The 275,696-nt window shown below is 40.2% G+C and overlaps 3 protein-coding genes across 5 annotated transcripts; 1 reads left to right on the forward strand and 2 right to left on the reverse strand.

The window, feature by feature from the left end:
- Window positions 1-32,371: 32,371 nt before the first annotated feature.
- Window positions 32,372-154,816, reverse strand: FBXW7 (F-box and WD repeat domain containing 7; the record flags this gene model as incomplete). Of its 3 annotated transcripts, XM_079534285.1 has the most annotated exons (12): window positions 32,372-32,640; window positions 33,615-33,825; window positions 37,651-37,876; window positions 38,930-39,111; window positions 42,085-42,198; window positions 43,829-43,965; window positions 45,822-45,945; window positions 50,393-50,527; window positions 57,024-57,165; window positions 60,115-60,197; window positions 126,697-127,254; window positions 154,670-154,816. In XM_079534285.1, 12 exons carry the CDS (start codon window positions 154,811-154,813, stop codon window positions 32,372-32,374), a joined length of 2,325 nt encoding a protein of 774 aa, XP_079390411.1. The 3 variants fall into 3 exon arrangements, with proteins under 3 accessions (XP_079390411.1, XP_079390409.1, XP_079390410.1); XM_079534283.1 differs by lacking the exons at window positions 126,697-127,254; window positions 154,670-154,816 and adding an exon at window positions 105,747-105,893; XM_079534284.1 differs by lacking the exons at window positions 126,697-127,254; window positions 154,670-154,816 and adding an exon at window positions 62,424-62,561.
- A 56,937-nt stretch (window positions 154,817-211,753) lies between these two features.
- Window positions 211,754-220,154, reverse strand: TMEM154 (transmembrane protein 154; the record flags this gene model as incomplete). Its single annotated transcript, XM_079534658.1, has 5 exons — window positions 211,754-211,875; window positions 213,219-213,304; window positions 214,059-214,086; window positions 215,171-215,497; window positions 220,085-220,154. The coding sequence occupies 5 exons, from the start codon at window positions 220,152-220,154 to the stop codon at window positions 211,754-211,756; spliced, it is 633 nt and encodes a 210-aa protein (XP_079390784.1).
- A 12,006-nt stretch (window positions 220,155-232,160) lies between these two features.
- Window positions 232,161-269,056, forward strand: ARFIP1 (ARF interacting protein 1; the record flags this gene model as incomplete). Its single annotated transcript, XM_079534472.1, has 10 exons — window positions 232,161-232,200; window positions 235,757-235,836; window positions 238,520-238,621; window positions 246,986-247,100; window positions 249,767-249,862; window positions 251,333-251,442; window positions 256,154-256,375; window positions 259,759-259,916; window positions 263,051-263,225; window positions 268,901-269,056. The coding sequence occupies 10 exons, from the start codon at window positions 232,161-232,163 to the stop codon at window positions 269,054-269,056; spliced, it is 1,254 nt and encodes a 417-aa protein (XP_079390598.1).
- Window positions 269,057-275,696: the final 6,640 nt, after the last annotated feature.

Raw genomic sequence — 275,696 nt, forward strand, 5'->3', positions numbered from 1 at the left:
GCCGAACAAGAATGTATTTTTGTACCCGTATGCTAGTATTGGCAGCTGCTAAAATGATCATAAATGTGCTGAAAGAACAGTGTCCACACCAGCATTACATTAGTAAAGGGCTGGAAATACTAGTTGGTCAAACATTGTTCTGTAATTTTAGTAATGTGTGATATTAATACAGTCCAGTAAGATTTTTGGATTGCGTGTATATATATGTCTTAGCTCAATGATATGAAAAGAAGAGTACTTTCTTTTGCCCAAAAAGGATGTATGGGTATCTGAGCATTTGTTTGTGTAACAGCTTGCTGAGTACAGCTGTACTGATGAGAACCAAAAAGATAAATTTTCATGCTAGGGGAAAATAATTTGACAGCTGTTCTGTATGAAGCCAGTTTGGGACCAGACCTGTAATTGCCAGCCTAGATTTTTGTTGTCAGTTGACAATCTTTGTGTACGGTGAGCATTTTGGATGAGTTCTTACAGGTGATTTCAGTCAATGTTGGCAAGAACAAGTGCACAGTAGCTACTGCAAGATATTTTTTAATTAAAAATATATAGACTTATTTATAGCCAGCATCATACCTTCTGTAGAAAACTACATTGTCAGGGATCCAGAGGGTAGTCTGGTAGATTGGGTAGAGAAAGTAATGTTGCTAATGTAAAAATGTTATGTAGTTGCAGACTTACAGAGCTGCTACGTACAGATCTTGATGTTTTGCTGTGTTGCATGTTGTTTATTCCCTGTAAAGGCTGTAGTCTAAGTGCTACCAAATCAGAGGGGAAGCATTTTGTACTTGAGTTTGTTCAGGTGTGAAGCAGTGCTGGAGGGATGAAGCTCTGGAGAATGTAGCCATCAAATTCAATCATTTTCTGTGAGAAAAACAGACGCTGCAGTCTGGAGGCAGGCAGTGGTGTGAGCTGCTGTGGTGCAGGTTCATCACAGTGTGCTACTGATACTACTCGAAATCCTGACTTACAGCCATGCCATTTCTCAGTGCTCCTTAACTGTGCAGTGTTGTTCAAATGGTGTGGTGGGCAAGCATCTTGAGGTGTCGATGAGCGTACTTGTGTACTCGGCTCTCGCACCTTACAGGGCTTGGAACCTAGCTCCTCAGAGAGGAATTAGTCTGGCAAGTAATTGCACCACAGAGTAGCAAACATTTCATAGCCATGAAAATCCTTGTATACTGTAGCTTTTTGGCTTTGTTCCAGCTTTTACTGTCAGTTTCCTCAAGTTAGCTGTATTTTAATGCACTATTTTTGCAGGAACCTAGTGATACAAAATTTCAGTTTAAAGGAATAGGTGGTGTTGGATTTCACACTACTTTGCCGTATCTATTGAAAATACGCCTGACAGCCTTTTTTAGCTGTAAAGTGTTAGTAGGGAGCAATTAAACTGAATAAAATGCTTTTTCTGTTTGTACTAAATAAATAATAGATTTCAGTCCTTTCTGGCACAAAGCGCTTTACAAAGTTAGATGCTGGTACTGTGCTGCTATGTAGGCAGCCATTATACACCCACAACAGTAGCCCACACAAGCAGCCTCAGGGATTGCAGCTGTCTTTATTAAGAAGAGGAGACTCGCTCTGTGCACTCTGTTTTTGTCTACAGAATCTTGCAGAGATATGCTAGAAAGGTTTGAATGTGTTGTGAGAAGGGTGGCACTTGTGATACTGATCAGAGCTTATCTGTGAGGCTGCTTATTTGGAGAAATTGAGCTTGAGGCATAGTGCAGAGTGAGTTTATGGTACAGATAGCTGAATCTTGTTGCTGTCTTTCTCACAGAGATCACTGAATCTTACAACAAATTTGAACCAAGTCATTGGATCCATACGGAAAGATTAGAAGAATGTATTTGGAATATGAGCTAAGCAATCATCATAGCAGATTGACAGCATTAGCTCACCTTTCTGTTTAGCTGTTGTTTTTGGAAACTTTGTGAAATACAGGATTACATGTCAGAGGATGTGGACCATCCTCTCTCAAAAAACTAAAGCCTTGTGTAATTTCCTCAGATTTGACATCTCAAATCAAGGCGTTTACATACCAAAATACCTCTTATTTTTCGGTGCTGGAAAGAGAGAGAGGGAAGAGAGAGAACGGCTAAGGTCACCACTAACGTACATAGAGTCATTAGGGTTGGCAAGATCACTACGATATCTAGTACAACCATTACATGGCTATTACTTCAGACTCTTTGGGTCTTTGCATTGATCAGACATTTCTCAGGCGCAATTCAGGACTGGTAAGGTTTCTTGCTTTCTCTGGTCTAATCTCCCTTTTTTTTTTTTTTTTTTTTTCTCCTTCCTCTCACAAAATTACAAAATTGCTGCCGGCCCTGAAGCTTCTTTGCAGATCATAATTTTCAGTTCTTGTGATTCTAGTGAGCAAACTGAGGAAAGGGTAATAAAGTAATGCTTAATTATGAATGGTAGAAGGTTTTGTTTGTGGTGCTCTATTTTTCTGTTTCGTAGAAACACGTTCCTGATAGTGAAGTATAACTCAGAAGATGGGTTTTTGGGGGGGTGCTTCTTGTACCAGGTAAAACTAGATGGTAGCAAAATTGTGTAATGCTGGAACTGTTCCATACTTAGCTGAGACTAATGTTATTAAAAGAAATAGTGGATAAATTAGGAAATGAGCATCCTGTTACCAGGTTGACCACATTCCTTATTTGTAAGTATCAGTGTGTGTATGAGGAGGATAATATGTAGTGATGACAGACAAGAGCTGCGAGCTCTCCCTAGCACTATGAGAGGGAAGGCTGTAGAAATGGATGCCTTTAGCACCAGTGACCTAAAGCCTTCATTCTGTTATCGCTGTGTTTTACGTGTCTTTGAGGAAGAGGGAGGATTATGTGAAGGACCAAAAGGCAAAATTCTATTTCTTAATTAACTGTATTTGAGATTCCTGAGGACGCATGCAACATATTTTCTGTGTGTTTTCTTGGATTTCACTGATGGTCAGGGACACTGAATCAAAGATATTACCTCACTTCAACTGCCCTCAATTTCTCTGTGTTTACAGTAGATGATTTAATACCTTTCCAGGTTTTGGTTCTAATCCTGTAAATTAAATGCTTTTTTCAGGGATTCAGTGCAAACCTTCTAGTGAAATCTTTGTAAAATCTAAAAAAATAATAATAATAAAGTTTGTGTTTGTTTATTTGCTTCCTCTTCTGTTTTTGTTGGTGGTTTTGTTTGGTAGCACTTTTTTGTTTTGCTTTGTTTTCCCCATTAGCTGGATGTGCTCCATGAAGCCAGAGGTCATACTGTTATGATGAAAAAGTGGAGTGGCCAGAGTCTTTTCTTTTTCCTAGGCTGATGGCATTAGAAGTCTAAAGAGCAGTGATTCATCTGTTTGTGAAACAGATCTTTTGAAGTGAAAGTTTGAACCAAAAAAGTGAAAGCTTGCAGCAAATATCCTATAAAGTACTTGTTTTGAGAGTATGCATAATATCATATTGGCACAGATTTGTATAAAACTTGGTATGATTCTACCTATGGTCTCTCGTTGCCTATGCAACAAAGGCTGAGAATAATGTGGTGAGAAAAGCATGCTCGTGCTTGAAGTCAGTGCCTGTCTTTTCTTTTCAGCAGATATTCTTGCAGCCTGTTAGGAATTGCACATATGGACTCCAAAGGAAGGCCTCTGCCAGTCCTTTAACTACGATGATACAAACAATGATGAGTTTTACAAAGTGAGAATTAAAAGTTAGGCTTTCAAGGAAGTGCCATCTTTTTTTCCAAGTGCTGGGTATCCAGCATTTCCTGTTTCGATCTGCAGAGTGCCAGTGGGGTGCTCAGCATTTTCAAAAATCAGGGCACTTACCTGAGGACCTACGTGCAGATATATCTGCCCAGTTTTGAAAGTCTTGCCTAGTGGCTGCAGCCTGGCTGGTCAAGAAATTTTAGGTGAACAGCAGAGGGCTGCGAGAAGAAACAGTTGATATAAAACATTTGCTTTCTAGCTGCCAATAATTTTATGAAAGTGGCTGCTTTTCTACTCTAGTGTGTTTCCTTCCCATTCCCTTGTTTCCTAAGACAGTCTTCCTTTAACTGTGGGGAAATCAAGCCTACAGTATTGTTTTATCATGTGTTCCCATGTCATTTTCTGTTGTCTTTGCTTAAGTCAAAACAGAATTGAAGTACACTTCTTTCCACCAAAGCTTTCTGTTTTGGTGAGGAGGAAAAGAAAACCAATAACTTATCTCATATGTTTAGAAGCATAGTTTCATTGTTACAAAAATGCATTACAAAGCAAAGGGAAGCAGTGGCTTTTTCAAAGATTGTACAAGAGGGAACTCAGTGTCTTTTATTGTTTCTGAAATGCAAATTGCAGTGGAAAAGGGACACTTCTCTGTATACAAAAGCACTGTCTTTTTCTCTCTTGCCTGGCTCTGAAGATAGAAATACTCTATTTGTCTATTTGTTTAGAATAAGCAAATGATTGGCTTTAAGTGTTCAAGTGTGTTTTTCTTATATCACAAGTACATTTTTCCCTCTTTCCATTCAGCTAAGTCATATTTTGTTCTTTATGCAACCTGGAATAGGCTCTGTGTTCTTAATCTTGTTATCTGCTTTCTCAGCATTTATGCAAAGGTTAAGATACAGTAGTTGGGCCCAGTGATGGCAGACTCTTTGTAAAACTGCTGCTTTCATTTTCTTCTCAATTCTCATGTTGTTTTGTGCACTTAAGCTTTAGGATAATCACATGTTATGTTAGATACAGGTCTTCTGTTCTTCCACAGATGCAAATAGCATGTTTGTGGAACTGAATATAATGATGATGTATGTAGGCATGATTGAACAGAAGCACTGACCTGTAAAATATGGCATAATGCTACTAATTGGAAAATATGATCTAGTATGTCTTATTAAACGCAGAATTATCCATATTCTCTTAGCTGAGTTTGTTACAGCAGCATACATGTGCAGCATAATGTCACTGAAGCGTCAAGGTTTTTATTTTGATACCTAGAAGTGTTATTTGGGCTTTGATTTGTTTCTCTGTGTTCTGTCATACCATGTTAAAAAGCTTTGGGTAGAGAACGTTCCCAGTAAAACAAATCAAGTCTGCAGACTCCTCTTTTATTAATTATTCTCCATATTCTCAGTTAGATGGATACTTTTCAGGTTGGTCTTAGTCTTATGGAAAATTGTCTTGATAGATGTGTAGCTCAGAGCAACATCTGTAATTTATGGATATAGCAAATGTGGGCAGTCTCTCCCTGTCTTTACAGATGTGCTTTAGGGCAAGTGAGATGCTCAGATAATGGAAAGGGGGAGTGTTAATAAATCTCAGTCAGGAAGACAATACTTACATCTTTTCTTCAAAACAAATTCAAAGCCAAATTCTAAATTACCTTGTGAAGCACCATTGATGCTTTTTTTTCAGTCTATTGCTATTGTTATATTGAGTGCTAGATAATATGCATGATGTGTAATTTAAAAACACAAGTAAGTAGACAGTGAGATGTATTTTCCAAAGCAGAACCAATAAATCACTCAAACCCCCAAAAAATGTAGCGTAGTGCTTTTGATTAGTTATTGGAATCATTTAAGTTGCTTTTGGTGTTTGTTTCAGAATTAGAGAAACTATTGCTGTGTATTGGAAAAATGACTGCTGTAGTATTAATGATATTGTAGTCTGTGAGAACTGTGAAGAGAATGAACAGCATAGAATTCGCTGCTGTAGAACAGACCAGTGATCCGTACAGATTTGTATCCTATGTCTGACAGTAGCCAATCTGTGATGATTCAGAAGAAGAAATATACACAGCCAATTGTGTTATAGTGTACCTCAGAGGGAAATTTCTTTCTGGCCCCAGATGGTGCTCAGTTTATGTCTTAAAGCATGAGGATTGATAGCCATTGTAAATTTTACCTTAGCTAGTGTAACCAAATTGGATTGCTCCTTGTTGTCCGTAACCTGCCCTTCACATAGCCTTCCTAGAATTACCATCCTCTCCATTATTGCTGGATTCATAGCTTTCATGTTTGCTCTTTTATGCAGATGCAGTATTATAGTTCAGGAACTTGTGCTGCTGTTTTACATGATGTCACACACCTTTGTGTTTTTTGTTAGTAATAGCCTGGCTCACTTTGGACTAAACTGAACATAACACTTTCCTGTGGGACAGTGCAGCCACTTCACTCACCCTGATGCAGAAATTTCTCTGCCAGCTTGATAGCAGCTGTCCTAGTCTGAGCACAGGAACCTTGGTGCAGGGAGAGCAGAAGAGTACACCTAGAACTAGCACTTCAAGGCTTTTGCATCATTGCAGTAGTCTGTAAGAATTGAAGTTGAGCTGGTAGTATTACCATATTCTGTAATCTTGACCTCAGCAGCCTCTGAAAGGAAAGTTAGTGTCAATTCTGGTGAATTGGTTCTTTCTACATTCTGTAAAACTGGTGTTTTATATCCTTAAATGAAGACATAGAGGTGCAAGGTGCTGCTGGAGAAATGAATTCTGTTTTCTTCCAGTGCATATGTGAGTTTTGGTCCAAAACCTATGAAAGTTTTCTAGATTGAGCTATCATAGAGGCAGAGACTGAGGTATTTGTATTAAGCCTCAGTACATTTCACTTGTTACACGCCCACCTGTTAAAGCCCCATAGCATGATAGGTGCTTTCTGACATGTGACACTTTAACAGAATAGTTGTTTATTGCAGACAAAAGCTGACCTGATTTTAGGCTGGCGTTCATACTGCAAAACAGTGCAGGCTTTTGAAATTGCTTTCACTGATCCTGTTACCCTTCCAGGTCTTCCTGGGTACAGGCTAGTTTGATGGATACAGCTAGCATTAATGTCTAGCTGTTTCGTGCATTGCTGTTTAGCCATCTCCATGTCTGGGGTAAGGAGAATCCACAACAGTACTTATACAATTACTGTCCTTCTTGTCTTAGCCTCTGCGGGTAAAGATCAGTCTATGACTTTACAGATAATGTTCAAAAAGCAGCAAGCAGTTATCACAGGGAGCAGATTTTGCTCAGCAGCTTACAGACTTGTCATTAGGAGCTGCCTTTCAGCCTTGCAAATGTGCGCTCCACTGTCATTTTGCTGCTTCTTGGGAGATAATTAAACAACTCATGTCTCCTTGCCAAATGACCAGTCAAGGCCAGGGAATCTGGGATTCCTGAATGACAGCAAAACATCAGAGCAGTCTTGGGAGAAAAAAGTTCCCTTTCTCAGTGAGGGAGGGAAGGCCCAGCTTTGTTTTAGACTTATTCAGTATTTCTGTTGATGACTCCTCCAGAGGGATCATCTAGACATAAAGTCAGCAGGAAGAAGTAATGCTTTTGCTGGTTGTTAAGTGGCAACACATCTCATGGCCCATCTGTGAATCTCAGCTGATCAAATCCAGCAGAAATTTTCCTTGTCAGACTGTAGGAGCTGGCACATTGCCTCTTGCTTCATAGCAGAGCCCAGTTCTACCAGCACTGCAGCAGTTGAATGGTCACTTGAAATTGTGACATTTTGTGTTACTGGAAAGCCTTTCTTTGTACTTTGAAGGTAGGGGCTAGTGGTGATTCACTTCTGTTGCTTTAACTTTGAAAAAACTCCTGGTTGGTCCTCACAGGCTTACAAGGATATGTCCCCTCTGTCTTTCTTTCAAAAACGGGGTTTAGCTGGAGAGTATTCTTTCAGGTGGAGCTCCTTTTGAAGCCACCTTTCAGTTTATTCCTCTCATTGACTTATCCTTCGGCCCATACTAGTTCAGCACAAGGGCAGCTGGCTGTGGAGCTGGAAATCCAGATGCAGCAGTCTCTGCATATCAACAACTGTAGAGGACCAGTGATCATTTACAGCCATGCCCTTGACAATGGGAAATTAGTGTTTTCTTGCTGAAGACAAATGAAGTTTTGTATACGAGCAGATATGACTGCAAAATCAGTCTAGCTTACTCTCAAATCCCAGAATTCCTTACATCACAAAACATTTTGTATTAATGTATAGGTATGGTAATAAGGTAATTACGCAGACAGAAAACCGTACACATTGGGAAAAAAAAATAATTCCATGTGATTTAAATATTAGATGCACCAATTTAAAGATGAGAATTAAGAGAAAACCAGCTCTGTGAGTATTCATATATTAGACTAACATCCCACAAACACCTTTAAGCCTTCAGTGTGCGAATTGTTCACTAATAACATACAACACTTCTGTAAAGCTCTTGCTCTTATGCTGTGCTCTGTGATACACTTTACCTTTATTGTAACTGCTTTGCATTTCTTGTCATTTTAATTACCTTTTCTTACATTCTATTATATAGCTCAAAATTCAGAAATCCTCAGGCCATCATTTCAAGAAGGAAACATGCTTTCATATTCAGTACTGTGGATAAGCATGGGGTGGGTAATAGGAATTCAGGACCTTCTGTAATGTCTCACAGGTCTGCTTGGTGTCCCATGTGTCGTTGGGCTTTTCTAACAGTGATGCATGAGTGCTCAGGAGAAAAAGGAGAGCAGGGGTTGAACTGCGTGCTGGGGGCACATCCTGCATTGACAATTATATGCCTGCCTCTCAGCTGTGCTGCTTTTCTCTGGCTTTGAAGGACGGAGGAGTTGTTGTTGTCCCCTGGAGCATGCTAGACTCTGCTGAAGTCCCTTTAAAACTCCAAATCTGCCCTTGCTAAGTCCTTTCCTACTTCAGGCTGGTAACAAAGAAAGACAAACAAAATCAACCTTCCTGGTCCAGTGCAATCTTTTAGTCCCTGCTGACATTTGATGAGGGTTGCCTTGACCCAGCAGACGTTCCTGGTCACAGAGGCAAATTCTCGCCTTGGGGTTAGGAAGTCAAGAGGTTAGGAAGTTGCCCTGGGGATTCAGATCAGCCACAGCGGTTGGGTGCTGTCAGTCAGCTGCTGGGTGCCATTTTTCAGCTGTCTACAGCAGTGGCCTCCCGGCCCACCTGTTCTGCAGCAATTCCAGGGCAATAGCAGCGCCCACTATGTTTCAGAGAGCTGTTTGAGCAATACCTGGATCTTTTTAACTTCAAAATGGCGGAGTGTGGCATACGTGCCCCAGTGCAAGCAGTGCTCAGAAAGCAGGAGGCTGCCCAGTGCAGTGGTGCTGAATAATTTAACAAACATTTACAGAATGTTGTTTTTAAAGCAATGTGGAGAACTTTCCCGCTAGGTAATATAAGAGAACTGCTGCTTTGCATCATCCCCCAGCCAGAGCTGTGAGAAAGAAAGGAATATTCTTTCTCTCAATGAGGCGTATTAACCTCCCTTTGCAGAGATGAAACTCATGTGGTAGCAATGTCTGGATGCTGCAGATTCCCCAGGAGAGGCTGCATTGTGCAGGCATCAAGTTTCAGCAGTGTTGGATTTTCTTTGTTGGCTTTGTAACAGCCATGTTAAATTGATTTACATGAGCCATGGAAATTGTTCAGTGGGAAGAAGGCTAATTGTCCCTTCGGTCCATTCTCCTGCCCTCGCGTGCAGAAGGGAATCTCAGACCTCCGGGTAATCCCTGAAACACACTCACAGGGAGGTGTGATTTGTGTTTGATGCGCAAAGTGGTGACTCGCTGTAATCTTTCTTATATGTGTGCTCAAGAGGCCAAACCTCATTTTTGTTTGGCTTGTCCCCAAGTGCTATTGAATGGACTTATTGTGTGAAATAACCATGAGTGTCAATCTCCGGTATTTCACCTCAGAAATTAATAATTCTTTTTTGAGACAGTCTCCCTCAACTGTCAAAGCCGTAATACTGCTGAGCGATGAGGCCTGGAGGGGATTTGGGGAATGAGCTTCTCTGCATAGGTGCGATCGTGATGTCAGCCCAGGCAAACCGAGCTAAATACACATTGGAATTTGCTGTCAATTTAAAATGTCCTTTCAGGAAAACAAAGTTGTTTTCCAAGCAATTTTTTTTTTTTTTTTTCACAATTTTTAATCCTGCGTGGCAAATCTACATCCATCTGAGTAATTTCTGCCTGCCAGAAACTTCCCTTCAGGACAAACAAGGCAAACACCCCTCTCCAGCACAATCACTTTTGTACTATTAGAATCAACCCAGATTTGATGCCAGCTGATAGACTCTATGAGGTGCTGTATAGCTCTTAAGTACTTCTTGTTAAGCAGGAGGTAAGCGTGTTTGTGCTATATTTAGTATAGAAGCATGGACAGCTATCTTCCTTAACATTATTCAGGAAAATATTGAACATTAATGACCAGATGTGTGTTGTTAAGACACTGTTCATTTATTAATTTGTTTTCTGTCACATTTAAACCAGGCATCCTAATTAGCTAGTTTGGTGTGTGCTGTGCCTAGCCAACTGTACTTCTAGGAGATCTATTATATCTGGTCCCATTAGTGCCTTAGTTTTACAGGAATACGCATACTTTGGACAAAATCTCTTCAGAACTATATGAAGAAGTCATTTGTTTCATCATCCTGGAACGCTTCTAAAGAACATCTGCATGTCTTTTGATTCCCTGCTCTGTCTTCATTTATCAGTGTCATTCCCTAGGACACTATGTCGCGGTTCTGGGGAGAATGTCTGCTAATGCAGTAAAAGCATTAACACCCACTAATCTTTTCTAAGTTGATTTACTGCTTTGGATTCCTGAAATGTGATAAAATAAGTAAAATTGCAGGCTTTGCTGGCTTCTCTGGTAGTGGATAGTGTTATAATTTCCTTTATTTATAAACAAATGCAGGCCTTCACGTTCGCATGCATGCAATTGACAGTGTCAGCCTGAGCAGCTTTACTGTTGCAGACTGTATTATGAGGGCTGCTCTGAAAGTAATGTTTCTGATTTTATTCGGTTGTCCCACAACATCACAGGTAAATGTTGGCAGTAGAGTCTGAACCTTCCCACCATTATTCTGTTACTTCTTGTTGCCATGTGTCAGATGGCAGCAGAGGAGCAGTCTGAAAAATGATGTCTGACGTGGAAGTGCATATGAAGCAATGTGTGTCACTGAATTCCTCCAGGCAGAAAGAATGGCACCCACTGACATTTATCAACACTTGCTGAACACTGATGGAGACACCAAACAGCGGATGTGAGCACAGTGAGAAATGGGTGGTACATTTCAGCAGTGGTGACGGCAATGCTGGGTCACCTCCAGTGGTGCAGATTTCCATGCGCGTGGTCATCAGAAGGGCATGTGTGCTCTTGTTCATTGCTGGTGAAAATGCACAGCTAGTGGTGATGACTATCAGTGTTTCGTAGCTAAGAATTTGCTCTACCAAATAGTGTTATTGTGTGCTGTTGTTGTTTCCATGGAAATAAAGAGAAGGCATTTCTCTTGAAGTGAACTACATATACTGAACACCACCCTTTAAATTGTTACTCCACCTTCTAATGGGTAGAACACCTTAATAAGCACTTTCTTCTTTTGCTCCTTGTCGCTGCAACACTAGCAGGTGTCAGTGCATAAAATGCATTTTAATTTTAGGCCTCCTTTGTATTGTGGAATTGCAAGGGGTGCTGTGTCTTGTTCACAGCACAGTAGGCTGGGTTTATTTGCGTCAGGTGCTCTCATTAGCGGTTCCACAACCAAATTGTCCTTATACCTGAGAGACTGCTGCTAATTTACAGCCTGAGGGCCGGCGTATGCCTCTTTCCTTCTTGCATCAGCTTTTTTCCTGTCTATTGTACGCCCTGCTCTAATTGCAGATAATTGTCCAGTTGCCACTGAAGCTAAACATCTCTGCTTCTCTGGCATTCCCTTGTAAGTTAGGCATGTCTGGACTGATATGACGACACTTGTCTGCTTAGTACCTGTTCATGTATCTCTCCACTATTCATGGAGGTGTTATTATGGGCAGCTCTTGAAAGAAAGTCCTTGTACAGTGGCATTAATACTTTTTGTCTGCTTCAGATGCCTTGATTGATGCTTCTTAATATCACATTTGTCTCTTTCATAGCTGAATCGCACAGACCGTACATTTTCCACCTTAGTAATTTCTTATTGATGAGCTCTGAGCTTTATTGCAGAACTTTCTTCAGTTAACTCCCAAGCACAGAACCACTATTTTATTTTTTGTGGTCCATGTAGAACTTATTTTACATTTCAATTGTTCTTGCCACCAAAAACATCCATTTCTTTTGTAGTGGTTATTGAAATCTTCCTCAGTGTTGTCAATGATGCTGCATGTCACTGACTGTCATTGGCCCACTTGTTTTTGGCAGGGTTATTAATGAAAATGCTAAACTAGATTTAATCTTGAAAACTTTCAGTAGTTCAGTTCCCTGCCATGTGACATTCTTCCCCGCAGTACTTCTCATTGCCGTATTTCCTTTACCAAGCTGCCTACCCACAGTATATTGCTTTCTGAGTTAATAAATGGTTTCTACTGGAAATGCTTTACCTGAAGTCCAGCTACGTGAGAATTACTGAGCATCTTTTGTCTTTGTCTAAAACACTGATTATCTAACCATGTCAGCCCAGAGAACTCTTTGACTGGTATCCTATTCTGCCTTTATAACCATGTCACTCATTAACTTTTTTTTCCAAATTTACTCAGAATTCCCTAATATTCCTGAGGTTGGACCAATAGGTCTGCACTCATTCATGTGGTTCTTCTATTCTTAATACAAACTATTTGTACTGTTCCATAGTCAAATTGTATTGCTTCAAACTGTAGAGCATATTGTAAAAAATACTTTCCACCAGATAATAAGTCTGTTATTTCTATAAGTTGTCACTATTATAGAGCTGTGAGAATGAAAGGTATAGTTCAGATTGGCTTTATTTTCTGGAGTGAAGCTCGAACCATGGAGAGATGAGAGCTTAGGTGTGTGTCACGCAGGTGAGAGATTCTAGGCTGCTTTTTTTAATTCAGCTTTTAAAATGTATGCATTGGTTTACTTTTCAATGACTGTTTATGAAAACATATTATCTTGGGATAAGAATGGAAACAAAATGAGTAATACACTGGTTTCCATTAGAAAAAAAAAAATCAACTATTCTGGTTATATTCAAGAAGGGGAAATGACTTCAGAGACTCACTTCTCACCAGCTGAGTTGGTAATAGAAATTGAGAAGCACTGAAATAAATTTCTTAAAAGGCTGTTTTCGTTTTGATAGAGCTGTTGTTTCGTTGCTTTCTAGCAGTTTTTGAGCAGTCATCAAGCACCTTGAAGGTGACGTGACGCAGCAGTGTGTGCTGTAATCTTTTATTAAGAGTGGGGGGTATGATGACGAACTGTGCCAGCTATGTATTCATTTGTAAATTGTGGTCAGCAGAATGTAGCCCTAGGAACCTAATTTAATAACATTGGAATATGCATTTTTAAAATGTATTTATTTAACTAATGAACTTCGCAGAAAAGCAGAATGTCATCTTCTGAACTGAAATTTGGACATGAAGTACCCAAGTGATGGGGGAAGCTCTGTTTCACATTCGTTTATATCACAGTACTTGTAACCTGGTGTCCCCTAGTATCAGGTTGGAAACTGCTGTTACTGCACTGATCCAAAAAGGACAGTGTGTTTTGTTGAGTCATTAGTTGACTGTCCATGGAGGTGTTTGGTAATGAGCTGAATCTACTTACAACATCAAGAAAGTTGTTGACGGATTGTCCCACTGTTGGCTGAACTTCTGCTGACAAAAGGGCGTTCTTCAGTTTCACTCCATCTTCCACTTCAGTTTTCAGTTTGCTGCATGTGAATTTTGTGGCTGATAAAAGGTACAGGGTCTATTAAAAAGACAGTCTGACTCATTGCAGATGAACTGTACACATGAATAAGGTAAGCAAAATTCAGCCCATTTTGGTTCTTGTACACTGCATAAACATTCTCAAGCTAGAGAATTTCCAGCTCTAAAAAGCATGGACTGCAATGCATGGTAACTGTGGAATGATACAAATTTCTAAAAGAAGCATATAGTTTTGAATAGAAACACAATGGGGGGAAAAAATGATTTATAATAACTTTTCAGCTTCCACTTTGCATTGATGGCAGATAACAAATAGTAACAGAATGTTCCTTGGCTTTGTTGCTACCACACGGTGGAGAGCCCGATGCACATATTTAATATATTTTTAAATTAAAGAGGCAGTTTGATAAATGGTCAGCCTTGTATTGCAGTCACACATGATATGGACAGTGATAGTATCATTTCTCTATCAATAGTGCAGGGTTTACATTCGCATCAGATGCTAATGTAAATGTCCTTACTTTTTCTGTTTGCTTAGATATAAAATGATTTGGTTAATGGATTCTTTATTGCACTATGCCTGGTGGCTGTGCAACTAATTTAATCTGGTACCATATCTACCACTTGCTAAGGTAAGAAGATTGTATAGTGTAGAAAGGTGTAATTTAATAAATTTTTTTGAGACCTTGAAAAGCTGTTTTGCCTCTTAGGGGTTTCCAGCTCAGTTTAAATATTCACATGGCTTTGCAGTTAAAGTGGACAGGAACATATAGCTTCTCATCTATAGGAGTATTACATTTGAGGAGTAAAAAAGTAAAAAACAAAACTATGTAAAACAAAAAAAATTTTTTTGAAAGATATCCAGTTCTTCTAAGGCAGCATCCAAATATTCATGCTTTAATTCCCCCTCAGAGAAGTCCAGCTAGTGTGTTTCTTGGCTTAGACCCATACTTCATTTGTGGATACGCATAAGTTATCTAATTACAAGCAAAATAGAGATTAATTGCCTATAGACCACGGGAAGTACAGGGAAGGGTTATCACTAAGTATCCCACAAATTTCCTGAACCCCTGTACTCTAACAAGAACCTAACAGCCTAGATAGGCTTCATCTTGTGATGTTAGACTTCCTTTGCTCCTCTTAGTGCTGAAGAGCTATTGAAGGGGTTGCAGTTCCTTTAGGTACTATACTGTATTGTTACAAAAAGAAGCCTGAACTATGTTGCATGTAGGCATGAATTTATCCTTCCAGGTTGTTCCTTCTTTTTTTTAAATACTTTCTCGTAATAGTTACCAGTGCAGAGAAGGATTTCCTACACAAATTATATGCTCAATTTCGTTCAAAAACAATTTGTGAGTCTTCTGTCTGAGATAATTTCTGCTTATTATATTTATTATCATCTTTTCATGAAACTTGTCCAAACTGCCTCTCTGTCTGCATAGCCTTCTAATGACAATATGGTGAGCTGACACTCTTCCCAAATCCCAGGTTCTTTGGCTGTACACCAGCTAACTGGCATATGAAACTTCCATGTTTCTGACTTGTGACACCTGTCGGAGCAGCTATGCTTGCAGCTTATCTATGCTTCAGTTCCCACACGCTCCTTTGCTGTAGTGAAGTCTAGCGGCATTGACTTACATGAAAGGAAATCCTGAAATTCCTATTCTGTAGGAAAAATGGGTAATGTAAATTTTATTCCTTTAGGGAATAAATGTTCCCTAGCTATGGTCCAGGGGTTGGTATGGTCCAGGGCACTTTTTATGAAGTAGAAGCATGAGAATTCCTGCCCAGTTATGCTCGGAAGTCCTTTAGATGACTTTTGGAAGTCTCATGCTGAGTCTTTGGCTGCAGTCAGAAAGGATCACAGGCGGAGAGCAGCTATTGCCAAGTCTTCTGTGGTAAAAAGGAGAATAATATATTGATGAGTTAAATTTGAACTTTTGCTTCATTTTCCCATTTGTGATCATTATTATTGCCTCCATCGCTAAAATATTTCTCAGAGTTTGGCCTACAGCTACAACTATTCTGTTCCATCTGTTGCAGGGATGCAAATTTAAACAGGCAGAAAAATACCAACTTAATTTCTGTATTGCTACATCAGGCAAAAAAAATATATATATATATTAGTTTGGAAAAATGCTTTTCTCTATCTACTCATCTCAGGTTATTTTGTGGTTCCTTCCTATAATATCTACATTCAGTGCTTAGGAAGAAGCAGAGTGGCAGAAGTTGTAGCGCAGAGTAGGCTGTTGAGCCTGCTGATCCTTTGTGTGTGTCAAATAAACTTTCACTGATTTTACTAATACAGTGCTATAACCGATAGGAACTGCCTGAATCCCTTTCTGTTCCTTTAGAATAAAGGTAGCATTGGTAGGACCTTGCAACAGTGGAGCAGTATGGTGAAAATGGTAGGTAGATAAGGCAGTAGCTGTTGTTTACTAAGTGAAACAGCAAAAAAACAGTGAATGCCTTGTATTCTGTTTCCAGCTTAGCAACTGCAGTACTTTGGCTGTTGTGGCAGTGCAAATGTTAGCATCAGTTTCTGGGATATTTTGTATCATGCCCCTTCAGTGTACAGAGTAAAAGCTGAAGGGACCACTTTCACCTCATTTCACTACTTTGTGCCCTTCCTTTCTTTGCTGCCCTTACTAACCATTTCTCTAACTCCCCACTCCCTTTTTAAACAAACTGTTGCACCTGTATTGTTTTTTCCATCCCTTTTTGCTAAGGATGTTGCATTATCCTCCTGCAGCACCCTAAGTCTACTTTACAATGTTATTCTTCTTGTTCAAAAGGAAAAATTGTACATGAATATACTGTAGTTCTGGTTTTCCTTTTTATGTATATATTTGTTTGTTTGTTTTTCCCTCCTTTTTTCTTCCTCTTTCTTCCTTTTCCCAGTCTGCGTTCCCAGCCCTCCCCAGGCACTGCTGACCCTTCCTATCTCTCTCATCCTAACTCTCATAGTATTGTTGGCTCCATGCCTTACTAAGCCAGGATAGTGTCATGAATAGTGCATACTCTTCAAATGTGCAAGTCTGCAGTGCAAAGTTATAATGTATCTGCTTCTGTACATAGAAATGATGGGGATATTATCACCAGAGCTAAGAAAATTGTGTTTTCAAAGAAAACACTTTGAAAATAGTCATTTGTAAAAGATGGATAGGCCCAGAGAATCATATGCAGCATTCTAAAATATAGGATCTATCATAAAAGTAATGTAATAGAGAGATTATTTTTTTAGTCTCCATTTCCAGGACAGTTCAACTTTACCTGAAATATCGCTTCTAAGTGTTCATCTAACCTTTTCTAAGAGATTTCCTTGATAGAAATTAAGCAAGATCTCTAAGCAGCATATTTAATTCACAGTTAGTTTTCTTTTAGCCCCGAGCACAGAGGACATTTTTACTTCTTCCTCTTCGCAGCAATGCTTCTTCATTATGTTATTTACGTGTTAGCTTCTTTCTCAGTTTCTCCCTTTCCCAGATGGAGCACCTCTCATTCTTTGTATTAGCTCAAAGGTCCTGCTGGCTGGACTCTCTCTTTCCTGTCTCCTGTAAACTCTAAATGGTGTGCACTCTGTAGATTTTATGAAATACGGAGTCCTGAACTGAACAAACTACTTAGAGGAGGCTTTGATAGCACTTAGCACTGTAATGTTTTGGTTTTTATTTTTCTTCTTTTAGCTGTGTGACAGTGCTGATTGATGTTTGATTCCTGAGCTGTTTTAGTCCCCCGGGTCCTTTTCTGTCTCCCAGCCAGTGATTTTGCATCCAGTATTTGTGAAGTTGATTGTTCTGACCTTCAGCCAGCTGACAAGATCTGAAGTATTACGCTTAGCATTTGTCCTTACCAAGGCATATCCTATTTATTTCAGACTACTTCTATGTTTTCTTAGAATTCTCTGGAATTCTAATCCTGTTCTCCAGCACTTTTTGACCTTTCCAACTTGATGTGATCTGCAAGCTCAGCAAGAGCATTGCATCATCCAAGGCATTGATGAAATGGTTGCATTCTATGAGTCTCAGTAAGACAAGAAGCTAGGGATAGCTATCTTTGAAATACAGTTTTTCAGCTGGTGGTGGCTTTATGTTGCTCATATTCCCCTTGATTCTCTACAAAAATATTGCCTGAGGTAGGTTAGGGCATCATCAGTAGGTTTTCTAATAATGTTTGGATTGATGTCGTTTGTGATGACTGTTACAAATCACCTTGCTATCCAGTCCATGCCTGTAGATTAAATCATTGTTATTCCCAACCTCGCCAATTACAGATAGGCGCCCTGAAATCTGATTCTCTCTGTTCTTTCTTCTCTGTATAACTGCCTCTCTGTCTTTAGGTAATGCTGTCTTCTTCTATAAATTCTTGAAGACACTTCTCTCTCTCAAGGTTGTTCCCATTGCTTATAGCTGGCTGACCCTTTTGACTTATGCTTGCTTGTAATTATTGGATTGTAGGTGTCAGATAGCATAGAATGATTTTTTAACCTTTCAGTTAATGTGTTATTTTTAATTATTATTATTGCCCTCCTGCTACCTAACAAAGCTGTTCTTTGATAGTTTTTAAGATGAAGGATGTTGTCCTTGTCGGCTGTTTGTGATGTACTTTTTCTATTTTATTCCAGAGATATGAAACCAGGTTCTGACCTAGCCCCAGTGCCTCAGTATCTTTGGCTGTCAGGAGACGTGATCTCCACTCTGAATAAGCCAAGAGCATTTAAACTGTCTTAAAGTAAATCATCCTAACTGTGCCCCAGGCCACATTTAGGAGGTGAAGCCATCTTTGCTTTTTGCCCTTTAAGGCAAGCTCAGCAGATATCTAGCTCATCTGGGAAATGAGCTCACCAAGTTTACATTAAATATTCTTTGACTTCACTTTCCTTTCCTTCGAATGCTGTACTTCTTTAACATGCCTTTAGAAGGTGATGTGTTTTCCTTCCCTTTACCACATACTAAGAGGTAAAAATCTTGCCCCTCAGTTAGGTCAAGAGTATCACTCTAGAATTTGCAGTATGGTTATGTTGAGTGAGGCAAAAGTAATGCCCTTCATTTTTCTAGACTCAGTTTTTCTCTCTAACCACTCTCCTTCTGAAGCTATATAGAGAGTAGGGAGATCAGGGCATATAATCTTGAATTTTGCACAGACAAAACCAATGTTATATGAATTTTTATGTTTCTTCTACATTAAACAAGGCTAAGTTCTCTGGAATCTATTTCATTATGTGTTAAATAAATCTGGATAAAGAATGGATTTGTGTCTCAGTGAACAATGCCAGGAAATCATAGTTGAGCTGATGATGCTGAGGTTGGCATTACCATTTCATGCTTCTGCTTTTCTAGCTGCAAAATGAGGGTAACGATAGTAGTATTTCTTTAAAGCACTTGGAGGTGTTTGGCTGAGAACTTCTGGCTATATTCTGTAAGGGTCACTTGCTTACTTCACAGAAACCTCTCAGACTTCCATTAGGAGGAAAAAAAAAGAAGACAGTCAGCTTTTTGTACAGCCTCTTGGAGACTTCAGTGTCACTAGACCTATGACTTCTCTTCCAAGAAGGAGTCGTGAGAGGTGATCTGGGTGATCTGGTCCTTTTTCAGCCCTCGGTATCTCCAGAGAAACTAGAGAAGGTTGTGATTTTTGCCTCCCAGCAGAAAAGCCAGCAGCCTTGAAGCTATTGGGGAATGAGTGTAACATGGATGTCATGGGCTTAGAAAGTGCACTTTCTGTGGGGCTGTCCTAATAAAGCATGTATCTTGGAGTCCCAAAAGAGAGCTAAGTGCTATTTAGAATGTGGTTAAATTAATTAAGGGATTAAAGGAGGTTGGTACTTAGAACAGCGGAGAGCTGTTACTAACGGCATAGGACAGAGGTTCAGAAAGGAACAGGTCTGACTACGCCGTTACATAAGAAACAAAGAAAAAACAAATTTGCTTGGAGTGCAACAGTTCTGCATTTGTAGGGAAAGAAATAAAGAATCTGAGAAAGCTTGTTAGGTTTTTTCAGTTTCTTGATTACCAGAGGGAAGATTTGCTAATTATCAGCAGGGTTTTGCTGCTGTTTTTTTGAACAACTGAGAATTGTAAATGAGGTTTCAGAAAAGTAGCTGTTACGTAATCTATAGCAGTGAAACATCCCGAGGTTTTTGTGCAACTCCCTTGGCATGGAGTCAAGTAGGGATAAAGAACTTATGTTTCTTAAAATGACTTTCTCAGCACGCTGAACAATTCTTGAGTCTCGTGGGTACAGTCTAGCCCAGACTGACATTCAAGTAGCATCACAGGCTGCTATCCCAGTGGAAATGGGAATAAGCAGACAACTTCCATTAGAGGCCACTGTTGAGATTACTGCCTTGTGTGTCAGAAGTACTGTTTGCATTCCAGAGAGTAATTGCACGTTGCTAGAACATGTCCCACTTTGCTGCATGGGGGAAATAGTCAATATTGCCTTGTTGGGGAAAGGAAGCAGAAATGCATACTACAAGTGGGAAAAGCTTTAGACCAGCGTTGCTGTCTCTTAATATATAATCAGTGAGAGATTTCCTTGCTGACGTCTAATCTTTAATGGCTTGTGTGCTTCTATTCTCCATGATTTACAGCTTTGCATGTTTTTCATCTTTTCAAAGTTATTTGGGTAGTTTTTCTGATGCACCTTTAAAATAACTTTAAAAATAAGGTTTTTAAAACTTCAGCTTCTTGCTTTGAGAAACCATCTCATTGCCTATCAGATTTTACTATGAAACATCTTTATCCCCTTGGTCTGTTATTTCTTAAATTTTTTCCTGCTGTTTAGATTTTTCTCTTTATTTGAACCCGCAAAAATTCCTGTCTTCACACCCTTCAAATATTTGTAGATCTTATGTAAAGCTTTTCTATCTTCTCTGTGTTTTAGGTCTCTCAGGGTCTTTGGGTGCCTGCCCTGTGAATCCTTGTTTGTTTTTCCCACGTTAAGGTGACGGGCACCGAATGAACAGTCCTACTGTGGTTCTCTCCTTGCACATCTCAGTTCATCTTTCACTTATGCCTTCCCCTATTTAGCCTAATCTCTCATTTGGCATTGTATTGCCAAAGCCATTGGCAAATTTGTTTTTCACCAACACTGTTCACAGGCAATTTCTGAAAGCTTTTTGCTTTGCTCTAGTGCCAAAATGTAGGTTAGCTAATATGAACCCTTAAAATAGATTAGCGTAGATAAACAATTGAAATATTTATTAGGTAGTGGAAAGCTTTTAGGCTAATGGCTCTGCATTTGGAGGCACTTGTGAGGATGGGAAGACTGGAAGAGTACCTGGGTAATTTCTGCACCCATAGACAAGCTGCCATAGCCCTGGGCTGTTGGCATTTGGTATCTTCCTGCTGCTCTGCCTTGTGCTGGAGGACCGACCTCCATGAAGCAGCTGTAGGGCTGATATGAAGCTGCGGTTGCGTTTCGCTCCCTGCCTTTGCCAAGCGTTCTGAGGCGAGAGCAAGCGATCCGTTGCTCTGCATCCCTCAGCGCTGCCACTTGGGAGGTCGGGGGCACGCGCCTCGCACAGCCCTTCCTAATCGTGCTGCTAACCTCAGCGGCAGTTCACGGTCCCTTTGCTCTTTCTGTATAAGGGTGAATGACCCGCAGGCTCACTTATTTAGCCTCACCTCCATCTCTCGCAGTGTTGCCAAAGCTCCAGTGGAGTGTTGCGAAAAGCCGCTTTGCCATTCATGTTTCCTTTTTGACAGAGTTGTTACTGTGTTCCCAAGTCGCATCTCATAGTGCACACACGTGGCTGTGCCATTCACAGACTGCATGTTGCTAGCCCAGCAACTAGATTTTTCTCTTCAGATACTGTGGTATCTTTTGGGCTGCTTTGTTATCGTGTTTTCAGCCCGGGAAGTGGTGAAATTCTCCCACTTGCTGGTGCTGCAGATTGGTGATAGAACACTGTCCTCGGCAGAAGGCAACACTGAAGTTCATAGAAGCGATTCAGCTTTTATGCAGTAATAACTAAAAGAAAAAAAATGTATAATATTTACTGGCATATTATCCTAATTTTAAGATGCGTCTTCACTGAAAGATAAAATGAAGAGAAATGCAAAAGGAAAATTAAGTAATTGATGTACACTTTGCTTCTAGCTTTCACTTCATTTGATTGTAAATTGTTTTCAGTAAAACTGAGAAATTAGTAGCTTGAATAAAGCCCTATAAATTTCTTCAGTATCACATTTAATTGAGGAGGAATTGGGTCTCTAACCTTCACGGAGTCTAACTGTAGCTGGATGCATTCCTAGGGGCTAATTATCCATTCCTCTATATCATTTGCTTGAACTCTCAATTTCTCACTGCTCAGTGCACATTGGGTGGATGCCGGAAAATGTCTGAGAACATGTGAGATGGAAATGTGGGCAGGAAGACGCTCTCGCTACCAAACACTGATCTCAAAAGATGCTGCTTCCCCCCCGGAGCGGGCCTCCAAACTGGAGTGGCTCTCAAAGACATCCACGGCTCTCCGAGGGCACTGCAAAAATGTAATCCTCATCTGAGGGAGAGAGAGACAAGGGTTGCACTGAGTAGGCCTTTGCATTTCGTAGGAAGGGCAGGCAGAAATAGCTATTTTTCCTGAAAGGGAAAAATACCACGTGAGCTTCACGGTCTGTTGTCTCTGTGCCTCTTATCTGGGTGCAGGAGAAGAATCTTAAAATGTAAGCAGCGTGCATTTGGGCTAGGTGCGAAGTATTGGCACTGTCATTTTGTTGCTTTTATGCCTGAGATGTGATTCCTTCCTTTTTATCACAGAGCTAAAAGAATGGTATGTCTTGTGAAGCAGTCTCTTTTGTCTCACCTAAATTGCTTTTACCTAAATCACAAATTGGACAGAAAGAACAATTTTTAAGGACACTATTCTGAATTTTTAGAGAAGAGCTATGGAGAAAGATATCTTTTTACCTTCAGTATACAGCCGTGGGGGGTGGCAGGAGATGATTGCAACCAGTCTGTGTGCCCACTGGTATGGGAGGGGGGCCCTTCCGTCCTGCTGATGGAGCTTCAGCTGTGAGCATAGAGGGCTGCATCAGGTGTTAATTAAGAGAGCAGAAGTTGTTTGGAGGGTCAAAGGAGAGGGGAACTCTTGTCTTCCTGTCAGAGCAGCTTCATTTGTCATGTGCTGTCAGATTAGTCAGGTATCACAAGGGGAGGAATGTGTGGGGCCTCTAAGAGCACGAAGTAATAGACCCATGGGTTTTTCTTGTCTGATGCACTCCTTCTGTCTGTGGGAAAGCTCCTGTTGCCTTCACTGCTGCTTTAGCTGCTGCTGTGTGCAATTTGGTGGCTGTGTAGGGTAAAGCTGTGTATAATCAATGAATATTAAGATGTTATAATTATGAAATAAACAAGAGAGTTTGGCAAAGTAGGTTATAACAACAAAAAAAGAACAGATAGGATGCTTACCCATATCCTGGACTCACTTATGAAACTCCAGCAGAATGTATCTCCAGAAGACATCCTTCTCCACTGGTGGTCAGCTCCTAGATGGGTCTAGAGAGGTGCAGCCAGGCTCCACCCATTCTGGCAGCACAGTTGAATTGCCTTCACCTGTGCTCCCAGGGCTGACTGGTTGCTTGCCTCAGGTGATCAATCAGAGGTTCAGGCCGTGATTCAGCAGTTCCCATACAAGCTGTCAGTGGGGTCAGCTCCTTCTCGCAGGAGTTCAGGACACAGCGCTGCTCACATGCTGTGCTTTTTTGGCTTTGAACCTCTGCCTAATTCTGACTTATTTTCCCTGATGCGGTGATTCTGCAGCCCTGAAAGGATAAGCAGCAATATCAATGTATTGCTGGCTTTGTTCTAGCTATGGAGAAACGTGGCAGTGGCTGTTCTGCCTGTTTGTGAAACAGTGGAAATAAAAGCAAAATGCTTGAATAAAATTAGCAAAAATGAAAGCAAAGCATATGGTAAATCCTTCTTACCTTTCTTCATACAGTCTGTGAGTACAGTGTGCACTGCGCTCATGCTGGATAGGGGTGGGCATGCATTTGAAAGAAGGGGAGGTCACTTGCAGTTGGTAACGGTGTTATTAGGCTGAAATGAAACAGGGAGATGAAAGCTGTGTGGATTTGGATTTGAGCTTTGGTTTGTTGCTGTTATGGTGTGAGTGTTTGATAGATTTCACTGCCTTCTGTCCTGCAAAGACCAGCATGTCTTACATGAGTCTTTGTTGCTTTGGACAGTTTGTGTCCTTCTTACCAGTTGTTGATCTCTTTGGATTAAGTTATGCTGGCTTGACACTATGCAGAAACCAAACCTCAGAGAGGTGCTGCACATCCCTGGCTTTTTTCAGCAGGATATACAGTGTAACACAGCTAAATTTCACCAGCAGGTTACCCAGTGTGTGGCCACATCCTACGCTGGCTGTGGAGCTTTTGTTGCCTATGCTGTCATTGTGTATTAAGAATTAGTGAGAAATGTGTGCTAGATTGCTTTAGATGTGCTTTGTGTATGATTGCTAACGTGCCCTGACAGGCCGCGCTGCCCCAGCTGTGCTGCCGTGGTACCACCGGAAGGAAAATCCACCACTGCTGTCGAGTTCAGAACATGGCTTCGTTTGCAGCTTCCAATCCTTATTTCTACATGGCTTTATGAGACAAAGGGGCACTTGTTGGGATGATAGCTTCTGTACTTACCTTGGAGACTTTTTACCAAATGTATCTTCCAAATTCTGCAGGTATACAGAAATCACACGTTTCCTAGTGAGGAATGCTTTCAAAAATGCCTTTACACATTAGATTTCCGAAGGAGCAAGATGTTTTTGTTTTAATGAGAGCTAATACATTTTGCTTAACGAGGATTGAATTGGGCAATCCTTGTTGCTCAGTTGTTTGTGAAATTAATGGTAAACTGGGCCATGCTCAGAGGGCCTTGATCCCTGTGTTACTGGACCACGTGGGTTGTCTCTGGGCTGTGGAGAGAGGAACATTAGGTCTTTAATGCTAAAGCAGATAAATGATTTTTTTTTTTTTATTTAAAGCTCTGGGATGGGAAGCTCTGCATTTGCTTCCCATCAGTCTTATCTATCTCCTGTGCATCTTACATCTGTAGAGTGGTGTGAAAAAGACTCCAATGTGCCAGCTCAGATGTTGGGTGGAAGCAGGAGGGAGAAGCTGGCTGTGACAGCTTTAATGAAGGAGAAGGGCTGGGAGCAGGGAAAGATGAGGAAGGGATAAAAATTTGAAAAATGGGACACGAATGGTAAAGCATGAAAGGAAAAGCACAGGGAGAGGACAAAGGAGGAAGCAAAACACAGGGAAACTGAAGTGCAAGTGCCAAAGAAAAGAGAAAATGAGGGAACAAAGCAGAGGAAAACAGTTTGTCGCAAGATTTTATTGTTTATTTTTAAGTATGTAAAGCAAGAGGCGTTTCAAGATGTGAACATATTTATTTAGAAACAAATGCATACTTGAAACCTTTATAAAATACCTTTTAAAAAGAACTTGTAATGCTGACTTTCTGAACTGCAGTTGGAGATCTGTGGGCTTAGTTGGGCTGTATCCCATCTAGGCACACAAACAGATGGCTGCGTTAATGGCTGTCTCATGTCTTACTGCTCCTTTGCCCCAGGTTCTTCCTGTTCTCCCTTTTGGTCAAAAGTGAAGTGCGGGGAGATCTGCTAGCTGCTGGTGACCGGTGAACCCGGGCAGATCAGTTATCTGCTCTTGAAATGTAATAGCAAATTGTGTGGGCTGGAAGAATGGGCACCAGGAACATTGTGCTGCTGTGTTGGTCTGGATGAAATGGGATATCACAAGCGTGGCAGTAGTCAGCAGGATAGTGCAGAGGGCATCCAGGGCATGCCCAAGGCATGTGCTAAATGTGCATTGCTAACACCAGCAGAAAAACATCAAGAAACTTTTCCACTGGGGACAGCAGTATAACATTTCTACAAATCTTCATTGTTTGGGAAAACGTGTCCAGTGTGTAATAGAAACACTGACTCCCTAAGCTGAGAATTGACAGGAGGTATGCCAAAGCAGACAGGTAGCATTAAACAGTCTGAGGGGAAAACTTTGGAGTCCTTCTAGTGTGCAGCTTTTGAGTTTTTCATTTTTCAGAACTATAACATGAGCATTCAAATTCAGCACTTAAATGTAACAGGAAACCTAAAAGCAAATGGGGGTTTGAAAACAGAGGGAAATGTTCTACTCAGATCTTCTGTATATCACGGTAAAGGGAACATACTTTACGTTGCATATGTGTCTGCAAAGCTGTGGTATTATTAGAAATTCATTTTAAACCAAGAAGCTCAAAATAAAACTACCTTTTAGGAACACTTCTACTGCTTAGCTTACCACACTGAAATTTACAGCCAACTGATCTGAATGCCTCAATTCCTTAGGAATCTTTGAGCCTCTTGAAGGCGTAAGCATCTTCCCACACTGTCAGATTTGAATATTTAATCTGGAGGCTGAACAGAGTCAAAACGCAGCTCCTTTGGCAATGGAAACTGCCTTTGAAGTTTTTGGATCTTCTGCATTCCTTGTTTCCTGTTTTAAATTAAAAGAACAAAGCGTTCTCGGATAACGCACCGCAAGCACCGTGTGAAACCTGCACCCCAGCTGGCTGGCGCAGCGAGGCAGGCGTTCCCCTGCCCATCAAACAGCCCGCCCCGGGCATGAGAAGTCTGTGCAAGTCAGAGCTAACTTGGTTGGTTGTGTTCTCGACTACAGGCCAGCCAGAATGAGTGCTTCATAAAGAACGCTCACGCCTGTGCTTTGATGAGGATGTTGAAATAGCCAGTTGTTGTAGAACTTGCATTGATGACTTTTTTTGACAGAAGAAGCCCCTAATTCATTGCCCCTGTCTTTCTCTGTTTTTCATAGGTCACTTCTGATCCAGCTTACACAGACCGTCCATGTTTGTTCCCTGTCTACAGACCACGAGCTCTCAGGTTCAAGGCAGCAAGACTCACAATCCTGCTTATGGAATGTGCCTGTTTTGCAGTCATGGAGGCACCCGGCCAGATGAGGTTTGTGGCTTTGTGTTTGAAAAATTAAGGAATCGAAATCAACTTGAAGCTTGTCTGATTGCACCAGGCCTTGAAGATTACTTTCAGTCTAGTCTCAAGGTGGAAATCTTTTCAGCAGTGCTGATGACAAATGTTTCTCTCTAGGCTAACAATGCATTCTCATCTTCGTGGACTCCCTTGAAGCATTTAGTGTTAGGCTGAGATCATGCTGTCCCTGCACAAAGCATTGCAGAAAGTTCAGAGCTGACTTCTGCAGCACAGAGAGATGCAGAGGACAAATTACTCATTTTCTTTTACCAAAATCACTGCTGCTGTGTAGGGTTGTGGCAAACCAGCTTGTGAACAGAGATCAGGTGGATGATGCTGGATCTGAGCAAGGCAGGGGTGAGGACAAAGGAGAGCTGGAGGATGCCTTTGGCTAAGGCCAAGTCTGCTTACCCTCTGTTGTCCTGTACAGTGTGTCATTTAAAAACACCACTGGATTCTTCTGTGCTGCCTGGCTCTTGTGTGGAAAGCTCTGTGATTAATGAGTTCTGCCACCTCTGGTTAGTGGGAGATTGTGTCCTAGCCAGATGATGCTTAGTCATGATTTTGGAGGACTCTCCTGCCCTGCCTGGGCTAGAGCAGTGCAGTATGTATGTGGGCATAAAGCCATTGGATTGTGGGCGGCTGCAGTCGCAGAGTGCTGCGGCGTTTCACTCAGCAGTGTGCACTGTGGTAGTACAATGCACCATTCCTTTTATCTGAAGTACTCCTGGAGCTACTAGGCCATTTGGCAAGCTGATCAGGGAGCCTGAAATGGCTGCTGGATTTCTGGGGACAGCTGGTTTGGTCAGACTGTTGCAGAAGGGACCCGAAACAGCTTTTCTGTTAGAACAGTTATTCACAAATCTGCAGTGATGATTAAAGAAACACATCACTGGAAAATGTTTCAATATATGCAGATTTCAGAAGAAAAGTTGAACAACCTAATATACATCGTATATTTATGGTGTATAGTCAAGCTTCATCAAATACTTACCACAGTCACACAACAGGTGTGCCTTTGCACAGCATCAAGGTGAGGGAGAAAGGCTTTTGGTAAAATACCAGGAGATGGAAAGATAATATTCCCACTCGCATTAAGGATTCAGCGGTCAGCATAGTTGGATATTGCCCTTCAAGTAATTCCCAGTTGTTTGGTCAGAGTGACTCAAGTCATTTTTCTCATGGCTTTTAACAGTCTGGATCTTTAGCCTCTCTCTTTGCAGAATGTAATGATTTCCTTTTGTGAGTGATTCAGGTGCTGACTTCCCGGTAGAACATTTTGGCCAGACAGTGAGAGATGATATTTTAAACTGGATTCCATGAGCAGATCAGAACAAACTCCCCAGAAAGCATGCTGAAAGACAGATGAAGGCATTTGCCCTTTTATCTTTGGCAAAACCTCCATAGTGCTGGCTGCTGGATTCTGTTTTTCTGTTCCTGATGTTTGGATGAGATCTGGCTGCTTATCAGGAGCCATGAGTGCTGCAGGAGAGGGTTGTTGGAGGCCCGTTTGGTTGAGGTCTGGGTTATGCCCTTACCAGCCATTAGAAGTGTGAGCAGAAGCCCAGCTGTAGCACCACTCTGTTGGTCCCGAAGACCGAATGTCCACAGGCGTGTATTTTAGAGGTGTTTAATCAGGAGCTGCTGCTCATACCCCGAAGGAATCACAAAGGCTCACAGAGCTCTGCTACAGGCTGGTGTAGATGCAGGTGTGAAACATCAGGTTTTAGCTCCTGACCAAGTAAATGCATATGTGAGACCATGGGAACAGCATCTTAGACGAGGTGGCAGTGCTAGTTCTGACTTAATCACTGCTAGCTAAAATCAAGGCCCAAAAAAGAATAATAGTTATTAAAAAAACTCATCTTTTAGTGTTGTTGTCTTGGCTTCAGACACAGTAGAAAATGAGGAAGCTCTTTCTGGAGCTAAAGCGGAAAGAAATAAAGGAATCAGTATCAAAACAAGGGCTAAGGCTCCAGAAGCTCACACAATTATCTCTCCAGGATAGCTGCAGATACCATTATGCTATAATCCACAATGAATAAGCCACTAGATTCAAGAAGTGCATGCATACTGAGAGCCTGAAGCAGTTCCAGTCTTACACCAGTGCTCACAAATACTTTTATTGGAAACAAATTACCCACCCAAAAAATCGAATCACACCAAATGAAGACAATATGCCATAAATAAGGAAACCATAAAGAAAAACTGCTCAAATGCTTCCTTACAAATGACATATTTGCTACAGGCCCATTTGGAAATGCTGTCACTTGAATAATTTAACAAATTTCTGCTTATTGAGTGACATTGTTCGTGTGCCTTGTAAGCAACATGAATGCCTATGAACCTAAGCCAACTGTGTGGCAAAACAGAAGACTTCACAGTGCTATCGCAATTTGCTTCACAGTTTTTTTATCGAAGGGGAAAAGCCTTTTAAACTGCACTGTGCTGATTTCTGTATTTAACATGTGACATTGACTTTGAAGGCAATACAGGGGTTTTTAATCTGCATGTGGGATGACAGAAGCTCTAAATGTGGTTTGTTCAACAGGTTCAAGCTGGTCTGCATTGATTTGAACTTAAGGTAGTGTTGGAAATGCTCTATTACCTGGAAGAACTCTGGATTCTGGTTAAGTTCATTTTGATCCTGCTCATATTGGCTGCTTAAAGTGTACTTACACACAGCTTGAGCCTGTCTGGATGCTGTTCTTCCTCTTCACTCATTTTTCTGCCCTGATTTGTATTCCTGCCCTCCAGCGTAACGTTATTCAGAAACTTCTCGTCCTCCTGTGCAGGTAAGCAACTGCCTTGCTCTTTGAAAACATGTTGTTGCAATTTTTACAAATCGTAGAAGACAATTACACAATCTTAAAAGCTACTGCTCGGTTCCCTGCAGTAACATTTCGTATTTCCCCCTACTTACTGCCACGAGTGGTTCAGCCCAGGCTGATGCCCCATTCCCAGGTGGGGAGCCCTGCCTGCTTGCTCAGCAGAGCAAAGTGCCCAGCTCAGGACCTGCACAGGGCCAAGCACTTCTCTCAGCCCAAAAGGTGCACGCCTGAGCCCCTCCCTGAAGTTCTGGCTATCCATACACTGCCCTCCTGGCTGAGAGGATAAAAACTTGGATGATCATAGTTTGGTTGTGTCAGGGCTTGCTGCAATTGTTTTTTTCTTGAACACCAACTCCCTGAACAGATATTTACAATCTGTGGCTGCTCAGTGATGCTGTATGGCTTTTTAATCTCTAGAGGCCAGATGGAAGTGCACTCCTTCATCATTATTTGTTTTGCATAATGTGGGAATTGCAGCTACATTTGAGTAAGCAGATAGACATTTCATGATTTGATGTATATTTTTCTCTTCCATGCATATACTTCCTTTTTTTTTTTTTTTTTTTTTTTTTTAACGGCAGTTTTCTGTAGGGAAAGAAAAATTGTATGTCCCAAACAGGAAGGATTTTGGTCCAGGAGTTTTAAAGAGAAAGGGACGCTCAGCTGTTAGGTTTCTAAGAGCTGATGACTTAGCAGAGCTTCTGAAAGGACTGCCACCGGGCTGATCTTGAATGCTGTGGGGTTTGTGTCACTGTCCTTGTTTCAAGCTCTACTGCAATCCTCGCTTTGACTTTAGTTGCATTTGTGGATGTGTTTTCCGCTGTTAAGACTGCAATCAATTGATTGAAATCCATAAACAATAACCAGGTTTCAATTTAAGCTGCAGTAACGGGATGCTATTGAGATAGCTCTTATGTACGTGAGAAGCTTTTTATACCTCCCTCCCCCCGAAGTCCAGTCCTGGCCAGCCCCTGGCAATGGGAAGGCCCTGGCTTTACCGCCAGCTTCTTGGAGGCCAATCCCACACTGCACCAGCAGCAGGGATGCTCACACTGATGTCTGTGGCCAGCTGTGGTGCTTGGCTGAGCTTTAGGGGTCACAGGCGATGTGGCATTAAAGTAACTGCGAGAAAGAGAAAAAGCAAGACAGACTAACATGAAAAAACACATTTTATTGCACTTAAGTTATAAGAAAATAAAATTTCTAAGTGAATCAAACCATAGACACAGTCCCTTTAAACGTTGTTTTCCTCCATCTTGTCAGGTTGTTACATAACTAAAATTAACCAACTGGAATCTGATTGTTTTAAATCAGACTATAAATAAAACAAAACAAAACAAAACAAAAGGAGGAGAAAAGATCGCCTAGGATACAGTGTTAAACCACTTTCACAGTTCAGCTTGAGTTGTGGCTCTTGGAGAATGAGGCAAACTGTTTGACTCTTTCATTTCTCATTTTGTTTGCATGTGACATCTTTACAAAAACCTAAGTTTTTGCTCTGTCAGTTCCTCCCAGCAATAACTGTAACAGTTGTTTTTTTTTTCTCAAATACTGTAAAACACTAAGACTGACCAGCAACTTTACTTTCATTTTTGTATTTTATAATCTTTTTTAAAAATTTTGTCAGCTTTTTAAAATTTTTTTAATGTTCATTCCATTCACCACAGCCCTCACAAAGAAAAAATTTCCCCACAGAACAGGCTGCAATAGCTTTGTTCTAAGGAATGTGTTTTAATTTTTGCCCAGAAAAAAAGAAAATAAGCTTTGCACACACACTCAATTCTTTATTTGCAGGCAAACTTCACTCTTTAATTGTCTGAAACTCTTCCACTCTCAGCCTCTTAGAGGCACAGTTGGCTCAAGTTTCAGTGGCAAAAAGTCTTTTTCTGTAACCAAACTAGAGCAAATTTGGAATTCAGTCTGGGACTAAAACGTCACAGCAGAAAAAAAAAATAACAAAAAATAATTTGCTTTTTCTTTCTTTCATTTAGCAGCATAAATAAGTTTGGCCACTGGGAATACAGTACAGGGGTGGGAAAACAATCCCGTAATTGAAGACCTACTTCTAGCACCAGCGTTGCGAATTAAATCCATCAGAGGACTCTCAGAACCCAGGACAACTTGCCACCTCAGAGCAACTTATGCATTGAAGAGTGTAGATGGAAGCAACGGTAAGTAGATTAAACAGAGGCTAATACTGTGATTGACGTTGGCAATGGTTGGCAAAAAAAGGAAGAAAAGAAAAAAAAAGAAAAAGCTCTGATAAAACTGCACAAAACAATTCACAGTACTATTTTAGCTTTTCCACACCAGGAATGGACTCTCTTTGTTTTGCAGTTGGTTTCATTGCAGATGCTCTCTGGTTTTTGAAGTCAGCCGGCGACCGCTCATGGAGGCTGGGAGGGACCCTGCTCAGAGCGGGGCCGGGAGAGCGCCTTGCTGAGGGCCAGGGGTACCAGCAGGCGTGCTTGTGCAGCTTCCTTAAGGATCTCTGTACTAAAATAACCTGGTAACAAGAACTGTAACTTTTTTTAACCTCCAAATTGCTCGTAGAAGCAGCTGGAGGAAAGTAAAGAAATAATTGCACCTGGTTTCATTTCAGAAGTTGTGTTCTTGCAAAGCTGCCCCGGTCGAAGGTGTTGCCATTTTATGTGACGAGACAGCAAATGCCTCTCTTGTCAGTTAGAGTTTGTTATCGTTGTCTTCTCCTTCGTAGTCTGTAGGTCTTTAGGATCTGTTGCCCCAAGCCAACATCCTGCACCACCAAGGACAAGGGATTTTTTTTCCTTTTTCTTTTTTTTTTCTTTTTTTTCTTTTCTTTTTTTTTTTTTTCCTTTTTTTTTTTTTTTCCAAGGGGAGTGAAAGGAGAACATCGTCTACATGTTTGGATAAATTCATCTTTCTGCCCTTCACTTCATATCCACGTCAAAGTCCAACACCAGCAGCTTTGTCTCCTCAGTCCCGTTCCGGCTCCCAACGGCGCACACCAGCTTTGTGTTGGAAGCTCTGATCCGCCACACGACGCCTCCGCTTCCCCCGCTCTCCAATGTAACTAGATTTCGGATAAATTCACCCGTTTTCAAGTCCCAAAGTTTTACAGTCCCATCATCTGAGCTGGTAATTACAAAGTTCTTGTTGAATTGTAAACAGGTCACAGCGCTCTGATGTTTGTTGGGACCTAGAAGAGCAAACCAGAACATTTTTGTTTCTAATGGGAAAGCAGTGACAGACAGCGCTGCACGTAATGTAAATACCCATCCACTTGAGTGCAGCTGTTTCTCTTAGATGTGTTATCCCTGTTTTTGTGCTCTAAAAGGTACAGAACCTTGCCTTCTGTTTTCAAAAAGCGAAATTTCCCCAATACTTCTTTGTTACAGTGATCTTGTTTTGTTCCATATGCACAGCGGGCAAAGTGCAAGCTTGGAAATTCACGAACATGAACTTAGCTGTGCAGAATGAGGTGACCACGATGCATGTTTTTCTCCAAGTCCCTTTGAAGTGTTATTATGGGATTACTCTACTGGTAAGTACTTGGGACATATAGAGACGTATAAACTGTTAAAACAGCAGCCTGCTTTTCCAGCGAAGTTTAATTTTCTGCTGCAGCCAGCATTGCTGGATATGATATATGACTTTTTCTGGAGAGGGAACAAAATAATATGCTGGTGTGTGTGATGCGTCAGTGGCAACTGTAAAAATGGAAACCAAAATCTTTTTTCTTACTGAAAAAGTGAAAACGTCTTCCACTCCTTTCTTTTGATTTATTGCAATAGACAGTTTGCTTTGCCTCCCAATCCAATTAATCAGTAGGCTCTGAAACATCCAAGTGACCCCTAAATAATACGTCGACTGACTGTTTTGAGATGTCATTTCCTACATATTTCTGTGGCTTATTAAGCTAATACACTCACTGCAAATTTCTCTCAGTTCAGGCCATCTGCCTTTCATAATAGGCAAGTGATTTGAATAGATTAGATGAAATTCCTCTAATTCAGAGGAAGATCATACAGCTGTCATCAGAAAAATGATATTTAAGTTGTAAATGGTCCGTGTTTGTTTCTTTGTGTGAAATGGTTAGAAGGTTTTATGTAGGGTCTGCAGCACAGATTACTGCAGGCAGCTTGATTTTATATTATGTTAGTTTAAGCTCACCTTGCAATGTCTGTAAACATTGTCCTGTTTTAATGTCCCAGATTTTGACTGTAGAATCAGCATTTCCAGACACGAGTATATTGTCCTTAAGTTCCATTCCACTCGTCAAAGACTGGTGGCCTGTGAGTGTGTGAATGCAGTTTCCTGTCTCCACATCCCAAACTCGGATGGAGGTGTCAAGAGATCCGCTCACCACATGGATACCATCAAACTGCAAGAAAGGTAAATCTATTATAAACAATTATAATGGAATCTTACAATGCTCTCTATGGAGGTAGGGGCTGTTAAGCATTTAGTTCACCAGATGCAACACTAGATATATGTGATATATTTGGAAATTGCATTGCAGTCTACATAAATGTGGCTGTGCTTGATACTGGAGCTGGTGATTTGTGGCAGTGTCATTTCCTGTCATGAACACAGCCCATGGGGTACTCAGCTGGAGGAGAAAGACATCGAACCATTAGTCTTACAAATAAAATACAACTCTTAAAAAGAATAGAATCCTGACTGCTGCAGCATACAGCAGTAAGAGGCTGTTGTTGTCCTAATAAATAAGTTAACAGCCAAACGTGCTTTTCCACAAGCCAGCGGGACTTTAAGCTGGAGAAAGGAAATAACAGCTACATAAAAACAATACAGGAAAACAGAAGAAAAGGAATTGAAAAATGCTGGGTCTAACCTTTTGTAATCATAGTCGTGTGCAGTAAGGAACTTCCTACTCACTGCTGGGAAAAGTACATATGCTAACACAGATGTTCAAATTCTGAATTTTCTGGGCATGTACTGATATATAAAGTAAAAATATGTAGAAGATGAGCACATAGAGAAATGAGTTAAGAAATTAGATACAGAGAGATGGAACACGTAGAGAATATAGACCTGAAAAGTAACCTGAGTGAGAGTGACGATGACGTGAGTCAGGGTTCTCACAAAAGGAAGGAAAAAGAGCAGTAGAATAAAAACAGTGGGCTTCAAGGAGGAATAGTTTAATAAATTGAGTCTTCCTTCCCATGAGGTTTTTATGTATCTCTGAGGGAAAGAAAAGTTCAGGAGAGTTGGCACCTTCTTAAAGACACAAACTGTCCTTGTGTGAAGGAAAGATAGGAAGTGCAGTAAATTACCAAGACCCACTTGGTTGAAGTACAAGCAATTGTACAAAAGCAGAAATGAGATCAATAGATGCACACAAAGGAGTACACCGGGACAAAATCAGAAGGGCAGAGCACAAAACAAGATAAAACTAGCAAAAGCTGTTAAAGATGGTAAAACGCTATTCTGTTTAATAAAAAAAAAAGGCAAAAAAAATTTAAAAAGCTCATTTAAGCTGATTGAGAAGAAAAAGAAACACCAGATGAAGCTATTTAAAGATATTTAACTTTTTTTTTGCTTCAGTCCTCAGCCATGAGCGTAGGCTAACACCAGTGACAACTGACTACGAGCTTCCACGAGAATGGAGAAAAAACACATACAGCAAAGTTGTTTTAAGACCATCATAGAGACAGCTGATGCTATTTTGAGAAGTCATGGAAGACAGACAAGACTTCAGGTGGCAGGTACAATTTCTCTTTTTGTTCAAGGGTGGGAGATTGGAGAATTATGGATCAGTCAGCGTAACTTCAATTTACAGAAGGAACTAACAAATAATACTTGGTGCAAGGATACTATCAGTTCACAGAGTAGTTAGACATATCAGTAAGAGCTCTGGGGGTCTGGCTAGTGTTTTCATTAGGATTTGTGTGACATTTAAAATGATAGAACCCGACCCAAAGGGATGCATGTAAAAGTCAGGAGAGAATTATGAGGATCTGAGCTTGGCCAAGAATACATGAGGGTAAAACTGCAGCCTGGGATAGCCAGAGCAAACTAACACTGTTTGTCCATGCGGGCTTACTGGTATCTTGTAACAGAGAAGAGAGAACCCAGCTATCTGACTGCTTCTCTTTGTAAAACCCCTTGCATCTCAGAGCAGCTTAGATCTCTACCTGTAGTCATAGTCGAGTGGTGCTTTGGTTCAGAAGATTTAGGGAACGATTGGCGCGTGCAGACTGCTGACTGCAATACATTGCATGTCCAGTGAAAATTTACTAAAAAACACACACACTGGTATCCAAAATATGCTAAACAATACACATAAAATAACTCTTCCAGTACAGCAAGCATTGCTGAGACTGATTAGAATTCTGCACCCTGTTTTCTGCACTGTACTTTCAAGAAAGCACGTGAACTAATTCGAGTTTGGATAAAGGGATCAGGAATATTGAGCAGCCAGCATACTTGTTGGGTGAAACACTATAGAATGGACTTAAACAAAGACTGATGCAAAAAAAATAGACACTTTTCTCCCTCTCCTCTCATTTAACTGTATTCTGCATGCATAGAGTATTCAGAAAGAGAGCTTTAAGGCTGAGCGTCAAGACAAACTACTTCAATATTGCTGCAGTTAAACAGACAGTGATTCATATCAGAGGTTGTACTGTGTTTTGTGAGGCGACCTGATTAGTACTCTTAAATTGTTGCATAAAGACCTAACAATTGTTTGGGGGGGTCACAAATGGGGAAATACTAAAATATCAGAGAATCCACTATGGGGCAGGGGTGGGGAAGACAGGCATGCTGTTCAGCCTCATTATTCTATTTATGGGCTGTTTCAGCAGGAGCTCACCTTTCAATTTCAACAAATTGGAATGTCCTAAAACTCTAAGTACCTGTAGCCTTCTGCCCCCTCCAACTTCCACTTACAAGCTATAAATACTACCAGTGCATGCAACATAACCCAATTATTTGACCCTTAATTACTCCATTAATAGAGTAAGACATATAACTTCACCAACTGGAACAAGAGCCACCAGTGAAGATAAGGTAGAACAACAGCACCATTCCCAAACTGCACCAGAAGAGACAAAACCATAATACGAAGTAGCTAGTACAGTATTTTTAACCTGTTTGCTGCTTGTCTCAAATACTCAGCAGTGCATGAATATAAGAGAAGGGATGGTGATTTGAAAAATATCTAGTAAAATTGATCAAAAAAGACAAATATCTAGTAAAATTGATCTATTATGGTGGAAAACAGTTTTTGATGAAAGCATTTAAGAAAAATGTCTGCAGCACAGAGCTTCATTTTCTGTGCCACAAACCAAACTGGTTACATGCCGAATGCAGTTTCCCAGTTGTGAACTGTGTTTGTTGTTAATTTCTTTTTTCAGTTCTGCTAGATTGCAATGAGAACAGGCACAAGCATGAAATTAATTTCTTTCTCCTTTCAGTGCCTGGAATTGATGCTTTCACTCCACGAATGAACAAGATGATCTTTTGGAATAGTAAAGGTAAGAAGAGTCTACATGAGGTCTGTGTATGACTTTGCCAGCATAATTCTGGTGAAGTCAGGCGAGAGGTAACTGGCCATGCCATACACTGGTACCAAGAATCTGCATCTACAATAACGTGTCTCTGCTGACAAAGCCTCAGAACTGTAGATACAGCCTTTGCTCAGAACTAGTAAAATAGACACTTAAGTCAGGGCATTACATTTTAGGTTCATCCTTACTATGAATTACAGTTTGGAACTAGAGGATGTGACTACAAAATCAGGATAAACAGATTTGCTTAATTCAGAACATTAATCCAATGGGGTTTCTGGCACATTTTCAAATACTGTATTATCTAATGTATTTAAATAGTAACATTAGAACTTCTTTTGGGGAAGCCAAAAGCATACTTCCAAAATGCATACAACATTTAAAAAACACCTAACAAACAACCCTGAGCCCTGCAAAAGTACATAATTTGTCAGGACAGAGATTTGGGCTTTATTGCACTATGGGCTTTAACAGTACTCTTCTAAAAAAAACAACAACAAAATACAACCTCTAAATTAAGCCAACATAAAACAAAGATAAAAAAATGGAGAAGGGGAATATCACAGATGCCCAAGTATTCTTTGGCCTATATAACTCTGCAGCAGGTTTTCACAAATTAATAAAAGAGGTGAAATGCACTGTGTTCATATAAGCAGCAGATGAAAATCGCTTACCTGTAATGAATAGACTCTGTTGGTATGCCCTTGCAGCGTGTGCAGACAGGTCTCGGTCTCTGGATCCCACACTTTGACCATAAAGTCATATGCACCACTTACAACCCTTCTGCCATCATACTGAACGCATCGAACTGCAGCTACGTGGCCCATCAGAACATGTAAACACTGGCCCGTCTCTATGTCCCAAACTCTCAGTGTAGCATCTCGAGAACCACTGACCACTCTGGAGGAACAAGAAAACCCCTCCTATATTTAGTGTTGGAAATAAAAGCATTAAAACAATATAAATCAGTTCTAAGTTTTCATCTGGGATGACTAGACAGCATTTGTCCACTAGGCACCGAAGATCTGGTTTGGTATGACATTTTATTAGGGATGCAAATGACTCAAGTGCGTTTCTTCCTCGCCCTTCTCGTCTCCCCAGGATCTATTTGATATAATTAGCAATCTCTATTTAAAAAGCACTTGAGTCCCGAACAGCAAAATGATGCCATGAGAAACTATGTGGACTACTGTATCCACCCATAAAGCTTATGAATATGCCGAGTTCAAATTAGCACTTTGAGCATCCTGCTTAAATGACTGAATTAACTAATTATAACAATTAAAGAAGATCTTTAGAAGTTATACTTTTAGCAAAGGAACGATTATTCTGCTTGTTTTTTTTCTCAGTTTGTACTTTTTAAAGCCTTTTTAGGCAAGCACAGAAGTGAGAAGGAATTAATATTAGTGGCACAGATAAAGAAAAACCTCCGCATTCTTCAAAAAAGAAGAAATGTAACCAACGGGCACTTGGACAACAGCACCATACCACAGCCACGTAAAGTAGCTCTGCCAATGTTCCTTGAATCAAGAATTTCTACTGCAGAAATTATGATACAGTAAGTTAAAATTTTCATAAAGTACCACACCAACAATGCGTAAGTCACTCTGCAAAATGAGAAAGTCTGTAACATTTACAAAAAGCCAAGAATAAATTATTCAGTGTGGTAGACTGGATCAGGCTGTAACGAAGAATGATTTTTGGGATAAGGTAAAAGACGGCTTTATAAAGTTCCTGACTCTCTTAGTTTTCTGTTCTTTAATTAATACTTGTATGCTTTTGCTTCTATTAATAATCTCCTCCCTTAGTCAACTGATGTACTTTAGTTTGGATGCTCCGCCTGTTCCGTATTTCACTCAGTGTCTGATCAGACACCCGAATTTAACAAGTGTTTGTGTGAACAGAGTGCAGATCAGAAGCCAGATGTGGCTGTAGCTTTGGACAGAGGCTTACCTCTTCTCGTGGAGATGCATGCAGCGCACCGTGGAGGTGTGTCCGTACAAAGTATGTATGCATTCGCCAGTCTCAGCGTTCCAGACTTTCAAAGTCCGGTCTGTAGATCCACTGATGATGATGTTGTCCCTCATCTGTGATGACCAGACTCCACCTGTATGTCCAACTAATGTTCTCAAGCACTGAAAAGAAATGTGCAGCTCAGTTACCGTTTTGACAGACTTTAACACAAGTTTTAGAAATAGTAATCAAGGAGGTAACAGTAGCGTGTCATAGCAAGAGCCAGAAGGCTCCTGGGGATTGCTCTGCTCTTGTACTGAAAATTTACACCTGCTAGACAATGCCCATTAAGTTCCTCTCTCCACTGCAGGTACTTGGACTGTAAGGAACTTTTCCTATAATCTTGCTTTTGATAGACTGTCTTTGCCAAGTTCTAGAAGATGCATTTTGTAGCCTTGAGTCTTCATCTTGGCAGTTTTTCTGAGTCACTGCAGGTTTCCAAATGTTTCTGAAGCATAAACGTTAGGACTGGAGAGAGCATTCACTTAGTAGTTTCACCACCAATCTATAAACTATTCTCTTACTTAATGTTTCTGCTTATTTATCCAAGAAACAGCACATTCTGTAAGCTACAGCTACAGCATCAACACTGCGAAATCATGTTTCCAACCTTCTACAGACATCACTGTTGCCCAGGAGAGAATCCCACGTTATGCACACTTGGCTGGCCTTCTTTGGTACTAGCTGTGTGACGTGATTTGTCACCATGTAGAAAGAGTGATTGCTCACGCTTTCTTCTATAAAATCTCACCCACTCTGGAACATTGTTTTGTCTCCATCTCTGTCTGTATTCCTTACAAGTCACAACTGTATATGCATTTTCATCAAGCAGCAGTAAGTGCTAATTAGTACAGACAAGAACAGATCCTTGCAAGACCCCTCTAGAAAGATACTCCATACAGCTTCTGCATTTACATTAATAACATGATCTCACTAATTACCCACTTTCTAACCCATTTAAATATGTGCCATGTTGATTTTTGCACTGCTCTGTTTTCTTTAGTTGTGTCATGGGATACTGTCTTGCAGTGCAGACAGCCATCTATTTCAGCACTATTATTTTTATCAGGCCAACCTCTACCTGCATCAGCAAAGAGGTCAAGACAGTCTGCTGATCTCTTTTTCTGTAATCTAATGCTAACTGGAATTAACATCCGTGGCCCTTCTCCATTAATGACTCCTTTTTACGTAGTCTAATATTTTTTTTTTATCTGAGATAAGGTATCCTAAAAACCCAGTCTTCCAGTTTACTCAGTTTAAATATTGATACATTTTAGCTTCCTTCTCTTGGGAAAAAAACACACCTATTTTACCCCACAGGTAACTTTAGAAACCAATCACAGAATACAGGCGATGCAGCTGTCTGAACCAGCTGTAATAAAATACTCCCCAGCTTTGGTGGTTGTTTTTAATGCCCTTTCAAATTTCTGCTGAAATATTCTATCATTGCTGCATGCTGGATTTCCATCGTATGAATTTTCTTCAAACATAAGTACTTATTCTGCATCAGCAATCAACAGTACACTAATTTCTACTGTAATATCCTTTCTAACAAACATCCTTACATTTCTGCTGTACTTACATTTCCAGTTCTTCTACCAGTTTTCTGCAATTTCTGCTTCCTGATTCATGCCTAGCAGTTCCATCTTTTTAATTTCATAACTGCTTTTCACTTTTACAGCTCTCCAACTTTTTCAAGTAAGTTTCCACTGATTTGTTCATATTTCAAGAAATCATCCTTGTAAAGCAGTAAGAACACAGAATCCTTATTCTGGGCTTTACATCTGTCAAGGGGATTGTTTAGCCATGTTCATTTGCGCAGATCAACCCCTAGGGTTCTTTTCATTTTATTAATTCTTCACTACCAGTAAGCATAAGGGCCAATACAGCCCTCTTTCACATACAGTATTTACCTCTAAGGTTTAGGGTAAATAGTCGCATTAGAATCTGAAATTATTTTCACACAAATTATTGAACATCAATTGGTAAGTTGTGCTATCACAATCAATTTCATACATTTAAAAGAACATTTTGCTTCTGAGAGGCCTGTATACAGAAAGGAAGTATTTTTCATCTCAGTTTAGCCTGCCTCTGCAGGTATAATATGAAAAATTTACCATGGGTTCCTTCATTAGACAGTTTGTTGCAGGAAAGCTAGAAGAGGTAGGGAGAGGCTGCCTATTGCTTTGGATTTTATTCTTTCCCACTGTAGTATTTATAACCTTGTCAAGGCATTATTAGGCATGCAGAGGCAAATCCTTTACACGTTCAACTTGAACATTATCGAGTTAATCTCAAAAACTGTCCTGTGTTCAAATAATTATGTCGTTAAAATAATACCAAGTCTATACGATACTAGTCTAGATGGAAAAAATACTACTGCTCTGTGGCCTTTCCTATAGCTATATGGAACTGTTTGCTGAGTAGCTGTGATGTTCTGACATGAGTGAAATGCTCAGCACTGTCTTTTTGATTGCACATATTGTTTTGCTTCTCTAGGCCAAAATTAAATTATTGAAGCTTATTAAATTCCTGCCTGAGCTGGATCTAATTTAATAGGAAATATTTAAACCTAAAGCAAGTTACACTTTTTTTTTTTTTCCTGTGGCTCAGCAGTGTAGCAGCTTAGAATGAAAAACAAACTGCATTGGAAAACAGAGCTAGTAAAATCAACACACCATTTCACTAACTTAAAAGCAACAGAAAGAACGATAGAAGACAAGTCAGATCTAGAGGAGTATAACGAGGCTAAATTAAGCTTTAAGGAAGATAAAGCAACATATCTGTCCAAATTCTTTAGAATCCATGTCACAAATGACTCCACGAGAATAGAAGAATTGCCAAGAGAACAAGGGTATATGCCAACAGTAGCATGAGCAGCATTGTAATTTCACATCAAGGTGACTTTTTTGAACCAGTCTCTGTGCAGGAGAAGATGACCCAAATGTCTACCATTCGCCTTCCCGACTCTTTCATCAGGCAGCCCCAGACACCACTGTGGGTGTGGCCGGGCACAACAGTGATATTTTCAACCCGTATCCCAGCGCTAACTGGCAGCCCTTGTCCTAAGAAATCCACGCACGCCATCCGCTTACCTTGCCGGTAACTGCTGACCACACTTTCAGTGTATTGTCATCAGAGCCGCTCACTATCCGGTTCCCGCAGAACTGCAGGCATGTGATCACGTGATCGTCATGGCCTTTGAGCACCTGGCAGCAAAGAACACAAAAACGTGAGCTCACAGCCAAACTCAGGAGATCAGAAATGAGCAGGAGAAGCACAGTGCCATTCTGATTCACAAATTAAAAAATGCTAGAGTTGCTTCAAAAATAATTCGGCCTCTTAATCCTGTGTGTCAAGTCTCATTTACTGCCAGCTGGGACCAAAGAAGGTATTTTCCTTATTCCGTGGAATAATGCTGCACTGCTTGTCAAGTGTACTGTGGGATTTTAAACCTCCTACAAGTACCAGGATAAACGAGTAATGAAAGTTGGAAAAATTAGTTGCTGGACATTGCTCAATTCTTCTGCAGTTATTCCCTCTCTTTATTTTTTAATTCTTTTCTTTTCCCCCTTGGACTTCCTCCTTTAAGATATGTTTTGAGCTTTACCAATCTTGAACAAAAATGATAGCATCATATTATTTCCTGCATAATTGTATTTCTATGGTCAAGATCAAACATGCCTATTTTTTTCCTTTCTAACCAAACACTGTCATTATTAAATGTGAAGCTGCACTGAAGTAAAAAACTATAAACCATAAACTAAACTAAGTACAAAAAAAAAGCAATCATTTAAAGGCTGGAAATGTGGACTGGAATAGTACCCTGCAGAAGCAGAATCTTCAATCTGTGACTTGAGAAAAACTGCAATTCAGTATATTTTACTAATATGTGGCACAGTTATCAGAATACAGAGAATGAGAAGGAACAAGGAATGGCCTTATTTAGGATATTTGAGCATTTCGCAAGATGTTCACTGAAATGAAATGGGCATTTGGCTAATGCCCGAGGCTGTAATTTTAATAATAATTCCAAGATAACTTGATGTGGCATATCGAGGCAAGAAACAGAGCCATGCTGCAGACATACATGAGTCATGGCCAAATAAACAGCAGGACCTATCCATAGGTTTGTCACGAGAATCTTTTTGTTCTTACTGTTTTGTTGTACAGAAATCAAGACAAGGAAATTGGCTAAAAGGATATGAATATGTTTTTTTTTTCATGGTTCTGACTGCTAGCTCAATACTAGGTTTGATTAGACAGCTGTTAATTTATTTTAAAATGGGCTGTAGCTATTGCTTCGTATCTTTCTATTGGAAAAGCCATAATGAGAATATGAAATCAATATCATTAAATATTTCAATGTTCAAAAAAAATCTTAACATGGAATAAAATTACCGTCTCCTGTTGCTCAATTTATAAGAATAGCTATAAATAAAGCATGAAATGATCACAGAATAGTTGTGGGATATTTTTGTGTTGGTAAGTGGCCCACAAGTGCGTGTGTTTGATTTTAAATATAAGTATTTCCAATCAAGTCTGTGGGATTATCTCCCTCGCTAAGACTGGCACATGCACAGCCATTCACCAGATCCTACAGAATTTTTTAAAACAGCAGCAAAAGAGTTTTGCTGCATAAACCCTTACATTTTGATTTGCTAACATAGCGCTCAGAAATTAATGTAAAAACATGGTAAGCTAACATACAAATGACTGCCTTTCTGTAACGATGCGCTGCTTTTTGTGCATGGCTAGTTCAACTTGTCTGAAGGAAAAAAATAACCCGAGTGGATCCTGCTTAGTTCATGGCACCGTGCACACAGCCCAGCAACTCACCTTAGGCGATTTAAGTTCTCCTCGCCGCCAGTTGGTATCAATTCTGTGTTGTCGAATGTACGCGCTCTTCCACGGACTGTGTATAAAGCCTGGTTTAATTACTTTCCTCCTTTTGATATGTAATGGCTCGTCAATCCCTAAAATGGATTTAAAGAAAAAAAAGAAAAGAAAAAAAAAAGGGGGCGGTGGCAGGAGGGAGTGATGAGTCCACCCCCAATAAAACATTTTCTCTGTCCTCAACCTTACAGTGATCTCTGAAATTAAATGCAGCATCAACGTAACAACCTCCTGACAGAGAATTCTGCTCATCTTCTCCATGCCAGTATTTGCTTTTTGTGTCAGTGACCCCACCCTGCTCCTCAGCTCTCTGTACTACCATCTTTCTTGCCTTCCAAGCATAATCATTACTGTAATCATGTGGTTGAAAATGCTCATTTTCATCACTCCCTGCCAGCAATCTACTTGCTTGGTCTCAGATCCCTTATTCTGAGGAAATGTAGCAGAATATTGCCTTTTCACCTGACTATCATCTACAACCATTCATACTCCCATTCTGAAGCCCTTCAAAAAATCCTCCTCTCTGGTTGTGCATCTTCATTACCTTTAAGTACCCCGTGACTCTTGACCTCTTCATTTGTTATTTTCAAAAAGCTGTCCTCGCCTGGCTTCGGTTTAGGTAGACTTGCACCCTGTCTGAATTGACATTTAAGAGGTAGTGCTTCATTTCATATTTCTTATTGCATTTTGTGTCTTTTTCTTTTTCTTTTTTTTTTTTTTTGGCCAATTCTCTTTCCCACCTATCCATCTTTTCTACATAATTCTCTTTCTCCACTGCATCTCTCTACTAGCCTGACCTATGACTGTTGCCAGTACATGGATTTCACTGTTCTGCTTTTAGCCCCCTTTCCTGTGTTTCCATCTGAAAATTTTGAATTAAGCGAGCTTTCATGTTACCGTGCATCTCACCAGGTCTGAATAGTCTACAATCCCCTTTAAACAGTGCTCTTATGCCTGGCCAGATTATTTTTTACTTCTCAGCTCACAAACGTAGACTCAACACCCCTCACTGTTTTCCTTTTTCCTCATTCTATCCTCTCAATGCATTTTTCACTGAAATTTCTGAGAATCTTTAGATAAGATTTATGAGGTTAGACAGCTGAATTCCATTGCAGAAGAACAACTCATTATTTAAGGGCCTTTAAAAATAGCCAACTACATTCACACTGTCATCATTTTTAAAGCCTCTGCGCAGACCTCTCCCCACATTCTTGTCTCGGTGCTGAGGCAGACTGGACAGTACCAGCGTTTGCCTGTGTCCAGTAAGGGCACTGCTCTCAGAGCTGCATGCACGTGCTTGGTCTCCCAGACTGCTTAGCCATGTATTTCTGCTTAACAAGTTTACATTTTTCTTATTTTCATGCAGGTGCTTATTTCCCTGGGAGTCTTTTATTGCCCATTCGTAGTACTGCTGAACCACTCTATCTTCCTGACTGGGCAGGAGGCAGCGAATCAACAGGACTTAAGGAATGCATCCCCTTCTCTGAGCAATCCATTTCCACCTTCTCCTACACTATGAAATTTCTGTTAGCTTTCCCACAACTAACATGAAATCACAGTCTTCTACACAACCACTGCAGCTTTTCCTCCTGCAAGGCAATGCTCATCTCAGCTCTTATTTGCTTTGGTTATATTCTGAATAAAAACTATCCTTAACCAGGAAAAATCAGCGTATTTTAAAACCCATCTATGTGTTATACCTTATGCACATGATGTTCAAGCTTAAGTAGTCTAGTTTCATTTCCAGTACTCCACAGATTACTTCTGCTTCCTACTTTTAACCAAGATATGCACCACGTAGCTCAAAGCATCTCTAGCAGTAAATTTAAAGTCACTCAAATTCCCTTCATAAAACTTTAAGCTCATTATATAAACGAGCTGCACTTTTTGACAGCAACACTTTGACCATTACATTCATCTTTTTGCTCAGCCTTACCTTCCTCTTTGCATTTCTCTCTCCAGAGAAGATTATCTTCAGCCAGAATCCTCCAATAACGGCACGTCTGAGCTGCCTGCAGAAGGTCCCTGGGTTCCAGGAATGACAGCACGTACAGCGCCAGCTGTAAGAAAAGGAAGGGAGGTTTCTAAATTGCTTTTGAAAGGAAAAGTGAAGTAACTCCAAGCATTATCACACATCAGAGGCTGAAATACAGAAAATTGAAACAATGAATTATTAAATGATCTCAGAAACTTAGCAGAGCTACAGCTTGTTCCAGTGGGCACTTGAGAAGTACAGCAATCGTCTTAAATAACTAAATCCACACAGATCACATCAAAAATGTATATTATTTGCAAGAGACTAGATGTCAGCTGAAATCACTGGCTATTATGCTTTTTTAAATGCCATCCGTATTACTTTGAACCACTGCCAGATATACTGAAATAATTGTGCCTGTGATATTTTATCTAATAAAAGTTGTTCTGAGAGTTTAACCAGAAAATACCACCACACTCACTATGTGAACAAATTAAGGATGCCGAGATGGAAAAACATCACACCGTAAGCTCAAATAGAGAAAATGTAAATGCTACTTGGCCTCAAGTTCAAAAGTACTCTGCAGCTGCAGAAAATCCAGTAATCACACTGCTCAAGTTCTAATTAGGATGCGAGCATACACCTAAGTGCTGCTACAGGGAGTTTGATGCACTTGGATGCAAAAGGACTAAAATATGTAACTGATATTACACACTGCATTTGTTACCAGGAAAAAAAAAACCACTAACAAACAATGGAAATCCCAGTATGTTGCATAAGGTGAACTGAAGCTGAACCTCACTTTTCTGTGTGACAATGTTAAATGTTACTGGTAGAGCTCAGATCTGAGCTGAGTTGAGCGAAGCCACATAATGACCACAATAAGTCCCCCAAAATTCCAGAAATACCTTCAGATGGCCTGGAGCTTTAAACAGAGGCATCTAAAACACAAACCAAAATACGGTGATGGATATCCTCAAGGGTATCCTGGATGAATGACTACAGCTTTTCTACTGAACAGCATCAATGCATTTCTCCAGTCATGGAAAATGAAAATAGAAGAGGCAGGGAAGTGGCTTCCATGACTAAAGTCTCCACAGAAAGAACAACATTGATAAAAAGTAACGCACAGAACTACTTACATTTAGAAATACTGGCGTATTTGTCAATACTAGGATGCAAAAGTTGTCAGGAAAATCAGATCATCCACATTTACTGCTGCTTGACATCTCTTTTTGTGCTTAGCATTTTTGTATTTAATTTTTAACTAGAGTTATGTTGCATATAAATAGAATCTGCCTTTCAAAGAAGCAGACTGAAATTCACTAAGGAAGTTGTAACTGTAGGCTGTTGACCTCAGCAGATTTTTAACCTTATTATGTGAGAAACATTTACTTGTATTAATCTAGCCCAGCCAGTAACTGAGCAGGAAATAAACATTCAGCATGTCAGGCCTCTTGGCGTTCTGATTGCGATTACACACCTTGTGGCCAAGTCATCACCTGCAGCTCACATTGAGCATGTATGACTCCACATTTGCTGGATACGCGCCTTAACTTGCACACTGGATCCCACAAGCATCCCAGGCTATAAAGCTGAGGAACGACTGTTCTGTCCCTGCTCGTTTGTGGAGTCAGAATTTAATGTTTGCTGTAAGGCTCCCTGACACAAAAACAACAACTGTACTTGTGTCCTTTTCGACTTTGTCTTAATTCCTGATATGGAACATTATTTACAACACGTTTCCTAAGACACATCAGATAGACGGCCTTTCACACAGCTAGGCTCAAAACATGAAACAGATCCTTTCCTTTTTTGTTAGATGCTCCTTAACTGACAGAAGATTTTGTTTAAATATCACTTGTCCTATCTACATGAGTATGGACATTTGCTAAGATAGTGTTAATTAAAATCTGTGAGCCAACTGATTTTAAAACAGCTTACATATGGGTGACATTTATTTTAGACTATATTTGGCTAAATAGTCATCAAGGGTCAACACAGCTCACAGTTGACTTTAGGATTAGCAGCGTAAAAAAGATGGAGGCCCTTTGTCTCAGTTTGTGGAGTTAGCTGTGAGACAGCTTCAGGTAGCAGAGAGCTGACCTTGACTCAGCCGTACTGAGGCCTGCTCCCTTCTGCAGCACTAACAATACCCAACCACACGCCGAATCTCGCTTTCTCTCCTAATGTACCATGGCACCAATACTGCTTCTTTGGCTGATTTTAGCAGCATTCCTTATCTGCTGATTTCTAGACTTGACTTTCACAAAACAAATAATTATTTCAATAATTATTTCTAATTGCTCTGTAAGAAACAAATATTCATTTCAGATTAATTGTTTGACTGCAGGTTTCCTCAGGAGGAAGGCAAACATTTGGTTATTCAGATATTAAGTTACTGTCTTTCTATTGCTGAAAACATTTTTGAAGGAGAGGCCTCCTGTCCAAATCGGCTTCATATTCTGATTAGGTAATAAAATCACTGCAGTACATACAATCCTGGAGCTACCTATAGATGTTAACGCAGAGTGACAGCTCCAGAGAGCACGCTTTCACAGGATGCTGGCACTGGTAGGGAAGCCTGCTTACAGAATTACTGACCCTACCAAATTATTCTTCTCCCCAGACTTACTCATCACCTCCCGCTGAAGCCAGTAGCAGGGGACAGAGTCATTGAACAGATCTGACTTAAACAATCTTCAAAAATGGAGAGGAGATGGAGTTGGCTTCATGGAGAATTTTTGGTTAATTTTGGTGACAGCAACTGGGGGTTAGAAGGCAAAAATTGTTTAAGCCAGCTTCCAGGGCCAAGTCAGCCTTTCTGGTAAGCACTTTACAATTTTACAGTTTCAAGAAACAAGAATGACCACTAAAAATAAATTAAACACAAGTATCTTACAGTGGAGTCAAGTAACAAATAAGAGATAAGGAACATAGATATTTAGCTGTTTATTTTACAGCTAAATAGCATATCCTTTCTGTGAAGAAATTGCTAAAACTGAAATAACAGCAATATCATTAATTACAGTGTAACTACATCAACTACTTCAGTCAGTCTGGGCACTAAGTCTTGCAAAGAAAGACAATTAATCTGTGACCTACTGTGATCAATTAGTGCATTTCCAGATGCAACAGGTGCAGAAGTAACAAAATGCCCTCTTGTCTCGAAATCTAACCTCTTGATTCCTTCCTCAGCCTCTGCTCTAAGGCCGCTTTGGGCAGACTCTTTACAAACACTGCACCACCAGAGAGGTCCTGTTAAACTTTTCTCTTTCCCCAGTGTCCTCTACATACGTGAACAAGGCTACCACAGAGTGCTTTCCACATGCTTATGTCACGTGTTCTAAGTTAACATTCATCACGTAAGGTGCTTCCAACGCTTACAAATGCTAACCATAAAACCCGAGAGAAGGCTGTGACATTTCCTAGTCCATGAAGATGTGATGGAAAGAAGGGTCACGCACATCTAAGTTTTTCAAAAATAGAACATGATCAGAAAGAACGTCAAGAACAGGAGATACAGAACTATCTTCACAGTAAATAAGAGCACACTAACCACAGTAACCAAACACCAGCTCCAGAATATCTATGAAGAACTTGTTTTCATGAACAACTTGTTTTCAAATCTGTCAGTAAACAAAGACATACGAACATCAACCCTCATGCAAATTTTCATGTGGCAAACTCAGCACACAGCAGATATGGCAAAAGAAGATGCACTTCCTCCTCTCTCCAGACAGAAAAACAACTTCCCATTCACTAAAATCAATTAATATCAGAAGTATAATTTCCAAAAGTACTAAAATGCATTTAACAGCTGTATTACACTGGCTTGGTACTCTTTCATCTCAAACCCCACGTTCTAGTTGTGAGAATACCAAGAATTACTCTTCTACAGACAACATTTACTTAGTTACACAAGCTGAAAATCACACATGCTCAAATCTAAGTCTTAGCTTCTCTTTAACCTGATACAACTTGATCTGATTTGCAGAAAAGGATTTACTGCAACATATCCAGTTAATTAGGGCTTGGCTTTATCCTTAGCAAGAAGGGCTTTCTGAGCTTACTTTTGGTGGGGTTTATTGATGCAGACTTCAGGACTTAGTTTGTTTAGAATAAATTAAAAAAAATAATATTCACCAAAAAAGCACACTACTTAAAGCATTAAACGGTAACGCTTGTACTTCCAGAATACCGTGCAGAAAGGTCATGCAGCTGGAGGGAATTTTTCTGTGTGCACTCTGAAAGAACTAGTTCTCAGTATAAAAATAAAGTCAGCCCAATTAAGATACAGAGATACCTGAAAGCTCCTGGGATTTTAAGGAGTCATCCATATTTCCAGGTATCAGAATTGCAACCAAAACACAAAGGTGTGTTACTGTAAACTAATGGTTACTATGTTACAGCAGTAGGTCAACTCAGGGACCTCTTTAACATCAGTTTATGCCATTATGGTGGAAAAAAATGAATGCCACAATGAGCAAGGAAGTATTTAAAAGGTGGCGACTTGAACCCGTATTTCTCACCTCTTTTGGGAGCAAGGAAATGAAGTCTCTTTGAAACTGGGGTTCTATCACTTGCATCATGTGTTTCACTTGTGTTGGTTCACAACTGTCAATGAGTTCATCTAAAGCAAGTAATTTCTCTGGTCCACTCCAGCTCTGCAAGAAAAAACAAAACCAAAAGCTCAGTCTGTATTAGTAAGCATCTTTGCTTTGCCGAAAATGCAAGTTAGGTTTCCTTGTCAACCTATGTACAAGCATATTAAAAGGCAGCAAGAGAAAAGCTCATGTAAATTACACAAAAATGAGAATTTAATCAACACAAAATATTCAAAATTACTACACTGATTCTTAAGCTAAGAAAGAATTTGTTATACACACACATACAGATTAGCAATTAAACACATAATAATATTTAATAATAATAATTAAAACAATTAAGCTTCTTTTGAAGTTGATGAAATTTATGCACATATTACTGACAACAAAGGGGGTGAAACAAAATTTGCTTTTTTTCTCCATTGTACATTCAAGTGAGGTAACTTTTAACCTTGATGTATCATCTGATAGACCAAAGACTTGAAGCTGAATGAGAAGAAAGGAAAGGAACTTTCTCCAGAAATATACTGCCTGCTTGTTACTATGGTATGTCCCTGTGTGACAATGCTGTATTTCAGAATCCTGGCTATAAAGCAACACATATTTGTAGATATCAATTTACACTTGAATAAACAGGGAATTTTGGCTGGTAATTTTCTTACTTCACATTTTGACTAATGGGCACCATAAAATCTGAAGATTTTAATAAGGCGCTCATCTGAGAGCATAGCAGATTAATAGCATCGTTTGTAGAAAAAAAAAGAGTAACTGAATATACTGCATGTCTGAAAAGCATGCCTCAAACTCATCTATGCTCATCATAGAGTTTAGATTTGTTATGTGAAAATAATTTAAGGAAAAAAAATCATTTCTACAGGGAAAAAAAAAAAACAACAGCCACTGCTAACTGATTTAGCAACAGAATTAGAGCATGAACAAAGCCTCAGAGAGGAGAAAAAATGAGACATCAGTTTTTGAGAGCAAATTCACGTTCTTCAACGTCTTCTAGAGTGACATTTACAAGTAAATTGATGCATGGAAATTATATTGCAGTTATGGTAAGAGGCTAGCTGAAATTTTATAACAATATAGGGCAAGACACCTCAGAATTAAGATTTCTGCTCAAACCTGCCATGTATCTAAGGGCTCTTATTGCTCACACAAATTCCTGTTCTCTTCAACTAACAACTCTGGTCTCTGCAATACAACACTTGTGCAAAGTTTCTTTCAATAGCAACATCTGCTCCACAGAAGAGTTCTCCATGCATCGTGCACTGAAGAGCTGTTTATCTCACCAACTTTCCAACTGTTTGTTGCAGCAACCCCAAGTTTAGCAGCCTTTAGGTTCAAACAGTTGAAATCCTTCATCTTAGCTGCCGACTGTGTTTGAATTTAGGAGAATTAGAAGAAAAAAGGAAAAACAATACCCGTGCTACTTTCTCATACCGTAAGTTTCCAAGGTCAGCCTACTCTTAATTTATAAGCAGCTATAATAAATTAAGACAAATGAACCTGAATACCGTTGCACGTCACTGTGGCAAGCATGGATGACAGTTGTGAAGACATTAATAATTTCTCTGTGCACTATCTTAATCTGTAATTCTCCTAAGTTTCTATTATTAAAATGCAATGCAGAGCTGAACAGAAAAGAGAACAGAGAAAATACAAGAAGGGGAAAGAGACGCTAATGAATACAAGCAGCATCCACTTTCATCTGTCCAGTCATCGTTACAGGGTGGCTGCAGGCAGCTACCTAAGGCTGTTCTTGAGCTGTCAGCTGCTCAAGTTGTTTTCTCTGGGACACTGTCCCCTTAGTCTGTCACATAACCAAAGAGACCCCCAGCTACTGTCAGTAAGGGGTCTCTAAGGGACGTTTGGCATGGAAGGATTTGATGGAGTAAGCGTGCCAGATGAATGCAGACGCTTCTGATAATGAAGGCAGGACTAAGAAATTGGCCTTTCTGGATCCCAAAGCTTGATCTGTTTGCACAGAACAGCACATTGAGCAGAGAACAGGGAAAAAAAAAAAGTTTGTAGCTTTGATGAGGAAAGATGGAATAAAACAAGCAAACAAGCAAACAAACAAACAAAAAAAACCCAACACAAATAAATGGGCACCAAACATTCTGCAAAATTTCAAACATTTTAGATGACTGAAAAGATCCAAGATACCTGTGTAGCATCCAGACACCTTGGACTTCTACCAGGTGATCCCCTTTCAGATTGAAGATCTTTCTAAAGAATATACATTATCTTTAAAATGCATTTGTTTAATTCCTTCATGTACCTCTGGGGCAGGGACAGCTGATCCCAGGGAGCTGAGAACTTGAGGTTCCCAAATAAGGAGTCCCATCTTTTCCTCAGGTCCCCAGGGGGCCCTGTTCCTTCAGCCCCTGCCTTCTGACTGCTCATGCCATCCTTCATTCAGCACACAGCTACTGCAGACACAGCACGGCCTACCTAAAAAATGGCCCTTCAGCTCCCCTGCGCTCTTGTGTGTAATCCTTTTTCCTGTCTTTATCAGGCATGCAAAACAACTTGATATCAACATAAAGATCTCTGCTGCTCCTACAACTTCCACCTCCTCCCGCCCATCTGACTCGCGACTCATCCTTTCACCATCTCCTCCTGTTTCTGTGCCTCTGCTGTGAGCTATGCTCTTCTGTCACATAGCCCCAACCTATTAAACTCCAGTTTGCACAATTATGGTTTGCAGCAATTAGCTCTTTCTTCTACTACAGGTAACATAAGGACGCCTATTTTAAACATGTTACGCTGCAGTACACTCTCAGAGTGCTATTCTTTGTGACTGTGCTCTGCTAACGGAGGTGTGCTGTTTCATGCAGACTTGCAGAAAGGGTTGTTTGGCATCCTGCTGCCACTCATCTCAGGCTAGTTACTGAGCTCCTGCCAGCTCAAAGGTGATCCCAGCCTTGGTACACAGAGCACGTGAGCAAAATCCCCTGCAGGAAAGGCCATACCAGCAAGCGGCCTGTCACAACAGGGGTTCTGGGAGCAAGGGGTGACTGAAGCTGAGCCAGGCTGAAGGTTCCCCCAGACGCGCCTGCTCCTGGAGGAGAAGTGACAGCTGTGTCCCTGCTGCAGGCTGGCAGTGGCTTCACCCAGAGCTTGTTCCAAAGGGAGCATAGCTTACATGTGCCAGAACTGCTCTGCCATCTGAGCCAAAGGAGTATGAGCAGGGACGACCAGGGCACTGGCTGCAATCCCCACTGCTGCTCCCAACCAAACTGGTATGGGTGAAACAGCCCAAAGCAGCACAGTGCTACAGCGTGGGTCCTTCCCATTCTGCACATCAACACTGAGACCTTGAACTTGTAACCGTAAAGGAGAAGATGCCGTAATGCTGGCGATGATATCATCTCCACTGCCTGCATCATGTAAGAGGTGGGCTACTCGGCCCCATGCATCTATGTATTCACAAGTGGCTCTGGAAGAGTACAAAGTGAAGAATGTAAGGAAACGTGAATTGCAGTGGCTCAGCCAACTCTTCACATAAAGGAAAGAAACAGTATTCCCGCCAGCCAACAATGGCTAGAGGATTTGGGCACTGTTTAAACCACGGAGAAATCAATGTTTCCAATCTGAGGCAGAATAATAGCCTTCACTAGTTACTTAAAACCACTGCCTGTACTTACTGCCTTTGGAACAACTGTGACATTGCTACGAATGTCCCAAGATATCTCCAGAAAATTCAAATTTTTGATCAAGTTACCTAACACTGTAAGTATGCAAAGCAGGAATAATGAAGAGAGAAAAACTGAATTTAAGATGTAAAGCAGTACTGTTGCTGACTGAATTTAGCAAGCAGTTGATCTTTTTCCCTACCGCAAGCAACTTGGTGACTTAAAGATATTTCCTGTTCCAAATACAATAAAAACAAGCTCACTGTAAGAGAAGAAACCTTATAATATGTTTGGTCACTGAGTTTTTAAAAATCCTGTAGCAGACATTAAAAAGTCCTGACGCGAAGAGTCAGTACAAAACAGAAAAATAAATGGGTCTTTAAGAAATTAAATGGCTCAAACCTATCACAATGCTCTTCTGCTTCTGTTTCCAGACTAATATTTCACTGAAATCAATATACATCTGCATTTTTAAAGGGAAAGTGCAATAGACTTCCAACTGTTTCTCCTTTCTGCATTATTTTTTGTCATTTTCAAAATGAAACACCTAGGTCAGCTACAAAATGTAAGAGCAGAAGTAAAAATAAAATAAATTTTAAAACCTACAAACTTAGAGGACATCTTGTTTTCTTAGTATTTGAATTCTTTTGCTTTTAAATTTGACCCCTCTACACTCCTTCCCCAAAGAAGTAAATAAAACAGAGGATCTGAATGGCAACGTACAGGCCAGGGACCTCCAAGAAACTGAGAATCTCTGCTTACTGCTGGTTTCCAGGCCAAAGTTTGGTTCTTCCTTGAAACAGGACATACGTCCGGCTAATGTGCCCTTGGAAACTTCAGTTTAAAATTAATTGGGAATATATTTTCACATAAAATATGATAGGACTATTAAACAGGCATTGGAGGCATAAAGTACCTAAAGAAGCAAGGCCTCCCATTTCTGTTTCTGAACCGTAAAAGCCTGGCATTACAAGAACAATGCTACACGTGACATTTGATTCTTCTCTCTGGGCAGAGCTACCTCCCCTGACTTGGAGATTGTGCTTTCATCATTTCAACAGATAAGACTCACCTACTTCATACAATTCAAGAGAAAATTTAAAAAATGAGAAAATGGGCGTGCTTAGCATGCACGTGACTTTAAAGCATTTGGGTTGAAAGTAAAGGACTCCCTTTGTGAAAGCAGCACAAACTATCATTAAGAGCAACTGCTATCACTGAGTGCTACTAGATGATCCCTAGTTAGTAAAGAGAGGCCTCTTTCTCTCAAGAGTCCAGATCAGAACTTGGGAATTACTACAGACAGTAAGTATTTTCAAAAACCAAAAATATCTAATTATTTACTTAATGGAGAGCATCGTTCCTCCGTTACGAAACCAAAAATAACAAGAAACCAATTACATGCAGACTTTCCATAGGCTTACAGACTTTTCATGATGCTGGCTAACCAGCAAGTAGCAGTGCTCCTACTGCCACGCATCATCCTGCTCTCAAACATTTCAGCTTTTCAGTGCTTTTTTAACAAGTTGCTACTGATAACTGTTGATCTTATCTGAGAAAATGCACACTATGTCCTACACGTAAAATAGCTTTCCTTAGCTTAGAAGTTTTATCAGCGTATTAAAACACAACACAGAATTACATTAAGTATCATATCTACAAACTACCATTCAAATACGATCTTTAAGGGTTAAAAAGACACCTTTCTATGGACAGTCAGAACAAAAGAAAAAAAGACACATCATTATAATTACATATGAGCATGAACGAACATCTTAATTCCAAACTTCTACTGTTTTATGCAGATCATAAACGTGTAAAAATAAAGAGGGAAAGGAGTTCTCCATTATTATTTTAATGTTCAGCCGTGACAGTGATTGAGATCAATGGTACTATGTGGCAGCATGAATCAAGCCCAAAGCACACTCCTGCCTGCAAAATTGTATGCTCGCTACTGTATCTACAACACTGTTGTTCTATCTTTGGAAACGTCTGTTATCATAATTGAAACTATGCCTGCATTAGTTACCTATTCCTTCTGAAAACATTTTTAGAAGTAACAGTTTATTAATCAAGATTGGAAGACATAATATTTCCGTTTTTCAAATCAATGACTGGGAGTCATCCCTCCCTAAAAACTCATCGCACAGCTGCACAGCAGAGCTCTCTGATGCTCTCCTTGCCCTAGGAGCATTGCGCTGCCCCAAGGTGTGCCTGTGTTAATGCACACTGAATTGGCTCAGCTGCTCCCAGTATGGTGTCACCCAGGTGTCAGCTTCCATTGTGCAAGTGTCCCTTATACCACTGGGTTTTGGTTTCTCTGCTTTTTGGTCACATTAAGTTTTAGACATCGTTCAAGGCTGTTGGAAAGATACAGAAAGCCTCTTTTCACCCTGTTCTCAATGTACGCATGTGTACCAGCTGACACTGTGTTCAGTGCTCAAACATATAAAAAAAATACACACTGAGTTTCCATTTAACCTATTTTTCCTAAACATTTCTTTCTATTCTTAGAAGATAGCAGACTTGGGATAATTTTAGTGCTATACCTACGCTGAGGCAAACCATGCGCTCCCGCTTGCCAGTCTCCCAGAGAAAATATCTCCAGTTAGCTTGAGGCCACGGAGGCAGCTGTAACATGCTGGACTGAATTTGCAGAAAGTGTGAAAGCATCAAACAGTATGGGCTATTTTATTAAGAAACCAAAGAAGGCAGTATTTTTTGTGAGTTTCTACAGTAACTAGCTAAAATGGGCAGCTGCATTTCCTTGAAGTTGATGTCCGTTTGTTTTTTCAATAGTACACAAAATCAATGCAGGAAACATTGTGGGATATACAGGGAGGAATGCCTTCACCGAAGCAGCCTTTTGCTTCAGTCATGGAGGTAAGCTGCTTTCTTTAAGTGCGAGTTACCTGGAACATTTTCAGCCATTCCTGAAGGCCCGTGGGTGGCTGTACAGATGTAATGCGGCGGCGCTGCTGCCCCTGGCCGTTGGCTGCCCTCAGGTCCCCAAAAGTGGTCGGTGTGGCAGAGCATGGCACCAGCCCTGTGGTACTGCAATACAAAGTGAAAGTTGTGTGTAAAACATTGAGAAAAAAATTACAGTCTACAGCAGAAAAACAAACCCAGTACAGAAGTTGCAGCTATTACTTAAATTTTACTTAAAAAGCCTTAGACTTCCTGCAGTGACAACAACATGAAAACATCCTGCTGGTTGCCTGAGGCATCAGTTTCTCTGATGCCTTCTCATCCCTTGCTCCCAAAATTTCATTTCCACTGCTGCACTACTAAACTGCCAGGGCCAAAAAATGGCTGCTCCACCAACTGCCCACTATGTTGTCGTAAGAATTCAGGGTCATATACTTCTTTTTTTCCTCTGGGCTGTTCTCACTGGGCTGACAGGAGTGTAGGGAGCCAGTTAAGAGTCTCATCTGCATGTAACATGCTACTGCTGCTTCATCAACAAACAGAAAACTATCGTTAGCTCTTAATATGTTCTGTTGACAGAGAGCTACAAGTATCAAACAATTCCACTGCCCTAGTGACTGGAGTTGGCCTCTGAAGTACTCATTAGTGTTTTAAAGTTTGTGTGTTGATGGAGGACACAGGAACTAAAGGGGGGGCTGAAGTGAAGGGGAGCCAAAGGTGCTCCCTGAATTACAGTTTGTTTTTTGCAGTCTGACATTAAAAAACAGCTCATTCATATGGGATGGGGTTTTATAAAAAAGAAAAAAGAGCTGGGATTAAGCTGCTATTGTAGAAGTCTACTGTAATACAGCTGACTGAGTTATCTTTTTTTTTTTTTTCCTAACATAATGTAAAGTACTTTGTTCACAGAATGCCAACATTGTATTCCCTAGCAGGAAATCTGGAACTGTAGGATGGTGATTTCACAAACATTACAATTCTGAATGCAGTTGTGGGACTCCAAAAAAAATCCTGTTATTTATGATAAGCCCAACTCTTCAGCAGGTATGAGCTTCAGGGGTTTACTGACATTTCAGTGGCTACAATAATAGCTCCCAAAGATGCAGAGCAGGTTCATTTTCATATTTATCTCATCATAATCTACACATTTTTCACTCTTCAGTCTTGTTCTGAAGGAGAATCATAGCGTGGTCTACCATTTACCCAATTAGGTAAAGAAAAAGAAAAGAATTATTTCAATAGGCTTTTTTTTTTTTTTTCTGCTAATCTTACTGAGTAATAACATAAAGATAATGTGATATAAAAAATACTGTTTCAGAGAACAGGGATCCTCTTAATGGCACTCGTTTACTGGCTTTACCTGGTATATGCAAACAAAGTTCATCAGACCTGCCAAGTTAAAGAGCATCTGATCCCAGGGAAAATGAAAAAGCAGACACAAGAGCCACATTATTTGCCTAAACATTGTTACAGAAAATACAATTGAACATTTTAAGACAGGATAAGATGTTATTTAAGGATTCTTTTATGCCAATAATGACACAAAATCCAATCGATGACAATAGAAAATATCTTTCTAAAACAAAATCTCTATTTACAGCCTACTTGTTCTCATCACCTGTACAAGAGACAATGCCAAGGCCTATCATTTCAGCTCCAGAATAAGGCTCTTAGCTTTGGATTATGGTGTATCAGAACAATTACATAGCCTTGAGCCTGCCACTGAAAAACAGGTACACTTTAATTTCTCTGTGATAAACTGGTTCTCATTCAAAACCAGGTATTCAAAGCAAGACCTGAAAGTGTCTTTCCTTTGACCTGAGATTAAACCGCAAGATTTTTGGTCCTATTTTATTTTTTCTGTTTGCTTTCAACCACCTGAAAAGGCCAGCCGGGTTTCTGTAGAAGCTGGGTGAGTGCAGCATTTCCTTTGAACGTGACAGATACACGTGACAAAAAGTGTGCTTTCCTTGTTCCTGAACTGTTTGCTTTTACCATGAGTGCAGAGAACGATGTGCCACATGAAGAACGGGTGGGTGAACAAAAGCACTTTGCTGTGGGAAGAACGGAAAAGCCTGCAGAAGCCACAGCTTGTGAGAGGTACAGACTGCAATACGTGCTCTTCTGGGCAACAAGGCACCATCTCCCTTTCTCTGCTGCAGTATTTACGTATCAGAAAAGCAACTAGGGAACCTGTTTCCCCACACTGTCCTAACTTTTCCACTCAACACCTGGCAAATCTCTTAGAGGAAGAGATATAAAATACAGTTTACTTTTGAAAGATCTATCAGTTGTTGAATGCTACAATAGCATATTGTGCAAAAATAACATCTCCAGACGCATTTAGGAGGAGAGATGCTTCTTACAGGGGAAAAAAATGCTTAACATGTAAATTGTGTAAATTCAAAACTAACGGGAAGCAGTGCAGCACGAGAGCACAATTGTTATGGCAACTACGTAGTAAGAGCTGCAGTTGTACCACACGCATCCAGGGCCTCCTCTGCCAGCCCGCCTCTCCTGTTTAGATCTGACTGGGGTGAAGGGCACACTGTGTGCCATGTGGCACTGGGCAGGAGCACAGCAGCACTCCAGAGCCCTCTGTAATTTCACATCATGGATAGCAAGCACACACGTGTTCCCACTAAGATCAGATGGTCTGCTCTGCCTACATAAATTTCCATTCTCTCATTCCCGTTGCCATAGCAAAGCGATACATTTGATCACAGTTTGTAATAGTCTTTAGGTTTATCATTATGTCCCTTTTTAACAGGCTGATTGATTTTATTCCCACGAATGCTTTGGCCCCTGAAAAGTCTCTAAGTAAACGGGCATGCTATATTTAGAATTAGACACAAACCTCAACCGAACAAATGTGCAAGTCTGGCTACTTCATTAGAACTCATCTTCAGTGTGGGTGATTTAAATTAGCTATGCAATACACAAACACTGATACCACCCTTCCTCTGCTCCGCAGTGCTTTAGCATTAAGAGGAGCAATGACCCAGGCTTAGCGATTGCAAAGATGGATGCACCCAAGAATCGTGGAACCAGCGGTCTGTTACTGAAATTAATTACCTTGTGTATTCTGAGACTTTGCAGGGTTTCTTCCCCAGAGAGAAAGAACGGACCTCGGAGCCATGGTCCAACTTTCTCTTCATCTGCAAGGTGAAGAAAAAGAGTAACAAGAGGGGTTTAGTGACAGGACAGGTCGTACTTATGCATACTTCTGTAAAATTAATCAGCTTCTACTTGTACTTTGATAGTAGATTTCAACAAAGTTGACACTCAGAACATCAGTCAAAACAATGTTTTAAGTCTCTGGCTTTAGCTAACGATACTTGATACGTTTTTCTATAAGGTGCATGTACACGTAAATGCTGTCTGAGGTCCAAAACCCATTAGAATCACTTTCCTTTAATTCCCACATTTCAAATGCTTAAAACTGTGTGTAACTTCATGTCGCTTTATTTACTGAGCTGGTCCCTCTCTGTTCTCCAAGGAGGGGAGGAGAAATCCTAAACCAACCCCTTTCCTTCTCTGTGCTCAGATTCGCTACTAAAAGTCACATGCAAATGGTTAAACTCTAGCTAAGCTGTAAGCATTATAAAGCAAATATTCACTGTCAGGCCTAACTAAATTCAAATATGTGTTTTATTTCATCCACACCTTTGTTTTAAAGTTGCAATATGATAACATTCATGGAACTGCAGTAAAACCAACCCAGAGAGTAACAGACATTTTCACCAAAAGGGAAAGGATGAAAAGCAGTAAATCTTGCTCCTGAATGTCACCCTCAATTAAATCTGATCAAAACCAAATAATGAGCAGGGCAGCTGCTAACAGGGGAAGCCGGTCTGCAAAAATTACCGGAGAGATGGAAACCAACGAAAGCCATATTTATCCAGTCAGACAAACAAGGATTACTTTCTACGTATTTGGGTAATCTTTAACCGCAGGCTCCTGGACCCAGTGAGATGCTGCTGTGCTGAACAGTTTCTGTGGGTTTTGTTGCTTTAATTTCTGAAGAAGCAATGCACTGGAGCACTTTAGCCAGCAGAAGGATACTAACTACTGTTCAGATCTGTGAGCTGCAAAACGCGTTAACTACCTGTGCAACAACTAAGACTTCAATTTCAACGTTTACATTTTTTTCTTTTTTTTCTTCCCCTCTAAATGTTACATTCAAAATACAGGGTTTAAAAGTTAGCATCTTATGTACGACGCTGATCCGATCTTTACAAATAATGTGTTACTTCATGGTTATTTAACCATTTCTTACATCAGCCCTCCAAGTAAAAACAAATCAAAATCCAATCAGGATGGTCCTCCTTTTTTTTTTTTTTTTCTTTTTTTTTTTTTTTTTTTTTTCACTTTCCCTAAACAAACAGCCATTGCAGACGGCGTGGCTGGCGGTTGGTTACGGAGGCAGGAAGCTGGGGAGAGCCGCCCGCAACCGCACACCGCATCCCCGCCGTGCCCACGCGGGACGGCGCAGCGTGTCACGATGGCAGCGCTGACCAGGACGCCTCAGGCGCTGCCAAACCGCCAGCCTCCCCGCGCCGTTCCTACCCCCAGCGCCTGGGAGGAGCAGCCCCCGGGCTTCCCCTGGAGACGGGCTGCGAGCATCGCCGCAAAACCACCGGTACCGTCTTCCATGGCTGTGCCAGGCCAACCGGCGCGTACGCGAGAGGCTTTAGCACGGACGGACTTTTGAGAAAGGGCTTTTCGTGGGGAAGGAAACTACCTTTCTGACAGGCTCCAAACGCACCGCTCTCGGGCTCGCAGCAGAGGGAGACGCGGTTTCTGGGAGCTCACCTCACCAGCACCGAGTACGGAGCCCGCAGCACGGCGAGCGGCTACCCAGACTCACTCCTTCGCGGTAGCAACGGAAACAACGTGCGATTCTTACGTATGGTTCCACGGCCGTTTGCCTAACGATTTCAACAACCTCTTTCTCGCCTTATTTTCCGGAATTTTAAGGAACTTTCCCCTCGGGTCCGCCGCACGGGCAGACTTCAGCATCTCAGGAGGCGCTACACAAATACGCGTGAAAACCGTCATTTAGCACATGGAGATGATAAAACTTTCTCTGCAGCCGGGAGCTCCGGCGGCAAGACGCGGCCAGGGAAGGCATTGCTGCAACCGCCAGAGAGGAACTGCGGAAGGGCTGCGTGTCCCCGCGAGCGCGCAGGCGGCCGCCAGGAAAGCGCAGGTCCCTCCGACGCCGTTCGCTGCGATAACTGGGACTGCGGTGCGGGAGGAGGGCGGACCGGCGCAGCTCGGCGGGCAGGCGGCATGCAAGCAGCATGCAGGCAGCGAGCCGCCCCGCCGCGTCCCTGCGCACTGCAGCCCTCGGGCGGGGACGCGCGGCGCGGGGTACTCACTTTGTAGAAGATCATCTTGAGGGTGCCGTAGAAGCCCATGGTGTCGGCGCGCTTTCCCTTGCGCGCTCGGCGGCCGGGCAGGCGCTGGCAGTACAGCCCCTTCTCCGGCAGGTAGCTCACCGCCTCCCGCCCCGACATGCTCGGCCGCGGCGGCGGCGGCGGCGGGCACTAGGGCGGCTCGGCTCGGCAGCGCTCGGCCCGATGCTGCGCGGCGCGGAGCCGGCTCCCTCCCGTCTCCCCTCCCTCTCTCCCTTCACCCGGCGCCCGCCCCGTCCCTCCTCCCGCCGTCCCTCCTCCCTCCGCCCGCCCCCGCAGCCGCCTTGCCGCGGCACTGCGGGCCGGGAGCCCCGCGCCCGCCGCCCCTCCCCGCGCCGTCGGGGCCTTCCCCCGAGCCCGGCCCCGCGGGGCTCCCGGCGGCGGCGAGCGAGCTCGTTCCCACTAATGATAATGAGCCCGCCGCCCCTGGCTCGGCCGTCGCTCTGACACAGCTGCCTGCCGCGGACACCAATTAGTCCTTCAAAAGTGCGGTTAATTTTAGAATTATTCGAAACGCGCTACAGTTTGTCGGGGGGGGGGGGGGGGGGGGTGAGGAGAGGGGGGTTAAAAAAAATGCAAAAATACCCTCTACTGCCTAAACAATAGAGCCGACCGGCTTGGAGGAGGCCGGAGGTGCACCAGCCGCATCCAACAATTGTGTACAATTGTGTAACGCGGGTTGATTCGCGAGGGGCCGCGCGGTGCCAAGGCCGCGGAAGGCAGCGCCGCTGCGGCTTCCCAGGGACGTCGCACCGCCCCCGCAGCGTCCCGCGCAGCCCCAGGAAGGGAGGGGTGGAAACAGACGCCCCGCTGCGGGAGCCCTCGGGGAGCACACCTGTTACCGAGCGCTCGCTCGGCCACGCACCTGCGCCCCCCTCCGCTACTACTCAAGTGTAGGGAAGTTCTCGGGCCGCGGGTGGGCTCTCGGCTACCTGCAATCGGCAAAGCGGGCAGGCAGCTGGGGACGGGTGAGTTTCTGAAATGATACATTCCTTCTCCTGCAGTTTTCTTGGCCTGGTTGCTGCTCTGCAAAGTTTTCTGCCCGAGTGCTAAAAACAAAGCGGTGCAGAGCATCCCTAGAGCAGGAGCTGAAGGCACAGTGCTGCCCTGCACTGTCTGAGCTGTAGCTGGGGCTGCTCGGCTGCCTCGTGTGCCAAACACGGAGCCTGAGTGTGGTGGCCTGAGGAGTAACTATCTTCTCCATCACACCGAATATTGTGAAAAAAAATAGAGAAAACCACATATCTAATGGAGAGGAATTGCCTTCTGCAAAATGCTCCAACCTACCAGTACTTAAAAAAAATAATCTCATCTGCACTAAGACTTCATTACAGCTCAGCGTGCTCGCTGGGTGTTGGCACACAGCACACCCGGCGCTGCTTCTGCAGTCCTACCCATCTCCTGGCCGACGCAGAGTCTTCAGCCCATTCCATCTCCCAGTGAAAATGGCTCTGCCCATCAAATCTCGGCATTTACGCCGTCATCCATTAAACTGCAGTGCTGTATATTTTATGAGAACAAAATGGTCCTGAGTTGACTTCATACTTCAGATATGGAGAGCTGTACACATCCCTAGAGACTATTACCGTCTTCCTTTGCTCGCACATCACACGCAAAAGGGAAGGAAAAAGCCATAGGCTGCACATACACATTAAATAATCACAGGAAGCAAATTAATACTCAAATCATCAGAGAACGAAAGCAGGGAGCATTACTGCTCTAGGGATGTGGAAGTACTTCAGCCACAGGCACAGCCAACACGCTGCACCAGGCTCCTGCCTGCCTCTCTGTGTCCCCAGCCCTGCAGTGAGGGCAGCACACCCTGCGAGCAGCCTCTCCCCACCCCGCAACAAGTGTGACCTGACCCGTGAGACGATTCCTCCTTGAAGAGAATGCTTCAGGATAAGCAATGAGTTGAATGATAATTAGAAATTACTGTTTTTCTCTCTTACGGAGTACTGCTGTTGCTGATTCCTCTTCCTTTGAGAAGGATTGGCAGGTGTTCTCTCATGCTAAGAATCCCACTGACTTAAATCGCTCATCTCACCTCAGCCAGGACCACGCAGTAACCCAGCAACCACCTGCCCATGGTGGAAAGCCTGGTGCATCAGACAGCTACGTGCAAAGAAGGGTTGGAGTTCTGATGTTAGAGGTAACCCTGACAGATTTTGACATGCTAATGGTAACTGTCTTTCATTGAGCAGCCCACCTTTCTCAGAACAAAAATCAAACAGTGCATCTCACAGAATATCTTTCCCTACGGCATTACCACTCTTGACTGTCCACCATCAACACATCACCACTGCCTGAAGGTGAGGCTGGCAGCGCCTGGCACAGTGACACCACTTGGGTGCCTGTTCCTCCCCAGAGTGCCCACCGACCTCGGCAGAATTCAATGTTGGGAACACGCCATGACATCAGTCCTATGGAACAGCACAAGAGATGACTGAAGGCCTTGCTTAAGTGGAGGAGAACTGACCTAACTGTGAGGACTGCACAGCACTGCAGGGCACAGCAGCTCCACTCTGCACCACCTTAGAAAATGGAATAGCGGACAGCTGAGCCGCTGACCCTCAGATGCTTCTGGGAACCCAACAGCAAGTAGCAGAGATGATGCATCCATTTATATCTTTACTGACATTTGCAATAATCTTTACTGCGGTAACTTAATACACTGTAAGCATACTTAATGGCATCGAGTAAATGCTCATCGCAAATTAACATACAGTGAGGCTAACTGGACTTTATAAAACAATTTCAGAAAATATATCAAAAGTTGCCGTGTTTCTCTACTTCACATGTTCAATTTCAAAGGCTGCTTTTATTTTGCTGCAGCTAAAGATAATTTGTCAAGTTCCTAAAATCCCAATATAATTTGCGACGCTGAGACAAATGCCCACACCAAAACAACATAGTTTCCACTGGACACAAGTCCAGCCTTATTTCCCATCATACTGCCAGCTCTTAATTAATAAATATTCACATCATCCAATTCTTTTCCTGTTGGCAACATTTCTAGCACCTTTACCAGTCTGTCATGTGGCATGCTGTAATTAAGATCGTCTATTACTCCTAATGAAAGACCAGAATGAATTACAGAAATCACCCGCAGAGCTATATAATCCCCAGAAGAACAGAGATTACAATGCAACAGGCCAAAGAAACAACCTTTTCGCATTTTGGGTTGGAAAAACATTTTGGAGCAAAGAGTTCTGGCCGTAGCAATGGACAGTTGGCATTTTGGGAAGACGCTGGTGCTTCAACCAGCAAACACAAAACACGTTTGCGTGCATAATTGGCATTTCACATACACATATGTGCCTTCTGCACACAGAATGCGCACAGGAGGAACTGCAGAGCAATATGGTTTGGTATCTCCATTAATATTGGTAAATGCATCATTCAAGACAGTGCCAGAAGGGATTCTGTGTACTCGGCCCATTTAGCAGACATTTAGCAGACTGCCTCCTTCAGAGACTTTTCAGAGGGATTTTTGTGTGGTGTCTAATAAGATTGCCTTTTTTTTTTTTTTTTTCACCCTGGAAAACCAAATGCCCTAATCAAGAGGGGCCAGTCCTTGGCTGCATATGATTTAACCCAGAGACAGCAACGAGGATCCAGGAAGGACAGTCAGGCTTAGTTATTTTCCCTTTTTCAGATTTGAAGCAGCCTAGGTTTTAAGCACTTCCCTTTTGCTCCGTAATCGAATTAGGGCAGCTGCAGCACTCGGCACTTTGTCTTCTATATTTGACCTCTCCATCCGACCACATACTTCATTTAATTTGCCAAATGCTCCCATTCAGGCAAGAATCCGGCCCCACAGAGAGGTACTTCTGCCATCTGCTTGAGACATTTAACTGCAGCTTGGGCTCTTACACACGTAGGTGTGCTGCTCTATGCTCCCCACTCAGTCAATGCGAAAGGCAGATGCTACAAGTCTGACTCGTGTGAAATCCTGGCAGAGGGGAAAAATCCCATCCTATAGTAAATGTTAAACATGTACAAAGTAATTCCTCTACAAAAGGGCACTGCTATTATTGTTGTTTAATTGACATTTAATTTTTTTAATGCATTATGAGAGGGGCTAATGGGAACTTGGAAAGCCCATGTTTTTGTGGTTTCTCCCAGTTCAGTGAAGGCGAGGCAGACCTTGCACATGTCACTGATCTAAGATGTATCAGTAGGCATCCGAAGCGCTGAGCAGGAGCGATTTTAAGGTCAAACTCCACATCTGTAAATTGAGCAAGATGCATGTTTTAGGTTGCTGATGACTTCAAGAAAATATTCGGATACCTGGCAAAGTGAAAGGATGCAGCATAGGCTTATAATTTACCACGCTGCTGTCACCAAACATTTGCATAGAATGTGTAATTACAGTAACGATGTGACAGCACAGACTTAGAGAAATGAATTTAAGCGTGCAAGTTTGTGATCAACAGTCATCATCCTGGGTAAGAAGCAGGAAGGAAACGGACCTCAACTCCCTGAAACGCAGTTCAGATGGAGAAATTTATAATCCATTTACTCATAATTTCAGAAGGAGGCTCAGCGAGGATCAAACTCACATGTATGCCTCAACAGAGATATAGGCAAATTCAAACTCATGATCTCATGCCATGCAAACCCAATCACTGGTATACTGATCAGTAATTCACAGTTGCAGAATTGAGGGACTTGAAGCTTGAGAAGAAGCAACGCAAGCAGCACAACATGAGACAGGACACGAGAGAAACAGCGCAAAGCCTTCAAAGGTTACTTAAATGCAGCAGCAAGGACATATCACAAAGTATAAGTAGGTGTTACTAAATTGTTTTACTAATTGCATAACATTTCTTGGCAAAGTATTTCTAGAAACTCCTGTCAAACTCAAGTTTTCCATGTAATTATTATTTATTTCTATATGAAGTACGGTACTGTAGTTCCTAAAATTGTACGCAGCCTTTACATTTTTAGCCTTGTTCCCCCCAGGGAAGGAAAAAGGCTTAGATAACAACTGAATATTAGATCAATATTTATTAATAAATCCTGATTTTATGAGAGTAGTACGAACTTTATAAATACCACTTTCAAAGTTGTTATATCTTTGGCAGACATTTCCCATAAGCCATTCCCTTTTAACATTTGCCTTTAAAAATAATTTAAGTTTCAAATACTCTGTGATAGGATTCAAAAGGCATACTAGCTAATGGCCACAGAAATAGCTTTGAGAAGGATTTATACATGAAGTATATGGAATAGACTTCATCATTAGATATTTAGAATAAACTTCAAATTACATTTCAAGATCAATGAGACTGCAAAGACAGGCTTAATGTAATAAAGCATCCCCACGTCTCCAGCAGAGCAGAACTCCCCTCTCAAGGTCATTTGTCCTGTCCTCTGCGTTGGTTGGGCACAGAACTTGAAACATCTGCTTGGATTATTGGAAAGGACTACAGCCACAGCTGTCACACATCCATTTGCTGAGGGGACATTTGCACACACAGTTTCCTGGTGACAACACCAGCTCAAGATGTTCCAGCATCACCTGTACATGGAACATCCACATTCCCATGTGGCACTCATGCTTGTGTTCCTGCAGGCACAAACACCTTTGGGAATGCTCTGCAAACTGGGCAAGTAAGCTCATGCAGACTGAGGGAAACCAGTTTTAACCTTATTCCTCCTTTTTTTTCTTTTTTTCTTTTTTTCTTTTAAATCACGTCTCGACAAACGACTAAGCTAGCAGGAGCAAGCAAGCAATGCACAGGCACAGAGAACAAACTTTGTGAGCCAAATACACCACTGAGAAAAGGCATGCAGAACTGCAACTCGCGTGTCCCATGCTGAGGCCATAAGCCTATTATTTACACCTACAGGCACTGTCTCCTCTGCTATAGCCTGACTTGCACTTAAGCCAGCACAGGCACTTAGAAGGAGCCATCCTCGTGCCTACAGCTACCCTTGGCCATCCACCTTCATGCTGGCACCCCCTGCATTAGGCAGTGTGTGGCTGTGCAGTGAAGCAGGGTGGCAGCTAGCCTGGGACAACCCAGGAGAGCTACAGCACATATTTGTCCAACTACAATCCTGGGTGACGAGGTGAGGGACTGCTGTTTAGGCTTTGTCCCCCCACACACGGGGGCTGTGTTGTTACCAGGGAGCAACTCCGTTACATTAAAAAAAACATACTTAAGCCTCTGTCAAATAAAAAGCATCAGGGTTTTCCCACAAAACAAGCACAACAAGGTGAACTGCAGGCTGGGGGTAGAAAGTCAACCTTCCTTAAACATGTCATGTTAAAACTCCAGGGAGCTAGTCTCATTAAAACTGTGTATTATTTCACTGGAAAGCAAAACAAGACATTTTCTTCCCAAAGCCTTTTTGTCAGCCTAGTTGAAGAATAAGATAGAATGAAAAAAATATCAGCGGAGCTAGGCTTCACAATGCTTTTAATTCCCTGTGACAGCAACCGCATGCAAGTTACCTACGCAGAAGTCTCGTATGCTTTGTTTTAAAACTGGGAAAACTCTCACATAAAGATTTTTCATAACACATACTGCAAGGAGCAGAATTAAGGTCGCTAATGCGCCTGCACTTTCACATGCCCACCTGCTTTCTGCACAATGGGAACATTATGAGTTTTTTTCTTGTGTTTTGCCTCTACAGAGCATTAGCACATTATTCATTTTTCAAAGGAAGAAGGAGGTATCGCACATAATGCAACCTGCAAAACATTCACTAATGGCAGCAGATCTCAAGAACGGCATCTTCATTCATTGTACTCCTATTAAAGTTAACTGTAATCTATTTATTATATCATTAAACTTAATATATTGCGAGATGAATTCTATTTATAGACGCAGTAATAGGCGCGTTAATCACTCAAGTTCACATTGAGCAGGCTGTGGTGCGATGCAGCGGCAGTCATGTCAGTGAGCAGAGGCAGGTGGCCCCAGCCCAGCCGCGCAGCCTGATGCTGCCCTGCGGCACCGTGCGGCCCTCACCAGCCCCGCTGGGTCCCACCTGCAGTTGGGATCAGGAGCAGCATTGCACGCGGCAGCTGCCCAGGCTCTGGGCATGAGGACTGGGGCACTGCAAAGGCAGCAGCCTGTACCTCACCGAGCGGGCATTCATCTAGTCATTTTCTACAATATCACCCCCGGGCTCCATTTTTAATAATTTTTATATGACCGTTATAATCATTTCACAGATTCTGCCGATGCTGAATGCCCCAGATGTAGTCCATAAAGTAAGAAAAACATGTGCCTGAGACATTAAATCCCATCTCCTATGCACGAAGCACAAACCTTCCCGCTGACAAATGTGCCACAATCACAATGCTAAAATTAAAAAATAAAAAACCTACAGGGATGAGTTCCTATTTTCAACATTTCAACAGCAGAATGGGGTTGGTTTTGTTTGTTTGTATTGATAAGAATGATTCCAATTTAAGGAATGTGCATTCCTGCCTTTGATCAGCAGCAGCTCAAGCACTTTCACTCAAATACGAGCAAGTGGGGAAATCACCTTCGCACAAAGAAGAGCTCTGCCTCTGAAGAGGACTTCGGGGGGATTTCCAAAAAAGTCTGTGCTTTGCACTGAATGCAAACAGAGCACTGGTATCTACTGTCCATTGTCTGATATGTTTCCTATCTTTGTTTTCATGGGAGATAGCTTAATTTTGATTGCCAAGGGAAGCATTTGCTTATCTGGCATCATATGAAGAAATCTATTTACAAAACAGTTCTTGACCTTCATCTGAGTTCTGTGAGAATGATAGGGGCTTAATGGGGAGCCCCCTTCTACTGGCAGAAGAATTCCTTTCCTAGAATTACAGATCTTACCAGAGGGTTTTAGGAACAATTTGAAGAATAAACTACTAAAAACGTCAAAATTATTTTCCTAACTGCATTACCTACAGACAGTAAAAAGATTACAAAACCAAGCATTCATGAGAGCTGGAGACACAGATGTGAGATACTTTCGGTTCTAAGAAGCTGCTTGCTAAGACAGCCCTGGGCACAGTGCACTCTAAATAAGACATAGAATCTGCGGAATAAAGGTGCCTGATTCATTTAAGATACATTGTTACACACTTGTGCACATGCCTCAAGTGCACAAAAGCAAACTTGCAAATACTTTTGGCAAGGCATCCTGCAGGATTTTGTAACACAGAAGTTCTCCCCCACAGCACCTGACACCAGTGACTCTCTTTGCAGTGCTGTGGGACAGCCCCCCTGTGTAGCACTGCAGTGGGATGCTGCCTTCCTTGTCAGTTCTGAGTGCAAGGCTTTATGCTCGTGATGATCCTATACAGTGCCCAAGCACCATCAAGGGCATGTCAGGGCTCCAGGACATGTAAGATACTCGATTCCTCACAGCCTGAAGCGTCCCTGATACATGTAAATGGTTGCTTTTCTACACACACAGCTGTAACACGCAGTAGGCCGTACTGGGAAGCATCACCTGTGTTTAGAAAGGTGACACGCACATCACACCTGCTTGAGTCAACACCTCTCCTGGGCACGGCCAGGCAGAGGGAAGGTACCAACACCTTCCTGCAGCCTCCTGACACTTGGCCATGGCAACCTGGGGCCTTCCTGGGTTGGTTTCTTGCCAAGTGCATTCTTCAGGTTGGGGGAATCGATGGTAAACCCCTGCAGAACAGAAAGGCATGCCAAGCATGCCAGGGTCACAGCAGGCTCTTTGAAGTCTCCCTAACCCACTGTCATTAACCTTACACGGTGCCATTTTGCATCAAAAGGGAGCTGAGCAGGCTAGGAAACCTGCCCAAGCTAAACAAACTCTTCCTTGAACAGGTGCTTGAAGTCTAGAAACCAGATAGCACACTTGTCTGCCTCCACAAGAAACACAGCGCTGCATAATTAAGGGTAAGCAGTCTCTCATCCAGAAGAGAGGGCTGAGAATTGTTAAACAAAGTTTTTTGCACTGAATCTAGCTTTAGTCAACATTAGAGATAAATACATCTATAGTCAGGCTCAGAACTGGTATTGGTAACAGAATCTCACGTAAATGCAAAAGGTATGAAATCAGGTGCCATGTTTTGTGGTATTTTAATGATATTTCCAAGAACTAACACATAGGTAGTCTAAAAACTACAGCATGTAAGAAAAAATGTTCACAGCTTCCCATCGTGGTCCAAGCTTCTTTTGGAAAATAATTTTCTTCAGTAAAAGCTTATGCTGCATTTATCAAGCTATAATAATTAGGCTTCAATTTTAAAAAGCTACTCAAATAACTTGTTTCTATTAGGAACAGAAGCTGCATACTGCAACCTCTCCCTGTCTACAGACTTGACATATTATCGTTTCTCAGAAACTTCTGACAACTTGTCAGGTCAGTGCGATGCAACTGAAGAGCTCCCTACACCAAACCCATTCACTGGAGGATAAACAGCATGTGGGTTATCTAAACTGCAAGTTTCAAAACCCAGGAATTTCTATATTTATAGACAGGATGGAGTAAATTAGAGATTCCAGCAATACTTGGCTTTCATTTGCAACCGCAAAATTAGACAGCAACCAGGGTTTTAAACAAGAAAGAAATGAAACTAATGAAATAGTACAAAGCAAAATGTCTAGGAATATAGGAACAGCCCAAGTCACCAATGTGATAGTCTGTGAGAGGAAAGCTTATTCCTGGCACTTAAAGAATGGTAGTGCATGAGAATGATTAAAGATACTGCAGCAAAGCCTGTGCACAAGCAAATCCTACTTCCTATTCCTTCTCTTTTACTGATAGCAGTTGCTAAAGCATGTGACTAGCTCTAAGATTGCTCAAGTTACGCCAGAGATGTTCCGACCAAACTCTAGGGGTTTTTTGTTCACCTTCCTTTTATTTCTGCATTTCATTCCTAATATTCAACCCATATCAAACTGGCTTATGTATGCCAGCCTTCCTCACAGAAACAGAAAAAGAAACCCTGCTACATATGTCACACACCTGCTGATGTTCCAGGGAAAGACAGGATGAAAGTGGAAAACATCTAGGAATATTTGATTTAAAAGAAAAACCTGGGAAGAACTCATTCCCTGCTTGTATAAATATGTTTACCCATTTAAATCTGATAAAAACAGTCTTAATGGAATACTGCAACCTCGTTTATGCTTTTGCATAAAGTGATCTAAACTGGCGAGAGCAAAGTTTAAATACACTTCTTCCCCACTAACTGTCCACAGCTTTTTTTTTTTGCCTTTTTTTTTTTTTTTTTTTTTTTTTTCAGCCTGCAGGGATCAGTATGACTCATGCCTATGCTGTTCTTCAAACACTCTATTTTAAAATGCAGATTTTTTCCACTAGTCTATTGTGCCATACAAGTAACTGCAAACTGCAGGAAACTAAAATTAGAAGACAGACCACTATTGCCAGGGGGATTAGAAACTCTTAGGCTGTGTTGATTCAAAAAGCCGAACTGGTTGACCACTATATGAGGGAATCTTTTATGTTGGCTTCTGCTACATTTCTGGCAAACTTCATTTGAAGTCTCTTTTGGCTATAAATTATTTGAAGTTCATGTATTCGGGAACAGAGAATTGTTTCCGGATTTCTCTGTAACACTGCTCTGAGTAGCCTTATTTTCTGGAATGCCACCCAAAAAAAATCCAAAAACCAAAACTGTACAGTGACACTCTTTTCATGCGCTTCACAAAAAGCCTACTAACTTTTACTGATTCTGACTAACAAAAACTTTGGCAGAAAACTAATTTAAAGAAATAGTCTTGAGTTTAGACCAAGCAAATCAACCTGCCAAACTGCAGAAGATACTAACCATGCCTGTAACGTAGAGCAACATTTTAGGTATGGGAGGCTGCTGGGTTAAAAGCTAGAACAATAAGATAACCTTCAACTGAAGGCAGAGATGTCAGTCTCCTTATCAGTACGCTCCTTCAAAGAGCCGTCTGAAATTTTCTTCCTTTCAGACAGACAGCCCTAAGATTTGTGGCAAGATGTGTGGGCTATAGTCAGAAGTCACCATATAGCTGCTCTCAAAGCAGTATCTTCCTAACAGAACATGTGGGTAGGCTTTGTGCAAAAACACAGAGGGGGAAAAAAAAATGCTTAGTACTTTATTTGCTATCTCACAGAGGACAGTCAAAAGTCTCCTACCAGGTGAGAATATCAAGAAGGAAGAACATTTACACTGACTGGAATTCGTGCACTTCCCTGCTAATAACTATTTACATTGCTACATCATGTGTGTCTAGCAGAAGAACATTTTTTTTTCTCTTTCACGAGGTGGACAGCTGGTGGATGTGTTGCACTCTGAAAAAAGCTGGAGAAATGCGTGTAGTGAGCTGCGATCACTGTTCAGTATTACACACTAAATGGCAAAAAGAAAAAAGAGGAAGAGTCAGCACAGAGTCTACACTGATCTAAAACACAGGTCAACAGTTCTAAGACACTGAAAATCCAATTCATTTCCCATTTCCAACTTCCAGGGGACATCTATTACAACCTGAAAGGTATCCGATTTCGAGAGCTGTGATCCTAAAGCTGTACTCCAAGCAGAGGCAGGGTACACCAAGGTTAAAGAGATGGCTGTAGCAAAAGAAATCTCATCTCAGAAGGAAAAATAAAAAAAAGTGAGAAAAAACCATGACAGTACCCACCCCCACTCCCCATCCCTATATGCTTTTTTTTTTTTATCTTTTAATTGCAGCAGAAAGCGGAATTCCAACTTACAAGTTTAGCAGATGCGCAATAAAGGTATAAGAAAACGAGGACAGCAGCCTAAGGAGTATTCATACAAGCTGTGAGAACTACCAGCAGATTGAATTTAAGCCTCTCTCTTTGAAACCCACTTTATCTACATCTGGCAGTTAGTATTTGTTTAGTTTTATCTCCATCTATATATACAAATAAGCAAAGCATCTTCAGCTTCTCAGGAGAACTTGTCCTCAAGCATACACAACACTTACTAGCAGAAATAGGAGCCAGTGGTTACAACAAAGTAAATCTTTTCTCTCCGCTAGAGGTATACTGCCTGCCTGCTCCTCTAGAGCTGCATCTATCGTCTGACCTTGCAGACTGACCTACAAACAAGGCCCAGCAACCAGCCAGCTGACAGAGTCAAGAAATGTTTTGAGGGAAGTTTGAAATTATATGGACCAAGGCTCGGATTTGGCTTATGCTCTGTACCAGGAGTCTGAAAAGCAGTGTCTACATCACAGCAGATGTGGTCCTGCTCAGTGAAAACCCCAGCCTGAAAGAATTTATCAACTGATTCTTTCCAGACAACACAAGAATTTCAGGAATGCAAATTAGCTTTCTATCTCTGACAGGTCTTTCTAAACCATCTACCAGTTCTTCCAGCTTTTCATCTCCCCAAAACAAAATCACCACCCTCAGAAATATTCTGGAAGAGCATATGGGAAAGAATAAATTTCCTTGTACTCAGATGTTATGCACTAAGTACACCCCCTCCCCAAACCAGCATTACAGCCTTCAAAATGTTTTTAACTGAAAGGAAAGAGAGGAGCAGCTTGCAGTAGTTTCCATATAATGTAATCATACAACCTTCTGTCTGTATGGGTGCCAGCACTGAATTGCATTATTGCTATCGAGGCCTTTGGAATTGAGGTGAGAATATTATCTCAATCTGCATTAAACTAATAACAGAATTGAGTATATTTGCTTCTTTATGTTAAACTAATTTTAGGAACCTCATATTACATTTGTTAGCACTTTTGGGGAGCGATCTTGAAGCTGGAAAAGAAGAGAAACAGACAGCTCAATGTGTATAATAAGGGCTTGTCAAATAGCATCGATATTCCCCAGTAATAAGGTCGCCTGTTCAAAGAACGACTTTGAGATGCAGGAGAGATTCCAGCTTACTGGGACCAAATGGAGTCAGAGGCCCACAGGCTGAGGGTTTAACCAGGCTACAGCAGCCAAAGACTAAAACTTGGCTGGGAAGCAGACAGTTTCATGATACCATTTCCACCTTTGCGTTGTAAAAAAACACCCTGGGGCAATGGCTGGGAACTGCAAATTTTCTTATCAGCACCTCTCTGCAGACCAGAAAGGGCGACTTTGGGCTCTGTCACCCTGTAGAAAATTGCAGACAAATCTTTGAGAAGAGGAGGTTACTGTGATTTTCATATCTCATTTCAAAGCTAAGGGAAAGTGATAATAAACAGCTAAACATGTTTTACATTAGGAACAATCCTAGACCAGAGGTCTGCCTATTCTAGAAGCGTTCCCATATCATCCACCATATCCTAATGAAAAATACACATTTCTCTACTAATCATCTTCACTGTAACACAGAGACTTTAATAAACCAAGTAGTCAAAAACAACTCTTGACACAAAAAGACACGGACATATCCGCTTTTGGAGATCGCTTTACTGGAAGAAGAGAACACGATTTCCTCCTTAACCTAGTTCAATCAGCAAGCTAGGTTGGTTTATACAACTATATATATAGTAGCTGATCTTTGGCAATAGATACTTTCTTTTTTTTTGTTCAAACTTGCTAGGAAGTGATGATACGAGCAGCTTAACTGGCAGATCTGAAACAGCAGCAGCAGTCTGTTGGCAGGATGCACAACAAATACCTGGAAGTAGCCTGAAGGGTGGCAGTTTATTCAGCTAACATAGCTGGGTTGGAAGAGGACGTGTTCACAGAACCAACTGGTCAGATTCAGAGGAGCCAAAAAAGACACTTGACTCCCTGTTTGTAGAATAAGCAATCAGAGTTAACCAGGAACTTGTGGTGCTGCTGGATTTTAATCCAGATCATATAATCCCACATATGTGCTGCCTTAAATAGCACAGAACCTTTTCTCTCCCGAAACTGCTATCTTAACTTTAGAGGGTGGCGTTCTTTGAGAAAGCCTTGACTTAATTCGATATCAAAAGATTTGTAAGAAAGCACAGTTGGGTTGCTACTTACTGTTGCAGTTACAGTATCTTCTCCTATACTGGCTGTTCCCAATTCACTGCCACATATGAAAATCTATCATGTCAGGGTAGACCAAAGAATCTGCTCCACAAGTGCTTTGTACAGATAGATACACAGGTAGCACTGCTAGCACACATCTCATTTATTCAGTTCAAAAAACAACTTAGTTTAGTAAACAAGTCTTTCATCTACTTATTCTTCTATTTTTTTTTTTAAAGAGTTCCAAATTCTGTTTCTGGTACCACTGCATGCGACTTTAACCACCAGTTCATAGGACAGATATGCAAGAGAACTATATTCTGTTGAGAATTACATATTACTAAATACACTCAAGGTCAGTGCTTAGCTAACAGCAACCAGCCCTGGTGAAGCCTTGGACTGGCGGTCCCCTGCTTGCAATTTAGGAGGCAGGCTAGAGAAACAGCACAAGGATTAATACATACCAACAGCTGAAGTACAAGCTTTTCCAGAGACCCTGATACGTGCGCTGGCTACCCATGTGTTCTGAAACTCAAACCACAATGATTTCCCTACTATTGCTTAGGCCAGCAAATGAAACCTGTATTTCCATTCTGCAGGCATAAAATGATACACCAGAGAAACAAAGTCTACTAACTTCTTACAGATTTGTTTGAGAGGTGGTTTTGGTTTCACCCGATGAAAGTTTTTCCATCAAGATCTGAGTCATTCTCAGATATTACTCATGACAAGCATTTGCACCAACTTTAAATATGAGGACCAACTGATTTTTGTTATGAGAGATATGTAATCAAAACTCACAAAACAGCTACAAGTCTCAAGTCAAAGGCAGGCATTGCACTGCGGCACCAGCTCACAAGATCATTTCACTTCAGTCTTCTCTCCCAGCTATACTGTCAACAGCCAAATCTCCGTAGGACAGGGCGACCCGCATGCCAAGACATCTGTGTTACTTATGCATCCCCAAGCAGCAGTTCCCACCCTGCCCCAGATGTTAGCAGGTTCACCTCAGCTGTTACCCATTGTTACCCTTTCCCCCACAGCCCTCTGTACCCACCAGCAGAGCAGCTCCCATGCAAACACCCCTACCACTACTGCTCAAATCAAATAAGGCAGATTGGCAGAGCCTTGCTGGTTAAAAACATCAATTTCATTTTAACAATTTTGCCAGCAGATTTGAGAAAGCATTTCCCTAAAAGAAAAGGGGTTGTGATGAGCTTACTCAGGCAATAACCTACAGACTTAGGGAGGTGTTTATGAATAACTACAGTGGTGCAGACTAAGCCCCTGGATTTTGCAGAGATGCAGCTGAGGAGCATATCAGTGTTTTCTTTCTATCAGTCATGCTGTGAGAGCAGAGCACCCACAAACAGCTGGAAGAAATATTATCTTACGCTGCTACAGCTTCTTGTTAAGAAGAGATCTGAGCTCTTTGCCAACCAAGCGCCTTTCCCACAGCTTAGCTGTAACCTAATGACGGGTTTGGGTAGATACAGCAGGTAAGAAGTAGGACTCTGAGACAAGAGCCCTTGTGGCTACATCAGCCAAACTGTTGTGCAAATGATCCTTTCTATGAAAAGTACCTTTGCAGAATTGATCATGCTTGCAGCCTTATGTAATCATAAAACTGCTTTGCTATTATGAAGGCACACTCATCGTCCACCAGTTTGCACGTAAGTAAGTTGTGACAGATGACCTCTGAATACGTAATGAGAAATAACATAGTAGGCTACAGTTTAGACCATGCTTTGGCATAAAGATACCAAAAAGACACCAAAAGCTTAAAAAAGCCTAATCAGCTTCGGGACATCTACAAGCTGACTTAAAGGATGCCTTTAAAGGCTCTATCTGCAAGCTTTTTCAGAAATCCACTCGTACAAAAGTCTGCAATCCTGGGAAAGAGGATTGAAATGTACAAAAAGGTACAAAGCAAAAGACACTACAAAGAATATGTATTTTTAAATTCTTGTTTGAGTACCTGATTTTTGTTTTTTTTAACTTAGAATCTGGCTTAGTGGCCAATTACAGGCAATTCTTTTCTCACCTGTTTAACAAGGTCTCAACAATAAACCAGTTGTATATTAAGTTGCTGCAGACCTGATATAAAAAATTATTAATTACTTGAACATATTAGGTTAATTTGATTAATCCTTTTATCAGTAAAAACATGGGCTTCTACAAACATTGTTTGGTTTTGTTTTTTTTCCTTTTGTTTGTTTTTAAAGATGACAGAGCTCTTTTATTTCATAAAAGATTTCCTTCCATTTTAGCTAGGATCAGTTTCTCGAGCCAGGAGGTGTGCAAAAGGCAACTTATGCAAGTATTTTTATATCAAGCCTTACACTATAATAATTGCACAGGTAGCTTTAAAAAAGAAAGTTAATTTACTGATAATTGGAGTTCAAAATTTGATGGTAGGGTTTAAGCAATACATAAGAACTTTGCCATAAAGATACATAACAACATCAACCTCAACTAAAAATTAGAGACAGCTAACATTTTTTGTGTTTGGAAAAGAAATCAGAACAAAATGATATGAAATTATTTAGCTTTACTTTTGAGTACCGGGAGAAAACTATTCCTATACTTGTTGCCAACCTACGTAATATGAATTCAAGCATTATTACTTATCTTTCTTTTGTTTCAAAAACAAGCTGGAGCTTTTCTCACAGAGCACCCAAAGCTATAAAGACAAATGAGAATCGGGAATGCAATGAAGCAAGTAACACGAGAATAAGTCTGAAGTTCAGTTGTGCTTTCTCAACATCTCTTCGTTATCTGCGCCTAGCAATTTTCTGCTATTTTCTTCAGATTGCATTGAACAGAACACTGAAAAGTGATTATATGTCCAAACCTTAATAAAAAGTCAAAATCCACTACTCCATTGTATTTGCAATTACATTTTCCTCCTACTTACAGGATAGGAAAGACTACAGTTTTGTATTCATGGTGCTCCAACCACTACGTTTTAAGCTGTGGCTAGTTGTAAATAAGTTATTTGCTAAATAGAAACACATTACATAACTTTATATTTAATTTTTTTTTTTTAAAGGACATTTTTGTTAATAAAATATTGCTTTACCTCAAAAACATTTCTAGAAGCTTCATGTTTTTAAATAGTTAGTGGTTTTCACTGCAAAACAGAGATGGTGGCCAACAGCTTATGTCATTCATCTCTACAACAAAGAAAAAAAAGAAAGGCAGCAGACCAGATTCTCTGCTGCAGTTTCAACTCAGCTCAAGTTCAAACGAGAAGAGAAAAGGTCTTTAGGGAAAGAGGCTGCTAAAAAAAATAAAAAGAAAAAAAAAATCACTGTTTTGGCCTCAAAGCTTCTTCCATTTGCCAGGCCAAGATGCATGCCTCCAGACTCTAATGCCAATGGAGAAAGCAGCCATACCTGACCGGGGTGGTCCTGCAACACAGGGAAGGAACCCTCTACCTCCACTTCGGGATTACTGCCTTTGGGGCCAGAAACAAGACAAAAATGACAGCAAGCCAGGACTGCCCATCACTGGCACCAAAGCAATGTTCACCCTGCTTTCTTAAACTGCCACCATGCAACTGTTTCCACAGTCAGATAAATTACGTCCTAAGCTACACACTGAAACTCCCACCCAGATTTTCCATTGTATAGGTAGCACCTTCTGACAAAACAGAACCGAACTGTTTTTACCAATTTCTCTCTATATTTTTGGATGGATCTTATTTTTTTCTATGTGAACTATTACCTTAAAACTGGTTACCCAGCTCCTTAGATAAAATGAAGCATGCTTCTCCACTTCTTTTTAATCATATTACTGCCTACAGACAGTTATTATGGGACTCTTCCCTCTTCACTGTTGAGAGCAGAATCACTCTGATTTTGAACAACCAAAAGCATTGTGAAGATAGTACACAGTCTATGCTGTTCCCCTTGCCAGGGGAACATATCAAACAGAAAACTTCTGTCAAGAAGCACAGCTAAACGTTCATGGCCAATACATGGTATTTAGTCAGCTTTTGTGCACTGACGGCTGTGTAGCTGAATAGCAAATCTTACTGCAACCTTCTTGCCAGGAGATTTAGCCCTCCTAAGAGCTGGGCTTTGATGCGTCAGAGAGGAAAGGATAATTCTTGTATTTTCTTGGGAAACAATGCAATTGTGATTGCGAGACATACTTGTCTGAATTAGATGTATAATACCATGTCTCTTAAGAGACGTTCAGAACTTCTAAAGCTTGCCTGGCTGTGATAGGAGCTATTAAGAAGTTCTGCTTTAATGGATAAGCAATACGAGAACTCCCACAGAGAATCAACTGGTGCTGTGCTGAAGGACCGAAAGTGCAGTCCTACCATTGCACTTGCCCTCAAAAACTAAAACATGGTTCTCATTGAGATGCCTGTCTCATCTTCGTTGAGAAATACATGTGTGACAATCTGGAGTTCCTACATCTCTTCTGAAAGAATTCACTGCAATCAAATGGATTTGTGAACAAGGTCCAGTGTAGACAAAAGAGCTCTTGCCATGCAAATGTTAGCCACCATTTTGAACCTGGCTGCAGTGAAAAAACCCTTCAAGGAATGTGTCATCTTGGTGAGGCAGAAGCAACAAGCTCACCAAGCAGAGAACCACTGCTCCACCAGCCAATATGGCATTCATTTTTGCATTAGTACTGCTCCAAAAAATGACACATCTGTCCCCAGACTACTGCCTGCTCTGTGAGACATTTTGTTTTCTCTTAAATCCTGACAAGATGGGAGATCAAACAAATATTGTTGTTGCCCCCCACCCTTGAGGTAATCAGTAGCCTGCTGACCGGATTACCAGGGAGCACGGGTACCCACGGGCCAAGTGTCACAACAAAATCCAGTATCTGCCTGGTAAGCTATACCATCTGATATACATTTACCATCTGATCAACAGTACATGCTGAAACAAGAAATCTCTATAACCAATAAAGTGATTCTTTTCCTCCTTTGGAAATAACTGAAACCGCACTGGCTATTACTTATAAATTCCTCAACAGATAATGTTTTCTGCTAACCAAGATACATCTAGTACCTGTAGGTTCAAGATATCAGTGAACAGCCAATGCTGCCTGTACTCATACTCTTACTCTTCTTGGTACGTGCTGCTTAAACTAGTGTTGACCAGAATAAACGCTTTCCATGACTTGCAGCTGACATCTGTCATAATAATTTTCCTGTCTGTTTCTCAAATGGGAGATATGTTTGTGTTTCTCATATTATCTTCAGATGGAAAAAAGTATTTATTTCATTCAACTTCCGATTTTGAATTAAAGCCAGCTTCAATTCTCTCTCTATGCTATTCTCAGATGAGATCTTCCTCCTGGTGGTATTTTCCTTCAGCACAGGTGTTCAGGTGACTTTTCCAACATTCAGTATCCACCCTACCCTGTGCTTACTGCAAATTATGATACACTGAAAAAAAAAAAAGTACTTGTTCGATTCATCTTTCTTTCTATGTACCTGTAAAACTAATGTGAATTACAATTGCATTTCCTTTCTTCCTAAATAAAATAAAATTCTGCAGTAAGTGTAGAGGATAGGCTGTAGGAACAGAAATTACTTTAACAGTCTTTAGTCAAAATAAGAAAACACTAGACCAATTGGGATTATGATTAAAAATAAAAAAAAAGCTTGTTACACAGCCTGGTAGTGATAGGATAAGGGAGAATGGCTTTAAACTAAAAGAGGGGAGACTTAGGTTAGATGTTAGGAAGAAATGGTTTACTCAGAGTGGTGAGGCAGTGCTAAGTCCTATCCCTGGAAGCATTCAGGGTGAGGCTTTATGGGGCCCTAGGCAGCTTTGATCTAGTGCGTGGCAACCTTGTCCACAACATGGAGGTTGGAAACAAATGATCTTTATGGCCTATTCTAACCAAAATCATGCTATCATTCAATGATTCTATGACTGAAAAAAATAATAAAATGACAAAATGCGGCACCAATTTAAAATTAGACAAATGCATATATGTCAGCAAAGTGGACTATCACAAGGCTAGCAAGTACAGTTACTAAACACCTTCCCTTCAAAACTTCTATGTTGCTACAGGTTTAACTTGCCTAGTCATATTTCCACCTGCTCTACCTCTGAGTATAATTCTGCTTTAACAATACACATTAAGGACCAAGATTGTGGCAATTTCATGATTATTTTAATTTGCCTCTCATTTTTGGAGAAGGTTCCCTAATTGAATACTAAACATAAAAATGATTCATCACTGATGAAACACTGAGCTTCTGATATCCAAGTACAGCTGATAATATAGACATATGGAATGGAGAACGGATGCTTCTTTTTTGCTGCATAACCAGTAGGCCTATTTGTCCAAATCCCAACATACTGAAGGTCCATCAGCCGAGTTCTGTGTAGCAGAAATATCCACAACAGAACTGTTAAAAGCCTGTATTCTACTACAGAAACAGAAACAAGTGAAAAACTTCAGCAGGACATTTTCTGGTGGCAGCTAACTGACAGCTTCAGTTTTGACCATGGGTTATAAGCACAAGGAGGCATCCAGTGAAGGAGATGAAGGAGGACTCTCACCATAACAGACACAAAGCCATACCGTCTCAAAATGCACCGCGAGTTTCCTGTTATTTCCATTCTCTCTCTGAAAACTTCGATGTGTTCTCATTCAGTTGCTCCAAATTTTGATTACTCATTACACTCTGATTTCTCCACTGTTTTCAAATTCCATAGATAACTACACCATTGTTCTTTTCCCGAAGGCTTTAACAAACTTCTCTGAAGTCAGTATAAAATACCTTTCATGGGGCTAGATTCTGGATTGAATGTCATTCTACTCAATCTACAGCATTGTCTTGTCTTTCTTTTAGCCTTGAAAGCGACATCATCTGTGAAGATCCCACCCACGAGCTTCATCACAGAATCCACATGTAAAGAGTTTAATGGAAAAAAGATCTTTTAATCTGTTCAAAACAGTGCGTCTCCTATGAATTCCAACCATCAAGTATTAACCAGGCACTAAGCACACGTGATATGCCCATAAATATTACAATAATGCAAAAGAATTTTCTAAATTTTTCAGATTATTTAAGGCAGGAATGCACATAAGACATTCCAAGAGGTGACCTTTAGACACATTTTAAGGCAGAATTTTTCTCTCCCACGTATCAATCATCTATGATCAAAACTTCTAAGACGATGTCTTAATGAGATTTTTACTTGTATCACAAACATCATTGTTCTCATACTTAGCGTGAAACGCTTATCTAGACATTCCGAATTATTTTACAGCAAGAGCTTAAGTTACGCACTGGCTAAATACTTCAGCTGGACTACTTTCACACACGAAGAGAATTAACAATGAAATTACATCATGCTTATAGACACCCAAACTTAGGAGAAGTTCCACATTACCACCTATCCACAGGCTGCAGTAAAGTACATAGTGATTTCTGCTGTGCAAGAACAAACCTTCAAAGTTATTTCAAACTTGCCCTTCTTGGCTTAAGCCTAAAATGTTCAGAACAAGTTTGTTCAGAAACAAACTTCACAATTTTTTTGCTCATCTCTGCTCATCAACCCACTTCAGAGGAAGTCTTAATATTTTAATAGAAAGTATATCAAGGTGCCAGCGAAGTGCTCAGTATGGCCAACAAGCACATCTGGACACTGCACAGCTTTTGTACCACATACTCCTCCACATTTAGCTGCACCAATGGAAAACACTATTGCCCCTAGTAGAAAACCAAAGGAACAATCCTGGGAGGGTTTTATAATTCACATTAGGCAGAATTAGCTGGGTTAGCTCAAATCACCCATTTAAATTGGCTAAGCTCTTCTGGCTGAGTGCCCCCAAGTCAGTATGGGAATGCTCATGAACTGCTCTGCCAAGGCCATAGCTGCCACTGAAGGGGCAAAGGAGCTACTATGGCAAGATCAAGGTTTCCAGCAGCAAGGGCTCCTGCCAAGCAAGTAGCCGTCTATGACCTTCAGCTTGTGAGCTGTAATCAAAGTAGTGACAACTTCACAAATAAGAGGGCACTTACAGTGACAGAAATGCTTACATCTGCTCTACATACAGCACGCATAGGTGTTTGCTCTGAATGATTTGGCCAGCTAACGACGTTCTACCCTCAGGTATCCTACCACCTTTCTGCAGGAGGTCACTGACCTTACAGTCGCTGCTGTTCCTTACTGCTCTTTCATCTCCTGCTTGCAAAAAATTACAACGTAGCTTAAATCACTTAATAGCCTTTAAATCTTAACTAACTTTGCCTAAAGCAAACTGGAACATTCACGGGATCCCAGCTGCCAGCAAAGCTGAAGGGAGGGAAGAACTTCTGGAAGAGTTTCAGTACTGGGAAAAGAGGCGTAAAAGAAGAAGGTGGAAGGCTTAGGTGTGCAAATAAAGCCTCCAGCCAGAAAAGCAGATTTCAGAAGATGGCATCCGCTCATCCATTCATAAACTCTTTTTTTTGCTTTTATATAACAGCATTTTTAGACAGAGGAACAAAACCAAAACACCAGTTTTTAAACTAGCAGGACTCACATCTACAAATACAGCCTGCCTCAGTACTACTGATACAGCAGGGTTCAGGATAGATGCAATATTATTCACTACTCCAAGTAACACTGTTGGGGCAGTGGGGAAAGAGCAAGAGGTTGAGCTGACAGGCTTTTAGGCATGTTTTTGAGACTTTCCGGTTGCCTTTAGGTATACATCTGAGACTTTCTGGTGCCCACAGGGCAGCAAGGAGAGATGAACAGTTGGTTCATCTCCAATGGGAAAGAAATCGGTAAAACAAGACTGAAGACAACATTCTAACATGCCATGAAATCAACACCTCTTTTGAGTCAATGCTTTGGAAAACTTTTTCTAGCTCTTCCTGGAAGGTTAGGACTGAGATGGTCAGAGAAAGCATGGGTACTCCTTGAGAAGTGCTAACCACTGATGCTTCTGTCCTTCCCCAGCTGTCAGAGAGCTCCATCTGTATGAGGTGATTACTTGGTCACTGTGCATCCCAAAGGGTCTAGAGCACTGCATGAAATGCAGCAAATTCCAGGACGATGGCAGGAATCTGCTGATCCTGTTAGGAGGGTCATGCTCTCCACCCATGAAGGGATGTCCTCGCACATACCAATTACTGTGTACTTCAGGCAGCAAATTATTCACATATATGTTTTAACTCAGAACACCTAAGTTTGCACTTAGCCTCGAAATCCCTTGCTCCCACTCAGGCTGGAAGAACAGCCCACACTCCCAAAAGCTTCTCTGCTCTTTCCAGATGCAGTTATAGAGCCAGTTGAAGACACACCAACTGCAGACACAAACTCATTCGTCTCTTGAGATTACGTAGCTGTACACCCCAAACTTTATTGTTTGTACAGAGATGTCACGAGTTGGCTTTTGGCATGGATTTATATAATTGTACAAATCGTGAAACCCAGTCATAACATCAAAGGAAAAATTATTCTTCCTTTCATAAAATCTGGGATTTTAATCTTTGGTCACTCATCAGTTTTGGAAGCAGCCTCGACCAGGAACACTATACACAATCTCATGGATTAAGAAAACAGTAAAGAAAAAGATCAGGAGATGCTAAAGGGAACAAACAAAGTGGGGGCAGCAGGACAGGATCTAACATTTTTGCAAACAATCCGTTTGTCACTTTGATGTACCGGGGTTAATTAATATTCTATAAAGGTCTTCCAAAAGCTGAATACCTCTCGAGTTCTGAATTCATGGGGCTGACCTTAGACTTTCTCAGAATGATTTTTAATGCAGTCTGTTATCAGCAAAACCCGTTTAAACACATGTCCCATCTGCCAGCACCCCATTTGCAAAAGAGCTTCTTATACTTGCAGACAGTAAAGCTTCTGCCTGCCTCCCTCTCTCCTCTAAATACCAGCTGTATGGTAATGAGCACAAACAGCTGAAAAATACCGCACAGTAACAAAGCTGGTACGAATGGGCAGAACAACGCTTCCACTCAATGAAGCAGTTGTAGCATGAATTTAGCAGATTAGCTATTGAACAGAGGTGGGGGGAGGTTTGGAAAAAAATGCAAAGGGTCTGCACAGATAGCAAGAAAATGAAAAGAGACCAGAGGGACACAGGCTACCAAAGGAAAGCCTAATTTCTAAAGTACTTTTGTTGAACCACACGAACCAATTCTTCCAATTTTCTAAGGCTTATTCCTTGCGTTCTAATGATATGCCAAACGCTGTTCTGATAATTTGCACGTTCAGATGGCTTTTAAGGGAGACAACTTGTTAATGAAAGTTTTCCATTCATTAACAAATCTCTTCATGGGTTGGGGGCAGGGGCAAACACACTCTCTTACTTCAGTTTCTGGTACTTCCACAGCATGTGTGACCAACAAGCACCATATTATCTATTAACTTTTTGCATAATAGCCCTCTCAGCCTGACCATTTTTGAAAAGCAATTTTTTAAAACACTGACAACATCCACGCCATACTCCACGCACTGACAAGCTTTTAAAGCCACGAGAATAAAAGACGTTTGCTTTAAGAAAATTTGTGCAGAACTGCACTAATCTGAGCAGCTGACATGCACACGAGGCTCGCAGTCGAGTATTTGTTTACCCAAGGAGCTAATTAGATATACGCTGTTTGCATCAAGGCTAAAAATTGCACATGCACTTTTGCACTTGAAATTGCATACATCTACTTGGCAGAGCTGAAAGGAGTACGCAGTTTTGATACATAAAGCTAACAAGAAAATATGCTATCTTTTCCTTGTTTGTGATTTCCCAGTGGTGTCTGGAGTGTTATGACTGCTTTTGAAGAATTGGAGCCTATGCTTTCTAAGAAATGTATGAAAAAAGATGGTACATTGGCACTGTTGAAACAAGAGCTCTGTCTGAAGTGTAATACCCAGGGCTCATTATCTTTTCCTTTTTTAAAAAAAATCTTAACTCAAAAGCATTACTGTTTTAATCCCTCATCTTCCTAAAATTTCTCTTTTGTGGAAGTAAGGCTCGTAAGATATTTTTACAAGAGTTCATCTAATTAGCAAAATTAAAACACTGCATTGTTTCCAAAGTGATAAAGAATGAAATTCACCACCTAAGGGAGAAAAAAATGTTTCCTCTAAGGTCATCATAATAGAACTCCCTGAAAAGCACATTCAATCTTTTAACCTTTACACATCACACTTAGGGAGTTAAACAGAACACACATACAACATTGCTGTTACTGGCTGCTTCTAACTGGTGATCTTAGAATAAACAGAAAAAGAGAAAGCAATTTTCTTGGGGCATGAAAAAGCTTGTCATGCGACTGTACAATGACATTCTCAAATGACATTTTTATTGCTCACGTCTATCGTAACCTTGTAATAAATCGAGGAAAAAAGTCACTATTGAAGTTCACTGGAAGCCTCTAACTAATATCCAGTATTAATGTAGGTCAAATCTGTTGAATTTAAGTTAAAGAATGCGTACTTGGATTTTTCCTGGAGAATTCATGCACACATTCCAACGTGTTTCAAGCATCTTAAGGACTTATTAAATGATCAAAAGGGAACAGGTAGCATTTCATTATTTTGAACACGTAGACATGACATGAAGTAATAATCAGTTCATCTTAAAACCACTTATCAACAGAAGAAAATGATTTTCAGCCTGTATGTTTATTATCAGTCATTACGATGATTCCCGTAATTTCCTGTACTTAAAACTTGTCACAGATATCGCTCTTAGTTCTTATTTTGAGTAAGATCTCCAAACGGTTTAAGATGCATCAGTATGAAGAAATTCCAGACACACAGGTTTCTTTAGCTCACCTGGAGTAACTACCATGGCACTGAGTAATTAAGTGCCGGTATTTGCTGTGCTATAAACCCTAGGGTAGCTTTGCTTGCTGTCTTCCAAACAGCCTGAGCCCCCCAAAATAATCATGCAACTTTTTCAGGCTCTAGTCCTCATCTACAGCCTGGGATGCAAAGGCAGATGCAATGAACATCGAAAGCTCGACTGATTCTGAAGAACATACACATGAAAAATGCAAGATTCCATGAAATTCACTTTAAATCTTCCAAGACTCAATGATTTACTACTTCAAAACAACGTTGGATGTTTACAGGAACATATGTGAAGTTGCCAGCAAAAATCTTAATGAATTTCTGAAGCGTGACGCAGCACGCAAGAGAATCATAGAACCACAGAAACGGCTACGCTTCACTCATTGCACAACCTCAAAACCTTAACTGCTGTATGACTGGGACAGAACACTAACTGTGCTAAGCAGAACACAGCAGTAAGAAAGAGCCTGAAGTGAATGTTAGCCCTGTTAACAAAACCATGACATCAGAAATCATTATTATTTCAGGCCATACAACTCAGAATGATGACCTTTCTTTGTGCAATGGAGATTTCAAGGGAGATTCAGTGCCTGCTTCGGATACCAACTTGTTCTGCTGAAGAAAATCTACCAAACATCTTCAGTAGTTCTGCAGAGCCTCAAATAATGCAGAAACAACAGTTCCTATTCACAAACAAATGTCTTCAAACTTACTTTAATATCCAAAGGAGGAAAAAAAAAAAAAACACCACAGTAACAACAAAGTTCTGTCAATACCCCTTTGGTTTAAAGCCTAACTGCAGCTTGCCAGCACTTGCAAATACTCTTCACATGCTTCTAGCACACGGAAACCCCTAGACACTGACAGCTGTAAAAAAAAAAAAGTACCAATTATCTATATTAATAAATATGAATAATATTCAGAAGAAAACAGTGACTCATTATAAACAAGAATGATCTCAACTGTATTGACTTTTCTGGGATATTTCTTTATCTTGAAAGAATTGAACTGTTTCCCTTAAAAGGAATACAAGTGCAAGCAAGAGATAAAATAATATTTCAAATTTTCATCTTCCAAAACAGGTTGAAGAGACGCGAACACTGTCAGATTTATTGACAGCACCATACTGCCCCTACATGTCCACCACGAAAACAACACCACAAGCTATCAGAAGCAAAAGAACTTACTGAAAACAAACATGGTAATCACATTACAATATGCTTTTCTTTCTTCCATATTTAACATCTACTTCAAATAAACAACACAGATAAAGGTATCAAAAGTTAGAATACAGCAAGACATTCACCACGGTGGTAAAAGGACTTTTTTAAAAACCTATCTCGATTACACAGTGGATTACAATTCAGTAACAACTCAGTTAAATCTAACATTCATCTGAAAAAAAAAAAAAAAATACTTAGCCATGATGAAGTTCTGAGTTAAGAACAGAACGATAAAACTTCCTTTAGCATCAGTGCCATCAGGAAGGCAACAGAATTTGTTAACGAGTGCCTTCTCATAAAAAGTTATTCCACATTTACAAAGGCATGTTATTACACTTTTTATATGAGCAGGTAGTGATAGGACAAAGGAAAATGCTTTTAAACTGGAAGAAGCTAGATTTAGACTAACTATCAGGAAGAAATTCCTTACTGTGAGGGTGGTGAGACACTGGCTCCGGATGCCCAGCGAAGTTGTGGATGCCCCCTGCCAGGAAGCATCCAAGGCCAGGCTGGATGAGGCTGTGAGCAATCTGATCTGTGTGAGGTGTCCCTGCCTACAGCAGGAGGTTGGAACTAGATGGTTTTAGGTCCCTTTCAGCCCAAACTATTCTATGATTCTGTGATTTCTTATTTATTCCCTTAGTTTTGTGTTGCTTTTTTGTTTTGTTTTTTTTAAACACAGTTTTCTGCTACCAAGCATCCTTTTTCTTCTCATTTAAAATTAAATTTTTTGTTTGCAATTTAATATTTAACATACTATTCAGGTTGGTGCATGGCTTTTGCTTTAGGTATTATTGAACTTCAGTCAGAAACTCTAGATTGGATTTAAAAATAAATAAATAAACCAAAGGTGTCCCACATTTCCACACACAATGTATATACATTAATATGAAGGCTTTAGTCAAATTGTGAAAATTATTTTCCAAATGTTATTTTAATAGCTTCTCTTTATGTATTTGCTTTTCTGTTAACAACCTTCACGTAAAGACTACAGTTTGAGAAGAGCATAAAACAAAACAAAAAACAGTATATATCATTTCTAGATATCTTCGTAGGATGGTACTAAAACATTTCCTGTGATAACTGGGAAATTCCACAAAGTTAACAGGCACGTTCATTTGGTTTGCAAGTAGATACCTAATAACCATAAGCATACAGTATTTCACAAACAGATGGCATGTTCACACAACTTGAAAGCCTTAATTATTAGAAAGGTGAACTTCGTTCATAATTTGATATTCCACTGCATCAACCCTCAACCACTCCCTTCCGTTTTCTTCCCCCTTTGATTACTAATTATATTAGATTCTGATAACCATCTTGCTGATTTACAGATATTTTGAAAGAGCTTAAACCAAACACAAAAGCAAGAAATGTGTTGTAATTTATTTGCTGGTGTGAGTAAATCTGTAGTTTTCTACCACTTCAATGCAGCAGAGCTATTCAGTTGCAATCTGAATACTAATTCTGAAAAAAATCACAAAGCACTCCAGTTCAATCTTCATACTGTTCTTAAACAACTTATAAGACAAAATCTTGTGATTTTTTTCTGAATAATAGTAAGGCAAAGCAGAAAGGATTCCTTTATTCCTTTTCTGAATATTAAGGCATGTAAGCAAGACAAAGCATAATAAGCTGTTCTGCATTTCACTAGCTGCTTTCCTGCACTTCAGAACTGTTAGTCTCCAAAAAAAAAAAAAAAAAAAAAAAAACACCTGGAGACAGGCATGATACAAGTAAATTTATTGCATTAATAAACATACATTACTTCAACTTCCTAAAAAATTAATATTGCCTGGTTGCCTGCAGGACTGTATGTTATAGTTAGGATTTCTTTCCAGAGATGATATAATATTTTCCTATTTTAGAATGAAGAAAATTCTCCATTCATGTTAATAGCATATAATAGCATACATACATTATAGCAACAGTGTTTATACAATTTGTTCAGATAGGTTAAGTAACGTATTGTCACCTCCTGAAATCCAGGGATAATTTTCCTGCAAGAAATCCATGAAATGTAGAAATCTTAGTTAATGATTTCTACATTAGAAAACTGGTCTGCAAAGAAAGATTAGTGCAGTAACTTAGGGATTTCTCCCATGTTATGAAGCCCCCTATGACCAGGACAAGGGCCTGCTGTGCCATTACTCTGCACAAAAACAAATATAAAAAAACATCAGCAGAAAACCTAGGATGGCAAAATCAGACATCTTTTAAAATTCATGCTTAAAATATGCCACGTTCTCCAAACATTCAAGGTATTCAAGGTTAGCACAGCCTTAAGTAGAAAACGTACCTTGGTAAATCTCTTCCGCATATGGAATACCTTAGATCTGTTCTGTCCACTATACTCATATGGTAGCTGTGTAAATAAATGGCACACCAGAGTTCTTCCTTCTGTGTGCACTCCATTAAATCCATATGATTTTAGATACGCTATGACTTGCGAGAACACGACAAATGCCTCCATGGGTCAGGCCAACAATCCACCTAGCTTAGCAAAGTCTGGTGATAATTTAATTTTCATCACAGACTAACACTATGCCTATTACACTATTCAAGTCACTTGCTCATAAGCACAACTTTTTCAACTAGGAAGAAGAAAGGTAAGTTTGGATTATCAGCAAGTAAAAGAAAGAGTGCAGAACACTTCCCCAAGTGACATATTTTGGAAATTCATGCACTAAGAGACTTCAAACTACTAGTACAATTTCCATTCTTCACAGTAATGGTAAAAAGGACACATAAGGGCAATCTCTTATTTGTGCGGAACTGTTTTACTGAGTTCTTATTTTTTACTGAGTTATTATTACCATAGCATTGTATGTTTACACATACTTCAGAATCCAGTTTACAACAACTTTAACACAGCTTCTTCATCAAGGTCAGGATAGGGCATCCCCTCACTAATGAGCTGTTGCAAGAAACAGTTTCAAATCAAAGTCATTAATAATGGCATGGAAGGAATAGCAGAAAAGCCATTTTCCATACCACAAAGGAAACACTCAAGGGTTTTCTTCTGACAATAAGGAAACTAAATTCAAGCTTTCTCTTCTGACTACATGCAAGTAGAAGCAAGAAGATTTAAAAGACAATTGACTTCCAATAAATTATGAAAAATGGTTATTTCAGTAACAAGATCTGGACCATCATTTATTTTCTCTTTTGCCTAGACATAGCACTTCACTCCAAAGTATTAACTGCCAAAATATAAGGGAACTTTCTCTTAAAGACTGTAATCTGAACTTACATAGAATCACACAACACTCTGAATTGGAAGAGACCCACAAGGATCACTGAGCCCAGACCCTGGAAACTTGAACTAAGAGTATGACCATCTCTTCTTCAAGAGTTTCTATTCTAGATAAAATGATGCTACTCAGATCTTCAACATCAGGTAAACTGAAAGCCTTTGAATTAAGATCAGCAAGTTTTATTTGCATCATACTGGTGGCACCTAGAGGTAAGATCTCTGTAACTGCAGCCAACCTAGATTTGACTTTGCAAGATATAAAATGCGACTGAAACAGGAATGAGTGCATATTCAGAACTTACACCATTAGGCTATCCAACACTTAGTGATAGGTCTTTTTTTATGAAATAAATGATTTCTCAAACAAGTCATGATATATTCCTTAAACAAGAATGTATTCTTGAGAAAAGACTTCACTGTATAATTCACAACATCACTTTGCTACAAGTTGCCAAATTCTTGTCAATTGTGACTGCCAACCAGGGAATACTATAAAAATACTTCAATACTTCTAAGTCCACAACAAATATTTCTATTTTGCTGACGTGCATACATAATCATATTTTCAGCAATATATAGCTGCTTGGTACTATAGCTCATCTTTTTTTTTTTTTCTTTCTATCTTTTGTCAGTCTCACTTTCTGTATCTCAATTCATTTGTAGTCAGTGATGCAATGTTGTACATATAGCACAAGCCTGGGACTGGTCTGACAGTGCTTACCTTTCCAAGGTCCATGAAAAATCTGCTGAAACTCAACCTTCCAACTCTAAGTTTGAAGCATCCACCAGAGAAGCAAACACTGCTGTTTTCATTCAAGCAACCACTGTAAAGCTACAAATTGCAGCTAACCACTACACAAAGTGCAGCTCAACTTCCATCCGTAGTTGCACTCAATCTCTCAAAACCTATCAAATGCTCCTCCTGTCCATTTTTAATTTTGCTCTTAGGTGAGAAAGGTGCTCAGATATTTTTGTACTTTTACGAAAATAAAAATGACTGTAAATTAGAGCTCAAACATTCATAAATTAAGAAAAACATTCTGCACTTCAAATGTAGCCCTGATTTTTCAACTGCTAGATCTATTATTTCTTTTACTCTGAAAAGTTCTGATTTACTTAAAGCTAGAGTATCAAGTAATTTAATGGGAAAGTAAAATGAAAAGGGAGAAAAATTAAGGTTTGTTTTGTTATGAGAATATTAGAAAAATTACTAATTTTTCTATTTATGAAAACAAGTCATGAAAGTGGACCTAACAGTGCAGATCATGCCTTTGAGTTTGATCAGTTTTTGATACGTCTGTAATCAAGAGAAATAACACAGGGCAGAGTCTTATGAAGTAGCACTGCTGCTGCTTATTTGCAAAGAGCTACGAGGACATCTTCAGCTCACACTGAAAGAGCAGCTCTGGGAAAGCAAACAAACCAACAAGCCATATACCTGTAGCTGTGTATGTAAGCTGAGGATTATCATACTACTAGATAACAAGGTGCTGTGATACCCCAAATCCAAACGGAAGACAGGAAGAAATTACCTACTAGCGTTAATGATGCACGCTATCAAATGAAAACGAACTACTGTATTTTTAAAACAGACCATGAGATTCACTAGCACTGTTAAAACAGTTAAGAAGTTCAGACATGTTTTTAGCATATATAAGTAGGAACTGACATTCTTTTAGAAATACAAAGATGGTTGCATACACTGGGCTTCTAATAGGGCAACAGCTTTGTGATCCATGTCATTACATGCTTTGGAATGTCACATCCAATATCTGACACACTTGCTCTTCAAAGACAACCTACATTTTTATGCCCTCTCTACAGAATGCATACTGGGTGGGTTTTTCTTTTCTTTTCTTTTCTCTCCTTGAGAGAAAAAGTAAGAAGCTTAATGTGATAATGCTGAGATAATTTGAAGAGTGGAATGAAATAACACACATACCCCTGAGATACACACAGTGTAGAGGGGCTACATTTAGCAAGAAATTCAGTTTGATAATTTTCTTTCATTTTGCTGGCTACTTTGCGAAACTAATTTTCTGTCCATTAATATCAGCATTTGTTTTAGGAAATGAACTTGGTAACATCTATAAAGCAACACAGTCTCTTTCAAGTCTCAGTATTTGCGTTTAATTCCCTCTCACTTCCTCTTCCTTTTCTTCCCCCCAAAGTTGCCTCCTAGTAAAACGAAAAAAAAAAAAGGCAGCACTTCAGGTTTTCAACAGTTGAGTCTGAATATTTCACCAAACACTCATTCTCCTTAAGTCCACACAGTAATTCTCACCTTTGAAAACTCTGAAAAACTCTGAAAAGAAGTTATAACTAGTAAAGAGAAATTAAAGCTTCATATTTGTGCCATATTATAGAAATAAAGAAAATCAGATCAAGAACAAAGTTGGTGTGTTATACGCTGCCTCGCAGCAAGGCATTTCTTGCATGAAAATGCACAAACAAGTGTCCTGGCTTCACAATTTGGAGCTGAAATTCAAATTAGACAAACAGAAGAGTTTCAACTACTGCCTAGTATACTACCTTATTTCTTAACTGTTGTCCCACATTTCACCTTACTCAAGTTTGACCTTCATCAACATAACTGCCTTTCTGAAAAGGACATCTACATCTAAATATATAAATACACAAAAATACTGCGCACTTTGTGTACACAGACAATTGTTGAACTGTGTAAAAAGAGACCCATAAATCTTGGTGCTTACATCATGAAGATTGCAGTTACCTCTTCACTGAGAAGACAGTTCAAATTAATGAGTTTCTTTAACTCAATAATACTGTTCATGCTTAAGCAGTGCAAATGTGAATTATAAATCTTAAAATCATGAAGAAAATATGAAGCCTTAAGGCCAATTAAACAGCATGCCCTAATTTTTGTATCAACATATATACACAAAAGACAGGCAACACTAAGAGCAAATAAACACAGATGTCTCTTGAAAGATTTGTTTTATTAGTCTTCCGGTACCTATTATGACTGGGTAACTGTTTGAATAACCTCAGGGGACATAAATTGTCTGCCGAAGTCAAAGAGTATGCTGAAAATTCTAAGCAATTACAAACACATTCTACACGTCCACTGCCAGAAGCCACCAATGCTACCTATATAAATGAGGACCCCAAAGTCATAAAGGTTCACCAAATTAATGGACAGGTGCAAGTTCTGGTTTTTAATACTCCTGCACTTCAGTGCCCAGTTTGTATCTTTACCACACATAGCCCTCTGTATCAGGGAGAGCAAGAGAAATCAGTGTGTGTGCTAGAGGGGGATGAGGGCAGTAAGCACATTTGCACTCCTGTCTCACTCTACTGTTACGTTTTCACAAATTCAATATTTCCCTAAAGATGCCTTACATATCTTCCAGCATTTAACATCTTCAAGCAGAAAGGAGAGTCACTACCTAGAATGACAGAAGTTAGGGTCTGCTAACCATGGGCTATATGCTGACAAATACACACTATTTCTGGACATCTAAGACATTCTCTTGTGTGCCCAAATTAAAATGGGCCAGCACTTCAGAACAGGAAACTATTTCCTCTTGACCCTCTCAGAAGTTTGGATGCTTTCCCAGAAATCTCAAGACTGGCGCAGGGCTTAGTGCTGTGTCTGCAGGACAGCTGCATTCATTTTATATTGGGCACTAAAATGAGAAGACATCTGGATGCAGTCCTCCATGGGAATGCGCAGAACAAACCAAGGAAGACATGCTGAGCAGATGTAACTAGATGAGGAGGTGCCAGGTCCAGAAAGCGACCTACATCAATCGGATGCTCCAAATTTCACTCAATATGGCAATACAATATTTAGATCATTTGGAAAGCTGACTTTGGTTATGCCAACAGATGTAATGGGAATCCAGAGTCAAACTGGCATTGGGATGTTCAAACCATCTCCTTCTGAGAGGTAATGGCTCTCAGAACTCACTGAAGTTTCCCTCCCACAAAGACCAGCTCTACATGCAATAAGAAAACAGGAGAAGAGAAGCTAGAAAAAATGTGCAGTACTTTTTCTGACATTTAGATGGAACAACACCAATACAATTACAACGTACTTTCTCTAACGCATAGGGGAGGAGGAGGTACTTTCTTAAAAACATCAACATAAAACTAACCTACTTCCCCAATTTTAATCCACATAGTACATGAGCTAGGCATCAACCAATAAGAATTCACTCTGTAGTGTGAAAAGTAGTACTGTTACAGACTTAGATCCTTAATAAATCTGGAAATTAATTTCTGCCTTCACATTAATTGCAATTAACGTCAATGTCTTTTTAATAGAACAGTGACTACAAAAAATAATGGTATTTCAGACATGATGAGAAAACTAACAATTTCTACTAAAAGCAGTTTTATACCATTAGGTAAATCTCAGCCAGCAGTAACACTGATACAACAGACTCTACCATAGGCTAAAGAGACGAGGTACCCACTTTCTTTAAATTATATTCTTTTTTCATTGTGTGTGATTGAATAATCTTGCTTACTAACGTGAGAGAAAACTACAAATAAGCAGCAAACTTTGATGTCTAATACATGAAACAACAGAACGTTGTTTTCTTTAAAATACATTCCTTAAATGCAAACAAACCAAAAAGAGGCACAAGCATCCTTTCTGGATGCTATTCAAGCAAAAAGAATTGTTACCAACTGTGAGAGATTAAGATCTGCATGGAGGTAGCAAACCAAGTGTAAGCAGGGGAAATTGATTTACATGTAGAATTATAATACTTAAATTACTATATTTAGATCTAAATGTTCGTGTTTTAAAATTAATTAACCACTGCTACAGCCACTGTATTTTTAAATTTTTTCAACCTGATGATTTATCTGGGTTTAATTAAGAAATACTAGACTAGCCAGCTACAGATAATACCTTGTTTCATTAAAGGAGGTGCATGGGCAGGAAGGGTTTTACCAGAACTGCATGCAGTGTAAGTGGAGAGAGGCAGAGGAGAGGAACGTTGTGGGTGTAAAGAGGATAGAAAAGAGATGCTTTAGAAAAGCTATGTAGAATGAATAGGTACTAGACAGAAGTAGACTAGATTGATAGCTTGGCGTCTGGAGATTTGGAGGTGGTAAGGCAGAAAAGGCAAGAGACTCTAAGGCCATGAAAAAATTCACGGTAGGAATTAGGTCTGAAATTTCACTGACAACCAACCACAGGAGAAATGCAAGACGGAATGTAGTTGTGCTAGAAATATGTTAAAATCGCAAACATTCTTGCCAGCTGCTGTGGTTATCATGAGAAGTAATCTTGTGTTAGGGGCTATTAATAGCAACATGCTTTGGAAGAGACTGCCATTTGTACTTACAGAGCACCGTATCACGCAGATTCATTTAGACCAACAAAATCTACTGTTTAAGTATAGCTGCAAGCCCACCTAAGTAAAAGGAATGGGACTAAAAACATACCAAAAATACCTTCAGGGCACCTGCTCTGCTGCTTTTATCAATCTTCAGAAAGCAAAATTCTGCTGGGAGAGCATTTTTAAAAGAGTAGTATAATAGCATCACCTACAGACTGTAGTGTTTACTCCTAAGAGTAGCACTCTGCCAACAGTTACCTTCATGACTCACTAACTGCACTACAAGCTGAAATATATGATGACTACAGTAACTGGAGTCAAATGCAATTTTAGAAATTCCACAGATAGATAAAAGCATTGAAATTTCTGGTCTCACATTTGCATGCATTTAATTACGAGTTTCCTACAATATATAGAAGTTTCTTCCTGTTTTGCAGCTTAGAATTCAAATAGAATTCTATCTTGCATATGAAAAGGAATGCATTTTACACAAGCTCAATACAGGATCTAAAATAAAGAGGAGAGAAAGTAGCATGGATTACAGATTACAACACAAAATATTTGTTGTCTTCGCCATAGCCACAACAAACCCTGTAAAACCAAGTATTTCTTTGCACCACAAATAAGTTTAACACATTAGCATTTACTAAGAATTATGGATTCCTTTTACATCAAGTACAAAATCAGTATCAGTAGGGTTAAGGAAGCATTCCTAAACTCAGATAATTTCTAAGGGAAAGTAATATACAGAAGAATATATTTAGACTTTCAATATAATTTATGAATTTAAACATGTTCTTCTCTCATCCCTTTCTCAATTAGTTTAGAGACCATATATTTTTTGTAATTTTGGATCTATTAGTTTTTTAGCTATGAAAAACAGTGCTATTGTACTAGCAACGTTATTAAAAACAGATTTTCTGCATCATCTGTTAAATTTTTGTATTACATCCGTAGCCGGCACTCTCTTCCACAAACCTGTATATTTGCAACATACTAAAAGTGCGGTACATAGTTCACAATAATCATCTGAAGTTTTAAGAGAATTTATTATCCTGTCTCATGGAATGTATATTGGACTACCAAAATCACATTCATCTGAGATGTGATGTGTAAGTAAAACTCTTTTTGAAGTGTTCAGACTTTTTTGAAGTCTGAGCAATGATTACATGTATGTGCTACCACCATCTCAATCCTCTTACCAAGAAGCCCTGCAAACAAATTAGTTACGCAGAAAATATTTTAAGGAAGAATAAACGAAAAGTACAATCTTCTTTGAATAAAAATACAGAAAAGGAAAAGTTACATCAGCTGTAGTGCTTTTCCTTGTCCTTTTTGAAGTAACTGAGTAACTTTATACAATACATGAAAAGAATTTGGAAAGATGCTCTGTTGCTCTTCTCCAGCATTAATCTTCCCTGAAACTATGCACTCAATTTTCATATGAAGTAAAGACAAGTAAACATAGCAGTAGCTGAGAAGACTGTAACAAGAGAAAGAATTCGAGGGGAAAAAGGAATCTGTTTTCATCAGAGGATGGATAACAACAAGAAGCTGTGGGGGAAAAGCAGCATTACGTCTAAAATTGAGAGAAGGATAAGAAGGATAGAGATTAAAAACCTAACACCGAGCCTGAAAGAAAAACACAAGCTAAGCAATGAAGCTAGGAACGGGGCAGATGATGAGCAGAACTACTTAAACCAGCAAAACCATCGCTCCCTGACAGCAAGAGCTCATCACAAAGAGAAAAAAAATCAATTGGTGTGATGAGGGAGATGTTAATGCTACAGCCCTGGCTGTGACTTGTCTGAGTGTCATTCTAGTTCAGTTCGACTTTCAATCAACATCGGGGAAATACCAGAAGAAAGAATATCAGTTAAAACAGGTTCTTCGTGTTTCCCTATTATGAGCCAGTCATGATACCATAGAGCATTTTTCCCCCCTACAAACATTCCTCTCCCATACACAAAATAGATAGGTCCAGGAAATTAAAATGGCTTCATCTGCTGCAGAAGGACAAGAAATGCCTACTTTGTAATGTAAGAGAACACAATACAGGAAAAAAAAATCCTAGTTCATTAGGTCTCAAAGCAATAAATGAAATACTTCATTACACATTTTGTTCAGGAATGATCAATAAGGAGAGGCACTGGGGTCAAATCTACAGCAGCACTGCTGTCTCCCATTCATTTTTTTCTTCTGTTGACTTCTGTGGTCTCCACAGCTTGAGAGGGTAAAAAAGACCGGCTTCGTGGAGGTGAAGAGCTTTCACAAAGTCAACACATCATGTTTAAATGTCAGCTCTAATAGCAGTAAAACTTTCTAAAGACATATAAACATTTCAGCACAAAGGAACAGAACTGCCCAGTCAACCTCCAAATCCTTAGCTTCTCAATTCAAGTGACTGCCTTCAGCATCTTCCCAACAAACTTTCAGCACAAGCACCTGCATATCAGTCTGTAGTAAGTAGACACTGCTCACTGCATGAGAAAGTTTTAAATACATCAAAAACGCAAAGAAAAACATTTTACTTAATGTTAAACATTTGAGACTCTTATTGCTGCTTTTTATTTTGGATAGAAATAGGAAGGACAACTTTAAAAATAAAAGCATTTCTTAGAGACAGTACATTGAAAGGATCACCGAATATTTTGAAAACCCAGCCTCTGGGAACTCCTACAATACATTATAGTGGACATACAAACAAAAAAAAAATTCTCTGAGCTTGTTCAGGTATTTTTTTTAGGTGGTACAGCAGGCTGCACTTGATCTGAACAATTTAGCTAGAAGTGTTCTTTTCTCCATGAGACACAAGGAACAGCTGTTTGAACAGCAAGCTAAACGCTCCCTCCTACAACTGGCTGTCTTAAGTCAAGACCTTCTGTTATACCCCACACAGAAGCAGACAAAGTATGTTTCTGCATGCATGCAGCTCTACAGAGCCAATAACACTACCAGTAGACTGCATCTGTGGTTTGAAGGTTTAAAAATAAATATATAAATACGGTGAGTAGGTGGATTTTGGTACGGCTTAGCAAATCTCCTGTAAGCAAAGGCTACAAGAACAAGGGGCACTTCACCTAAGTAATGCTGAATCATCCTGAGTTAATTAGAGCTACCATTAATTCACCAGATAATTCGGGATATGACTAGCGTTTTCCCACCTCTGTGATTTCCCTTTTATTCCCTCCAAAGTATGGAATCAAGTCAACTGATATGCAATCCCAGTGAAATAGAGAATTGCAGAAATAAGGGAAAAAAAAGTAAGGGGGAAGAAAGTGAGACTTCAGACTGCCACCATTCCATACTGAGCAAATAAGCAACACATGGCTAGTGTCCCACTGAGGAAGTACTTTTTACTACTCTTTTGAAAGGAGATGAATGTTACAGAATCACAGAATAGCTCAGGTTGGAAAAGACCTTGAAGATCATGAAGTGCTGACTGGAGATGCTTCACATATTTAAAAATAACAACAGGAAGTAGTTTATTATTAAAGATTATTTACATATTAAAATAAGTTTCCCTCCAGTCAGCGTTATGTGAGACTTCGGTTTGCTCATTTTATCAAATGATGAAATTACAGAGGGAGAATACTTTTCTCACTTGAGATTCAAGGGAAAAAACAGTTTCTTTTTCAGATTATTCAAGACCTGATCTCAATGCAGTGAAGTACCTTCCCTAGTTAAGGTGGAAGGATACACCACTTCAAAGATGGCTCTATGTTTTTTTGTCCATTAGGCAATTCCTTATTAATGTGAAAAAACATGCTTCACTCCAGCAAGAAATATGCTTGGTTGCAGAAACAAAAAAAAAAAAAAAAAAAAAAATTACAATTAAATTTTCCTGAAAAGCTCCAAGGGCAGCTGTGCTGGCACAAGCAGTTACACTGATTTGACTGACAACAAAAATAGGGTGGTTTTGGTTGTTTTACTAGAGAAAGGAAGGGATAAAGTATCAAGTTCACATGAGTGAAGGTGTTTAAGCATAAGGCACATTAATGTTCGAAACAACTACTAGCATATTAGTCAAACAGAGGAAGGAAAAGAAACTGGAGACTCATTCCAAGTGCTCTACTGCAGTCACAAGTAGACTATGCCATGTGTCATATGTAAAACCAAAAAATGTTTTACATAGAAGATGATCTACAAGTTGGAATATAAATCAACATGAAAATGCTTTATCCTACATTCACCTCATATGCAAGTATGTCCTACAGAAGGAACCATTTCTCTGATGAACTGAGTTGCTGAACTGCATGAATTTAGTCAGATATATTTTCAAGAGAAAACATGAAGACAAACTTCTCTCGTGAGAGTACAAAAGAATCTGGGCTGCTTCCGAGAGTAGGGGCATTTAAAATGGATGCATTTATTACCTAAACTTCTCCAGGTTAGCATAAGGCAGGGTGCAGAGTGAAACCCTTCTGCAACAATTAAGCACTACTTTAAGCTGCTTGAAACAGAGAAATGCTGCAAGCGCACACAGTATTCTCACAAACTTTTCAGCTTATTACCATTTCCTAAAAATATTTATTCTATATAGTGAAATTGTTATATAGCAACTTATAAAAGCAATAAGCACTGGAATTTTCAGGAAAAAAAAACCACATGGAAACTAAAGAGGAGAGAGATCTGTTTTTGAAGTACAGACTCAAATATTAATAAGAACTATTTGAAAAAAAAAAAAAAACATACTTCCATTGTTAATGGTTTCAGAGAAGTCTGGGGGGAAAATACAGTTAATTCACATTAAAATTAATTACAATTAAAATTTATAATTTATAATAAATTTATAAATAATTTATAAATGCAATTAAACATTCAATTAAATGAAAGCATTTATCATGACAGACAAAATACAGCACTTGGTTTCTGAACATACGTGACATGCACGACTGTCACATAAGTATGTTCAGCGATCAGCTGCACTTAAAGCTAAATGATATATGATAGCTGAAGGGTATACTGGTTGAAAGACTTCATTGCCCCTTCACAGCACACAGCAAAATCTGCTTCAGTGCCTGCAAAAGACATAAAAGCAGCTAAAGAGGACCAGAGCTGTGTTTATGCTTGACAATCCAGCATCGCTGCTTTCAGCAGCAATTTAGGAGGAATGCACACATTCACCACACAAGCACTGAAGTTCTGTACCAAGTTATTTTCAAGCGCTACAAAAGAATGCTAAGTAATACTATTTTTAACTGGATTCAGTTAAGTGGTAGTGCAGATAAATGTTTTAACTACATGAGCAAACCAACAAATCGCATACAGGCAAACTGTTAAGTCCTGTGACCATTTTTAGTGCACATCTTGATAGAAGCAGAGGATGCAGAAGCTACGAACTGTCAGCTTCCATAACGGAAGAAGTTTTACTTCTGAGGATCACAGTACACATTTTAAAGATGTTTTGCTCAGTTTAACGTACAGCAAAGGAGGGGAAGAAATGAGTTCAAATCAGGAGAAGGTTATTACTTTTAATTCCTGCCAATGACCGAGTGGCCCGATCACACACTTGCCTGACCAAAGACAGTAGCGGTATTACATACTGCCTGCTCAGTAACTTGGAAGCGAACTGTAGCTCATGCTCCTAAGTTGGTAGATTAGGGCTGAACATTCAATGTTAAACAATTTAATGAGTCTCTTCTTGAATAAACAGAATGTTAAAAAAAAAATTGTACACCAGCAAAGACCATGTCAGAACTATCGTAACTCCTATTTTAATGGAAAATACCTTTTAGTTCTTGTTATGTTTAATACAACAATAAATGAACAGAAGTACTGATCTTCTCATCCGCTGATACTCAAAATTTGCACTATGCTTTGATATGTAGAAATGAAAAAGCAGACCTTTTACACAACCAATTCACACTAGCATGGAAGGAACCCAATATGGTAATGGCTGTGAGTTATATGCAGGCTTTGAGTAGGTTGCAAGGCATGAGAACAAAGGCGGAGCCTTGCAGCTTTTCCACAGCCACCGCCCAACCAAGAACCAGTCATTTCAGAAGACTAGCAAAACTTAAATAGCAGGTAAAAAAAAGTACTACAGCATTTATTCATTTCCAGCTTATTCCTAATAAGAAAAATAGATGCTCAACAGTTGCTGAAATCTCTCAAAATCCTAAAGCCTCCAAGTCATTCAACTGAGCGCTCAAACATGATTTAGGACAGGACAGAGAGACTGCCGACATTTTGGAACAATGGAGTTTCTTCAGAGAACTGCTTTTTAAATGGTATTTTCACTACGAAAAATACACACAAAACATTAGCATTATTGTGCTGACATCGTAACATTTTAACATTGTCACTGCTTCCTTAAATCAGAGTCACACAGTGCATCCACTGAACTTAAAAACCTTTTATCCCATATTCCATACTGATCTTTGACAAGGACAATGGAGCAAAAAGTAACCAGACACATTCCAAATGATTTCTTTCAAGCAAACAATATTCAAAGCATGTCAAAAATTCAACCAATCTGTTAAGAAAGGGTTAACTTCATCACTTCCAACCTCCCTATTCACTATTCAGTGTAGTACTGCATTTCCCAAAAAGACTTCTTTCCCAAAATGCACAATATAGCCTTACAATAGTGGTGTGTGGACATGTTCTAATATTTGCACTGCTGCAGATTGATATCATGCTGGAGCCTTCACTATATACCATATACCTTTTACATACAAGAAATAGACATTCAAAGTAACATTGTAAGAAGAACTCAAGTTTTCAAAGGCAGTCTGGTCAAATTCAGGTTTCATCTATCATTTCACTACATGAGTTCACTAAAAGGAGGATTCTGATATTAAGGGAAGTCAGAACATTTGCAAAAGCTAAGTCAGATTTTAGAACTTGGCCATTAATACCATTAGTAAATGCTATTAATACTTATTCAGTAGCAATAGAAAATTTGGTAGCATAGTATAAATTCTTTATGAGAAGTAAATTTATTTGTAACCCTATTCAAATTAGTTTCTAAGAGTCATGAAGACCAAAAATTAATGACTTGAAACAAGTATTAACTTTGTATGTAAACTTTGCAACATAATCATAGAATCATAGAAATAGTCACATCAAAATAATGATCTAAGTTGATTTGAAAACACTTACTGAAAATATTCTATTAGACACTAAAAGTTACAGAATGCGTTATTGGGGGGAGAAAACAGTCTTAAGAGCTGCTTTATTCATATAGCTTCTGAACTTGCAGCACAAGACCCGTGATAGTTTGTCAGGCTGGGATTGTCTATATATAAACTATATCGCAACCTCCACATAGTAACATGCTATTTTTATTTTCTGTAACAGCAAAAATGTTATCTCTGCTACTGAGTTACAAGAGTATTAAAACCATAGTTTAAGAATTATTACTAAAAATGTTTAAATATTAAATAAGTTTAAGGTCTCTGAATTCTCTATTTTAGTATCCAACTGTACCAGGACAATTCAGAACGACATAAGATGGATTTTAGTTCTAATCTACCTGCAGCACCTAAAAAAGCACATAAAAGCAAAGTACACATTTTTAAATGCACCTATTTTATATGTATTTTTTCCACCTAGGTGATATACATCCATATGATAATCTCTGTACGTCCCTCTAAATTTCTAAGACAATCTATCTGCATTTTAACTGAAGTGAAGCAGAAGAATTACTGAAATAAGTGACAAAAGGGATCTTCTATGATAGACTAAGACAAGGAAATGTGCAGATCAGTACTTTCATGGAATGAACACACCATGACAAAGCTCTGAACCACAAGCAAAGTGATCAAAAGTCAAGTTTTAAAGAATTCTGCACTTACCCGTCTACGGCAGAAAGGCAAGCCCTGGGCAATGATGCTGATGCTAAATATCTTCATCACAGTTTGGTGTGGTAGGGGTTCTTTGGCACTTTTAAGATCAACAGGAACCAAGCCATGATTTATGGCAGCTTTCCCAGGTTTGGACATTTTACTGCTCTTACTTTGTCAAGTCTATTAGTAACACAAAAACATAGCTTAAAATAAAAAAAAAAACCTGTACTTCTAAAGTTGCATGATTTCTTTTAACAGTATATGCTTCAAAGGGGCAATTCTGCGCCGCACAGCCTGCTGCCTTTGTCTCTCAACCTTGTCCTGCCAAGTGTCCTGACCCGTCTGCCACTCAGTGAAGTGCAAGCTATCCTAGTATAGACAGGAATTATACTGAAGGGGCAGGCAGACTGCTCCTGCCAGTCACACAGCTGGGGGACCTCCCCTGCCATACCAGGGGAACAGTCCTCTGAAAAGGGATCTGCAAATTAGAAATGAAGGAGAAAACCCTAACTGCCAGGAGTTTTAATTGCCACAGACATTTACACGTGCACTTTTAAAGAAGAATTACTTTGAACTGATTTACTTTGTGACTTGGCACTGTCCTTTCAAGAGTAAGAATCCAAGGAGACTCCAACCTTGTAGCAGCATCACTGCAAGATCACCTCCATCACTCTCCCAGTGGACTTCATCTGGAGGCTTTCAACAAGAATTCTGACGGACAGTGACTAACAAAGTCACCCAGACTTTCCTGTTTCTCACTTGCTGTCTCCACAATCACAATGTTTTGCTAAGTCTCAATGATTAAAAAGGAAAACAGAAAATACAGGAAAAAATGGGACTTACCCAAAGTAAACATACTGGCTTGAAAATTGCTCTTTTTAATCTTAAGGAAGACCATTTTCTTCCTACTCCTCACCACTGATGCACAGATAACCCCTGCCTGCATTGCACTCCTCCCTGCTGCTGTGGGGCAGCAGCATCCCAGGGCCTCGGTTTTAGGGACAAGGTGGCATTGAGGTGTTCTTCCCTTCGGTGGCTGGTCGGGATGCAGGGTGGCTGAGGCCCATCATCACAGTGCTATGAAGGAGAAGGGAAGGGTTCTTTTCTCTGTGGGGAGAAAAAATCCGTGGCCCCCTTCCTCTAAGAAAGCAGACCCCTCTTAGAACAAGCCCAGCTTAGTGCGATTTACTGCACTAAGTTCTTACTCCACCAAAGCAAGCTAGAACAGTCATGCCTTATTACTTGTACTATCTGCAATTAGTTGTTTTGGGGAGGTTTTTTTTTTTTTTTAAAATCAAACTAGCTTTTCTACAATGCTGCTGTGTTCCCACCACCTCTTCAACCTCTATACTTCAACAAGGTTCTTAAAAATGTATTCAAATTTTGAAAACCTTTTTAAGCAAAACAAAGTAGATAGAGACAAAAGCCTGTGAAAATGTCTTACGAAATTACTGATAAAAGATGTAAAAAGCCATCAAAGCCCTCGTATGAACTGAGTCAGTACAGCCCAAAACACAGTGAATAAATGACCATTAAGAAATCTTACATGTCCCTTTATGCACAACCTGGCAAAGATAATTAACGGTATAATTATGGAGGGGCAAAAGGGGGGAGTGTAGTAATGCTTTACTGCTTGAAGCACAACACTGTAACTTAACAAAAGACAGCATTAAAATATGCCTGTTATTAGCATCCCCACTTAGCCCTTTGTTTCCCCCTCAAAAAGCCAACCTGTCATCATGTTTCACTTGCATATAAAGGGCCTTCTCTAACTACACATTTGCTTGTTGAAAGCTTTTTTTTAAAAAAACAACAAAAAAAAAAACACCTACAAAAGTCCAAAAATGTTTCTTTCATTATATATACACACATTACAGAAAGCATTTACTTGAGAAAATGTCTCTCAGACAAATAACTTTTCTTTCTTCACAGACACTGCATATGGAAATGCTGTGATAGAATGGTAGACAGCACAGTATTTTCATGCACGTGTTTTTCTTCTCTACTGTTCCTTTCATATGCCATTTTATAGCAAGATTTAGATGTATATTCTCTTCTGAAGGACCCCTATGGTCTCTTATTTTCCACCCTATAAGTGACAAAAAGCTGTTTATCATTAGGCTATGCTTAACAGCAATATAATCAGATCATACTTTATAGCATCATTCTGAAGGACTTTATTTTATACAACAAATATTATGCTTTCACTTGGCTAGAAGACTTTAGAAAGATGTCTTAGGATCTCTGCTGAACTCAGACAAGCAAGCCTCAGATACTGCATGCAGAAATACGCATGCGTGTATATGTTATCAGAAACTGCTGAAAAGCTTAAGAGAATGCCTTATTGAACTGCTGCTGAAAGTAAGATCCAGTGGTGTTGCAGACTGTTCTATTTTACTACCAGCCATTCTTGCTTGATATCGGAGCTTCCTAGTTTACAGACTCACTCCCCTCCTTTCCCATCAGCTCCAATCTGACATGGAGAACAGGACTTGGTCTGCCTGCAGCTTTGCACATAGCTGGGAGCAGACAAGAATAAAACAAGGCGTTCTCCCAGCACCACTTGCAGCATGTCTTCCGTCACAGATAATTCTCATACATCTTCAGATACAACTCTGATTATCAGCCTTTTTTCTTGCCTATGGTTTGAGATAAGTGTCAGCAGTATGTCAGTTTTCCCTCAGTTATGTCCAAATGTTTCTAAGTGGCTATTCTAGAGTAAATCCACAGAGACATTTCTTGCTTATTAAAAAAAGAATCCCATTCCAGTTCAGCATTGCCCACTTAAGTGGATAATGCCGAAGTGGAATAAGGCTTTGTCACAACACGTTACTACACTACATTTCACACTTTACCATATCAATATGGAAAAGCTTCAGTTTTTGTCTCCAGTTGTTTCTCTCTCATTTTTGTCATTGTCTCCCCTGCCAAACGCTTACACTATCAGACCAGATTTTCCTGGTCCATTCTTGTCTCCACATACCATTGCTTCTTTTAAGTCTTACAAGCATAACACATTACTGACTGTAGGTACTGTCTTGCAGTCATGTTCAAAGGCCCCAAGCTACGCTGGATGGCTACAAACATTTCATCAGTGAAAGTCCTCAGCCTGAAAATACAACAGTCTAATTTAAGCAGCAAGAGAGTGTAATAGGAAGACAAAACCGGAGAGTGTTGCCTATCTTAGATGTGTCAGGAATACACTGCATACACTAGATAGCTTTGCTTTTTGTGGTTATTACACATATACTTCAAGCTTCAGCTTTAACCAAGTCATTTAAAAGAACAATTCTATTGCTTTTATCTTTAGAAGTGTGCATTTTTTGTACAATATGGAGTAAGAACATGGAAATTTGATAAATTTTTAACTACGGAAATTCAAGCTTCACTGCTCTGCAACGTTTCGCTAACATTTTGTTTCTAAGTAAATTAAGGTCTATTTCCAATGATGTTCTTTTTAAGTGCCTGCCTGTCATTTTCATTAGAAAATACTGCTATAAATTAGATCATTTTATTTAGATGCAGTAATGTGCCTGATAATTTGGGTTGGAAATATTAGTTTAAGATTGTCACAAACTATTAATTGTAAGCTTACGAATGCATAACACTATTTTTGTTTTTGTGAGGCCAGTGAAGAGACATCACTGTAAAATGAAGCACTCATAAGTTCTGTTATCTTCCAAAGCAATTAAAGATAAGCCTTTGGAAGAGCTCTTTAGGAACCTTTAACCAGAAATCTAATGTTATAAAATTTACTTGCTTATTCATTAAGGTTAAAGGCACAGCTCTAAGAATTTATCACAACAAAGAAAGTCAGCTTACTTACAACCTTTATAGAATCTTCTTTTAGAGCTCACAATATTTTAATATTAATATAAATGTTACTAGAAGATGAAACAAACACTTTGGACGTTTTAATATGGTGATGTAACAATACAGGCCTAAATGAACTATTTCTAAGTACACAAAGGCTGAAATGCAGAGAGCAGAATGCCACACACTTTTTCAGCAGTTCTTAATGTTGGTGAGCAGCTGCCCTCAAATGGATAAAGCAGAGCACTGCAATGTTTCAAAAGTTAGTAACAGGTATTGAGACAGAACATCATGATTTACCCTTTGAAACTATTTGATAATGTACTTCTTAAATAATATTTTCAGAAAGCTTTGCACAGTTGTAGCATAGAGAATGCACCAGGACTGACATTATGCACAAGTCTTACTGTCTCCCCAATGCTCACCCATGCACAGAACCATTTCGTGACCAAAGCAAAACAGTCTATGCTACACTGGTAACTATTCTTAAACAGTGACTGTGGTCTCAAGCTTATTTATGTGAAGGACTTCAATAGCAGTACATGAATAGCTCCCAAATGATATATTACATATGAGTCTGCTTTGTACAGGCGAATGAATAAGCTGCATAGAAACAAGGCACTAACTACCAAACTAACTGCAACTATATTAGTAGCACTACATCTAAAACCAAATGTTGCTCAAGAGTCTACTGTATCCCAATTTACTCAGTACAAAAATCTGGGTGTGTAGGAAAACAATGACCCAGATGCCTGAAGGCAGAACACAGGGAATTGGTGGAGGGATCACTTAGACCTATTTATAGTACAGAAAGACAACAAAATTCATGATGGCTCTCTATAGTTTGTGGAAAAAATTAAAAAGCATAGACCTGTTGTAACATGCAACGGAACTGTATAAGCTGAGATTCATGACAAATTGTCACAGCAGTTTAAACAGTGTTTGAACTGCTTTAAAACTTCTCCAAGGCATACTAATATGAAAGTATTAGTGCACCTACACGGAAGAGAGGCTTTCTGGACAGCATAACTGTAATAAAGTTGTCTCAAGCTTATGGCTCACTATGAGTTTTGTCACAAAAATGCCTCCAGTGGTATAAAATATGAAGCAAGTGTCATCTGAACTTGTCCATTTGTTAAGAGCAAAACGCAGTTCCACAAAGATTCACCCATACATAACCAGCTGAGGGTTACCCTGCAGACTTTTCCTCAGCAGATGTATTCATGAATGTCTCTTCCTTTTTTAGCTACATTCTAGTTTTCCTGAAGACTTGTATCATCTTAATTTTTCCTCTTTATTAGATTTGGTGAAAATCAGTCAAGAAAGTCATAAGATCAGGTAAGTAAGACACAGACAACAGCTATCTCTACAGTCACAAATATCTCTCCTGCAAAAAGTTTTGCTTTCTTGTCAAAGCCCAATAACGCAAAGAATCCAGATTTGCTTAAACTTGGACTTACTCAGATAACACTTCTTGATTTTAATTCTGGCTTCAGAATCACACTTAGATTCACCCATCAATCATTACTGTGATGAATGAGGTTAGTATCTAATAAAAAACCTAGTTAAAAATCTTACCACAAAAGAGGGAGATGCACCTTTCAAACCTGATGGTAGTTTCTGGTACAAGTTACATGACACTGAAAAAAATTTCAATAACTACAGATGAGGATGAAGGTAAAGCCACTGGCTTCAATCCCCACAAGACAGCAGTACTTAAACTACTAGTATGCACCAAGAGAGAAGCAGAACACCAGGTATGTCAGCAAAGGCAAATTCATCAGACAAACAGTCTACTAGACATTTGTTATGACTCAAATTTCAGATCTGTTTACAGATCCTGGTAACTAAGTGTGAGCATTTATACAGACATAAATTTGTATTTAAATTTGACCTACTGTATTTGACTGCTCATGCATGTAATCTACCAACAGTACACACGCCTGCTGGGAAACCCACAGAGTAGATCAGAACATCTAACCATTAGGTAAGGTTTATTAATTTTGGATCATAATTGTGAGTCTGAAGGATTGCCAGATTAAAAAAAAAAAAAAAAAAAATCACCATATCTCCAGACCTGTTTGATCCCACAGCTGAAATGAGACAAGCAGGTTATCTGGAGCAATATGAGCAGCTTCCCTGCTTGAGGCTGGAGCAGGAGCGATCACCAAGTTCCTTAGTTTCTCACCAATCCCTTGCAGTATTTTATTTTATATATTATCTTATGCCCAGTTCAAATGCAGATTCATCATTCTCTACCAGCAAGTACACGCCCTCTGCCCTCCAAAACAGAGACTCAAATCTGCTGTGAGCAGTAAATTAACAATTTGCCACATATCGGCTGAAAAAAAGATTGTCCATGCGTGAGTGCAAGCCCTTACTGAAGTGATATAAATGTACTAGCAGTGAGCAAAAACTTGGAATTCAAGTGAATAAGGTACTACTTCATTTCTGCATTTGCTGCAGAGAAAATCATGACTGTGGTTTATCTGATGCACAAACACAATGCATCAAGCTCAAGAAACTCAAGAATACCTCTGAGCCTTGCAGGCAGCAACAGCAAAAACAGGCAAAAACAGAACACAAGCAAATTGACATTTTCAAACTTTTAAAGTTGAAGAAATAAAACACAGGAAGAATAAAATTGTTCTACATTCCAGCAGAATATCACACAAATCTCCAGCCCTATATAATTGCTCTACTGCAGCCCTTAACTTTCTGGTTTGGTGTTTTTCTACATTTCATGGGTGTTTTTGTATGTGTGTTTTGTTGCGGGTTTTTTTTTTTTTTTCAACTCTTATTCTCAGCTGATTCTAGCCCAACACTGTCCAATAATTTCCTTTTTGTTAAACATCACAATACCTATCTCCCTCCTTTGCTTTTTACACCCAATCAAAGCGTAAGACAAAGCCATTATCCCCTCTACTTTGTCAGGCTGAACCAAGACTTTGAGCACTGGCATTTAGCATACAAAGCTGAAATATCCCTAAGTAAGGAGAAATCTGTGTAAGACGGAATACGGGAATTAGTTCAACTAATATAAAAAAAAAATGTTTTGGAAACTACTACAGGAAAAAAAAAAAAGCAATGAATTTAAGTTTCCAAATATATTTTAAATTTGAAATGATTCATGATATCAACATCCCCATTTCAGCTGTAGGTTTAACATAGTAAAAAGATCAGTGAAGGAAATAATTATACTATCTGTAAATTAGTTTTCTGCACAGTGAACAAGTCAGTAATGTTTATCTAACAATTCTTGTCTCTAATACGGGGTTCTCTCTCCTCCCTTCCTTGCTCTGGCCATTTGATTCCAAATTCTTTCTTAATCTTATCTTTCTTAAACTTCTCTGAAGTGACTCCAAGAAGTAGGATGCCTCAAACCCCTCAGTTTATATTCAAGCTAATTAAATATTCCCTTACCTTGGAAAATTTAAGCAGCTCACAAAGCAGCCACACACATCGTAATACAAACACAAAACAAACAGAAGTATTTGAAACGGAGAATAGTCAAAATCTCCATCTTCAGCCAACACTGAGCTATTAGGTCACCTCTCCCTGTTCTTAGATCCCTTAGCACAGATTAACAGTCCTGAGGAGACATCAACAAATAAAACCTTTATAGGCATATCAATGAACACAGAATTGAATATCAAAAGGAAGGGAAAGAAGCATGCAGCTACAGGGCTGGCTTCAGTCACTAGTTATTAGTGCAGAAGAGTATTTGACCAGAATACAAGGAGACCATTTGCACAAGTTACCTTTCCGTAAGGTCATTAAGTATTTATGAACAAGGTATAACTACAGCCTTTCTAGTAAATTGCAGATCAGCATGTCAATACTATTGATACTACTCTATCTTAAAGACATACTTAACCACATACATTTCTAACTAATTCCTACCACATTTAGACATTCTGTAAACGTACATTATACCTGCAATCAGAAGCCTGTGTCATTTGGCTTCACTCCACAACCCTCCTAACATAATTTAGTGTACTACAGAGTCTTGTCATTGTCACCCTCTTTTATTTTGAACCCTCTTTAAAGCAACATGTCTTCCTCTCTTCACTAAACATTTCAGAAAATATTTCAGGTATGCAGCAGAGATCTAGCTTCACCATCTTGAATTTTACAAACATTCCAGAGATGTCTGCCCTATCCTCATTGGCTATAATATGATTTGTTAGTTAAGTACATTTAAGTCTAGTCAGAGTTGTACCAGCTGTTAAGAAGAACTGCTGCAGCTGCTATCCAGGAATTGATTTGCTGACCATTTATTTATGCTTTTGTTGCACCTTTAAATAGAGCTGAGACAAGAATTAAAACTCCAGCAACAGGTAGAGAAGTCATGCAGTATTTAACAGTGGATTAAAATGCAAGTCAAATTCCCAACTGAGGACAAGTTGGGGGAAGGGGAAGCAGGTATTTTTATTAGTAAGGAGACTGCTTTCACAAAAGGAAAGCTAGGAAACTGAAAAATTAACTTCACACATCATAATTCAACGCTTTTTAAAATTTCATAATGACACCACCTTTCCACACGAAGTGTGAGACTAAGAAATTACCTACTCATGTATACTGCACACATACATATACACAAATCTAGTACGTAAACATTCAAAATTATGAGTATCGATTTCTTAACAGCAGGTAGAAAGCACTGGTAAAAATTCATTTGGAACTTAAAACATTCTCCCTTTCCATATATCAAACAGGAGAAAGAACATAACCCTAAACATGAGAAGGCTGTTAAAAATATTTCTGCCACTTACTACAATACGAATATTTTTTTTTGTTTCTGTAGTAAACACTTCAGATACTGTTTACTTAGCAGTATAAAATATCCCTCCTGTGCAGAGACTGGCCGCTCTCTATACGGCTATCATAGAGATTCAGCCATTGCAGCTAAGCAAAATAAAAATATGCCAAAATAGAAGAGACAACAGTGCAAAGTGCTATACTGCGCATATGTGAAACACTACAGATATCAGGGTCTATATTCTGATACAAGATCATGTTTTTCTCACTAGAATTGCAAAATACAGAGAAGTCTAACAAATGCAACAACCAATTGTCATACTGGCATCCATTTGAGAGCTACATATTAAGCTATATAATCCTTTTCAGCTGGTTAACAGCATACTGCAAAGGGGTGGGAGGCTATTTATAAAGCACAAAATATGTGAAGTAAAGAATGTCTAGATTATAGAAAAGAACAGGTACTCAGTGGAAGATGCTGACTTAGCTTAGGATGCCACCTTGACCTTTTACTTGTTTAGGGTGTTGATATACTTTTTTTTTTTAATTACTTTTTCTTTTTTTTAACCTGTGTCTATACTTTTAATTAGCAGGCACTGGCTTTTCCTGCCTTCTTCAAACATTCATTATTTTAAACGCTTACAAGAATTTAATAAAAACTAATTTTTTTAAATGAACACTGAAAGTAAAACCAAAATTTAATTGACTCTTTTGCTTGATGCTTGTAACCAAGCTGTCAGACAAGAAAAGTAATGCAGTGCAGCAACACCAAAACATTCGTACTGGCACAGCATAGGATGAGTTTCAACAGTCTCTTGGTATTTTTTTTGTTCCCTCCGACACACATATGCTAAACTTGCCATAGAACATGCAGTATGAGGTGTTTACACCAAAGACAAGAATTGTGCAAACAGGCAACAGTCTCAGGTTCACAACTGAAATACCCTTGCATTGGATCAAGCCCAAAGTAAAGACAAACAGCAATACTTCACCTGGCAAGAACAAGGGATTCGTAATGAAGTATGCTGTCTGATTTCTCTTATTTAGCTGTCATCTCCAGTTTGCTGCCATTTTTAGTTACTCATTTAATTATGTGATCTATTTCCTGTGTTTTAGAAAACCTGACCAAGGGATCATAAGTTCTACATCACCCTGGTAAAAACTGTATGCATTTTTTTTGTTGCCTATTACTTTTTTCTTTTAATACTCAATATATTTGGGACAATAATAAATCACAGCAGTTGCCATCCATCAGGGACACTCCATAATTTAAGCAAGAAGAATTGAGGAGTCCTGCCCACTACCAAACACAGATAAGCAGCAGTTGTAAAACACAATAAGAATGTGCTTTGCACTTACAGGAAACATTACACCAACTTTTAAGTAAAGTCATAATGACTTTTGTTGATGAACAAGATGGAATTTATCCCTGCTGGCAATCTGTGGTGGCTGTAGGTATATTTTCCACTTCAGCAGAGGCACCAGGGATTTAACCAATTTATTAAAATTTAATAAGCATCACCAGAGTCATATTTCATGACACAGCTGAAAAACATAGACACTGTCTCTCAAGACTGAATTGTACTGAATATTACTAAAATTCACTATTTGCTCCTTTCATACTATTCAAAACATTGTAAGATAGTGAAGTTAGTTGAAAACATTAGACTTTGGTTAGAACAAGTAGAGAAGGAGAAATATTCTCTACAGAGAAATAGTTGGTTTGGATCAGTTTGCCTTCGAACACAAATCTCAACACTTCCTTGCTGTGTTCTTTTCCAAACCTCTGCCCCTTTACAATCTTTTTGTTACTAACATGAAAAAAAGAACAAAAACCTTAGCCACAAAACAGGGAATAAAGTACTGAAGAGATGACTGAAAGCAGTGCTTTCCACTAGCATTTTTTGTTATTCATCTATGCACAGGATATAAAAAGTCAATACCAATTAACCATATGTAATATTACACCATAAGTTGCACTAAATAGAGTTAATGCACAGTTTCAAATGGGTTTAAAAAATAAAACATAAAACACCCCTTGCAGTCATTTGGTGACGATCTGAACTTGCTTGTCCAGGAGAGAAGGGCAAAACCCTGGCAAAATTCACAGAAAACCAAAATTTACAGTTTTCATTAGCCATACAAAAAGGACAAAAAGGGAGAAAATGCTTTCAGCAGAGTTGATAATTTATGGAAACACTTGTTTTAAGTTTTATTGCTGTTTCTTAGAGTATTTTCACCAAAAAAGGAAACGGCAAAATGTCCACACAAGTTAAACAAAGTATTATAGCAGATTAATAAATCAGCACAAAGGTCAAGCTATTCCATTAATTACAATTCAAACACAGCTTCATGCACAGGTCAGAGCCAAAATACTACCAAAGAGAAGCAGTTAATGCATCAAAAAAAAATCACTCTTTAACAACTGAAATGAAGCTCTTGAAGTTCAAACATTCTTCTGAGACAGCTTGGAAATTAAGGATTTTGTTGGTGGTTGCTTTTTTTGTTTGTAAACATTTTGCCTGTTCTGAAATAATTGAAGTACCACGGAAATTGACAGCATAGAGTTTTTCTTCTTGGACTCAAGAATTTATAAACAACTGCAAATTACTTTATTGCGTACAGTCTGCTGAATACCAACATGTTCAGCAGATAATACAGGCTCCTACAGAAATAAACGATGTACGGCTACTCTACAGATTACAGGGACAAATGCATCAAGAAAAAAATGTTAGCCCTGCAGCAGCTGTTAAAACGTAATACTGGTCCTCCAATTGCTTTCTGTCCCTCCGCCCCTCTTCACTTATTTCAGATCTCATAATTTCTCTAAGCGTAAGTCATTAGCAAGTACAAGGAAGGCACTCACTCTAACATTTTCAAACAAACTTTAATGCCAATTTGGCTACAGATTTGAAGACGCATCCATTAAAATTGAAGGAAAAACACTTAAAAACAATTAACAAAACTAGAAAATAGCTCACCAGAAGAAGTTGTACTTTCCTCTCGCTTGGATTCACCATTGGAATCAAGTTTCATAACCAATAACATCAGCTTTTATGGACAACACTCAAAACATCAGCATCCACTGATAAAAAGTTCAGAAAATACCTCTGTATCACCTGGGACTAGAGGTATTTGGGCTAAGGATCACATCAGGCAACAGCACCTGCCACACAGTCAAGAACAACGTAAGGAACAAATGGGATATTTAAGTGGGGCAAACCTCCCTCTCAAATAATATTGGTATTACAATGTATTTGTTACTCCCCACAGAGTAAGCACACTACATATTCTCAAGTATGCTTTCACAACTTCGACTTCATAATGTCACTGCCATACAATTCACGAGCTAAAATACTACTGAAATTCTTAAAATATACCAGGTATACATTAGAAAGCTCATTTTTATTCGGAGCACTATGATCCAGAGCAAAATTTACATGCTTCGTTGGTGTTGATTTCTAGTTCTACCAAAAAAAAAAAAAAAACCTGCATGAAGAAAGACACTGCTTCAAGTTAGTTCTTCCAGAGAAATGTGTATGATTTTTCCTACACAAAGCCATCTAGTAACCTAATAGGACACTTTGAGTCACACTAGCAAGTTCCTTTGCAGTACTTACCGTGTTCTGCCCAGATTCTGAAACTAGAAGACCATACTAGTTAATATAACCTCGCAGCTATTCGCTACTTCTGATCAAGTGAGAAGAGATTGCTTCCCCACAAGGGACGCGGCTGACATTTCCTCTGTTGCAGAGAAGGGCTGGAGGTGTGTCTAACGTACACCTCCAAAAGAAGCACACACGTTCAGAAGGAGCTACCTAATGTGCTTGGCAAGGACCATAAGGAAATGAGGAAGTTGCATGTTCTGAGACGCAGGCCGTGCTCTCACTGAACAAAAGCTGCAACACTGCAATTAAGTCAGATATCGGTACAGCCAAATTGGGCACAAGTATCTTTGTTTTCTAATGTGACTAGCTGAGGTAAATCCCTCATTTGGAACTGGAAGACTGACCTCAATTACTGGTGAAGTGTCAGAAAATTGCTTGTGCCTTACTCACATAGGTCTTCAGACTATTAAATAATCTCTTTAACAGGAAAACACAGAATAAAATCAGCACTCTTTCTACACAAAACAGACATCTTCCTGTAATGAAGGCTTAGACAAAAACAAAAAAAAAAAACAAGCAACAACAAAACCACCTGCTTATTAAATATTGTCTGGTAGTCAGAACTATGACCCAGTTTGCCCAAGTCGATGTTTTCCCTTAAACTTTTCTTACTCTCCAGGCTCAGAGATTCTTGACTTTTTTGTCCACACAAAATTGCTAACTCCATAAATTATAGTACTGTCCATTAATTCTGCTGTAATGGTTCTGAAAGTCATAATGAAAAACAATAAGGCCTTCTACATTAAGGGAGATTGCTCTCCTTTGAATGCAAGGGACTTTTTAAGCAGGTTGTCAACGGATTACAGGAGTTCAAGAATTAATGCTCCATGCACTGCATGATGTTATGATTTGGAATACTGTCAAGCAAATATCATAAAACCCTAACACAGGTTTAATTACTAAGTATTTCAAGAATTTTGCATGAGAAAATTGAACCAGGTAACTAAGTGCTTAGATAAGCCACAAACTATCAGAAATAACCACGTGTTACAGCCAGAACCCGTACATCTATTAGCAAGTTTCATGATCCTCCTGTAGATTAAGAAAATTAGCAAAGCAGCAATTATTTAATGCCAGCTCTACCTGCAAGTGATGGCATAGGGGCAAATCTGCTTACAAAAGGCAACAATATAGCTAACCTTCAACAAAAGTCTGGCAGAAAATGAACCTTAAAATCAACTGAAAGCAAAGCAAGTGAAAAGTATTTTTCAAAAGCAGCGCTGATATTTAAGTCAAAAAGCATGCTGCAGGTCAGTACAAAAGAGGAAGAATTCTGATACCAACAGAAAGACTGACAATCTGCATGCTCTAAATATTTAAAGAAACCACACCTCAATGACAGTGCAGAACATTTCCAATTGATTCTGCACTCCTGGAGACATTAGCGACTGAACAGTGTAGTACATAAAAAAGAAAGAAGTCCAAGGTTATAACTGCTGATTGATATCAATCTCAGAGAGCAACTATTTGTGATGTTATTACAGTCCAGCTGAAAAATATGGCTCTGTATTGCAAGAGTCAAAAATGTTATTATCAAAAAATCCAAAACTTGATTCAAAATATTAAACTATCACAGTAATGTAAAAGTATGGCTCTGAGTTGCAGATTTAAAGACCATTACATTTACCTTAAGTCATTCACTCATCTTAACTCGCTATATTTTAATGGCATAGTTCAGAAAAAACAAGTGGAGTGTATGGCAAGTTCCTAAGCTTTTAAAGGTAGCAATATGGAAACAGCTATAATTAGGAAAGAGAATCTCACACAAGGGCGAGGATAAACTCTATTCTTCTTTTTCCTGATACTCAGAATGACTCCGAACACAAACCCATTTTAACAGAATTCTAAAAGAATTATTATTCTGTCTAAAACTGTAAAGCGTTGGGATAATTGTTAGACATTTCAGAAGATGAAAGGCACGAAGGACAGATAGCTTATGCGTGATCTCTATAAAAATGAAAAAACTGATTTCTTTACAGCATAAAATTTTTCTGTTTTGTGCACTAAGAGCAGAGAAATATATACCACACTCTTAATACGTAAGCCATTTGGAAATGTTTAATTACTTGTTTTTGATTAGTATCCCTATATCATTTCATAGGCTGGACACAGATTTCTTCACAGAAACATTGAGTCCTTCTGTTCCAGTTGCGTTCAATCCTCAGATTGAAAAACACTTCCAGTTTTTAGGGGCAGGAGGAGGGAGAACCTTAGCAAGGAACCACAGTACGGCTCTCCATCAGACTGCAACGCAGCAATAGCAGCACCCTCTGCTGCTGAAAAATAGAAAAATATTAACCCAGTACAAGACAACCACCCCAGCCACAGGCAGCATCAAAGCATCCTCTAAATTGAGTGTAGTGACTTTAGGCTAAATAAATGCCCACTTTCTAAAAAGAAGAACAGCCCTAATTAGCCTTTTCTTTCCCCTGCATCTCTAAAAGGCTTTTCGTTTACTACTGAATTTCTGACACTAAGTTTAGACTTTCACATAGAATCTCATTTCAATTTACACAGACATGAACTGCCCAGTGCCATCTTCCCTGTGGTAGCCACCGAGTTTCCTTCAGCTTTAAAAATTGATATTATCCTTCCACACAAAACCAGAATACGTATTTTATATCCTTGGGCTCTGTAAGCTTGGAACCAGCACCTCAGAGTAAAAAAATCTCCCAGCCTGCAAAACATAGGAGCCCCAGCATAATTATTTGAGCATTAGCTTTCTGTTTCCAAACTTTGGAAAATTTGGGTATTTAGGCTCCAAGAAACAGCTCTTCCTGTGACACATGCTCTCCTAGCTCCACTGAAGTCAAGTCAGCTCATTTCATCTCCTCACCGCTCTCCTGGGTCAACAAATAAACACAAAAAAGCAGTCTTGGAATAACAGTGATACACACACACCACCCCGTGACTTTATGGCCAAACAGGCACTATGTATACGAAACCTGAAATCAGATGAAACTAATCTAAACACCGTTTTTACATGAAGACTGAGCTGCTTCTCAGTCTTTACCACTGCCATACATTATATATGAAAGCAATCATCTTTTTAGTTTAAGTAGCAATTGCTCAAATATAGCAACTGTTTAAGGGGTACTTTTTTTTTTTTTTTTGGGTCATTTTAGAGCCAACCAAACACCTCTTAAGAATTTTTCCACCTGCATTTCAACTAATTGCTTCAGAAAATCAGTGCGTGTTTGTGCCTGGCAGAATGTCTGACCCTTTCAGAGATGCCAGACTATTGATGTGTAATACATCCTGCACAAGCTATATTTACCCAAGTAAAATAAATATTTCTGCACTATGTGCTTGTTTACTTTGTGACACAGAAAAAAAAAGGAAAAAAATTTTAAGAGGGTTTGTCAGGCCTAAAAGGACTCCTATTGAGCAGCACCTGTTATCCAGAACCATTGAGTACAGCCACGCATTGACAATCCTCCTGTTCTCTACCTCTTTGCTGAGATTTTTTAATTTGGATCCTTACAGAACACATGAAATTACTTTCAGTACTTTCTTCCTTCAAAACTCCATTTGTGGAAAAACACAAAATAGCTCCTGGAATCATATTAGGAATGGGGTGGTGTGGTATGAAATTAAAACACTAAATTCCATGATGGAATTTCCTGCCTAAAGCAAGATGCAGACTGCAAGCTTAAAAACGACTGCTCCAGCTGGAACAGGTATCTCCCAACAACTGTTTCCTAATGTATAAAATATGACTTTGGACAGAGGTAATAAACTGCATCTTTTAGGTTCTATGCAATCTTTGTGTATTTTTTCTCTTTTACCAGAGAGCAACTTCAAGCATACAAGCAGAAGGACAGGAAATACATCTTATTACTACAGCTTGACCTTGAGCACTTAATTGCCTTTGGAGATGGCATACTTTTATAACTTTATAACTACTTTGTTTAATTATAAAAACCTGTGACAATATTTGCTGGAATGCACCTAATCTTTCTCAGGATTTATTTATTTACTGTCAAGGGGCTTTTTCTAACTGAGGTAGCTTCAATGCGAGATATGACAGAATTTCATAGGAAGAAAAACTCATATCAATATACATATACATGGTGACTTCTTTTTTCAGCCTTCTACAATACACGTCAAGTAAAACCAAATCCAAATAAATCTGGAAATTATTTCGACTGTTTAGGAACATTTTTTTTCTACAATAATGAAGATGCCAATACTCCTCCACGTAAGGAAAAATCAAAGCAAGCAACTAAAACCAACTGATCTTGACAGAAACTGAAAACAGTGATTAAAAACAAGATTTGAGTATACTGAAGATGACTTAACATTAAAAAAGCTGACAAACAAGGAGTTGTAGAAATAATTAAGCAATAAAAAGAGAATGGAATAAGGTAAAGATGGCATACATATACACGTGTGCATGTGTGTAAAATTGATTAAATTATTTTCAAGAGCTATAGCAACTAAAATATTTTACCAATTTAACGTAATTCTAGTGGCAGATTGAAAGAAATCATAAAAGGAAATTAAGTACAACCTGGATAACCATATGCTAAAATACAGGCATCTGTCCAAGAGAAATGAATGCAGTGGCAGACACAGCATTAACAAAGCTGATAATAAAGTTGATTTCAGTTTTTGCCATAAAAACATGCCAGTTGCCACCTATGGCATATGCATCAGTTCAAGTAATGGTAATACAGCTGATACATTTGTTACAAGTACCATTTTAACAGCCTCAATGCAGTCATAGAAGCAGATCTAAAGTAAGCAAAAATGTTAATTTACGTAAGTTACTTCTGGCTGATGGTGACTACCAAATTCTTGTCCTTGCAATGCGATAAATACCACATCTATTGAAGGATAAAAGCAATTAAGGATAGTTGCTATGAAATATCTGATTTACTGTAAATGCAAGTGTTTGCTCACATTTCAGTTTAGCGTAGCACGATCATTCCTAAGGAACTCGAGCAATACCAAGTAATCACAGGACAATGGCAACAGATGATGTGACTAGCAGGCAATCAGCAAAGAATGAGCATCACCAGCACAATGTATGTGTTACCTATGTTGCCCTCCAGAGCTTATTATTTTTATGTAACTGACAGGACAAACAACATGACATAGATTGAGAGGATTTAAAATTAACAGTTAAAGATCTGATAAGGTACATTGGATACAAGAAAACTATTTACTTTAACACAACCAAGTGTTGATTCATTTTTCTAAGTAAAGAAAACACAGGCCAGAAACAGGAAGCTCTCTGAAAAAGGCTTGCATCATATTGGGCAAATCAGCCAACCATGAAATCCTAACAGTGCTGTAGTCAAAGATGTTAACGCAATAGTTTATTACATGAACAGGTAAAACAGAGTATGAACACATTTTAATTAGCCTTGTTGCAAGAACTGAAGTTCTAACATCTACAGTTCAGTTGCATGTTCAAAAATTAGAACTTGAAGAGCAGTGTCATACTGAGGACAAAATTAGAAAAGCATGTCTATTGGACTCTGTGCCCCAATTACTCACATTTAAGAAAGCTTTTAGGAGTGAACTTTATCACTTTATGTACTGAAAACAAAAACTTGGTAAACAGCTCTTCAGTTCAGCAGGAAAACAGTCAGAAAGAATGAAGGAAAAAGGCAGAGTTTTAGAATAAAGGTGCAGGTAGATCTACCTTGCTAGGCCGTTTTACTTTACAAACAGCAAGTATTTTCTGAAAGTCTGCTTTAGCTTGCAAAGAAGGCAGTACAGAGAGGCTTAATATTTTATGCAGGAATTGTAACACAATCACAGTGACCTTTCTGGATTCCCAAAGTATTACTAATGAAAACTCCTGAACCCTGTGCCCTCTCATTTTAAGTCACAACATTTTTAGAACATCATGGTAACAATTACCTCAGCTACTTACACAGAACAGTAATATTGAGCAAATACTTACTTACATACTTATATATAATCATTATTGTATAATTATTATGTAATGTAAAAAACATATTTAACACTTCCAGTTGAGTTTGTCAGCTTAAACACAGTGAGCTTGCTGGTGTCAAGTGGAAATTTAAGACAAGGGGTGGCAAATGCAGCTGGGATATGGGGAAAATAATCACATTAGAAACAGACTTTATTTGGTAGTTTATGAGAAAAGAAAACAAAGAAGCAAAACAGATATTGAGAAGTTACCATGAGTGCACAAAGAGTTCTGACAGCAGCAGATACTGTTTTATCCAGTCTCAGTATTAATTCCCTGGTATCTGCTAGTCCTGAAAAAACCTGATTTGTCATCAGTGTTGCTTCATACAACTAGACAAAGCTAGAAGCTGCACTGGATCAGCAGTGCGTGCATCTGAGGAGCTGGGTTTAAATCTGAGAAAAGCTGTAAACTAAGTCTATCAGGTTTGAGTTTCCTGGGATGAGTCAATCTTCAACAGGTAGAACCAGAAATACTGCTAGTTAGTCTACAAATAACCCCTTTCTCTTCTCAAAAGCACCAAATCCATTAATCAGAAATGAACCAGAGTAGAAATAAACATGCTCTGGCACAGCTGTATTTCTAAAACAATTCCTAAAACAGAAGGTGTTTCTCTGGTTAAATTATGGTTTACTGAAGTATTTGTAAAAATTAATGCTAAAACCATGACCTAAGAGCAGTGCCAGCTCAAGCTGCCTTCTGTACTGTCCTTTCAGGTATGCAATTAAAACTATCAAAAATGAAGTCACACCAGGAATCAAGAACAATTTCCAAAGACTGTTTTCACTACCCAGCTCCCCAGGCAACTCTTGCAGTAGCACAGCCTGGGGACACAGCACAGAATAAAATGGCAAGCACTGCATGGAAACAAGATGCAAAGCAACTATCAGACAACACAGAAATTATGCATCTATACAAAATGTTTCAAGCTCCCTTAGGCAAAATCTCCTTAAACTTCATATCAAATATGCCCTTAAAAAAAACACAAAATTTAAAAACTGCAATCAGCACTGGAAATTATTTTAAAAAAGCTACAGAAATTTGCTCTGAGTTTGCGTATTTTGAGTGTGCTTATTTTCAAAATATGCCAGAGTTTCTGATTTAGATGGCTGAAATACACATAATTTTGAGTGTAAACATCTCTTAATATTCAGTCTGAATTGGATGGATGCCAGCTGTTGCGCAATAACAAGTAACACCAAATTATGGAGTACCATACCATATACCACAATAGTACCACAATAAGACAAAATGTAGAAAGCTAATTGATATGAAGTTGAACAGTATGATACTATTAAATTCCAAATTATGAAGCATGCACTTCAGTAGCCTGAACATTCAGATTATAAAGTTATATCGTTTTCTAAAAACACATGAAAACAAAAATCTAAAAACCAAATACACTGATCAGCAATACAAAAAAAACACATTAACGTAGCTTCCAGATGCAAACACTCAAACTATTTACTTCTTCTAATGTATCTTCAAGACCAATTCTCTATGAATACATTTATCATAAAGCATGAAATTATTTGGGTTGGAAGGGATCCTTAAGACCACCTAGTTCCAACTCCCTGCTGTAGGCAGGGACACCTCCCACAGACCAGGTTGCTCACAGCCCCATCCAGCCTGGCCTTGAATGCTTCCAGGCAGGGGGCATCCACAACTTTGCTGGGCAACCTGTCCCAGTGCCTCACCACCTTCATGATAAAGAATTTATTCTAAAGCCTTTTCCAGTTTAATGCCATTTCCCCTCATCCTGTCACTGTATGCCCACACGAGAAGTCCCTCCCCAGCTTTCCTGTAGCCCTCCTTCAATTACTGGAAGGCCACAATAAGGTCTTCTTGGAACCTTCTCCAGTATGAAGAGCCCCAGCTCTCTCAGCCAGTATCCAATTATACTCATAGTCAAACAAAACAAACCAAAAGAAGTGGCATGCACACTTTTCCAGAGCCACTTGCTTGCTCCTCCCTTCTACTATTCAGTATCACTGCTTTTACCATTCTTTCACATTTCTGCTGCTCAAACTTAATAGAACTTAAAATTAGTAGAAAACATTGCCACCAATAATAAAACATTGGAACTAACACATTAGGTTAGACTTGTAACAATAAAAAAGTGAATAATTATTTTCAAATGTTGTTGCAAATTGGAAGTTTTCAACAGTCATTGAACATAAGCTCCTTACAAGTAGGATAGAATACAGCATTACATGATGACTTTATACCTGAATGACCGGTTCTTTTTTTTTTTTTTTTTTCCCCTTTAAGATCCATATTTTGTCAATGCAATCAATGTGATCTGGCTAGAAAGACCTTTTCATTTCTGTAACATTCCACCCTAACTTTTCATGACAAACTCTTAGAACCAGATCTCGTAGAACACCATAGACACACAATTGCTTACCTTCCTTCTTGCCTGCTCTGAGAAAGAATACATCACAAATAACCCCTGGAAGGTCTTATTAAACACATGAGTCTATATATGAAAGCACCCATTACAAATGAAGTGTTCTTTTAAAAAAAAAGTCTTCAAAGCTCCAATGCCTGAAAAGGAGCGCTTTGTCATATCAAATGCATGCAAATATTTTGATTATTAACAGTTAAAATGCTATAGTTTATCAAGGATTTATACAGTCCACAAACTGAGTTCCTTAGGAAATGAAAAATCTTTATTTTAAATTTTTAGTTTAACTTCAGATTAGAACTTTAGAATTATTTTCCAAAATCCAGAGTTAACCAAGATAAAAAATAAAAAAAAGTTTCTTACCTTTGTCTTTACATAGAATGGCGATGACTGATGAATAGGCAAGTCTACGAGGCTACTGGAATTAGTAACACTGTTACTGTTAGCATGTTCATCTTCTCTACTGCTGTCATCAGACTGATCAAAATCATCGCTCTCCTGGTCCATTTCCTCCTCCTCTTCCACCTCTTCCTCTTGATCACCAGCATGTTCATCATCATCTTCCTCTTGGTTACAAGTGGATTCTTCATCCACTGTAATAAGTCTATTGTTATTTTCTTCTAACTGTTCTTGCTGGGATTCACGTCTGTCACCAAACCCAGGTTCTTCTCCTCTTATCTCTCCGTTCCTCCCAATGTGCTGCTCCTCCTGTTGTTGTCTTTGCTGCTGCTCCTCCTCTTCTACAACCCGATTCATCTGCTCCTCATCTACTTGGCTTGAGGAAGCATTAGCTCGAAGAGATCCACCAGTTCGCCGCCTCTTGCTGCCCACAGAGAGCAGTTCCTGATTCATTTCCAAAAGCCAGCTTGCTACTTCTTGGACCTTGGCTAGGCTATCTGAAGATGCAAATGCTTTCACATTCTAAAGAGATAAAAAAAAAAAAGAAAAAAAAAAAAGAAAAAAAAAAGAAAACGTGGAAAAATTTAAGCTGTGCTTTTGATTATATCCAGAGGCATAGAACAACAACTTCTAATTTCAAGCAATGATTTTCATTAGTCTACACATTAAGTTTTTTCCATTTATGTATCAACTTTATATCAAGCCAGTCCTTCCCACTACCATACAATCTGATCATGAGCTCTGTAAGCATTACTTTTTTCAAGTTCAGATGTTTTTCAAAACTACTTGCTCTTCTAAAAAAATCCACCAGGATCATTAACACGCAATGTTTAATTTATCAAATTACATTATATTATTTGCTTAAAACTAGACAATGATCAGTTTCAAGCATCATTATATATTCCCTTTCATTTGATTGCAGACTTGGCTGTTGACTTAATGGCTTGGTTTTCATCTTAGATCTTAAGACCAGGTCAGGTATTAAGTTGTATTAAGACAGTTTCCTGTTTTTTAATACAACTTCATTTTAATTAAATGGGGGGGAGGCGGGAAGAGCACCCACTGTAGAATGGTCTTATCAGTGGCAAGGCTTAAATCAGCCACAAACACACAGCAATCATGAGCCCTTGCAGACCAGAAACAGCATATGCCTTAATAGACTAAAATCACTATGAGCAATGAGTCCATATTCTAACAAGCCATGAGAGTGGTTAGGTAAGAGCACAGAGATTACTCAATTTGTGTAACATTAAGGAAACTGAATAAATCTAATGTCAAACATCAAGAGACAATTTCCAATTTATCTATGCATAAAGCCATGCAGGACACAAGAACAGAGGGATATAGCACCATCTAGCTCTGTATTAAATTCGGCATTCTGTTTTCCAGTTCTACCCTTCCTCCTTCCCAAGCACCACTTCATGAATCCAGCTGCCCAAGATCCAAGGGCTCTGCCAAGTATGTGATACTAGACATGAGCTCAACTAGCAGTCAGGTTCAGGTTCACAGGCTGCAAGTGAAAATATGCGCCAGGAGAAAGTAATCAGCTTTTATTTGTAGAACCTCTGTTCTCAAGTGTATGTAATGGCACATCACAACTCGACACACTGAGTTGTAAGCAATTCAGAAAGTACAACAACACTGTACAGAAAAGGAGCACGAGTGCCCAGCCTCCTTGTAGCAAAAGCAGTGAAAGACTTAAGTTTCACTAGGTATTTCAGTGAAGATACTCTCCAACCCTATCTTCTACTCCTCTCCCAGCCTCCCAAGAAAAACTCATTGAAGGTCTTCTACCAGTCATAGGGGTTTGTTTTTATTTTGAGGTTCTAGGTTTTTCACTTGTTTAAAAAAAACCCAAGCATTTAAACGTTTAAAAACATCACACTTACTGCTAAGTGGGGAGGAAAGTAACAGAAACAACAGTTCTATTGTGTTGTAATGTGCAAGTCACAGAAGTTTATGTTGTTAAAATCTTGTTTGGAGAAGAACCTACAGATAAAAATCTTGCACGCTTGCCTCCTCTTCTGCAGGGAAGCAATCCTTCAATCTCATAAGTGTGGCTCTCAAGTTTCTACAGTCTAGCCGAGTGACAATTGCCCCCAGTAAATCCCTATGATCTGAGAAGATGAAGTATGTGATCCAAGAACTTGCCTCCTAGCAATTAGTTCCCATCCATGAAGTAGAAGCTAATAGTAAAATATAATTAAGCTGCACTCGTCAAGGCATAGACACAAATGAAGCAGAGAAACTGTGCTGAATTCTGCTTTTACCGGTGGAATAAAGCTGTTCAAGCACTGGGATATACATGACCCAAAACCGAAGGTGACAACGCTAACCTTGAGTGCAAGAGGCATCAAAGGAGAATGTGCTTAATTTTCTGTACGTACTAAGTAGCACTTCAGAAAAAAGTCATTAAGAAAGTATGCTTGGAAAAATGTTTTATTTTTTTTCCCCTGAAGCCTTAGCATATTGGAGCTATGTTTAATCGCTCCATTTCCTAATCAGTCAAATTTATTTGTGTATACAATCTGAGTTTAGTACAACTTACTTATGAGGCTTATTAGGTAGTAAAGGCATTTAAGTATGGATGTGACAGCAGCATATTTTCTCACAAAAATAGAAAGATTTACATCTCTTGAGCAATAAATCATTTAAAAATCTATTTTAAAAGGATCATATAAAAACATAAATCTTCTTAAATCAAGCCATTTTAAATTCTGCCAATTCTCTAAATTCTCTAAATAGAAATCAAGCCTAAGTGTTTTAAACACGTCCCTTAATAACAATATAATTTTAAATATATGCACCAATTATATGTTCAGGATATACTTTATAAAGGTGCAAACTGTTTTCATAATTTAAACCTTACTTTCATTTTTTATAAATAAGCAACATGAAAGGTCAGCGTAAAAGTAATGAATAAATACATTCAATTCTGCTAAATGCTTACATGACAAAAATAACCATTGTTACTGTTAGTAATAAGCCGTAATGATACTGCAGCCAATCAAATGAGCACATGCTAGTTCTTTTATGTATTATTTCTCAACTTTTTGCAATGACTGTCAATTCACAAGGTTAGCTTCAGCCATACATTACTTCAGTTCAACTCCGAATCTAAACGAACTCAACTTGTTTTTTTAATAGAAGCCTGTAGAATACTTTATCAAAAATTAATTTCAAGCAGCACTAGATCAGAAAGCATTAATACGCAAAGAGGTGATACATTTGCTGAAGCACAGACAGATGCGCATTATCTGAGAGATTTAAAAAACTGAAGCTGCCTTCTGTCACAGAGGTGCTTTCAGAATTAACTACAGCCAGGTAATATGCAAGATGCAATCATTTCCAGATAGAAGGTGCACAAGAAACAGTACAGGATCATAATTTCACAGAACTACATATACAAAACAGCTACCAGAGGACTAAGATGTCATGTTTTCACCTGCTGCAGGGCCTCCTGCAACTTCATCTCTGAATCAGCCACTCTCCAGCAGATGGGTGAAGCTGTTGCTTTTGTACCCACCTCAGAGAACAGCAAGGTGTTCACACAAACCAAGGTACAGCAGAGCAGTGGCAATGCCTGCGTGAGCATCAACACACACAACTCATTAAACTCTACCAGCAAGCCTCACATGCAGCTTGCAGGGAAATTTTGTAACACTTTCACTGCGTGGAGAAGCAAAATAATACGGAAAAGCATAAGACAAAAAAAATCCCTAAGTGGAAGCCCCAGTATGGAGCCAGCCAGAAAGTCAAAGTTGAAGACTGCTTCTCTACCTACATTTCATCTTAAATGTTGCTAATGCTGAAGTCTTCATCTTTACACACTACACGTGCACAGGAAATAGATTTTAAAAAAAATAATTAAATAAAAAGACAGCCTGGAAAAACAGTTGCTCAAAGCACCTGTAAGAAACAGGGGGACATTCCTGAGGCCAACCACACTTCCAGCCCCGGGCTGAGGCGAAGGACAGCATTCCTACTTCTGCTTTCCCGCCAGAGCACCTCAGCCCCTCTTGCAAGGGGCAGGAGTTGGATAACACTTCTACACTTGTAATAATGGAGCTACAGAAATACAGGAAACCACAGAAAGTATTCTAGTCTTCTATCATTTCATTTGTATCACTTGAAACTAACTAAAATAAAAAGGAAAAGGTCTAGAGGCAGATGATAATTGGGAGGTAATATGGGATAACCAGCGTGGCTTCACCAAGGCTAAGTCCTGCCTGACCACCCTTATCACTTTTTATGATGGTATAACTTCATCAGTGAACAAGGGAAGAGCCATTAACATCACCTATCTCAACTTCAGTAAGGCCTTTGACACCCTTCCCTGCAATACCCTTCTCTCCAAATAGGTTACAAGATCATACCTAGAGAGTAGGGGCCAATGGCTCAGCATCCAGATACTGATCAGTGATGTTCCTGAGGTGTCAGTACTGAGCTCTTTAATACCATCATCAGTGACATCAATGGTGGGATTGAGTGCACCCTCAGCCACTTTGCACATGATGCCAATCAGTGCACCTACAGCTGATAAGTTTGAGGGACAGGATGCCATCTAGAGACCTAACCAGGCTCCAGCAGTGTGCCCAGGTGAATTAGAGGTGCTCCTCAAATGACTTCTGTCAAACATACCATACATATCATACATACATACATACATATCCAACAGCATACAAAAAAAATAGATTAAACATTCAGTAAATTAAAAAAAAAAAAATCAGTGCTATTAATGTTTCCTGTTCAAATTTAATGAAGTCCAGCTGCCTGCACTCTTCTTGTTTGGCCAGTTTTCATTACCTCTCCTCCCAGCCTTTTATCTGCCTTCTCAGGCTTTTTATCAAGTCTATGCATCCTAACCTCCCCTCCTAAATGAAGGAACACTGGAAAGTGATTTTAAGCTACATTTTCTTTAACTCTGAGCTGGAAAGACTGTGAAAGATCCATCGTGTAATATTAACTCCCTTAGCAGATGCAAATGAAGGGCATAAAACAGGATAAAACATGAAACAGTACTCAAAATCCACCAGACAATAACATCACAATTAGTAGCTTAGGAAATACGAGTAATTTCTATATGAGTTTATATTTGCTAGTGCTTCAGTAGAGTATAAGGAAACATGACAGGTAGGATATCTGACTTCCCGTGGGCAAAAGTTGACAACAGCTTGAGCTACAAGCAGCCAACACTTAGAATATTCTGAGGTTAAGATAAAACATACATGACTTGGTCTTATTACTTTATACAGACGCCAGTATTGTATACAAAGAAAATCAAGAATCCAGCGCTCACTGCACTCTTCTGGTCATCAGCTATATCCATACAAAGGTTCCAACCTGCAGATGCCCAAACACTCCTTAAAATTCAACTGAATCAACAAGAATGTTTCCTGCTGCTTTATCCTGTTTGTGCAGGAAGAATAAATTCTTTCATTTTATGGATCTACCATTTTTTCTGCTCTATATTTAACTCTTCAATATCCTCTTGCATAGAACCTTCCATATGATCTTCATTTCTATACTTTCAACATTAACACAGAACATTAACTTTTAACATCTACCCTCTATTCAGAAACAAAGAACACAGTATAACGTGTTGAAACGAGTGGATAAAACCCTCTTCAGCTGTCATGGTAAAATCTGGCCTCTTAAGTCAGATTGCCTGAACCCTTACAGGCAGTGACAGTGCGTGCTTGTTCTTGTAAAGGCAGGCAGATACAGATTCACCTGCACCAAACCACCTGCGAGGTTCATGCATACACACTCTATAAAATGTAATAATAGAGACTTGCTGACAAAATTAATCAACACAAATCAGGAGAACAGGAAACCCCTAATCTTTTACATAAAACACTTCCACGCAACAGGAATTCTTGTATTTGAAAAAAAATAACATTGCACATCTCCTTGCTTCAAAAAGGAGAAACAAAATCAATTACTGATGTTTTATACAAGATGAGCTTTTACCTTAAAACTTGACACTCAAAAAATGAGAATCATTGCAAAACACCATGAAATAAGCATTGAGTCATGATAGGAGGAAAACGGACAAGGGATCTACTGAGGATGCTGTTGAAAGACTCCATCACTTAGTAATAATTGTATAATATTAAAATTGTAAGTCCTTGTCCTCAAAAGGCACATATATCCCACACAACAATTAGCAACACAAACACAGGGTTACTGAAGAAGCAGAGTTCACATCTGTTTACCACGAATCCAGCTCAAACACATTAGTTCCCTAAAAGCCAGGGCCAACAGTAAGATTCCAAAAGTTACTCCTCATTTTTGATTTTGTATTGTTGTGATTTTATTGGGAAGAGTGAATGGATATAATTCGCTCTATGTACATTCACAATATAACCACCGTTTTAAATCCATGAAATATACTGTGAGAGGTAACAGGAGACAAGGCTCAACAGCATATCTGAATACAGAATAATGTCCGAATAACAGAATATCTTCAGCTACATTAGTACAGCAGCATACAGTGCTGAGAAAAGTGCTGAGACTGGAAAAAACAGGCAGGCAGATAATTATACTGGCTTCAAATTCGAAGATGCTGTTGCTTAGTTAGTGAAGCCTAGAAATTTAGCAACAGGACCATAACAACTCTTATTTATGCTAAATACTAAGAAAACATAGACGTTCTCTCTCCAGAAACTCACCATTAAACATCACACGACAAGGGTGACACCTTTTACAAGTGCGGCAGGACAGTAAGGAGTTCTTAAAACCTGTTAGTCTGGGAAACATGGGGCTTGGCTTAACCCCTCCTGCCCCTCTGCAAAAGTAAGTTAAAGGAGTTCATGGGTCTGAGGTTGTTGTGATAGCTTTCCAAGCTGACCCCACACCTCTGCAGTGCTCAGCATTGTGTTCACCTCTTCCACATGCTTTTCTACTCTCAAACTGTAAGACCTACAAGTACCGAAAGCCCTCAAGGTCAGTTAGACAGCTTCACTAACAGTAAATGTAATGTGAATGCATACAGAGATCTTCCCAGCTGCTCGACAGAACAAATATTTAAGATTTTTTTTAGGCAGCTCAAGGTCTTTTATTTATACGTAAAAAGGCAGAGAAAGGAAGGTCACACTCCTGCTCTTGCTTTCTGGAAGGAACTCCAGTAAAGCCATGCTGAGTGCATATTATAACACACTAATTAAGCTCTAGCTTCCAACAGAGGCAACCAAACCCAGAACAACTGCTCAATAGCACACTATATTGGATATCGTGCAGAAACAAGTAGTTTTGTTTCAAAGCACCTCAATGAAGTAGCTGAAACCTGATGATTTTATCTAACAGGCAAGAAGCAACAACATCCAACCACTGAATGCTGAAATCAGAAAAATCCAAATGGAATTAAATAAGAGAACAGCAACTCACTGTAACAGCTTAGTAGGAAGACAGTTAATCTATCACCAGTAGGTCTTAAATTAGAAAAATACTCCAGGTCTAATACGCACATTTAAAAGCTGCGGAACACTATGCACAAACACAGTTAGCAGAATGCCATTAGCCTGCCTCTGCCTGGAAACACACACAGGCAGCCTCCCCTCTATTCCAGCAGACAGAGGTGAAATGCAGATGCACTGTAGAGTTAGATCAAGACTACCAAGCTTAATGTACAGGGCAGCAGCTGGCACAGCCAAAACCTTAAGGTAAAATCTTAAGGTAAACAGCCAGAATCTCAAGGTAAATCCTTCTTCAGCATCTGCAACGGTTTGGAAACAGAAAAAACCTACAAAATTCAGCACTGCATTAGGCTGAACTGCTTTCAGAATCCATTCACACAGACTGGTACCTAGCATGCTGCTCCTGTGCAAAGCAGCATCGTAAGAGCAATACACAAATAACTTCCAAGCAGAGCTGCTCATTATTAATGCAAAGTATTTGAAGGTAAAAGCAAAACATCATTTGGCAGCACGAGTGCTGCCATTAAGATGCTAGGTCTAAAAACCTCAAAGTGATTTATGGAGTACCCAGCTGACTTCTCTGTCTCTGTTTCTTTCCTGTCCACTAATCATAAAAGTCATTTTGGGTCCATTTCCCCAAATTATGGGTTTTACTGATAGCTAACTGCAATTTTAGCAGATGGCTGGTGTCAGCTTCTGGCAAAATGGTAGCGTGATTTCTTGGTCAGAATCTCTAATTGAAATGCTGCAGAAGTGCAGCACAAACAGGCATATAACCAGAAATAAAAGGTTAATTTGGAACACAGAAGAGGTGGACAAAATAGGTAAAATTCAGTTGAAGTGGGGGGGAAAGACCTTGAAAACAGAAAGCAGCTGTTAATTTTAAAATGAATTTAATTTGTTTAAATAGAAGGAAGGAGAAGAAATTAACATTAAGTACTAACTCTAGGTTAGTACTTAATAAGTATACTAAACTCTTCTGTACCTCTGAACTGTTTGAGATGAACAGCTCTAGTGTATAATGACACCAAAAGCAGGTGAAAACCCACACTTTCATTGAAAAGCATTCCAATGGTTAAACAAGAAAGGAAAACATTGTAGGACAGAAGCTGAGGAAAGCATGAATCAAGGCTAGTGACTAGAATTTAAAAATATTTAAATCTAAACTATTAGAAGTGTTTAAAATTCAGTATTTCCCATTTCAAGCAACTTTAACATTTCTATTTGCATTTTTTGTTTTCATTTGCCTATTCATTAAATAAGTTTAAAGGATTATTATCTATAATGTTCAGCTGTTATGTAGCCCTAATTGCTAGGGGAAAAAAAATTAAGTAATTCTGTTAGCACTGCTAATGCAGCTGGGAGTAAAAGGCTGCAATATATTACAGTTAAATTGGTTTTGGTTGTTTTTTGTTTTGTTTTTATTTAAGTTTGACTCAGTAGAGTTATCAACTGAATTGCTCATATAAGAAAAGGTAGCTGGGAATCAGGTCATGAAAGAAATTACACTTCATGCAATCAACACAAGATACTAATAGCTGTGTGTTTTACCATTTTGAGAGAAAAAACCAGATCAGAACCATTCCCATGAGAGGTTGCAGTCAAAGAACAAGCAATATATATTTTATGAAGAATATCTATCTGTCCATTGTCCCAATTCTTACCTTACAAAATGTTCAGCTGTGTGTATTCAACCTGATTTTGTGCAGTATCAACTTGGCAATATTGGCTCAGTCCTAAATACTCAGTTTTCAAAGATGAACTCAAGAAACATACTTCATACTGTTAGTCAATGAACTCATTAAATGCCTTTTTATCAACATCTGATACAAAGTCTTTGACTTTTTTTTTCCTTTTAATAAAAGAAATACAAATAAAGAAGAACAGCAGCATATACCATGCTTGCTGAAATCTGTTGTTAGTTTGCTTTCTCTGTATCTTTCACATATGACTTAAGGAAAAAAAGGTCACCTGCTGAGCACACACTGGCTACTTTGCACTATGTTCTCTGCATCACCGGGAGGCTTTCCGGCAGCAGATCGAAGCTCTGACCTTGCAGAACACCACAGTGCTTGCCTGGTTTGAAGGAGGAAGATAACCCAACTCATCAAAAAAAAAAAAAAAAAAAAAAAAAAAAAAACCACCTCTGGCCTCTGCCCAGACAGATACTTAACAGGCTCCGGTGGAAAAATGGAAATGGTTGCAATTACTGTTATTAGTTTAATGCCCTTAAGAAAGCTCTCTGTGAATCTTACTCCAGTCACTGATTAAGAAGCATGGTTCAGCAGCAGAATATTTGGATGAAATAACAGGCAGCAGAGACAGATCCTTTTCTGAGACTAATACCACACAAGACACCACTGCCCCTCTGCCACAGAATACTTCTGGTCAAGCCCCATCAGCAGCCAACTACCTGAGAGTCCCCAGACCCTCTCCAGACAAAGTCAGGAGTCAACAAGGTCACCAGTGAGAGCAAACAGACACCATGCTGCCAGCCCACCAAAAGCAACTAAAGTGACCTGTTTTGAGGACAGCAGCCTGCAACACGAGCACCTACTAAGAAAATTAAATTCTCAATAAAAAAAGCCAAATTTCATTGCTAATATTGTGGATCTAAGCTTGGCTATTAAGGCTGACAGAAGCCACAGATTTAAGGCCTCAGCCAATACACAGGCCCAGCAACTTGCTATCTTTTGAACTTCACATGGGAGCAGTAGAGAAATGTTACTTTTGTGTTACTTTGCAGAGATCAGGAAAATGTTAGGGATGCATTTTTTTTTTAATTGAAAGCTAGTGATATGTTCTTTTTCTTCTCCACATCAATATGGATACATTGGCACAACTAACTCACCTAGAATATGAGAAAAGACATGCCAGTAAAAGCTGCTTGATACTAACTTAGCAGTATCCACACTGCAGAAGGACAAGGCAATGAAAGCAGGAATAGAGAAGAGACTTCCGCTGCCCTGAGGTACATCAGTGCACTTCTTCATACAATTCTTTTATGCAGATACTGTCAGAGATCATATCAACATAGTGTGGCACAGCTTGAACTGACAACAGCAGCAACATTCTTCTTGGTGTACTGAAAAGCTTCCTAACTTCACCATCATCATACACACAAAGTAGGTAAGGGGTAAATCCTACAAAGTCAGTGCGGAGGCCAAGCACCCAAATCAAATTAAGCCAAAGAGAAACAATTTATCCTTTCATTGCATTTCTTCTCTCTTCCTTATCCTTTCCCAAGCACTGACAACTGAAATCTTCAGTTTTCTAGTTTGACTCATTAGCTGCTAGTATTACCCATCAACATTTACAACAACCAGTTAAGTAAATGTCAACATTTCAGAGCATTTTTCCCCTCTCCTCCTCTTTTATATTAATCCTTTGTTTTTGACAACACCTACGAATTGATCACTTGTTAGCAGATATCTGAAGAGTTAAAAAGGCACTTTAAAATCTCTTCCTTATACAGACTGCTTTAAGTCTAGGATGGACAGCATTCAGAAACAGCATCCTCAACTCCTGCCTCTCTGTAAAAATGTGTTTGTGTCACCTGCCTGACAAAGCAGTAGAGGAAAGAGTTACCAATTCAAAACAAATGCCTTTAATCAGCCACCATAAGCATGTGTCTGATACAGACTGCCATTCACCAAAACACCACTATGTCAGGGCTACAACGATGTACCACCGCATCTCATGCTGATGAGGAAAGGCCGGGATAGTTTATTCATGACAGTGAACCTGTCAAAATGGGAGCTGTAAACTAGCAGAGGCACTAATGTCATTGCCTTGACCCACCTTTACTACAGGGCAATCCATCCTCCTGACTTTCCAAGGGCAGTCAGTGCAGATGCACACAGTTGAAGAGAATCGCTATCCTTCTAGATAGCAGAGTCCAAAGCACAAGCTGTATCGATCACAGAGCATGCTACTCCCCATGCAGACCTGATGTCCAACCCCACTGCTACATCAGGTGTACAGAGTTGCAAAGGTCAGCTGCTATGCTACACAGCTGCCACTCAGTTCTTAGACACCAGCACATTTCTGAAGCAAACAGATGAAGTTACTTTGGCCACCATGAAGGGTGCCTTGCTGTTCACAGGGAGATTTGTCAGACAGCTGATAGCAGGTGGAAATCCAAAGCAGTTGATATTGTACAGTCTGCGAGAGAAGACTGTCTCATACGTGCCACATACAGCCTCAAAGTGATAGGAAAGGGAGCCTGAAGAATCTAATGCAGAAGAGAATGGAACAGAAGAGAAACAGAACAGAACAGATCTCAAGGATACAAGGAACATTTGTAGATATGGTAAGTAGGGCACATTTCTATGTTGGTCATTAATTTCCTAACAGAGAAAAGATGTTCAGTAAAAAAAAAAAAAAAAAGTCAAATACACAACTCAAACAAAACGTTAAGGCCAATTTCACATTATTTCAGAATACTGTCTTATCCCCAGCACATAGGTGTTGAGTTGTTTTATTTCACTACGGCTGTTTCTAATGACATAATTCTAATTTGGAAGACTTGCTGAATAATACATTGGTTAGCAGTAGCTGCAGCACCAACAAGAACAGAGTGTCTGTACTTGCCCTTCAGGGAAAACCTGGCTGATTAGATTTTGTCTTATGATAGGCACAGCTTGAAGACTGTAAATTGCTCCTTATAGTAATCACTCGCACTGCAACAACCCAAGGCTTTTACTACTGGTAAGGCTCTCTCACAGAGCAGCTCAACTTCTCAAGAAGTCTAGTCCTAAAGTGACAAAAACAGAAGATAGTATAAACCAAGCTTATAACATGATGCCCAATTCATCCACCACAGCTTTCACACCTGTTTCTGTCTTAGTTTTTCTTATAAACCACACTTGGGCTTCCACATTCTCAGATGCAAGGCTGATTAATAGATGGTACCAAACTATCCAAAATTCAAAAATCACTTTGTGGTCACCAGAAAATCGGAGCTAGCTATCTGCTCAACAGCAGCTTCATTACACAAAATAACTACAGTTGAATTAAGATATTTGCATTTCCATTTCAAACATTTTAACACTTGAGAAATATCTGGCTAACAAATTTTTTTCATCCAGTAAGGATCCAAGAGAGAAATAGGGCTTTGAGAAACGCTTGCATTTCCTAGTGGCATCACTTGTACATTTCAAAGACTAGCAAGAACATACTTCCTACTCAGCGTGGTACTAATACACGGGTGTTCATTCTTATGAAATTCATAGCCATTCTCAAAGGTATGTAGTTAACATGGGGCAGCGACACCAACAGGGGCTACAGACCTGCACTTGTTACTTAGATTGAGACAAGAATACGCACCCAAGCTAAGCCATTTTCAAGGGCAGACACGGACCTGAAACCCCATGCTCCTTAAGTGCTTCAGCTATCTTGATTCAATGAGAAATAACAACCACGACACCAAAGGCACCAACTGTTGCAAGAGTAGGTAATAACTCTTTGAGCTATCAGAAAGTATTTTGTAAGCTTTCTAGAATGAAGCGCACAAGATTTATTTTGCTCACATTTCCTGACACATGAATTAAGCTCCTTAAATAAACTTCCAGAAAAAACAAAGGTGTAGGTAGATGCATAAACTCTTCCTGAGCTATAGCCCAGCTTCTCCTCAACCTGCTTATGGCTGTATCCAACCAGATCCCCTGACATACCTGTGCACGTAAAGCATCATTAATCCACTCGAGTCAGAATGAGCCAGCTTAGCTTAAAAGTTTAAGTTCTTAGCAAAGCAGATTTGTTTTGCCTGAAATAGATTAGAAAGCAACTGCACGAGCAGTACCACAATGCAATTAGAGACATGCATCCCAGAGTCCCAATGGAAATGGCTGATGCAGTCACCATGCCACTCCCAATGATACTTGAAAAGGCATGGATATCAGGTGAAGACCCTGGTGACTGGAAAAAAGACAATGCCACGTTCATTTTTAAGAAGGCTAGAAAGGGGGACCAAGGGAACTACAGCCTCACTGAACAACCGTATGGTGCAGCTGACACACTTGAGGAATGGGATGCCGGCCTGAGACCTAAAGAGACTGCAGCAGGGAGCCCAGGGAAACCTCATGAGGTTCCACTAATCCAAGTGTGAGGATTTGCACCTGGGTCTGGCAATTCCTACTATCCATGCCAGCCAAGTCTGCTCACTGCAATCCAAGAGCACCCACTTAAGAAATAAAAGCACACTTCAAATTTATATTTTGCTCTTTTTCACAGCTTCGCCACACTCATAAGAGCCACTGGAAGCGAAACAAGGATTTCAACTTAAGTCTTACCAAGAAGTTGGCACCTACAACTTCTGAAGTTCTAGAGGTAAATTCAAACTTAGAGGAATCAGGTGAACCACAGAGGTGACATATAGAGACCAACTGCTACCTTCCACTCCTCCTTTTTAAGGAGCAAACAAGTTGCAAGTTTGATGAAGATGACCAGTTTTGTCCAGGGAAGAAACTATTGTTATTTTGTTCATAAATGAAGAATGAAGCACTGGTCAAACTGAATTATCAGAATAATCATCTCATGACCCTAATTTGTAGGCCTCTTCCTTTGGCAGTCATTGTCATAAACGATCATTCTGAGATAGCTCTTGAGAACAAAATTTCAAGGACGAAAAAAAAAGGCCATGCAAACACCCAGATGGCAAACACACCACAGAATTTACTACTTGGCCAAAGTACTTACCTCCCAAAATAGTTTTACTTCCTAAGGTACTTGCAATAACCTCATAAATCTAGCAAATACAAAACAAGTCTACAAACACAAGTGAAGACATCACCAATCCCCTCTAGATAGACTTCGAAGAGACATTCATGCAAGGCCACATACGTTCCACAGCTGCTAACTATGACAAAGGGTCTTTTAAAAGATGAAGAACACAATGGTTTTCCCACAATTACACTACAAATACTCACGTCTGCTTCTGTTCTGCTACCACTTTATTTACTTCTCCAGAAAGGTCTGAGAAAATAATTTTGCCTAGTACTCCTTATCTATGGACAGAAGGCAGGAAAGTAAGACTGTTTATAGTACTATCCAAAACTAAGGAGCTGAAAAAATAACCTTTTGACATTTCTTAAAAAAATATCCTTTTGAAATTAACTTCCAGGTTAACCAAATTGTGCTACGCTATTCAGGGAACAACCAAACGTGTGATGTTTAAAGCACTTAAAGCATCCCCTGGATGAACAGATTATCATCAACCAATCAATAACACTTCCACAAGTTTTATTTGTTTTAAACAAAGCAGTAATGTGAAGGAGAGAGCAGAAGGTAAGATGTTCCATGTACATGCAGTAAGTTTGACCTGTCTGAAAACCTAGTGATTTCTAGCTACAAAATGCAGAATCGTTGTTGAGGAGTACAGTGTGCTCTTACCAAATCCTCATCAAAAACAGAGATAGCCACAGAGTGTTCACAGATGTTGTAATATGTTGTAGTAAGTAGAAGAAATAGGATGCAGGTCAATCTACATCAACTGAATCTCTTCTATTCTGGCAGCAACAGCGCCATTCTCTACTTCCAAGACAGCTTAACACAAAACCCAATGAAATCAACACTTGTGGGTCACAAATTCACTTATATTTTATAAAGGAGTTATTATATGTTTACAAGATGTGATGAGAAGTCCAAAATATATTTTTATTTTGAGAAGTATTTGCAGTTGTTTTTGACCTATCATTCACTTGCTTATGTAATGACCACATGCATGCCAACTGTATGCTTCAGCAGTAATAATGAAAGACAGCAGGGGTAGTGAAAGATTGTAATTAAATGGCATGTCCAAGCTCTGCCCTTTTGAGAGAAAATCAGAGGGAAAGTCAAGTCTGACGTATCTTTCAGAGTATTACCATACCCTGTGAGAGGATCTAGGAAGTTAATCTATCCCTGCTTGTTTATACATTACGTTTACCCTTTCCACTGAACAATACCAACAATTAAGCAGCCTCCGTACATTTCTGAAAACAGTTCAAGTCTAGGAGCTGTGTGAGAAGCACAACAGAGCTCATTTCTCAGTGTGTGTATCACCCATTAATAGGTTATAGTATGTAATGTAAAACCCAAATACAGATGCTTCCATTTGCCCAAGTACAGATTTGACAAATGCTAATCAGGACTTATCACTGTCCATAAACAAGTAACTCTCCAAAGAGAACAAAGCAAGACTCTCTTGCACAGTGGAGTCCACTATTTATGCTTTGTAACAGATAGATCAGCTTATCAGAATTCACAAACCATAGGTTAAGAGAAGGAATATGGAAAAAAAAAAAAAATCAACACACAGTTGCTTGCAACACGTAGATTTGCTGCTTGCTGGTTCCTTAAACATAGCACAAGGAAATCAAAGTGCTGACACAGGAAAGTGGGACTTGCTAATGATATGACAGAAATGGCATATTTTGAACAGAAATCCGAAGTTTAACTCAAAAGCTGTATGTTACAACTAAGAATATTCCAGGCAGGTGTGACAGCTTAAAACTAGAAGTGAACTAAGTATACAGAGATAGCAAGGGGAAAAAAAATATGAAGAGTGGAATAAATTATACAAAATAAGGCCTCAGACGAATTATAGATAATTCATTACTAGATACAGAGTAAACTGAATCAGATGTGTTCAATGCCTGTAGCCAAGAAAGTGCATTATTGATCTACTCTATTACGCAGGGCTTGGAAAAAGTTGACGACTCAGGAGTAAGTGTTCCAGCATATCAATTTTTATATTTAGCAACAGCTGAAACAAGCAGAAACGGACACTTCATAACATTAGTACTTGATTGTTTATTTTATCCTTCAAGACAAATTGGCTTTATGCATCTAGAAGAGGAACACTGTCACGAAGTCAAAAAACTCAACTCCTTAATTTAATAATATTTAAAGCTTCTCTTACAATTGAGATGAAGGGATTCCAAGCAGCATTGTCCTTGCAACACAGTGATATTGCTATGAACAAGACTTTCCTAATCGAAAATGTAACAGTCAAGATATTAAACCAACCAAAAGAACACCAAACAGACTAATACATGAAACAGCTGCAGCTCAGCATGGAGTATCAAAACAACTTGAGAGGCAGACTATTTATTCGCCACAGCCAACTTTTCAAGATCACAGATTTGCACAAAGGCTGCAAAACGTGGTCCAAGTATCATATCATGAATGTGGTAAAAAGATACTCAAAGGATATCGTGTGGCACCCCAAGCAAAAACTGAGTTACTTAAGCGGCATAACAGATTTGCAACGGGATCCAAGGAAAAAGCCACTGACTGAGTAAACATGCAAAAACACATTCGGGTCTTTTACTCGAAGACTACAAACAAGAGGTTCTCTCATATCTAGCAGTAACAATATTTTGACTTGGAGACATCAATAATTTTTACAGAATCAAAAAAAAAAAAAAGGAGAAACAAAATGACCTGCATTTCTCAGCAGCAAAGATAGCTTAAGCAGCTCTCTGACAACTTGTTGCTTTTTTAAAAAAAAAAAAAAAAAAAAAAAAACCTGAAGGTATAGCTGCATTCAGACAGCGTGAGTAAATGCATGAAAACTTACTTGTGAATAGAAGCAGCTAAATAAAATTTAAAAATACCAGAACATCCTTACTGTTTCCCCCTCAAAAAGCAATGCCAACCGCAAGTGAAGCTTGGTACCATCTGCCCCCTACACGTCATCAGGACATCACCACAGCAATCCTTCTAGAAGCAGCAGCACAAGATTTAAGTATTCAACTACTCAAATTTTCCTGTTCAGGGAATTAGCCACACATTTGCAAAGCTGCACACGTTGATACAAACCTGAGGCAGTAACAGAAATTTTCTTTCCCAAAATCAAGTGACGTTTTTCATGCCACTTTTTTGCTTCAGCTTGTGATGCTTTCAAATAAATGCTTTACTTTCTTATTTAGCCCTTCTCCTACTAAATAAAGCATGCTTATTAACACACAGCATAAAATACTCATCTACTCCCAAAGGAGCAGATACGCTTCCAGGTGAAGACAAAGAACTAGAAACATTAAGCTTAATCAAGACAGCCATTATGCTACAGATTTCTCAACACATAAATTTACCCTGAAGTTGCTTGTTCAAGATAAGAGCACAGTTGGCACCAACAAGAGAATCTTACTAATTGTTCCAGTTCAACTCAAGTACCTTACAAAAGACAGGCAAGACCGGCTCACCTGTTTAACTCAAAATTTAACTTATGTTAGGAAATCCCACAGCAAGCCATCTTACTGTTACCTGTTAAGATACTACAGACAGGAGAGCTGTTCCAACAACTTCCACAGGGAAGAGCACCGCTAAGGAGCTAAGGTCTAGGCTGCAATAACTGCAATCCTAATTCTATCTTGTCTTCTGTTGTTGCTCCTTAATCTTAATGATAGCATCTCTTAATGACACATTTTTACTGCCAAGAGTAAAAAGTTTCTCAGCTACTCAGTAATTTCCATATTGATTTTTCATATTTCACTTCATTTTCTTCTGGAGACCATGCAGGATATTTGAGAAGTGTACTTCTTACATTAGCAGACATAAAAGGACTCGCATTAAAGGCTTGTTTCATAAGTAACAAGAACAGGAGGCCACTGGCTTTTAGCACTTCTGTAATCCACTGCAATTACACGGACAAGAAGTCACTCTGTGTATTAGCACTGAGTGAAACAGCCTCTACTGACATACGGATAGAAAATCCTGTAACCACTTGCTACTGCCAGCACATTCAAGTACACCAGATGACAGTTGAAGTACTCAGGACAAATTAAGACCTAGTTGTTAAAATCTCCATATATGTTTGTCCTGAACTCACCTGCATCTGTAAAACAAATGTTGCACTCATATTTCAACATATGTAAATGCCTGAAAAGGTCCTAAATTTTTTGAAGAGATTAAGAAGGAAAACAACTCTCTTCATGCTATTGTTCACCTTTTTTTATGGTTTGCTTTTATGGTTAATTTTTCCTGTATTTTTCATGCCTAAAAAAAAAATTCGCTGATCCTTCTACACTGAAGAAGAGAAGAAAACTGCCGCTCATAGCAAAGCTGATACGTAACAGCTATTACAGCCGAGCCGTGGCTAGTCAGGATCTTTGCATCTGTCTTGATGAAAACAGTCCCTGTCCTACAGTGAAGATTTCCCAGACTCCGAAAGAGTAAGTCTCCTCCCTTTATTCAAGTATGGTGCAACAATTATGGTACAAGACTGCGTTTGACATTTTTTAGATACACCTAGCTAGTTGGAGGAGGTGGGTTTCCCATTCAAGGGGCTCAAGCAGGATCTGAAACGCTCCAAAACCCAAGTCATATTTGTTACTTGTGGCAGCCACTTAGGGTAACAGCTCACAACCAACAGGTGTGACTTACAACCTGATTTACAGAGGTATAGGGCCACGAGGAATTTGGAAGCAGAGAACTACTGGGAAAAGATTTTCATGTAAACAATTACCATCACAAAATAGTGAAAGGATTGTTAAACCTTGCATAAAGCAACATTTAAGTCAAAACAGAAACATAAAAATCTATTCATGTTCTTCATAAATAAAAACATGTCTTCTGTAGGTTTGTGCAGAATGGAAGCAATAGTCACCAGTGTGGTCAGGAAAGTTGTGGTCTACGAAAGATTACTCAAAGTTGCAACTTTTCCATCTTTTGAATGGCAATTACTTTCAAATGCAGTATTATTTATCCCCCACCAATTCTTGTGAGAAAGCTCTATAAGTATGAAGCTCAGCCAAAATATTTTAACTACTCATTCTTCTAAACTCAGAAATGCCAGTAGTATGCAGCTAAGCAAGATGCTTAATGTACTTAAAAAACAGTCTGTGTACAGGGATCACAAGATACATTTTTACAGGAGAAACTATCAATGAACACATAAAAAGCTTAAAAAGCCTTGGTTACAAAAATGGATTGTGTGAATACAATATTGGAAAGTCTCCAAATGCATCTGTAAGCATGTATATACTGACAGCTGTTGCAGCTTTCCCATTCTCCAAGATGAAAGCTAACAGCAGATCAGCTAGCATGCACATATATTAAAAAAATAATAATTAAAAAAAAAAAGTCAAGCCTCAAATGGAACTGATAGCAACTACTGATGTTACTAACTGTTACTAACTTGAATTATTGGGTTGCTAATTCATATTTTCTTTTAAATTCAGCTGGCACACCACAACAATTCTGATGTATTGCACTAAATTGGCAACATGATTTTCACAACTTAAGATACCGAATCATCACTGTATTAATGGTACATTTCTACGTAAAAAGAAAACCGTTAGTGACCTATCATTCATCAGTAAATTCCACACAATTATAGGCTGCCACAGCATTAAGAGGAAAAGAAAAAAAACCAGAGCACTGCTTCCCTAGCTCCTGCACTACCTCTCAGTCCACATTGGCTATTTCTTGTTTTCCTTGGTTTAAGTCATCTAAAACTGCTCAAGAAATAGTTTGTTGTCATTCCAGATATTATGAAAACTAACTGTGGCTGTGGGTAGAAAAATACTTCTGTGTATAATATGAATATACCATAATTTAATTATATTACTCCTTGTCCTGAGTATTGACCATGGGCATAAGCAGCTGGAGGAATGAGAGATGAAATCTGCATTCTTTGAGGAAAGGGTGGGAAAAAGGGACAAACTGAATATTACTGACAACAGTGCACCTGGGAAAGAAAAAACAAAGAAAGTGACCAGGGCAAGCAAATGGAGGAAAATAGCTTGGAGGGAAAAAAAATAAAAAGTAAAAATAACAGAAAAGGCTCTGATGACAGCTGCATTAGCTGACACACAACCCCCCATGGCTGGCAACAACACTACCCAGGTACTGGTGAAGACATGTCAGAAAGGAAACTGAAGGAATAAGACCCATATTTCCAAAAAAGACTAAAGAGACCATGAAAAAAAAAAAAACCCCAAATGCTTAAAAGATAGGGACAAGTTCGTGTTCTTTTTTTTTGCCCAACTCCAGATGTGGGAATCTGAGTCATCATTTCTTTCTGCATATACATTATAACAGTCCCACTTTCTCTTTTGTGTCCTTAGGGCCTGTATATATATATGCCCGCAAAACACAGATATAACTGCTGAGATTTTTTTTTGCTCTCATTATTCAGTGGAAGCACAATAAAATATGCCTTAGAAACATCATATTTCCTGGGTTGCTCAATGCTATGGTACATACGGTATGTTTTGCTGTTGACTGCTTTATCTTAGTAGCAAACAATATGAAAGCGATTTTGTCTGCTATTTGAAGACAGGATTGCACTTGAACTTAGCTAAAGTTAGCTGCACTGAACTTAACTTTGATATGAAACCTAGACCACAGCCATTTTAGAGCTCAAAGCACTGCTACACCACAGCTTCACCTCTTCCATCTTTTTCGGTTTTGTTCTGTTCTGGTTTTGTTTTGTGGGGCTTCTGGGCTGTTTTCTGTGCTGTGGGAGATGTTCCCGCCCCAACTGCTACGCTCTGAGAACAGAGCTGAGGAGTTGATGTAACTCTATGCCTTTCCCAGATAGGAAAGATACTGACGCAGGCCTGGAGTGCTTCGCTCCTTCATGCAAAGGCTGGGCATTCTCACCAACAACACTCAGGAAAAACAAATTCTTGTTCCTTCATTCTCCGATTGTTAAGGAGTATGACTGAGTTCTGGATCCTCAGCCAGCATAGACATCTCATGCATAGCTGCTTCCAACAGCTTTAGCTGCAACATCAGGAACTTCTTTGGGTGGTTTTTTTTTTTTGTTTGTTTTTACCATGGTTTTATGTTTCTAATATCAGCAGAAAATAACCCCTACTTCTCAGCACACAAAACTTATCTATTCATACACAGCCACCTCCATATAGAAGACAAAACACCTGAGATAGTCAATCTCTCACTCTCATCAGGTCCTTTTGAGAGGAATAGAACTTTGGGAAGAAAGGAAAGGAAAAGAAGAAAAAAAGTTTCAGGAGCTGCTGCCAACTCCGTACAGATGCCAGAGAACGGTTCAATGAGATCCGGCCACTTTTAGATGCTGAACAACAGTAACCTCAAGCAAGCAAACAGCTTAAAAACTCTGAAAACAGTAGGTACAGACTGAGATACAAACTGTAACAGAAGGTTCTAACCTTTCATTAGCTCAGACTCACCTGAATGTCCTAAGACATTGAACTGTTACTGACTCTGCAAAGGCTATGGATATGCCTCCAAGCAATTTTTATTGCCAGTATTAAGTTGCTGATCAAAACAAGGGATTTAAAATATAAATGCTGACACAACCCTAACTACAGTGTTCTGCACAGCATAGAGGCAGAGCTGTAATTAAAAAAGACAGCCTACATCAAGTAAAAAGCTTCAGTGCAAATCTTTTTAATAGATCAATACGGTATCACCAGTGACATCTCAGAAGGGAAGATAAAGGTAAAAAGAGTAGTCTTATGGAATTAAGAAAAATCATAGGTACTAATGAAAAAATAAATCTTTTGAAGTCTCTGGACAATAAGTTGTTAAGCTTACAATTTAATTCTGTGATTATCTGCGAAGTATAATGTACCAGCATGCAACATGTTTGCTCCTCTACTTTTCTTCCATTACTGTGTAAGTGCAAAGACAGTTTAGGACATAGGTTTTAAAAAAAAAAAAAAAAAAAAAAAAAGCTTCTAAACAAAAAAAAAAAAAAAAAAAAAACCATTAACATTGTTAGAGAAAGTTCTACTGGGAATTTCCAGAATAGAAGCTTTAAGAAGAAAATGTACCACAAAAAAAAAAATCTTTGCCATCACTTTATTAAACTGTGTTTGAGCAAGTACAAGTACAGCATTCAGCTTACAAGGTGTAAGATACTTTTAAGCAACTGAAAGCCTCGCAAGAATGATCAGAAAGGTTCATACCAAATCAACCTTATTCTTCACGTATCCCTTCTAACAACTTCTACTAAGGCTAAAAGTCAACAAGAGCCACAATAAGACAAAATTCATTTGCAGAACTGTCAGGAACATGAAGCTACCAGTAGGTAAAATGTTGTTTGGAGGGTCTTTCAAACCAGCCTAGCCCAGAATGCATGGTCGGTTTTGCTCCAGTGATATTTCTGCTTGTCTGAACACCTCCATTGCCATGGAGGCACTTCACTCCCTATGGCTTGCTGCTGTCTTGCATAATTTAACAAACAAGAAGTAACACCTGTAAGGGACTATGGAGTGGGAAAGTTATCAAAAAATGCATACAAAAATTTCATTAAAATTGTCAACACTTAATCTGAACCTCTAGAACCCCACAGTCCTTAACACTGTTTACAGGACAGTCTGTGCAGTAGCACTTGTAATGCCCTTGGTCAAACAGTAATGGTACTCAAGTCACAACTTAGGATACCAGTCTGTTGGAATCAAGAAAATCTACCAACCTGGTAAACCATACCAATTCGGTACCTTGGGGAGCTGTCATCTCCCCCCCATCCTAAATTTAACTTTGAGCAAGAGGATACTGCTCTCTCTTACACTGCTGTCCTTCTGATAATGCCAATATTGATAGCAGTAATACGATTCTACTGCTAAGTGCTGCTGTTTACTGCACAGCCAACATTTTTTCCATTTTACCAACAGTGAAAAACAGTACCAAAGAAGTTATGCATTGCTGGTTTGGGTTTTGTTTGTTTCAGTATGTTAAAAAAGAGAGAAATCACATGACCTTGAGAAAGACCACAGAAAATTGAAACACCAATACAGAAAGGAATCATTAAAAGAGTTAACGGATAACAGGACAGATGATGCTGGGTGACAGCTTTGCAGTGCTGAGGAGTTTGCATCAAAAGGATGAGGGAGATGCTCTGAGAGTCACTGCAGCTCAAGCTTGGGTTGCAGATAGAAAGGAAACCTTTGCTATTCTGCAGTTGGCCAGACCAGACGACAGGATAGCTCCTCTGTCCTCAAGTCTGTTCATTCTTCCACTGTCCTCCCCACAAAGTTTCTCAGCATGCCCCATCTCACACATACTGTATCTTTCCTCCTTTCAGTTCCTCATCCTCACCTCTATCCCCTCACTCAAACAGTGTAAAAGAGTTTTTGCTTCTTGATTATTCAGAAAAAACTGGCTGCTGCTATTTAGATATTGAACTTACTCCAAGGATATTCACCATCCATGACTCTCCAGCTTCCGAGTCACAAAACCAGGTGCTCACTGGTGGGAAGGCAGAACTATGCAGAGATGCACCAGGTTAAGCAAGAAAGCACAAACCAGTTAATTCATGAAAACTGTAGGCCACCTAAGAATTCAGCCACTCTTCTCTCTCATTATTTTACAACTACAGTAAGCTCTTAATGCAAGAAGAAGGCATCCAACAGCACAGCTGAAAGGGCTACAAGAAATGCATAGTGCCTGGAATACTCTGCTGGAATACTCAATGCCCTTACTATAAGGCCGGTGGTTTTTTTTGGGTCATAAGCAAAACATGGAAAGCTGGGATCTCTACAAAAACAGACTTTAAGTTTTAGTTCTTCAACAGCATGTTCAATGAAAGCTAAGTGTGAAAACACATTTTCATGAAGAGCTTAAGTTTATTACAGGTCTTGACCTAAAAAGGTAAACTTAGGCTTCTTTTGTATTACGTACCTAAATAGATATTTTCCTGTAACACAGCTAGTCATTTTAATAAAAGGTTTTGATTTTTGTTTGTTTGTTGCTTTTTTTCTTTTTTTAAAGCCATTAGCTTTACAAAGATAAATTTAGCCCTGGGGGAGTTGCCAAGTTCCTTTTAGAACCATTAGGACTGCCATCTAAAATGCAGAATTACAATCAGAAATTTTATTTCTGAGAGAACAAAGCCTGACAGTCAGATCCCACGATAAGTTTCTGAAATCACCATTTTCAAGGGTGGCTGGAAACAAGCACGAAAACAAATCCCAACTCCAGCTTCTGTGTTTTCTCTTCATATATATATTTACACACACGCAAACATACACTTGTGCACACGCAGACTGCCTATGGCCAACAAAAGCAGAATCAGAACTGGTTGTAGTGCAGGTGGTATCAGTGCTCTTTTAAGGCTAAGTCAGGAGGGAATGAAGGTCTGCGCTAGAACACAAATTATCAGAACTTCTCCAAGGACTGAGATATTTTAAGTCATACAGTAATTTATTCATTTAATTCTTGCAAAGATTGGTAAATCTCAGAATCACAGCATGACTTGGTTTGGAAGGGAGTTCAACGATCATGAATCTCAAACCCCCCTGCCACAAACAGGGCCACCAACCTCGCCATTTAATATTAGACCAGGTTCCCAGGGCCCAACCAACCTGGCCTTGAATACCTCCAAAGGGACCACATGGCTTCCCCATTTGGTAAGAAATATTCCAACTCAGGTAAAGCCTTCAGCTCCCTAAAAGGCAGTAGGGGTATACACAACTGTCAGCATGCACCCAGATCCAGGACTATCACATTGCAGCACAATCAGATATAACTAGACCAGCTAAAAAAGAAGAGTAACTGAATAAAACAAAGTCTTTCCAGGAAATATAATTTTATCAGTATTTCTGCAGGAATCACCTGTGGGAACTCCAATTCATCAGGTAAAATGGCTATTAGCAGCACTGACATTTACAGAATTGATATAAATCTTTCATTTTTTTTTTTTTTAAATAAAGGAAAGGTGATGATGAAGAGATGCTCCTGGCCAATACTTTGGGAGATGCTTTAAACATGTGATAGTTGAAGCCTGCAAAATCATCCATCTACAAAGTGCACAGTCAAATTCATTTTGGAAAATGCTATGGCCTAATTAACAGTTAATTTTCAGCAGTGCGTGTGCCATTATGGACAAAGCAGGTTTCCTTCTGACTTTACTACAGGTTTACCATAATATTTTGCCTACTGTTTCATACACAATACCATACACACATAGCATACAAATGTAGTACCATTAATACCAATTAGGGTGCTATACGTGAAGCCCAATACATACATGTGACATCTCCACACAGCGGACAGTGCTCCCCTGTAGCTCCTACTGGAAGGCCCCCCGTTTCTGTAGGCAGGCAGTGGGTGCTGGGATACCCCACAGCTTGGGCAGCTGCAGCTATAGATCTGCTGGTGAGTGCTCGGAACACAGCCCAGCCTAACAGTCCTGATACTGCTGCTAAATTAGTGCCATTACTCATTCTGCTCTGCTAGCACAACAGTACTCCAGCAGAACATATTATCACTACTTACTACTATTTCAGTAATACATTGCTGTCAACAGAAAGGACTTTTTCTTGCCCTGGCTATATTTTCATGGAGTTGTGCACGTTTTGTTGTGCACACAAACCAGCATTTTTACAAGAACCTGTTTTCTGTTTTCTCTGAAAAGCGCAGTTTCCTTCCAACTGTTTTTCTCGGTGATTTACCAAGACTCATTTCTTAAGTGACAAGGCATAATTTATGCTGTCATTGTGTTTAGAAGCTCAATCACGACAACTTTCTCACAAACACTTTTAAAGGATACATTATGGTGGCACAATTCCTAGATACTGCACACTAACCTTGAGAAAGGTGCATTAAAAGTGAAAGCAAACTACTTAAGCTCATTTCTATCATCGGGTTAACTTCTTTAAATTGAAGTGATTTTCAATTAGCCTCTCAAGCCAATAACTGCACTTCCTAATGGTTATTAAAGCAATACAAAGAACTGAAACATGGTCAGATCGCTCCTGAACCCCCACCCTCAAGTCAAGTCACCAGACTCAACAGTCACTGAGGACTCTGGCAGGCTTTGCTCAGAGAAGCCTGCTCCACACCACTACCTTAGAACAGGACTGCTCAGCTTCCAAAAACATGTTTGGGGTCATTCTGCTACTTCAGCACAATGACCGGTTCTTTCAGACTCAAAAACCCATTGTGTGCTGGAGAAAGAGGAACTTTTGTTTCCTTTCTCACGTACAAATTGGTGAGATAGCAACCTATTTCTGCAAGGAGACTGTTCATTTCACAACGTTAGAGCACAGCTAAGAAGGTGACCAAACTGCACACCACATGAGCAGTCAAGGAAATAGGAGTGTGTTCTCATAAGGAAAAATGTGTACCAAGTTGTTTGAACAATCAATTTTCTTTTATTTACCTTCTTTGAAGTGGAAAGCCAAATTACAACTACTGGTTTAAATTGTATGTTACTTGCTCACTGACTGTAATCACAATTGGGTTCAACTGTTACAACTTGAAAATCAGTCCATATATCATTTCTTGAGACATTTTTACTACTTCTAGCTTAGTTAATAGGTATTTAAATCACCTATTGTACACAACATACAGATGTGCTACAGCCTAAGTGACTGTCCTCCTCTAAGCTTCAGTGCACTGAAGGTTTTCTTGTTTCACACTTCAGAGTCCACATGAGACTCTTCTAATTCCTGGTGCGTTTTTTTTCCTTCCGGTTTTCAGTCCAAAACTAGGTATAACAATTAAAAGCTATTTTACTTCCATTAAGCTTCCTATCATGTATGAAATGCCATTAAAAAGCGCAAGCACTCCAAAATAAATGCTTATTCTTGCACCATAGCAGATATAACTTAAGAGTGTATTTTTAAAGTGAGAAAAATTATGCATAAACTATTAGTAACCATTGTCACATACTCTGTGCTCATGCTACTCTCCAATTAACCTGCAGATGAATGCTCTATTATGCACCTTGCAAGACAGAAGCTTAACAAGACAATATGTTTCAATTTTATCAGCCTAAGACAACTTGGTCCAAAAGGCTGACCCAATTAAGCTCCAATTTTGCCGGATCAAAGCTCCAATGACTTTTTCCTACAGTAAAATCCATATTTTCATACGGAATATTTTTTGTTTGGTTTGGTCTCCAAACAGTCAGCTTTAACGAAGGGAAAGGAGGGGAAAAGAGACACAGTAAAGAGGAGGAGACAAAGCACGTGCTTCCAAAACATAACATTTAACAGATAATACACCGAGTAGCAGTCAATGAAGAATTGTTGTCTAGTCTCCCCTAGACCTTGAACTAAGCTTAGAGTGAACCAAAATTCTCAGGAAATGCACGTAACAGGTGTGCTCATGTGATTTATGGATAAGCTGACATTCACAAAATCAGCTAGAAATTGCCAGTTTTACATACAAACAATCATGTAAAGAACCCAGAAGCTGATGAGTAAGTATTAAAAAATTTAAATGAATTTTCATTGTTTTTGGAGAATACAGCTAGAGAAGTTTTTACTCTGACAAATTAGATGTTGCATCTCTTAGCATCTAGCAGTTTCAGAGCAACTCAAGGTAGCAATCAAAACATCCATTAGAGTGCTCCACTTCTCAGAACAAGCAAGCAAGTGGTTGTCAGTGCAGCTAGTAAATCACCTGATCCTATTACAAAATCAATTACTGCAGCGCATTTCTATTGCTATACAACCTGATAATGGCTAAATGATATTGGATAGCTACTGCAAGGTCAAGAAAACTGCTAAGAACATCTCAAATTTGTCTTTTTTCATGTAAATCCAAAATATGCAGCACCCTTTTAATGGTATATTTAGAATGTAAAATATAGTTACCTTCTTCGGCTGATTGAGACATTCAATGGATAGTCTCTGCAACTGCTGTGTTGTATGGCTGAAAGATAGAAGATTGGAGCAGCAAGTCGAACAGCCCAGCCTCTTCATTAAAGAAGAAATAATGCTGCAGCCACAGCCACACATTGACTTACTCAGACGAGTTTATTCCTCACAGAATTAGGACCGACACTGTCCCGTACAGACTCAAAATTGGCCAGCTGCCTCATTCTGCAGCCTACTGGCTGAAATTAGCACTGCTAAGCAGAAAAGCAGCCCATATTTCTCTAAAAAAGATGTCAGCAGTCTCATCAGCAAGTAAAACCTTGCCTTTAAAAGATGTGCACGTTTTCCCGTTTACAAAGTAAGCTGCTCTAAAGAGAAGGCCAGCTGCCCAGCAGAGGAGTAGATGCAGGGAAGGTAGTCCCTCCCAACCGCTCACCGACTTCCTGCTGTGGCTCCCGTCACTTCGGGGCCCTTCTAGCCCCCCCTGCAGCACAGCCTATCCAGGCCAAGCCCCGGGCAGGGGCGGCCACACGAGAAGCACAGAGCCCCACCCTGCCGGCCCCACGCCCCTCATTCCCCCAGCACCCTGCCGCCAGCACCCTGCCTCCTGCTCCCAGCACGCTGCTCTCACAGAGCTGCTGAGTACTGCACCTCCTGTGCCTGGCAAGGACCCTCCAGTCACAAGGGGAGTGTTAAGACCTCACTTGTGCTACGCTCAGACCAACTTCTTGCAATGACTGGGGAAGAAAAAAAAGTCATTTGCCACATCTGAATGCATGAGATAAATGCTACTCAGGTCTATTAAATCCTGAAATAAGAACGGCCACAACAAAGCTACGTGAGTGAGAATAATACTAGAAGAAGAAGTCAACAATAATAATTTAAACCTAGGATGAAAAAAGCATAAGAGAATTTCAAGTACGATGTCAAAAGGTACTGGTACCAACTCTCCGAGCGAGTTACAGACAGCTGGTATAAGCAGCTTTAGGAAGGTCTGCAAGAAGCCCTTCTCTTTGAGAAGGAAAAAGCAGCACAGAAAGGCAGAACTACATCTGACTACTCACTGGAATTAAACAGCTCTCCTAACCTTTAGGAAGTCGTACACCCTGGTTAAAAATATTCTCTAGGTTTCTTTAACACAAAATTGCAATTGAAAATATTTTGTCATTACAAGAGATACTAATGCAGTAACTACATCCCTTTTGCTTTCTATATAAAAATCTAAGTGATACTGGAAAAAGCTTGTATTAATTGGTTTAATGAATGTATGCAATACTATTTCTGAAAGGACATCTCACGTTAACACAACTGCTTAACCTGATTATGGGATAATCTGACTTGAAATCATTGTCACATTCATAAAGCTATCGGTGCTTGTCTCATTTAACAGCATCCTTTTTAACAAAAGGTTAAGCAAATGCAAGTGACACCAAAGCAGCTTAAGCGAATATATTTACAGAAAACTTCTCATTATCATGCCGCATTCCAAACAGAATCTCTCTTCTACTCCCTCCCCTCCCCTTTACTTGCTCTCCCCTCTTTCCCCCTCCCTCTCCTTGGTTTAAAGCTGAACTGAGCCTCTCCCTTCACCTTGCTCTGCCCTTTCGATATTCATGTTTCTATTAAATCCATTTCCGGTCTATGTCCAAGCATGCACAGCAAATTGCACAATAAAAAAAACCTTCCGTAGATAAAGACTACAGATGCAAACAAGCAAAATAATGCAGTAACCTTTTACTCGCCTGCTGGAGGTACTGTCTGCTGCATAGAATTTTAAATCCTCATCTGCAGATGCAATTGAGCCGGTATTGCCAAGGACTTTGCTCTTCCTGTGCTGATTCTACACAGCTATTCATCGAAAGAGCACATTATATTGAAAACTTACAGTAATAACAGGTAAAATAACGTAAATGGTTTGAAAGGAACCAACTTGAAAAGAATCAGCTATAGCTCTGACCAGTCACATTTCAGAGATGCCAGACACATTAGTGAAGAAAGTCTCATTGCTGATGCATGCTTGCCAGCAACGTGCAGGATGTGGAAGCAGAGAGAGCTAATGAAAAAAAATTAATGCACAGATTTAAAGTGCAAGGACCAAGCTCTCACATGCAAAATTGCACGTGTCCTGCATGCCACAGGAAACATCTTTTTTCACCAACATTTACTGTTTGTACAACTAAAAATACGGTCATGAAAATCAACCCTCACATTCCCTTCATTTACACGTCTGCCAGTAGACTGCAGGTAAGTTTAAATATCCTCACTGCACCTCTGTTCCTCATAAATGGAAGCTCTAGCTTTGTCCTTTCGCAGCACATGGTGAAGGACTGCACAGATACCTTAGAGACACTTAAGGAAAGCATCAACATTTTCGATAACTGTTTTGCATACAATAAGGTTAGGAAGCACAAGGATACTTCAACAGAATTTGTATTATTCTTAGCAGAAATTAAACACCAGCAGTAAAGCCTGCTATTCATTATTTATGAATTTTACCCTTCCTCACGCCGTTTCTTTAATGTGCTATTGATTTCAGGATGCACACAGAGCCACTGACAGACAAGACCAAGCTTCATAGAATAACTACCAGCCAAATTAATATTTCCAGGAATATCAAGGTAATATTCTACGATTTTTTTCCTATCTATAGACAATGGCACTTATACTGACAGTGACGTAGTTAAAAAATTAATTCTTTTTCTCCCCCAAAAGCATCCTATGATGTCATTTAAAATAGGAAGACAGATGAGTTTTGCACTGCTGTTACCACTATATTGTTTCTTTTGATTTTCCAGCAGTTGCTATCAGCATAACTTCCAATGCATTTTTACTCTCTAAGATTCATTTTATCTGAAAATCCCCCCCCCTCCTTTTTTTTTTTTTTTTTCTCTTGGGTACTTCCTCATTTCCAACTAAAATATTAGATGCATAATGCTCTTCTCCATAATATTCATTAGCAGGATGAAGCCACATAGGCAACATCCCTGGAATTGCACATACTTTACAGAATACCACCTATTACTATTATTATTACATAAACTTGTACAACTTCCACAAACTTGGTGAAACCTGAACTTACAAACACAACAGGATTGTTTTTGGCTCTTGGATGCTCTGTCCCTGGAGGCATTCAAGGCCATGTTGGATGGGGCCCTGGGCAGCCTGGTCTAGTATTAAATGGGGAGGTTGGTGGCCCTGCACATAGCAGCGAGTTGGAGATTCATGATCTTTGAAGTCCCTTCCAACCCTGGCCATTCTGTGATTCTGTCATTAACTGAGTCTAAACTACGTATTTTTTCACAGTACCCAAAAAACTGCTTAACTGGCATGCCTAGAGGGCAAAACACTCCTTCATATAAAAGAGCAATAGGTAAATATGTAAAACACAGCCTCTAACTGAAGGCTTGCTAGTAGTAATTAAAAAAAAAAAAAAAAAAAACTGCAGTAGGAGAAGCAGAAAATTGCTTTAAAAACCTACACTTCCTGCAATCTCAAGAAATCCAGGACAATTCCTACTAAAACATATGAAAACGTTCTTCAGATGCTTGAACTGTCACATCAAAGATTGCAAATTGAGAGAAATACTTGAAAATGAAACTAAGAAGTCATCGAGCACACTGTCCCTGCAACAAGCAGGTTTCTGTGCAGTACATGAAAGACCTGAGAAAGAATTTCCATTTTCAGCAGTGTAGCCCAAGGCAACACAAAAGAAGTGGTTTTCAGCTTCATCAGCTTCTCTCAAAGGCCCTTCTACCCAGCCTGGAGGAGGCAAGGGGTAGGTGATTGGCTAACCACACTCAGGCTCATTCTTTCCCTTCCCATCCACCTGATGAGGACTACAAAAAAGGATCGAAAAAGTGAGAGAAAACTATTTTCGGTCCAGAATAGTGCAACTACAGAAGCCTGTATAGCATGAACACTGTGGACCTACTAAGACCTGACTCTCCTACCTGACTCTCTTTTCCAGATCCCAAGTTTTCTTAATCAGAAAACAAAACACACAACCCTGTTTCTCTCTCTAAAAAAAACTAACAGTGCTATTCTACTATTCCCAGCCTCCGCCAGAGGTAAAAGGCAAGACAAAGACCTAGTATTTGCAGTGTTGGACTCCTATGAAGCTGAGTGAATGTGCCACCCTCAGCCCTTTAGCAGCACAGGCACACAACTCAAGCCCTGGCCTCTAAGAGCTCACAAGCAATGTGATGTTGAGAGGTTGGCTTCTCATTCATGTGAGCCAGTCAAGAATCCACACCAAAGCTGTCCTCGCCGTTAAGAACACTTGCTGCCTGAAATACAGTGACATATGTAACTAGCTGAACCAACGAACATTCCAGTATAGATATTTGGGAGTCTAATGATGATCCAATTAGAGTCTCCCTTAGCCTACAGGTGTACGCACATAGCCTTCTCATCAACTCCATACTGTGTCCACATTCAGTATTCATCTTGCAGCTGTCCACGTACCTGGATTCTGCTCAAGAAAAAGTGATGATACCAACTGGTTCTATACCATTCTGCAAGAACCACCCCCCAAAGGTTAGCAGACTTCAGATGCTCACTCATTTTATCTTAGACTCATACACCAATTATATTTGTCTCAATTCTGCTAGAGTATTCCATGCTGATGAAGTGATATTTAACACTTATTGCATGCCGATGCAACGAGGAAAAAAGTTTTATCTGTATGTGATTGAAGTACTCTTAACGATTATTTGAACTTACTCATACACAGCCTAAAACAAAGTTAAAGAAAAAATCATAGAATGGCCTGGGTTGAAAAGAATCTCAAAGATCATCTAGTTTCAACCCCCTGCTACGTGCAGGGTCGCCAACCACCAGACCAGGCTACTCAGAGCCACATCCAGCCTGGCCTGGAATGCCTCCAGGGATGGGGCATCCACAACCTCCTTGGGCAACCTGTTCCAGAGCTTCACCACCTTCTGAGTGAAAAACTTCTTCCTAATATTTAATCAAAACTTCCCCTCTCAGGAAAGCCAAGGCACAGATGGACCTGAACTTGGCTAGGGAAGTGAAAAAATAATAAGAAGGTGTTCTACGGGTTTGTAGGCAGGAGGAGATGGAGCAAGGAGAGCATTCCCCCTATGATAAATGAGGATGCAGAACTGGCTTCCACAGACATGGAAAAAGCTAAGATTGTTTTTACGTGCATGTGTGCGCATTGCTTTTGTTGTTCTGATTTTGTTTGTTCTTAAACACAGCACAAAAATACAGCAGGAGATTATAAACCAACTGAATACAATAAATTAGTAATCCTTCAAGTAGATTATGAAATAAAATCACATTAATATACACGGCCTATTCCTTCTCAATATGCTAACATTACCTCAAAGTATTAAACGAGTTTCTGAAGATACCCACAGCGGTCTATCTCTGACACTGGGTGATTCTCCTCCTCTGGAGCTCTAGGAAGCAATTTGGAATGAACACTCAGCTGACTGTCAATTCGTAATCCAGGACTGAAGCAGTTAATACTTCCCTCAGCACAAGCACCAAATACTTCTCTTTCAGAGCTCTTCTTTCAGGCTGTCTGCTGATTTCAGAAGGAAACGCTATCAATTTCTGCTTGGTACCTTTTCCTAAAGGTGACTTAATTACAAGTTGCTGCCCTTTTCCAAACAAAGGCAATGAACAAAAATCGTGAAGCAGTGTAACAACGGACTTAATATTTTACAGTAAGAAGAATGCTGCTGTAAAACACAGCAGAAGCAAGTGGTTGGTCACTTCAGGGCCATTCCACTCATCCATTTCCACTCATATTTATGGAGGACAGAGGAGAACAGCTTACCTCTCTAAACAGTCACCCCACAACCACAGAGAAGGTGCTAACTGTCCTACAGAATCATGGGTTAGTAACCAGAGAATCCCTGCTAGACCCTTGAAACAGAATGCTTTAGACTCAGTGGGACTGAAACACCTAGTTCAGAGGCAGGTGCACAGTTGTTGCTCTGCACAGAGCACACAGAAGAGGAGAAAGACTTTCAGGCGAGGCAGCAAACTTCCAACAAATTACCACACAGACAAGAGAAATCACACCATAAAAGCAAGACCTTTAATTCCCTTTATCTAGATAACACTTTTAAAGAATTAATGTACATCCTTAATTTTAAAGCTTGCTTAACCTCATTAATTTATTTACTCTCCTCAATAATCGAGGTCTTCACAGAGCTGCAGATGAAAGTCAATTTTCTGAAATCCAGCTTCTCAGCAGCATTTTCTGAAAATGCCAGGAACTCCTGGAAGCACAACAAAACCAAACAAGAACTCCCAAATTTCTCCTTGCCTGAGTGCATAGAAAAGCAGTCCTTCAATTCCTCGTTAACTAATGTGAATATTTCAAATAAGAAACCTCGCAAATCAACTTCAAGATTGAAGAGAGAAAGAGAAGAAGAGCCTTATAACGATCAATGTTCCCACTGTACTTCATGTGGCTCTCGAGAATCACAACAATGAAGCCATTCTAATCCATTCTGCTCTTCAGACTGCAGGAAACAAGTGGATTGGATTTTGTTATGTTGAAGACATAGAAAACAAAGGTGACTGGCCACTTCACACGGAAACTTACAACTCGAAGCCATGACAGGGCAGAAGAGATGACTACGAACCACTGACATAACTGTAAATAATTAGCTGTCAGCTGGACATCCCAAACACACTTTACCTATTACTAGAACAGAATTTTACTTCTAATCTATGACCAGTTCATGTGTTTTAAGGCACACATTTTCTTGGACACTCTACAATCAATAGGTGCACAGAGGTTAGGCTTAGTAAGATTATCACGATGGGAAGATAATCAGAATAAACAGAAATGCTCACCGCCGCCATAGGCTCGCAGTAAACTCCATAAAGAGAAATCTCCAGAAAGAGATCTTTCCCCAGTGGTAATCAGCACTTAAATGGGATCGAGGAGAGGTGCAGCCAGGCTCCATCTCTTCTGGTAGCACAGGTGAATTGCCTTTCACCTGTGCTCCCATGGCTGACTCATTGCTTGCCTCAGGTGGTCAATCAGAGGTTCAGGCCACAATCAACAGTTCCCATATGGGCATTAACAAGCTTTAATTGATTTGAGAATGTGCAGACCTGCTAAGTGGTGATGGCATAAGCAAGGTCACCTGTGCACACAAGCTGGGAGCTAACTTTCACATCCATGGATCTTTCTGCAGCCCTAAACAGCTAGTGGAGATAAAGTAAGCCACCTCAAGTAATGCAAGTTAAAAATGATTAACTTGAAGTAGAAACAGGTATACAAGGATGTTAAATTCATATACAATTATGTACCTTTAAACAGCATTTATTGTTGAGAGAAAGTATTCAGTTTCCCTCTGTTTCTGAACATTTTTTTGCCCCAGAATATTCTGTTTTCAAGTCATCTTCATAATTTGTTTATTGAATTGAAGGAAGTCTGAAATGACTCATATTCAACTACATGGAAGAGTCCTAAATGATAACCACTGCACATTCCAGACTGAGGAGCAGAAAAACCAACAAAAGATGCCTGAACAACTCTGAAAAATAGTTATTCTGTTACAATCATGACAACTCTTAGTCTATACTTCAGAAAGCCATTTTCTAAGTTGGAGATTAACATACTCTGCAAAGCCTTGAAAATCATCTGCAAACTAATTAGTAGGACATATTTGAGTACCATATAATTTCTTTAATGCAGAAAAACATTAGAAATTATGACAGTAGAAATATTAAACTAAAGAACAGTACAAAGGGACTTTTAAGCAATACCAATGTTTCCGTTAAACACTTCATCTTATGGGTTCTTTCAACATCTAACAAGCACCATGTGGGCTGCATGCTGCACCCACTAGCAAACAACCCAAGCAAGCCATTCCCCACTCACAGATTCCTAAGAGTCACACTGAAAAACGCAAGACCTTAAGAATTATGCATGCAGGATCTTCTGTTAGATCAGCAATTCATTTGATTTGTCACTGATTTTGTTTTGGTGGGGCTCTTTGGTTTGGTTTGTTTTTTTTTTCCCTGGGGGATTGTTTTTGATTTTTTTAAACATATATTTAGTTGGACATGAGTGAAATGGAAATAAGGACACCAAAATCTTTTAGAATACACAGCAGTAGGTACCTTTGTTTCTTTTGTGTAGTCTCCATTCAAACACACTTATTTCCTCTGAGCAAGATACTTAAGTACACCAGCAAGGCGAACTCCACACTTGCTCATGTTCCGTTTTGTTGGGTGTTCTTTTCTACTGCCATAACACAACTAAATCAGCTTCAACTAAGTTAAAATTTACTGTAACTAAATTATCGTTCACTATTTACTACTAAGAAATCACACACCATGTATAATCAATGAATATACAGACATTATAATTAAGAAATAAACAAGAGAGTTTGGCAAAGCAGGTTATTATACCAAATAGAGAACAGATAGAGTGCTTACCCTTGTCCTGGGCTTGTTGTAAGACTCCAAAGGAGAAACCTCCAGAAAGAGATCCTTCCCCCCTGGCAGTCAGCTCTTAAATGGCTCTAGGAGAGGTGCAGCCAGGCTCCACCCCTTCATGCAGCACGGGTGAATTGCCTTCACCTGTGCTCCCAGGGCTGACTCAGTGCTCACCTCAGGTGATCAATCAGAGGTTCAGGCTGCAATTCAGCAATTACCATACCCACCAGAAAAAGTTTTTTCCTTTTGTCAGTTGATACAAGGGATATATCAGTATTCCGCCCTCTCCTATACTACAAACTCTCATTTTTTTCTATTCTATCACAGCAGCAATGCTACTATTAGATGCAGTGTCCACTCTACAGGAAGCCTCACCTACCCCACATCTCTCACATCAAGTTTTTAAATAAATAATCTGAAGCCTCTGAAATACTGTGCTTTTAAACTGGCAGAAAAGACTATTACTGTGCAGAAAACAAACATCTTCCTACACCAGTTTGCACCAGAACAGTTAGCAGTGCTCATGTTTATACACTATTCATTACACAAGGTCCAACATGCTGACTTCCATGTCTTAAAGGAATAGATTAGAAATATTTTCAGGTATTTTTATACGTCCATGGCCTTTACTATCAACTAAGAGCAATAGAGAGAGTTTAACTCCACATTAACAAGTAATAATTTACTTAAGTCTTCTAGCAAACTTTGCTTGGATGCACACAGCGATGGGATATAAGCTATGGACACAACCTGAAACAACAGAAATCCTATGTTCTTAAAATGAAGCTTCACATTACAGCAATCTAATATTGAAGCTAGCCACCTAGTGAAGCTGTGGAACATCCATCCTAGGAGATACCCAAAAATCTCTAAGATGGTCCTGCTTTGAGTTGGGGGTTGGATAACAACCCTCTCTCCAAAATCCCTCCTAATCCAAATCGCTTCACAAGTCCACAAAACTGAAAGGAGGATCAGAAAAACAGTTATTGTACACTGTGAAACAGTATACTAATACACAGTACATGAACTGCATATAGACTGATAGTTGATTTTTTGCCTGTGAAATTAAAGAAAACGTTTAGAAACAAATGGCTTTCTTGCTTTTAAACATCAGTCAGTAATACTTAGTATTTAAAAGTCCTTCTCATATTTCTTACACAAATTTGTCATTGCTTTCTTTTACCACAGAAGATTAACAAGATCATAAAATAAACTATTACTGGTCTTATTCCTGCAATGATTGACCACTGATCACCAAAATAAGACGACAACATAGAAGTTTTTTGAGAATGTGTAAACAGCATTTCTGCCAGAGGGAAAAGGAAGCAGCAATACACACACCACTAGCAATGCTCAAGCCCCAAGTTTTATTATACCACAGAGAATAGGGGCTATGTACATCCTCACAGAGCCAGAAGGCTTCTCCTGTGCTGCGCATGTACACTGAAGCACAGATTAGCATTTCACACAAAACAAAAAAACAGGATGCAGGGTATTTTTAATTCATATGTTTGGCACCACAGTACACTGACAGGAGTCAGTGGAAGCTGAGTACTTGTCTCTCCATTCAGTTAGTCCTCCAGCACTCAAGTTGTGGTACTTATAGTGATTGTAGAGTCAAATTTTAATTCTACCCACAAAAGGACCAAAAAAAAAGAAAAAAAAAAAAGAATTACTCAGATTACTCAGACTTCAGTGATCCCAGGAGGTCTTTAATTCAACCTTCTATTCAAATGACAGCCAATACTGAATTCCAACCAAATTGCTTGGGCTTTTGTCCAGTCAGGTCTTGAAAATCTCTAAGGACATAGTAGATGTTTGCATTTTGTAGTACAAGATCTACATATAGATCCTTACCAGTTTAAGACTTAGGAAACAGAGAATACCATAAGCAGAACCAAAACAGAACTCAGTAAATGCAACTGCCTGTGTAATTAGAAATGCAGGATTTCTAAGTTGTATTGATTGCCACAAAGCCGAAAAGAGTTGGTACCAATAGTGTCATGCCACTTCCTACACTGACTCCTTGAAGTATTGCCCAAACATTCTGGAAATAGATTGATATACAAGAAAAGAAAATATTAAAAAAATATACCAGCATGCAGCAATAGTTTGAGTGGATACAGCAAAAGCATCTGTGAAGATGTGATAAAAGGATGCTGCAGCAGTCACAATGCCAGATGATGAGAGCTGTGATGAGAAGTTTAACTGTGTGGATACAACAAGAATCTCTCAGATTTTCTGCAGGAGCAGCCAGGATGATGGCACGTGCAAGACAACAACAGCAGTTACTCTATCTGTAGAGATGCTATTTTTCAAACTTGTATTGAGACAACATGAAGGAATGCTGAAGGAGGGAGCACACCTCATCGATGTTCCCGTAGAACATCGTGATCCCGTAGAACAGCCCGTGTTGGGCTGCTACAAACGTTCAGGCAGTTCCTTACTCCTGCCCCATCACTCAGGCACAGCGTCCTACAAAGGCAGGAGCGGGGATGACGTTTCTTCACAGGACAGCGCTCGGTCTGGCAGCGCCTTACGGGAACTGCGACAGACCTACCACTGGGGGGAGCTGCGGCCACACGCGATTCCAAATTCTCGCTCTCCCTCCGGAGAGGTGAACGGGACGCCGCTTAGCGCCGGGCACCAACCTGTGCCCTTCTTGTCCCTCGCCGAGGTACTTCTCAGCCTCCCAGTACAACTATTCCCAGCCTAGCTTGCCTCCTCACACCTTCCGCGCTCTCACGTGCTGCGACGCGCCGGTGCCGCACCTCAGGAGACGGGCGGGAACGCGGGAGCACCGTCTGCTCAGCAGCGGCCTCCGGCAGACCTGTCACACAGCTGGGGTTCAAAGCCAGGGTAGCTTCTTGAAACAGAACTCACTTGGTTTTGAAGAGCTGATTTAAATAACAACAATTCACTATAAACATCAATAGCACTATTCAAGTTAGCAGAGCTAACTTCAGAACCCAGTATTTGTAAGTATCTACAGGAACGTCTGCTGGTTTTTCTCCTCCTTCATCAGCTCACTACATAGCATCTTGCCAATCAATTTCACTACTGGCATACGACAGAACAAGGAAGAGGCTGGAGAAGTTATGCAATTTTTTTTTCTTTAACTAACCATTACCAAAAGGTCACAAGACAACTATTGCAAAACTTAGGAAGAATGGATGATAAACTCAAACATCAAAATTAAATTGCTTTCCAAAGACTCTTCTATTACCCAAGTCACAGTTGACAGTGCTTCAGAAAGATCATATACAAATACAGCAGTTAACTCTCAATACAATAAAGCTAAGTTGCAAGCACAGACAGCCTCTGTGGCTGCAAAATTGTTAGCAGGAAAATTCATGTGCCATAGACTAAAAGAATGCTTAAAGTTCTATCAGAAGCAGAAGAATGTTTAAGTGCAAGACCGGTGACAGAATAAAAAAAAAAAGTGGGCGTAAGATCTGAGTTGCCTATTTTTCAGATCTTCTGATCCAAAACCCAAACTAATATGAATATCTTCATGGTATCCAAAACTTTCATCTCAGCAGTACTGGTATACATCCAAGGGGACAGACAGAAAGGGAATGAACTGTTCGAGGATTCTGCTGTCAAGATGACCTAGGATTCAGCTAGAGATTTAGAGCTGAATCTGAGTTATTAGCAGTGTCTTTTTTTCATTTTCTAAAAAGACGAAGAAATGAGACTGCTGAATAATTCCTGTGCATTTTCTGAAAGTTTAGATCAAAGTGGATGTTAATTACGAGAGAGGGTAACAAAGACAAGAAAGGGAACACTGATATATACTTCCCGGTTTCATACGAAACAGTAGAAGTGCTAAGTCCCAATTAGGTCCTCAGTTACACACATACAGCCATAAAATCTTCAAATCGAAACTCAAAGGGCTTTTCCAATATAATCCAAATTAATTATTTATGGTTATATAGGTTTAATTCTACTGAAGTGAACGGAAGTCTGCATGTGCAGGATAAAATGAAGTGACCTGAGCAGTTTTACAGTATCGTGAAAAGTACATGTGCCACAGCAAAAGTACATGCAAAGCTACAATGAGAATAATTTAAAGATACGTTTACAAACAGAGTAAAATTTCAGCTATAGCAAGTGTGAAAGATTAACAGTTATTTATGTTTTAATCACTGGCTGCCCAAATTCATTGGGCAATTCATCAAATATAAAGAAGGAGTGAGGCAAAAAGTACACCATTAAGTTTGTCTTGTTTGAAAGATGGAGACTATTGAACAGACCTAAAACAAGTTAGAGATGTTGACAGGTCTAGAACAACTCTCTGGTAGAAACATTAAGAAATAAAACAGCCTATGCATAATCTGTTTACTTTCTCTGTTTTCTATTGAAAGAATTTCCAATAGCCTCCTGATCCATCAGCCAAGGGAAAAAACTAATCAATTCTATGTACTCTTTAATCAGCTTCACACAATCAAACACAAAACGTTAAGAGGTGATTAACAAAGCATTTAATTTTGATCTTCTGGTCTCATTAAGAGGTCACTCAAGATTTGTCTGCAACTACCCATGATATCTTGGCTGCAGATAATTACACATACGCATATACGATTGAAGTTTTTCATGGCGTGTTTTTTTTTTACGTTTCTTTTTAAAGAGCTGGAGTTACAAACTTTGAAGGATACCATCTGCCGTGAATAATTCATGATTATATCAAACAGCGTCAACTCACTCAAACTACTCACCCAACAATTCCATTTTGCCACTGGGAGAAAGAGTAAAAAGAAAGAGTACATACAAATACCATGCCATTTACTTTTAAAACATGCTTTCAGAGACTGTATTGAAGTTATCTTTCCTGAGACTAAAGACAAACTACAGCAGACTTAGTAATAACTCTGTATAACAATCTTTTAGCAGCTTACACATTGAACTAAGGCATGTAAAGCTAGCCAAGTTTAATCTCTATTACTGTTTTATGGTAGTACTCCCCATACCTATTTTCAAAGCACAACTTACAAAGACAGAAACTCCCAGATTAATATAAATGCAGATACCTGGGAAGAAGCAGCTAAATTCATAGTAATTGCAATCTGCGTTATCAAAAGATATAGGATGCCAAATTTTCTACTGAAACTATTAATCAAAAGCCTAGCAATCCATTTCTGATATTAAATAGCAACCCTTTCTTAATTTTATGTTTATTTTGCATAAGATCAAAAAATATTATGTCAGAGCACATCTTTAAAAAACTCTGGATTCTTTCAAATTCTTTGAATAGTCAATTTAAACTAGCAATTCTATTTACTTACCTTATACCAGAAGACAGGATACATTTCACTTTCTAGCAAACAGTGTCCCTGAGGTGAATAAATGTCAAGAAATTCTCCAGTATATTACAGACTCCTATCTAAGACCAAAAGGCACTCTCAGGCAGCAAACATTTTTCTTCATTAATTAGGATATGCAGCAAACAGTGAAAGACTGAGATATACTAACTAGTCTTGACCACTGTACTCTACCTGTCATTCTTCCATATACGCATAACCAAGTGGATGAAAGATTTGGTCCATGTATTTAGATATACATGACTTCTCACGGATGAGAACTCAACTGACTTTGAAACTACTCTCAATGAGAAGATGTCTTGGGCACTCATTAATTTGCAAAAAGCCATACAATGTGCAATACTCTCATAAACTGAAAGAAATAACACGTTCAGACTGAGATCTAAATCTGTGTAGGTGCCAAGATGCACAGGCAGTATTGCTAAATTAACTTTTAAGAGCTTTCATTTCTGTAACCATCTAAAAAAATATTTTTATGATTTTAGGATTTAGGAAGAAAATAATACATCCACTATGTTAACCCTTATATTTTAACTGGGTAAAGCACTACCTTTCTAATCCACGCCAATAATTTCAATAATCTGAGGTTTCATTATACACCTCAAAAAAGAGAAAGAGACAAAGTCTTGCTAGGATATAAGTGTAATGCTATAATGAGATGGAAAGTGCAGTGATAATAGCGAGGTGGCAAAGACTCAGGCTACAGCAGATGAGGACAAGCACAAATGCAGCAGCTGTAGACACAGAAACAAAGGAAAGAAAGCTGCTTACCTTTGGAAGGCCTCAGGTAGGCAGGGATATCCAGCAAGACACCCTCACCTCCACTGCCAGCCATTAAATGAGGTCCAGGAAGGGATGGATCTTGCCTCTATCCCTTCTGCTCACTCAGGTACATTGCATGCACCTGAGCTCCCCTGGGTTGGCCCACCAGGTGCTCAATCTCTGCTTCAGGCCATGACTTAACATTTCCATTACAGTAAGCAAATCCAGTCAAAGAAACAAGATCGATGAAGACAACAGGCACCTTTCAGCCTCTAATGACCTTCAGTCTCTAATGACCTTACCTGGTTCCCATAACTGAGATATGATGATTATTTCTAACTTAGCTATCAGTTCAAGTTTAGTCCTTAGGTTAATGAGAAATAATGGAAAGCCTGTTTGCTTTTATACTTCCAATTCCAGTAACAAAATTTTATATCTGTCTTTATAAAAATATCAGCAGTCAGAGCAAACAGAGAATACTTAAATGGAATACAGTACTCTCTCACCTACCAACCACCACACAGAGAAGTACAAGAATAAAGGGTAAAAATGAAACTGACTTAAAATAAACTCATTAGTTGTGTATTTATTTTTAAGGAAAAAGATTGCTGAAGTAGAATTGTAGAAAAAAACCTAATCGGAGGAACCTTTCCAAAAAAAATAAAGCATGTCATTCATACATATTCCCTAGGTTGAAACAAAAGAAAAAAGCAAATACTTCCTAATGTTAGATCCTTCTGCTGGCTGCTGTTAAAGTTCGCACAATGGTTACGCAAAGATCTGCAAAATCCAAATTTAGGAGAAACAATATATCAGCCAGCTGATGAGCACCAGAAGCAGATCCAAATGCTTTAGAAAGCTATGTCCTCCAAGACATGGGTTGTTCCTGCACCTTGCCTCAATTGCTCATGAACTGCAATTCTACCCCCACAAAGAACAAAGATCCCACTCTCTGCAGTGTTAGCAGGAGCATCTCTAACACAGATTATTTTTAGAAGCCACCAGACTACAGTCAGCAAAGACTGGAATGAGGGGCTACAGGCCAGAACACAGGATTTGCCTACTATCTCCTGCTCTCTAACCTGGAGATGGATGCCAAGCTCCTTGTGCCATTTGCTGCCACCTAAAGCATCAACTTGAAAGGACTTGCACTTGCCAGAGTAATTTTTGTCCCTCCCTCTCACTTTCGTTCAAGATCTCCTAGATGATTACAGCAGTTTTTCTGACTTCCGTTGCCAATTCCAAGCAGACTACACTTCATGGTTTACACTCTGGTGATGTTTACAAACTTCTCTTTGCAGTCCATAGTCTATTTTATAGACAATTTAAGGCTATGATTGTATCACAGGATGGCAGCTGCCCAAGCCAAAGTTTAGGCCTATAATTCAGAGGTCTTAACCTAAACATGTTCAATACCTCTTTCCAATTCGTTTGGCCCATAGGAACTCATGTGTGTCTGAGCACCAAGTGGTTCCTAGACTTGTACATCTACCTCTGAAAGCACAGTACCATTACTCACATCTAAATCATACTCTAATTTTCAGAGTAAGGCACTAGTTCATTCAGCAATAATTCTAAGAAAACTTTCAAGCATTAAAAATTAATGTCGTCTTGTCTGTTTTCTGAAATTAATTTCAGACATAGGAAACAAGTAGCATTCTCAAATCATGAGTGAATATTCTCTTACAGAGAGCGATTTACAAAATCCAGACAGGGCATTTAAAAATTCAGGGCATTTAACAATTCTTAGGAGTCAAGCCATCTGCAAAAGAAAGTTAAGCACTAACAATTGCAGAGAAAGATACACCAAGGTCTTAGTTTATTTTGAAGGAAAGAAAATTGTGCTATTCTAGCAATAACGTATCAGAATGAGAAGTTCTAATGATGCATGTCAGGATACCCTTGGAGGAACCAAACTGTCATGGAGCTTTCAGTAAATATCAGTGTCAGTAAGAAAACCACCCAGAGACACCATAGATGCCCATCCATGGAGGTGCTTAAAGCCAGGTTAGATGGGGCACTGAGCAATCTGATCCAGTACTTGATCTAGCGGATGGCAGCTTTGCCTGTGGCTGAGGGGTTGGAATATAATGATCCTCGGGTTCCCTTACAACCCAAGCCATTGCGTAGTTCTATGAAGAACAGATGCATTCCTCCTTTTTGTTTTGTTTTAAAGACCTGAAAATTCACATGCAGGATATGCCACCCTTTCTCCGGCCACAGCTGCAAACAGCTCATACGCATTCTTTTCAATCTGGAGCAACTTTAATTCAAGCACGTTATCATATATGAGTTACATGGAAACTTCACCACTAGACATATCCATGCCATGTTTAATTTCAGAAGAGCCTTGCAGGTACACATCTGCATGCATTATCAGAAGAGCGTTAGCTGTACTGCACTAGAATTGTACACTGGGACTGACATGGTACCAAAGCTGAAGGGCCACCAGCCATTTAGCAAGTTATTTAATGCAGCACACAGACCAAGCGTACAGATTTAAACAGAAACACAGTTACCCTCGTATTCGTAACAGTTGAAGTATATAGAACAACTTTTAGGGGAGGAGAAGTGAATTGTTTGGTTTCTTGGTGTGATCTTTTTCCTTGAGGAGCAAGGGAAGAGAAGGAAGGTACTTGCTTATCACTGTTACTGGGAAACTTCAGTGTGCAAATCTCTCATACGGAAACACATGAAGAAACGCAAACGTGAAGCTATTCAAGAGTTCTATCCTATTTTTACCATAACTATTGCTCACAGCGCACTATAAAGACAGTCTTTTTCTTCTCTCTGCCTTCAACCCTTCAAATAAATCCCCTTTATTGGATTATGGATTAATGCAGCAACTATAGCAGTAAGCCGTTTCCATGAGAGTGAAAAAAACATAAGATGTGGACCATTAAGCAGAGGAGCTTTTCATTTCAAGTCCGTGGGTCCGTCTTGGGTATTTTGTACATTACAGGAAAACATTATATTTCACTAAGTGGGTTTTGAACAAAACATACAGGACAGATTTAGCACCTGCTAAAACACTCCCACAAGCATTAAAGTAATTAATGTAACTCCCTGTTTCTATTAAAACATCTAATGTCCAGCAAAATTAATTGCAACTTATTTAAGTCACAGCTCCCACTAAACAATGAACACATATTAATGGCAACATTACCTCAAGAATACCCTTGAAGTTACAGACTGCCGCTTGAATAGAGTGTGCTGAGCTACTGCTGCTGCTTCTTTTCCACAAAGAAATAAACCAATATTATCATCATCATAGACTGCGACCCCCTCCAAAACAAAGCAAAGCATGCTCAAGAGTGTTGACCCAACTGCATCAAAACATTTCGCAGATGTGGCTAAGTGTTGTTATTTTATTGAAGATGATGCATAGAAAGAGTAATATTATGCTCTTAAATAAGAGAGACATAGTGGTAGAAGCTAAAAATAAGAAATGGAGCATGGCATGATAGCTGGGAGAACTATAAGTTCACCCCAAAGCACTGATGGAAAAAAGGCAGCTACATGAGTTAAAAATAACTTACAATTAGTGAGGGAGTGATGAAGACAGAAGCCCTAGGTCAACGGAATAAGCCAGAGACTCCCTTAAGATAGTACTAGACTCAACTACGTAATGTCAAGCCATGTTAACATTCTGCACAAATTAAATTCAATTGAGCTTTCTACGTCAGCAACTTTGATTGGAACAGCATTAAAAGCACAGGTGCTGTCAAGTTAAAAAAACACACCTTCATTAGTCAAACTGATGCACCTGACAAGATCACGCGTGGAAAACCTCAAGATCTCAAAAAGGCAAAGAACCATTCTTGCCCCTGGGTGGTCAGTAAACTATGATATGGAGAAAGATTTGTCAAGGATAATGGAAAAATAACACCTGTGATGTATCAGCGAGTTAAAGAGTTCACCACATTGCACAAAACAAATCTCTTCAGTCCACAACAGGTGGCAGAATCCCATATTTGAAAGATCCATATTTATCTTCTGAAGGTCTTCTTAGGCTTACTTTGGTAAAAACCACCTACCGAGTTCATCTTGATTCACAGTGTGCCTGCAAGGTCCTTTCCCATTCATAGATGTGAATTCACTCTAGTGCATAGCCTTCCCTTTACTTCCATAAGAATGCCTAGTGAACTGAAAGGAGTACCTACATTCTGGTGTGAAATCCACAGATTTAGTTGACTGTACTGGGAAGCAGAGTAAATGTTTACTATAGGATGGTAAAGTTTCATTAGTATGTAAGCTTCCCATCCCTTGCTCTGCAGGGCCCAGATGCAGGGTCACTTTCAGAAATTTTGTTTCTGATAATAACCTTGAAGGTAATTAGGGGAAGGAATCAGAGTGAAAATTCTTCCACATTTTCCAGTATAAGCCAGTAACGTCTAATCATTTTTCATACAAATTTCAAGGTAAAATGTTAAGCCACTGCTGGGACTTTTCTTGCAATAGGTTTCTACGTAACATTCAAAAATGTTATTGAAGATATTATTTTATTCTTCTGAAGACATAGTCTTCTCAGGTACACATCTTTTTGTTATGTAAGACAAACAACAAATGCACTCTCCCTGCTGAAGATTCTGTACTGCATACAGCTGCTGATTTAAAGGAAAAAAAAAAAGTCACTGAAGAAAGAAGGCACATGTAAATGTAGTTAGTGAACTAACAAACATTTACTGACACAGGTATTTAGGAACTTGACACTAATGAAGAAATATATGATGAAAAAGCTAACTACAGCAGAGTTCTGGACAGAACTGCAATTACACTTTGTTTACTTATTTCTACCATCTTTCAGTGAAAACTGCACCACTTTCCCTGGACACATACAGCTGGCATCAGTTCTGATCACACACACAAGTTACAAATGGTCCAAACATCACAGTATCAACACAACCTCAAAACCAGTTCCCAACAACAACCCACTCCAACATAAGTTTCCATGTATTAAGAGGAAGGATTAAGTAGTATAATAATTTGTAACACAACCTCCTCCATTTCACTACTTAATTCTTGAGATATTTAAGAATTTATGAATGTGCTGCTAACTGCAGCTTCTGAAATGCATTTCCATGTTGACTGCTCTCATACAATTTTCATAGTACCCACTATGCCACCAAAAACCTTGTACGCTTTAATTTGTTCTAAACAGCTCTTCAGGCATAACTTAACTTTTCAGGTGCATATGTGGATGAGCTGAGGTAGAGGACTCAGTGGTAAGCGGTTGCTGTGGAACCTCTGTGACTGCCTGCCAGACATACGTGCTAATACAGCCTCTGAAGGGGGAGCTTCTTCAAAATTAGCTCAATTTTTTTCTAGATTGCAAAGAAAACAATTGTTTTGAAGACATACAAAACTACTGAGGCATTAAAAAGTATAATAAGAGTGGGAAAGCAGAACTGGTAAACTGGGAGAAAAGGAAAAAAAAAAAAAAGATGTAACCAGAAGGAAATACAGAGATTTCACTAAGAATATAAAAAATGCAATAGAGGGCAAAACAAATCTCCTAGCACATGCAGAAAGACCACAGAAACAAAGATGAAAAATGAGGGAAGTAATAAACAAGACACTTAGGAAAGAAGACACCACTTGGTGTGGTGGCAGCGAAGAATTCTTGTCATTTTCCTCACAGAAAGGGAAAAATGAAAGTTTCCTTGATGTACAAATATGCAGGTTTCACATAAACAACCTTCTGAGGCTACGAGATTCCAAAGAAAATACAGTTTGAGGAAGTAAAAAGTTACTTCCTCTAAATAGCACCAAGATACAGCAGCTAACCAGAACATAGCAAGTAGTTCCTCTCCAAACAGACCGGGTGACGTAGTACACACAGCGTACTTGTTTTTCCTCCGTCTCATTCCTAACTTGAAGTTTATAAGGAACAATTGCCTCAAAAACAAGATCTAGATAGATTTATGCAAGAGCAATTTCTTAGTTTGACATAGTCTTCCCCCAGGTAAATGGTCATAGGGAAAACTTGCTTCCTAGAGAAATTGAGAACAGATAAGGGCATGAATCTGCTTCCTAAAAGTAGGGATTTAAACACCCTATTGTAATACAAATAGAAACCACTGCAAACTAGGCCCAACATGTCATAACCACCCTAAACATAAAACAGGATCCCTACAACAAATCTCCAAGCAGAACCCAAGTGTTAAATAAATCCCAGTGGCTGCTCCTACCAAATGTAGGCACTGCAGTGCAAACCTATAAGCCAGAAAGTGTACAAGAACTTCAGAGAACAATAAATTATTCTTGTCGAGTACACTCATTAAAAAGAAAATACTTAATCCTTTTAATCGTGATTATAACTTCACGTGTTCCATAATGTAAATACACTCAGCAAACCTATCTGAATCCCCAGCTTCAATCTGAATGCCATTCTGGTTACAGGAAGATGAGCATCTTCTGCAAGTAAAATGTTTCTAAAACAATCTCGTAAAGCACAAACTTGGGGATGCAATGCCAACCTGCCTGATTTAGCATCTTTCCATTACCTAGGCATCGACTTCAGGAAATAATTGCCTTTAACAGATGTTTAAAGAACCTAACAAATTTCCTCTGTCTTACTCATACAGCCATGAAGAAAAAAAGAAACTATTTGTTCATTTAACCAAATTCTTAGGGACTACTTCAAGAGATAAAATATGGTCACTTAATCAAAGGCTATGGTTAAGTCACATGTTAAACATTTGACAAACAAACCAAGCAATCAATATGGGAGGAAAAAAAAAAAAATCTAAAAAATATTTCTTTTTGTAAGCTAACACACCTTCCATTCAGGTTTTAACTAATACCTGCTTGATATGCTTCCTTACAGCTACAATAAAAATTCCTTCTTACTTCATACACCAGTTCCATGAAAAACAGCCTTCACAAAGTCAGTCTCAGGTTTTCTTGTTTCAGGCAGTTCACTGTACTGAGCCGCCCCGCGAGAAAAAGAACAGCAGAGGCACACTGTCTCTTCGTTTTTGTGTTGCTGAATTCAAGTCAGAAAACTGCTTTCCAATTTTTCCCTGCACACTTTTCTTCTTCACAAAAAACTTTTTATTGTGCTTTAACAGAAGGTCAATGGCTATCACTTCTCTACTCCGGCACAATGGTGAATTGAAACAAGAACCCATAGCTGGTTGGGCCGACAAAGCAACCAGTATGTCTAAGCCAATAAAGCGATTTGTTCATTAAAGCTACTAATAAAGCAACCTTTTGTTAGTCTATGAAACATCAGAAACCTCATAGAATTCATTTAACTATGCTTAAAAAAAAAAAAACCCTCATACTCAGAAGTCCTAGGATCTGTCATCTTGTCCATTTCCTTTCAGTGATGACACAAAACCCCTCCACGCTAACTTTCTAAGTGCAGTAACAGCAGCACCAAGTTCCATGCTTGCTTTTTTTTTTTTTTTTTTTTTTTTACAAACATAAAAAGCTTAGGGTCCCTACTCAAGGTATCCCCCCTCCCTCACACCACCGAAACCTCTAAATTTATAATACTCATGATTTATTTAAAGCTTCCTATGCTATGTTGATAAACCCACTGTAATCAACACAAGCACTGTAATTCTGGATTGAAAAAAAAAAACAAGTGACACACTCAGCTTAAATCCAAAGACTCATTTGGATTTCACGAACAGAAGACACAGGAAGAAGCACTTGCGTCCCTGGCTCTCAATTAAACCAAAGTCAAGTTTGAACTTAATTCCTTGGTGCTCAGCAGCTTTTACTGTTCTCAGTAACCAGCTGCAACATAACTATAGCCAAACCTTTTCCAAGCAAGACCCTCAACTTGCCCTAATAAATTTAGCAACACAGTATCAGCAACCCTTTATGAGAATTTAAGTGAAGTTTCCTCCCTCACTCGCAATTTCTAAACTTGCTTCATTAACAAGTCAGCTCCATTGGTTTGCAATCAGTCAGGGACAAAAGAAAAACAAAAAAGCAACTTCTCATCCAGTCACCATCAGCTAGGCAAAAAAAAAAAAAAAAAAAAAAAGTCATTAACCCTTCTAAACTGCTATCCTTAGAATAAGTGAAATTAATTTTTACCAACAGTGAAATATTGCAGCAGTATAAAACATTAACGCAGATAAAACAAAACAAGATCCAGGGGGTTAAAAAATGTCTATCCATTATTACTCATTCTTAGGGCAGCACCGTGCCTACTGTCCTAGCAGCAAGCCTCTGTAGGAGCAACCTTAAGTCACTCTCATGCTACAGTATCTCACCTGCTTCTCTGTCAAGCATAATGACAATTACCTGTTGTAACATACAGGACTACTCGAGTGAGAACAAATCAAGCAAGTTTAAAAGCTTCATCTTCTGCAATTTCACAGGGATAAGATTCTGATTTGTTACTCTGAACGGAGCATTCGAGTTCTCAGCAAAAGTTCTTGTAACAGAATGATAATAAAACATTTGTACCCACAGAGATACCTACAATTAGTCAAGGTTCTGTCCTTGGATGTTCAGAAAAAATAATCTCTATTTACAAAATAAACAAGCACGCTATCTAGAAAAGTGATAGCATCCCTCTCCCCTACACTGTGACTCTCCACAGCAAGCCACGAGAGTATATCCTTCTTCTGGAATTAAGTGCTTACTCTAACAATAACACTCCAGTAGCTTGTGAAACTTCTCAATTAAACAGTTGTCAAACAGCCTGATAAGGCACAGAAAGACAACTGATAGCTGAAACCACTAGTCATACAACAAGTTCTGCAGTCCTCCAAGCTGCTGCCAAACAAAACATTCATCAGTAAGTAGTCAAGAAGCCAAAAAGTACCATTGTACTTGATAGCAAAAGTGAACAGTAGGTAATTTTACTTAATTTTAACATTTCAACCATTAAATTCTTCACTTAAAGCTCTTCCTGGACTTTGGAGTCTTCTGGGTGTTACTGCACTGCTGCAACACACTGGTGAAGAGAAAAGCAACACAACATTGACCACAGAGACAGACTCTAGGAGTTAACACCACACTCCTCTTATTCTCTACTCGAAAATAAATTGGCATGACTTCTATAAAGTGATTAAAAGTAAGTTCACATATAATGCTGGCTTAATTAAGTTATGAATCCCCATTGTGCTAATTCTCCCAGCTCGTGCCTGACCAAGCCTTTCAAAAAAATTTTACACTTACACATTCATCTGGGCTTGAAAAGCTTCACACAAAAATGAGGCCTCCATAACACAATGTGCTGCCTGGTATTTGTCATCAATTGCACTTTCCAGCCTGCTAAAGTTGCAAAATTAATCCTCCACTTCATTTCAGTTATGCTCCCCAAAGAGTGCAAAGTCACTGGAATTTATGTTCGTAAGTGACCTAAGTGTACTTGAAAGCCCTGCTCTTCTGAGATCAACGTCATGCTCTTCCAAACAAATAAATGCAAGCTTGGACTAATAAAAAGCTCCTAGTACTTTTCATTGTCAGTGAAAAACTGACAACCAATTTTGTTCTGAAGCAACATAAGTATGTCACTAAGAAGTTCGACAAACATCTGTAACTCACAATACAGCCAACATTTATGCTCACATTCAGCTTTCCACAGCTATTCCTATGACACAACGCAAGTCCACAGTTCAACGACTGCAGGATCAGACCTGAATTTAACTGAACTACTTCTACCTGCATTTAACAAAATACTCACAATACAGCTTATGGCAGCGATAAAAAGTTCAACCAGAGTTAAAATGCATCACAGGCATCTTCAGATTTGTTCGTGATAGCAATCAGTTATGACGATAAAAAAAACATAAGCTTATGATTTAAAAGCCTTTAAAAAATTGCTGTTACAATACAAACCATTAACATGCTATTAAGACTTCAAGATATAACTTAGAAGGGCTGAACATTTGTTTACTTTGCCTGGTTCAACTGTTGTAATGCTAACATGGGAAATTACTTATTTCAGAAATACCTTGCTGTGCTTTTTATATATTATAATTTTTATCTAACATTATTTCATATACACACACACAAACATAACCTATACCATCAAGACACAAAGGAGTTCCTGTGATGTTCTTTACCCAAGAACAGCTCTACAGGAATTGCAGTTTCCTTGAAACACAGCCAAGAATCCCTCCTTACTTTGATACCCGTCATTTCCACAGGGCCAAGCAGTTCTTCAGGAAACATCCCCCACAGCTTAAACTTCAGCTCAAGCTGCCGTTCCTAGGACTGATGTCTATCTTAAAGCACCAATAAGCAGTGGTTCTTTCCAGCAAGAAAATAAAGCGTGAGAAAATAAATACAGAAATGCGCCTTTTTGTGGATGTACACTACTTCAGCAAAAATGACTTCAGTACAGAAGAAAACACATGTGAAGGACGGTCTCTTCCAGACCAAAGACCAATTTCAAGGGACTATGGTAGAGGCAAGAGATGTGAAAAACAAAGGATAGGAGCCAACTGCAACGACTTAATGAAGCTAGTAGGAGCCACGCTCTAACTAAAAGCACTGCCAAGGCAGTAGCTAGCACACCTGCAGAATTTGTTGCAGAATGAAGAACTGGGCAAGTTCAAAGAAGAGAAATTGTTCAACCTTCTCTGAAGCAACAGAAACCATCCCTTCTCAGAGACGTCCGGATCTGAATGCAGCTCAAGTATAAAAAGTATCAAACACCATAAAAAAAAGACTTCCCTACGCATCCACATAGGGATATTTTTGAGATGGGCCACTTACAAATTGGGGAACTTCTGGGTTCCTATACAAGGCTAGAAGGAATTTCAGCATGATTCATTATGGAGGGACTTCTCAGCTCACGTTTGTTCCCCATCAACTGCAGCACACCTTGATGTGTTTCTCTCATCTCCATCCAAGACTTCCTAAATCCTAAATTCAAAGGCTAAAACAGCCTACCTGAGCAGACATGTTTTTAAACTGTCAACATTTAACTGCTTGATTTAGGGAGTGGAATATAGCTCATAAACTTCTCATTAACACCACATTTAGAGAAAAAAAAATGAAATATATTCAGCATTTTCTCATTTTATTTTAAGTGAAGAAAAAGTAACCTGTAAGTACTACAAAGATCAAATCAACATCTTACTAAAAATATATAGTATTACAGTGTGAGAACTGAAACAATATTTACTATTATTTTAAAGAGACGGTAAATACGATTTAGAGAGAGCTGGGCAAACAAGCCTTTCATCCATTACCAAGCTAGCTGAAACTACTCTTTAGAGAGCACTGTTTGTAAAAGCCACACAGGTTGATATCAGAGAGTGTACAGAACACAGCTTCTGAAAAGGAAACCGTGTTTTTTTAGGTTAGCAGAACTTCACAACAGCAGTGAACTAAGGAGAAATAATGGGAAAAATGACTTTCAAAAACATTTCTCACATTTTTTTTTCCTTGAGTCTCCAAAGGTCATTAAGGAAAACGAATCTCAGTGTTCTGAGTTTGAATCTCAGGGAAAAAAAGTTGGTTTTATTTAGATGTCAACGAAGAGTCATCCAAAGGAAAAGCACTAAGTGGCCTATTACCTTACAGAAGAGCATTAACAGCCGAAAGCCTGTGTTCTGTACTAAAACTACTTCACTTGCTCATGGTCCTGCAAGTACGAAATGGTAAAAAGGCAAAAACTTACAGGCAAAATTGTTAATAATTAATAATTAATTATTATTAAGAGAAGGGAGTATAAGGTCTTCAGGTAACATGACCAAACTAAATAAAAAGGGTGATGCCAGTGAGCCACTGACAAGGCACTGCACACCAGGATGAACATACTGCTCACTGACTTGATGAATTTCAGCAAAACACTCAGAAAACGACACATCTGCTTTGAGAGCCCATTAAAAAGTTCACCAATAAAAAAAAGCAAAGTTGGATGTCAAACAGCATCCAAAGTAGAAACTTGGTTACATGATGCAATGTCAAAAACAGCTCAAAATGCTAATTAATCCAAAACAGTTTCAAACAAAGGTGAGAGTTGAGGAAAGCCAAAAAGCATCACAAAGATCAGGTGTCCTGACCCTAAATTAGAGAGGCAGAGAAATACAATACAGGGGGAAAACACCAATGTGGGACTTCATCTGCAGTTGTGTAATAAGAACCATTTATTCAACTAAGTTACAGAGCTAGCATTTCTAAAGTAACGTAAGACATCGCTGTGAAATTCATGATTAATACAAGATGCTTCCATAAAACAGCTATTTAGAGCCCAAAATTTGGTTCAAGGAAGAAAAAAAAAAGCAAACTAAAATCCCAAGAGATTTTTAAAAAGGGTTATATCTTACTGAACAACCTAATAAGCTCTAAAAACTTGAAGACTGATCTTGAAAAATGAGCTAATTCAAGTTTTACACGTGAAAACTATTTGGTGGCACTCCAATACCAGTCCAAAAAAGCAATTCCAAAAAGGAGTGAAAGACAAAAGTTAAGTGAATTACATCAAGAAATCCTGATTCTCTTCTGGAAGTGGCAACTAACAAAGTGGCACAGAAGTTAAATTCTCAATGCTGCCATCAGTAGAATGCTTGAAAGTTGCTATTATCCTCTTTGGCAACAGCCAGCATGCATACAGATAGCTCTGCTCTAGTCACAGCACATGCAGCATGTAGCCCAGCTAGCAAACTGCAAAAAACCTGGTAGGTCATATGGAGAGTGGAGCAACACTGAGGCAGCAGGATCAGAACAATCTGCAATCACAAGGTCACAGAAGCTATTAGGGCAGCAACAAGAGCTCAGTTATTGCAGGGGAGGAGCACAGCAGAAGACCGAGGATAAAACCGATAGGAAACTGGATTTTAATAGCTCTGCCGCTCAGCAATTTGTTTCCCTTGTGTTTTACAGATTTGAATACTAAAATTTCTGCACGCTGCAGCTTTGATCACTGCATTAAGTGTCGCTCTACTGAATAAAAGGATTAGTTTGTCCAGATTGGCAAAGCTGTGATCATGATATGAAGAGAACTGCAGGAAAAAAAACCTTTGAAGATCAAGTGTGCATACTTAATTTTGTAGGTTGAGTTGGAGTAGTAGCTGAAGGTGGGTTTTTTTGTCACGCACATACAGTATGAAACACACACAAGACTTCCCCAGATTACTGCATGCCTTACAAGCATTGTTAGCTACTTCCATTTGGCTTTGTGCTAAAAGGGGCAATGCCACTCAGTAGCATTCACATTGGCTGATTATCAGCTGGATTTGAGAAGTGCACAGCACAAACCACAGAAGCCAGCAAGGGGTGGGGGCAGGCAGATCTGCCCTTTTGGTTGCAGCACACCTTCCACACCCACTTCAGCAGATCAAACCACAGATGTGAGGTTTCAGGGCACAACATCTGGATGAGGAACTGCGAGATATGGTTTAGTAGCTTGTGGTAGCAAGGGTAATGAGAAGACTGTTGGACTAGATGATCTTATAGGCCGTTTCCAACCTTGTGATTCTATGATTCTAAGATAATCCAGGGAATCCAGCAGGCTCCCCACCAGCTGCATCCCATGCCAGCCCCAGCACACATCCCACATCACAGTATCAGTCTTTAGTTCCTTTCTCACTTCGTCTTGCACTGCCGGTTTTCTACCATTTTAGTTTCCTGAATTGAATCACCAAAAGTTCAAATTAAACCCAGGACTGAGAGGATGATGGTAGGAGCAGCTTTTGGGAACCATCCTTTCCAATAACAACAGATCAAGTTAAATACACTGTGACGTGATAGCCCCTGTGAAGAACAAGTGAACATAACAAACACCTCAGGACTCCCCAGCCTTTGTATGGCTGGGAAAAAATATTATGAAGAGGAAATGGTTCCAATTGTAAGTTTTCTCTGTTTTAGACTTCACCAGGTCATGCCTCATGTCAGCAATTAATTTCATTCCCACTACACCACAGTGTAAACAAACAACAGGAGAGCGAAGGATCCAAACCTTCACATTTCTTTTGTGCCACCAAGCAAGCCTTTGTTTTTCCAGTCATTCCCAGCACCCTTCTGAAAGGTTCCCACAGCCGGTGTAAACAACACGCCAGATGAGCTGGATGACTGTGCCTACCTCCTGCATCGCCTGCTCACAACCGCAGCATGCAGTCCCCCAGCCTACAGACGCACAACCACCCCCACCCTTCACGCAAGAACCCCTGCCTGTGCTCCTGAGTCAGCCGAGTGCTACCCAGTGCTCCTGCAAGGCACAGCCCAACGTCAGTGGTGCGTGAGCTGAAGTCTGACCCTCCATTTTATTTCAAGATCAGCCCACTTCTTTTCTGCCGCATATCGGGAATTACTCGGTTCCAAAATAGTCGGATATAACAGCATTCAAAGGACAAATAACAAAACGGTTTACAAGACTCACCATGGCAATAAGCTATAAAGCTAGGAATTCAACACAAAAATTGAAAAGAAACAGAACATCCTGAGAACAAAGAACTGTGAATGTCAGAGTTGTTTTGCTACAGCCAGCCATGTCTAAGAACCACTCCAGTTTTAGCACTGTCTCAGGTATGTAAAACTAAGCTAAACATCTAAATGGGCTAAGAGCTGCCACTACAAAGATAACTGATGTGGTTAATGCAAACATTTGAGTATTCCAAGTCAGAAAACACCAAGTTCAGACACCTGCCTACTATAGGACCCATGTAAGCTCACTGCCCAACTAAGACATGTACGTGAAGTAGATTCTACAAACATCTTCATTTTCCTGTAGACTCAACGTGAAAGCACGGTTCAAATTTCTGCTGCGTAGCTACAAGGCCTGCGTGTTGTTGCCATGTTTTGTGCACAAGCTGCGGCAGCAGCTCCGTCTGTCACACAGCTGGCAATGGAAGTCCTGCCAGCTGGGAACTGAGCATGGAGTTGTGACTGCAGCCTTCTACCAAAGGTCTGTCACACAGTTAAGTATCCGTCCCCTTACTGGGTACACAGAATAGCGAAACACACAGCAGGTCACCAGTCGGGGGCAGGACGTGAAGAAAAGCATCACAGGCTAAATCACTGTCTCCTTCCCTCCTTCCCAGTGTGCAATGCACACTGAGATAGGAGAAAAGCAATTTCCAAACAGGGTGCCCCAACCAAAATGATTACTGTAAATTCCATCTTGCTTGACTACCCAATAAGGCCTGCTATCTAGGTACTTGGACAATGGCACTGTTGGTGTCATAAGCTTACTGGCAGAAAAAAAGCCCACACAGTGACTTTGCCTTACGATGACTAAAGGATGCCCTCATGATATATAAGAACTGTTATAATTGCACTCTGCAGTAAAGAAGATCCCTGTCATATCAGTCATCCACCCACTCCACAGGGACACCTCAGATCTCAAACATATTCATCAGTCCTGACAATAACAGAAGAAATTGCCATGGCAAAACTATGTTCCAAGCAACTTAGACAAGGTTATCTCCTGGATCTCAGTTTCACAACCCACTTACACTGTGTGGAAGCCCAAAAGATCTCTTGCTTTGAGTATCACTGCATGAATTAAAACAACAAAATGCAAACAAGTGAAATAGGCATACGTGGCAAACTGCACGTTTACTGACCATCTGACTCCAGCTCAAGCCACAGGTAACACCAAATTGTGAAGGTACAGCATTTGATGAGGCAAGGATGTAGGCATCAGATCTACCACAGAGACTGAAAATGGTGCCAAGCTACATGGGACCACACTTGCCACAAAAGATTAGTGAAGTATTTTCTGAAAGACCAGAATCCAAAGGTGTAGGTTTGGTTACCACAATTAAGTGTCTATAATCTTGAACACTGAAGAAATTATTCTTTAAAATAAAAAAATAAAAAAATAAAAAAAAAAAAAAAAAAGCTTTTCCTAGGTGATGATAAAGTTACCAACAGCACGCATCCATAAAAATGCTAGGTTTTACATTACTGGAATAGCTAGCGAGAGACTTCCCAAGCATGAACACCACCACAATGCTGAAAGGCTTGCACTCGCCAGGGAACACACTGAGCTGCTTACTTTCCTAAAAAGGGAAGCTGGAAAAAAGCTCGAAACCTTTTCTTCCTCATTGGCGTCAGTCTCTGGTGTTTTGGGTTTATCGCTCATTCAGTAAGGCAAGCAGCTTGTCCTGAAGTAGCCTGTTCACTTCTGAAAGCACTGCAACTGCTTTCACTCCTGCAGATCTATGAGGATGTACATTCTATCTTACAAAGCTTTTCATTTTACATCGAAAAGAACATCCTCTTACACGCCGTTTGCAATGAGGCAGAATCCCTAATGAGTATAAGCAGATCCTGTATGCTACTGCAGATGTAAATGTCATATTTCGTCTTAAAGAAAACATGCTAAAGATTTATCCTGCAAAATGTGTGCTTCTAGAATATTCACTGGTGCCCATGAGAACCCAGAACCAAGGCAGGCAATAATGACACTCTTCCAATCAAAGAGGACAGAGTTAAGTACTTACTGTCAACAACACACACCTTGGCTTTGCAGTTCCTGTCATTCTTAAGTTCAAAGTAAAAGCCACAACCCACAACACAAAACTAAGCTGACTAACCTTAGCTGCATTAATGAGTTCAGGGATATTTAATTCCATTTAAAGTGGACTCTCAGTACTCATTGTGCAGGTGGCTCCCCATCATCTATTTCAAATCTCAGCTAATCCCAATAAGAGGAACACACAAGAGAAGCCCCCAGTAACTTGTATGGCTGCAAGATCTCCTCCCACGTTTCCATTTACCCAAAGCAACACTTCCCCTCTCAGCACTTCCTTCAGAGAGAGGCATCAACACTGGACCACAAAGTCAGGGAACCAGAATGTAGGAACAAGCTTAACAATAATCCTAGAATGAGTGCAGATTTCTAATTTTCAAGGAGGATCCACACACAAAAACAGGAACCAAGACTGAATCAACCCGGGATGCTGCAGTGGCCATGGCCATATAAGCACCCAAGATTCACTGCCAAAGACTGACAAGGAGTTTAGAGGACACAATCCTAATTCCTCATCCCACAGCTCCAACTCTCTCCCCTGCAGGGTGCTCTTCCAGGCCCCCAGAGCTCTCAGCTCCACCCCTGGGCGGCTCTCACACCCTGGTGAGGGGATGGGTGTTGTATGTAGAAACTGCTGCTTCAGCAGCAGGCCCTGCCCTCAGAGGATGAGAGGGTGAGAAGAAAGGCCTGTGTCTCCAAAAAATACTTGCTCAAGCATCCGTGGTTCTAATCCAAACTACTGAAATGTTTCCAAGAAAGAAAGCACTTGAAAACATTCATGTTTCGACCATTTTCAGTTGCCCAATCTCTGAACAGAAGGCTTTACTCAACCTCAGCCACCTTAGAACTGTTCCTTTACTATAAACAGCTACCCCATTTCAAGCCAATAACAAACTAGATCCACTCTAGGCCAGATTGGCCACCAACCATCTATTACCATCAGAGGTAACAAGGCTTTGTAACAAGTAACAAGAAGTAACAAGGTTTTGTAGCCATAGAGGCTACAAAGCAGCCTTGAGACCCATCAGAAAGAGATCAAACAATTTCCGAAAGAAATAGAAATGCTTTTTTTTTTTAATCATTATAACAATATATTTGGGTTAATAAATCTGACAAGCACTTTTAAAGTGTTCCAAGACACAAGTAGAAATTGCCCTTTGTGTTCTTCTTTTCCAAAGACAATTTAAAAAGCTGAGGTCAAGTGAATTGAATTGCAAAATACATCATACTGGTACAACTCCAAAGTTAGAGGCAAAACTAGCAATAGTGCGTACAGATGGAACATCCCACACCTCTCCATTCCAGTACCCTATTTGCAATTGATCAAGAAAACTCAACAAATTTTGCTGGCTTGGATAGCAATGTCCACCACTGACCATCTTGGAGGGACCCAGAAGGGGGTGGAACAGCTGTTTGAGAGCAAACCTGCTTCCACAGGTAATCTGCAACTGAACATTTACTGCTGAAATCACATCAGTATTCTGCCAGTGAAAAAGCACACACGCAAAATTCTCATCCTTCGGTGAGAAGCCAACCACCTCAGCTCACAATGCAAAGATTACCTGAGCTAAACTTATTTGTTTGGAACAATAAGAAGTATTTCACATCTCCTCTTACCAGCCAAGCTGTGGTGCCATGCTCTCTAGCTGACAGTGACATCTTGAACATCTTGTGGCAGAAAAGGAAGATAACTGCCCATATCTTAAGACACAATATTATAGAATAATACATTGTTTCACCCTTGTAAAAATGCAGTCAATAGTTTCTCGGAGCACCAAGCAGATAAAGTGAAGAGCTACTGCAGAATCAAGACCTGTCTTTTTTGCAAAGACGAGCAGCCTAGAAGGGAGATCATGTACTTTTTGTCACAGTGAGCACAAACAAGACTGAACTCAGAAATCCTTTTTATTCTGATACTGCTTAATTTTGAAGCATATGGCCTTGTAACCTAAATTATAGTATATACGCCTATTTTTCCAAATCGGAATCATTTTAGTTGAGCTCTCAAAAGATATCCACTATTTCAAAGGTAAGGGAGAAGGGTGAGGGGGATTGGGATTTTTTAAGCATAAACTTCAGGGATATGGGCTGCAAGCGGAAGTGTTTACTTACATAAACCATATCTGCTCTTCCCTCCAAGCCCCATTCACACGAGAGCAAGCCACCACAGGAGGCTGGATGCCCAGAACGAAGCAGCCAAAGCCACAAGGGGACAGGCATGGGCAGGGTGCCCTGGGGAAAGCAGCCAGCTGCACACGCTGCTGCTCACACAAGGGTGACCGCAGGGCAGCGGGCCCAGCCAGCCTTTGGTTTAAGCCAGCACTGCTTCCAGAAGCACCAGTGATTGTGCCACCAAACCGCAAGACCAAGAATTTTGTTAACAATCAGCTGACTTGAAAACTTTCACGGGTATGAGCCCTCATCCAACAAATATCTCAAGTGCCTGCTGTCACAGGTCTGTAGAAGCAATCCTGGTAAGTAGCCTTAGTCTATCCTGCGACCACCAAGAATGTGTAAGTGCAGACCCACATCTCAGTGTCTGCAAATAACTACAGTACTTTCTATCACATAAGAGAATTTGCAGGAGAGATTGCAAGCATTTCATATTCTTTCAGGAATTACCTGATACACACAACTGGCATCTGAAAAAGATGGAGCAGCTCTGCTTCAGCTCTTTTGTCTTAACAGCCCTTTTATTTCAAATGTGATGCATGTAAATTCAGTCAGTGTGGCTACATTCTTAAGAGGAATAGCAAAAAGATTAAACACATTTGCTAAGAGCAGCCTGAACTTCGCACAGACTACATGACTAACGCTGACTAAAAGATGCTTGGTTTCCTTAAAGAGACAGAACTTCATTCAATGACATCACCAGGCCTAAACCACCGCACACACTCCTCTCCTGACAGCTCAGAGAAGAAATCCCACTGAAGTTCTTCAAAGCAGCACGTGCACATGCAGTGAGAAGAAGCAAAGTTTGTCCGACAGTCAGTCTGAAGACATAAATGACTTCTTTTTCTAAAGCTCCTCTAAAAGCTGAAACAGGTGGAATTCACATACCTTCTGATAAAGGAATGTCTCTGCTACCAAAGAGACACCAGTGTAAAAGATAGTTCAGCCTGAACAAAGGAATTACTCTGACTAGATGTAAGCTGGAATAGGAAAAGTTACTTAAACCCTAAAAAAAGTCATTTTAATAGCATAAGACCATATATTCTCGAGATACATACATGCCTGGAGCTGCCAACAGACAGATTGGGGCTGTTATTAGAAACAGGACAGTGGAGCGGGAAAGGACAAATTTAAGTCTGAAACCAGGAAGTGACATAAAAGCAAATGCAATCACCGCACCGGAGTAGGGGGAGATGCAGTGCCTTTCGACTCCTGTGGGCATTAAACAAACAAAAGCACTGACCATCCCTTTGGCACCGTCAGTGCTCAGTTCCCTTCAGTGATTAGAAGGAAAACTCCTTTCCTGAACTCTGGCTCCTGGAGCAAAAAAAGCAAAAGTTCATCTGAATGGAGACCTTGGTTCCCCACCCACACACAGGCGCACACCTTTTTAAAACTACAGTGACAACAAGATGCTTAGGACAGAGAGATATTCATTTAAAATAGACTCTTCCCATCTGCCAGAAAGTTTTGTCTCAAAAAGAAGCAGGCACACACATAAGGCACTGCCTACCTTTGCATTCCCTTCTGCTTTCCAGGCTGTTAAGAGGAACCAGGGCCAGTGGCAAACACACAGCCAGCAGTTTGGGCAGAACTGGCTTCTGCACCTGTGTCTCAATACTGCCTGAGCAAACAAACAGCACCTGAACTGCTCTCCCATTAGCACACCAGGTGTGAAACACCGGTGTATGAGAGTAAACCCAGGAGTAGCACAACTCAGCACTGATGGACAGAACTTTCTTTCACTGTTTTTCCGGTGAAAAACAAGTGTTATTTTCTCCATTGAAGCACAGGACACTCCACTATAACGATTTGGGTTTTGTTTCTTTTTCTTTATTGTTTCAGGACTTTTTTTGTTTGTTTGCTCAGAGAAAAGTCACGGACTACAAAAATGCAAAACGAAAAGAAGAATTAAAAAGGAAAGACCCACAAAAACCATCCCCATACAACGGAATGGCCCCAGAAGCCGTTCCCCAGCCTCCCTGGCAGATCTGGTAAAGCAGCAGGAGCACTTGTTGGCGCTTTGTGAAGAACTTCTCCGCTTCTGGCTTTAAAAACACACGAGAACGCGGGAAGCAAAGCCAGCTCCCGGCCGGCGCCTCCCCGTGCGGCTCCCAGAGCGGCGCCCCACGCGAGCCGGCCGCACGCGGGGCGGCGCGGCACGGCGAGCCTCAGGACCCCCTCCCGCGCACACGAGGCGGGCCCACCGCGGGGCCCGGCCCCGCTCCCGCCGGCCGCGTTCTTTGTTCGGCGCCCCGCGCCGCGCCGCCGGACACAAAGAGCGGCGGTACGGTGCCCCCCGCCCTCTCTTCCCCGGTACTCACTTGTCGGGACGGGCTCCGGCGGGCTGTCCTTCGGCTGCCTCCGTGCGCTCCCAGCCGCCCGCCCGCCCGGCGGCAGGGAGGGGGCCGGCTGCCGCCCCCCGCCCCGGGGCTGCCTGCGCCGCGGGGCCCCGGGCGGCTTCGCGGGGACGGCAGCGTCCAGCCCCGCTGCGACGGGGCGCTGCTGGGGCCGGGCCCCGGGCTGGCTGGGCGGCGGCGCCGCCCCTCCTCACATGGGGCCGCCGCCCCTCGCTGCCCCCCCGGGCCGGGCGCTGCGCCGCCGCCGCGGCCGGCCGGGAGGCAAGTGGCTGGGGCCGCCGCCGGCCCGCTCCCCCTCTCATGCACTCCGGGCCCGGCTGCAGCGGCGGGGGGGCCGCTAGAGGCCCAGCCGGGCGGCGGGGCGCGGCGCCGCGGCCGCTGCGCTCTGCGGCATGTGGGGGCGGCGCGGGGGGGCGCCCCGGGGTCCGCTCCTCGCGGCGGCGGCGGCGAGAGAGGGCGGGGAGGGCGGGCAAGACAGAGAGAGAGAGAGAGGGAGAGAGAGAGACAGAGCGCGAGCGAGAGCGAACGAGCGAGCAGCGCGGCGGCGCGCGCGGATGACAGCCGTAACCCGGCAACACGCCCCGCCCTCTCCCCGTGGCGGCGCGGGGCGATGACGCGCGCGAAGGGCAAGGTGGAGCCGAGCAGGTAGCTCCGCGGCGGCACGGTTCAGCCCGGGACAAGGAGGCGGCGCCGCGCCGGGCGGGAGGGCCGACGGCGGCTGCGCGCGGGATGGCAACGCCCCTTCCCGCCGCGCGGGGCGGAGCGACGGAGAGCTCGGCGCGGTGGGCGGAGACGGCGCGAAGCCCTTGCCCGAGCGCACGTGCGCGTGCTCCCGCCCCGCTGCCGGGGAGGGCCGCGCGTTGGCGCTGCTATGGCGACGGCCTGAAGGTCGCCGAGGCGCCGTCGCGGGACGTGGGGACACGCGCCCGGGAGCTGCCGAGCATGCCGCTCAGCGGGAAGCCGCAGCTCGGGTGCGTGACTGAGCGTATGTCGCACCGTCGGGATGCGGGGCGGTCAGGGGTAGCCCCCTCGGGCGCGCCGTGCTGCCATTAAGTCCCTGTGGCTGCTCGCCCGCCCCCCGAGCGGTCTCCCCTTCGCCATAGGCCCCCCGGCTGAAGGCGGCTGCAGAGAGGAGCAGCTCACCCGACCCCAGCAGCGCATTCTGCTGCTCGGGCTCCGTGACAACTGTAGGTGCTCTGCATGTCGCACACCGAGTTCTCAGTTCTCATCGGAGCAATGCTTGCACGTGCTCTGCCCTCCTAGATCTTAAAACAAAATAGCGATGACGGCAATGTCTGACATCTGTGACAGGGTGGTCGTTATATGGGACCTTAATGAGTCCACTTAGTACGTGTTATGCAAGGTAGCAAAAAATAAAAGCATTTAATAACTACTCCTTCAGTGTGTGAGGTGGCTGCGCACCAGAAAGACTCACAGCATGTGGGGGGAAAAAAAAAAAAAAAAAAAAAAAAAAAAGCATTGCTTGGTCATGTTGTTATCCTAAAAGAAGTACAAAATCCATATCGGCTATGTTACTCACCTCTGGCATTCCCCACTCTCTGCGTGCTGATGTGTGCCATGTCAGCCTGTCCATGGGGCTGTGCGGGCAGACGCTGCTCTGCCCACTGAGCCAGCCAGGCCAGAGGCCATCTCATCACGCTAAATGGCTTCCAGTTGCCAGCTATCTTCTTCCCATCTGCTCCTCCACTTCAGCAGCTGCTTCTGACTCCCCATCATCTTGTGCTGGATGTTTCTTTATCCCTTGCCATAACCTTGTTTACCTGATTTTTCTCTTCCTGTGTATTACAGATGGCTGAGCTTATCTGAGTCTCCAAACTGCTCTCTCGTGTTTTTTTTCCTCCTCATTTTAAAGCTGTTACCAGTCACGCTAGCGTTGGTCTCAGCGCTGACTTTGGGCGCAGTGCCAAGGATGGGATGCTGGCAGAATTTCAATCTGCAGAGCAGGGGGGTGAGAGCCACAGCATCTCAAGAGTGGCTCAAGCGGGAGGCAGTGCTTCATGATCAGCAAAGGTGTTAGCTAGCACCAGGAACGTCTGCTGTGTTTTGGGCCCCTCACTGCAAGGGAAATATCAAGGTCTTGGAACGTGTCCAGAGAAGGGCAGCAAACCTGTGAAGGGTCTGGAGCACAAGTCTTCTGAGGAGCCGCTGAGGGAACTGGGATTGTTTGGTCTGAAGAAGAGCAAGTTCAAGGGAGGCCTCATCACTCTCTGTGACTACCTAAAAGGAGGATGTGGCGAGGTGGGGTTCAGCATCTTCTCCTGGGTATCAGTGATAGGGTGAGAGAGAACAGCCTTAAGTTGCATCAGGGGAAGTTTGAGTAGGATATTAAGAAAAATTTCTTCTCAGAAAGAGTGGTGAGGCACTGGAACAGGCTGCCCAGGGAGGTGATGGAGTCATCATCCCTGGAGGCATACAAGAACCACGTGGATGGGGCAGTGAGGGAGGTGGTCAGCGGGTATGGTGGTGGTGGGCTGATGTTTGGGCTAGGTGAATTTAGAGCTCTTTTCCAAACCTAATGATTCTGTGATTCTTGCCTCTGTCACAAAGCCTCACTTGTTCTCCTGGCTTTGTTGCAGTGTTCTCCCTCTGCCCTTCAAATAACTCCTAGATTAAACACATCTGGGACATCGAGAATGAATTGGAAGGGAAGAAAAGGCCTGCAGGAGTGACACAAAAGAAGAAGTTGGCCATCTGATCATCACAGATGCCTCGCTGAAGAAACAGAAGAATGCTACTCTGCCAGCAGTAATGATGGAGATGAGACTGGATTTAATGAAAATGTTAGGATTTTTTATTAGTCACAGATTAGAATGGTTCAGCACCCAGTCTTTCATTGGAATGTTGTCATGATTGACTCTATTTCAAAAGTAGGGATAAAAATAGCAATCGTACTGCAGATCAATTGTCTGGCAGAACTAAACAGCGAGACTGATTCTGTTGTGTGCCAGACTCTAGTGCCGTCGCACATACAGTTTCAACGAAATTTATTTTTAAAATAAAATACTGAACAGTTTTGAGCTGAACTGTAGTGTTTCTAACATATAATCCAGTGAGAAAGCTAAACTTTACCATGCATGTAGTAATGATGGAGCTAGAAACGCACTGTATGAACACTTGGGCTAGAAGCTGTATACCTGCTGACTGTCAGCATGTTTTCTTTCTGTAATGTTGTTACTCTTGATGGACTACTATCTGTACAAGAGGTTGATATTAAGCTTAATATCGAGACTACAATCTATCAATTTTTTTATTCTGCTTAAAAGGCACCTAAGAAAAATTTCACTGAAATAAATCAAAAATGCCACGTGAATCTGGTAACTGAAAATGTTATATGCTAAAAGGCACAGAAAAAAAAAATGACATGATGATCTGAAAACACTGAGTTAGCTAGGAGAGGTAGAACATACATCTTAGTAACAAATCTGCAAAAAATATATTGAAGAGCAAAGCCAACCTTGTGTTATACTATGTTAGTTCTAAAATGGCACAAATAGTAAGGTGAAATAACAAAACAAACAGAGTAAATTCAAATGCTATAACAGCATTTTAACCTGATGCGTTTGCCCATATTTCTGGTTTTATTGGGTTCTATGTAAGCTTCAAATGCTGTTTGAAGATAAAGTATACAGGATTTCTTTGTATGGGAAACTACTGCTGAAAGAGGCTTTATCTTCAAGGTATAATCCATTTTGACTAATGTAATTTAAACTCATTGTTGTTTACTTTTTCAAGACTATTTCCCCCAATTATTTACAGGTAGCTATATCCTAGTGGCTTGCACTATGCTGATACCAAGCTCAGGCGAAGCTAAAATGTACATTTTCTGTTCCAGTAAAAGGAACAGGTAAAGAAAAAAAACAACAACAAAAAAAAAAAGCTATCCAAGATGTTGTTTTCAAGAGTTGTAATAGCCCAACACTCAACAGTGCTTCTTAGTAGCAGATCTGGGAGTAGAGGTCTGAGAAAGAGAAGTTTCCAAGATAGATAAGGTCGATTTTCACAGATGTAGCCAAATAACAGGAGCTTGTTTCCCAAGCCTCCTCCCTGCTTGGGCAAAAGAAGACTACGTTTACTGTAACCAACAGCAGTGAAAGTTCAGCAAATAACTATGCAGAGCCAGGATCAGATTATAAGTAAAGATAGTAAGTAAAGATAAAAGAAGATGATGTGATGGCGCCAGCTCAGAGATCTGATAGCACAGATGCTCTCATCAGCAGCGAATTTCAGTCTCAAACCAAAGGTCTTGGTGACAACACCATCCTTTGATGCAGACATCTGTTTATAAACTTCATAGTGGTAATATCATAGACTAGCAGTAGTGTTGTATTTAGAGAGGGTTTGTGAATTCTTATCCTGACGCAGAAGATGGCCTCATTTTGGATACTCTCTGAACTGATAAAGTGTAAGACCTCTTTTTTTCCTCCCTTCATTTTCTTTCTCCATATCCACTTCTTCTGTTATAAATGACAGGAGTGTCCCACAAAATAAAAGAAAGATGAGATCAGTGAAAAGGCTAGCTGAGGACTGCCTATATAAATACACTAGTTTTCATGATAGGATTAATTGTTTCTGCATGTCAGGCCAGAGCCCCATGCAAGTATAACTCCAGAAAAACTCATCTGGCATAAGTGTGCTACGTATTGATATTTTGGTTGGCTTGTAGTACAGGAGTGTTGCTGGGGTCTTTCTTCACTGTTGTGCTATGCACGTCAAACTGTTTGAAAGCCCATTAGAGAAAAACACCCAAGGTTTGTGAAATGTTTATAACAGTGCTTCAGTTTAACTTGAGCTATATAACATTGCAGGTTCAGCTCTCCAGTGTGAAACCTGGATGTAACTCCGTCCCTACTGCTGACACACCCAATGACGCTGCAAATCAGCACACTCGCAAAACTGTACTGAGCAGCCTGCTCAGTTTCTCACTGCTAGCAAGCCTTTTCTTGCTGCTACTGGGTCTGAAATTAGTAACAATAAAAAGAACATTCAGATATCTCCCTAAGAGCAGCTGCTCCCAGAAAAGCCACAGAGGGAGCACAGAAAATTCCCGTGGGAGAGCATCCATTCCATGCCTCTGTCACGTACTAGCTGACAACATGGTAGGCTATTTATAGTGTTTGTCTAAGTACGTACTTGAAAGCGTTAGCACCTTTTCTTTATAATCTATATTTAGCTGTGGTAGTTTAACTGTCCTGCTAAGCAAAGCAGGTTTGGTGGGAGCACATCCTAATGAATCACCGTTGTAATATTTAAATGATTTATGATACCGTTAAACAGCACTTCATTGGAAACTTCAGTGGAAACTTATTTTCAGCAAGAATAATATTTTCTGTTACAGATCGATCTTAGTGTTGAATACTCTGAAGCCGTAGCAGAGCCAGAATTGTCACAAACTTCATTTCTTGTCTCCATCACCAGAGGTAGCTCCCCAAACTTTAAGATTTGTGTTTTGACTTACATTTGAATGCTTACATTTTATTTCAGACACTGTCCTGCTCTCTACCACAGAGTAGTAACAGCATCTCATCAAAATCTAGGCTCTGGGCTTTTCTGAGATTACATTTTACAATCAACGTTACTGCCATGTGAATCTAAGCCTAGAACTATATTTCAATTAATTAGCATACTTTTTGGTTAATAACTTGTTCCCTGTGTTGTTCTTTTACTTGACAGTGTGTTTTTAATTTCCTTTATCTAAGCAAATCAAACCTTCCTGTGACTGAGTAAAATATAATGAAGTTTCTGTAGGTGCACTCTGGAGTAAGCAGATTTTAATTTAACTCAATTTTGCAGCAGTGCAGCATAAGTGGGAGAGACTAAGAGAAAAAAAAGAACAAATTTTATGAAATCTAACTGTGCACTAAGAAGTCAAGATGTTGTTCTTACATGGATTTGTACTATACAATGTAAAAGCTATATAGATTCAGCAAGCCTTGTGAAAAAAGAGTGACATTGCCAATTCTTAGCAGTGCAATCCTAAATAATAATTGTGGTTTGACAGACATGCTTCTACCATTTCTTGGTTAGTTTCAGTTTTGATCTCAGCTATTCTGGCACCCAGGAGCAATGGAAAGATAGGAAAGGTTAACATTTTATACCGTTGACAGTGCTCTTTGGGATAATTTGCCAATAAATGAGCAATGATTTAAAAGGAAAATATTAAACTATATGATAAAAAATAAATTCTGCATTGTGGGTTTAAAGCATAGTGCTACACTGCCTGTGTGTCATCCTTTAGAAAATGTATTTTCTCATTAGATAAGTTGTACAAGAGCTGTTGAATCACGGCTTGAACCTCTAATTGATCACCTGAGGCAAGCAATGAGTCAGCCATGGGAGCACAGGTGAAGGCAATTCAGCTGAGTGACTGGAAGGGATAGAGCCTGGGTGCACTTATCCTACACCCCACTTAAGGGCTGACTGCTACTGAGGAAGGATCTCTCTCTGGAGATCATTCCTCTGGGAGTCTTTTTCTGTGAGCTTAGGATGCAGGTAAGCTTTTCTATTCTTTTCTGTTTATTTTTCTGTAATGTAATAATTTTTCCAGCTATATGCTCTCTAAAGACCAGCTTAACTTCACTGTTCGCTTGTCAACTATGTATCTGTATATTTGTTGACTATACGTAAGTCTATGTCATTTTAAGTCTAAAAGTGGTGAGAAACAGAGAGATTCAGCGCACAGGAGTACTAAACATGGAAAGCATTTGTATCTGAGAGCCTAGCATTGTACTGCAAATTCCTTAACCTTCTTTTCAAATCCAGAACAAACAGATGTTATTTCAGGAACCAGACCGACTGTTGTGGGTTGGGTCTTTCTTCATGCTGTACTGCTGCTGTAGGCCGGTGACATAACATTTACCAGTACTGTAAGAGTGAAGTAGGCTCCCTGAGAGGACTCTAATTTTGTAGGTCACCACCACTTTCAGAGCCAGTGCTTTTGTTCTGTACAGGATATATCTTACAACATAAAGTGCTTTAAAAGTTTTAATTAAAGAAGCTGTTGTGAAAACGGATGCTTGTCGAAGTGAGGAGGAGTCCCTGCTACTTGAAAGAGACTCAGGATATTCCAAAGCAGTTTTGAGAAATTTTCAGGGTTTACATATGCTTGGGTTTTCTTACTGGTCTCATCATGATAGAAGTGAAATACGCTCATCAAGGAAAAATGAACTGGTTTATAGAAATCTTCTAGCCACTCTATCTTTAAACATGTTTCTCATTAGCAAGGTTTTACCACAGCTTTCTTGACTAGTAGTTGCTATTCCTTTGGGTAAAATTAACTGTTGTAATAAGAGACTGTTAACCATTACTGAGATTAAATAGCCTGTCATTCAGATTTATGTAATTGTTAGAGGGAATTAGGAAGAATTGCCTTCTAGCACTTGTGAGTCAAATATTTATTGTAGTTCAGCTATTATGGTGGGCTTGAACTTTGTAATAAGCTTGGAAGAAAGAGGGGGGGGAAAAAAAAACCCAAGATAACATAATGTGTCTTCTGCAGCTCTGGTGAGGTCAGCTTCTTTGCTGTTTTCATTAAGCAATGCAATGAGGCTACACATGTTATTTTGCAGGAATTACCCCTTACAGAAGCAGTGCCAGGAAACAACTAAACAGACAAAAATCCCTCAGCCAGAAAGCCTCCTTAATTATCATACTCAGTGTTATTCAGAGGGCTACCATGTAATAAAACTTGCTCTAATTCAGCAGGAAACCGCAAGACCCACATTATTTGTACAAAAGATGACTAGAGTTAAAATGCTACATCAGCTGCATGAATATTAACAGTGCTAGGAGCCATAAGTGAAGCTGTTCTCAGACTTTGCAGACATGTTCAGCACTATGCTTATCAGGCCTCCCTGGAGCATACCTAAATGATGCAAAGCTGAAAACAGTTGATAGAACTAAGAGTTCATACCAGTTTCAGGAACTGTTGGCACTGCACCTGTGCCTGATTTAGCAGCAGATTTTTATTATTATTATTATTATTTGTGGAGGGGGATGAAACTTCAAGGCAAAAAAGGCAGCATGCTTGAGCTCAACCTGCAGCCAGGTGCACCTCTGCATTGCTCCCTTTGTGGAGAGCTTGACTTGCAGCATGGACAACCCCTTGATCTGGTGTTTGTGATGCTGCATGCAAAAACCTAGGGCTCCTGCTAGACAGAGTACAGCCTTCTGAGGATTTGTTGTTTCTCCTGCCAATAAAAAAAGCTGTCATTTGCTCTGATCTTCCTAGAGAACTGTTCGGAAAGGGTAAAAAACAGTCAATAGGTGTAGCAGAAATGCTAAGCCATGGCCTGAACCAGTGATGGAGCACCTGGTGGGAAAGCAGGGCTGACTCAGGGGAGCTCAGGTGTATACAATGACCAGAAGAGGTGGAACTGGGATCCGCCCTTTCCCAGACCTCATTTAAGTGTTGACAATGAAGGTAAGGGTGTGTTGTTGGAGTTTGTTGTGTACCTGAGGCCTTCTAAGGGTCAGTGGATTTTTTTTTTCTATCCTTTGTTTCTGTGTCTATGGTTGTTGCACTGAGGATGCTGCTGTGCTTTCCATTGCGTTATAGTGTTATACTGGGGTTTGACTTTTCAATTGGGAATTGAAAAGTGGTTGAAGAAGATCTTTGATATCTCGGGTTCTGGGGTCTATTTAGATCAGTCAGGTTTTCCCTTGTGTTTCCTGTTGGCTGGGCAGTGGTTTCAGAAATGCAGGCTGGGCTTTGCCCCATGCCATTGCTGAAGATGGATCACCAGGGTGGCAGCATACTGGCTTTGGGAGCTGTGGTATCACCTGCTACCCCCTGTATGACACTTCTCTTAGTAAGAGCTGGAACAGAAACAAACCCTTCTCAGGAGGTTTGTTTTTAAGCCCAGCCAGCTGACCACAGCTGTTCTCCTGCAGCACTTCTCTGTATGTAATTGTGGCAATGCTGGGAATGAGTGGCCAAGGAAGCAGGAATGTACCATGTCCAGCATAGTGTTGCATCTAGTGTGCAGACACGTTGTGTTGCATACTTTCTCAATTGTTTCAGTCAGACGTTTCTGTTAAAGTGTTGTTAAAGCAGGGATAGGGGCTCCTAAACAGTTGGTAGTAGTCATATTTACCTTGATATGGCTAGGACTTCATCCATTTAAATGGCAATCAAATATTTCTTGTGGTGTCATAGGGAGCTTAGTTGTTTTGCTACTGCTGTAAAGCTGGACATGACTTGATCTAATGCTAAGATGACAGACCATGTATTTCCGGACTTTAACTCAAATTTGGTTCATTGTCTCCTGCTGATCACTTGGTTTTTAAGCACTGCTGACTGCTACGTGCACTTGGTATTCAGGCTGAGCCTCTTGAGCGTGGGAGAGGTTTGTGCCATCACATTCAAATCTGTTCTGTGTAATTTGGATCTGAGTTTTATTTTCACCTCCACTTCTATTTCAGAGCACATATTCCATATGTAGAACGAGATGCTTTTTTGTTATGCTTTTGGGAAAGTTGCTGGGTATCTTCTGAAACCTGCTGAGTTACTTACTTGTTTCAGAAATATTCTATGTTTGTGTATGCTTCTGAAATCTGTCTTAGAAGTTTATCTACATCAATGAAACTTGAAGCATTCCACTTCTTCATCTTATTTCTCTTTTTAGTATAATTAATCAGGCAATACAAGCAAATAACACACTGACGATTACAAATGATTTCAGCAGTGTGGCTGCTGAGCTCAACTTTGGCATGCATAGGAAGGACTATGAATATTTTTGTGTTTAAGTTGATATAATAAAAATAGTTTCTCAAAATCCAGTTGCTTAAATACTGTTTGAAATGTGCAGATTAAGTGGGAATTTGTGGCTAAGTATCTGAAGTTGGTAGTCAGATTAGCTCTGACGCTTCATTATAACTGCGGGAACCAAGAAGGAGTTGTTATTGCTATGTAGCTGTAAAACCTAATGTAAGAGGTCTTGCTCTTCATGTGATAGGTAGTTGTCATGGGCTGCATTGAGATACTGAACTTCAGAAACAATGTTCAGTGACATATTTTTCTACTTGTTTTTTTTTCCTAATTTATCTTTTTTTTTTTACTTGAGATAGATTACCTTGTCTATCAGTTTAATACAGAAAGCAGTATTAAAAGTATATCTAACAATTCTATTATCAAAAGCGTAGCAGAGTTAGTGCTAGGAGTTTTCACCAGTGAAGCCCTAAATTCTATTACAGAATAGCTCTCAAAAATTTGAATTTCATTACTTAAACTTCGTTACTAATGGCCGTAATTACTAGCGTATTACTAGCCTCTGTGTAAGGAGAAACTGGAACTGAAATACCAAAGATTTCTGCATTTCAGGTTAAACTGAGGGAGAAATTCTTGCCAAACATAGCAACATTGTATACTTGGAGCCTCACACTGCTGCTTTCTCATCAGCCACAAACATAGTCTTCAGTCTGGCTATAAAGGTGCTGAAACTTTATCTATTCACCTTCCAATTGCCCTCCACCAGGGCCAAGTCGCAGTCACTTGCACGGACAGTCCTTGTATGTATCAGCCTCAGCAGCATTTCAATACAGCTTTAGGAGTGGATTAATGTGTTGAGTTTTTACGTATGGTAAATGTTGCTGCAGTATAGTTGTTTTGTGCTGTAGTCTTCAAGCAGTAGTGCCACAGCTTTTTGCTTCTGGTTGCCTATATTCTGTGCCTTGAGATACCTATGTGAAGGAAAGCAAGGCTGGTTACTTAAGGGCTCCTGTCTGGGGGAAAAAAGGCTGTGGTGCTGGTGCCTGAGTCTCTAGGGGAAGATAGTGTCTTAGCTTAACTAGGCTCTGTAAAATTATTTTAAGTCTGCTGATGTTTGTATTAGACCTGCAGCTTTTCTGCACTGACCTTGTGTGGTTTTAAGGGAAACAGCAGATGCCTTGGAGACAGCTCTTAGGACAGCCTGTTGGAATAGAAGCAGTGATTTCATTTAACTATTGAAGAAAGATTTACGAAAAAATTTCTTTGTTTTGCAGTTGGTGTTTTTCTTGGGCTTTTTTGTTGTTGTTGGGTTTTTTTGCCTTCTTGATGTTGGGTTTGGTGGTTTTTTTTTGTTTTTTTTTTTTTTTTTGGAAAACCTGCGTTTGTGTTAGACTAATGAAGAGCCTAACAGGGATTTGGCTGCATCCCTGTGCTGATTACTTCTGTGGGTCTGTTCTCAGCAGAATCTTGTTCAGCACAGGGGCTTCAGGACTATCTTTAAAGGTCCCCAACGCTTGTAGGAGTCAGGCTGTTTGTAGTGAGACTGAGAAACCAAAAAGAAAAGGCTAGAACACTGAGCAAAGGTATTTTTACCAGGTAGCTCACTAATGCTTCATTGTGATGATCAGCTTCATAGTTTGACCTATGGTCACAGTGCAGTATTGTTTTAATTTGTCTGTTACTGCTGCTAGTTGCCTGAAGTTTTTTGAAAATAGGTGTGCTAAGATGTTTCACTGTGAGTAGCATAGCAACAGGAGGCAAAAAAAGAGTATCTTTAGGCATATATTCAGAATCAATTGCACTCTTATTTGTGCTGCTTGAAATGGTTCTGTGCAGGCAAAAGGGTATCTATAGCAAAACATTACTGTGAATTGCAGGTAAGGTTCTCTGATCCTGGAAGTTACTTACTGAGTCACAGTGAGATTTGTAATTGTGATTTGAATGAAGTAATGCTGATTTACATTAATCAGAGAGCCTCTCTATGCTTTTTTTCATCGTTATCTGCTTGACAGCTTGTCCGTGGTCTTGTGTGGCTTGACTGTTTACTGTTCTTAGGCTTGAGTCTTGCATATTAGTGGGTGTCATGGTAACTGAGGAATAACTGCTGGCAGTGGGTTATCAGGAAAACCTGGAGCTGCAGGAGGCTAGCAAATTACTGGAAGGAAAAAAAAAAGCTCTGAGTGGACCTTTATGACTTTTTGTGGAGTAGCATCACAGCGGTAAACTAAGCAGGCAGCTGGAGTATCTACTAGCAAGAGGATGGTTCAGTTGGGTGCTCTGGCAGGCAACAGGATATGGATGCCAACTGGGACTGTTGTCCTCTCCTGCATATGGAGGAGGCTTGACATGCCTGCCTTCATAGAGGAAATGCTTTGTTTCACATTTTTGGGTAGATATGTTGTCCCCAGCATAGGCACCTACAGCACTGTGCTTTTCTACCTGTAGTAGGTGGAGGTGAGGCTGAGGAAAAACAGCAGGTACCCTGTTGGTACCCTTGTCTATAAGACGTGAAGACTGGGTGTCGAGGACTGAGATGATTTTGTGGTAATGGGATAGATGAAGTTTAGCGTAGATGAGAGAATAAAAACAGTTCTTTTAGTTATTTTGATCTTTTGCTTTACAGTCAAGTTTAAAGCACAAGTGCTTTATGAAATAAAAGCATTGTAAGCAGACTTGCTAATTTATCTGAAAGGTTGTATGTTTATTGCTGGAAGAATCACTGGGCTGAGTGGTGCTTGAAGTGAGATCATGCAGGGCATGTCTGCAAAATCAAGGACAAATGAGTTATGTTAAGGAGGGCAAAGAAATATCAGTAAAATGAATAAGGCAGAGTTATGTGATAGGAAAGAACAAAGCCATAAATTTAGGGTCGAAGGTAAGACAAGGATAATGAGGTGGTGAACTACAGGGAATAATATGCCTGAATTTCCTAAAACAACTTAGTTCTAGCTTACTTTACCAGCTGATAGTTAATGACAGGGGAGGGATGAATTGCTGAGGTGACAGGAAAGTTTATTTAGAGAGAAAGAACAATATCATAAATTTCTCTTGTCATTTAGTAGGTCATCAGTGGCAAGGCAGTGGCTGAGATCTTTGTAGGCTGTGAATGGTGGCCCTGAACCATTTTGTGATTAAAAAGGGTCTATACTTTTATGGGAGTAACAGGAAGATTCCTGTAGGGATGAATGGTAGTTGGACAGAGTCCAAAACCATCACATGGCTTTTTGTAGTAGCTGCGTAAACAGAGGATGGGTAGATATTTCCATTCCAACTCTTCTGCTCTTGTCTATGATCTGTAGTCAGGTAATTGTAAATCGAAGATAAGAAACTTCCTCTTTAATGCACTGGAGGCTTTGGTATAAAGTGTTGCAAACAGGTTCCTAAGTCTAGTGCATGGGACTGTAAAGCCTAATTACTAGTCATTGATCAAATTTTATTTATTGAGGGATTGTGTTGTGTAACATGTATAGTCGTAAATAATAACGGAAGTCTCATGTGACTATCCCTGCATTCATAGAATATATGCTATCTGTATGAAGTAAATGTAACGGAGCTGGCTTGATCTCATGTTTTGTTGAATCTGTCCTTCCCCTGGTCTTAGCTCCTCCTGTGTTCCTGTGCTGTTCAAGCATAGTGCCTTGATCTGAGCCTCCTGCTGGTGTTTGCTTTCAACTCATCACTGTACCTCAGCTGAGGTAACAAGTGTCTGTGCTTTTTCAAATATGGTCTTGGGTAAGTTAACTAATGCTACTGTGTTACTGTGGAACCTTCCTCCAGAGCTTGTTAGTATGTTAAAAACTGCAAAAGAATCATCTTTGAGTTGCTGAAGTGCTAGCAGTATGTTCAACTTCAAATCAAAGCAGGGAAGTCTTTCATTATCTGTGTGTCCTGTAAAATTTTTTTCTGTGAACCCAAGTAATGCACAGCTACAGAAATTGCTTTTCCTATGGGGTTGTAGGCTCCTTATTCCATAACCTTCCTAGTTGGTTCTATTCTGATACTCCTTTTCTCAACATGTGGGGACAGCTGCTGTTCTGCAACCAGGGATGCTCTGTGCACACATCCATGTGTCGCTGCCATTCCAGCACAGGGTGAGGGCCTTTAGTGAGGTTAGTAGACTAAAGCTTCTGCAGACCCTCCTTTCCATCCTTGCCGTTTGTGGGTAAAGCATTAAACCATGGGATTGCTCTGTAGCACTAGTCAGTGCTGAGCTATCTCTGAGGGCAGTGATCAGATGACTGAGGTAAATGCTACTCTACAAAAATGTTGGGCTCCCCTTTGTTGCAGGGGAGCTGCAGTGTGCAGCGACCCAAGGCTATGTGCCTTGCTTCTGTCGTACGAGTCATGCTGACATGTAACGTGCTTTGTGGTAAAAAGTCTGAAGCAGATTTAAGAAGTATCACTTCTGCAACTGCAGGTGGGGATTCCCTCCTGGGGGTGGCAGTCAGAGCATCACTTGGAACCAGGTCTGGGTGTGTTTAATGTGGTACAGAGATGTGCTGTAGGGGAAGGTACTGCCAGGAGAGTCCCTGCCAGCCAGCTGGAACTGAAAATGCTCATTTATTGGTGGCAGGAAGGTTTCACAGCAAGCCTCCTAGCCACCTGCTGGTGGAAGCAAGTGCTCTTGTTTATTTTAGTGTTGTGCTTAAATGTATACACATGCATAGGATGTGTGATTGGGGGTTTTACCCTTCTGAGAAGCAGTCACTTATAAGAGTTTAGTAGATCATTGTTCTGCAGTGCTAATTGCCATTTTCCAAAAGAAAAATGCAAGTAGGACAAAGACATTTTAATTATTTCAGTTCAGAAAGTAAATAAGCTTATTTGGAGGTTGAACTTGATGCTCTCTGGAGCTCATCTTCTGACCCCTACAATTCTGTGGTTCTGTGATTACTCTTGATAACTACACTCTGACTATACAGTGAATGATGAAAGTTAGGAATAATGGTAGACTAAGAGGTGTGATGTGGATAAATTAGTGCTGGCAACTCATACACTGCCCACGTGCCTTTGCTACTGAATTTAAGACGGTGAGGATTTGTTTGCTATTTGGAGTTTCTGTCAAAGAGAGTGCTTCAGTAAATAGTTCAGCTCTTTTGAGTGCAGGAAGCCAGTGAAGGCAAGCTACTAAATTTAAATTAAAATAAGTGGGAGGTGTGAAGGTAGGTTGACTTAGAATTGAGTAAATAATTAACGGAACTGCTGCTTCTACTGTGGAGAAACTTGCTAGTTTTGATGACTTGTTCTCCAAATCCCAGTGACATCAGTGGAAAATAATCCGTTTGCTCCATATTTCAGGTTGTGGAAGGGAATGGAAGCTAGATTAGAAAAAGTGAATCCCAAGTATACACATGAAACTTGTCCAATTGATTTCACAGCGGAGTGTAAGGCAAATATTCAACATCTCTAGTCTGTTAAATGTATACAACCCTTTCTGTTTGTGAAGAAAATAAAAGCAGAGACAATGCTGCCTTCGTAGTGGTGGGGGAGCAGCCTGGAAAAAGCACCTTGGTATCCTCATCTTCACTGTGGGTATCGCTTCCCAAATCTAAATATGTAGGCTCCAACTCTAGTCTTAGTTCTAGTTTTCAGTGTTTATATATTTTTAACAATAGTATCTGGGTGGGTATTTTTGTAGCAGATTTTTTCCCTTCATTTTAAGGAATGTATGTTTTAAACATGAGTCTCTCCTGTGAATTGAAGTGAGAAAAATAAAACTTCAGTTGACTTGTGGGAAAGTTCACTCAACGTATTTTACTCCTTTTCAGGACTTGATGCCTGTGTTCTATACAGAGAAGTACTTCTACTTCAAAACACCTTTCTAAAATAGGTGACTTCCATTTTCATTTAGCTTTGTGTTTTTGCTGAAGCTGAAAAACCACAGAAACTTCTGCGTTTAGAAGTAACTGCTCCTGAGAAAACGATCCTTCTCATGAAACAGCACCTAGACAAATGATGTTCTGATCCTGCTCTTCATCTCTTTTCACTGAAGTTATCTGAGCAAGAGCCACAGCTAGATTTTTGTTGTTCCCTTATATTTGAATACTACATCACACCTAATCTCTTAAAAAAAAAAAAAAAAAAAAGAGGAAGACGAGTGGAGGGGGAGGAGGGGGAATCTCACTTGTGTGAAAATCCTCTTAGTGTATATCAAATAGCTTCCTGAAACTTCTGGGTGTCCCAGTGTGCAATTCCAGTTTCTATGGTATCTGACCCAGTCTGAAACATCCTAAATATCCAAATGAAGACGTGTAGGAGAAGGCTAAGTGTCCTGTAACTATGTGCTACTTATGTGATCCCCCAACCTCTAGCTGTGTGGCTGTGATGATGCAAACAAGTGCAGCTTCAGGTGAAGTGTAATTTGCCCTCAAAGCAATGCTTGCCTATTACGTTTCTTCTTGCCAGTGCCTTATTTCAGGTATGCACTTAGTTCTTGTTAGCAGAAAAAGACATTTCCCATGAGCAGACTATATGAGCAACACAGATGTACAAAATACCCTACTGGTGACTGCTTATGTGTTCACATGAGCTGACTGAGCTGTGTTGTATGTCAGCCTGTGGGAGAGCAGCTGGTGCTGCTTTTTGCTCACATCAGGCAGAGCTGCTGCTGTTCTTTTTTACTCATATGGAAGCACCACCAGAGCCCTTCCTTAAATTTAAGCAGAGATGCTCAGGATGCGTTTCCCCTGATGTTGGTAGTGATATGGGTGCAAGGAAATTGGCAGCTATCCCATCTCTCCTTCCCAAATTAGCTCCTCAACCACTTCTGGCTCCATTGTATGAGGCAAGTGTGGTGCTACTGATGGGGGTACAGTGGGGCAAGGACCTGGGGATGGAGCAGCAGCTTTGTGGTAATCCCCAAGGTGTGAAATGCACCCCAGGCTCTGCAGCCAACTCTCTTTCCCCTTCTTTCTAAACAAGGGGAATCACTGCCCTAAAATACAGGTTATAAGAGTCTTTGCCCGTACTGAAGATGCTTTTTGCTACTGGGGGGTTTTAAATGAGGGACATTATTTGTCTGATCATTGTTATGGTACTCTACTACTGAAATATACCCTTGGGAAGTCTTGATTGCAGCTTTAGTGTTTCTGAAGGCAGGCTATAAGAAAGAAGAGGACAGACACTTGGGGGGGGGGGGGGGGTCTGTTGTGGTAGGACAAGGGGAAATGGTTTCTAACTAGAAGAAGAGAAGGGGTGGGTGGATTAATGCTTATTAACATGAGTTTAGCTGGAGGGAGCACTTCTGTGAACTTGCGTCTTTCAAGACAAACTAAATCTCTAAGAGAATTATTTCAAATGTTTTTGACCAAAAGACCACTGAGGATTAGTATTAATCTAAAACCAACAGTGAAACATAGGCACAGCAGTCTGTTCTCAAATGCTGTCATGCTGTTACAGGCAGAGCTAGTGTGTTGTTTATGGTTGTAAACATGCTAGGACTGTCTGAAGGACTGTGTCATGGCTGAGTTAGGTCATACAGTGTCACTTCAAGTAGAGTCAGTTTTGGAAATCAAAATATAAAAAGCAATTAACAGTGAAAAATGGGGTCTTCTGTTGTTAATTGCTGTAGCAGCAGTGCCTATGAACCATACAGCCAGTAAAGAGCAATGGTCTCAAAGAAACATTAGTCATTTGTTTTTTTTCCCCTAAGCCCTGAAAGGGAACATTCTCACTTCTGGACATCTTCTGGTTACTGCTTTACAAACAGCAGAAAACCTTAGCATAGCATCTTTGTCCTATTGCGAAGAAGTTGCTAGCAAAGCTGCTTCTGGAAAACATCCCCTTCCACTTTTTGATTGCCATTATCTCAATCTTCCACTTTCCCTTGTGATTATATTATTTTAATTAGGTATATCTAGGGAGTGATTTTTTTTCACTGTCAGGAGCTTGTGGAAATATTTGAGAAAATGTTTCACACTCTTTCACAACATTTGTTTTTTTGTTTTTAAATTACAAATCATCCAACCAGGGAATACTAATTTAGTATAACTCATAAAATTCAGTATTTGCAATAAATTATTTTGGCAAAGTGAAGAAATATTTCCTCTTTGAGGAAATCACTAGTTAACTGGTATTCATTAGCAAATAAAAAAAGGGTAATTGTTAGTTTTAAATGCATTGACACATTCTTGTTCACAAAGTTGAGCCCTCCTCTGTGAGCTGTTAGTGAGCATTAACTCTCCTCCCAGGTGCCTGGTGGTTTTCCTGACTTGGTCCCTTAAACCAAGGTAGGTATGAAAAGATATTACTGAAATATGTGCAGGCAAATTAAAACAGCTATTGAGTGAGAAGAACGTTCAAATACAACGTAAGTAGAATATGATAGGGCAGGATCTAAAGCATGGTGAGATGGAAGCTTTAATACAGTGGGGGGGGGGGGGAGCTTTGCATAAACAAGTATCCAGTCAGATGTGTGTTGTGTATTTAAATCACATCAGTGGAAGATGTGCTGTCTAAAATCGATAGGTGTGATACCCTATTTATCTTCCAAACCCAAGGCGTCTCAGCAGTCTGACTTTCCAATGTCACTGAAGGAAGGAGAGCAGGTATGTTAAGAAGCCAAAGTCTTTCAGGTGTTCCAAGTTCAATATTCAAAAATCCAAAGCTGAAACCTTATTGCACCTGAAAACCTTGGACCTTTGTTAGGAACAATCTACCGAATGTTCAGTTTAGTAATGAATTGTTCAGTTTTCCAGTTTACTTTGATGAAAAGAATTGTTTCCAAGCTGAGTGTGTCTATAGCAGACTGATGTGATGAGCTGCACAGCATGGGGTGGAGGGGTGGGTGGTGAGACTTAGCAAAGTGCTCACCTGCAGTTAACTGTCAGGCAACCTCAATTTTTTTCATTTGTACAGTGTCCTTAATTTGAAGACCAAAACTTGCTGGGCGTCAGGCTGCTTCCTGGTGGATCCTTTGGGAGAGCTTTCCAGCGGCTGTTTGTCAGTCCTGCTCTTGTACTGCACTAGCAGAATTCCTGTGCAAATCCATGCACCATTACCAAAAAGCAAATTGGGAGATGAATGTAGCTTGGATGTAGCATCAGCAGCCTGAATCAAACCCACTTCAACCAGTGCAATCCAGAATTGTGGGTGTTGTTCATGTATGTATATAAAAACAAACCAGAGAGAAAACAGCCTGCTCAACTTGGAGTGTATGTGTTTTTACTGGCTGCACTATGCAGAACTGGAGAGCTGCATGGAAGCAAGGACAGCTTCTACAAAACTTCAGCAGGGAAAGGATGTTTTTCATGACCAGTGCTGAATCTTGCTGCTTTTGTCATTAAGTGAGCTTCTTAGTCTTACTGCTGCACTGTTCCTTTATTTTTCCAATTGATCATATTTCTCTTCTGAAGATCATAAGTAGAAGTACACAACATAAGCATTTGCTTCTCCAGTCTTTTGTGGTGAGCTGTTTAAATCCAGTTTGTCCACAATCTGAGCCCTGTTAGCTTGTGTGCTGCTCTCTTTGAGGAGTTCTTTGCTGGTGCAGCTTCATGATTCACAGTCACTGGGCATACATGAAAGAGAAGAAACACTAGCGTCATGCTTGCTTGATCACTTCTCTCTTGCATATGAGCAAGAGCTCACCCAGCTTCTGCTGGCTAGAGGCTATCTTGCCACCAGGCACAGACTGAGAAATCAACTATCTTTTCCTAGACTGGGAGATAACATTTTACATCTTGATTATTTGTTTTTAATGTTTAAACTGTTGAACTTTCACTTTCTGTTTTCTGCCTACTTAGTTTGCTCCTTGGTACTTTATCTAGAATGTTTAGATGCACCAGAATAAGAAAATAAGAAAATAAATTTCTGCTTGAAGGGCCCAATCTTAATATTCTGCTTTATTTTTTAATGTTTTATTAAACTACACGTAGGGAGATCTGTTATGTCCCAGCCTGAACTGATATTGGAGTACCTGGTGAAGGGGGTGGCTGGCCCAGGTTGCATAGTGCAAGCAATTGACCTGTGCTTTCTTTGTGTCCCTGGGTCCACCCCTCCCTGGGCTTGTTAAAGGGCTACTGTCTGAAGGGAAAACTTCCCCTGGATGAGGGCTGCTTCCTGAGGAGAGTTCTACAGCCAGAGACCCTCATCAACTGTTGGGTGAGTTAAGTTTTTCCTTAATGTGATTATTGATATTCCTAATGTTACTTTGCCTGATAGTGCAAAGAACTTAGCAGAAGCAGCTTTACACCTTCCAAGGACCTTCCAAGGACCTTCCAAGGACCTTCCAAGGACCTTCCAAGGACCTTCCAAGGACCTTCCAAGGACCTTCCAAGGACCTTCCAAGGACCTTCCAAGGACCTTCCAAGGACCTTCCAAGGACCTTCCAAGGACCTTCCAAGGACCTTCCAAGGACCTTCCAAGGACCTTCCAAGGACCTTCCAAGGACCTTCCAAGGACCTTCCAAGGACCTTCCAAGGACCTTCCAAGGACCTTCCAAGGACCTTCCAAGGACCTTCCAAGGACCTTCCAAGGACCTTCCAAGGACCTTCCAAGGACCACAGCCTGGGAATAGAGAGTTTTCTTGTGTCCAGATTTGATTCCTCCCAAACCTCATTTCATAAGTTAACCCTTTTCTTTTTGGTTTAAAAAAAAAAAAAAAGTGCCCTGTGGATGTAATAAAGTGTGTGTGAGAGAGGCTTTGCTTAATCTAACACAGCAGGGTTGTGCCTATCTACCAAAGGAGGTAAGGTGCACAAGCTTTTACCTGCCTCCTGTGTGTATGGAAACCCTGGATGTGATTTTAGCACTAGCCTTCCAAGGCAACAAGTGTTTATGCAAAATGTATCAGGATACATGCCTTTAACTCAGTATACAAAATGTATCAAGATACGTGCTTGTAACTCAGTGAGCTTACCTGTGGAGCAGCTGAGCACCTCCTTGAAGGGAGTTAGGGCTACAATCCTTTGCCCCTGGTGTGTGACTTCACAGCTTTGATGCTCATAAGCAAGTTTTTGCAATATAATAGCTTTATTTTGTTTTACTTGGTGGCCTTTCACCTTCCTTGCTCAAGAGATGCAAAAATAGGTATTTATCTGCACATACTTTTTTGGGTATTATTTGGTCAGGGAGGAGTAACTTTTTTTTTTTTTTTCTCCTAATAATCACAAAATTGTTGGAAGACAACTCCAGAGATCATCTAGTCCAACTCCCTGCTGAAGTGAGTTACCTGGAGTAGGTTACAAATGTTCAATCAGGTAAATGAATGGGAACCAGAAAATGGTACCACTTGAACTATGTTTTTACTTGGAAATGAAGCATGTTCCAAAATTGCATGCAAGTTGAGCTTAGGAAATGTAGTTAATTAAGATAAACCCTTAATTGCTGTGTTCTTTAAAATTTTATGTTTAAAAAGTCACCTGCTCTGTGAAGTAGCTTTAGAACAACATGCATTCTGAAAACATCAAAATGTCATTAATGCAATGTTTTGTCTTGGATGCTTTCAAAATGTTGTCTTATATAAATCTTAGCTCAAAACACTTGAGCCTTAACAGCAACTCCCAAGCACCTTGCATGAAGAAGGAAACCAATGCCCAGGCAACTGTGCTACATCAGGCACTGAGAAGTTTCCTGTACTGAATCTCAGTGATTTTAAACAAACAAACAAAAAACTAACACTGTTTGGGAAGAAATTTTGGAAGCTGATCTGAGTACTGATGTTCGCACCTCAGGCACTTGTGCCAATGACCTCATCAGTGAGGTAAGCTGTGTCTGTGCCATCTTCTTGTCTGTCCCACACAGGTTTGCTGCTGCAGGGTTAGTTAGGGGTTTACAGATGGTCACTGATTTAAAACTCAAGGAGCATCGAACTGTTTGAGCTGGAGCCTAAGTTCTCATGCATAAAACACTCTAAAATTTAAATGTGCCTCCTAGTTGGTCTATTTATTATACAGTTTAGAAATGAGGTTATTTTGGAACAACTGGCATTGACTGTGTTTCTTCAAGAAATATAACGAATTCTAAGTACCTTGGATTTGCCACTGATTCTTTTTCTTCTTCTCTTACAGTAGGCAGACATTCACAATCAGCTGAAAAAGGATAGAAATCAAGATGATTATTACTATTCGCTGTTAGTCAATGTTTATTTCAGAATTGCGTCAACTTCTTTGTGCAGTGACTCTGGTGTATAAATCTGCTCTTCTGCGCCCTTTTATCTGTTAAGTCTCCACGTTCCAAGCAGTGTAAATATTATGTTTTAAATCCCTTTTCCCTTTGATAGCCATTATGGTAATTTGTTTGTTAGGGATACTTCAGTTTTTTGTATACATATACACGAAGTCTCTCCCTAGTAGGACTGTTTCCCATGAGGTAAGGCTTGGGGGACAATTTGTTAATCCTCCACTGCTGATGGCTGCACCCATATTTTGTAGTTCCATTTGGGGTTTAGGGAATGTTATTTAAAAACAAACACAAAATGGTTGATCCCTTCTGTCCAGAGAACTGGAAGTTATTTTACAGCACTGCTTCCCCACGTGCTGTGCTTACTGCTTTTATTCTACTAGTGTCTCTTAGAATGTGTTTTCTACTGGAGGTTACAGACTAAGAAGATCAAAACCCCATCATGTGACTGGAGTGCTATACTAACACGAAGACATGCTCCAAAGGATTCTGTGTCTTGAAAAGCAAAACAGCGTGAGGAGATCAGGTAAATGGACTGTTGGTGTAGAAGGCAAGAGACCAAGAATAAGGAAACATTCAGGTTCTAGCACTTTCTAGCTAGTGGGTATCTGTTAACGCAGATGCTTGAAAGTGTTAGCTGTGAGGAAGTAGAAGGTGCTTCTGATGAGAGGTACCGAAAGTACCAATTGCTGGCAGATTTGCTGGAGAGGGTGCAGAAGATGGGGAGCAGCAGCAAAGAGCAGCTTGCTCTTCATACGGTGGTGGTACAAGAAACCCCACCAGGAGTGGAGGGATGCAGTCATAAGATGTTTGCAGCAATTTTAAGTAAGCAGTGGTCTGAGCTACAAATAAATACTTGTATCTTCTACAACAGCATGGTGTGGAGCACAGATCTGTAGGAGCAGAAGACTGAAAGGATGGAGTGGTTCAAATAAACTACTATCTATCATTAAAATGTGAGTTTGAAAATATAAATTCTGTTTGCGCTTGTATTTACAAATGCCTACTGCAAATTCAAAACAACTATGATATTCCCTCATATGTTAAGTCTCCCACACAAACTAAAATACTCCTCTGAACAATCCTACCCTGACATTTGTGCTGCTATTTCTGTTGAAGATTCAAGAACACAACTAAAAATTCTTTAGGGAAATCAGTGACACGGATACAGTGCCTTCCATTGCTTTTCTGTGTGTGGGATTTGTGTCAGCTAAAAAGAGAGGAATGATGGAATAGAGAGGTTACCATGTACCATTTTTGCTCATGCTGTTCATCCACTTATCAAGCTCTTCCATTTCTATCTCCATAACAGAGGGTGTGTCCTCTTCAAAAATAGGGCTTGAGAGGAAGGGAAAAAAAGGCATTACATAAAAGCTTAAATCAACAAATTGATAAGGACTGTCTCATATTCCAGGCATATGTAGGCACTCTGGAAGGCCATCCTAGGTGAATGACCTGGGAAGAGGTCAACCTGAACAGTGTATGAAGGTGATGGCAGCTAGCAGACATCAACAGCTGGGCTGTGCATGGCAGGGCTCACTGGGATACCAGTGCAAAGAATGGTCCGGGGACAAGATGGTGTGGCATGGGGTGCCTGGGAGCAGAGGGTTGGCATAGCTATCCCAAACATCTCCATCCTGCAAATGACAAACTGGCAAACATGCGTTCATCTGTGTAATACATAGTAAGTGTCTTATCATCGCTGCTGCTCCAGTGATTGAGCTTTGTTGTAGCTTGAATAGCAGTGACAGTGACTTAAAAGGGAGAGATCATAGCTATCCTAATTCAGCATTTATTTAAATGTCTCTGTTTAGTGTTCTTTTTACTGATTGTTCCTGGAGTCGCATGGTTCAAGTATTATTTTAAGCAAATTATTTTTTTCTCCATTAATCCAGTTTTGTATCTTCTAGCACTGATTAGCAAGATGGAGCTTGATAGAAGTTATCACTTAAGTCATAGCTGTGCAGTTATTAACTGTCTTGTTTTGGTTTTTTTCAGCTCTTCCAAAGAGTGGGAAGATAAGCTTGAAAACAGGGGCAAACGACACAGAGCTTATACTAAATGGTGGAAAAGTGATATGCACACACTTTACCTTTTCACGTTTTCACTCCCCAGCTCATCTGGAAAAGAAGAACAGCTTGTGTTGAGTTACCTTGTTTGTGTATATTCACTGTATTATTGGATAGTCTTCAACAGGATTGTTTCTGATGAGATCTGTTTACAAAGGGTGTAACTTTCCCTTTTAGAAGAAAGATGGAACAACCCTCCCTCCTTGCCTGCAGTTTTCACAGCAACCCATTTTTAATCCTGGGCGTACTGATGAAGCTCATCATGCGCCCTGCCTGGCTGAGAGTGGGTGGATATCAGCGTGGTGATGGACACGAGTGCACAAAAGCCCAGTTCACTAGCAAGGCATGCTTATATGCTATTTTAAACCAACTAATATTTAATTAAACATGGCCTATGCATGTCAACACCAGTGCTAGTATTACTCCCTTGCTGCAGAACCTCCCAAGACTGTGGATCCGTCCACCCCTCAGCGGTGCTCAAAATCCCACCTCCGAGCAATGGGAACTGTGTGGGAGATCTTAAGATGATCTTTGGTCATGTTGGACACTAGAAAAGGGCAACAAGGTACCTGTCTGGGAGCTGAGAGTTTGCTAGGGGTGAGTGTGCGCTGAAATTGCCATGGCAAATGTCACCTTCACGAATTAATCAATTGCCTTCATGGCACATGTACCACCACTTCAGAAGGTCATTTATTAATACAGTGCCAATGTGAATGGCTTTTTATTGCTCTATGCTCCAGAACTGCTGATTTCTCTGTTGAAGGTGGCTTCCTGAAACTCTGTTTTCCTTGCTGTGGCCTGCAGGCAGTATAAGGCGGGAGTAGTGCTTGATCCACCTTGTTTGTGGTTGTTGAGCACAAAGATAAAGTTGCACAGCTGCGGCCCCATTCTGCTGTGCGTATTGTGAGGAGCTGCTGCTTGGTGCTGTGCATCCGTGGTCACCTGGCATGATCTGAGAAACAGCTACAGCTCACAATGTGGGGCTGCTGCATGCCTCTCCTTGTCTGCACAAGAGACATGGAACTAAAAACAGAGACAAGCATCCTAAATGGGGCATCCTGAGGCTTGAAATAATTTGTTAAATGTCAAGTGTGTGGTAAAGATAGTTTCCCAATGCCCAAGAAGAGAAGTTTACCTTGCTTAGACTTTTTCCGGTTATTGACTATTATAAAAATGATGACCAGTAAGACCAGCAGGGCCAGCACCACTGTGGGCACAGCATACGTTAGGACAGATGGCTCTTCCGTCTCTAGACTCCCATTACTGCTTGTGTCGCTCAGTTCAGGGCTGGGTGTACTTTCTATTTCCAGGCTGCCTTCGGTGGGCCCTGCAGAAACCAGCACTGGCTGGGGGCTGCTTGTAGGGGTAGGGGACAGGGGAGGTACAGAGGAAGGAGGTGGCACTGTAGCAGTGGGGAATGCTGCTGTTCCGTATCCTGAGCCATCCTCGTCGTTTTCAGAGCCTGCCAAACACAGGGGGACAAGTTAACATTTTGTGGGTTTCATCAACGGTATCAATGACTCAAAGCATGCAGCTTTGCTATTCATTCAAGTCTTAAGAAAGATAATCAATGAATGCGTGCATGCACCTGAATTCTTGGCCTTTGGATGCTAAGCTAGTTGGCAAGTCTGCTACAAGTTTCTACCTCTGAACCTGAATGTGGTTCTTCAGCCAACTTGCTCAGGGACGCTTTTGTTCCCCCCTGGTTTCGACAGGTTGATGTCGTGGCACAGCATTTATGCCACAAAGCAGGATGGAACAGCATGACCTCTGCAGTGACATGATTGTCTCTGCTGTTTTCAGGTGCTGGGCAGATAAAAGTTTCCGCTTGAGTTAGCAAGAGCTTCAGGTTTTTAGCTCCTCATTGCTGGCATTTCAAATCTCACAGGACTGGATTCGAAAGCACTTAGCATTTAAAATGCTTTGGTAAACACATTAATCTTCATAATGGCCCTGAGAGATGAGCAGTTATCATCTCCATTTTACAAATGAGAAATCAGAAGGACAGAATACTGTCCTTCCCAGGGACACTGAGAAAGAGAGGAAAACTGAGGTAAGAGCGCTACCTCTTGCTTCACCATTCTGTAACATCCTCTCCTGCCACGTCTGTCTCAAGAGGGAGCTGAGAATCCCCCGAGACTATGTGCCGGGAAGCCCAATTTCAAATGACTGCAATGCTCTGAGTGGGACAGCAGCAATCTATCTGCCTCTTTATGCCAGTTATCGTGCAGGCATCTGATTGTTTCATTCTCTCCTTAACACTAGGAAAGAATGTCAGTACTTACTAAATGACTTGTGATACTTAAGTAAGGCATTTGTCTGCTATGAAGGCCACCAACCTCTTTCACTGCAGCACAACAATGTGAATGTCAGCTCTTTCGTGGCAAAGGGCTTCATGTCAGTAGCCTCCCTGCTGCAATCTTCCCAATTCAGTGGAGAGCAAAGCACAGTCTCTGCATCCCTGCAGGCAGTGACTCCTTATGCACATGCTCCTGTGATCTGCTGGCTCTCATTAATCCTCTCATTACAGAAGACAGGAAGAAGAGAGTCTCTCCATTACTCTTTTTAGCAATCTGACTTCTCTCCAGAGGTAGTTCATAGTCCCAGCGTTTGCAGCTCCTCCATTTATACCACATACGTTTACCTCCATCAGTGCATGTGGCCAGAGAGCTGCCGGCTGGGCAGGCGCACCGCTGGGTGCATTCCTGCAACCTCTTATTTTCTTTCTGCTGTGGCCATCCCTCTGACACCTGTCAGCTGCCTGGGCTGGTAGATGTACAAGGACAAGCCTCTTGCTAAAAATAGTGCAGAGGGGAAAGGATGTGGGGGAAATTGTTTGTTTTTCATTTACTAGTAGAGCTAAGATGGATTTTTTTAATGTCTGAAGCATGAGGTGACTCTAAAGCAAAAGCAAACAGTCACATCTCATTAAATGCAGCACCAGGCTTTCAGCTGCAGCATATGCTGTGTTTGATTTCCAAGAGAGACATTTCCAATGTCTCCACTACTTTTTATTTGCCTATATTTGAACTGCAAAGCAGATTTCAAGCTATCTATCTCTGCATGAAATAGAATTACCTTTTCTAGTCTCTGGTTGAAGAAAATGGCAAATCACAGGAGGGAGTGACCTTCTCGCCACGTATTTTTGTTCGCTTTACATCATTCCAGGGACAAAACGCAGTCTCTTTTTTGGACAAGATTTCCTCTCACTAGGGCATTTTCTTCGAGCAATTTAACTGCATTTCAGCATCAGGGCAGCTGATTGCACAAGGTTCCTGCAAGCACCGTGCTCTCGTTTTCCTTGTTCCCCTGTAGCTGTGGCACATACCATGCTACCTTGCTGCCTGCCACTCTGGTCCCCAGTAGGGGGATGCTGTGATATCTTTGCTTCTGAGCCTGCCTTTCAGGGCATGCGAAGCGAGCTGAATGTCCCAAGCAGCTTTTGTACCAGGACCTGAGCAGCTCCGCAAACAAATAGCATTTCTGCTGTGGCTGCATTTCTTCCCCTGAGGTTTGTGTTGAGGCACTTGGAGGTGGCGATAGGAGCTGTCGACGAAGCAGGCAGGCAGACAGGTTTCTGGTTGTGGCTGGATGAGAGGCAAAATAAAACGCTTGCAGTCAGCACACTGAGTTCTGCTGGCAAGGGCCCGTTCCGCCCGCTGGGCTCTCATCGAGCTTGTGGGCTGCAATTTTTGAAGGGAGTTTTCCAAACTACACTACAGCTCCTACTCGCAGAAGAAAGAGGGCTGGGAAGGACCAGGTCTGAGTCAATGAACAGTCGGGTTTAGTAATTTGGGAATTTTTGGTTTCTCCATACTTTCCTGTAAGTTATACAAGCACAGCAGCAGGAAGACTTGGGAGAGGGAGGCAAATCCAGCAGCGACCAGGAGGCCCTGCAGAGTAAGGATCCCTTCCACTTGCAGCACCACCCCCAACCTCTGCCCCTCCTGGCAGTGCACTCCCACGGCTCCATGCCATGCGCGTGGCGGCTTGGCTGTGCCTGACTCACCTCTCGTCCTGTGCTGATCTGAGCGCAGCCGCTCCCTGCCGTGCCCAGGGCCTGCCCAGACTGCATGCTACAGCAGGTTGCTACTGGCGCTGCCGCAGGCCCTGCAAGGCACCGTGAGTATCTCAAGGCGGCTGCTCTGTCAGCTGCAGGCAAGAGTCCATTAGAGAGGGGTGCTTGGAAAGTGCTGTCTGGGAAGTTCCTGGAGCAGGATGCCAGTGTTCGAGCTCCTAACTAGGCAATAGAAAGCTGTGCTCCCACTGCACCTAAAAGTTCTTTTAATGGCCAGTGTTGTGTGTTCGGTCCTGTGCTTGGAGCCATACCGTGAGCTTGCAGCCTCATCCATCGCCTTGAAAGCTACAGCTTTTCCAGAGCAAACTGTGCCTTTAGTTACAGTTTGATCCCATGCCCTTCCAGCTCCACACTAGTGACATGCAACTTTGCCACATCCAGATACATGGGTGTGTACCTCTCAGTGCTCCCTGCTCTCAGCAGAGCTCTGAAATTAATGATTCAACAGCTCTAGGAGCTCAGCAGCAATCATGAAGTCTCTCAAGACATTACAGCCAGGGGTAACTCACTGAAATTTAACATACATGACCCCCTGCATGTAGCCAGCACTGGGACCTGGGCATACTCACTGTGCTACCACCCCTCAGGATCTGCAGGGTGGCCAGGACAAAGCTGTCTGTGCAACACAATCCAAATGGCAAGGCAAGAGATTTACAAGGCTCCAATGCGGTGTGAGAACAGAGTTTATAAGGCTGCCATCTGTCTGTGCTGCAGGGTCTAATCATGCTCTCATTGCCTGCTGTGGAAGTGCTTTCCAGATAGCACAGGTGAGACTGCAGGGATCCCAGAGCTTCTGAGCCATGTCTGGAGCTGGAGGAATCAGGAGGAAAACTTCCAGAAAGCTGCTGCTCTGTTGATCTGTGAGCAGAAAATGGTGACCGCACAGGATGTCTTGGGAGGGCCGGCCACAGCAGATTTCACCCAGCCCAGCTGTGGCTTGTATAAGTCCCTATAGAAACCCAGATCCCTCCGGGTCTGTTCCTCCTACCTCTCTGCTTCGTTGAGACCTCTGCTCTGCTCTGTTCCTCATGGGATTTTTCTTCCCATGGATGCTTTGATCATAAGGCACGTGCAAAGCCTGCAGCACGTTTTCCTGACATGCCTGCAGCACGGCGGGGCTGCCTTTAACGCGGGCAAGACCAAACCATTTTGTAACAACTCTTACTTCATTCTTATAGCTAAGCACGATCGCTAACCGCGATAAGATCTGCAGCACGCCTGGAACCTGCAGCCCGATTATACAGCCTAGAATAGTACTGACTTTCAGGAAAAAAAAAATGAACAACCAAAGCACAATCCACATATTTCTCCCTGCCCGCAGCTTTAACACAATCCCAATCCACAACAAGGCATCAGGCAGCGGCTGGTGTGATACCGGGAGGTACTTTGGCCCCACTGGGGGCGGGCTGTCCCCACAGAGCAGCCCTGCACCTCAAGCTGTGAGCTGCACGCCCATTGCAGGAGCCCCCAGCACTCAGCCGCCCTGCCCTCTGAGCTTCTGAGCGCTCAGCAAGGCAGACCGCCAAATATTTATCTCAGCATTGGCTGTTCTTTTGAGTTTCGGATCATCAGTGCTGCAGAAATCAGCAGCTGGCTTTTGAATGGAAGGAGAGCTTGAGCTTGGTCTTCAGCTTTGCTATTGCATACAGTGAAGAGTATGGGTGTGGGATTGGCAAGGTACAAGAAATGGTTAGCATTAGACCCAAAAGGGGCGATGGGATACACTGGAGACAGCAGTTCCCACAAACCTAGCCTGACATTTCGGATTAAATCTCCATCACACAGCCTTACATCTGAGGAGGTGCAATAAAAAGACACCGCCAGGAAGGAACGAGGCAAGCGGAGGTGGCATGCGGCTGCTGGCAGCAGCAAGCAAGCTCCCGCCGGTCCCCTCTCCCCGAGACAAGCTGCCAGCCGACACCCCCTATGACCCATCCAGTTCCCAGGGTCCCCATGCCAGGGGCCACTCACCGTCTTGGGCTGAGCCCTGCCGGACCAGGAGCAAGGTGCTGAGCAGAGGCACCCAGCCGGGCACCCGCATGCTGCCTCGGCCTGCGCGGCTTTCTGCAGGCTTCGGCAGAGCATTTACATTTCCTGTTTCCTGCCCCCGGTGCCTCTGAGTTGTGCTTCTTAGGGAGATGGGCTCCGTTTGATTGTTTTTAGGAAGTGATGTAATGCCGTCCGGGCCTGTCAAGCAGGCAGGGATTGCAAAAGCGAGAAGAGGCTGCTCCTCCAGCTGAGGCACCTGTGTGTGGGCTTCCCACCCTCTCTGCTTCTGCCTGCTGGGACAGCCCTGACACCATCCACTGCCCTCAACACAGCGGGGCCAAGTGGCATCTACACCCTGCATGGTCTAGGCACAAACACCACACGTCTGTGTTAGGCTGGGTAGCTTCAGGTTGTCTTCGGGGGTGACCGAGCCAGTGCATCACAGTAACACCTCACTGTTTCCATCGAACGCAGTACTCATTTGCCATCCCAAATGGCAGCCCCCAAAGCTGAGCTGGCTCTAAGAAATGGGTGAAAAAATGCTGGCCCACCTAGCATCCAGTATTTTGGAATAATTTTGGCAAAGAGAAGCATAAAAGCTTCTTGTTCAGAGCAGGTGGCTCTGAGGGCAGTAGGCGACAAAGGGACAGAGGAACCTCAGCCACACCTGCCCCCATGCAGAAGGGTGTTTTTGGATCATAGGTTTGTTTGCTCCATTGCAAAATCAGCTGTGAGATCTAAAATTCACCTGTCTGCATCCAGCAGAGTCCTCAGCCCAGGTTTTGCTCTGGAGCATCCCAAATTTGAGCCAGTTTAGATGCTTGCCAAAACACTTTCCAGTATTGAACTGAGGAAGAAGAGATGCATGCTGCTCCCCCAGACATCAGTCTCTGTCAAAATTTAGTTTCTGGTGAATTACTGGAAGTTGGCAATGGTGAATCTTTCTATTCAAGCTGGTGGAAGAAGCTGAAGTGACTAATTGCTGCTCCGGTTCTGCAGCTAATAACTTTTCTTAACACATTGATGCTTTTGTAGGTCATCAGTTATGGTTTCTTAGCTCAAGTATCAAAGAAATAGGTCAGCAATTCATTTAATGGCCAGCTTGTTAATAGATTTAAAACGCTTGAATGACTGAGCTAACTAACAATTGGAACTGGTCACGTATTATTGCCAGTGTACCTTTATGCACTGCTTAAGACAGAGAGGGAAAAAAAGCAAGCTACAGCACTGCAGCTGCAAGAAGATAAAGAGGAGTTCTGACAGCACCAAGTGGCTGATAACCATTTCTGAGAGACTTTCTTCAGTACCTGCTAATCCTTCCCAGACAGATGCTTCTGAGGTGAGGATTGTGCATGCATTTAAGATTTTCTTGTTAAAAGGTTGCACAAGTTCCAAGCGTTAGTAATAGTGAGTAATTGATTTGGTTGCTTTCAATTATTGCTCATCCACATCGCAGCAGTGCCTGGCATTCCTAGTCCAGGGCTAGATCTTTTCCACACAAAAAATATAAGCAGACAAAAACCTCTTCCCAAAGAGCCGACTGATTTAATGTACAAAGGATGCATTATACCCCTTTCATTTCTTCCCTCTCTTTCCCCAGTTTGCCACTCTCAGTCTTCCTAATGCCAAGTGGGCTGCAAACATTTTTCTCTCCGCTTACCATGTGCTGCAGATCTGTCTGTGTACATTCTGTAGGTGTAGCCCAGCTCAATCATCCCTTACTAAAACATGAGATAGACGGGAAGGGAGAAGAGGAAAGGGCTTATTTACTGCTCTTTTTTCCCCTCATATTTCTACTACACGAGACAATATCCTTTCCTCTTTTCCCTTGAAGTCTTTCCAGATAGGTTATAGCATTTCCCACTTGGATTTCCAGCAATCATTTTTGACACACGTTCAGTTGAAAACTTACGGCTGCCCCTCGAGAGCAAGATAACCACCCACTGGTGTGTACCTAATTAATGATTTATAAGGCAAATTATAATTCAGAAAACATGACTTCATGCCACATAACATTTTAATTAAGACTTCAGAGCAATACAAAGGCAACTTGGCATGCATTTAACTATTTCAATGCATGAAATGCAGCTGCTCCTGCAGAGCCAGTCCCAAGCAGGAGTGCTCCTAGCAGCCACTTGCTCAATTTCAGCTTTTTTTTTTGAGCCCTTTTTGTACCTTGTTAGCATGTTTTTTTGACTGCATTAGTGAATACAAAAAGAGGGAGTCCAAATTCAACCTGCTTTGAAATTGGAGATCTCACTACCTTCAGCTGCACAAGAGCAGTGACCACCTCATGGAAAAACAAACGTGTGCATTTGGAAACCAGGGTGGCTGCAGCCACATAGGGTCACTGTGAGAGAGTCAAGTGGTGCCTGGTGATTTTATAGCCTTTTCTGTACTGAGTGGAATCTACGATCCACCCTAGCAAAAAGAAATGAGAGACAAATGTAAGCTTCCTGTGTGCTTTCAGTGGATGTCACCCAGCTGGAAACATCTGTGCATGTTTTAGGTACTGTTGGCTGTCGGGCTGTTAGCTAATCCCTTTTTAATCTGCGAAATGTTTGTATCGTGGAGATTCCAGGGACACCAGTGTCACAACTTAAGAAAAACAGCAGTGTTTTGCAATACTGCGGCCACCTGACTCACCCTCTTTTTGTTCCTTTTTCTACAAGAGCCCCAAGAACACCACAGCAGCTGAACCTTTGAGAGCAGTGGAGCATGTTGCTGGTTGGTGATAGAGCTGAACTTAAAAATTTGTGCTGGTGCAGCGTGTCTGCTGCAGAAGTCAGCAGCTGATGGGCCTGCTCTGAAGCGCAGACAGGGCCAGTGCCAGTCAAGTTCTGCCAGTCTGCTAGTTAGCATCTTATTCCTGCCCCTGAGAGCTGTTGGGAAATGACAGATAACATTTTCCCACAGGTCACCATGAAAGAAAGGGAAATTGCACTGCGTTGCAATTTGCTATGGCATTAAAAGCCATGCAAAAGGCCCCCAGGAGACAGAAAGGTGAGCAAAGCCCATGGCAGCTCCCAGAGCCCTCCTCAATGCTTGCTGCACCCATGCTTCTGCAGGCTGCAGGGATAGGTGGAAGCTGCTGAAATAAAGTTGCCAGAATCACGCATGTGGGTCACGCATGTGGGTCTGCGCAGCAAGTAAAGCTCTCTGTCCAGCAACAATCCTCAGATCGTGGGCAAGTTGTCTTTTATTTCAGAGATTCTCAGGAAGGAAATTTACAGTTTTCTAAGATCAGTGCCACCAGTGAATGCTAGAACAGTGCTTAAAAAATGAGATACAGGCCCTAACTGAAACGGCACAGCTGAAATTAGAGGGTAATAAAAGTATAAAACCCAGTATGTGACATTTTTACAACCTCTCTGAATAACTGCTTGTGTACATTTCTGCCCAGTTTTATTGCCTTTTTCTTTATTTTTCACCTCTACACATCACAAACCATAAAATTGTGGCTAAAATATTTTGGAGACTTCAACAGGAGCTGAAAGAAAATATACAATTATAGTTGAGCAGATGCAGATGTTTGTTTCTAAGTTCCTTTTCAACAGAATGAAAGCTTCCAAGGAGGACAGATAGCATCTCCAAATTCACCTGGAGTTAGCACAGAAAGATAACTGCTAGCAGATGCTCTGTGACGTCTCAGAGAAAAAATCCCAGCCTGCACACTGCAATGCCAGGAATCGATTTTCAGGCACTTCTATTAATTCCAACAGTACAGCCCTGTGACAGAAATGTAGAGGTTATTCAACTCCCGCATTTGGTCAAATGGCCAGAAGCAGGGTGTGACTGAAAGAAAGTGCACTGCTTTTAAAAGGGTCTGGGTTTTTTTCTTGATCCTTTCTGTATTAATAATGGCTTTGATTACTTGCAGAGCAGCACAGGGGAGTGCTAGTCAAAGGCTTTCCCCATTCTTTGGAAACTGTCATGTGAATGTCATTCTGCAGTGCTGAGCTGGAGTTTGAGACCAAAGGACACAGATACAATTTTTCTGTTGGGTTGCCACATATCCCAAACTCACACTCTAAGTGCACGTATTGTAAGCAATCCCGGATTAGTTTAAGCAGCAGGAGGTCCAAGGGGGCATGGCAACTGTGCTGAAGGAGAGGACTCCCTTCTGCTCCCCATCAGGGTTTGGGAAGACATCCGGTCAGAAAGAGGCTGGTTTGGAGGCCTCGCAGTGGGATGGGGACAGTGCTCGAGTGTTGCTGCAGCAGCAGATCTGGCTATAACTTCAAGTGTTGGGAATAAAGTCTTTCTGTAAGAAACTATATTGGCACAGGGGAGACCAAGGGAGAGATGCTGGAGTGGGGACGTGCTTTCAGCAACTCAAACGGGGGAAGAGGCAGGAGGGCGCTGAATTATCTCTGCACGGCATGTCGGCCTTACAGAGGTGCCTAGTAATTAGCTGCCACTTTCAAGGCAATGCTTGATTAAGTTTTATCTTGAAAAAACATGCAGTTCTTTATAGAAATGAATACATTTCTTTTAGACTGGTAATAAAAAGAGAAGCTGATGAAAGGGAGGATTGAAAAACAACTGCAAAACTGCCTCAGGTATAGTCATCAGTGCATTCAGCAAAATGAAGGGTGGAGAAACGAGATAGTTAAGGAAAAGCAGAGTATGTTTTTAAAACCCTTGTTTTTATTTCTAGGGTGCTTCAGACTGACAGCATGTTATCTTCTCAGTCGTGAAAGAAGCATAAGAAAAGAAGAAAATCACAATTGTGTGCAGTAGTATTCTACCATAAAAAATGCAACAGCACACCCAAACTGTAACATGAGCTGTAAGAATTTTCCAGCCACTCCTTAAATCTGAAGATGAACTTTGATGTCCTAAAATAATGCTGCTTAAATGTTGCTTGAGACTTCTTAGGCTGGAGCAGCTGACATTTGATCCTCCCATCTAAGTCCCTCTCTGTATCTTTGAAGCAAGATATTCTCTACATTTTCCTTTGCTTATTTTCACTGTAATTACTGACCTTCACTTCTCAAATAGCTAATATAGGGTCCAGACTATAAAGGAACATTAAAGAACGATTTTTTTAAAATCTGTTCTCATATCTAAGGATGCAAATAAGTGCTAACTATATTCAGAAGTATAGGTATCTGATCTGTGAGAAGTTTGGTTCTCAGAGACTCCGCAAAAATACATGTTCCTAGCAGGCCACTAAATGCCTTTACCGGATCCAGTTCCACAGCCCAATTCTGTGCCGGAGCAATCTTCTACAATCATGGAGGCAGCCTCCGGCCTTGCTTTAGATCAGCTCTGCAGGATGTGGGCATGTATTTGAGAACCCAAACACTCCTGCTGGAGTCAAAGGCAGTGTCTATCACAGAAGCAGACACATAATGTTTAAGAAGAGTGTGAAATTCCACAAAAAGGGATTGAATTTGTGTACACAAAGCAGAGGCAAAATGCAGGCTGTCAGTCTGTCTGTCAGCCTACATTCCAACCATGTTGTTCTTTGACATTAGAACTTCACACATAAAAGTGTTGGGATTCCTGAGTTTACCAAAACACAGGTAGCTGTCTATATCCTCTTCTTGCTCAAGTCTGGGATGAGAAAAATCCTTCCCAAAGCACTGGGTTGGCTGCAGTGTGCATGTGCACCTTTCCATCCTATATGCAGTGCTCTGAAGGCTGATACAGCACAGAACTGCAGTTTTTGTGCTAATGTGTACCCATGTATGAGGGAAGCAACATTAAAATTCTTCAAGAAGGAACCCCCCTTTAGTAGGGGGTGAGACTCTATGATCTCTAGAGGACCCTTCCAACCACAGAAGTTCTGTGATTCTATGTACCTTGCCCTAGGAGCTGGCGTCCTAGCAAGATGCTGGCTGATGACATAGCTGTACCTCTCTGATGCTGGCTGGGGCATGAGGGTTGGCCCACAGAGTGAAGCATGGCCTTCCAGCTGTACAGGCATCGTAATACACAGGGAAATGACAGCAGAGCTCCCACAAAGGAAGTGGCTCAAAAGGATCATGCTGCTTCTGTGCTGAGTGCACCAGTGCAAGCCTCCGAGATGAGGTGAAAGGATGAAGAAGTCCTAAGGAAGTTTCAAATTCATAAAGCTTCCTAATCTCTATTCTGAATAATCCCTTAGGAAGATTATATTCTTTTAAATTTCATATAATCTTATTGCCCAAGATGATATCTGTCTTCCTTGTACTAGCACTCAAGAGATTGTTGCTAGGAATGCAGCATTTAAATGGGAATGCAGGTTTGAAACTGCACTTGTGAGTCACAGCTAGGTACAGACCGTGGTAGAGGAATCATTAGGCAATGACTGAGCTCTTTTACTCCCCCAGAACCTCTGGTTGCTATTAAACCATCAATATTTGAGATGCAGTTTCAGGCTGGTTTCGAAGCTACGAGGACAGCCAGCTTGCCCAGCACAACTGCAAGCAGTGGTGGCCAAGAGACTGTCACTCTATCAGTTTCTGATGGATCTTCGAAGGCGCAGCATGGCTCTGGGGCAGGACGGGTAGCCCCCTGTGGGAACGCCCCTCGCCCTCACCGTGTTGGCTTTACCCTCTGCAGCTCCACTGTACTGGGTCTGATCTGCCCACTTCCACTTCCCACAAGGCTGCAGCACAGTCACGTGGCCAAACTCAGGAGCTGATGAAAGCCACACCAGTTTTCAAGCCCATCCAACTCTTCTTGCACAGAGCTACACTGAAATAGCTCTCCTACGCAGGAAACTTGCTTCAGTTCTGCTCTGTCTCTAGGCAAATTTCTCTTTGCTTACTGAACATAGACGAGCCCTGGGCAGTACTGTGACATACAGTTTACATAGATGATTAGCTCTGGGGGGAGGAAAAAAATAAAAAGAAACTTGTGTCAATTAGTTTTGAAGTGGAGCAGAGGAGTAGGTGGTCATTTCTCGCCATCCTAAATCGAGACAACCCTTGTTGTTTATCTGTTTTATCTTTTCTTGTCGCTAATTTGCATATGGATGATGTAGACTTTGGGAGGACTTTGAATATTAATTTTGAATAAAAAGCTCTGCTCAGCCTGAGTAATGAGTTCTCTTTGATCTTCTGCAAGGGAATTTTAATGGACCAAGACCTTGCCTTTTGACACCTTTTTGTGATCTACCTGATTTCCCCTGAGAGTCCCAGGCCAAATGGACAGGCTACAAAGCCAAACAGGGCACAAGGATCTAGAAACTCATAAAGAACTGGTGCAACAGAGTTAAAAAAAACAAACAAACAAACAAAAAGCCAGTTCAGATAAAAACATTGATAGCTAATGTCTGAGCTGCTTGTGTCAGTCTAATTTATTATTTTTTTTGGCAAAACTGTAACACCGTTAGCTATGTGAATAGCAAAATCATTCTTCATGCAGGTTTTGTTCATGAGTTTAATTTTTTACAAATGTAAAAAATGAATTATACCCTCACACCAAAAATTGGAGGAAAAAAAAATGAAGAAAAAGTAGATGTAGGGAAAATAACTTCTTTGATTAACACATAATCTTTGAACCAAGTATCATGAAAACACACCAAGTGAAAATATGAAATAGAACGTTAAGAACTGGAGAACTGGAGAACTGGTTCTCTCCAGAAAGAGTTAAATATTTGGTTTTAGAGAAGAGAAATGGATGTCAAATCATTGAAAGGAAGAAAAAGGGGACTGAAATGCTGTTAAACTTCAGACGAAGCCAGTAAACAAGAAGGGAGGAAAGATCTAAAAAACTGAATTAGGAAGAGTGATACTTAGAAATGGAAATATAAAAGTGGCTCGTGGCAAGAATCCTACGTAGGTATATAAGGGTTAGAGATGAAAAAGAAATGGAAGAGTTCAGATGAAGATATTAAATGTCAAACTGAGACTCTCAGAAGTGTAGATCAGAAGGGACCACTAATAGAAGCAAAAAATGGAGACACTTGAAAGCAGAGGAATATGTGTTTTATTACCAATTCTCTCAGACATCCAAGGACTGCTGCAAAAATCACAGCTCACCTGGCCTCTATTTCTTCATCTGTAAAATGAAGCTACAATTCATCTGGATTAGTTTAGAACCGTAGACTCGTGAAATCCTTAGATTTGGAAGGGACCTCTGAAGGCCATCTAGTCCAGCTCCCCCGCAATGAACAGGAACATCCATAGCTAGACCAAGTTGTCTATTTCTATAACTATTTCTAAAGCTTTTAGGAGAGCTGGATGAAAATACTAGCAAATCAGGGGAGAAAAAAAAAATACAGACATGCTGAAAATTCTGCACTAAATGAAGCAAGAATTTGGGAAGGCGCCTAAATACAGCAACACAGAAATTAGGGCCTGAGATCACGAGTACAAATACCAAGAGAGTGACAGCAGCTGATACATGAGGTGCTTCAAAAATACCGCCTGCAAGAGGCAATATCAGGAAAGGGCTCAGATTTGACTGATTTCCCTCAGCGTTCGTCAGGAACAAGACTAAGAATGTGAGCAGATGGGATGTTGTGAAAGCACCGGTAGACATGGCTTTCAAGGGAAACGCTGAGAAGTATAGCATGGCATTTTAAAAACTGTGGGAAATTATCTTTTCACTGAAGCAGGCTGAGAAGTCAGGATGGCACTCGTTCACTTGATTGACTGCTGAAATTTGTAATTCAGCTCTTCTGTAGCTCTCAGTGAGCAGAGGTGACACCGTTGTAAAAAAGCTGTCAGGGCACTGCTTGTTTCACTGCCCCATCCTCACACCAAAGTGGCTTTAGGTAAAGGCCACAGTCACAGCTGTAAGAAAGAGAACGTATCTCAGGAGAGTGGGCTGGCCTAGAAAGAATGGCAATGAACTACACAAAAACCATAATCTGTATGAAGCTGTAGAAGAACAGTGTACAGAACCGGGCTGCCAGGCACTGGGCTATTCTCTTCTCAGCTGTGGTAATGATTTTTCTATTGTTAATGAAGGGATCAATGAAAAATAGGCTGTTGCTCCTCAGATAGCAAATATTTCATGGACAGTTGGACTGGATGATCTTGGAGGTCTTTTCCAATCTTGGTGATTTTATAATTTCAATTAGAAGAGATTTCTTTGCTCGTGTACTGATGAATTTTGGTTCAGTTTTTCAAGAAAGGAAACTGCAAAGTGGGCATATTAAGATACTATTAAGATGCATATTAAGATGCAAATACTGATTTCCTTCTTTAAATACAAAAGATTAGCTCCGGCAGCAGCACCATTCAGTTCCCAACAAGAACTTTGCCAAGTCCTCCTTTAGTGACTATCTCCTAAAATTGTAAGAATTAGTAATAAATACATGGAAAAAAAAATCCGAAATAATGAAATATTTCTTAAAAATTTCAAAAACACACCCAATTTTCTCATTACTTACCTCAGGAGTGACTCAGTGGATGGTTTTGATTATATCAAATATAGTTCCCTTTTTTTTTTCCCCTTTTTTTCTCTTAATATTTTGGCCTTGTTTTAAAGTTACTTATATTCTTATAGTTTCATATTTGCAGTTCATATCGCAAGAAGGAACTTTGGGTTTCTGCAAGTTATTCTTTCCCACAGCACAGTAATATTACCTAACTATAGCATGACGTAGAAAAGTGTTCAGGAAAAAGTTGTCTGAAAAGAACATCTGAAGTTTTCGAGAACCTGCTTTTTGTAGAAAAGGCTCTTAGTTCTAAGTGTTGTGCTGTCTAAAACAATATTCCACCTCACTCTCTAATAGATACAACTGCAGCCGTATGAAGCTAGTAGTATCTTGAAGGTTTATTCAGGCAATGTTGAAAAATCTCTCACTCAGAACTGTATGCTCATTCTAAAACTACCAACATCTACATAGCTTACCACTTCCCTTTTCACTGTTAGCATGCAGGACGTAAGGAGTCTGTGCTTCCCCTGTTAACAAACGCCTGCAATGGCAACAAGCTTCAAAATCGATTTCACATACACTGTTCGGGGATAAATGTGACTACAGTCTCAGTATCTATCAAGGGATATTTGGTCTCCTAAATAATTTTGAAACTGTGGTGTTCAGATACAAAGGGCTTTGATAAAGAAATGACTGTAGTGACTGCATTTGAGCTTGCTGTCTTAAAATGAAATAGGAGGCAGGAGAAAGTCACAGGCTTTGTAAAGATTTGTAATCCTGATGAGTTGTACATTGTTTAAAACAAGCTCCACAATTTACCTTCAAAGTTCAGACCGAGTTACTAAATTCTTCCTGTTGTTTTCCCCTGTGAGTGTTGCAGCACTCTGATTACTTTCCTCCATCATCCGCTAATGATGGTATCTCCAACCTCTTGACTTACTAATCCTCACCGAGCTATGGCTGCAGCTCTTGTAAACTGAACCCACTTATTGAGATCGCATCAGGCTCTCTCATACAGATCAGCACTTCACACTGAGTGCTCTCAGAAGGAAACAGAGAGCCTCCTTATCTGCACTATGAGAGGTCTGCACAGAGTTGAATAGTAAAGGACATTCAAAACTACTAAAGGGAAACAATTCATAGAATCACAGAATGGCTCAAGTTGGAAGGGACATCAAAGCCCACCCAGTCTCACACCCCTGTCATGGGCAGGGCTGTCCTTCACCAGCTCAGGCTGCCCAGGGCCCCATCCAGACTGGCCTTGATTGTCTGGGCATCCCTAAACTTTTCCTTAAATTTGCCTTTAGCAGGAGAAAGATACAGATTGAGATTTTTGGCTACAGATTACATTGCTTGAAACACACACATGAAGAGATCTAAGTGCAATGTGATTTAGTCATCTTCAAACTTCGTTAATGCCAACAGCACCTGTGTTAATGGTACCTTCAACAGTCAACTGAGTTGGTGCACCGAACCGTATAGAAGGGCCTCCAAGTTATGTAGGGCTGCACAAGTATGAAGACTAGCTTAGGTGTTTGGTTTTGTTATCAAGTATAGTAAACACAGTGACAGTTTAATACATCTTGAATGCAGATACTGCAGAAGCTGACTTTTTTTGCCTGTTATTGACTGTAGTAATATATGGAGCTGTATAGAAGGGCCCGTATCAAATATAAGTATCAGAAAGGCTGAGAGGGAGAAGAACGGCTTTCCTCAGTGACCAGTTCAAAGCACAAGTAGGGCTGTATTTGTGTTTTGATGCGTTGATAAATGCTTGTGCCACTGGTGTGTGTCCACACGTGAGCAGCTTTAAGAAAGAAAAGCTGCTAAATTTCTGTTGTTCGTCGCTCAAAAATAAATCAGGCTAGAATTCTTGAACAGAGACAAGAAAATTTGGTTTAAAAAAGCCCTTAGTTCTCAGAAGTCAGGCATTTATTTTTTGTGTTACTCACTGTCTTTAAGTATCTAAAGCATCACGCTCACTTATTGCTGTTACACTGTCGGTGACACCAAAGGCACGGGTGAAATTAGCGAGGCGAGGAAGCGCTAATCTCTTTCTAAGAACGAATTCTCAGTAGCACCAGCTTACTCTTAGGGCACCCAGCAACTCAAGGAATTGCTTCTGCCCCTGCTGTACCTTCTACAGTTACCACATTAAAGATTCAAGCAATTTCTTCATCACCCCGCCCTCACCCTCCCCACCAAAGCTTATGGCTTTTGGTCGAAAACTTCAGCTCACGGTGCTTTTTCATCATTTTAAATCATTCCCTCCCGCCGTTGCTACGGCGATAGCGTGGCTCGTGAGCGACCATAGACACGCCCGCCGCGGCCTAGAAAGGCGCTGCTCGCGGCCTGTCTCCCTCCGGGCCGCCGTATTTCCGGCCAAGCGCTTCCGGTTGCTGCTGGTCCCGGAGGAGGAGGAGGAATACAGTCGCAGCGGGGGCTGCGCCGCCCAGCCCAGCGCGGCCTCCTCCGCCCTCCGCCCCGTGACGCCCCCGGGGTGGCAGCGGCTACGCCGGCGGCAGGTGAGGGCCGGGCCGGGGCTGTGGCAGGCGTTGGGTCCCGGTTTGGGGTAGGGCCGAGCCGCGCCCGCCGGCCGACGCATCGCATTGCGGTCCCTGCGGGAGGGCGGCCGGGCCTGAGGCCTCTTCCTGGTTACTCCGAAAGGCCCCGGTGTGTGGCGCGGGTCCGGAGCTAGCTGCGGGCGGGCTGCCTGCCTCCCTCCCTTCCTCCACAATGCTGGCCGGGCACCGTGCGGGGCCGTGCCCAGGAAGAGGTGGAGTTGAGGAGGGAGCTGGGAGCTCGTTCGCTGGTGGAGGGAAAGACTCCTGGGTGCTGCGTCCGTGTCGTGCCCCTCGGACGTGTTCTGTGCCCAGGCAGTTGGGGCTGTAAGTGTGCCTGTATGTCTCTTGCAGCTGGCTGCCTGTTCTCAAGTCACTGGTAAAATGTGGAAGCTGTGTGGTGTCGTCTGATAAATGGGTATTGTGCTGGGGGTTGTGTGCAAACAATATGTAGTTCTGGTGTTGCTTGGGTTATGTCTCTGAGGTTCTGTTTTTGCCTCAGGCCATCTCACAGCCTTCCTTCTTGCCTTCTCTGACCTCGGTGCGTGGTCAGTATCTGACATTTTTTTTCTGTGCTTGGTGGGACTGCTAACAAGGATCTGTTATCAGCTTTTTCTCTGTATAAAACAGAAATGTTCTTCTGCTATGCTGGGAACTGTGTTGTGTGGTCAGAGCAACTCCAAACTGAGCAGTTGTCTGATTCACGTGTATGTCTCTTTGTATGTGTGTGTGTACACAACTAGAATGTGAGGCATTGATTAGGTACAGAGGAATGTTAGGTGGGAAGAATGATGCTGAGACATTATGTTAATCTCAGGGTTCTCTATGTTTTGGTAGAAGTTCAGACCATTATAGGAACCCATGGCTTAGGTGATCGGGAGTGGAGCATGGCTTGACCTGGAGCTGGCAGTGTGTTAGCTGCTTGCAGTACTCAGTCTGCATCTCCACAGTGTTCTATAACTCTCAGATATGACTAGCTTTTGTAGGAGGAGCAGAAGTGGAACTGCAAGAGTGCAAAGAGGAAACTATATTGTGGTTGCAGCAGAAAGTGTTTACTGCATTCTTAATTCCTTAAAAGAAGCAAAACTAAGAATTAGTGGTGATGTTCTTAGTTATAAGTCGAAAGTAAGGAAACATGCTTGACTTCGTTATTTTCTATCTGTCTTTGCATTTTCTGTAGTGTTTCAGCAACTTTTATTTCACCAGATGTGGAACCAGTAATAAGACGGTAAGTGCAATAAACTTTAACGGGACAGAAGACTTTCATCTTATTGGCAATTCATTTATTAATAAATAAATGTAAGTGAAGGAGCCAGTGCATCCAGCTTAGGAAAGCAAATGTAAGTGTTGAGAATCCTGTGGTGCTCATTTCTAAGACCGTAAGAGTTACCAATTAAGTAATGTAAACTACATTAAGAATAAAGTCCTTTTTCAAATTTGGTTTATTGCTGATAACGTGCTTTGTTCATACTTGCTCTTAATCCATAAGTGTGCCCATATAACTGCTAATTATAATTGGTTATGTATTCTGGAGGATGCTTAGGGTGTTGTTTTTAAGCTCTCACGTGGTTAACTTCTGCCAGCTGAAGAAATGATATGTTAAAATGTCTGGTTTTGTGCCGTTCTGGGATACTCAGTGTGGTTGCTGGAATTCCAAAGCGTGTGTTTAGTGCATGTGTTGTGCCTGTGTCTTGGGCTTGTTACTGCCACCCAGCCTTCTCTTTCAAGGCAAACAGTGCCCATTTTTCAGTGCTCTCCGTAGTTATGGGGACAACTTCCGTCAGCAGGAGAGAGGTGATGTAAATTTCTGTTTGCTTTGGGCAGGCTCATTGACTTACTTGGAACAAGGTTTTTTTGCTTCTTGCAGAACAAGTTTTTCATTTCATGTAATTTTTGAAGTAAATGTTTAAAGTTTAAACCTGAGTTTCTTTTGTGCAGTCTTGGACTCTGGTGGGTGGTGCAAGTATTACAGCTTTGAGTTGTCTTTTTCCCCACAGCTCTGCACTCTGTGAGTGTTTGCAAGCTGCTCTCACTATTTGGCTCCTGTTATTGCAGGGTGGAGGTGAGCGGCTCAGTGATGTTTGCAGCAACACTTGGCTGTGAATGAAACCATACACAAAAAAGTGGTAAAGTGACAGAATCGTACAATGCTCTGATGGAGTCAGAAGGGTTCTGTGCATACTCAAATGTTCCAGCTGTCTCAGTAACAAGTTGGTCATATATGGACAGAAAGAATAAGACAGATTTGATTATGTGTTAACTATAGGTCAGAGAAAAGGAAACGTGGACAGATTGGATGACCGTGCTTTGCATCTTCTAGCTGCTGAGGGCAGGTCTGGCATGTTTCATGGCTCAATCATCTGCACTCTGCTTCTGCCTTAGCTGTGAGATAGAAGATGCTATTTAGGGTACTATGAGTACCGTTGTAAAAGATGACTTATGTTGTGAGTGTTCTGACTGCTTTCAGGAAAGCAGTGCTACATCAACTTGGGGGGGGGAGGAGTGTAGCATAGCAAATAAATTTTAAAAGTTTTAAATGTCTTTTTGTTTTTACACAGTACCTCTGCATGGATTTGTGAGGTTTGTGCCCCTAGGTTCTTTTAATTATCAAGACTTTTCTTGCTGCATATCTCATTTAATAACCTTAATTAGCCAGCTCTGCTGTATGGCTTTTTGTACTAGCAGTTTTTTTTTCAAATTGATTTGAATACAACTATTAGTAGGTAGGAGGGAAATCCAACCTCATTCAGTGGTAGCCCTGAGTGAATTGCAGCCTTTCTGGAGGAGTTCTCTTACTTAACCTTGTTTTTACAAAGCCAGCTGGGACGTTATTTAGTGTAATAGGAGCTAGGTGGTTCAGTTTCTCATTCTCTGTGTCCTTATTTTAGTTCCCCTGTTGCACAGGATGCTTACCTTGCTAACTATTTGTTATAATTAGTATGTTTTATACCTTGGAAAATTGAAATAGGATATGATCATTCTCAGATTTTTTTCTGATCTGGTGCATGACTAAATCTGTACAGAGTGGTGCAAAGCTCACTAAACTTCAGTCATGTGTGGTTATAGTGAGTGCTGACAGTCTGTTTAATTTTTAATGACAGGTTGTCTCCTCCTTGCAAAGCATTGAGGGAGTTGTGGTATCACCTGTCCTTACTACCCATGTGAAATCAAATGTGGGTCACGTACCTAAAATAAGTAAGAAGCTTAGATACCTGTCATAACCATGCTACTCACTGAGTTGGTTTCTGGTGTATGTGTTGACTGTTACTGAATTTCTTTCTCTCAGTAAGTGAGGTGTTCCTTTTAAACAAGATAATACAATTGAAAGATGACTCTTGCTGATTAGTAAGCTGTTCAGTCTGTTGTGCCTAGATTCCAGTGACGTAGGATCAACATAAACTCACGTAGTATACATATGCTTCATCTCTTAGCAAAATCTAGAAAAACTGTGTGCTTTGTAATGGTAGGATGCAAGAGGTGCGTTGTTGCAGATGAAAGTAAATATCGGCTGAAGGACTTTGTTTACTTCCTGGGTTTTAGGTTGCAAGGTCAGTGCAGGGAAGATGTCTTGGATAGGAGCTTATGCTGCTAGACTGTAGTCATTGTCTTAGTTGGACTTCAGTGACCTAAAGACCCAGTCCACCTCTAAGAAGGGGGCTTCTTTTTGCTTCAGTAGAGCTTGCAAAAGAAATTTCTCCTGCAGTTTTTGCTTCCATTTCGTGAAGATTCTTTCACGTCAATTAATGCATGCCATCACTATTTTATTTTCAGGTATGTCAGAACCCAGGAATGAATCCACAGCACTTGATGAAATTCATCCAGCTGGAGAAGAGGTCCAGTCTGACTCTGAGGTGACTGAGCGATAGCTGTATTAGTGTCACATCAGCCCATCCAGGCAATGGTTTTGGGCTCCTGGAGAGGTTGATTCGCATGGCACAGGGTAGTTAGTGTGGGGATGTAAGTTTGCGAGTAATCGTGAATGGGAGGGTTTGATTTTGAGATGTTGGAGGAAGTCCAGTTAAATGACAAGAAGGGATTACTTCAAGCAGTGGTTGTCACTGTGCTGCAGGGTTTGCTTCACAAGCTGAATAGATTTAGGCAGCATAGATTCTAAAATGTGTAAGTACAGCAGAAAGAAGGGATTATTACTTCAAGGTAGCAGTTCTTGTGCAACATTGTGTAGCGAGGCATTGTGTTTGCTGGTGGAGTGGTGGATCTGGGCTGCTTTGGCTTTCTTTTTCATGGGATCAAATTCAGTTTGCATCTCCATCGTGAGCAAAAAGTTCCCACTTGTCTATAGACAATTTAGGAAGCTGTTTCACAGAAATAGAGAGTAGATGTTTCCTTGGCTGCTGTAGAGTGACAGTAGAAAATACTAGTTATTTCATTCCTTTATTCATCACTACAAATGTAGGAACTTCACTAGATTTGCTTCGGACTGTCCCTGCATACTGTTACATTTCTGAGGATGCAGCTGTATTATTTACAGCTTAAATGAGCTGTGGGCTACACTTGCTGAAGGGACACTTCGTTCAGTAATCATACTCACTGTTTTAACAGAAATATTACTTTGAGTTGATGGTTTCATCTTCTCAGCAGTCAGTAAGCTTATTGTGACTGAGGTTGCAGGAAGCTGCATTCGTAAGGGAGATGATTTCTGGTTTTGGCAGTAATCTGTATGTAGAGCGTGTGTTTTGAGATACTGTTCTCTTGTAGCTGTTCACCTGGGGCTGTGGCAGAAAGCAATTCTTCAGGTTCTCTGTACTTTCTTAGTCCATTATTGTCTCTGTTTTGTAGTTACAAGTATTGGAACTGTATAACCTCTGCTCTAAAATTGCATCAGTTTTGGAGAACTGATGGCAGTGGAAAAATTCCACAGCCCCTTTTTGAGCATAGGTCACCTTCTTTTAACCCGTGTTGTTTCTACAGTCTTGTTTGCTGAGCAAACACACATGTACTTACCTGGGGAAGAAGTAGGGGAATAAGGAAAGCTGATGTGAGAGTGAAGAATTAGGGGTAACGGGTGCAAAAGGGGAGTCCTCAGAACCTCCATGTAAATCAGTGAGGGAAATACTAATCACATTCCACCCCACAACTGTGGTCAATTCATCTTAGCTTTTATGGAGTGATGGTGCGGTCACCTCTTGCCTCTATGTTATAATTAGTACACTGAGCATAAATTACTGCTACTGATGATGTACTGATTTATGTTTTGGGTGGTCAGAGCTGGGCCAGTTGTTGTAGCATGTGTCAGGCTTTCGTGCATGCTCATGTTAGAGTTAGTAGAATCACAGTTGAGTGAAGTGTGAAATGAATCTTGCTGTTGGTGACTGTTGGAGAGGAGTTGTCCATGTTTGATGTTCTCTGTTCTTCACTCTTTCAGGACATGGTTCATCTTTTCTGTATCACATTGAATGTGATCAGAGTGTTTGTCCATTGTTTTGCATGTGTTCAAGTGGTTGGTAGAGGTTGTCACGTTGTAGTAGTATTCTCACCAATATGAGATTCATTCTGAGGAGGGTGGGCAGCATAGTTGTTACTACATGACGTAACCAGAGCTGATAAAGTCACATTCCATAGTTTTAGTGAAGTTACAGATACTCAACTCAAATGTTTGCATCTACAGCAATGTTGTCTGCAAGTATAAAAACACAAAAGCTTTTCATACAAACATCCCTTTTCGTAAGTGTGGTTTGAGAGGTTGCATCAAGATGTGCTTCAAAATAGCAGGTAATTTGTTTAGAACCAAGACCAGTGTCTCGTGCTTTGATGGTGTTGCTCTTACAAATAAATTGTCTGTTTCTTGCAAGAGTCTTTTCCAGATCTTAACCCGGGTCATTATTTGAATGCAGTGGTTACGCTGCAGCTTCTAGTCTTCATAAAACAGCAGCATCTTGTTACTAACTTAGGCTCTGGAATTGCGTTGGAGCTTTCCAGTTCTGGTGCCTGCGTTTCACTATGGGTTTACTGCTGTTGGCTGAGTTGGAATTGTATGCCATCAGTTTGGTCAGAAGGTGGCGCTAAATTATGAGAAAAGCAAAAGCAAGTTAAACAACTTTAAGGCTTGGAAACATCATTTTATTTTTCTTATAAACAAGTAAATTTATTGCTTTTTTTATTTTTCCCGCCTAATACTTCTTGTTTATTGTTAGCCAGTACAACTTCATTTATCAAAGCCTGCCTTTGTTGTAGTTGGAGCAGCATTAACTACATCAAGAGTCAAAGTGTGTATATGGAAAGATTAGGTTTGTGCATGGCTCTATGTCTCATTTGTCTACCACTCTCCTCTCCCATCACCTATCCTGGTGTTTCCTATTTCTTAGATCTTGAAGCTTTGTGTTGTTTCAGAGATGCGTTTGCATAGTAATGTGATTTGGGTTTGTGGTGAAATGAATGTATGCAGACCTAGTATATCAGAATATTACCAAAAGGGAAATAAGTCAGCTGGCACAAGATCTACACATCAAATATTCTAATATAGATCACTCAGTGTGTTCCAGAACCAATGCTAACCTATTTCTTCTGGTACAATAGGAAGGTGCAATGGCTCAGGAATCTCCCAGAAATTCAGCAGCTGAAATTCCTGTGACGAGCAATGGACAGCTGGAAGATTCTCACGAGCACAGCTTTAACAGGGTAAGAGCTTTCCTTAGTGTCTAACAAGGTACTGTTATCAGAAATGCTGAAGTTAGAATGCAACGCGTAATGTACTTCACTTGACATAGTTTTCTCAAGTTTTTTGGTATTTTAGTTTGATAAATGTTAATCTTGTTGGCAAGAATAATAAAGAAATTCTGCCAAGGGTGCATACAGATGGCTTGCGAAGTCAGGAGTGTGCACTTGTATGTTATTGATTTATAAGTCCTTAGGATATCAATTTTTTTTATCCTGACAGTTTTACCTAAGCAGGAAAGCAAACACTTATAAAATACTGAAGCCCTGTGAAGTCCTCAAATAAGTTCTATAAGCAAGTTTCATATTGTGTAAGGCAAGCTACTTCTAAGGGAGGTTAAGTTAGGAGGTAGCACACCTATAAGTAAAGATGGTCACTTTCTGATGTGAAGCTGTAGACAGGGCAGAAGTAATTTTTCTATACTTAACCTGGAAAATTTACTACTGTATTGCTGTTATTAGGTGATAAGTATTACACTCTGTTATGTTTGTAGCATGTGGAATGAGTTTCACCTCATCTGTATGTATCATCTGTGTTTTTCTTATCCTGATTGTATTTTTCAGCTGGTTCTTCTTTTGTTTCACTGCCCAGCAGAGGGTGCTGTGCTACAACTTTAGGGATTTGGTGTTGGTCCTCTTTGCATTTATTTTGTTTTTTGGTTTGTTTTTCAGTTGGAGATCTGGATAATAAACTCATCTTCATATTTGCTATCTGTCAATACACAGATGTTGAGGAAATCTCTAAGCTCTAACAGTTCCGTGCTCATCTGCAATACTGAACTATTTCTAAGAGAAATAAGAAATACTGTGCACAGCTTGGACTTTTTGTTCTGTCCTGTAGAACTACTGAGTAGGGGGCAGGAAAAATAATTCCTTAAGTTTAAGAAGAAGTCATGTGCAACTGGAGCATATTTCCTGATCATGTGTAATTAAATGAAGTAGAAACTCAATTTTGATTAGGTTATGCGTCTGTTTTAGGTGAGACAACTGAAGTAAACCTTAATGTGTTAGTAGGTGTAGGTTCACTTGGGAATAGAAAAGCAGATGTACTATTTTTGAGCCTTAGAACTTTGATGATATGACTTGGCTGCTGTCTCAAAGCTGTCTGTCCTTTACCTAGAAATTGCTTCTTAGGAGTAGCATATTCAATAATTCTTTAGTATTTATGGTACATGAGATTGTACTCTTGTTGACTCAGTCACAGCACTTGTTTATTCCAGATATAAACACCATTTTCTGTGGAAAATTGAGATGTTAGTGAAGTTTTTGTCTATGGCTGCATGGTAAAATTGAGGTAGATTCTTGCAGATGCTATGCATTTTTGTGGCTTGGAGTTAAATCTGTTCTGAAACTTCCACTAAACTCAAAAATGAATCAAGTATTTGGTTGAGTCGAAGAAAAATTATGCTGTGCGAATTTGATCATGTTTTCTGCTGTAGCTTTTAATACATTTTTGTATTTACACATTTTTTTCATATTGGAGTCAGTGAAGATGAACTTTTTGAACTGTCTTGTGCAAGTTAACACCTGCATGACCTAAACTCAGAGTATGTGATAAGTGGGGCTGCTTACAAGCAAAACAAAGAAAACAATCTCCTTGAAATTAGTATCTATCTGTTTACTGATCTCTTAGTCTCAAATTTTAATACTAAGCTTCCATTCATCTTTGTGTTTATTATTTTTAATGGTTAATGCTATACTTTCTTTTTTTTTGTTGCCAATATTTTCAGTAATTTTTTTTGTTATAACCTAAGGCAATATTCTGCACTACAGTACTTCTATGTTGTGTTTTCAGGGGTCTTGTTCCCATTATCCTATGGGAAGGAGAGGCCAAGCACTTGTTTTTTAGGAGGTCGCTTAAAAATGGGGCAACGTGCCATTATCACGAAGTTGTGCTCTTACCGCAGTGCTCAGTAAAGTGTGTGAGCACAGAGGGATTTTGTCCACTCAAATTCTAGTGTACTTTTCAATCAAAATTTCTTCGTACTTGGGGAATAAGGGTATTCTAGTTTTTTTCTTATTGTTATGGGCTGTGAGATGTACAGCTGTACATTCCGTAATTCAGATATAAGAATAAAAAAAAAAAGTAATTGATCCCATATTTCTGTTTGCTCTTCTTCTCCACTTTGCCACAAGCACTTGATAGTTGGTATGTTTTTTTGGTAGATTGAGTAAAGATGAAGTTGTACAGTGTGCTTTTCAAGATTCTGTGGTTATAAAGATTTACACAGCCTTTTTAGCAGTATCATCAGACCTCATCCATAAGCCACTCAGGCATGACATTTTGACTCAACGTGGTGTTTGTATGTTCTGAAGCATGACAAATACTTCATTTTGCAAGATAACACGATACAAATCTATTTATTTTGAAGTGGCAAGGAGAAGTGCTTGTTCTTTGGAAGAAGAAATGTGACTAGTTGTGCAGAATATCCGACAGAACAGATTGTAATGACGTTGCAGGAAGAAGTGTGTTTGTTCTGTTCTTGTGGATATATATTAAAGCACTACTTGATGCATCCTCAGTGAGTTGTAGCTCCTGTACGTTTAAGAAAAAAAGTAATAAAAAAGACATTTACAAGGTAGCTTGAGTGTTTGCTGAACTGTAAAATCTCATTTAGAAATATGCTGCTGCATATGCTGTCTAGTTTGTAATAGTAAGAAATGCCTAAGGAATTCTGACAAGTTTTGTCCTGCCTCTATGGTAAATGGAATTTTTTTTTTTTTTTTACTAACAAAGCCTGTAACTTAAATCATCAGCAGATAAAATGTCTAATGTTTCATTACAGGAAGGCTTGAGCTGGTGCTTTTCAGCTCTCCAAGCTCTGTTGAAACTTAGTTAAGCTCTAAAGACGTGATGTTTAGAAGTGTTTGCTGATGTTTGGATGCTTTTTAGTCTGTGTTAATAACAGAGAACTTCAGTGATTATTAATTAAGCATGTTTTTCTTGCTATTTTGTACAAGAAAACACAGAAAAAAATGTTGGTTTATGTTTTTCATGGGTTTAAGTCACTTATCCCTTTCTTGTAGAACTAAGTTTTCTTCGCATGGAATTTAATTGCTATTAGAATAGTAGTGGCTTTAATGTTGCTGAAGGGATAAGAAGTGAGAAATTATATTATTCCTTATTGAATCACATGTCATGTGATGTGGGAGCTGCATAGGAATAATTTAAAAGCCTTATTCATTTGGTCTGCCTGTAAAGGTACTCAAGAGCCATAAGCTACTTGTTATGCTTAAACTATTGTATGAGATCTGTATTAAGTTCTGAAGGCTGCATCTCTGAAATTCGCATTTCAGTGTTTCTGTTTGCTTTCTGTGTTGCAGATCTCTTCTTCTGTCTCTTTTCCCCCTTCTATAAGGATAAAACATTGTTAAATATGTGTATAATACTTGTAATTAACTTTGGGAAGAGAAATTGAACTTAATTGTTAGTATTCAATCTGTTATATTTCAAGCACAAAATAAACTTTGAGATTTGGTGAACCTGAGTGCAAATATTCAGTATCTTGTTCTGTAATTCTATTAGGTTTCCAGGTTATGCAAATAGGTAAGGTCAACTCATTTTGTCTTTTCCCATTAAACGATCCCCGGGCCTTCTCTCTCATGTTCTACCTAAAACATCTGAGTTCTGTTTGATAGGTTTTGCAGTACTGACTGGTGTGTCTAGAACTCAATTTGTGCACTTGTGTTTTAATTCACACTGGTTTTAGAACTCAGGTTGGCATGTCAGTTATGGAAAACTGCTTTTGAAATGAAACCAGTTCAATCTGTCTGTTTGTTGCCAAGCGATCTGTTTGTCTTAAAGAACAGTAATTATGAATGTGAAAGGTGAGAGTACAAGTGAAATAAATATTAAAGCAGATTGTGATTTGGTGTTAGGTAAGCCTAAAGGATTGTGGCAGGAAAAGCTTACCTTCTGTTTCAAGAGAAATGTATGTATTGAGAATAGAGGAAATACCAGTCCATGTTTTCTGCATCTTAGAAGTAGAATAAAGCTTAAGAATAAAAATAAATGGCAGGAGAGCTGTAATTTCTATTGATATGAAGATCTAGGGAATTCTTAGAAGATAGAGATTGAGTGAGACAAAGGGTAGAGGAAAATGTGGGATAAGGAGCCCCGCTAGCGCGTCCATTAGGGCTCTAAGTGAAAGTTCAGAGTTCTGTATCTTACTAGATGGATGTTATATCTACTCACTGAAGATTACATTAAAATAATCTTTAAGACTTTAAACTGGATCTTACAATATGATGTATTACAAGTTCTTCCCAAAGGTAAATTTCATGTTTTATTAAAAACGTCATTGATCATTTGAAAAATATATGAGCGTGTGATTGTTTCCAGTTCTAGTTGCTCAACTTTGAATGGGCTCCTCAAATTAACAAGGAATGTGTTGGCCTGTTTTTCAATTGCTTTATTGTAAGTAATAAAGGCACCTAAAATTGAGAGTTTTGAAACTGTTGTTAGTAAAAAGCCAACAGCGATACTTGGACTTCTGTTAATAATGACTGATGCAACTGTGCATTCAGTGTCATTTGTGCTGTGAAAATTCTACCCCGTGGAGAAACAAAACTGTTTTGATATCTTTCTCACTTCATTTTAAATTTCAATGTAGAGCATGGATGGGAAATGTCTTTATAGAAAGAAGTCTTTTAGCTCAGTCCACATTTCCTTCTTTCTGTGTGTTCTGTGTGACTTCTTTGACGTGTCTACCATATCAAAAGAACTGATACAAGTTCATGCTAGTTGGCCTGTATAACAAACGGAAGAATATTGCTGTTGGAGACATTTAAATAAGGCTATTCTCATTGTAATAGCATAATGTGGTGATTTGAACTAAAAGTGGAGTTTTAACCAGAGACTAATGTAGTTTAAATGCTCTGTGCTGTGCAGGTTGTTTGCGCTGACTCAACTAGACCGTACTTTTATTCCTTTGGGCCGTTACCATCCTAAATGGCTGAGAATGGCATGGGTAACTCAACCTCTTGACTTCACGGGGATATTCTAAGTTGTAGTTTTTATACTTCTAATTGTGGGTTACAGTGGAAATACCAGATGATAATTGCATAAACAAATGCAGTGCTTCATTCATCATTCTCAATTGTATAAGAATTAAATGATCGCTTTCTGTGGTGATGACAATACATTACAGGCTTGGATTTTTGAGATGTATGAGTGTATCTTGAATTCTAGTGACGTTATCAAGAAGAACGTGTCAAATAACAAATTTGAAAGCAGGTTTTATGATCATCAAATTCTTCCTACTAGCTGGAAGAGCAGTAATTAGTCAAAACATGTTTACCTTACTGTTGAAGGAGAATCTGACTTGACTTCCTATGTTGTAACAGCAAATATTGATGGGAAAAAGAGAGCTATTTACGTTGCTTTCTTCTTACATTTCCAAAATATCCGTAAGCACTGTAACAGCTTCTCTTAAATGTGAAGTCTGCAAAGGTAATCTTTTCCTTACTCTAAGGTGTTTCTAAATTATCCTTGAAGTGATAAATTGCTTCATCAGAAACAGATGTCTGAGTAGCCTTTTTGTCTGTCTTTATTGCTTATAAGGAAGCATGGTCAGTTGCAAGAATCATGTGCTAAACTGAAGTTTACATGCAGAAACATGTCTGTACTCAATGAAGTTAGCTGCCATGTTTGTAAACAGCAAAGAGGCAGTGGATTGGTAATCACTGATGACATTTCTCATTGCGTAAACATCTTTCTTCAGCAAGGTGTATTTCAGCTGGTTGGTATAGGTACTAAAAGCAGGCATTAATGCATTTCTTCACAGTGCACTTTACCGTTTTTGACAACTGAAGAAAAGATACCTCTGAACAAACGTTTTGTGCTTGTTTATGCACCTAGGTGTATACGTGCCAATAAAAAAAACCTGCCTAATATACCCCCCTTGTATATCTTAATGTATTTTCATGAACTGAGTAGTATTTTTTTTATTTTGCAGAAGGATCTTTTTGTATGTTTTATAGTATTCTGAATGATTCATTTAACTGTAGTTTGTTCAGTCTGTGTTTTAGCTTCGAATCAAAATTGAACAGTATGTATAAAAGCATTTTGGTTGCTTAAACTTAGATGTAAACTTCTGTATTTACAAAATAGATGTTCTGCATTTTTTATCTTGAAATACAGGTGATGGCTTGGATTCCCATTTTGAACATGCTTAGGGAGGTTAGCTGTTTGGCTTCAGATTTTAATATTTTTGTGAAGTATACAATGTGCCAGGGTGCCCTTGGGGAGAAAAAAAGTTTGTTGTGTTCTGTTTTCCTAAATCAATGCATCTTCCTCTCTGCTATTTGGTTATCGTTATGCTTTTTTGTGGCTCCTACTGGCTTGCAACATTTTGAGTTAAATGGACTGTGAATACCAGTTGAACTAGGTTGAAGCAAAGCTTTCCATCATACCACCAACTATGTTTACTTCAATGGAGGTACCAGTGGAAGTCAGCTGCAAAGACAAAGTATGTATCAGGTGTTGAGATCTGGTTTATTTGTGAGATCAGGTTCTGTGCGACTACTGTATGTTTTTCATGGTATGTATTCTTTCCCATTTTCTTTTTGGTATTATGCTTCAGGTACATAAATGGAGGGTTATTTACATGAAATAGCCAGTTGCATGAGTACAACTGTTGGAGTTGGTTACTCCAGTTGCAGTAACATCCTCGGTTTCCCACATCAACGACATTTCTACTATATTGGAATTCACACTTGTAGCTTTTGCTTTTTCTTCCCCCTAGGAGTTTGTCTTAAACTGAAGACAGATCAGTCTGTGGAGATGTGATCCAAAGCCACTTATTCACATTCTGAGCTTTTGGGCAGTATCATTCTTAGGCATTAGCTTATATCTTGTTTGTGGACTCGATGACTGCAGTATTACATGAAACATACATTGGATTTTAAAGATGATATTTTGTGTGTAATCTTTTAATTGCAAGTATTATGAATAGTTACTGTATGTATCCAGGCAGTGGCAATTTTTTTAGAGCTATGTGTAGTTTTTTGTCTATGTATTTCACTATTGCATTCTGAAATATTGCAATACTGCAATATTGCATGTTCTTTTGCGCTTCTATCTTTTCTTGCAAGGGGATGTAAAAGTATATCTAACTCCAGAAAATGCCCATTTTCTATCTCCTTGATGCATAGTTTCTTTTTTAAGTGCATTTTACCCTCTTTCTTTTGTTTCTATAGTAGCTTTTCGTTCACTTTTTACTGTTAAGAATTAGTAGTTTACGTTGCTTTGTATGCCTATAGTTTTTTTTTGTTTTTTTTTTTAGGTGCTAAGTATATTCCATAACAATAGAAGTTTAAACTTGAGATAGAACATGGCCAGAGCTCAAAGGGTTCCAGTGAATGGAGCTACTCCTGGTGAATGGTCACCAGTGCTGTTTCCCAGAGCTCAGTTGCACAGCACCCTCAATAACAACGTGCTTTACCTCTTGCTTAGCTCTGAAGTGCCCTGGCGGCAGTTAGACTTGGTGTCTTGAGGTCTCTTCCAACCAAACTGTTCTATTGTCTTTCTTCTTCTTAGGAGGATCTTAATTTCTGCCTCAACACATTGTTGCCAGCAAAACTTAAACAAGGGAGTTTCAGACTGTTTAAAATTGATTAATTTTAAAGGCAAGGAGAAGTAAGCAGCAAAGAGCATTTGTGATACAGGGAGGTGCTCAGAGGGAAGTTGCTGAGGGAAGATGCCTTCCTGTTTTTACTATGTCGGAGTTTGAAGAGATTTCATGTGCTGCTTATAGGAATTAAGGATTATGTGATATTTAAAGGTATTTCGAGCCTAGAGTGAAATAACTTGTATGTCTGATAGTTGTTTTCATGCTTTTGATTGTAAAACATTGTCTGCCCTTAGTCTTAGGGCTTTCTGTACCCTGATCAGTTTAATGGAAAGCATAATTAAACTGCTGTGATTGTGTGGACCACAGACAGCTTCAGACCACGAAGCATGGTGATGTAGGCCACGCTTTTGGTAATTGCTACTCAAAAAGATGCATTCTGATTGTGCGTCAATCCTAAATTATAACAGCTTCATGTTTTCTGTAACTCTTTTTGTTCTCTTCTTGCAAATGTCAGAAGGAAAGCACGTTAAATGAACAAACCAGTATATCTAAAATACATACACAAGCTATGCTGATTGTTTTTAATTGAAGTTTTATTTTGCATCGTAGCAGAGTGCTGTGTCAATGGCAAAGACATTCCAGGCTAGAGGCAAACCCATCTGAGAACTGCTAAAATTACATCGTAGTACCTTGTAGTTGCTTTTATGTTTTTTTTTTTAACATTAGTTTTCCATTCTATTCAAATATTTCAAAGGACTTGAAACGTTCATTACCAGCTGGACTTGGACTCTCTGAAACCAAAATAACGTCTCATGACTTTGACAGCACCAAAGAGGGAGTTGTTGAGGCAGGACCATTTCCAGGGAAAGGTAACTTGCTTTTTAATCTCTTTCTCAGTTTATAATCTTCAGGTATATTTTATATGCTCAGAAATAACATTCTGTAGCTTCTGTGAGCACTTTTATGTAGATGTGTAGGCTGAGATGTATGTTAGTGACAGCCTTATTTTTCTCTGGTAGCTGGGGTGTTAAAATAGAACTGCACTCCTATGATCTGTCAAGGGACTAATAAAACTTTGTTAAATTGGCCCTCACTTGGGGGAAGGGAAGTAGTTTCCTTGAAACTGTGTCAAGCCAAACACTTGAACAATTACACCGCTTTGAAAGTCTAGATTACAAGTGTTGTACCAATTTGAAATATGACTTTTCTTTATATACTGTTCACTTACCTGGAACAGATGAATTACTGACTTTCTTCTCTTCCCAAGTAGTCTTTCCTTCTTTAATGTAACAGTGCACATAATTTAATGTTTTGTCAGGAGTGATAACACCATGGGTCTCTCCAAGTACTACATAATTAAAATAATTTCTCTTACTTTTTCAGCACCGATTCACAGTTGTTTAGAGCAGGAGAATTTTAGTTGATAATCTTTAGAACATGTTAAGTCTCGTAAAGAATTAAATAAATAAAAGTATTAAATAAAATATTTGTTGGGTTAAACTTTGTGGGGGGGAAAAAAAAGGTAAGTCATGTCAGTGTTTGCCATCTGTCTAAAAACTGAAGTGCTGTGATATAGTGTGTGAAAGTGATATTTTAATGAATTTCGTAGCTTAGTCTATTTCTGAATTTGAAAGGTTTGAAATGATCTCAAAGGAGCAGCTGTGAAAATAAGTCCTTTGTAGTCACACATTTAATTTGCATTTTGCTTCATTTCCTGTTTTGTAAAATGTGCTTATGAAAACAGTGATTTACATGCTGTACTGTACGTATCTTACGAAGTAAATGCTGTGGTTTCTTTAAGACTGAAATAAGCAGAATGCCTAGCTAAAAACTGGGCAGATGGCAAGCCTCTCATCATTCTGGCCTTTCTGTATTCTATTTGCGACATAACTCTTGGAAGTGCTAAGTATGTTAGACTGTTAGAAAAAGAATATCTTAGATGTGTTTCAAGCTATGCTCATATGTAATAACGTAGTAAGTTATGTACACAAATAATAAGCCTTAAACACGTACTTTTTAACAATACAAATATCAGTTTTCCTTCAGAGACTGTTTTCAAATTATTCCTAATGTTCTATCCATATCAGGCAGAGAGATATACAAGAAGATTAGACTCTCTAAAACTAGAGACAAAATTTGAATGATAGCTCTATTTTAAAATATTCTTAATCCTGTCTAGGTGTCTTTATTAAGGCTTCATTTTTGCAGGCTAAGTAAGCAGTAATGTGGGGAAGGCAGGGATCCAAGAGGTGCTGAATAATGAAGCGTGCATGGGGCTGCGTTAATAGTGTCAAGTCCTAGAGTTTTTTCTTTTAACTGCTTGTCTTTGTTTGCTTACTGAAGTGATTTAATCTTCAGATCTGTAGTAGTAGGATCTTGTAGTCCAACTTTTATGTGTGGATGGATCCACTTGCAGCTCTTATGTAATGTACAACAATCGAAGGTCACAACAATGGCGCCTTTCAATCTCATTGCTTCTGTGTAACGTTCAAGTGCTTTTATATCCCACGTATTAAAATGTTTTGCATCTCATGTTGGTAGTGCTGTAGAATGTGTTTAGTAGGCAAAATCTGGTTGTGTTGATGTAGTTACTTCAAGTGGCATTTCTGCTATTGGTGATAGGTAAGTTCTAGTGCAAAGTGCTTAAGTTTAGACTTCTTTTTTAAACCCCTGTCACACAGTGAATGCTCTCAATCCTACAAAGCATCTCAGAACTCTTCAGCATAAGTGATAGAAGCACTCCCCGGTATGCTGGTGACTCCTGACTGCAGAGGAAAAACTATCTCATTCTATTTTTTGTTCAACTCTTGAAAAATTCTGTGAGATTGTCACTCTGCATTTATGTGATAAGAAAGAGTTGCAGAACTCACCAAACTACTTAGGGAGCATACACAATACAGGTCATTTGAAGGTGTGCTTTTAGAAGTGAGAACAAGCAAGTATTGTAAATTCTTCTTTTTGGGAGGGAAGTTACTTGACTTAACAGCTAATGATTCTTATAATCATCAGGACAGGTTATCGTTGAGTTTTGTGGGTGTGTTTTAAGTTGTGTTTTGTTTTGTTTTAAAAAAAAAAAAGACAGGTTTAGGAGTAGATGTTGATGTCTAGTTAAAATTGGCCCAGGTTTCAGAGCCTGCTTGTTCCCTTGATGCTGCAAGTATTGTTGAGCAGCAGCATGCAGTGAAAACTACCTAAAACTGAAAATGTGCCTTCATCTGCAGCAGCCATACATGGAGTTCTCTGTTGGTAGTACGTATTTTACTTATGAAGCTGCCAGTTGTATTTTGATTACTCTTTTTAAAGAAAGGAAAAATTGGCATCATGACTTAAAGAATAAAATTAAATCACTAAAACTTGGAGTAGTTCACATGAACAGCTGCACCTTTTCAAAAGCATTTGTGCATCTGTGAATGCTTCTATTTAATGTGTTGCTGAAACAAATATTTCTTTGCTTTGAAAATCTATCTGTAAAAGTACATGTTGCCTCCTAAGGGAAGGTGGTGGATTTTCATGGTTAAATGTGTCCCCTTTCCAGGTTCCTCAGCATCACCCAAATCAACTGTTATATCTGCCAGCAGTGCAGCAGCTAGCAGACTGGCTGGACAAGGTTGTGATTTAATTATTCCCACAGGTATCGCAGCACTGAGCGGATAACGCCCTTGTCTCTGCTGACACTGTACTAACTCCTCCATCTCTTCAGTCATTTGATTTACTCTTACTTGGAAGCATAATTTCTAGGGGCTTTTGGTGTTCTTGGTTTCTGGATTTTAACTGTTCACTAAGTAATCTCTGCTTCCCTTTCTGTTTGCTACTTTTTGCGCTATAATGTTAAAAACAAATTACTACTAACAGACAGTAACTACAATGTGCGTAACCAAGTTCTTTTATTTTGATTGAAGCTGAAACTCGTGGCTTTCTTTTTGCACCAAATGTTCATATTTTCCTGTAAAACAGAGTATGAGGTGGCAATTAGGAATTTCTAACACCCAAGCTTGGCTTTGCCGTTTGACTCATTTTGTGCCTATGGGCAAATTACTTAACATCTCTGTTTCCTTCTATGTAAAAGGAGAAAACTCACTCTGTTACCTCATAAGGGTGTTGAGAGGATTAATTACCTAATGTTTGCACAGCATTTTGAAGACATAAAGGATACAGTAGTGCTTGATGTTGAAGGAGTATCTTGAGGCATCTTTATAGATGTTTTTTTTCCAGTCACTTATTTACGTAAATAACCAGCAGTGCTAAGGTGACTGTAAGTAGCCATCAGGACTATTCAAAGCATGCGAGAGCAGCAGTAGTCAAAATTGTTCACAAATAAATTTTGAGAAACTGCTTTTAAAATGATAGAATTTGGCAGCTTTTACTGTTTAGTATGGTAGGAAATGGTTTTTCAAAAATAAAACGTAGATGTCCTGTACTAGCTTGAAAATATTATGTAGACAATGAATACGCGCTCATGGGACCTAAATATCTTTATTTGATGCTAGCAAATGCTTCTTTATTGCGGTTTTCGTGCTGTTGGTGCATGGAATGAATTGCTCCTAAACCACCAGGCTAAAAAAATCTGAAAAACATAAATAAGCTACACTTCCTTGATGGTGGCTAAATGTGTTTTCTGGAAAGGATAATGTTCATTAGAAAGAAAATCTGTTTCGTCATGTCTTTAAGTTATACTCTGTGGCAACAATTTTTATAAGTTGATAACATTCAGTGTTATCATTTAGTGGTTTGCAGGATATAAACAAACTTTAGATTTGCTAAGTCCAGAAGAATCTTCAACTTCTGGAATGTTAAAAACATAGATAAAGTAAAGAACAGGTATCTAAAATGGTTTTAAGGTTGGTTAGTAAACTCCATGCTTTCAGGTAAGCTTCCTTCAGCCTTTTGCCAAGTAAAAGTACTGAGATGCACATGCTCTGTATCTGTTTTTAATGTAATTGTTTTGAATTCATCTTGAAAATTAACAAATTTATCAATGTGTTTGCTTTCACCTCATTCTCCTTTTGCATGTGCAGTTGCGCAAATCTTCCATAATCCTATTAATTCCTTAAACAAATCAAACACACTGGCCTTAATTACTTACTTTGTGTATAACGTGTAGGGAGTAGAGCTCAGCAGAAGAGTGGACCTGTTGTGTTAGCAGATGAAGTGAAGAATCCAGCAATGGAGAAGTTGGAATTGGTGAGGAAATGGAGCCTAAATACTTACAAGGTATGTGGACTTAAATTTGCGTGTGCATATATATTCTAGAAATGAGTTTGCAACTGAAACAGACTATGACTTTTCAAGAATTGCACTGTAGCGTGGAAGGAAAGCATTTGTCATTTCAGTGAGCATAAAAAAGGATGTGCATGGAAGGCTTAGTTTTCTTTGTTTGACTGGGTAAAGATACTGATTTAACAAGGAAAAGAACGTTGTGTCTGAAGACTCCTTCAAAATAGAGAACGTACAGATTTCAGTATGTAATGCTCGTGATTAAGATGTCTTGCTAAGCTGATTGCTGATACAGTAGAATTTTATCTGATGGGAAACGTCAGGTGAATCTACAAGTTATGAACTTGTTAATTGCAATTCTGATATTTGTTTTATATTAGCTCTATTTTTTTTCTTAGCACTGTAATTGTTGTTTCCAGTTTGTCTGTTTTGCTTTTGTTTGGCACTTGTAGAAGTGCTTACAGCACACCAGTTTGCCAGAAGTGACTCTTCTTAAAATAGCCACGAAGTAAGGAACAGTTGCCAGGAAATGTATTACAGACAGGAGCTAAGATTAATTTTGAAAATAACTTTCCATTGTGGATGAAACTCCAATGGCAGAGCTGGGAACAGGTAGATGTGCATCAGTGGGAGCTATGTACGGCCATAAAGAGGTAAAGAATCTGTTTTAAAACGTTTTTTCTTGTAGAACAGAGGTCTGAATCCCTCCAATGCCTTGAATCCAGGAAGGGTGTTCTGCCCTGTGAGGATGTTCAGTATAGTGAACGTAGACATTGCACTCGCTAGAAAAGGTTTATGCTGTTTGTTGTGTTAGAATCAGAAATTTGACCCTTTTTATGTACAAAAAGCATATTTAATTTGGTTAAGGACAATATTTCAGTTTGTGGACATTCTAGCTTGCGTTATTCAGAAAGGAGAAATTAGATTACATTTACTTTTTTTTTTTTTTTTTTTTACAAGCTATCTTGTAATAGCTAAAAGCGTTGGTCTTCAGTGAATCCTTCTCAATGACTACAAGTCTGAAATCTTTAAGAAGATAGGTAATTAATGGCTAATCGTAATTTTTTCCAAATCCATCTTTCTTCATAAGGACTTCGGCATACACTTTTTGCTTTAGGTTTCTGTTTCCAGGTGTTCTTACCAATCTCAGCCAGTTCACACACTTATTGCAAGTATCACTCCTTGCTTGTCTTGGCAGATACATTCAGAAATCATACTCATCTGTGAAATGATGATTAAATATGCCTGTATGTGTGTTGTATACCTCACTATTTTGTCTCTTGTGCATCTCCATGAATGAGAACAGAAATAAGAGAAGGGTATAAACTGTGTTTAAGCAACTGCTTACCAGTGAAAAATTACAGGAAGTTGACACTACTGGCCTAGCCTAACTGTGAATTTTCAAAGGCTGCTTAGCTTTCTCCCTAAACTTAGAGGCTTGTAAAACTAGGCTGTTGCCTTTGCGGCTACTGGCCCTCTTCATTAAGAGCTGCCCTGAGAATCAGTTGTTGACAGGTTGAGAGCCTGTTGATTAAAAGTAGGGACCAGACTAATAAAGGGCATCTAGTGATTGGGGTCCACTGCAAGCCAACTAATTGAGGGGAGCTTGTTGACAAGACCTTCTTACATCAGCCGCAAGAGGTGTCATGTTTGCAGGCTCTCATCCTGATGGGGGATTTCAACCACACAGATATCTGCTGGGGAAAACAACATCGTGACCTGCAAGCAATCAAAGAGACTCCTGTATCTACTGATGACAATTTTCTGTTTCAGATATTGGACAGAGACCTACCAGAGATAAAGCGTTTCTGGATCAGGTCCTCCTGGATGCAGAAGAGATTATTAGAGGGGTTAAGATCAGAAGCAGCTTGGGCTGCAGTAACTATGTTACTGCATGTTCATGATCACAAGGAACATGGGTCTGGCAAAGAGTAGAATCAGGATCCTGAACTTCAAGAGAGTGAACTTGAAACTGTTTATGCAATTGGATGAGATCCCCTGGGAAACTGTCTCTGGGGACAGAGAAACAGAACAGAGCTGGCAGCACTTTAACGATGCCTTTCTGAGAGCACAAGAGCTCTCCATTCCCCAGAATAAAATCAGACAGAAATTGGGCTTATCCAGCTTGGAGGAGAGAAGGGTCTCAGGAGATCTCAATGTGGCCTTCAGGTACTTGAAGGGAGCTAAATAGCAGTAGGGGACTGTCTTTTTGCATGGTCTGATGGGATCCTGGGCAGCCTAGTGGTTGGCAGCCCTGCCCAGGGGGCTGGAAACAGTGGATCCAAACAGTTCCTTCCAACTGTGAGGCCGTTCTGAGTCTTTCCAATCTTCTCCCTAGTTATCCTCAGGAGGAGCTGCTTATTTTCCATGATCTAATGGCAAGTGCTTTTTCTTTTTTTTTTTTTTTTTTTCCTTTATGTAGACTTCTTCAGATGAGAGAAGTTTTTTCAGTTATGAGTTAATATGGATGCAAGTTGCAACTCTTCTTTGCTTTCAGTAGTTTTAATAAGTAAGCTTACCTAATTTTTCAGACAATTTCTTAAATTTCAAGGAAGAACATACTAAATGTATTTTGTAAATTTCTTTAGTAGTGGTCTACTAATTAGAACTGTCCAATAATGTCTCCGTTCATCCTTTAATGTACACAGTTTAAAATAACTTTCTTTAAATTTATTTCTGCTGATCTTTCATTTGACAGAATTGACTTTCTTAATATGCCTTGGATGCCTTCTCACTTTTTAATGAGTGTAATTATGCTGGACAGTGTTTTTCTAGGTAATTTTTAGAACAAAGCAAAATGAAGTTCATGTCAAATATTCTGTTTGCTAGTGGGAGAGCATAGGAAATTGTGTTTATACCAGTCCACTTGTAACTAGAGTAAATGGAAATGGTGGCTGGGTACATCTTTTTAGTTGCTCTTGTTCAGTGTTCAACCTTAGTTTTAACAAAGTAAGCAGAATAAATATTTCAGATAACTAATTCTCATTTGAACTGTTGTCTTTTCAGATATTTTGCTGTAACTTCTGGGGAAAATATTCCTGTGTAATTTATTTTTACCCTTCCCCCCCCCAAAAAAATTTCACTTCTTTAAGTTACATTTTTCTCTTGGATTTCCGTAGGTATGTGAGAATCAGCTTTTTTTTTTTTTTTTTTTTAAATAGCCAGCACTTACTTATTTTTTGTTAAATATATCATGAGCTTACCAAACTTCTTGCTAAGCTATATTTTCTAATTTCAGTTGCAAGCCTTGGTGTTTCTGATGTATTCAATGATAGTATGATTTGTTCTCTTCAAAACTTATGAATCTTTACAGAAAAATCTGCTAGATAAACTGTGTTCTTTCTTGTTAATTGATTGAATCTAGTGAAATAGTCCAAATGCTCTGTACCTTCAACTGCAAAGTTTATCAGTTATGACCATCTTGTTTGGCTAAATCCTTGAGTCTTTCTTTCATTTGTCTATTAAATTTAAAAAGTACTGGAAAGTTCTAACAGATATTATAAGTCTGTTTGTCCCCTTTGAAAGTAAGTAAAGACTGGACTAAACCGAATTCCTTGAATTCGGAGACACTGGAAAATCCAGTGCTGTAATGTGTTCTGGTGATGTGAATTAAGATAGGGTTGGTCTTTATGTCTCTCAGCAAAATTGTATTCTTGTGCTTAGGTGAAGCTGTAGCCTTGTCTGTTACTGAGTTTCATTGTAATCCTGTTTCTAGCAGTCATTCTTCAAACGTATCATTTAGTTTTTGTCTTCATGGATTAACTTGAATTTGATCATAGCAGCAAATAATCCCTGTTTTGCAGAGGGATTGTTTTGCCACTTTTCTGCTTTGCAAATTACTTTTATGCATTAGTCAAGGGAAGCCCGAATGGTGTGTCTCGGGAGCCTTGCTCTCATGTTGGTCTCTGGTCTCTGGCAGAATGTCACAGACAATTGGAACGTGGTAGCTGTCTAAGCTGTCACAGCCATTGGCTGGCTGGTTCAGCCTTCTAAAGGCAAGACTTGCTGCTCACTGTATAAAGAAACTGCAAGGATGTCTCAGAATGTTTGTTTTCAGACCCAAGTAGAATTCTTAACAATCAGCTCCATTTTATAGGCGTGTTAATAACAAGAAACACTTCATGTTTTACACATGAGTGAAAGTTTTGAGTCACCTTTAAAAAACATGCTGAAGACTCCCTTCCATCCATCTTCTGCTCCTTCCTTAGAAAACGAGATGAAAAAGTTTATACATTCCCAGAGCCTTAATGGGAATTCCAAAAAATAACAGGGATTATCTGGAATGGGATGGTTAGTAGGCAAAGTCTAAAAGATCACGGAGCAGAAATTGTTATGCAGAACTGGTAATATTCTCATTAATTGCCTTGAGTGTTGTGAGCTAAATAATTGCTTCTTTTAACTTAGTAAGATTCACTGAACCTAAAAAGAGATAAGCATTCTTTTACTTGAGAAACAATTAGTTATACTCTTGATTTGCTAACTTGAATATTCATTTTAGTAGGAGTTGAGACTTGTCCAACTGTTCTTGCTGAGTCCTGATGAACTTCTAAAGAGTGTGGTGTGTTTTCAGTTTGTTGTGCAAACTTATATTGGGAAGGGTGATTGTGAAAGAATTGTGTATAATTATCTGTCCCTTGAAGCTGAAAATGGGTGTATACTGTGTTGTCTTGGATATATTTGATTCTTTATAATTTAAATTTTTTTCCAGTGTACACGTCAGATCATCTCTGAAAAACTGGGTCGTGGCTCAAGAACAGTAGATCTGGAATTGGAAGCTCAAATAGATATACTGAGAGATAACAAAAAAAAGTATGAAAATATCTTGAGGCTGGCACAGACTCTGTCTACACAGCTCTTCCAGATGGTACATACCCAAAGGCAACTTGGAGATGCTTTTGCTGACCTGAGTTTGAAATCATTGGAACTTCATGTAAGACTTTTATGGTGTTTTAAAAAAAAATGTAACGAAACGGCAGAGATGAAGATAAGCCCAATTGACTTGTGCAGGTTGTGTGGTAGTTAGCAGCCGGTCCTATAAACATTTGTTAACATCATTACGTATTCTTTTTGTTAAAAGCATCTGTAATTCATTTAAAACTGTAGGATATCACTGGAGTTATTGTAGTTCTTAAGTGTTTCTAAATGTTGGCCTTTAGCTGATGATTGGACTTGGCAACTGACAACTTTGCTTTGTATAGAAAATGCATTTTACTATTCCTTTTTTCTTCTAATGAGATGTCAAAGCGTTCTGGAGCATTACTTCATGTCAATTACAGGATGTCTCTGGGGAAATATGCCTGGCAGTGGGTAGAGTAGGGCGCATTACTTCACTGCTGCATGTTTAATGTGAGTAAATGATTTTTCTGTAGTAGAGTCAAGCACTGAGATTTCATCTTGTAGTCTTTTTTTAATCATAATAATGATGGTAAGAGGACTGATTTTTCCTTTTGTGTTTGGAGTTTCTGAGCAAGGAAGGCAGTCTTCAGATATCTGCATTTGGGTTGTTCTTAGACGTTCACAAATTTATGTAGCGCTGTCACTTCATTACTGATCACAAAACTCTTGTAAAGAAAGAGAAGGTAGGTGTTGCATACCAAAAAATAAGTTGGTTTGCTTCTATGTAAATCCTTCTGTACTTCCAGTGTTAAATCAATTTGATACTCTGCCTGATCTCTTGGGAAACCACTGTCAAGGGGCTTAACGATTCCCTGGAATGTGGCTAATGAAAAAGCCCAAATTTGGTTTGTTGTTATTAAATGTCACTCTTAAGTTTATTTTTCCCTTTTCATGATTGCCTATTCTCATTGAGTTATAGGGAAAAAGAGGAGTAAATGTTTGTGTAGAAGAACTTTAACCAATAGCTAGTTTAAAAAAAAAAAATCAGACTTCCACTGGAGTACAGAAATTTTTAATATTATAGCCTAACAGATGAAGATCTCAAAATATGCCACTTCTAGCAGGTAAGAAATAAAATCTCCTAAGAGGAGTAGTTTTATCTGTTGATTCTTGACTCGAGCATGGGTATGTGGTCTGTGGCAGAAGTAAGTGATTGTTGTGAAGTGCATGCTGAAGCTGGATGTTTCTTCTGAAACCTGGATTAATCTGGAATCATGCTCTTATTTAATGACCGGTTTTTTCCATGAATAGCTTGTATTTCTAGTGGGAATACAGTTCCTCCAGGTCCTTTCAGCATCTTTTACTGGTCTTGGAATTTGTTTCAGTCATTCATCTCCTATGTAGATTATTGAATGGGGCTGTTCATGAAAATTAAATAAAGGTTTCTGCTGCTGTAATAAAAGTTATCTAACCTTTGCCTCTTGGAGACTTGCCTGATGTTTGTCTGTTTCCTCTTTGTGTTTTCCCTTTGTTTAATCTGTACTGCGTTGTCACCTGTAGCCTGGCCTGTTCTTGAATGTTTGGATAACATTGCCTCTGAATCTTATGCAGGACTAAAAGTAAAATTTCTGAACAGTTCAGTGTTTAATTTGATAAATAGAAAAAAAAGAAGCATAACTTGTTATAGGTAGTTTTTTTTTGTACATGTTAACAAAATAAGATCTTAATATGGTATCTACAGAGGCATTACTTCAATATGTTTTGCTGTTTCTCTTTGGATACAAAGATAACTCCTGGTTCCAGGCTCATATGCCTCTAATTATATAGAGTGGTGAATTCCAATTGTAATTGACCTGTGCATAGAGCATGAACTGAGTATAAACTCCCATACAGAAAGGATTTCCTGCCTTTCATAAGAGGTGTCTGCAGAGGTCATGGACAAAACTCAACTTTTATATGAAACTACGAACCAGTAAAAATACAGCTTTGGTGACTAGCATGTTTTAATATGGTACACCACTGCAGTCCCATCCTTCTTACCCTCCTGCTTTGAACTGGCAGTTTTGCTCATTTGTGCCTGCAGTAATCTGGGTCACGGGACCAGCTGGAAGGCTAATTGTGGTCTTGCCTGGAGGAGGGAAAGATAGCACTAAATACTGCCAGAGGGGCAGTCCTACTTCTGCTTTTGTCTTTGCCTGTATGCTCATGTTGCTCTCTAGTTAGCAATGTCAGAGCAAAAGCAGCTGAAAAATATTTTTCTTGATTTCAACAGCATCTGTAGTGATTTGGCTGCCTACACATAAGCAGTGTCTAAAAGAAAGGAGATGGTAATATTCTAGCAGCATTTGTAGGCCCTTAGCTCATGAAAATTTGCCTTAAGTTCTCTCTATTTTCTCCATTAAACTGCTTGTTTCCACTGCATCTCATTTTCTCTTTTTCTAGAGGCTTCTTCCCTTACCCTCGTCCATTAGCCTTTCTGTTATGAAGTCATTCATGTTTACATGAAATACCATTTGGCTTCAGTGTCTCATCTAGACAGATGAAAAGAAAATGGGAGAGTACAGCACTTCTGACTCAGCTATTGGCAGGGTGCAAGGCTAAAAAGACAGATTTCCAAATATGTTCCTAGTGTTTTATAATCCTTACAACCAGAAATTGTACTGTTTTATGAGAACTCCCATCTGCAGAATATGAAGATGCCATATGGATGACATAAATAATTGGACTTATTTGGCATCCATGCATTAGGAAAATTGTTGCAGCCTTGGTCAATGCTTATGCTGCTGTCAAAAAAAAAAAAAAAGAAAAAAAAAAAGAAAAAAAGATAAAAAGCATTAAGAATCATATATCCAAATGTGACCAAAATGCCTTGGAAATAATTTCTCCCTGATCGCTTTGAAGTTTGTAGCTAATGTACATTTTTTACTTGTGAACTGTTATAATGCTCAGCTTTTTTGGTCATTTACAGCCTATTGAAACATGGTAAGACTTTTTAAATTCAGTGCTTTTTTCCAGAATGTGTCAAGAGTAAAATTTACAGGCTAATTAATGCTGTGTTCCCTTATGAGTTATTTTACTGTATTTATTGTAGTGGTATTCCTGTTGGTATTAAAGAGTTACCAAGGCAATCACATGAGAGATGATGGATTAAAATAGTGCTGAATGACAATGTGAAAGTTACATCAGCTTTTTTAAATAGCATTTAAGATTTCAGAGTTGAAGGAAAAAATCATTCTGAAATAGCATTTAACATCGTATGGTATCAAAACTGTAAGTAGTACTTTACTGATGTTAGAGAGATTTCATAAAAACGGTAAACTGAATATTCTATTGGAATCTTGCACGTTTAATTGTAACTGTATCCTAACAGAAGTGGCAGAATTTGTATGTTTGTGTTTTTGTCTTTTATATAGTTGCTGATGAATGTTATGATTTGAAATGATGTGCAGTTTTGTTTTCTCTGCTCTCTGTTTATAGGAGGAGTTTGGCTACAATGCAGATACGCAGAAACTTCTAGCTAAAAATGGAGAGACTCTTCTCGGGGCTATTAACTTTTTTATTGCCAGTGTGAATACATTGGTGAATAAAACAATTGAGGATACATTATTGACTGTGAAACAATATGAAAGTGCCAGGTAGTTATTCTATGTCTAGCTATTTTCATTATAAATTAATATTCAGGGAAAAAAAACTTTCTATCAGTTTAGTTCTTGTATTTGAGCAACTAACCTGTTAGCTGTAAGCCTTGTCAGAATAACACAGTTCACATGTAACTGGGTTTTAACATTAGCCACCTCATTACATGTCTTCAAGTGTTTTGTAAATGTTCTGTTGTAGGCGTAATTTTACTTCATAGCTTTATTTCTCTGACAAGTTAGTAGCTATTATTTCCCTGTCTGCTAGCTTAAGATGATTTTCTACACCAAATAACAGTTCAAGGTGAACCATTATATATCTAGCTATATTGTAATTAGTGAAATCATCTTTGAATGAAAGACAGTTTATACTGAGCTTCTTTTGATGCCCAGTGCTTGTAATTAACACTTCAGTTTTCATGTAGAAGTTGCAAGTTTGGTCTAGAAAGGGGAAAACAGAGAGGCATTTCTTAATGTGCAAATAATATCTAGCCGTCGATAATGGGTTTCCTGTCCTGGAGTTTACTTTACTCTGGATGTAGTGCAGAACTTTAAGCCAGGCTTCCTTCTGTGTGGTTGGAGTTGTGGTCTTCATTGATACTTCGTTCTTGTCTGACTTTCAGGTTCATTAAAGAGTATATGTCTGTCTTATAATTTGCTGAAAGGTGTAGTTAATGCACATTTATTTTTGCTATTTTTAAGTCAAAAATTCCTGGTTTCTTGAGTTCTGAAGGTTTTTTCCTGCCTTTTTTCGTTGCTGTTCTAATGCTTAAGCTTTTTTATAAGCAAAGTAGCAAGTCATTACTTTGATATTTAGTTTAACTTTCAAACGGCCTAAAAAGTATAATTAGCCTCAATGTGAAGAACTAAACTGAAATAAAAATCCGTCCACACATTTGAGTCTTTCTCTTGAAATGTTATATAAAGTAAACTTATGGTTGGTCTTGTCAGTTATTCTGAATGTATGGTTCTTCCCTCCTAAAATACCTTCGTGATTTTTTCTTTTCATTCATTAAAGAAGGTGTTTTGTTGCTTTGACAAAGCAAATATATGTTTATATATAACCAGTCTTGGCAGTGAGAGAATAGTTCACATTTATTTCTGTGCCTCATCTTTCCTTTCTCCACTTGGACTTCAGTGCTCATCAGTTTCCCACTCTTCTGTGAGTTCTTTATTCATCTGTTTCCTTTTTGGAACTAATTCCTAAATTCTTTAAATAATGAGAATCAGGAAAAGCGCTGTGAATTCTGTATTTACTGTTATCTCAGAAAATATGTATTCTTTTGGAGTGCTTGTGCCACCAGACCCAAAGTCGTTTGTATTAACAGTTTTTAGTTCCGTTACTTCCAGTTTCGGAAATATCTATGTGAGAGAGAGTATTAACAAAGCCAGAAATAGATTGATTTGTTCCTTTAAAATTGGCATCCATCACATGTTGATACAGAACATTCCATTATTTTAAAACTAAAAGAAAACTATGGGAGGAAGAGCCCTGCTTTGGGCAGGGCTGTGCATGACCCTGACTGATTTCTGGCTATTGTCAGTTGCTGTACCTGGTCAAGTGCTCCATGGCACTGAAGGCACTGTACAAAGGAGCAGTACTGTACAGCAGGACAAGGGGAACAAAAAAAGAGAAAGCTTGTTACTGTGTTTGTTTCATCTATCTGTACTGATGTTTTTAAATATAAAACTAGTTTATCTGGCAAGGATCCATTGTTCAGTAGGCTTTTATGTAACAATGGAAAGCAGAAGAGAAATTCACTGATATCCTTACGCTAATAATATTCCACAGGTGCTTTTGCCACCTAAAAATGCTTTATACTGATGAATAGAAAACTTAACATGAAATAATTTTGTTAATGAAAATGTACTCAGTGTTTCTAAAGACAGTGCCAGATAGAATAAAATACAACTTCAAAGTATTCTAAAGACTATTTTGTTATATATATTTTTTTTTCCATTAAAATGAGAAAAGGTATGACTGTGTATGTCTTTGTGTGATCTAACTAATGTCTTTGTACCAGCTAACATGGAAGGATATCAAGGAGGCTTAGTTTTTGGTGTTTGTTTTTTTTTTTTTTTTTTTTTTAGATAGTGATATATGAAGACTAGATGGGTCAATTAAAATGTTATCAAGCAAGTGCCCGTGCATAACATGAGTTCCATTTTCACTAGCAGTGCCTAGGACAGATTTTCATATTTAGTGCTTTTTATTGTTGGCACATGTTTACTTTTTAATTACTGCTGACTTTGGTAGATAAATTAGGAAACACTTTCTACTTAGTCTTATTTACAAGCTGGATATAACCATTGATTGAAGAATTAGCTTAAGTGTTTACTTGAGTAACTTAAGTGTTTATTGTTGAGACTCAGCTCCCTCAGTGGCTGTGTTGGTCCAGTGTATCTGATTTCCTGTGTAAATTAGATGAACCATCAAGAGGGTATAAATAACATGTTTTCTTTCAGCTTTTCTGTTAGGGCAGGCAAATTCCAAAACAGTTCTGGGATAGTGACTGTAATTGGAACGTTTTAAAATCTTTGTGACACAGTTAGTGAGCCACTGCTCACTTAAAGGAGATGTCCAGCTCTTAGTGCTTCTCTTGCTCTTGCTGAAAACTCTTAGGACAAAAGACCAGTTGTGACTAGATAACTGAGTTAATAAGCAGAGATGTTCCAGGAAAGAACCTGACCTCTGAGGCCAGCACATAGCAGGGACAGGCTGCCCAAGGAGGGCACCTGTCTCTGGAGGTGTTTAGGATCAGACTGTAGGGGCCCTGGACAACCTGATCTAGTACTTGATCTAGTAGCTGGCAACTCTTCTTGCAGCAGGGGAGTAGGAAGTTGATGGTCCTTGAGGTCTCAAACCATTATATGATTTGATGAAAACAAAAGGTCGGAAGCATGTGGGTGAGACAGGAGCAGAAGGGCAAGGGTATTTGTTGAGGCTTTTTTATATGATGTACATAAGAGTGTTGTTTTTTCTTCCTCCTATTTATCAAGAAAATTGACAAGTTTCATCACTGTTTTCTGTACTTGACTGCTTTGTTAATTTGCTATTGTAATTGGCCCTATATGTGAAGTCTGTTTTGAGGCACTTAGCCTTTAGATTTTTTCCTACCCCTCTTTCTTCTCAGGATTGAATATGATGCTTATCGAACAGACCTGGAAGAACTTAATCTTGGCCCTCGTGATGCAAGCACTCTACCAAAGATTGAGCAATCACAGCAGATGTTTCAAGTGCATAAAGAGAAATATGACAAAATGCGTAATGATGTATCTATCAAATTGAAATTTCTGGAAGAAAATAAGGTAAGCTGCACCTTCTTCTAGTGTTGTACTTACCTTTTGTCCTGGAAGTCTCTGCTTTGCTAAAAATGCTTTAGCTATTTCATCTTAAAATACATTTTAATCTAGAAGTAGAGCAAGCCAAGAAAATGAACTTAATTTTCAGAATTAAGTAGAATTACCGGTGGATAATACAGTTCTAGAGGAGGCAACTTTAAAAGCCCTTAATTAAGTTACTGCAATTACAGATGATAAATCTTATGGCAGTAAGTTTTTGGTTGATACAGGAGACTTAATATGTATTGACATAGAAGGAAAAATGTAATATCTAATCAATAAAGGCACATAACCCCTGATTTAAGATTACAGTAATATTTACGTCTAATAGTGCTGTCCTGGGGGATATGCATCACGAAATTTAAAAGAGCTGTAAAGAGGTTTCTTCAAAATGAAACTTACTGTAATAAAAAAAAAAAAAAAACAACAAAAAAACACTTGAATTGAAAATTGCAGCTTTCTGTAGTTAATGCCCTTATAGTTTTCTAATTCTAAACTTTAGAACTGTAGGCATGAAGTTTTTGTCCCCAGAGTTGTTCATTCAAGCTGTGCCATTTCATCTCTGCCCTCCTAATGACAGGACTCTTACCCCCTCTTATTCTGCTTGCCAGACAAAAATACAATTGTCAAGCAGGGCACACTGTTAAACTGTGCTTTCTTTGGTAACGGTGTCCTTCTAAATTGTTTCTAATTAAATTTTTAAAAAGATGGTCTTTCGAGATCTAAATTTTGTTCATTAATTAGATTGTTTAGGAAACACCAGTGAAGCTAGCTTCTTAGTGACAGTCTTGAATTAAGATCAAGCATCCTGTTAACAGTTGCAGCCTATAAATTTCATTTCTGTAAGACTGTTTTTTCCTTCCTACTGCTTCCCCTCACTCACCCCCCCCCCCCCCCAAAAAAAAAAAAAGTACAGAAGGGACTGTCACAGGCTTAAACCTTTTTATCACTGGTTAACTCTTCTTTGTTTTGATATTGGAGATGTCAAAATATTTTCTAACGGGAGCGTGTAACCTTGTTCCCAAATAAGACATAGGACTTTGAAATATAGGCTTATATATTTCTTTACTAAGAGCTTTACTGAAGTAAATTACCTTTTGCTGTTTTCTACTTACTTTGTAGTATTTTATATAAGTTGTATAGGTTTAACCTTAATTCTAAATCTGTGAGGTGTTTTTTTTTTTTTTTTTTTCTCTAGCTTGCATCCATTTCTGGGTTTTTGTTCTTCTGTTGCCCAAAATGTTTCCTGGGATTCAGTGGGAGGCAGTGCTTACTGAAGTGATATGTGTTTCTTCCCAATCTGACATCTTAATTCCTTTGTCCAGTGCCAGTCATCTTTTGTCAATATCAATGTAGTGAAGCTCCTGTTAGACCTCATACTGATCCTTCAGCTAGTATTAGTGAATAGAAATGCCCAACTGATAACCATAATACCCATTATAGACACTACTTCTAATTTTTATGCATATATGAAGTATATGTGACTGCTGTTAAGGTGATTACTTTTTATGTTGTAAGGATTATTAAATAGTATCATAGAATCACTCAAGTTGAAAAAAACCTCCAAGATCTTTGAGTCCAAGCACGACCTAACCATTAACTTGTATAATCAGTAAGTATTAAGTCTAACAGAAACGAACATCTAATTCTTACAATCAGAGATGTTCTACTTCTTTCAAAGGTATGTGATGGCAACTGCTATAATGCCTCATAATTTAAATACCTATAAATACAACATGTGCCTGACTGGAAGGAGGAGGAAGAAGAGCCTGATAGGTATAGTTGCATATGTATTTGTAATACAGCTGCTTCAGCTGGTGGTGTGGTGCACTCAGTTTTTAGGAGATGGCTTACACTGAAGACTATATAGGATGCAGAACTCCCAAAGGGGAGGGCAATTTTAATATTGCTGAGCTCTTACAGTGGTCCCAGAGAGGGAATTAGTGGTTATTCTGATACAACATCCCTAGTAACATGGACTTCCTGATTATTTTGTATGACCATCTGTAGGCCCAAATTTAATTACTGCCCTCTTAATAGAATGAGAGGTCAAAATAAAGGAAGACCTGGCACACAGAATACTGTTTTATTTGGGCTTTCACTAAATACTTCATTTGTAGGCTGTTTTGGAAAACCCACCACATTGCAGGTTTATTAATTCAACTCAAATATAGTTATTTGAGTAGCTACATAAAACAAGGCATGGCCTTAGCAGACTTATGTTACAATACACTAGAATGTGCAAATCTCTAGTCATTATTATTAATAGGTTTTGTAAAGGCTCTGAATCAAGAGGTAAGTTGATATTTGTTGTAAGAATGGTATGATAGCAGTGTAAGTTTTCTGTTGCTGATTTTAAAGCCTTTGGAGTCTTCTATATGCTGATACAGGATTTAGGACAGTAGAGTCTCAAGCTTAGCAGCCTATTTTTTTTATTTTTTTTTTTTTTACCTTTTGTGCTACAGAAAATGTGTTGAGAGGGAAGCATGTATGGAGGGAAGAAGACAATATTTTTACAACTTTAAATGTTTAGAATATCCAGGGGTGAAAACTCAATTCCAGCCTACATTATCTTGCATACAAAATGTAAAAGTTGCATCTTCTTCTTAGACTACATCTATTTTTGTTTATCCACAAAGTTCAGTTTTACTTTGAGTCTTAAGTTTGGCAGGTGTATTATGGAGTGCTTACTCAGCTTTTAATTAGGAATAAATATGCATATAGTTTATTAAGAGGGAACAACAACTTAAATGAATTTCGACTGAAAAGTCACGATGACTTTTGGACAGACACATTAAGCACACATTGGAACCTGTATTCTAGCAACTGGAATTGTTCCCTGGCATGGATGCTACAACTTAGTGCTTAACACTTGTCCTTTAGTGCTGCAGTCTGGCAGCAACTTGTAGACTTGGAAGAAAGTGGTCTATTCCTCCTGTCTGTGCCTCTTCCCTGGCTGTGCTTTCTCTGTGCTTACAAAAGTGTTTTTGCAGCTGTGCATAGATAGAGCTTAAAGCAAATACATTGTTGTCTGGTTAGTTTTAATCTAGATCTGCTCCCTAATCCAACTGACTGCACAACTGCCTGAATATTTTGCCAATGCAGGGCTAAAGAGAAAAATAGTGTGAAAGTGGGAATTGGTGGGCGATTATGGAAATAGAGAAGACTGAAATTTTTTCAGGGAAATCTGTCCAGACTTGAACTTGGATTCTCGTATTCTAGTTCTCAGCTATGATTTCAGATTTTGTTTCAGAGGACATGAGGTGATCTGATATACTTGAGCTTCCTCTCTTGTCTCAGCTGACTGCTGCTTCATTGTAGTGCTTAAAGGAGAGGAGTTGGATATATACTACTTAGTAGTGTGACAGGATTTGCTTCTGTTTGGTTTGTTGGTATTTGTTGGGGGTTTTTTTTGTTTGTTTGTTTTTAGAAATTTAGTGGAGATGCCACAGCTATTTTTTAGTTTCATTTAGTAATCAGCTTCTGAAGAAGCAAGGAAGGAGCAGTAACATCTTGAGTGAGGGGTCTGGAGCACAGGCCTTATGAGGAGCGGCTAAGGGAGCTGGGATTGTTCAGTCTGGAGGACAGGCTCAGGTGAGACCTTATTGCTCTCTGTCATTACCTGAAGGGAGGTTGTAGTGGGAGAAGTGGCTGATCCCCAGCTCATGTAACTAGTGATAGGACTAGAGGGAATGGCCTGAACTTGTGCAAGGGGAGATTCACGCTGAACGCTAGGAAATGCTGTTTTTCCTGAAAGAGTGGTCAGGTGCTGGGAGGTGGTGCAGTCACCAACCCTGGAGGTGTTCAAGGAACCTTCAGACTCTGTGTTGAGGGACATGATCTAGTGAGAACTTGGTGTAGGTGGATGGTTGAACTGGATGATCTTGTAGGTTTTTCCAACCTTGATGTTCTGTGAAAAGCATGCATAGCATTTTTTACTTCAACATTTTTCTTAAATGAAGGCAATAAAGCACGTCTGTACTAAATCGCATGAATCTCATAAGAGCATGTTAGTTCAATAACCTGTAAAAGCACGGTCAACTGGTAGGCATAGACTAAACCAGACCCAGGGACAGTTTTGCATCCCATCATGATAGGAGTGGACTGTCCCTTTTGGACTGTGCTGATGTCATCATCCCTTTGGGCTCAGTCAGCCCCTCTGTTTCTTTGTTCTCTTCCATGTTGGCAAACTGGATGAAGTTTCCTGTAGGCTGGAAATGGGCCCAGGGTCACCAGCTGAAGTAGTGGGGTTCTTTGATGCAAGAGTAGGGCTGTGCTGGGCTGAGAATACATGGTAGGAAAAAAAGAACGAGTTTTGGCTACAAGGAAAAGCTGGGAAATGCCTTTTCATCGTACTAGTCATTATTCATGTCTTTGAGGTGCTATACTGAAAATGTTCACAATTGTTTGACTTACACTTGATCAGCTAGCTTGATGTTGTAGACTAGATAAGAAGAGAAACAGAAATGTCCTCCAGCTACTCTTATGCTCTTCTGCCTGCACTGTTCTTGCTGTGAGGAGCTTTGTGTTTCACAGCTACTTTACACGTGTTACAATCAAAACAGTGACCAAGTGCTGCAAATCCTGCATTACCAGAGGTGGGCAAGAAGAAATATTGTTGGGAAAGAGCATCAGTTGCTTTTGATTTAAGTATACAAGAGCTAGAAAGTACACTTCTTTGTATGAGGGGCAAATAAATGAACTGTATATTTAAATGCATTTATCAAGTGCTGTGCTTGGCTTGCAGGTAAGTATATCGAGCAGTAGTGTGGCATCTACTTTCAAAGAAGCAAGTATTCATAATCAATTATTTGGTAGGTGATAGCATTATCTGTTTAGTGAATTGCTTTCAGTCCATGTGCGGAGGCTGCTTTGAAAGCAGTGCCTCCTATTTTATTCTGTTAGCTCAGGATGTCAGAGGCTGATGTTGGTGGTATGGCCATTGAAGGTGAACCTTCCTGCCACTATCCCATTACATGGTGTTGCTGTGAGATGGATGGCAGCAGAGGGGCAGTCTGACAAAATGGTATCTGACACAGAAATGCATATGGTACAAAGATGTGGCATTGAATTCCTGCGTGTGGAAAAAATGACACCCACTGAAATTCATTGACACTTCCTGAACATTCATGGAAATCAGACAGTGGATGTGAGCACAGTGAGGCGGTGGGTGGTGTGTTTTAGCAGTGGTGGCAGCAACATGGAAGTCAAGCTGTGTTCCGGACAGTCATGCTGATTTTTATGAGTGCAGCATGCAGACTCTCGTTCATTGCTGTTGAAAATGCATTGCTAGTCATGGTGACCATTTGAAAAAAATTTTTGTAGCTGAGAATTTGCTCTGTTAAACAATGTTATTGTGCTCTTTGTATCTGTTGTAGTTTCCATGGAAATAAATAGGAGACAATATTCAGAGCCATGCATGTATGTTGAGTTGCTATTGACTGTTCAGTGTGCTTTATGAAAATACTGGATCACTTTAATGTTACAGAATTTTGTATTTGCATTTTGTATATCTATTTTGAAACTCGCACTGAATCTTGTATGAAGTCTGAGCATCTCAAATAAGCCTATGTTGTTGTAATGAACTTGTGACAGACAGTGTCTGAATGTTCATCTTAACGAATGTCTGCCCTTGTCTGCAGGTGAAGGTCTTGCACAATCAGCTTGTCCTGTTCCACAATGCTATTGCAGCATACTTCGCTGGGAATCAAAAGCAGCTTGAACAGACACTTAAACAGTTTCACATCAAATTGAAAACTCCTGGAGCAGATGCTCCATCCTGGCTTGAAGAACAGTAATGAGAGAAGAGGACCCAATGTTAACCTAAAATCTTTAATAAGAATTAAGGGTTGGGGTTGGAGGACTGTTATAGTGATTCTTGCACAGAGAGCTTTAATTTTTTTTTTTCCCTTTTATGACATTGTAAAACTGAATTTGTTGGGAAAATGGGTAACTTTAAGGTAACTAAACATAATTTCTATCATTTCAAATACAGAGCACTCGTTTTGTACGTGAAGGCTGGTGATTACTTCTGTAGCTGGGATGGGGGGAGAGGGAGGGAGGGGAAAAAAAAAAACTATATGGATTTGCACTGACAAATTATGTTTGTGATTTCTGGTCATTTTGGTGGCTAGTCAGAATATTTCCAAATGGAGATTTACATTATTTGTACCAACATCTGGTATTTTATAGACAAATAGAGAAAACATCTTTAATAATTTTCATATGACTTTTAAAAAGGAGAGAGTTAAAAGAATATTTTGCGAATTAATAATATGAGGCTTGTATGCAGTACATGCGTATAAGGCAGCAGTAGCGGTTGGCTCTGACTAGTACAATTGTAGCAGATGCCTTTTTAAAAGATGTACCTTTCCATTGTAGAGATAAAAACAAAAAAACACTAAAGCAAGAATCACTGGCAGTCTGAGGCTTCTAAGCACACATCTTTGCTTTGCACCAAGTGGTTTGCTGAGTGAAGCCACCCATATGATGTACTAATCTCATTTAAAATCTTATTTTATGGGAAGAGAAAAAACAACCATACTAGCCTTAAATCACAGGTATGTGCCTTTTTATAAGATATTTTCAACCAGTGTACATGATGCAAAAACCCTTTTCATGTAAACAGTTTGTCGGTTCCCAGCATGGGAAAGGAGACTATAAATGCTGTTTGTTTGTACTTAGAACAAGTAAAAGCTTTAGTTGACCTTCATGGGCAGTTAGAATTTTGAGTGAGGAGATTGGGCCAGTATGATTTTTCTGTTTAATTGAAAAGCATACTTCAGTAATGAGAGCAGTGTGGAGGATACTTCTTTTTAATTTCTCCGTCTGTAGTGTAGTCCTTCCTCAAATGTAAAATTCTGTCAGTTTTATCATATCCATTTTAAATTCAGTTTATTGGAGTCCTCATTTGCACATGTTACGTTGCTTTGTGTTCTATGAAGTAAAACTGAAATACTTCAGATATGTTATTTACAACTGTGTGGATTGTATGATTTATGTACTGTATGTTCAAATGCCTTTCAGCTGACATTCTTAAAGTTTTCAGTGCTTAACAGAATTGTAATGTAACGGTAAATCAAACTTTTTAATCATTCCTCATTAAATTCTTGGCCTGACAGTCTTCTTTATGTTTTGATTCTGTCAGAATCTCTTGTAATAGTTAGTTTACATTCCCCAGAACATATATCCGATGTGAATTTTGTATTCATATTAAAGATGTTTGCAGCCAAACTTCTTTGACTTGTGATGGTTAAGAGCGCAACCCAGCTTCTGCAGCGAGAGCTCTATATTTGAGTTACCAGAAATTATTGGGTAGGGATGTATGTCAGTAGTAGGTTATAACAGCAATATTGTTCATCTATTACAGAATGGTTTAATAGCATGCAAGTTGAAGTTGAATGTAAACTCAAGGAAACAAATCCTTCAGTATTCTTGATTTTTTTTTTTTTTTTTTTTAAACTTACAGAGGTAACTTCATCATATTTTACAGCTTAAATGAAGTGCTGGTGTCCAGTTTTCTCTGAATCTTGGCGTGTATATGATGTGATGGTACAAGCGAGAAGTTAACTGCATGATTGTGCAGATAGTAGCATCGGTGATTAATGCAAACACAGTGATTACAATTGAAATATCAGCCCTCAGAACACTGTGGGAAAGACATACATAGGAGATATACAGGGATCATGTACTTTGGGTTTCTTTGAAAGAGTAACGGTGGCTTAGAACTGCTGGAGTCTCTTCACCTGGAAGAAAAGGTTTGAAAAGAGAAATTACTCACAAAATCGGTGTAGTGTTTAATAGCAGAGATAACGAAGAATGATTTCCATTTTGCTTAGTAAAGCAATTTTTAATTGATGGCCTCAAAGAGGAAAATCTTGTGTTCAGCTGGTGGATAAGGTACTAGCAACTTCCTTTTATAGTATGTGAATGGAGGTGAAGAAAGTTCAAATATATTTTTATTTTGTATGAATTGTACAAACTGATTTTCTACTCTAATGTGCAAGTAAGATGCTCTTTAGCATACTTCATGCTTTGTCAAGCCCTTACAAAGACCTCTGACTGCGAAATGTATCTATAGCTGTGTTTAAAGAGAAGTCTATGCAAGCAGAGCTCAGTAACACTATCATTAAAGTAACAGCTTGATTCCGATCTTTTTAACAGATTCTCCCAACAATTTTATCTCTGTTCTGTCTCTGCTTCAAAAAATGATCAAAGTAATATAAAAACAAGGCTAAACATCCCCCTCACCTTTTCTGTTTTGAACTGAACTGGAGGCATGTTCAGTATGTCTTCTCTGCTTATCTGCCCCAGCTCTTTATTGTGGTGTTAGAACAATGATAAAGTATCATTATTCAGCATTCCATATCTGCAATTACCTTCAGATTTTTGTCTGGTTATCTTTTTCATGCTGCGTACTTAATAAGGAGGTTGTACTAGTCACTGTTTTCTTCATTAGTTGTTAATCTTTTCATGTTTTGTGATCACCCTTACCCTAAATTTATCCTGCTACTGGGAGGAAAGTTTTGTGAAATTGATTTCTTTTTTTTTCTGTGATATGCACAGAGGTGACTTGCCTGTTTTACTTTACTCTGTTCATCTTGTTGCTTGTCTTTGTAGGTGTAGATCACAGCTGCCATTGTGGCTGTGATAACATCTCTGAAGTGCAGGAATCTGACAGAGAACAGAATAAACCTGAAACAAACAAACATTCTGCTGGGGCTTCTTACTGTTCATGGCAGTGTAAATGCATTGGCTCAGTCAGGAACAGTTCTGCTGTCAGCAGTGTGCTCCCAGTTAATGGTACTCGACAAATGGTATGTCCTACTGTGCTAATTAAAATAATAATTACACACCTTACTGCCTTTTAAAGAATATTGAAGGTTGTAAATTCAAGTACTTGGGAATTAAATAGGACTAAAAACAAGCGTTGCCTGTTCAGTCTTGATTTGCCTTTCTTACCTATATGTATGCATCATGCTGGTTTTATGTGATAGGGGTAATTAATTGCAGGGCTTTGTTGCAAGAGGTTAACTTATCATGGTCATTAATTTTGAAACCAAGTAGAATATGATTTCAATGCATCTGAAGTGTGGCAATTAGCTTTTTCTCCTGCTTTTGTCCAGGCACAGTAGGATTGAGGGCTTGTAGTGAAGGTAACTACCTCATTTGTTCAGTGTTCTTACAGCTTGATCACAAGCTGTTCTTACAGTTTAATCACAAAATTCATCTTCAGCCTACAGCATTAGAAACTCTTCATGCTCTGGAAAAAGCACAGGACTTACACAAGACTTTTTCTCCTCTAATGGAAAAGCAATGCACTAACGTACCTTGAGAACTGTCTTGAGTATTCTATTTAACAGGTAATTTTAAAATATTGACACTGGGACTTCTGTTTGGAGTGTGCCAGCCCATCTCAATGCTATCTGTTTTAGGGAGGTGTGTTTGGTGCTTATTATAGGTGGGGCTCTTTGCTTTACCTGTTATTAAAGTTGCCCAATGCTTCCTACTGTGAAGACCTGTTCTTGGCTGCTTGTGCCTCTGAAATTTAGCCATGTGGGCAGAACTTCTGCAGGCTCTGTGTTCACATTTTTCTTGGGGAGGATTTTCAACTTAATTTGCTAACGTTGTGTTTCAAAAGCTGAAGGAAAATATCCGACAGGATGAAGGAAAGTTAAGGATTTAATTTCATATCTGGCCAAGCTCCTAATGCCCTGCTGCCGAAGCCTTGAGCTCCCGAGGAAGGTCAGTGCTGGTTCCGAGCGGAGTAGCAGCTCACCCTGCCACAGGGGGGCTGGGCTTCGTGTCGGGAAGCTGCGAGGGGCCTGCAGGGGTGAAGGCAGCTCTCACGTGCCGCCTCCTGCCGCCATGGGCGGCAGCAGCGCTCAAGAAGGACGGTACAGCTGCACTGGATGTGCTTTTGTCCTCCCGCCGCTCCCGGCTCCGCTCCCCGTCCCTGCCGGGGCTCCTACACGCCCCGCAGCCCGGCGCTTCCTGCCCGTGCGCGGATGGCAGCGGCTCCCCAGCGGTCCTCGCTTCCCCTCAGCCCGGCGGGATGCGGCGCCCCGGTCGTGCTGTCACCTGCCGCGGCCCCGCCCGCGCCGCGCGTGCGCGTAACCCCGCCCGCTGCCCTCGGCTGCGCTCCGGCGGCGCGATGCGAGGAGACGGCGGCGGGGCCGGCTGCGTGGTGCCGCCCGGCGGAGGTGAGCGGGCCGGGGCCGCGCGGTGGGGCAGAGGGCTCGGCGCTGCCCCGTTGCCGGGGTTCCGAGGCTGCGGCGCGGGGGCGGCCGCCGAGCGGGGAGGGGTGCCGGGTGCCGGCGGGCGGCGCTGCTTGGCCGCGGGGGCGAAGGCGGCGCCGGGCCCGGCCGTTGGGGCAGGGCGCGAGGGAGCGACGGGCGCGGGGCGCCTCGGAGTGCCGCAGCCGTCCTACGTCCTTCCGTCCGAGCGGCTCTCCACGCCGCCGCTCCGTGCTCCGGCACCTCGGCACCGGGTAAGGGCGTCCCCGGGCAGCGGAGTTCCTCGCGCGGTCTGGGTCCCCTCCTAGGAATAGGGTGAGTGAAGCGGCTGGGAGCGGGAATTAATCCTTTTTATTACCAATACAGAGGAGCTGGAGCCGCGCCCCCTGACGAAGCGCCGGGGAGGGGGGCCCCTTCCCGGCCCCGCAGAGCCGCATGCCGCGCTCGGGCTGCGCGGTGCCGGCAGTGCGGCAGGCAGTCCCGCGGCGCTCCGCGGCGCTCCGCGGTGCCGGCTCACCTCGGCCCCACCTGCGCGCCGCTGCCTGCCCACGCGCGGCTCGGCCGCTGCCGCCGCCTTCTTAAGAAACGAATTGCTTCAGTCTTCTGATCCGGGGAGAAAGTTGTTCCCACAGTGCGTTTTCCAAGTTAGATGAGGTTGCCTGAAACAATGAAACGAAATGCTGCTTTTATGCCAAATACGGGCACAGTCGGGACGTGCTCTGGCTCCTCGGGCTACTTTGGATAACAAGCACCGGGTAGAGAAGAGTAATTGAGACCTCTCAAACGTTTGGTCTCGTGTGCCTTTCTTCCCTTCAATCTGAAGGGCGCGAAGGGGACCCTCGGGAGGCAGCTTTGCAGAGCTCCGTGCCCGCCGTGGCTGGCACCTGCAGACCACGGTCCTGCCATCCGCGTCTCTGCCTGAAGGCACGGCGGATGCCGCTCTCCGTGCCGTGCCTCCGGAGCTGCCTTACCTCTGCCACGTCCCGTTCCCTGCTCCGGGCTGGCAGCTGCCTCGCCTAGAGTGGAGCAGGGCTCGGTGGCTTGAAAACAGCTTTTCTGCTCTATCAGCCTTCTCATCTAGGTCGGGATGTTTTCCTGCCTGGTGTACTCCGCTCCTTGCTCTAGGAGTGTCTCTCGTTAACTCCGCAGCGCTCGGGCTGAGATCGGTCCCTTTCCACGGGGCTGCCTCTGCATGGGTGCTGGGACTGGTGATTCACCCCTCCGACCTGACTTTCTCGGGGTTTGAGTCCTCTCTCCTCAAGATTTGTTGGAAATTTCCAAGTCAGGCTCCCGCACGTTGCCCGGGGGCATGGCAGCTCTGCCTCCCTGTCTCTTTTTTTTTTTTTTTTTTTTTTCTTTCTCCTCTTAAACACGTGGGAACTGGAGTTAGGAATTAATAACTGTTGAATGCAGCTTTGTGTCAGTGGAAGACGGTGGATACATGTTGTGTCCCAAGGTAAACGAAGAAAAGGTTTTCCAAGTTGAGTATTTCTTTAAATTAATGCAACGGTTAATTGCTCCAAGTGGTTAATTTCTCTCCAGCACCTTGCACCTGCGTTTTCATGCCTCTGTGCCTCTGTGATGATGAAGTTGGGAGGAGAGGAATGAGCATAGAGCTCTGTAATAGCAGCTGGATATTAATGCTAATTTGAATTTGAAACCCTCTATCCTGCTCTGCTTTCTTTGTGGCTCTTCCCCTTTTTACCCTGCCATTAAAATGCTTTCCATTGTTCCTATGGTTTAAACGTCACACAGCTTCCATATGAGGTGGAAAAAGATGAAAATCCGAGGCGAGAAAGTGGAGTCTATCGCATTTTTTGGGGAGAAAAAGTGAAGCGGATCGTTTTGTGTCAATTTCCACTGGCTTCAGAGAAGCTGTGTGTAGCTGAGGCTTTTGCAGATCAAGAGAGAATTTGCCCCGAGGGCTGTTTCCGTACCTGGCTCTGTTTGCTCATGAGCACCCTAATGATGGATCACTGGCAGAAATAGCAAAGGTTTTCGTCACCATTATCGGATGTCAAATTGATCGGGACTGCCATTAGCTCCTCATGAGCACCACTGAGTAGACACGTAGCCAAACCACTGCCAGACCTGTGTGCTGGTGCCAGGGCATGACTTCAGCTCTTTCTGGCAAGTTTTCTGTGATTGCTTTGTGCTCAGCAACTTTCCTTGTTCAGGTCTATCTCGGTTTCCATTGTGAGAT

This window comes from Tetrao urogallus, assembly GCF_951394365.1.
Source record: "Tetrao urogallus genome assembly, chromosome: 4".
In the NCBI taxonomy this organism is placed as follows: domain Eukaryota; kingdom Metazoa; phylum Chordata; class Aves; order Galliformes; family Phasianidae; genus Tetrao; species Tetrao urogallus.